Below are 247,899 nucleotides of genomic sequence, written 5' to 3' on the forward strand. Positions count from 1 at the left end.
TTTTGGATCAAGCGGAGGTGGCCAGTTTATTGGCACCGATCAATAACATGGCTAAGAGATTATCAAGCCTGATCCAGCTCTGAGGGTCTCAGTCAAATTAGGGAACTCAGCCCTGCTCTAGCCTAGGACACATGGAAAAATGCTGCAGTGCAGTATAGGGCTCCTGTCAGTTTATAGAAATTATTCACCTTGTGCAGTAACAATGGTTCTTCAAGATGTGTGTCCACTGTAGGTGTGTCTGCATCCCTACACTTCTGATCAGAGATCTTAGGTAGCAATGTCCATCGACTCGCACATGCTCTCTCCCCCCCTCGTGCTCTGCCTCGAGGCTAATTAGCGCTACATGGGCAAACCACGCTCAGATTCCTTCTTGATTGCACAGTCCCTATCAAGAACTCCATAGTAGAGAGGAGGAGGGAGGATCATGGAGCACCTATGGGGACATACGTTTTGAAGAACCATCATTACTGCAGAAATTGAGTAACTTCCTCTTTGAACAGTGTCCCTGTAGGTGCTCCTCTGTAGGTGAATCCCATGTAATATCCTGGATGGGAGGTTGGGGTTTTGGAGTCAAGTCTGTTATGGATGATAATACTGTGGAACCGAAGATAGCATTGGAAGCCGAGTCCTCAATAATCACATAGTGTTCTGCAAAGGTATGCATGGATGCACAGGTCACCGCGCTGCAGATTTCCGAGATAGGGAGGTACTACATTGCAAACCCAATAGCAGTGTTTGATATAGTTGGCGACCAGTTTGGAGAGCCTTTGAGTCGATATTGCCACACCTTTAGACCTATCTGCAGTGGAAAAGCCTTTGTCCTGTCCAGGTAGAAGGCCAGGGCTCTCCTAGCATCTAGTGCAGAGGTGGGCAAACTATGGCCCATGGGCCACATCCAGCCCGTGGGACCGTCATAGAATCATAGAATATCAGGGTTGGAAGGGACCTCAGGAGATCATCTAGTCCAACCCCCTGCTCAAAGCAGGACCAATCCCCAACTAAATCATCCCAGCCAGGGCTTTGTCAAGCCTAACCTTAAAAATATCTAAGGAAGGAGATTCTACCACCTCCCTAGGTGACACATTCCAGTGTTTCACCACCCTCCGAGTGAAAAAGATTTTCCTAATATCCAACCTAAACCTCCCCCACTGCAACTTGAGACCATTACTCCTTGTTCAGTCATCAGCTACCACTGAGAACAGTCTAGATCCATCCTCTTTGGAACCCCCTTTCAGGTAGTTGAAAGAAGCTATCAAATCCCCCCTCATTCTTCTCTTCTGCAGACTAAACAATCCCAGTTCCCTCAGCCTCTCCTCAGAAGTCATGTGTTCCAGTCCCCTAATCATTTGTGTTGTCCTCCGCTAGACACTTTCCAATTTTTCCTCATCCTTCTGGTAGTGTGGGGCCCAAAACTGGACACAGTACTCCAGATGAGACCTCACCAATGTCGAATAGAGGGGAACGATCACATCCCTCGATCTGCTGGCAATGCCCCTACAGATACATCCCAAAATGCCATTGGCCTTCTTGGCAACAAGGGCACACTGTTGACTCATATCCAGCTTCTCGTCCACTGTAACCCCTTTTCTGCAGAACTGCTGCCGAGCCATTCGGTCCCTAGTCTGTAGCGGTGCATGGGATTCTTCCATCCTAAGTGCAGGACTCTGCACTTGTCCTTGTTGAACCTCACCAGATTCCTTTTGGCCCAATCCTCTAATTTGTCTAGGGCCCTCTGTATCCTATCCCTGCCCTCAAGTGTATCTACCTCTCCTCCCAGTTTAGTGTCATCTGCAAAGTTGCTGAAGGTGCAATCCACACCATCCTCCAGATCATTTATGAAGATATTGAACAAAACCGGCCCCAGAACCGACCCTTGGGGCACTTCACTTGATACCAGCTGCCAACTGGACATGGAGCCTGTCATAAATATAAAGGGAAGGGTAAACCCCTTTAAACTCCCTCCTGGCCAGAGGAAAAATCCTCTCATCTGTAAAGTGTTAAGAAGCTAAAGGTAACCTCGCTGGCACCTGACCAAAATGACCAATGAGGAGACAAGATACTTTGCCGGGGACAGAACAGGAATGGAGTCTTAGAATTTAGTAAGTAATCTAGCTAGGTATGTGTTAGATTATGATTTCTTTAAATGGCTGAGAAAATAGCTGTGCTGAATAGAATGAATATTCCTGTCTGTGTGTCTTTTTTGTAACTTAAGGTTTTGCCTAGAGGGATTCTTTATGTTTTGAATCTAATTACCCTGTAAGGTATTTACCATCCTGATTTTATAGAGATTATTTTTTTTTACTTCTATTAAAAGTCTTCTTGTAAGGAAACTGAATGCTTTTTCATTGTTCTCAGATCCAAGGGTTTGGGTCTGTGGTCACCTATGCAAATTGGTGAGGATTTTTACCAAACCTTCCCCAAGAAGTGGGGTGCAAGGGTTGGAGGATTTTTTTGGGGAAAAATGACGTTTCCAAATGACGCTTTCCTAATAAAAATAAACCCAGATAAATGTTTGGTGGTGGCAGTGGAAGTCCAAGGGCAAAGGGTACAATAGTTTGTATCTTGGGGAAGTTTTAATCTAAGCTGGTAAAAGTAAGCTTAGGAGGTTTTCATGCAGGTCCCCATATCTGTACTCTAGAGTTCAGAGTGGGGGAGGAACCTTGACAGAGCCATTGATCACTACCCGTTGAGCCCGACAATCTAGCTGGCCCTTGAGCTCCTGGCTGAGGAGGATAGCCCCAGCCCCTCCCCCACTGTCCTCCCTCCCCCACAGCCTCAGCTCCCAGTGCTGCCAGTGCTCGGGGCAGTGTGGCTGGCTCCTGCTGGGCCATGTGGCTGCGAGCTCCTACCGCTCTGAGCAGCACAGTAAGGGGGCGGGAATGTGTGTGTGTGGGGGGGGTTGGATAAGGGGCAAAGGGTACCAGGAGGCAGTCAGGGGACAGGGAACAGGGGGTGGTTGGATGGGGCGGAGGTTCTGGGGGGGCGGTCAGGGGACGGGGAACAGGGGCGTTGGATAGGCGTGGGATCCCGGGAGGCATGTTAGAGGGCGGGGGTGTGGATAGGGGCCAGGGCAGTCAGGAGACATGGAGCAGGTGGGGTCCCGGGAGGGGAATGGTTAGGGGCGGCGGGTCCCAGCAGGGGGAAGTCAGGGGACAAGGATCGGGGGGGGTTGGATCGGTCAGCAGTTCTGAGGGAGGCAATCAGGGGGCGGGAAGTAGGAGGGGTCGAATATGGACAGGGGCCAGGCTGTTTGGGGAGGCACAGCCTTCCCTACCCAGCCCTCCATGCAGTTTTGCAACCCCAATGTGGCCCTCAGGCCAAAAAGTTTGCCCACCCCTGATCTATGTGAAGTATGGCATCTATGTGAAGTATGGCATCTCTATTATTGTGGTGAGGCTTAGGATAAAAGATGGGAGGTGACCTGAGGAGGTCACCTTGGGTGTGAACTTTGGGAGTAACCTGTGAGTAATCTTGTCATGAAAGAAGACTGTTAAAGGGGAGTGTGCCATATGTGCCGCCATCTCCCCTATTCTTCTTGCCTAGGTGAAGGTGACCAGAAATGCGTCTTCATTGATAGGCATATGAGTGAACAAGTGGCCTTAGGTTCAAAGGGCAGTCAACTCAGGCTCTTTAAAACTAAGTTCAGGTCCCATGTTGGGGTGGGATGTCTGGGTTGGGGAAAGAGGTTTGCTATGCCCTTGAACCTCTCTGTAGTTAGGTGTGAGAAAACTAAATTTCCCTCTATTTGATGATAGAAAATCACTTTGGCCACCAGGTATACTTTGAGCAAACTGAGAGATAGTCCTGACTTCTTGAGAGTCAGTATGTAGTCTAACACCATGGGGAGAGCATCAGATGCCGAGGTAATGTGCCTGAAATTGCACCAAATCTGAAATCTGGCCCACTTTTGTAGGTAAGTATCACAGGTAGCCTATTTCCTACTATGTAGTAATACCTCCTGCACCTCCTCAGAGCAGGGGCTCTTTATGTTCTGGAACCATGAAGAAGCAAGGTCTTGAGCCAGAGTATCCATAGGTTGGGATGGAGAGTGCACCCTTCGTTTTGTGAGAGGAAGTAAGGAGTGGGATGAAGAAGGATCGGTGGACACACTGCCAGCCATGACAGGTATGGGTACCACATCTGTCTCGGCCAGGTGAGAGCAATAAGTATGAAGTTTGCTTTTTCTCTTTTTAATTTTAACAGGAACTTCAGCAGCAGAGGGAATGGGGGAAAGGTGTATAGAAGGCCCTCGTCTCATGGAAGAAGGAGGGCCTCCCCTAGGGAGTGCTGTCTGAGGCCGGCCCTGGAGCAGTAGCATGGGCGTTTCTTGTTCGGATAAGTGGTGCATAAGTCTATCGTTGGTGTTCTCCATTGAGAGAATATGCTGTGGAGTACTACTGGGTTCATATCCCATTCATGGTTGTGGGAGAAATTGTGACTGAGATTGTCCACTGTTGTGTTATGCACTCGTGGTAGATAGGTCGCTGATATTAGAACTTTGTGGGAAATGCACCAATTCCAGAGCTTTATGCTTCTGTGCAGATGGAGGATGATCTGGCGCCTCCCTGATGATTTATATAGTACATATACATGATGGTGTCTGTTATGACTTTCGTGTGTGTACCTTTGATCAGTGGGGAAAGTGAGTGCAAGCATTCATGACCACTCTGAGTTCAAGGAGGTTGATGTGGTGAGTCGCCTCCGCAGGTGACCACTTGCCCTGAGTCGTGAGGTTGTTGAGATGTGCACTCCAACCTATGAGAGATGCATCAATAATGAGAAGTAATGTCAGGGGGAGGCTGTGTGAACGGGACCCCAATGCAAATATTTTGTGGGTCTTTCCACCAGTCCAGGGAGAGTTTGACCCTGGAAGGCATCAAGAGAGGTTTGTCTAATCTGTTTTTGTTCAACCAGTAAATTAAGCTGAACCAAGTCTGCAGGCACCTCATGTGAAGTCTGGAATGAGATATTACAAATGTGCCAGCTGCCATGTGCCCCACAAGCTGGATGCAATGTCTGGCCAACATTTGAGGGCTGGTTTGCACTGTCTCTATAAGTGCTGACAGGCTGTGAAAGCTGTACTGTGGAAGGAGCACTCTGACTTGCAGTGAGTCAAGATCAGCCCCTATAAACTCCAAGCATTGTACCAGAGTTAATGGGTTGATTTTTGGACGTTGATTTGCAGGCCCAGTTTTGTGAAAACATCCATAGTTCTGTGGGTGGCTCACAGAGCTTCTTTGAAGGAGCAGGCCCTGAGGAAACAGTCATCTAAGTATGGGTAGATCAAGATCCCCTGAGTCATAGGTGGGCCATTACCATGGATTGAACCTTGGAGAATTCTCTGGGGGCAGATGAGAGGCCAAAATGGAGTACTCTGTACTAGTAATGGTTCTGACCCAAAGGAACTCTGGAAGAATCATATGTGGAAATATGCATCCTGGAGGTTGAGGGGTGAGAACCAGTCTCCCTGTTCCAGAGATGAAATAATTGCTGCTATTGTGACCATCTTGAATTTCTTCAGTGCTCTAAGATCCAGTATGGTTCTCCAACCTCCCTTTGTCTCAGGGATCAGAAACTATTGACGGTAAAATGTTTTGCCTTGGAGATGCAGTGGTACAGGTTCTATGACTCCTAGGGGGAGAAGGTGATCTCCTGTCATAGCAGTCTCTTGTGAGAAGGGTCCCTGGGAGGGACAGGGAAGGCGGGGAGGCAGGTGAAGTGCTCATTAGTCTCAAGTCAGAACACAGGGGTTGGGGCAGAGCGCATGTGCGAGCCAAATGGACACTGCTACCAAAGATCTCTGATCAGAAGCACAGGGACACACATAAACCTACAGTGGCACACCCATAGGGACACTATTTGAAGAAGGTGTGATTATTATGGCTGTTCCAGGCTGTGGTACTCCAAGCTTCTTAGGTACTCAGTAGCATGCCAGGGCTCATAGGCAACTGCTGAGGGTGCTTCAGCTGGTAGGCCCTGAAGGTGCTTGCCCTGGTGAATCCCAATAATCATTCAGACAAAGTAAAAAGCTGTTTTATTAGGGTTGGCAGGAAACAGAAAGGTGGCAATTACCCCCAGTTACATTTCAAAGCAAAATAAAACATAGGGAAATTATCCAATATAGGGTTTAGGCTTCTCAGGCCTACTGTCTGGGGTGCCTTCTGCACTCCAGGCCTTTAGAATCATAGATTAGGGTTGGAAGAGCCCTCAGGAGGTCATCTAGTTCAAACCCCTGCTCAAAGCAGGAGCAACCCCAGCTAAAGCATCCCAGCCAGGGCTTTGTCAAGCTGGGCCTTAAAAACCTCTAAGGATGGAGATTCTACCACCTCCGTAGATAACCCATTCCAGTGCTTCACCACCCTCCTTGTGAAATAGTATTTCCTAAAATCCAACCTAGACTTCCCTTTATTAAAGGTAAATAGGTAATTCAAATTTGAACAGAGAACGGCTACTAGGATGATAAGAGGAATGGAGAACCTCCCTCACAAGACAAAACTTAAAGAGCTCGGCTTGTTTAGCATAACCAAACGAAGGCTGAGGGGAGATATGACTGCTCTCTATAAATAAATCAGAGGGATAAACACCAGGGAGTGAGTAGAGTTATTTAATTTAAAGGCCAATGTTAGCAAAAGAACAAATGGATATAAACTGGCCATCAACAAGTTTAGGCTTGAAATTTGATGAAGTCCACCAGAGGCGTGAAGTTCTGGAACAGCCTTCTGAGGGGAGCAGTGGGGGTAAGGGGAGAAAACCTAACTTGGTTCAAGACTTAGTTTGATAAATTTGTGGAGAGGATGGTAATGATGAAGTTACCTACAACGGGTATGAGCAAATATCTCCACTGATGGGTGATGGGACACTATATGAGGAGGGCTCTGAGTTACTACAGAGAATTCTTTCCTATGTGGTCTGGCTGGAGAGTTTCGCCCACATACTTGGGATCTAACTGATCGCTACATTTGGGGTTAGGAAGGAATTTCCCCCAGGTCAGATCGGCAGACACCCTGCATTTTGTGGCCATCCTCTGCAGTGTGGGGCATGGGTCACTTGCTAGTTTGAACTAGAATAAATGGTGTATTCTCTGAACCTTGAAGTCTTTAAATCTGGAAATGAGCCCTCCAGTAACTCAGCCAGCGGATTATGGGCCTAATGCAGGAGTGGTGGATGAGGTTCTGTGGCCTGTGATATACAGGCGGTCAGACTAGATGAGTATGATGGTCCCTTCTGGACTTGAAGTCTATGAATTATTGGAGGACCCTGAGCAGAGAATCCTGGATAGGACAGTGGTCACTGCTCTTCAGAGGAGTCGAAGGAGCCGTTGGAGTCTGCCCAGAACAACTCTGCCTGAAGATGTGAGGCAATGAGTGATAAGAAACAGGCCCACAATTGCAGAGCAACCCCATGTTGAGCATCCTCCTCCTTGTCTGGTGGATGGCCACCTCCTCCTGCTATTGGTCAGGGCAGGAGTGTGACTTGTAGCAGTGACCTACAGTGTCACAGGTCAGTGGGTTGATGGGAATGACAGTTTTCTGCTTAGCCAATTCACCACAAGTGCAAGTTATAGGTTGATTTTCATTTTGCCAGCTTGTATGTGTTAATGAGCAGCTGAAATGGCCCTGTGTAAAAAGTATCAGAGGGCTAGCCATGTTAATCTGTACACACAAAAACAACGAGGAGTCTGGTGGCACTGGGTGGCTTTGGACTAGGTGACCTCCTGAGGTCCCTTCCAATCCTAATATTCTATGATTCTAAAGATTCTATGATTCTAAGCTTTATTTGGGCATAAACTTTCATGGGTTAAAAGGTCTACTTCTTCAGATGCATGGAGTGAAAATTACAGATAAAGTGGATTTTTCCCACAAAAGCTTATGCCCAAATAAATCTCTTAGTCTTTAAGGTGCCAGCGGACTCCTCGTTGTTCCTAAGTACAAAGATAACAACATGTGTCAAAAGTTGAAAGCAAACTGTTGTGTGCCTGAAACGTTAGCAAACATATGCCAAAATAATTCACACATCCAAGTTAACCTCCTTATACTTAGTCACTGCTTTCTGGGCTGCAGTCTCAACATCTATAGTTTGGCAGGCAAAGGGAAGAACAGCAGTTTTAATCCTTGATAAAGTTTTTGTTACATACAGTGTTAACGTGTCTGTTGGACAAATGTACCTATGTCTGCAGATAAAATAAAAGGTGTACTTCCCATGGGAAGGAGCCCAGATAGTGAGAGCACAACCCAGAAACTAATCTTTAGTTGTGCCTTGAATTAGCTTTATGTGGAAAGATTTACTGAGGACTATTTCAATGAATAAACTTGATGACTTAGTCTGGGTTTTCAAGTCCAAAGTTTTTAGATATGTGCTAGATGCATATCTGAATAAAGCTAATTTGCTTACCTTTTTGTGTACAGGCTTTAATTTGGACCCAGGGGTCTTCATTTAGATTTAATAGCAAGCATTCCTTCACATAAACCTACATGTTTTATCTTGATTTAATAACCATAAGTTTAACTGGAATTCAGATGTAGTTTAATTGAGTAAAATACAGTATTTTGCTTATGTGTATTTTAATGAATATTGAAATTATGACTTCTGAACTATTGCTAGCATATGTTTCCTGAGGGAATGTGAATCTGTGTTTGACCTTTTGAAAGAAATTAGTGGCAGAATCTGAGTCTTGGTGGTTATAAGTAAAGGTTACCATGAATGTCATCTGTATATTACAACCAAATGGCTTAGATTAGGTCTCTTTGGTATTTGGTACACTCAGAGATCTACTCCATATTTTAGGAATACTCTCAGTGTTCCATAGAGTGTGTTCCATATTTTAGGTACTCTCAGAGATCTACTCCATATTTTAGGGAATGCTCTTATAAGTCTGCTCTTGAGTGTGTTCCATATCTTAGACTCTGACTTTAGAGAATCTGCTTTCCCAGGATTTAGCATGAGAACCACTTTCTAAAAGCTGAGAAGTCCTGAAAGAACTTTTTTGAAAGCCTTTCTTAGTTGAAAATATTAATAACTACTGGAAGTTCGGTGCCTAAATACCTTTGAGGAGCTGGGCCCAGGAGACTAATTTTGCCAAGCAGGTTCCATTAGGTTAGTGGATCAGGCACCTACCACGCAGGTAGAAGGAAAAAAATCATCCTTTCAAAAAGTTTAGTCCCTGGATATCCTCATCACCACCCCATGTTCATCCCCCTCACCCTTATCACTGCTCCTTGAATTTGGGTAAAATTGGTTGTGCTGTGGGAGGGCTTTAGACTTTTTAACTCCTGAAAAATCCAAAAACAACAGCAGACTAGATGACCTACGGCCTGATCTTGCCCCATTGAAGCCAATGACAAAACACCTATTGACCTCAGTGGGAGCAAAATCTAGACCATGTCAGAGCTTTCTCTATTTCTAATTTCTATGGTTCAGTTCAACAAAGCAAACTCTGTTCCTTCTCCTATGCACCGTGTCCTGGACTGCTTCTCAATATTGAAACACAATGTGAAGAGCAGTAATAAAGAACCAGTAAATACTCAAAGCCTGGATATCAACCAAAATTCTTTATTTGACATATTTTTCAGAGGAAAATGGGCACAGTTGCCATGGAAAACATGGCAGCTTAATTATACTTGTCACAACCGGCCATCCCAAATTCATAGTTTGTAGAAGGTATAGCCTACAAGGACTGGCTGCTTGATATTCTGAATTGCTAACATTTGTTCTGCAACTTCGCTATTAGCGGACATGCAGCTTTGTGAATATAGTGTTTCCAATTTTTTTTAAGGTGCTGACACGACTGAAGTGTGTTACATACCAGTGCTTCACCCTTGCAGGAAGAATATTGCACTGTTTCTTTGTACGGTACATGAGATAACTTTCATTTTGCCAAGATGGAGATAGACATCCCATGTCACCAAACCAATTATTTTTAAGTATTCAGTTCTTTGTATAATAATCTTGAAACCCAAATTCTTTCAACTGAACAGTAAAGCCTTCTTTGGCTTAGAACTTGGAATACCCAGTACAATAGGCTTGTGCTGTGTAATTAGTTCCATTATATCTGTACTGCAGTAACTTTATTTGAGCACTATGTCTATAAATAAGGTGTTTTCCGAAAACTCCATTTCCAACAGCATATCTGCCAGCTACAAGTGAATTTCAGAAAAACGCAGAATTTCTCTGGTTCCCAAAGTTAATTTGTCTTCAGAGTCTAAACATTCCTTTTCTACTATTGATGGCCACATATTAGCTGCTTTGGAATTTCCATTTGCCAGAGAAGTCTTTGCAAGAAAATGCAGGCTCTAATTTGCATTTTAAACACTTAAGGCAGATTTTGAAGGAATCTCAATAACCAGATAAATTATAAATGTTCTGTGTCCTAGCATATTTGAACAGGATTGTCAATAAACAAAGTTGTATTTCCTAGATTAAGAGATCACAATACTAATTTCTGCATATTCATTAACTGCTGCATTGAAGTCCCTAAGAGACTACTCACAAATTGGGCATCTGTTGAATTAGCATTGCAGCATTATAACTGAGGAAGTACACATTCCCTAAGAGAGCAAGAAAAATATTAAGGGCATTTGTATGATGCTATTGTATCACAGGATTTTGAATGTATATTAAGTCGACTGAAAGAATACTGCATGTTCTTTCTAAATGAAGCTAGATGCAGCATTTTTAAAAAATGGTTAGTTTTCCAAAAGGACATCAGTTACAAAATGAACATAGATACCGTACACTGTGTCAGCTGAATAGAAATATAACTGCTTGGCCTGGTGTAGAATATTTATAAAAGCATTGTTACATACATACGTACAAGGACAATCTGATAAAGTTAGAGAGTGTATCCATTATGTAACAATGTAAGGACAGAGTTACATGCCATCCTTGTACACTGGGCAGCTGTTGTTCAGTTTCAGACAAGCTGAGGGACACTATGCATTTGTGAAGGGCAAATATTTTCTCTAAGTCCAATTAACATTTGTGTCGAAGTGGGACTGTTCTTAATGTTTCCTCTGAATACTGTAGGGGTGCCTCAGTTTCCCCTAGGCATTTCTTAAGTCTCTAGGTGGTGGGATAAGGGGGTGTAATTGTGAAAACAAAGGGCCAGTGTACATAAATGGCTGACACTCTGTCTCCTGGCAACTGATGGCCTGGGCCCTTCCCCCCTGCAGGTGAGAGCTAAAGCGTTGGAGAACAAAGGAATCAGGTGACCTCCAGGCCCGGGAAAGGGACAAAGCCCAGAGGTGGAGGGGCTGAAATGAGTTTCAGTTTGAGGCTGGCTAGGGAGTGAAGTGCAGACATGGTTGTCTGGCTCACTGCCCCCCAAAATGGACCCAGCTGAGAGGTCCTGTTCTCTGTACCTACAAGCTCTGTTTTAGACCATGTTCCTGTCATCTAATAAACTCTGTTGTACTGGCTGGCTGAGATGTCACGTCTGACTGTGACGTTGGGGTGCAGGACCCTCTGGCTTCCCCAGGACCCCGCCTGGGTGGACTCGCTGTGGGAAGCGCAAGGAGGGGCAGAGGATGCTGAATGCTCTGAGGTCAGACCCAGGAAGGTGGAAGCCGTGTGAGCTTCTTGCCCTGAAGACAGTCTGCTCCAAGAGAGGAGACTTCACCAGAGTCCTGACTGGCTTTGTGTAGGGAGCAGTTCCAGAGCATTGCCTGCGGACTCCGTGACACCATTGCTTTAGTTCATTGTAGACCAGGAATAACCCCCCTTTTAGGAAATGGTTCTAGTTTTGGATGGTTGTGTTGAAAAAGAGGAAGCATGATTCCCTTCTTGAACGAGGATGCCTGAAAATAAGGGTTTAATTCTGCAACCCTTGCTCATGTGGGTAGTTCTGTCTCATGCACCTCGTTCCAGTGAAGTCAATGGAGATACTTAAGTGAATAAGGGCTACTTGTGTGAGCAAGGGCTGCTGGATTGGATTGTAGAATTGTAGGCCAGTATCTTTATTAGATAATGCTATAGTTACAAGCTGCAGAATTAATTTGGCAAAATCCTGGTGCCCTTAATCAGCGTTTGCCCTCAAACACTGGAGTTTGCCTGAGTAAGGGTTTAGTACAAACCAAATAAAGGTCTCAGTGCTACACCCACATCTACTAATATTGGGGGTTCATGTAGCAATTTTCAGTAACTGAACATTGTTAAATTGGTTGTTTGACATTGAACTATATGCAGAAGGACAGCTTATGTGCATTTGTGTCTAGTAGGGGTAGGGTTGCCAAGCGTCCGGTTTTTGATTGGAACACCCAGTTGAAAAGGGACCCTGGTGGCTCCAGTCAGCACTGTTGACTGGACCACTAAAAGCCCAGTTGGTAGTGCAGCAGGACTAAGGCAGGCTCCCTGCCTGCCCTGGCTCCGCGTGGCTCCTGGAAGTGGATGGCATCCGGCTCTTAGGTGCAGGGGTGGCCACAGGGGCTCCGCATGCTGCCCGCATCCTGAGCACCGGCTCTGCAGCTCCCATTGATTGGGAACCACGGCCAATGGGAACTGCAGGAGCAGCACCTCTGGACGCACCAGTGCGAAGAGCCTCGTGGTGCTCCGCCTAGGAGCCGGACATGATGGCTGCTTCCAAGAGCCACCTGAGGTAAGTGCCACCAGCAGCTCATACGCCGAATGCCCTCCTGCACCCCAGCCCCTGCCCCAGGTCAGAACCCCTCCTGCACCCAAACTCCCTCCCAGAGCCCACACCCCTCACCCCCTGCCACACCCCAACCCCCTGCCCTGGCCCTGAGCCCCCTCCCACACCCTAACTCCCTCACTGAGCCCATACCCTGCACTCCCTCCCGTACCCCAACCCCCTGGCCAAGCCCTGAGCCCCCTCCTGGACCCTGAACCCCCTCATTTCTGGCCGCACCCTGGAGCCTGCGCTACCAGCTGGAATCCTCACCTCCCACACCGAACCCTCTGCCTCAGGTCAGAACCCCCTTCCGCACCTTAACTCCCTCCCAGAACCCACAACCCACATTCCTGCCCACACCAACCTCCTGTCCCAGCCCTGAGCCCCCTCCCACACCCAAACTCCCTCCCAGAGTTCACACCCCAACCCCCTGCCTCAGCCTGGAGCCCCCTCCCACACCCAGAACTCCTCATTTCTGGTCCCCACCCTGGAGCCCACACCCCCAGCTAGAGCCCTCACCCCCTCCTGTACCCCAACCTGGTGAAAGTGAGTGAGGGTTTGGAAAACCTTATCCCACCACCTAGATGGAGGGAGGGGGGATGGGGGAGGGGTGTGGCCTCAGAGAAGTGGCGGTCAGTTTTGTGCAATTAGAAAGTTAGCAACTCTAAGTGAGGGACAGGGGTGCAAAGGTTTTAAGGAGCTTTCCCTCTTTACCTTCCTCAGGCACAAATTAGGCACAGCTATGGCCTCCAGCACATGCTCACTTCTAGGACCCCCGGGGGCTCAGGTCAACCCAAAGAAGGGCAGGGAACTATTGGGGAAGCAGTGGGTCCATGGCTCTGCTGGCCCGCTGCGGTGAGGACAACGTGCTGGATTATTCCAACAAAGCATGTCACACCTTCCCTCATGTCCCAAGGACTCCTGAAGCTCCTCATGGGAATCACTCCTGAAGGCACTAGCTGAGATCACTCCATCCTCTCTGGGTCAAACAGTCAAAAACATCTTGTGTTATTGACCTCAAGTTAATCTGTGCACCTTTTAATTATGCTCCCAAAAATCACTCCAAATTGCTTCTTTCAAAAGCAGTATTTATTTTTCATCAAGAAAAAAAAAGAAAAATATTATATATTGAATGCGGTAGAAAAGCCTTTCTATAAAAGCTGCATTTAACTGATAACAATATATATATAAATTGCACTTGAGAAAGTACGATCTATCCTAGAAGATTACACAAAATAAAAAGTAGTGAGTTGCTTGAAATTATGGCTCTATTTATGGTTCCTTTGAAAATTATATTTATATTTTGGGTTTCAAATTCCTTGGACCATTAAAAAAATCTAGCTGTTTTTTGTGTGTGTGAAGAAAGGTGATTTTTAAGTTAAAAATAATACATAATCAGTGTAGAAGCTATTACAAATGTAGAAGCTATTACAAAGTACAATGAAAGAAAAAATAAAGGAGAGAGAAACATGCCTCTTTGCATTTTCTGGCAATAAATAAAAAGCTAGGGTGTTTCTGCTGTTTGACTGTATCATGGGTTATTGCAGCTTGGATCATGGTTTATTAGAAGCTTTGTTTCGTTCAGTCACGCTACACATTATTCTCCTTACCACTTCAACACAAAGCACAAATTTGAATCCTATTTATTCTGCACTGGCCTGTGGCATGGAAACCATGATCTTCATAGCAAATGATGACAACTGGTAGCCATTTGCTCACTGGTTCTGAATCAGTGCGAAGTGTAACAGGAGGGCTTTTTTTTCCACTTAATCCCCAGTTCAGCAAAGTAGTTAAACGAATGCCTAACGTTAAACTAGTAAGTAGTCCCACTGACGTCTCACACTAGATTCCTTCTTACTCAAATGCAAAGCTTCTGTGCTGAGCCCTGGCGTACCATTATTGCCTGCACTTAATTGGCTTTTGCAGTCTTTGGTTGGCACAGCTGAGAACTTAGTCAGATAAACTGGCAGAGCTTCCCAAAGGGTTGGGAATCAATGAATAAGACAAAGCAAAAAGTAACATGAAACCACGTGCTCATAAAAAAAATCCACAAACTGAAGACCAGGCCTGTTCCTGCCACAGCTCAGTCAGGAATGCCCAGTAAGGAGAGTGGTTGTACTGATGTCAAATACAGATTTTTCCAAAATAAGTAAGATTGGCCACACTTCTTATTGAGCTAGAGACAGAAAAAGAATGAAGTTGCCTTTGAACAACCCTGACATAACTAATATATCTGGCAATCTTTGGTCTCAATGCTGTTCTTTAAAATGAATTGCTTTGAAAAATGATGAATCACCTCCCATTTCAGTCTTCAAGTGCCTTTTAAAATAGACTTTTGGGAGCCAGAGAGGAAAAATTAATATAAATATATTTTTAAAATATCAAAACAAAAACATCTCAAATGTTCAACTAGAGTAGAGAAAGTAATACTCACAATATTTATAGGGTACGTTTCTGGAAAGGGTTGATAAAGTTATAAAAACAAAGATCAGGTAACGGATTTTACTTGATGAAGCAACTAATTCAGAACTTTAGGGCATTTTTTTTTAACTATAGCTCTGATTTTATTACTAAAACCCAATAGTTTTAAAAGTTCTCAATATTATGTGATTGCATGTGCCAGTTTCAGCTAATGTATGAAATACTATTGTAAGACTACTTCTCTCTTTCTGACAGACAAGAACACAGAGGCAACACACATAAAACAGAACAAATGCAGCTTTAGTATACTATTAAATAGAGATCCATGGCCATTAAATGTTCCACTCCATTTTCTCTATTACATTCACAATCAAAAGTTCAGTTCTCTTCCAGATCCAGATTTATACCTAGCATACTTTTTACACTGGACAACTTTCAGAGCAGTATCTCAGAGTGTTTAAAGCTAGTTTGGACAGCATTTCCCCCCATCCCCCCCTTTTTTTTAGTCAGAGCCCGTTGATATTTTAATAGGCATAGGAAGCTATGCTGTAGCTTTTAAGGTGCTTATTTTATCAAGAGGTGAATAATTCTTTTTGCAAAAATTAATGAATGCTGACAAATTTTTCAAAAGACAGGTGTGGCGTAATGAATTAATATGCCTCAGCAAAATGCAGTCCAAGAGATATTCAGTGCCAAGAGTTTAATCATGGCAAGATATACTACTAAAGTCAAACAACTAAGATTACTGTATATACTGGCAAGGTTATAGTATTCCTTACTTTAAAAAATACAAACAAAACAACAGTGATATTTCATCTGTTCTCTAAAAGCTAGAACACTGAAGTTTTGTTTCCAACTTGAATATACATGCAAGAAGAGTGGGTATTTTCAGCAACCAAGATGTTCCGTTTTGACTGTCTACCTAGAAACACAGGGAGAAGAAAATGTCCAAGGGCCCGATCCTGAGAAATTATACACAACTCTTACTAGGTGGCAGGACTTCAATGGGAAATGGTGGCACTCAGGTTCATATCCTTGTGCAAAGCACCAGCTGATTTCAGTGTGTTGCTTGAATACAGACTGCACAATTTGACTTCACACTAGATTTATTTCATGTTGTTTTCTATTTGCCATGTGTGTGTTTCAAAGGAGCAAGGGGATGTTCCACCTAGGAGCTGGATTAAACTGGATAACCATTATGTATGAATATTGGATTGAATTCAGTCTTCATTTACATTCATGTAGCCCTACTGACTTCAGTGGAGTTGAGCAGGTATAAATGAGTGCAGAATTTGGATGTGGATGAGTTAGAGTGAGAGAGAGACAGGTATATAAGGTTAGCTCAAATATCTCAGTGGAACTTTCCACTGCCAGCAAGGGGATTTAGCTACACAGCTTTGATTACACTTCAGTGGGAACTGTGCGGTTAAGTCCCATAGTCAACTTTGAAAATCTCAACCGTCCCCATATATTGCTAAACTTAATTCTATATTCTTGGCTGCTAAAACACAAATCTATGATATACCTTTTTAGCTGCCATGGCACTAATCAATATAGCTATGCTGAAACACAGCATTCATTTTTGCTTATCGCAATGCAGGCTACTAGCAAAGTTTGCTTATCAGTGGAAGAATGTCCTCTGATGGCTCCTGCTTAAAATAAAAGGTCCTGTGAGCTGCAAATAGTGTGCTTTGTTCTGTTTTTATCGGGGTGGTCTTGAACTGCAAACACAATCACAGCGCTCATGATGCTCCAGTTGAATATCCACTAGGGCCATGTTGTTCTTGGTTCTGCCCTTCCTCCTGGGATGGCCTGACTCAGGGATGAATTTCAGCACCTGGAAACACAAAAGTTGTCAGAATGCTTCCAGTAACTTTAGAAAAAGTGTCTCTGTTCCTCTGGAGGCACAAACGTACAGAACCTCCCATAGTTAGGAGACGACAGCCCAATGTGTTTCACTAGATGGTACCGCCTCACGTAGCTCTGCCTCGCTCCCCACTTCTGTGGGGTCATGCAGTTAAAGCAGAAGCTTCCAGAGTGGATTAAGCATCCAAGAGCAGCAGGGACTGCAGGGAGCAGACGTAAGGCAGGGAAAAACGCTTCAGAACCCATGGACACTAATGATTCCAGAAGAAATCAATTCTAAAAGTTGAACTCAGGACGTTATTTTCTGTCTGACAGTTGGTTGCTAGCTCTGAACGTCTGCTTCCCAGTTTCCCATGCGGTCATACTGCCTCTCATGCTCCTCTCTATTCTCCCTCCTTCTTCTCAGGAATTCACACATTCCTCTGCCTGACTTTGCTTTTTCCATTTCCTTCTTCCCCCAGCCCCCTTCTATCTTCCTTCTAATCCCATATATATACATACATACAGAGAGAGTGAGAACGAGCGAGAGAGAAAACACAAAGTTTGCTGGGTTTGAACTGCTTTCAAATACCAACTGCCTCTCTGTAAACAATACATCATAAAAGAAGTTTTACTGGGCCATGTTGCCATTTGAAACATTCAAGAACAGACTCCAATAGGCGTGTGGAGATTATTTCAGGGCTGAAAATGGACTGGAGCTTCAAAGATATTTTGAAACACACTTTTAAAATCAAATACAGCTGCTGGTGCTGAACCCACGATAAAAATTCTCTATTTAAAGAAACCTTTAATCAAAACCCGACAATTTCAAGTGATTGACATTTGCAAGATCACAGCAAGGTAGATTTACTTTTTCATTTTAGAGCAAATGAAGTGTATGCAGTGGGATGAGACCAGAGATCTGGGCAGTATTTACACTAACAGACCTCCTGGCAGCTTGGGGATTTTCCCTCTGTTTTGTATTAAGAAACATGAGCACAGTATATGCGCTTTGCTGATAAGAGGAGAAAAATGAATTGGCAGACCCTTTCCCAGACAAGACAGGAAAGCAGTGTTTGAACAAAATGGAAATTGGGCTGCTTTACTAGCTGATCACAGAGCTGATGTTTCAAGCTTTCAGTCTAGCTTCCATCAAATAATCTAAGGTTCAGGTAAATACAGGAGAACTGAAAAGAATAAAATAGTAAGGCCAATTCTGGTGACCACAGTCGTTGAAAGAAAACCCTTTACTCTGGCAATAAAACAGATTTTTAGGGTTTAGCTGGTCACTTCTTTAAAGGTGAGGCGCTATTGAATTAATTAGAATAGTTCACGGAAGGTAACTCCATGATACCACCCTTCCCTGCTTCTTGTTTTCATGACATCAATAGTATTTTTCATGTCCTGAATTTAAGGGTACAAAAAGGAGTAGAAATGTTCCAAAAGTGTTTGGTTTTGGACAGGTGAAAAATGTAATAAACTCCTGGTTTTCATGTCAATCTCTACTAAGCAAAGCAAGGCAGCTCAGCGTTTCCGATTATTTTCTCACAAAGCATGTATAACTACAGCCATGCCCGCTTCATCACATAAAAACACTGAATTAATCATGGCCATTAAACCATTACCCTAATAAAACAGAATCAGATAGAAAACTTAACCACTGAGCTGGATTTTGTGTTTAGTGGCGATACAAAAAAGGTTATTATAGCCTTGTAACCTTTTCCATACAAGTGACTTTGTTGCAGCACAGTAACATGCTACACAATTTATTTATTTTTGCTTTGTAGATGTATTCAAATGGCTCAAAGATTTCAAGGTCAGGTGACTCTCTGGCACCTGCATAGTTTTTCTCGGGTGGGAGGGGAAGACTGCTTGCCTGGTCTACCCTGCCAAAGGATCTTGCTCACTGAGCTTGTGTGGAATTAGGATACATTGAAAATATTTGAAGAAAAACAGAACGTTAATGAGAAGCAGGAGAAAAAAGTCATTCAGAAGGGAAAAACAGACCACCTGTCTAAGCACTAGCTTCTGAGGCAATGACTTCTGATGTGGCCAAAAGATCAGCTGCTGGAAAAGGATTTAGGGGTCATAGTAGATAAGCAAGAGCTCCTGCAGTGCTGTGGCAAAACAGGCTAATGTGGTCCTTTGAAATATAAACAGGAAGTAATGAGTAGAAGTAGGGAGGTGATTATACCTCTGTATAGGGTATTGCTTTGACCAATATTGGAACACTGCATACAGTTCTGATGGCTGCATTTTTTAAAGACGTTGAAAAACTGGAAAGGATGCAGAAAAAAATGCTTCGAAGGTGGGAGAATATGTCTTGCAGTGACAGACTTAAAGAATTCAATCTGTTTAGTTTATGAAAAAGATTGAGAGGTTACATGCTTACAGTGTATAAATACCTTCATAAGGAGAAAATCCCGGGTACTAAAGCACTCTTTAATCTAGCAGAGAAATGCATAAACAAGAGCTAATGGCTGGAAGCTGAAGACAAATTTCCATTAAAAATTAGACACAATTTTTTAAAAGTGAGGATAAACATTGAAACAAATGACCAAGGGAAGGATCCACTATCAAGGGCAGATTTCCATCTCTTGATGGCTTCAAATCAAGACCTGATGCCTTTCTGGAAACTTTTTTAGCCAGACACGGGTTATTGGGCTAGGTATAGGGGAAAATGGGTGGAATTTAAAGGTCTCTGATATACAGAAGACCAGAGTAGACAATATAATGAGCCCTTCTGTATTTAAACTCTATGAATCTATGAAAGCAATTCATAGCAATCACTTGCCACCAATAATAAAAGCAGTGGAAGCTGTAGTCTAAACAGGACTCAGGCATCTACGCCAGTGTCTAATCTAGCACTGACGCCCTACTTGCACTACAGTTTCTACTGGTGAAACTATAGTGGGGGTGAGTTTTGATTATGGATTTCTTAGTGTAGACAAAGTAGCAGGGAAGAGCAATTCCTTCCACTGTGGGAATCGTTGGGTGAAATTCTACGGCCAGTGCTACTTAAGAGATCAGACTAGAGGACCACAGTGGTCTCTTCTGGTCTTAAATCTATGAATGTCCTCTGAGGATAAACATAAATGTAGCCATATTCAATATCCAGCTAATATCTCATAGTTAAGCATGCCCGGTGCATGAATCTCACATTTGGGGAGGCTGTTCCTGAACGCTGGAAGCTCCCTAGAAGTGGGGTGTGCCACCGGACCAAGGCCCTGCCCCCTGCTCTACGCCAAGGCCTGCCCCTGCATGCCCCCCCTGCTTGCCCCCCACCACTCACGTGTCTTCCCCTGCTGCCTGTGCCTCTCTTCGCCCCCATCCCCAGCAGGGCCCCCAGCCCATCACCTGCACCTCTCTGCCTTCTCAGAAGGCAAAGAGGGCACAAATGGCAAGTGTGAGGGGGAGGGGTGCGTGGGGGAAGCGGCAGAGCAGAGTGAGCGGTGGGCAGGAGGAGATGAGGGGGAAAGTGGTGGAGAGGCCTGAGAGGCGGGCGGGGAAACCGGCAGAGAAGCATGAGCGGCGGGCACGGGACGGGCCCCACAGGGGAAGCAGTGGAAAAGTGCGAGAACCAGGCTGGCGGGGCACATGTGAAAGGGGAAGAGAAGCACGAGTGGTGGGTGGGAAGACCTCGGGGGAAGAGGCAGACTGGGGGTGGGAAGAGGAGCAGTGTGGGTGGGGCCATGGGGGAAGAGTGGAATGCGGGAGCGAGGTGGACTGCAGGTGGGGCCATGGCCCGGGCCCCTTTTCAGCGGTGGCGATCCAAAGGTGACAGGCCGGCGGCATGCCTCCAGAGGGAGGTGCACCGCATCCTGTTTGGGGAGGCTTAGCCCCCCCCCCCCCCCGAAGGCCTTTTATACCCACCACCCATGGTTAAGGCTAAGATTATATCAGGGAGGTCACGGAATCCGTGGATTCCAGAGACCTCCATCACATTTTCCACTTCAGCCCTGGGGCGGTGGGGCTGGAGCTTTCAGCCAGCTGGGGCCCTGGAGCTCTCAGCTGCCACAAGCAGCAGCGCCCCCAGCAGCTCCTAGCTGCCAGCCCCAGAGCTCCAAGCCATGGTAGGGGGTCCCTGCAGCTTCCAGCTGCCGTGGGATGCTGGAGGAGGACCCTGGCACTCTCAGCCAATGTGGGTGGGCCTTGGATCTCCGAGCCACCATGAGCGCCTGGGGGACCCCAGAGCCGCAGTAGCGGTGAGTGCTGGCCTCCCCCTCCCACCCCATTTTGTCACAATTATTTTTAGTAAAAGTCAGGGACAGGTCACGGGCTTCCATTAATATTTTGTTTATTGCCCATGACCTGTCTCTGACTTTTTTTAAAATAAAACCATAACAAAATCTTAGCCTTACTCATAGTTCACAGATGTTCACTTTAGTTCTAAATGTGAAAGAGAACACAGTTAATAGCACTTGCAAGAAGAGTGGCCGTGTCTAGCTACTAACACCCATTTGTTTTGTAATTGTATTGATGCTAACACTCTTCTGTGTTTCCACCCTCTCTCTGGACTATCACATCCACTCCCATGGCTTCAGCTACCATCTCTATAATGATAAAGGAAGGTTATTTACCTTATAGTAACTGGAATTCTTCGAGATGTGTGGTCCTTATGGGTATACACTGTGGATATGCATGCGCTCCATGCATACAGGACCACAAATTCTTCAACAGCAGTGTCCCTGGGTCCACACCTGCACCCTGTGCATCTTTGTGCTCCTGACAAACAGCCTCACCATGAAGCCTCACCACAGCTCTACCAAAGCACCACAGCTCTACTATGAATCCAAAGAGACCCTGAGCAGAGGGGAATGAGGGTGGATCGTGAATACCCACAGGGATCACACATCTCAGTGAACTCCAGTGCTCCTCCCCAGGGGTATTCGCTGTGGATGAATCCCAAACAGCATCAGTTAGAAGGACGGTACAAGGAAACATCCTGCATCATGGACTGGAGGATCACTAAACCGAAGGGAGCAGCTCCAGCTGAAGCCTGAACTGGTGTGTAATGCCTAGTGAAGGTGTGAACGGAGGCCCAAGTTGCTGCTCTATATCACTCTGAGAGGCATCCCCTGCAGGGAAGCTACCGAGGCTGCTTCTGCTCTAATCAAGTGGGCCCCGACAGCCTGAGGAGGGCTTTCCATAAGATCATAACCAAAGAGGATACAGGTGGAAATCCATTGGGAAGAGACAGTCCTTGGGAAGAAACAGCTTCCCCTTTCATTCTTTCAGCAAGAGTGACAAGTAACCTTGGAGATTTCCAGAAAGGTTTTGTCTTGTGTAAGTAGAGGCCAGAGCCCTGTATATGTCAAGTGAGTGGAGCTTCCTGTCCTTCAAGCTATGGTGAGGCTTTGGGTAGAATATGGGAAGGTGAACCATTTGGTTTAGGTGAAATTCAGAAGGCACCTTGCGGATGAATTTGGGGTGTAACCTTAAAGATATTTTATCTCTGTGAAAGACTATGCATGGAGGCTCTGCCATAAGGGCCCCAAGCTCACTTACTCTCCTAGCAGATGGGATTGCTGTCAGGAAGGCAACCTTCATATACAGGTGTAGAAGGGAGCAGGAGGCTCAGGCTATGTCCTCACAGCCGGCAGTAGTGAGCCTCTCAGCCCTGAGTGACAGACTCCGGCTCGTGGGGCTTCGGGTACTACGCTAAAAATGGCTGTGTAGACAGCACTTGAAGTTGTGGCTAAGGCTGGAGCTCAGGCTCTGAAGCTCACCCTAGGTGACTGAGCGATAACACCTACACAGCTATTTTTAGCATGGTAGCGTGAGCCCCATAAGCCCAAATCTGTCAACCCTGGGAGGTTGGCTGCTGCAGGCTGTGTAGACATATCCTAAGCATTCAAGTGGTCAGCTCATAAGAATGGGGAATAAAACAATATTCAGGTCCCTAACAGGGACAGGTTTAGATACAGGAAGGAATGGCTTATGACACCTTTCAGGCACTTCATAGTAGTGGGATGGGTGAACACAGAGACGTCCTCCACTGGACGATGGAAGGCATCAATAGCTGCCAAATGTATACTTAGGGACCGGATAGACAGGCCCAATATCTTCAATGACAGAAGATATTCCAAATTTAGAGAGATTACTGATTCCTCAGGGCTGCTGACACCACAGGGAGAACCCATTTCACTTGGTGGCACAGCACTTCCTTGTAGAGGGTCTTTTGCTACTGTTAAGGATGCTCGTTGTCCATCCAAAAAACATGCCACCAGATGGAGGGAAGCTGCACTGAGATGGACGGCCCTGCGACAGCAGGTGTTCTATTCTGAGACAGTAGGTGCGGGAACGACTGAAGGTGAATGCATGGGCGAGAGGCCAACTGTAGGAAGGTGGTGAACCTGAATTCTCGCCGCCACTAGAGAGCTATCAGGATCAGTGCTGCCTCATCCAACTTGATCTTCCCGAGGATGGGAGGTAGCAAGGGTATGGCAGGGAAGGTGTACCTTAACAAGTCTGACCATTACATCAGGGAGGTGACCCTCTGATGCTGAAGCCTTGGGTGGCTTGGGAACAATATGCTTGGCACTTTTTGTTCTGCTGGTTTGCAAAGAGGTCTCAGGATGGGGTATCCCAGAGACAGAAAATGTACTGCATTACTGATGGGTGGATTGTGTACTGCCAAAAGGATAGTCTGATGCCAGATGCACCAGTTTCACAGCTGGACCACTTCTCTGCAGAGTGGGGCAGACCTCTGTGGTACACAGTGGTCATGTCTGATCTGACTTGGACGTGTGTAGACCGATTAATGAGGAGGAATGCCTCGCATGCCTCGTGAACTGCTTGAAGCTTGAAAAGGTTGATATACAACATGCATGCCTGCAGAAACCAGGAACACTGAGCTGTATGATTGTCTAGATGTGCTCTCTATCCCAGCATGGTAGGCAACCACGATGAGAGTCTTTCAGGGGATCCCCCCCGCCACTTTCTCCTTTCCACCAGGTAAGCGACAAAAGCTCATTCGGGGGAAGAGAGACCTTTTTGTTCAAGGAGTCTCTGCTTGGAGCATAGACCATCCTAAGCCAGTTCTGAAAGCACTGTAAATGTAGCCTTGTAAATAGGGAGGTGGATGCGGCCATATGGCCTAGCAGGGCCAGGCAGGACCAGGTTGTCGTCTGACGGCTGAGATGAAGCTGGATAATGAGATCCCTCATAGCAAGGATCTGGTCTTGAGGTAAGCAAGCTCTTGCCCTGGTTGAGTTGAGATTCACTCCAAAAAATTCTATAACTTGTGTAAGGGTTAATGTAGACTTTTCTGCACTTACTTGCAGCCCCAGAGCATGAAAAAGTTCAAGTGAGGAGGTGTTCGCTGCTTGATATGACTGACCCATGAGAAGCCAATCATCCAGGTAGGGAAATATTAGGTTGCCTTGCTTGCGAAGTCATGCAGCCATCACAGCGAGTATGTTAGTAAAAACCCTTAGGCCCATCGAGAGGCACTGTACCAGAAGTGCTCTACACCCAAAGTGAACCACAGGACCCTCCTGTGACCTATGTAAATATCTAATTGAGAAAATACATGTCCTTCAAATCCAGGGCCACAAACCAATTGCCTTCATTCAGGGAGGGGATTATTGAGGCTTAAGTGGTCATCCCGAGACATTCAGCTATCCAAGGTGCAGGGTGGGGGTAAGGAAATATCTGGTGTCAAAGCCCTTCCTTCCCGCTGTGACGAGGGGGGGTACAGGCTGTATTGACCTCAGCTGTTTGTTTGAGAATCCTCTCATGAGAGGGGTCTCTGAAAATAGATGGTGACTGGGGCTTTGGAGGGGGGTGGGAGACAGGGACTCTAGCGTGTAGCTGGTCAATATGATGTCCAAGACCCATGTGTCCAACTTGATAAGGTGCCACATCGAAAGAAAATGGGCTAGGCAGCCACCAAATGGGGAGAAGGTAACAGGTGTTACAGAGACTGATTGATAGCTCTTCGACCTCCCATCAAAATGCCTTCTTGGCTGGGGCTGAAGGGAGGAGGAGTGTGGTGCTGCATGTCTGCCATGCTGGACCCTCTGTCATTTTCTGGAGGGCTCAGAAGTCTTTGCCAGAAAAAATACTCAGGTGGTATCTAGCAGGAGGAAGCCTGAAATATTTTCTATGGGCTGCTGGGATATATATCCCCAGGGAGTGGGGGTAGCACGAGAGTCCTTGAGAGTATGCAAGGACACCTATTTTTTCACTAAAAATGTTGTCCTTGAAAGGGAGATCCTTTACCATCACCTGCACCTCCGTAAGGAACCCTGAGGCCTGCAACCATGAAGCTCATCTCACGTCTACTGAGGTAGCTCTAGAATGTGACACAGTGTTCACTGCATCAAGGGACTCTTGGATGGAAGATCTTGTGACCAGTTTTCGCTCGTCCACAATCATAGAATCATAGACTATCAGGGTTGGAAGGGACCTCAGGAGGTCATTTGTCCAACCCCCTGCTCAAAGCAGGGCCAATCCCCAACTAAATCATCCCAGCCAGGGCTTTGTCAAGCCTGACCTTAAAAACTTCTAAGGAAGGAGATTCCACCACCTCCCTAGGTAACGCATTCCAGTGTTTCACCACCCTCCGAGTGAAAAAGTTTTTCCTAATATCCAACCTAAACCTCCCCCACTGCAACTTGAGACCATTACTCCTTGTTCTGTCATCTGCTACCACTGAGAACAGTCTAGATCCATCCTCTTTGGGACCCCCCTTTCAGGTAGTTGAAAGAAGCTATCAAATCCCCCCTCATTCTTCTCTTCCGCAGACTAAACAATCCCAGTTCCCTCAGCCTCTCCTCAGAAGTCCTGTGTTCCAGTCCCCTAATCATTTTTGTTGCCCTCCGCTGGACTCTTTCCAATTTTTCCACATCCTTCTTGTAGTGTGGGGCCCAAAACTGGACACAGTACTCCAGATGAGGCCTCACCAATGTTGAATAGAGGGGAACGATCACATCCCTCGATCTGCTGGCAATGCCCCTATTTATACATCCCAAAATGCCATTGGCCTTCTTGGCAACCAGGGCACACTGTTGACTCATATCCAGCTTCTCGTCCACTGTAACCCATAGGTCCTTTTCTGCAGAACTGCTGCCGAGCCGTTCAGTCCTTAGTCTGTAGCAGTGCATGGGATGCTTCCATCCTAAGTGCACTCTGCACTTGTCCTTGTTGAACCTCATCAGATTTCTTTTGGACTGTATTCCTGTGGCAATTTATTAGGAAATTCCAACAGCTTGCTGTAGTTAATGAAGCTGTGCTTTGATATCAACACATGGTAATTTATTATGTGGAATAATAGGCTGGTCAAAGAGAAATTCTTTCTGCCAAAGAGATCCAATCTCTTGGTTTCCAGAGAGGTGGACCTGGGCTACTGCAGCCTGCTCTGTTCTGTAACTGCCTGGACTACGACTGAGTTAAGACTAGGGTAGGAAAGCAAATATCCTGCTTCCTTGAAGGGAACTACATACTTTGTCTTGACTCTATTAGGGGTCAGGGTACAGGTAGCAGGCCTGTGCCAAACTGACTTAATGGACTCCATAATGGTCTCATTGATACAAAGGGCCACCTTAGAGGGAGGTTTGCCTGGAGGATGTCCAGGAGTATGTGGTAGGATCCTGAACCTCCTCCAGTGGGATCTGAAGAGATTCAGTGATCCTCCTTGGGAGTTCATGGTACTGCTTGTAGTTGTGCAGAGGTGAGGGAGAGGCTGGTGTCATTACTTCATTCAGGGAGGACAAAGAACGAGCTCCTGGTGGATCCAGCGGTACCAGCTGTACGGTCTCCTCAATCAAAGGCTCCTGTGGGGACTCTGACTCCTCTCTGGAAAACCACTGCTAGGGATGATGTACAGGGACCTCATACTCTGATGCCCCAAAGTATGGATTCCAGAAGCCCTCATATGACCAGTGACTGAGGTCATAGGAATAGGGAAGTGGGACCCATTGGTTCCTTGGGCATTAGTGCAGCTTTGCGAGGTCACGACAACATCCAGGTAATTCTGGAAGCTCTGACTGGGCTAATGGTTCTTTACCAGATTGCTGGTGCCAGGTCATTTTTGTCTCACGAATAGGAGTTGGCAGGGTAAGTGGTATCACATGGCCTGACTCCGACTGATCAGAGACAGGAGTTGGTGAGTGGTGCGCTGATGATGCCGGGGCCTCCACCAGATGGCTGGATCTTGGGACCAGGAATACCTAGTTGACAGAGTTGGGACATCGCTCAGAAGAACTGGATTCAAGAGGATCAGAGATTCTGGATCCATATATATTGCGGACCCTCAAGAAGAGTGTATCAAATGCTCACCATAGGAGAACTGGCAGGTGTCTTGAGTTTGACCAGATTCGCTGGTGCCCACGGTAGAAGCAGTGGACTTTTGCTGGATTGGTATTGCCAGTGTAGAGGGAGAATGTTCTCTTCTGTCTCTGCACAGTGCCAGAATTGAACCTGACCTCTCAGAGTGTGATTTCTGGGCATTAATAGCTCCTTGTACCATTGGTACTGGCCTTTCTCTGTGAGCTCCAGATGCACCCTGATCTGAGATGTGAATTCTCAGGTGGTGCCAGAGGAATGGGAGAAGTAGACCTCTTATTGGAGGGCTTTTTTGGGTTGTTTTATCCCTCTTCTCATGAAGGTGTTTACCCTTTCCTGCATCGTGCCTTTGTTTCACAGAGTCCTTGGGACTGGAGGACTCTGAACCTGTGGATGCTGAAGCTAGAGGGGCGCCAGCCAGTGGCTTAGGTCAGCAAGAGGTGGAGTGGAAGGCCCAGAGTCAAAATGGGGCCTCAGGAATAGCTCCACAAGGTGTCTCCAGAGTCTGAATTCACAAGACTGCCTGGTGCATGGGGGAAAAGTATGATAAATATTGTACCTTGAGGGAATGTGTGTTCCCTGAGGCAGCATAGGCAACTCTCATGCAGGTCGTTCACCAGGAAGACCTGGAGGCAGGACAGGCAAGGTTTGAAGCCTGGAACTTTGGGCATAGTAGGCACCCCAACTGGTCAGGGATTTAGTGGAGGGAGACTCCCCAGTCCCTGAACTAACTAAATTATCCAAATATAAAAACTATTTATAATTATTTACAGGTTTGAAGATCAAGTGGGAATGCTGGAAAGAGTACAGAGAAAGGAGACTTCCATCCCAGACCTTAAGCAGTAGAAAGGATCTGGAGAGGTGATCAGGTGGTGCCGTCCTTTATGCCCTTAGTTGGGAGCATGAGGAGATGCAGGGTGCAGCCCAATGGACCCCGCTACTGAAGAATTTCTGGTCCCGAGCGCATAGAGTGCATGTGCACCCAACAAAGAATACCCATAGGGACTCAAAGAAGAACTTACAAATTTTCTTCACTCCAGAATTTTCTCACTCTACCTAAACCTGCATCACAGCCTGTCTCACTGACCTCACCACCATCAATCTAAACTTTAATAAGGCCAAAACTGAAGTCTTATTTCCTCTCCCCACCCATTCTCTATATCTGAGGAACACACCATTATCGTCCCTGTCACTCAGTCTTGTAACCTAGGAGTCATCCTTTATTCCTCCTGCTGCTTCCTTGCATTTCTATTCTGCCTGTATATAAATACTGTAAAGCTCTCATTCTCCCGTCTTGATCACTGTAACTTACCCCCTTAAGTCTCTCTCTCTCTCTCTCTCTCTCACACATACACACACACTGCCCAGTTCATACAACACCTCCCAAAAAAACCCTAAACAGATCCCATTCCTTGCCCATTGATCTGAGCTTATCAATTCCTTTCTGAATGAATCCTTTCTTAGGGATCCCTTCTTGTCTCTTACTTCATTGCCCCACCAACCTGTATATACCTTATTTGTCCAAGTCTCCCATGATTTCCCACACTCCATTCTACCGCCTATGCAAGGAAAGCTCTTCCTGAGCGGACACAGGAGACCACTACCCTTTATTCAGTCCATTGCCACCTTAAGGCTCACTTCTCCAAAAGCAGCGAGAATGCAGTCAACTAGGTGACATTTTACTGGTTATTAAAGAAAACCTAACATTTATTTATTGCATCATGCCATACATCAGTGACCACATTACTTTATTGCTTTATTGCTGTGACTTTCATCTGTTCTCCCTCATGCTTTTCCATATTGTCTTGTTACCTCGCCCCAACCCCCGCTAGATTGTGTCTGGTGAAATCCGTTTTTCTGAAGCTTGTGACAAGGTTCAGTCTTGGCAGATGTATTCTGAGCTGCCTAGCAGCTACTCCAGTGCAGCACAAAATAAAAAATACCAGTGCTAATAATACTCTGGACCTTGTGGCTTGGACCCTTCTCTGCTACCTCTCAGATCCTAAGCCATGTATTGTCCATCATGAAACTTGGGCACAGGGGCTCTAAAATTGTTAGAACAGGAGGAAAGAGAAAAGAATATCTGTTAACATTCTGATACACAGTGAAAAAGGCAACAGGCCTTTGCATGACAGACAGGTGAAAAGGTGCAAGAATGGGCCTCAATACTTTCCGTTTTCCTTAAATGTCTCTCAGCTGTCTTGCACAGAACAATGTTTGTGCAGAAGGTTTATATACTGTGACAAACTCTAGTTACTGCCTTAAGGGTGCTCATCTCTCATGGAAACTCATTTCACATCTCATCAGTTACAGCAATGAGATGGGGAAACTGATTTCTTGTTTCTCAGAGGTATGAACATGCTCGGTGGATGGCACAGGCTCAGTCCTAGCAGCATAAAGAATTGGACTGAGATCATCCACAGGATTTTTCTTCCCAACGGGCTGCGCCTATGCTCGCTTCAATTTTAGAATGTAAGATGTCTCTCTGGAACAATCATTCTATTTCCAGTCTATCTCAGCAAGTTAGATTAAAGCAGACACGGACATTTGATTAAAGTATGCTGTATTCATTTACATTAATGATTATTGATTTGCCTTTCATTTGTGAGGAGCCTGGTGGTGTGCCTGATGGAATCACTTACCGAAGAACGTGATTGAGAGAAGCTTTTAAACGGAATTAATGCGTACGATGTGAAGATTGGCCAATTTGGTTTGCAGGGGTTCATGCTAATCTGTTTTAAATTTTGATTCATGTGTGCTTGTCTGCCTTGAGTTCTGGGCTCCTACAAACCAGTTTTCTTTAATATCATGTTGGAACGATGCAAAAGCATCCTGCTTCACAAGGTTTCTGTTCAAAACCATAAAATGGGCAGTCTGCTCAAATCAAGGTCCTGTTTAATTCCAAAGGTTCTTGAGGTTTTTGGCAAACTTGCGCTAAATTTCAGATTTGTAAGAAAAATTTTATGTCTCACTATTAACATTTTGCAAAGGATTAGAGTAGAGGGGGTATCCACAATGGGGTATTTTCATATTTTCTGCTGCCTGGTAGCAAATACCTTGCAAATGGACATGAAAGGGCAGAATTTTATACTCTTGGTGGAGCTTCTGTGGAACTAAAGCAGTTGTCTGAGAAAATGAAAGACCACATGACAGCTGCTAGTCATGTTCCTTAGTGTACTAGTGGAGAGTGCTCAGATACCACAGTGAGGGGCATGGTCTAAGAATCTGAAGAGAATAGAAAAGGGATCTAAACAAAAATCAACAATATCAGGAAAAATAACTTTCTCAAACCTCTCTCTCAGCACAGTTAGTATTGGATGTACAAAACAACCCCTCGGCTGAGTGCAGGCAACTCGCTGGGTAACTGGGAGATACTGACTGCAGGGTAGGAAAGCAGAAGGTTGTAGCTGAAAAATGTGCCTTTCCTGGTTCACCCCGAAAGAGGAGGCTCACTGAGGGTGAAGGGAAGGCTTTCTCAAGCGCACAGAAAGAGAGACAGGCCTCAAACACGACACAATTTCCTGTGTGAGTGGCCAACTCATGGACACTGTTGTGTAGAAAAATATTCACATATGACAGTGACAGTGGATCCAACAGCAGTCCAATAGTTCAGGCTCCAAGAGACTGTTTAGGCAAAGTTAACAGCAGGAATAACAAAGGCCTTGAGCAGTTTCTCCTGTTACGAATGTCTTACGAACTACATCATCTCATGCCATCTTCTGTTCTATTTGGTGTGTAAAATATACTAGACTTAGACTCACCTCTGAATTTGGTCCTTAGCCTTTATTCACCTTAAACTGGAGGTGGAGATTTTAAAGGAAATGAACAGCTTTTGTGATGTAAAAATAGGTAAGAAGCCCTGCCCATTCATGATTTATCATCTTCTGATTAAACCTCAGTTGGTTTTAGATTAGGCCTCTAAAGTACAATGCAGCTACATGGCTTTAAAACAGATACACCTGAGTCCCTCTCACACTGCCTCCACTCCCAAGCTGTTTCTTAAGTAAAAAGACAGCGAAACACGGAAGAAGAATAAGAAAGCACACAGATGTCTGGCTAATGCTCGGACACAGAAGAACTAAAGCTATTTACAGATGAAAATATTTTGGACTAACATTAATGGACATATCTATAGTGTATGACAAGTGTATTTATTTGCATAACTTGTATTAATGTTAGTGGGAGGCATATGGCTAAATCACTGCTCTTTGTGCTGTTAATTCATCCCTAAGGGATACATTTAAATTTATATTTAGAAAAGCCAGGTCATTCAAAGCTGAAACACTGTCTTTAACCCATACTGGTCTGACAGACAAAAAGCACAGTGGAATAAATTAATGAAAAAGGGAAAATATGAACTCTGAATTTAGTGAGTAAAGTTTTTGGGGAACATAGGCATTGTCAAACTGATTATGACCAATGTTTAATTATCTGCAATATTTTGGTAGCTGTGTTGGTCCCAGGACCTGAAGAAGAGCTCTGTGTAGCTCGAAAGCTTGTCTCTTTCACCAACAGAAGTTGGTCTAATAAAAGACATTACCTCACCCACCTTGTCTCTCCATTATTTTATTAGGCTAATATTCCATCACAACAGTACCAGATGCATCAAAATGCCCAATGATGACCAATTATTCAATAGCATGCTTATGGGGGAAGTTTCTTCCTAACTGCTGTCCATAGTTGTCTTATGTCCTGACGTTGATTTGACTGAAGTTCATATCTGTGTGTCTAATCCTCACTGAATCCTTCTATGCCATCTGCTACAATAATATTTTGGGGTAGTTTTTATAGGTTTGTTGTGCAAAAAATCATTTTTGTCATTTATATTTTTAAATGTTTTGCCTTTCTCTTCACTGAGTCTCCCCCTTGTTTTTTTGTAAAGGAAAAAAGGTAAAATCGGAGGGCCTTATATCCCCTCTTTGTACCATTCATTAATTTTATATACGTCCACCATATCCTCTCTTGTCTCCTCTCTAAACAGTTCTAAGCCTTTCAATCTCTCCTCATACAGAAGTTTTCCATTTGTTGCCCTTCTCTGGATCTTTTCTATTTCTGCTATATTCTTCTCAGACTTAATGGTCAAAACTGAATGCAGTACTCCAGATGAGGATGAACCACACATTTATTTAATGGGATGATTAACATTTTCTGTGTTATTCTCTGACACTCTCTATTCACACAGTGTAAAGTATTCGCAAAAAGAAAAGGAGTACTTGTGGCACCTTAGAGACTAACACATTTATTTGAGCATAAGCTTTCGTGAGCTACAGCTAGCTTATGCTCAAATAAATTTGTTAGTCGCTAAGGTGCCACAAGTCCTCCTTTTCTTTTTGCGAATACAGACTAACACGGCTGCTACTCTGAAACCTGTCATAGTGTAAAGTATTGTTTGCTTTTTTTACCACCATGGTATTGAGAAAGTGTTTTCATTAAGCTGTCCACAATGATACCTGGGGCCAAATTCTCCTCTGACTTTCATTCCGTGCATGGAGTTGCATGTCAGGTCAGAATTTGGCCTTCAATCTTTTTTTTCTGGCATTGTGACACATTGTTCCTTCTAACATGCACTGCCTGGCATTTGTCTACACTACATTTCATCAGCCATTATGTTAAGTACCTCTGAAATTCCTCACAGTCTTCTCTAATCTTGACTCACTTAAATAATTTTGTATTATCTGCAAATTGTGCCACCTCATAGTTCGCCGACTTCCAGATCAATAATAAATACTGCACATTAAATAACACCCAGCCTGAAAGCTTGGGAAAACTTAAAGTTAGCCTCCTTCTATGTTGAAAATTGCCCATTTATTCCTACTCTTTGCTGTCTATCTCTTAACCAGTTTCTAATCCATGACAGATCGTGTCGTGTAGATTGTAAACTCTTAGAAGGAAGGAGCATATCTTTTAAATTTCTCTCTAAACTGTTATACAAAGTTCTGGTGTCATATAAATATTTTTATATAAGCCATACTGGCTTCTTTTTATCAGCTCATATTAATCTAGGGGTATTATAACGCTAGTAGACATTTTTTCAATTATTTTATCCAAATTATTTTTTCAATTAATTTACCCAGCCTTGAGATAAGGTTCTCTGATCTGTAATTATACCAGGGTCATCCCATGTATCTTTCTTAAAAACTGGTACAATTTTAACTAGGCTCCACTTCTTTATAGCAGCTGAATTGAAGCCAACTGTACTTTGCAATAAATTTGAGGAAAGACCTTGTGCCTAAGAAAGTGAGTAACGGTGCTGACTACGGCAAGATACAGCACCTGCTTTCCCACAAACTCTGCCTACGCACCTAGGTCTTGACCTCCAACAACCGCCTGGTATTCCAGCCCTCAGCCTCTACTGAGCTGGTTTTGTGATGTGAGCAAGCACCCTCTCCAGATTAAGAGTCCATCAAACTCCTTTTCATTTGTGCCCTAAACAAAGTAGGAAAACGAACTCTTACAGGTGAGTGTGGTGTCTGGCATGAACTCAACATGGCACATGGCCGCCTACTTAGGGTTGTTTCAATGGGCGATAACTTTCAATGATATTTTTCACTCTGTTGCTGTAAATACTCTCTTGGAAGCTTGAATATAAAGTGTTCTTTCCTTGTTGATTTTTAACCCCCCCCCCCCACTTGTGACTCAAATTAATTAAAAATGAATATGGTGAGTTTTGTTCTTATGGGACAAATGCTGCCGCACACAAAATGGCTGAGTGGGAAAAAGATAGGACAAAAAGAATCAAAAGCCTCTGATATGCAGGGGAATTGGAAGGGAAGAATCCTGCAGTCGAGTCAAAGGTGCTTAGTTTGTCCTATCCAGTTGTGGTCTTAAGCGAGGCAGGCACGGCAAGGTGAAAAGCAGTTAGAATTATGCTGTGAGAAAAGCAGCCCCCTCTCCCTATACTAGAAAGTCCCAATGAGCTTAGAAGGAGTTTGCACTGGTATAACATACACCTTCTTCTGGCCCTCTCAGTGGCTATGTCACACCAGTTTAGGCCCCGATCTTGCAATCTGATCCAGGAGAGTGGGCTTGTGCACCTGCATGGAGCCCGGAGAGATCCAATTGCAGGATCAGAGCCTCCTGGGACTTCTTCTAGATTTCCTGCGACTTATATAGAGTCCCACTCACTTTCCAACATGTAACTCACCTCCCCAACCCTGCTTAATCACCACTTCTAAATTCGGTTCACTGAGTCTAAATTGGTGTAATTCACAATTCACACAGCAAGGGGGCAGCACAGAGGAATGCGGCAAGAAAAGTAATTACCAGGAAGGTGTAAGAAAGAGCAGCTGCAACCCTACTGAAATTTGCATCTTCTTATGCTGTTTTTGAAACCCTTAGCATAAAATTTATACCAAATTAGGCTCCCTTGCAGATCAATAGAATTGGTGTGTGTGGGTCTCAGAAAGCCTAAGGCTTTATCTATGTTAAAAGTTATACTGGTTTAACTAAAATAGTTTTTAAAAGCAAAGGCCTTTATGGATGCTTAAAATCAATTTAAACTGAGCTTATATAATTTTAGATGAATTCTGTTTGGTGTGCTAACACAACTAGTGCACCTTTTAATATAGACACGGCCCAAGTGAATACAGGGGAGGCTGTTCTACACTATAGTACATTACCTCTCAGTGCGGGTGCTGTATATTGTATTAGACATATATACATGCTATAACCTTAGATTGTGTCTATATATGTTTGACATACATTTATAGCCTGATTTTCAGAGTTGCTGAACATTTCTAGCTGCAACTCATTTTACTGGGGACTGAGGGGGCTCAGCATCTTTGAATAAGAGGCTATTAATATGTGTTAAATATATAAATAATGCCTTGCCATTCCTTGCACTTATATTAGTACATCTCTGCTTGGGCTGTGTCACTGATCCTTGCTCTTTTCTATGGAATAAGGTATTTTTCTTAGCCATGCTCCCTAGTGACTTAGGTAGAACTTAGAAAGCTCCTATTTGTTTTTCTGCCCATCTAGGCATTAATACTGCACTCATTGCCATTGTGTGCAAGTATCAATTTCAGGGTACATTTCACCAAACATGTTGCCCCCAAACAGTGAGCCTTATTGTATCTCACATGCAGTTTTAAATTACTTCAGAGGAGTTTGCCGATCCTTAACGCTGTAGAAGAGGGGTGGGCAAACTTTTTGGCCTGAGGGCCACATCAGGGTTGCGAAACGGTATGGAGGGCTGGGTAGGGAAGGCTGTGACTTCCCCAAACCCTAACCCTATCTGCCCCCTCCCACTTCCCGCCCCCTGACTGTCCACCCTGAGAACCCCCAATGCATCCAACCCCACTATTCCTTGTCCCCTGACCATCCCCTCCTGGGACCTCCTGCCCCTAACCGCTCCCCCACAACCCCACCCAGTATCCAACCCCCCACCGCTCCCTGACTGCCCCAACCCCATCCACACCCCCGCCTCCTGACAGGCCCCCCGGGACCCCACCCCCTATCCAACCTCCACTCTAAAGCCCCTTTCAGAATGTGGCCCTGCGAACATGGGCAGAGGAGCCAGGAGGAGCAGGGGCAGCCGGAGAGAAGTGGTGGTTTTCCCTGCAAAGTGCGGCTTCTCTCCAGCCGGCTGCGTGGCTGCCTGGTGCTCCTCCTGAGTCCTCTGCCAGCGTTCACAGCGCTCCCGCCACCCGCACCACCCGCCTGCTCCCCTGAGGCTGTGGGTGAGCCTCCCTTCCTGCTCTCCCCGCCCCCGCAGTGCAGCCCCCTCCCGCGCTGAGGCTGCAGGGAAGGGGGGGCAGCGGGGGAGGGGCCGGGGCCGAGCTCAAGGGCCAGGCAGGCCGGTCCTGTAGGCCAGATGTGGTCCGCGGGCCATAGTGTGCCCACCTCTGCTGTAGAAAGCACCACCATAATCACCAATGGCAGCACACACAGCTCTGGGAATAGTATTTCCGAGTCTGCTTTAGCATGGAACCCACAGAGCAATCACAAAGACGACACATAAGAATGAAATACCTCATGATATTTCTTTACTGTTTTCCCTGCTGTGCAGGTGCAGGATCTCCAGTTCACTGTTCCACAGCCACAATTCCCCCCACAGCGCTGGACCAGGAAGCAGCGGGGAAAGAACACGACGTTTGTCAGCTTCAGTTCCTCCCGTAAATTGACAGAGTAGTTCCTTGGAGTGCAGCTGTAACGTTTCACGTCATCATTCAGTCTGTCCAGGTCAACTGCAAAGCAAAAGTGGACTCTGTAAGGTTGAGTAGGAAGTGTCTTAGAGTGAATTGCTCTCTTGCATGGGAAGTTATAACACAGGGCTGTGCACCTGCAGCATCATTCAGAAAATAAATGGTCAGTGTGATTTCTTTAAAGGTAAATATTAGGAACCCAGTTTTTATGTGATTGCACATGGTAATCTCAGCCCTGATTCTGTTGCACTGAAGCCCACGGCAAAACACCCATTGACTTTAATGATGCTGGATCAGAGTCCTAGTGGGTAAAAAGCACTGGGATGGAAGTCAGGAGACCGGGTTCTATTCCCTGCTCTGTCACTGACCTGCTGTGTGACTTGAGGAAAGTCTCTTCATTGCTCTGTGCCTCTGTTTCCTCTCCCACCATTTGTCTTGTCTTTTTAGATGTAAATGTTCTGAGACAGGGATTGTCTCTTATTATGTATTTATAGAGCACTTAGCACAATGCAGCCACAATTTGAGTTAGGACATATAGTTGCTACTGTAATACCACTAAATAATATAATATCAAAGTCTAAATATAATTTAAAATGTTTGTCAAATACTCTTATTTCACTGAAATTTCCATGCACAGGTTTTTCATTGTGGTGAGTCATCTGATGTAAAAACACAGTCAACAGTGGTTTGAAGAATAATTATAATTCATGGTTATAAAATCCATACAATATTATAAAAATTCCCTAAAGCCAATTTTATAATTAAAAAAGAGAGGACTAAAAATTACCTATTTTAGTTTTGGAAGTTCTTTTTTTAGTTTTTCATCTTTTCTGTTGGATTCTGCCCCTCAATTTGTTGATGAAAAGTTGAATAATATATTGATAGATGGAGGGAGCTGACTAATACAATTTTGCAGCTTCCCTGTGTCAAGCAAGAGTTTAATCTCTGAACTGAAAATTGTAGCTTGTAGGAAAAGACACATTAAAATGCATTGTAAATTAATTTCTAATTGATAAAATGTAAAATCTATACCTTGAGAATGAGTCACAATTTGCACTGGAGAAGCCACCAAGCCACTGCATTAGCACTGATTTACACAATCTGCGGGGGAAGCAGTGACTGGTAAATAGCATGCACCTTTAAATTGTGGCTTTGAAATATTTATTTATCCAAGATACATATGCACGGTGGCTATGTAAATGACATTAGCACCAGTGGACACAATCAAGTCTAGTTCATATTTCATGCAATGTGTTAACCCAGTTGGGGGAAAGTTAGCAGATAAGTCAGGATTTTGGACATGTTTTAACAGTTGTGATACCACGAAAATCATCTCACCATGAAAGCTCAGCTGTTCTCTCAAGAGAGTTAGTATCCCTACAAAGAAGGTGCATAGCTTCCTCTGGAGAGAAGCACGAAATCATTGGGAGTTACCAGTACACGCATGCATTGAGAGGAAAATACACTCCAAATGCACATAGCTAGTTCTCAGAAGAATAAAAAAACATTGCTTTCTTTGTTTCAACAGACAATATTTTGTTCTCTCTTGTCACTCTTCAAATCCACTCCCTCTCACTCTGGTTCCCAGAGGCTAATTTTTTTCATAGGGAAGAAGGTTCCCTCTGCCCCCAGCTCCCATAATTCCCATCAGCACTTTCCACACTCAGCTTTGTTTAAAGATCAAGCAAAGCTTAGTTTGTTCACCATTACTTTAACCAACTGGCAATCAGAAAAACTGACCAAATGGAGATGGTGCAGATTTTATAGTCATTATCAGTGGCATCTCTGGGGGGGCGTGGGGGAAGGTCTAGTGCATCAATATACTGTACTACATCAATCCAAGGTGGAGAATTCTGGAACAAGTAGTATAAGGTTGGAATGGGCTGGATAGATGTGAGCTGCAATGAAGGTGTGGAATGGGGAAGCTTGTATGGTGCCTACCCATGCTATCCAACACGTGTGTTAGAATATCTCTACAGTGCTGGAGTCTAAACTCTTAAAATATAAGGAGGGAAACAGTCTTGCATGGATTATTTAATGTTATCTTAAGACATTAGGGTGGCATTTGTGAATGGGATATCTGTAGATGAATTTAGAATAAAATACACAATGGTTGATTCAGCGCTGGGCTTCAGAGACATCTGCTGACATAATGCAGGTCACAGGGCTGCCAGCAACGGGTCATTCAGCTAGAGAGGGCTTGCTGCAGCGCAGTGCACCCATATCCCACTCTTTAACAGGGCACACCCAGCTGGCCATCACAGTTCTAACAGAGGATGAGCTGGCAGGGGAGGGGGCATCCAGAGAATGAGCTGACTCACTGCAACACCCATTTGGCCTCCACCCGTAGAGCATCTATCCTTTAAAGGCACCCACCTCTGCTGGCGCTCACAGGGAGTGTGGCAGTAGACGCACCAACTTTCCTCCACGTTGGTCAAATCTCTCCTGGGGCACAGCATTTGCCACTGCTGCGGGGCTACACTGAGCTAGTCTGGATTATTACTGTAATGAGTTCATCATGGGATTATGTCTTAACATTCAGACAGCAGCTGATGGAGAATGAGGCTGCCCACTTATTAAGGACGACAGCATATTACATGGGTCACATTGTGGCAGCCACAACTAGCCAAAGGTCTTAAGATCCCTGGTTTAAAGGCCAAGGCATTCTCCATAAGGGTCTTCAATTCTGGAGTGTACTTCGCCCACTGACCTGCCACAGCCTTGATTTGATTTCCTTTAAAACTTTAGAAGGCCTTTTCTCTCAGGCTTTTTCTGAGCTAGGGACCATGGAGAGAAAGGGGAGATAGTGCTGAGTTAATGGGAGGGTGTAGTGGAATAATTGCATTCTTGGGTATTTCCGGGGGGTTGTAGTTTAATGACAATGATGCAAAGTGATAGGACTGGTTATTTATAGCAAAGGCATCTGCCCACAGCTTTGGATGGGTAAATTTATAAAGAACTCTAAATTAATTGATGAAATAATAGATTTTAGTTAGCTATATTTTTTCTAGCATTAGCCACCGGGGAAAAATATGAGGAATATTCCAAGATGCATGCACAAAGATGCTTTGGATCCGCACCTAGATTTTTCCATAGTGCTAAGCACCTACTGATTTCATTTAGCATTGCAAATGCTCAGCACTTCTGAATCTCATACTTTTCTAATCACAGTCCAGATATAAGGGGATTAAGAAGCGTACAGTTCACCCACTACAAATGACACCTAGAAATAATACTGAAGTTCATTTTGGATTCTACCCTAGCAAGGTGGGACAAACTGAGCAGGCAACATACATGCTCTTAACAGAAATGCCACATTCTGATCCTATCACAGAGATACACAAGAACTGCTCCCACTGGATAAGTGACTGTAAAACACCATTTGTAAATCAGTAGCAAAAGAAAGAAAGTTCTCTAAAGAACTCCCTCTCCAGAAAGCCCAGATCTGAGCTTTTCTTTTGTCTCAGAATTGTTTTACTTTCTGGAGCCAATTCTTTTCCTCATTCATATAACAATGAGATCTTACAGTACAGACAGCTTCATGCATCATTTCATTGCTGTGACTAAAAGGTAACTGAGTCTTAGTGTGAAATCCTGGTGCTTTCCCTATCAAGGGATTGAAACCACTGGGGTCCTTAATTTAAAACTGGAACTAAAAGGTTCTTCAGATGGGCTGCAAATAGCTTCAAAACATTATTACAGAATTTTTGCACATGGCATTAATTTTATAAGGACAGGTTTCAGAGTAGCAGCCGTGTTAATCTGTATCCGTAAAAAGAAAAGGAGTACTTGCGGCACCTTAGAGACTCACAAATTTATTAGTTAGTCTCTAAGGTGCCACAAGTACTCCTTTTCATTTTATAAGCAAAGGGAGACATTGAAGACTACAACAGAGCGGCAAGCTTGGAAATAAAGCATTAGACCCCCCAATTTAAGCACCTACTTAAATCCATTCCTACTGAGGGCAGCTCTTAAATATGTGCTTAACTTGAAACATTGATTTCAGTCAGATTTAAGCACTGTTTAAAATTAAGCATGTGATTAAATGCCATCCTGAACAGGGATATTTTATTGAATCAGGGGTCATAGGCTATTATTGCTGCTAAGTTGAAAAGGGCCTTGTTCGTATGGGTCACAAGGACCTGGGAAGAGAGACCTCTGCTGCTAGCCACAGTCTGTTTTCAAATCCAAGGAGGATCTTGTTACGCATTTTTTTTATTATTATTATTTAAACATTCTGGTGTAGGTACTGATATGGCCCCATCACTGTAGCATGTTACCCTCACGACATCCCTGTGAGGTGGGAAAGTGCTAGTTTCCCCATTGTGTAGCTGGGGAACTGGGGTGCATGGAAATTGAGTGACTCACCCAAGTTCATAGTTCAATCAGTTAGAAAGACATTTCTTCTGGCCTCCTGTTGTGCAACTAACGTGCACTTGTTGGGCTAAAAATTCCAACACTCACACACCTAATTTTAGTGGCTGAACATATGTTTGTGTGCAAGCATACTTGCACACATGCGGGTAGTAGATTATTGAAAAGTGTTAGCAAGTATTTTGCAGGTGTCAGTACGTACACCAGTGTTTGCACCTGAACACTGCATTGCATTAATGGACCAACATTTCAATTCCTAAAATCCAGGTTCCCTTGACATACAGGGCTAGATTCACAAAGAGACATAGGTGTGGCGGTGAGCAGTGTCACCATGCCTAACTTTTAGGTGTCTAGAAAAATCACTGGGATTCACAAAGCCTGTGTTAGGCACTCAAGGTTTCTATACAATAAATGGAGGGTGATAAGTGCCTAAGAATGTGATTCACAAAAGCCAGAACACTAGGCCCCTCCCAACCGAAACTAGCCAATGGGAAATGCCAAAGAGAGGGGTGTGTCCTAAAGCTTGTCAGGGAATTCAGCTGTGAATCCTCTGGTGGAGTCTGGCACCTAGGGAATTTCTTGCCACTGCTGCCACCACCTCCTGAGAACTCTTAATCCAGTGGTTAGGGCACTCACTTAGGATGTGAGAGATCCCTGGCAGTTCAAGTAAACTCTCTCCACCTGACGGGAGATCTGCCACCTCTCAGGTGAGTGCCCTAACCTCTGGGCTATAGATATTCTGATGTGGGGCTACCTCAGTCTCTCCTGTTGAAGTTGTTCCCCTGTGGATAAATAATTAGTTACTAGTGCAGGAGGACTGGATCCTGCCTCTCCCACAGCCTGGGGATGCTCTAACCACCAACTATAAATAAAGTCATTCTCATACATATATGCTCACTCTTTCTGGCCCAAAACCCCTTTTCTTAATCCAAAGCAGAACAACTTTCCAGGTGAATACCTGAACTACTGGGCTAAAAGTTATGAGGAAGGTCCCCTTCCCCCGAGCATAGCTAATGGATCTGGCCCCACAAGTGAGTTAGGTAGAGGAATACCAGTCTTCCCCAGTTTGTGAATCACTCTATGGCTTAGGCATCCAGATGCCTACAGTGAGGCAGCATTGCGCATGCTCAGACGCAGACACGGAGGCAGACAGGGAATTTTCACTGAAAAAACTTGGGCACTGATTGAGTTTAGGCACACACAGGGTTCGGCGGCAGCCGAGTGCATGGTTTTGTGAAAACCACTGATGCCTGATTCTCGGATTTAGGAACCTAACTCCCTTTGTGAATGTAGCCCACAGGTGTGTATGTGAGGCACAATAAACCACCACAATTTTCAACAGCACAGAAGCTACTCTTAAGTTGCTGAGGATTCAGCTCTATATTTACTTAACAGAGCCAAATCATCCATTGGTGTAAACTAACATAATTCCATTGGTCTCAATGAAGTTATTCTGTTTTACCCCAACTAAGGAGCTGGCCCACAGTTGTAAATCCTCAATAAATGTCTAATAGTAACAGATATTGTCTTTTACATTTTTAATCCAGTGACACTAACTGCTTCGTTCAATGTAAATGAAGTATATTTGAGAACTTTAAGATTTATTAAATCTTTTAGTGGCAACTGGAAGAAAAGGATGCTGCATCTGGATTTCCACTTTACTCACAGTTTCCAGATAAAACTCTCCGATACAGAGAGTTTGAGAGAGCAGAAATTTCAGAGGGATTATAGCTGTCCACGGGAACAAAGGTTCACAATACATGTTCCTATTACAAGCTGGGACACCAATTACATCCAGAGAGTGGGTCAAGCAGTATGAACAGGCCCAACCCATCGCTGTTGAAAATGGATTCAGCGCCACGCCAGTGGTAAATATGACGTCACAGGCTTCACCAGCCTTTAAAAAAGGTTCACAAGAAAAGCTTTCTGTTGCCGTGCAGCTTGCTCTAAGTGTCCTCAGTAACTTCACACAGAGTAACAGGAAACATAGGCGCTGAGTTTTCTTTTTCCGTGGGGGTACTCCACCCCAAGGCCCTGCCCAAACTCCGCCCCCTCCCCCAAAGCCATGTCCTCGCTCCGCCTCTTCCTGCTCCCGCTCCACCCCTTCCCCTGAGTTTCCACCCTCACTTCACCTCTTCCTGCCCTCCCTCCGCCATCGCTCGCCTCTTCCTGCCCTGCTCTAGCCCCATCCCCGAGGCCCCACCCTACCGCGGCTCCCTGCTCTCCCCCAAACGCATCCCTCCCAGCCACCAAACAGCTGATTGGTGGCAGCTGCCTGAACAGCTGTGGCCGGTGAGTGCTGAGCACACTTTTTTTTTTCCTGTGGGTGCTCCAGCCCCACAGCACCCATGGAGTTGGCACCGATGACAGGAAATATCCCATTTGCCACAGTGGGGAAGAGTATGCATAATCACTGGGCCTCAGTTATATTATGAAATGATTAGGCACTTTGCAAAGTACAGATAAAGTAATTCCTTACTAAGGGTATGGCTACACTTGCAGATGTAGAGCGCTTTGAGTTAAACCCACCTTCGGAGAGCGTAGCAGGGAAAGCGCTGCAGTCTGTGCACACTGACAGCTACAAGTGCACTGGCGTGGCCACATTAGCAGCTCTTGCAACGCCACAGAGAGCAGTGCATTGTGGTAGCTATCCCAGCATGCAAGTGGTTGCAATGGGGTGGAGTGTGACAAGGAGTGTGTTGTGTGTATGTGGGGGGAGAGAGAGTGGGTTTTTGGGGGGCCTGAGAGCATTTCAGCATGCTGTCTTGTAAGTAAGTTCAGACAGAAACAGACCACCCTCTCCCCCCCACCTCTCTCTCTCTCCCACACAGCATTCCACACGAATGGTTGCTTTGTCTCAGGGCAGATAAGCAGCTGGCTCCCAGAAACTGAGCTTTCAAAGGGCATATCTGCATTCTGACAGTGAGTTCAAAACAATGAAATGAGTGGCCACTTGACTTAAGGGGATTATGGGATGTTTCCGAGGCTAATCAGAGCGCAGTAAAGCAACACCTCATCCACACTGGCACTGCGGAGCTCCAGCAGGAGCGCAGCAAACATTATTCCACTCGCCGAGGTGGAGTACCAGCAGTGCTGTGGCCGCGGCGTCAGAGCACTCTACGTGCCTTGCCAGTGTGGACGGGTAGTGAGCTAGTGCGCCCGGGGCTCCTTTTTTGCGCTGTAACTCGCAAGTGTAGCCAAGGCCAAGGGTAGAGGGGTATTCTGTTTGTTCAGGGCTTACCGTAGGATGCGTGCATTTAGATGATTAGCAGTTATTTGAGGTGATATGTCATGAACTCAGAGTATACACATTTGCCATTAAAGCAGAGGCATTTTGAATTTGTGCTGTTTGTATTTAATGTCTGATGCACTGTAACTTGCTGGCGACTATCCCAGAACCTTTCAAGGAAGAATACATGGATGTTTGCGGTAATTTATTGGCGACTGTTTGCAAACCCCTGAGAAATGAAATTCTTCACTTCACATTTTAATTTCTTGCTAAATAATTTTAATTAATGATAAATAGAAGCTGTGGTTATATGCACAGTGAACTGCCCAAATTTTGGGAATTGATATATTCATTTGGCCATTTCTTCATATACGTTGGGAAAATTCCATCCAGACTTGTGGTCCCTGTGCTTCTTTCTCTTTCTCCCCTTCAGAGCAGAGCCTGGTTTGTTAATTTATGTAACTTGTAAAGCTGTCAGTGTAGACAGATGTTATCTCAGGAATGTCCTACCTGATTAATTTCTTCTGATAGCCAAAGGCTTTTTGCATATGATTGTCCCAAAATCAAATAAGCAAAGAGAAAAAGTGTGGGGTCTCAGGCCTGTGCAGCCTCCTCCAATGCCAGAATGTATGTTCCTGTTCACTGAGATTATTTGTGAATTAGAATTTCTTTTTAAAGCTGAACCCTTTCTCTACACATCTTCCCTAGACTTTTGCATCTACTTCTGTTTTGAGAAATAGCTTAAGTCTACCTTCTTCCTAGATCTTTGTATCTAAGGCCAATTCAAAGTCAATACTTTTGCTGTAAAGAAAGGGTTTTTTTTTTTCACTTCTGAAGCAATTTTCATATATACATAATACTTAGTAAGGATTTTTTAAATATAAAGATATAGATAAGAGATTAAGTGACAAAAGTTCAGTGCTGTGTAATGATAGAGAACACATGCTTTGTCTAGAAGTACCCCCTCCTTTGCACAGGATGGCTCTTCTCTTTTTATATCCACTGCTACAGTACTAAAGTAATTATGAAATAATGGGCTAGTTGTGATAACCATTCTAGGAACCTGTCTATTAAACATGGCCCAATTATTATGACATTGAGGTCAACCATGAAATATTATTGCAAATATACAGAAAATTATTTTGCTACTGATCTACTCTATATTCTACAACCGTCTCTTCATAATAACTTAGGGTAACTTCAAGGCTGGATATTCATATGCTTCGAGTTTCCTGTTTTAAGATATAGCTCTGACTATCAAACCTTTCACATTTTTTTAAAAATCACAGCGAAGATTGTTTCTAGTATTTACTTGTTATATTTCTTTGCAGAGGAAGTGCCAGATATTTTTATAGAGTTTTTACCTGGGGCATGACTTATGGATTTTGAAAATGCAAATATTATACCCAAAAAACTTCCACTAGATTTGATTTCTTTGAGATTATGTAATGAGTAGTGAACTGTAAACAGTAGCACATAAACACAGCATCAAATTTCAAACAATGAATGCAATTTTTAGAGATATACACCTTATTCCGATATCTCACATAAATAGTATAAATAAATAAAGAGTGCTGTGAGATCAGATTTGGTGTATGGATTGCAGTTGTCAGATATACAAATTTAATTTAGGGTAGCCCAACCTTTAAAAGTTCATTGAAGGAATTGCTGTATTTGTATTACTTCTTCTCTGTATTGTACTTCTTTCAATCTGTATTGATTGCCAACTCTAAAAATATTATATTTAAAGTGTCATTTACCATGTGGGTCCTGTTATTAGGACTGAAAATCTAGCAACACTGCACTGAACTCAATTCCCTGGAACCATTTGGTATGCACAGGGGGTAGGATAACAGTGAAGTCATTAGCAATTTATTTACATATTTTACGTGACATGTTATGCAAATGCTATGAGAGATACACAGGGATTATATCAAATTGTGCTAATCTGCCTCAGGGCAGTTTTAAACAAGAACAAAGGATAAAACCCAACCTGGAAGCCGAGAAAGCATGTAAATGGTGATATAATCTATTCTTTCGGCTGCAAGGTTACTACAATGCCTATAAATATTCCTTAGTGTTCCACAGAGCCTTTGTTTGGAAGCCCTAATATATTCCTAATTTAAAGGATTTTATTTGAAGCCATTCTCTAATCAGATTTCAACATGTAACATGGCTGTATTCCTGTCACATTTCAAGTCTGAGAATTTCTTATTAGCCCTGGTGTGTCCCTAAGAACCCCCTCAATGCCAACTGGCAAAGAGTTCGCTGTTCCGTAACAGCAATGCCTATCATGCCTGACAAACTCACTACAGCCCAACATGCTGGTATTTGATAAAAAAAAATATGGCGTAAGGTATCTATTAAAAGCTTAGATCACATTGATCATCATAATCTTTGCGAGATGTATATATGGATGTATTTAGGAAGTTGTGTATAAGTATTAAATGTATTAAATCTGTATGTTAAAACTCAACCAGACAAACAGATTTCTCCCACACAGGAGATGACATGTATAACTCTCTGTAATATGTAAATTAAGCATTGTGGTAAGTCAACATAATGGAAGTCCGTTTGTATACGGAAACACAGAAGTAGGGGAACCAAAGAACCTTGGGGGTTATCCTTTGGGTGTCAAAACAATGAGTCTGGGAAAATATAAGGAGAAACAAAAAGACATTTGTCATCCATTTACTGAGGAAAACCCTTGTAAAGCATGGGGATATTCATGAAAACTTAGATACTGGTTTTCACTGAAAACCAGCAGCTCTGTCAAAGACTGAATCCTTGGGAGAAATCTACTTTATAAAATAGGAATATTAATAAATGCAGATCTAGGATTGCATTTTATGTTTTATTTTATATGTGTAACCAGTTCTGTTTCCACTTCTTATCCTTACTAACTCTCTTAAATCTCAACCTTTATTAATAACCTTATTTTTGTTTCAGAGGAACAGCCGTGTTAGTCTGTATTCGCAAAAAGAAAAGGAGTACTTGTGGCACCTTAGAGACTAACCAATTTATTTGAGCATGAGCTTTCGTGAGCTACAGCTCACTTCATCAGATGTATACCGTGGAAACTGCAGCAGACTTTATATACACACAGAGAATATGAAACAATACCTCCTCCCACCCCACTGTCCTGCTGGTAATAGCTTATCTAAAGTGATCAACAGGTGGGCCATTTCCAGCACAAATCCAGGTTTTCTCATTCTTTTACGTAAAAGAATAAATGGACACAAATCAGATGTCAAGAATTATAACATTCATAAACCAGTCGGAGAACACTTCTATCTCTCTGGTCACGCAATCACAGACATGAAGGTCGCTATCTTAAAACAAAAAAACTTCAAATCCAGACTCCAGCGAGAAACTGCTGAATTGGAATTCATTTGCAAATTGGATACTATTAATTTAGGCTTAAATAGAGACTGGGAGTGGCTAAGTCATTATGCAAGGTAGCCTGTTTCCTCTTGTTTTTTCCTACCCCCCCCCCCCAGATGTTCTGGTTTAACTTGGATTTAAACTTGGAGAGTGGTCAGTTTAGATGAGCTATTACCAGCAGGAGAGTGAGTTTGTGTGTGTATGGGGGTGGGGGGGATGTGAGAAAACCTGGATCTATGCAGGAAATAGCCCGACTTGATTATGTAAAGAGTTGTCACTTTGGATGGGCTATCACCAGCAGGAGAGTGAATTTGTGTGGGGGGGTGGAGGGTGAGAAAACCTGGATTTGTGCTGGAAATGGCCCACCTGTTGATCACTTTAGATAAGCTATTACCAGCAGGACAGTGGGGTGGGAGGAGGTATTGTTTCATATTCTCTGTGTGTATATAAAGTCTGCTGCAGTTTCCACGGTATACATCTGATGAAGTGAGCTGTAGCTCACGAAAGCTCATGCTCAAATAAATTGGTTAGTCTCTAAGGTGCCACAAGTACTCCTTTTCTTATTTTTGTTTTTGCTATAAGTAGATTACAGTGATGTGTTGTTATAAATAACCTGATTCTGAGTTGTACCAGTCAAGCTGCATATACTGGCTCTTTGGGGACAGCTTACCTGGCAATTTCTGCGAGTGTCTAGTGACAGGGGCTAGATACTATAGTGCAGGGGTGGTTAACCTATGGCTCCGGAGCCACATCTGGCTCTTCAGAGGTTAATATGCAGCTCATTGCATAGGTGCCGACTCCGAGGCTGGAGCTACAGATGCTAACTTTCCAATGTGCTGTGGGGGCTCACTGCTCAACCCCCTGCTCTGCCCCAGGTCCTGCCACCAGGCCACCCCTTTCCCCAAGACCCCTGCCCCTTTCCTTGAGCCTGCCATGCCCTCGCTCCTCCCCCATCCCCATCAGAGCCTCCTGCACACTGCAAAACAGCTGATTACAGCAGGTGGGAGGCGTGGGGAGGGAGGGGGAGGTGCTGATTGGCAGGGCTGCTGGTGGGCGGAAGGCGCTGGGGGCTGGAGGAGGGTAGCGGATGGGGGGTTGCTGACATATTACTGTGGCTCTTTGGCAATGTTCATTGGTAAATTCTGGTTCCTTCTCAGACTCAGGTTGGCCACCCCTGCTATAGGGGGTGACTACCCCACACTCACCCTGCAGGGTTTAATGCGGGCCACATGGGCCAATTAACTCATTAGGCAGCTGGTTAAGGAGGCCCAGTTGGGCAGGAATAGGCAGGGCCTATAAAGCCCTGCAGCTGAAAGGAAAATGGGCTGCAGGGAGACAGCAGACACTCCTAGGAGAAAGGGAGGAGTGAGTGGAGACTGAAGTAACTCCCTGGGAAGAGGCTTAGGAACTGGTAGGCCCAGGAAGAGAAGGGAACCAGTGGTAGGAAGAAGCCCAGGAATAGAACAGTGAGGCCAGAGAGAGAAGGCCCAGACAGCTGAGCTAAAGATGCCTGGGCTGGAACCCGGAGAAGAGGGCAGGCCTGGGTTCCCCTACCAGCCACTGGCCGAGTGGCACCAAGGCAGTGAGTGGGAAGACTGCCTAGGACTAGTGAGGAGCCCACCTCTCCTGGAAGGGGGGAACATGGATAGTGACATGGCCAGAGGGCCGTGCCATGCAGAGGACATTGCAGTTCCTGGAGCTGAGAGAGGGGCTGCGAGTGGACAGCAGAGACAAAGTGACAGTGTACAAACCGTAGACAGAGGGACATTGGCCGCAAGCTAATCCCAAGTGTATCAGGAGGAGGTGCCAGTCTAGCAGTGAGTGGTTCACTGCATGACATGGACACTTCTGGGAGTTCAGGGACTAGAGTAGATCAAGCAGGGGCTGGGAGAGCCTTGAGCAGAGTGCTGGAGTGGCTGAAGGGCAGGCAGTGTCAGGGAGCTGACATCTGGCTACTACAAGAAAGACTCCCTCTCATTGTGGGGCGGAGAGAGGAGGATAACATGGTGACCTAGTCTTGGGCACCCTGAGAAAGTGTCACACCAGGTTTATAACGAATATAATCATTTTGGACTGAAATGTATAGTGTTTGTAGCAGAGAACCATTCTTTTGTTGGAAGAAAGGAGGAGAAAAAATGAGAACACTTTTTTTTCTCATTGCGCTAACAAAAACATCCTGAATTAAGAAATACGTTGGCAAACGCTTTACTTTTTCATAGCAGTTTGCTAGGCCAAAGAGTTGAATTCCATTGTACTCAGTGGAGAAACCCTAATTAATCCAGATTTCCTGCAGACAACCAGAAAGGTCGGATCAGTATTGGGAGCCAATCTGATCAGAATGGATAAAACACAGCATACATTGCTTTAGATACAGTACATTTGCACTGGGATCAGATTTAATCTGAGACTCACGTGAAATCTGGATAGAAAACTCAGTAAGAGATCAGGGTCTCCTGTCAGCCTCTATTAAAATCAAATCAGCTCCTTTTTGTCTTTTGTGTACATTTCCGTCAGCGCTGACTCCAGTCTGGGAATAGGAGACACATAGCTGATTATGTTTCACTGGCCTCCAAATGTGATCAGTTTGGTCCCAGCATTTAATACAAACTAAACAAAAGAAATGTGGCCTACATTTCCAAAAAATGGTAGTGGTTTTGGCTGCTTACATTTTGGGGTGCCTTAAAGCAGCCTGGTTTTCAGAGGGTTGTTGCTAAGCACTTTCTAAAAGACAGGCTCCTTTAAAGTTGGGCAGGCAAAAATTGAGGTTACCATAATGGTCAGTCACTTTTGAAAATGAAGGCCTATATGTGTCCAGTTTCAAATCAAATTGTACTAAGGTCTCAGCTGCTGAAGTTTAATTGCAAATATTATTTTCAGTGCCGACCCTAAAAAAAAAAAAAAATCAGAAAAAACTCATGTCTCTCCTTGCACAAACTGCAATTAAATGGGAATTCCATAGGTTGAAGGGCTTGCAGAATCAGACCCATAATTTGCTAATTATTTAAGAAAAATATTCAGCAAAACACATAAGAATACATGTATACTGAATATGTAATGTAGGATAAGAGTACTAAGAGAATTCATAATCTGAGTTAAACGTTTCATTAGATTAGCTGTTAAAATCTACAGCGATGACCACTTAGAAGAACTGAGCTAGACACTCAAGATACCTCCTCCACCAAACAGTACTATTTCAGTGGGCAGCATTGTGCTTATTTCTTCAAGGTCGTGGCTGGACCTTCTGTTTAGTGCATCCTCATCATTATTAGTTTGTGTCATTAACTTAACACTCTTTTACTTTAGCATTTGATGGATGGATTGTACCAAAGGGGGCGGGGGAGGGGAGGGGAAGAGACACATAATCCAGAGATGCACACTTTGTTATACTACATTTAAAAATGCTAAACCACGATAATGTTCCCCATCTACATAATGGAAATCGGTCAGATGTTCACATCTAAAAAAACCCAAACAAACAAAAAACAGCTGCACATACAGGTGTTTGTGCCAGATGCTTCCCTAAGTACAATGTGATAGAAGTAATTATCCCCCACTCAACACAGAACAATCCTAAAACAGGACGTTTAAAGGCATGCGAGAATTTAGGAATCCTATGCCTTACATGCAAAATAATACTTTAGGGTGAAGTTGAAAACCATCTGTCCTTAACATACATAATTTCAGGTGCCTGTGTTTTCATTTGTGAATATTAACAGGCTGAAGCCAGCTTAATCAAACAGACTGAAAATGATTAAGGTTCCAAATTCTCCTATCCTTAGTTGTGCTGGGTAATTCCTTGCTCTGCAGTTAGTCCCATTGATTCCGGCATGGGTAATGGTATCTGAATCTGAACTTGATAAGCAATCAAAGGCATCTGTGAGAAGTGTACAGCAAACACCTGGAATTAAGAACATGTACAGTGTCTCTTCCTACCTTTGGACTTTCTGTCACGGTAGCTCCTGCCTCGATAATGATGTCCAGTGTCTGTGTACAGATTTTCGAGATCTTCCTGCCACGATTCAGGATTAAAGTATTTGAGCAGCTCCTCCACGGTGTCAAATCCAGCGATGGTCTGGTCTAGTGCTTCCGCAGTGAGGGTAGGGTCGGTCACTGATGGAGAGGGATAGGATACCCCCTAAGAGTGACATACAGCTCAGTGTACTTTGAAAAATTACAGCACCACTCAATACAACTGTCAATAGTTACAGAGAGATTTTTCTCATAGCTGACTCACACAGAATATCCAGGCAAGACCCCAAATTGGACTGAGATTCTGTCTTTTGACACAGTGACCTTACTCCTGGTATTGTTAATCACCCTCGACCATCTTTTGAGCTCCTTGCACTGAGCCAGATGGCTTCATGCCCCGGCATGTGCCAGGAGGCCAGGGAGAAAAGCACTGCCCACCTTTCCAAGCAAGGACAGGTGCTGCCAGGTGGATGGAGGAGTGAGCCGGTCTAATGCTGCTGGACAGTGCTAGCCATTCCAAAGGGGGCCAGGAAGGGTGGGAAGAAGGCAGAGCTACATCCTGCCCTTCACACCAGCCAGCATGTACGTTATGTTCCTATACAGGGTGTGGCACGAGCTGCTTTTCTCTTGCCTCCAAAGTAAGGCAGTACCTAAAAGGTGTAGTCCTTTCCTCAGTTTGCATGGAGACAAAAATCTCATTGAAGTATCTACAGATATATGGCACTCATTACCATAGCATCTGAGTGCTTCACAGGCTTTAAAGGTATTTATCCTCACAGCACCCCTGTGAGGTAGATCCCCACTGTACAATAAGGAATTAAGGCACAAAGAGACCAAGGCAACTCTCCCAAGGTCACACAGGAAGTCTGCAGCAAAGCAAGGAACCTATCCCAAGGCTCAAGCTAATACTCTAACCACGGACAATCTTTCCTCTTCTTGGAGCGTTAACATAAGCAAGGCCTAAACAAAGACTTCAAGGTTTGGCCCTTTGAAATGAAGAATTAACTCTGGTTTTCAAATGTTTATAAACGAGAATTTGGAAAAAAAATACTGAAGGAAATTAGAAAACTGTAATGTAAGGGTCTACACAATGTAAGTGGTGAAACACACACATCGAAGAGGGATTAATATTTCTAAGCATTTAGGAACATATACTACCCATAGACCATGTCTATGTGGGGGACTATCAGGAAAGCTAAGGCAAATCAACTGAGGGTGTGAAGTCAATGCACATAAATTAAATCCCATGTGGATGCTCTCACTCACCAGGAGTAAAGTGGCCTCAGTTCTCTCCTGAATGAGAGCATCCACATGGGGGTCACCATACCACTTCAATTAACGTGCACTGACTTTGCACCTTAAATTGATTTGCCTTAGGTTTCCTGAATGACACATGTAGATAAGGCCTTAGATCAGTGGTGGACAACCACAGCTCCCATTGGCCGGGAACGGCAAACCGTGACCACTGGGAGCTGCAGGGGGCTGTGCCTGCGGATGGTCAACGTCCGCAAAATATCTTGTGGCCCGCAATCAGCTTATCCTGACGGGCTGCATGTGGTCCATGGGCCACAGGTTGCACACCACAGCCTTAGATGCATACACATCTATTGAGTTCAGTTGGAGTTAAGTCACCTCTAAGGATAGAACTGACCTTTAATAACTAATGTGCATTTATAGAGAAGAGTTTTACTTTTACTGTAGCAAAATTTCTAAAGTCCTAATTTCAATTCCCAAATATTCAATATCCTAATATCATCTTCCCCCCAAACTACCCTCAAATTTCCTAATTTCTGTGTAAAATATACTCAAGAAAGAACTGATTGCAGATGTGTCATTCTCTAAAGACATATTAAATCACCTGCTGACAATGTATAACAGCATAGGATATAAATTCAGGAAAACTCAGACTTTTATTTTCTCAGTTAAAACACTGAAATTGACAGAAAAATGAAAGAAAAGAATCCCTCTGTCCTCTAAAGGGTATGTCTATACTGCAATCATGGGGCGTGACTGCAGCTTGAATAGACATACCTGATTAAAGCTAGTTCAGGTCCCAGAGCAGTGAATCCACAGTAGTGCGCATTTCAGTGCAGGCTAGCCACACGAGCAATTACCCATGGTTCCAGGTGGGCTTGTATGGCCCATGCTGAAGTGTGCATTGCCATGGCTTCACAGCTCAAGTACCCAAGCTAGCTCAGGTATGTCTACTCAAGCTACAATCACATCCCACGATTACAGCACAGACATACCCACAGAGACATACAGCACTTGAATTCCCCACCAGAAGGTCAATTTTAGCCTGATCCTGCAAATGCTTCCACGTGTAACTCTATAAATCTATGCAAGTTGCACTGCTCCGGTGAGTAGTCCCACTGGACTCAGTGGCCTATTAACCTGAGTAAAACTGTTTAGTTTTACTAAAAATCCAGTCTACTTAAATATAACTTTGTCTTCACCAGAAAATGTTGCCATAGTCTTTAGAGTCCTTGATATTTTACTGTATATAATTTGCTACAAATATGGACCTTCCAGATTATCTGACACGAGAAAGAAAAAATAAAAATATCATAATACAGTGCTGACATGAAAAGAAGACTGCAGTTTGCTAATTATCATAACTACATGGGGAGATGAGAATGGGGGTTGTGTTACTAACGTCTGTCTTTTCACATACATGTGAAATAAAGGATCTTTTTTAAACAGTATTGGCCTGGAAATTATTAAGCCTTTAACACAGAACCCATCACAAATAAGTTTCAGTGGGCCCACTTTCATAACCCTTCTACAATCCAGTGTTAAATGAGGCACAATGCAGACGGCTCTAAAAATTCATGACTCATTAAAAGGAAGACACGCAGCAAAGAACCTCTATTGACTTCTAAGTGCCTTGGAATAAAAACATTGCCAAAAAGATGGGAATCGGACCCCCATGAGAACAAAATATCTCACATCAGTAAGCTGAATAAAGTGCTGCTACATAAAACAATGCTATATGAAATTCGGTGTTCTAATCACAGTCGTCATGTACAGTGCTTACATAATCTTTTATGGTTAAAAAAGAAACACACTAAATTATCACTAGGAACCCACTATACAGAGAAATCAGTGAGGCTAGTTACTGGTTTGTAATTATAGCAAAAGAGAAAATCAGTTCCTAAATTCCCGTCAAAGAACAAAGGGAAGGGGGATAGGGAGAAAGACGTGAGGGTGCGGCATAAGTAGCAGAATTGCAAATCGACTGCCTTCTATTCCCATGCCTTCCACTGGAGGAACATCAAACCTACTCAAGTATATATGATCTTGTTGTCCTCTAGAGGCTGGTCCGCAAAGTGGATATAGACACTCTCATGGACTTAATGGACTGCTAATGGAATTAATAGACTATATCCCTTCGCTCAAGTAGGAGCAGCCAGTACTTTTTATGCCAAAAAGGTCAGGGGCTCTATTCAGAAAGGCACACGTACGAGATTTAGATGAGAATTGTGCTGTTTGTATGTGTTTAGCCATACATTTTCTTACATTTTGTGAGAGCCTTGCAGGTCAGATTGTGGATTTGCAGGATATGTCAAACCAATAAAAGCAGGGGGAATTCACACTTTCTTGGGTTTTAAAATCTCTACTCAGGACTTTATAAGGAGTTCAACTCAGTTCACACATACACAAAAAGCCCAACTTTCTCAGAACAATAGGCAACGCAGAGGAATTATTGTAGCTCAGATAACCTATTGGCAGCTATATCATGTGACAGACCAAAAGTAACTTTAAAGCTGCCTCTGTTTTGTCCTGCCAAGAGCTAATTATTAGATTTATGAAAAGCTTGTGCCATCTGGCTTCTGTGACTGAGAGAGGACATAGAAGAACATTACAATGTGAGGGGGGCTCAGAGTTACCCTTCTTGTTAGTTACTTAAACAGTCAACATATTGTGAAAAGAACAGGCGTACTTGTGGCACCTTAGAGACTAACAAATTTATTAGTGCATAAGCTTTTGTGGGCTACAGCCCACTTCATCAGATGCATAGAATGGAATATATATAGTAAGAAGATATATATATATACATACAGATAAGTTGGAAGTTTTTTTCTCCTGCTGATAATAGCTCATCTTAACTAATTAGTCTCTCACAGTTTGTATGGCAACTTCTACCTTCTCTGTATGTATATATATATCTTCTTACTATGTGTTCCATTCTATGCATCCGATGAAGTGGCCTGTGGCCCACAAAAGCTTATGCTCTAATAAATTTGTTAGTCTCTAAGGTGCCACAACTACTCCTGTTCTTTTTGCGGATACAGACTAACATGCTGCTACTCTGAAACATATTGTGAGTTTCATAAGACACACTAGCAGCTCTTTTCTAATCCGAACCAGACCATTAGTTCATTTGGTCTCCATTATGATTCACTGCTAGTCTATCAAATGCATCCGACGAAATGGGTATTCACCCATGAAAGCTTATGGTCCAATACGTCTATAAGGTGCCACAGGACTCTTTGCCGCTTTTACAGATCCAGACTAACATGGCTACTCCTCTGATACTTGCTATTTTATTAGTGATGATGAAGTCTTTCTGTATTTCATGTATTGTATCATGATATACTGAACCACAAGACATGGGGACTGGACATAATGGCTCTGCTGGGTGAAAGATCTCATTCTGGGGTTATTCATGGGCTCCAGCACTTTAGGCTAGAGGTAGATGGCGGATGTGCTGCTCTAAACCTCGTGAGGAAAAGCATGAAGTGTGGTTCAGTGATTTGAGCTCAAACCTGGGAACAGGAAAATGCATATGTGCTTGCCCAAATGTTTTTTTTCTTGCAAGATCTTACAGTGGGTCTTTAGGCTGGTAGGAGCAAAGTATAACTATGCCCATGATTGACAGGTTAAAGTTCTGCCCTACCATGCTGACTGAAGATGCACAGTAGAATTGTGAACCTCTTTATGCTGAAGAATTAGGCATCCCTGAGGTCTCGCCCTGACTCTGTGGTCATGGGCAAATTGCTCATCTTCTCCGCCTCCATTTCCCTAGCTATGAAATAAGGTTATTGATTCTTATTGCCTAACTGTGGTGTGCTCTGTGGGGAAGGAACGAGTGTCTAGTAGCTGTGGCACTGAACTGGACCAAGAGACCTGGGCTCAGCTTCTGGCTCAGCCACAGGCTTCCAGGCCTCAGGTCCCCATCTGTAAAATGGGGATAATGCTTCCCTACCCCATAGGAGTGCTGAGATGATAAACAATTATAATAATTCTGAAGTGCTCTGATACTATGGTGTTAAGGAGCAAATACAACAAATAGAAATAACAATCTGGTGAAGGGCTTTCCAGAGGAAAAGGGCTGTTGATTATTATTTTACATCTTTGGCACTTTACTATGGTGAGGGCAATCACTGTGACAATGTTTTCAGTGTAATTTGATCTCAGGATCACAGCTACCTGATGAGGGAGCTTTTCTCTTCCATTTTCAAAGACAATTTCCCATTTTTTCAAATGACATATTGTGTCAGATAAAAATGCACAAAGCTTTTTTTTAAAAAACAAAACTAAACATGTTAGGAGGAGGAAAAAGAGTGATCATAGAAGGAGAACATGATTTACCAAATACCAGCCTAATATCCTCTGCATGGTAACCTCTAATATGTTTACTAGAGCCAGACCCTCGATAATACTATTACTCAGAATTAGGACTCATACAGCAGATTTAATCCAAGGATCTCAAAGCATTTTACTGTGAAGGATAAGTATTGTAACAGTTTCATCATCATCCAGTGTGTTCCAAGCTTTGACCTAACAGGTCAGTTCCACTCCGATCACTATCTGTCTTGCTACTTGTTATATAAAAGGAGTTGTCAAGTGAATACACACAGAGAGTGTGGGACTGGACAACGCAACATATGGCAGAGGGACTGTACCATTACCAAGTTTGATGCCTGCATTACTCTCCCACATGGTGTGGTCCCAGAGTCTAAGAGTATGTTTACATGGCAATTAAACATAGAATCATAGAATCATAGAATCATAGAATCATAGAATATAAGGGTTGGAAGGGACCCCAGAAGGTCATCTAGTCCAACCCCCTGCTCAAAGCAGGACCAATTCCCAGTTAAATCATCCCAGCCAGGGCTTTGTCAAGCCTGACCTTAAAAACCTCTAAGGAAGGAGATTCTACCACCTCCCTAGGTAACGCATTCCAGTGTTTCACCACCCTCATAGTGAAAAAGTTTTTCCTAATATCCAATCTAAACCTCCCCCACTGCAGCTTGAGACCATTACTCCTCGTTCTGTCATCTGCTACCATTGAGAACAGTCTAGAGCCATCCTCTTTGGAACCCCCTTTCAGGTAGTTGAAAACAGCTATCAAATCCCCCCTCATTCTTCTCTTCTGCAGGCTAAACAATCCCAGCTCCCTCAGCCTCTCCTCATAACTCATGTGTTCCAGACCCCTAATCATTTTTGTTGCCAAAATCTGCGTTCGAGAGGGTTTCAGAGCTCGGGCTCCAGCCTGAGCCCGAATGTCTACATTGCAATTGAACAGCCCCCCAGCTGGAGCACTGCAAACCTCAGTCAGCTAACCTGGGCTATCCGTGGATGTTTAATTGCAGTGGTAGACGCACCCTAAGTTTTGCCTAAAAATGCTGCCAGGAGCTGATTTTTTGTCTGTGACATAAATCAAATAAAGTGAAGGAATGGGGAGATTTTTAATTGGGTTTTCTTTTTTAAAAAGTCATATTTAGTTACATGAAATGAAGTGTCGAATTAAGATTTAATTTAATTGCTGGTGATACAAAAAATCTTCAATAATGAACATTCAAAAAAGTTAATCCATTCTCCTACCGGCTTGCCTTTAATGCTAATTATTGCAAAATATGCTCATGTGTTTAGACCAAGACACTTTATAGCTCAAAATGTAAAGGAATTCTTTTGTTGGGAAGATTCAGTTTGAAAGTGCTAAGTATTTACCCACTGGCCATCCCATGTGGTTAAAATAGCTGCTGACATTTCTTGCCTTCCACCCTCCGCTCCCTAAAAATTATTGACAGTCTAGAATGAGTTTGAAGAACACGTCTCAGTTAATCTCCTGCTTACAGGTCAAGCAGTGATTCCCCTGTGCAGATGCATTTACATCGGACTGAAAGCCATTCTACCAATCCTTTCATGGGCAAAATAGTAACAAGCTACTTACTGAGACAGAGCTTGTGACTGACTCCCAGTTGGTTTCTGATGCTGCAGGCTGGAAATCATCCTAAAGGGGAAAAACCCATAGGAAAAATCATAGTCATGGCAATGTCCTAAAGTTAACTACCAGACCTTAAACACTGTCTCAGTGTTCTGTGTCCTTCATCCTTTTGAAACCTCTTCCATAGAAGAGATCTCTGCTTTTCTTCTCCATCCCTTATGAATTCGCTCTTTGGGGCAGGGATAGTTATGTATTCTATGTTTGTACAGCCCCTAGCAAAATGGGATTAAGGACTTTAGGTGCTATTGTAATATAAATATTAAATAATAGTAATAATGATAATAATACTTGTTTCAAACATTATGGGAACAAGCCATTTATATTAGAAATACCATTATCACCAAAAAAAAAAAAAAAAGGCACTTCCAGATGGAATATAGCCTGGACGTCTGCACAGTAATAGGAAACAATTATTTAATGGTGGACAGGCCAGTTTGAAACAAATCTAAAAACACTGAGGAATTATTTGGCTCCATGACAGTTCTGTCCATTTCCAGTTAAAAAATTATTTATTCCAACTAGAAGCATTAAAAGACCAAGAAATGAAGGTTGTATAATGTCAATATTCAATAAATCTTGGAGCACTGGAGAAGTTCCAGAAGACTGGAGGAAAGTTGTCTGAAGGACAGAAAATTGTGCCAATTTTTTAAAAGGGTAAACAGGGTGACCAAGGTAATTGTAGGCCAGTCAGCCTGACATTGGTCCCGAGCAAAATAATTGAAGAGGCCAGGTCTCTGATTCAGAGCAATCTGGATTGGTTGGTAAACTATGTGCAAGCAAGCAATATGCATTTTAATATGGCTAAATGTAAATGTATACCTCTTGGAACAAAGAATGTAGGCCATACTTGCATGATGAGGAACTATTTCCTGGGAAGCAGTGACTCTGAAAAAGGTTTGGGGGTTGTGGTAGATAATCAGCTGAACATGAGCTCCCAATGTGATGCTGTGGCCAAAAGAGTGAATGTGATCTTTCGATGCATTAGCCCTTGATAAATTGGAACCCTCTGGAGAGAGTTCAGAGAAGAGCCACGAGAATGATAAAGCATTAGAAAACCTGCCTTATAGTGATAAATTCCAGGAGCTCAATCTATTTTGCTTAACAAAGAAAAGGTTAAGGGGTGACTTGATTATAGTCTAAGTATTTAAATGGAGATCAAATATTTAAAAATGGGCTCTTTAGTCTAGCAGAGAAAGGTATAACACAATCCAATGGCAAAGCTGAAACTATTCAAATTGAGGCTGGTATACATTTTTAACAGTGAAAGTAATTAACTATTGCAACCATTTACTAAGGATCATGGTGGTTCTCCATCACTGACAATTTTAAAATCATAATTCGATGTTTTGCTAAAGATATGCTCTAGGAATTATTTGAGGGAAGCTCTGTGGTCTATAGTGCTGTACAGAGGTCAAACAAGATGATCACAGTGGTCCCTTCTGGCATTAGAATCTATGGATCTCTAGAATCTATGAATCTATATAAAGATTTTGAAACACAAACACAGCCTGATATTCAGCTTGTGCAAAGTATATAAATCAGTCCTAATAACAGAACTTCATGATAAATGCACTTAAACTGCAGGCCAGATCCTCAGCGATACCAATTTACACCAACTGAAAATATGCCCTACAACAGGGGTCCCCAATGTGGTGCCCACGGGTGCAATGGCGCCCGCCGGGACAGTTGTGTGCGCCCACAGGACGCCGCGCCGCCGAAATGCCACCGCTGAGCATGGCCATCAGAGAACCACCCGCTGAAATGCTTCCGAGAAGCATTGCCGTTTCTCGGCGGCATTTAGGCGGCGGGGTGTCTGGAGCCCACCACAGTCTTTTCGGAATAGGAATGTGCTATTCCCACAGAAAGGTTGGGGACCTCTGCCCTACAATTTTTTTTAATTTGGTAGTCAATACAGGGTGATACTGGAGGACCAGATTCTTCGCTGGTTTAAATCAGCGTTGCTATATTGACTTCAATTGCAAGTAGGCTCACACAGGCGCACACACACACACACAATAACGTGGCATGAATGTGACAGGAGACAATTGAACGTAAAGCCTGCTAGACCATTAATAAATCTGTCATAGCTTTCTCTCTTCCACAGTCAGGAAGGAACCTAGCTATTTTCAAATCTGGAGTCCACATGCATAGCTAAATATAATACTCTACATTTTGCTAAAGAGCACAGTAAAAATATTAAATGTCCAAAAATTCACAAGCTTGCTTATTCAAAGCTTTCACTCTCTCTTCCTCTCTTCCTGAAGTGCTTCTTTCCCTCAGTTCACCCTCTACCTGAGATCATCAAAACCACAATGATTTCTTTAGGTACCTTCTGGGTTATAAATTTTAGGTTATCCAATCAGAGAACACAAACTATACAATGTCATTTAGGTGGCAAATGAAATTGTAGATATCCAACTGTGAATATTTAAAGTGGACAATTTGCAAACAATCCACAGACAATTTATTTGCACAAATTATGTATCTATTGTTGTAAACAGCAAATGCTATAATCAGTTCACAAATAACACAGGAAAAAGGACGACATTTGCCAAATTACTTTGAAATTGTTCATCCAGCTCGAGTTAATAATCTTACTTTGATGTTACCTAGGAACTAATTCAACAGGCCCACAGATCCCCTGATAACATTTGTCAGTTTCAGAACTTTGCAACCAACTTCCGCCTCTGTCATTAATTACCCTTCTGTACTCCCAAGAGAAGTGGCATTGAGTTCTGAAGCATTAAATTAACACAGGGACAATTTGTATTCTCAACTGTTCAGAAGAGACTACAGACATGATACCTTCTTATGCTTGAAATGACTCTACTCTCTTATGTTACCTAATATTAGAGATAAGGAAACGGTGATTTTTTTGAGATAGCTGTTGCCAAGCTATTGAGATGATTAGGTGCACCACCTGCTTCTTGGATCTCACTGACTGCACATTTTGTTTTGGTGATTATACTTCATCTACTAAAACACAGTATAAACCATTCATTGCTAGATGGCTTTGTTCCACCACTCCTTAAAGCACCTGCAGCCATTCCTGGCTTCTAAAGAGCTTTCAACCCAAACACAGGTTTGAGTTAATTATAATCTATTGGCTCCAGCTCCCCATTATTTAAAGGAATGACATCAAAGTAGTTTCTTTTCTCCTTTGCCTTCTGTATTCATAACAGTCCCATGGACATCTGAGAGATATGTTTAGGTATCACATTTAGGTACCACATACTATCCGATGAGCTCATGCTGGTTTGCTTTTGTAGGGTTTGCACATGAGTACTAGGCTTCTGGCTATTTTGCAGACATTATTTTCAAGCAACAATAAACAAACATTTGTTTAAAAAAACCCAAAACTATATTTGTACTTAATATTGGAAAAATAGGGAGGTAAAAATTTGGACCTTTCTGATTGAATTAAAGCTCCTACTCCCAATCTTCAGGGCCCCGAATGGACTTGACCAGCCTCAGTCAAAAGTTGCCTATCCTTCCACAAACCACCAAGACGATCACATTCCACAGATATGATACAGCCAGTAAAACCCAGGGTGATACTCTCAGGATCAAGGTACAGGGAAAATATCCCAGGGGTGGAAGGACCAGAAGATCTTGGAGAGCCTGAGCCTGACATAGCTAAACATAAGACCCACCTCTCTAATAATCCCCTCTCCCAGAAGAGTCATCGCCTCCCATGGTCATTCTAAGTGAGAGGGCAGAGGAAGAGAGAAAAGAAAAGGAAAAAAAAAGAGGAAAAAACGAAGTCAGGTATATGGAGAAGCAGAAAAAGTTGAGCCCTATTTGTGCTCAGGTGCCAGAGTGATAAATGTCTTAGACACATCATAAAATGGACTGCGTAGAATTATCCTGATGTCAGAGATGATTTTGCTGACTCATCAGAGATTAGAAAAGGAATGTCCAATCAGTTCTAGTCTAGGAGCATAAAAGTAGTTGGAACATCTTACTATGACATACAGAAGTAGGGATTGGGACAGAGGAGGCCCTACATGGAAAACCCTTGAAACAGCAAACCATAAGGAAAAATATTTTAAGTTCTGTTAATATTTAAGTGAATAAAGGCAAGGAAGTAAATGTAAGGTGGGAATATTACCTGTTTACAGACAGATTGGATCAGATTATGGAAGAATTTCCTGCAGCCAGATTCTCACAATAGAAGTTACCCTACTAAACATTAATATTCCAGGCACAAATTGTGGCGAGACTAGGTTTTATTTCCCCCTTCTCTCCCCTCCCCCGTGATTGGCATCAGTGCTGATATGCTTACAGAAAAGTGAACCCAGGAATCATCATATAATAAAGTGACAGGTATTTTAGTAAAATAATACAAAAATGGAAAGAACAGTGTTATATCAAGCAAGAAGCATCAGAAAAGCTACAACTCCATTAAAGAAATACTGTGATAAATACTCACACTTGTGCACTTGGGCTGTTTCATGATAATTTTTCAGGAAGTATTGTAGCATACAGCAACTTTGGTTTTGAAGATGAATAGAAATGACACAGGCATAAATTAGAAGCTGCCTGTAAATTTGAGCACTTACCATAATTTCAATTCATCACATAGTGTGTTTTCACTTTCTAATCCCTGCTGTATTTATTAATAGCTCTTCTAGGGGTGTCTAAGGATGTTGACTTCCATAAAATAAGATATTGAGTAGGAACAGAGAAGCTGTATTACCTCTGTATACAGTAGGGAAGAGACTACTACTCTGTCCTGTTCTGGTAGCCACACGATAAACAAGATGCTGAAAAATCAGGGAAGGTTCAGAGAAGAGCTACAAGAATAGTTTGTCATCTGGAAATCATGCCTTGCAATGTAAAACTAAAGGAGGTCACTGTTGGGCATTGGTAAACCTCGGTCCCTCCTATTCTCTGCCTGTGGCACATAATAGATCAGTATTCTGTGGGCTGTAATACCTAGTATTCTGTGGGCTGTAATTTCAATTGTTGGGATCAGTGTGTGGGGGATGCGTGGTGTTGGTGGCCTGAGACGTATAGGAGGTCAGATTAGATGATCTGGTGGTCCCTTCTGGCCTGAAATACTATGACTCTGTGACTCTTAGGGGAAGGTTAAGCGGTGACTTGATCATGAGCCATAATTGTCTACACAAGGGGACATCTGATACTAGAAGGCTCTTTAGCTTACAAATGCATAGAAAGTGGCTGTAAACTGAAGTCAGCAAAGTTCAAATGGGAAATAAAGTACATATTTTAACAGTGAGGATAATTAACCACTGAAACAGATTACAGATTACCAAGGAATATGGTAAATTCTTCATTGCTTGCAATCTTCAAATCATAGTTTGGATACCTTTCTTCAATTATATGCTCTAGTTAAACCACAAGTTATAGACTTGATGCAGGAATCCCTGGGCGAAATTCCATAACTTGTGTTTTTCAGAAGGACAGAATAAATTATCACAAGTCTCTCTGGCCTCAAACTCCATGAATTTATGATTGAGTTTGCTGCTTGCCCACATTTTCAAACAAGCCTCAACTTGGATGATAAAACCGGACCTGCCATTCTGCAGCTGCAAACCATCTCCATGAGTAAGTAACAGAATGGATGTACCTACTACCTGATTTCCAGAAGGTTTCCCAGAATTTGGGAATTAAATTACAGATTTAGGGCCTAATACAAAGCCCACTGCTATCATTGCATTTTGGATCAGGCCATTAAAGTTAGCGGTACATTTAAAAAAAAACCCTTTTTATCACCCCCTTAAAAGTATAATGGTATCTTCCACTGGATGCTCCCTTCCATTAGATAATGTATCTGTCGAAAGAAAATATCATAATGCATGGCTAATCAATCAATCTGATTGAATGAGCACTCTTGAGTGTCTTATAAATGTAGAAAGAAGGTTATTGATAAGGAGGGTTGATAGGTTCATTTCCAGATATTCCTGCACTCATTAGAACAGCAGCAATAAAAATAAGCAGTAAACATTTGAAAGGCAGGAAGGGGATCTGAGGACTTCCTTTCATTGATTGCCCTCATGGATAGAGAAAAACAGTGGGTTAGCATTACGGAGTTGGTACCTCAAGATTGGCAGTGTTAGGAGAGACCCTGTGGAAAAGTCCTATAGAATTTAACAAGGATGAACCCAATACAATTCTACAGAAAATACTCTAAAACCCTACAGAATTTACCAAGAAGTACCTGACCCCAAATCTGATATTATTAATCTTGCCCTTTAAGACCGACATACATTGAGTTCCTGAAGCCCAGCTGCCACTAGATATCAGTAGCTATAATCCTATAATCAATTCTGGCTATGTTAATACATGTGTGAACTGACCTACAGAATCACTTCTGGTCAGTGCTGACATACTCACTTTTTATAATAGAATAGTAAGTCTGAGATTCCAAACTCTATAGAAGACTAAAGTTTTCAACTATAATTATGATTTAAGTCAATCTCAGCTTGATGTGTCTATTTGATGTGTCTCAATGGCTATTAGCTAGGATGGGCAGGAATGGTGTCCCTAGCTTCTGTTTGCCAGAAGCTGGGAATGGGTGACAGGGGATGGATCACTTGATGATTACCTGTTCTGTTCATTCCCTCTGGGGCTCCTGGGCATTGGCCACTGTCAGAAAACAGGATATTGGGCTAGACTAGTCAATACTCCTCTTATTCATTCCCCTGTTATTGGAATAATGGCGATGGGGTGAAGGGTATAGGTATGTTATAAGAAAGCCCAAGACACATAACACTTGACATTTAAATGAACCATCTTAAAAGCAGGATAACATTTTATCCCATATAAGGCAACAGCTCTGCCTTTGAAAAACAAGATGCCAGCTAACATTAAGCTGCTGTTGAGCTTCCCCATCTGATGCATGTAGCGATGTGAGAGGCACAAGAATCTTTAGTGGTATGATGTACAAACTGTTGCATTAGGTTTAATTATATTCAATTTATAAAATATGTCCATCCTCAGCCCTGGGTCTATAAGGGTCAGTTTGCTAATATCAAGCACTCGGGTGCATGCCACCAAGTTAAATGACTGTGAAAAAAATGTAAATCAACAGCATTAAATGTAAATATTCAGCTGTCACTCTGAGGTCATTTTTAACTGAGACGCAGATTTCAGCACTATACTGGGCTCTGTGATGAATGGATGCTTACGGGCAGGAGTTCTGCTGCAGGAGTTCAAAGCTGTGTACTAACGGTGGTGGAGAAGGTGGCTTTGTAACACCAATTCTCCCTGCTTGAACACACTGACCCCAGGAGTCGGAATCTCATTCTTAATGCAGAATCCAATGCCATTGAGAGGTCTCTGGTGAACTTCTGTTATGCTGACTGACAGTGTTTGGAGGCAGCTTCCTCGGTAATAGGAGAAGCTGCCCTGAGCAAAATTGGAGTCCCCTCCCCAACCCGCCCACAACAAACCGTTGACAATTTACTAGCCCAACAGTGCCCAGGTGGGCAAAGTCGTCCTTCAAATTAACAGAAAGCAATGACAGCGTGTGTAGTTAAGCTAGTATTACCCTTGGTGTGACTCATTCCAAAGTGTGCCCGTACTGAGTGGTCCTGTAATTAGGGTTACGCAGGGGAAAAAATTAAAGGAAACAAGATTATTATTCCTGCACCCTTGTTTCTAGGAAATTTAAGCACATTCCACATACTGTGGAAAATAAAACATAAAAATCACTTACAAATATAAAATATGTATATTTAATATTCCAAATTCTCTGTTTTCTCATTAGGATGATTTATTAAGTGCTCTGATGTACTCAGTAAATGCTGAGCTGAGATTTGGATGAAACACAAGGTGGGGAAAATGCTTTAATTGAATCTAAGCAGATTTAGCTCTAATGCTGGGATACAATGTAAAAATATACTGGTGAGGGACATTAGCTGCTCCAACAGCAACCCCAGCTATTGATTTCTTTTGAAGGTTCCATTTGTTTTGAGTCCCAAGAGATTCCATTTAATTTTGCAGTAAACATGCCTCAGAAGCATGTGTCATGTTCAGAGGGATAATGCAAAGCAAAACACTTTGTTCACCCTACCGCTTTGACTGGGAGATGTGGCCCTTTTAAGGATGACTAAAAATGCTATATAAACTTTCTATGATAATAACAACAATAGTAAAAACAACAACCACCAAAACCCCCAAGAATCACAATTTTGCAGAATACAAGCATCATCTTCTGCCAGCTTTTTAGTTTACTAATGGGATCAAAAGCTGCTGATTTAGTGCAAACAGTGAAGAATATTGCTTATTTGGATTATTTTAACCTGACATCAGCCTAATAATTAGAGAAGAGAAAAAAGCAACTTAGTTTTCAGCACCAGTTCTATGTGTTTCCACAAATTATTACTCATGTTAAAACTTTTCAAACTTCTGGTTTTTACCTACTATTGTTACAAGTAACACTTAAGATTCCTATAACTGAAACAGATGACATAGAAACAACATTTGTCTCTATCCTTTTCAAATTTGTTTACAAGGTTCCATTTAAAAAAATGTAAATGGAGAAAAAAGAATCAGAACCAGAAACTGTACTCAATGGTAGGGGGAAATTCAAAGAACTAATGCCAAACAAAGGCTGGGGGTAATAACAAAGGAAAAACTTGATGCTAGTTTGCAGTGTGATACAGTGGCACAAAAAGCCACTGCATACACACAGATACCACATCATAGACCAGGGAGGTGATAGCTCTGCTCTCTGCAGCACTAGGGATACCATATTGTCTAATGAGGAGCTCTAAGAAGCATTATGGCTCTTAGGTACTGTATCTCACAGAGCAACCAGGCACACTGCGGGAGCACAGCTGTTATTCCACACCCCTTAAGGGGCGGTAGCATGCCCTCCCCTTTGTGGTGCAGGGGTGGGTGGGGTCACATCTCTGTCTCCATCCATCTCCCATGGCTGTGCTGGAGAGAAGCAGTCACTGTGCTCAGGTGAGTGCAAGGTCTGCCATTGTGGCTGTCCCTGCATGGAGACTAAAGGAAGGGAACATGGGGAGGAGGCGGCTCTCTGCATCTTCAGGCAGCAACCTTTCACTACCTGGCCCTAAGTTTTGAGTTTTTACTGAGCACCTGTGTTTTTTTAACTACATTCAGGCTGTAGCTGGTGTCATAAATATAAAGGGAAGGGTAAACCCCTTTGAAATCCTTCCTGGCCAGGGGAAAGCTCCTCTCACCTGTAAAGGGTTAAGAAGCTAAAGGTAACCTCGCTGGCACCTGACCAAAATGACCAATGAGGAGACAAGATACTTTCAAAAGCTGGGAGGAGGGAGAGAAACAAAGGGTCTCTGTCTATATGCTGTCTTTGCTGGGGATAGACCAGGAATGGAGTCTTAGAACTTTTAGTAAGTAATCTAGCTAGGTATGTGTTAGATTATGATTTCTTTAAATGGCTGAGAAAAGAATTGTGCTGAATAGAATAACTATTTCTGTCTGTGTATCTTTTTTGTAACTTAAGGTTTTGCCTAGAGGGGTTCTCTATGTTTTTGAATCTAATTACCCTGTAAGATATCTACCATCCTGATTTTACAGGGGGGATTTCTTTATTTCTATTTACTTCTATTTTTATTAAAAGTCTTCTTGTAAGAAACTGAATGCTTTTTCATTGTTCTCAGGTCCAAGGGTTTGGGTCTGTGGTCACCTATGCAAATTGGTGAGGCTTTTTATCCAACATTTCCCAGGAAAGGGGGGGTGCAAGGTTTTGGGAAGTATTTTGGGGGGAAGGACGCGTCCAAACAGCTCTTCCCCAGTAACCAGTATTAGTTTGGTGGTGGTAGCGGCCAGTCCAAGGACAACGGGTGGAATATTTTGTACCTTGGGGAAGTTTTGACCTAAGCTGGTAAAGATAAGCTTAGGAGGTTTTTCATGCAGGTCCCCACATCTGTACCCTAGAGTTCAGAGTGGGGGAGGAACCTTGACAGCTGGTCATTTTTGTTTTTAACTTTGATTTGTTTTAATGTAACTTACCTTCCCCACGCCCTTCTTTGTTCAGGTTGAGAACCTCTAGTAAATAGGCACTGCTGAAGCAGAAAGCCCACATTTGTGCTAGCCCCTGGATATCGCGGAGTTAGCAATATAAGAAATTTCCATGTTTTTAATCTATTTCTTAATGCACCTGGAAAATGTACTTGAACCAGCACTGAGCCAGCAGTGCAAGCACTAAAAGCTACTGCTAAGGTGAGAAGGCAGACAGTTTACTTTCACACATTTGTGATGGAGATAAATTACATGTACGGGGAGTGGAGTGTCCTATTTTTTGCTGCCTTGCATTACCTGACCTGAGTGCCTTTTCTTCTCAGAGGTTTAGTAATGCTGATTTTTCCTTATGAATTCACATGTTTATAGAAAAGGGAATGGATGTCATAAGCTAAAACATGATGGATAGGCGCTGCCTGTCTGACTGTTATTCACATATGTAAAATGATTATGTTGGGCCTTGTTTACATTATGCACCCTTATAGGACAGGAAGCACTCAGCCGTAAATGCATATAACACTACCCATTCTGATAGCACCTAAAGCATTCACAAAATAACCAGGATCAGGTGGGGAGCAGATTTTCGTTGTGGACAGCCTTGGCCCTTGTCTTCTCAGCAACAGAATATTGCAGGCTCTTATGGGCAGGTAGCATAGATTGGAAACTTATCAACATGCAATTGAACACTGCTCTGAGAATTGTCACAGGAGTGCTGCAGTCAACACCAACAGTCTGGCTCCCCATCTTTGTGCGTATCATACCACCATCCCTCCAAAGACAAGCAGACACAATACAAGAATATGACCATATAACAAACCCAGACTTGCTCATCTACAAAGATCTCCAACTCCTGCCAAAATGTTGCCTTAAATTCAGGAACCCCTTCTGGTTAGCTGTCAAAATTTCAGGACTTTCACCAAAAGACAAGTGACAGACACTGTGGGAAAACAGTGGGGCCAAGAACCAAGACCTGATTATGGATCCTAAAGAACAACCACTTGGCTTCACGATGACACGTAAGATATGGATCACAGCAAACCACATCTGAACCTCACATAGGCATTGCAATTCCTACACAAATGGGAAATGAAAGACAGCCCATTATATGAATGTGGAGAAGACATCCAAACATGCAACATCTAGTGAACCTCTGCTCTCTAAGACCCTTCTCTGGAGGGACAGCCTTTATTCATTTCATGTCACTGGAAGCAACTGAGCAGCTGGTAAGCTCAGATGTTGACCTTTAATGTTACTTTTCAAGTTGCCATACAAAAGACAAACACACAAGACAGTTGGTGTAAATTACCATGGCTCCAGCAAAGACAGCAGAGCTATTCTGATTTATACCAGCAGAAGATCTGGCCCTACATTTCAAGACTATTTTCACAAGGAAAAGGGCTAGAGACTGTTAGTTTTATTTTAACTTAAAAAAGAAAACAGAGATTCTCCTTTAAAAGGACAAGATGTTAAATGGGTCCACTCAGCTCATCAGTGGTATTAACTCTGTCATTCAGGATGATGGCAGAGAGTGGAAAGAGAATAACTAAGGCCCAGATCCACAAAGGTATTTAGGATCTTCACTTCCTTTGAAATCAATGGATCCTTTGTGGATCTGGGTCTAAGTGAGTAACATCCACATAAGAGCTTTTGTAGAATTTACTGACACCAAGACGCAACATGAACCCACATGCAGTCAATCCAACAATCAGGACCCATGCACTTCTCCACTAGGGCCCCGCTCCTGCAAACATGAGACTATTCACAGGAGTAAAGTGAAGTGTGTGTTTGTTTGCAAGGGTGGGGCCTCGTTGGGGAAAGCGATGTGCAATTTGCCTGGAGTCAAGGGTGTGAGAAGAGAGAAATGCTGTACTGAGTTTTTCAGTCATATGGAAACTCTTATTGCAAGAAATGCTTCTCATCATGTATACACTGAAATACATTGGGAAACAAGCACTGATTAAAAATGAGCATTTCTACAGCTGGGAACAACAGCCATAGTCTATTGCACCGGCAGCACAGAATAACGTGACCTTGAAAACCAGTTTCTCTCTTCCCATATAGCACTGTTTTATATATTCAAAATAGTTCACCAAGCAAAAGCCATTAAGATGAATTAATCTTGTTTGCAAGGACATCCCTAGGTCAGAGAAGAGAGAGACATCCACATCCACATTGGATACCGCTGAATAACAACATGTACATGGACTCCTCAGCTCTAAACAACAACAACATTTTTAGGCCCTGATCCTGCAGGCGACTTTTGTATGGGCCTACTCCTGTGCCTATGCAGAGTGACTTACCAGATCAAGGCTTTAATTATTAATCAATCCAAGTTCTTCTCACAGACAATGAGAATATAGCCCAGACAAACTGGATTGTGTTTTTGTTGGAATTATAAAATTAGTGGATCTGAAGGGAGAGCAGGAAATGTGATATATCTCTGTTCTAACAGAGCATTTGTAACAGCATCTCATAAAAACTTATTTAAAAAATAATTCAGTTCAGCCTGGTTACAAACACTGTCATGTGGATTCAAAAGCAGAGGAGGGAAGGCTCACAAAGGGTTATGGCAAAGAGCGAAGCATTCAGCCGCGAGGCAGTGTTTAGTGGAGTAGCACAAGCGTCAGTGCTAGGGTACGATAGGGTATGATTTCATTTAGCCGTAAATTTTATGACCAGCCTTATTTATTTCCAGAAAATGGAGTAAGAAGTACAAGAACAACATTTTCAGATTATATTACATTCGGAGGAGCTGTGAACACCACTGAGGACACAGAGAGATTAAAAAGATGGTCAGAAATACCACAGTAAGATTCATCCTGAAAAGGTGAAAGCTAATACATTCCAGGCGCAGGTATTCCAAGGGAAAGAAAAACCTGGAAGCTTTAAGGCTGAGGGCATGTCTACACTGCCCTGCAGTTTAGAGTAAGGGGGTGTTAATAGCAGTGCATACCGAAGTGCTGTACTGTAACTCCCCCATGTGGACATTGCAGGCACAAGCTTAAAGGTCCAGAGTTCATACTAATGTAGTCCTCTTCAAAGAGGACCATTAAGTTCATGCCTCTAGTGCAATACACCCCTCTAGTCCTAATAGTGGGGCAGTGTAGACATGCTCTTACAGCCTGTGCTGTTGAGTCTTTGTTGCTATTTTTTGTCACTCGAGCTAGATTAAAGATAACATAGGTATGTTAACCCAAGCTGCAAACACACCTCCACATGCAGTGTAAACTTTCCCTAAGATGACAGTGGAAAGCAAATTAGATACGTTTCTAGTGTTTTCTGGCAGTCGAAGGGGTCAGTGTAATTTTGAGTTTAATATGCAGAAGCAGAGGCAATACTGTCTCCCTATACGGAATTGGTGCGATCTCACTTGAATCTTTGGATTCAGCTCACCTCACTTCTAGAAAGACAATGGAATCGTGTGGGGAGGGTAATTTGGGAGTTCAGAGAAGAGCAACAAAAATGGTGAGGCGGTTGTAGGGACTGATCTATGTGCAAAGTTAAAAAGCTAAATATGGACATTATTACCTGAATAAGAGATAGCTAAGGGGTTGGGGACCCAAAGATACTCTACAATATCTGAAGGATTTAAACACCAATGAGAAAAAGAGAATTCTTTATTATAATGGAAGGAGGTATAATAGCAAGGAATGGGATGACATTAAAACAGGGAAAATTAAGGCTATCAAGGCAAAAATTCTTTCTGACAGTGTGATTTATTAGTCTGTGTCTTCATCTCTACTTGGCATATTTAAAGCTTTACTGGACAAAACACTAATAAATGTACAATAAATAAAGGCCATTCCTGCACTTGGAGAAAGATGGACTAGATGACCTGAAAGCTTTTAAAAATTGTTAGATTTTATGATTGTCTGCAGCTGTGCTATAACAGAACAACAAAACACAAAAAACTAAGCTAAAACGACTCTCAAAACATGGACTATTATTTAATCAAAGGCTATACGTATTTTTGAGTTATATCTGTTACAAGAAATAAGGTGATAATTTATTCTCTAAACAATGTATTCTGGAAACCATCATACCCACATTTTACCTCATGCAGAGATGTTTTTCTAGATTCCAAAGAATGACAACACGCCACTTTGTAGCAATTCTGAGTATGAAATGGATACTGAAGTACAAGCCTGAGATAAACACTCTAGAAGTCTGTGTCAGCCTTTATAAGGTAACATTGACATGTAGTGGAATAAATAATGTTGGTGTAATTCAAAACTGGAAGTCGAGCCTCAGAGGCCCACCTCTCTGCAAGACTGGAAAGACATACAGGTCTTGTTTTCATTTAAAAGACATCAATAACCTAGCCTGCTGTGAAGGCTTTTCACAAGTTTTTCAATATGGTTTTAAAGGGAGGTTGGGGGTCCAACATATGTCTACATTCACCAGTCATCTCCTGCAGAAATCTGTCAAGCAGAAGTAACCTTAAGGAGGCAGATGGAGTTCCTTCTCTTCTCTGTACAGAATTTACATAGGGCTAGATTAATAAAAGGATTTAGGCACCTAGCTGCCACTTTAGGCATCTAAATCCCAAATTTACACATAGATTTGAACAGGGATCTGCCACTTCTAACCACTGGGTTATGGGGTATTTTGATGTAGGGCTCCCTCAGTCTCTGTGGCAGCTGTTTGACTGTGGCCAAGTAATTAGAGTCAAGTCATTGGGCCAAAGAGAGAGTGCACATAGGCATGAGGCTGCTATACATCTTGGTGATTAGAGCACCCCACCCCACAGATCCAATCCCCCTGCTCCAATGGCTATTTATTTATCCAGATTTATGCATCTTTGGTATGCACAAATGCCCTTGTCTCCCCATGCTTGTGTTCTATACCCTTTGTTGTGTCTCATTACTAACATGACTATAAAAAAGAGCCCTGCATGGATACAAAAATGTGTATCTGCATCTGATCCGTGATCTGCAAAAACTGTCTGCAGATATCTGTGGATTTGCAGGGCTCTACTTACCGTGTCCGGGCTGAGACTCCGAGGCACCACCCCCCTTCTCCCCCCCCCCCCCCGCCAGAGCAGGGTCGGGGAGAGTCACGCGGGCAGCTGTGGGAAGCCAGTGTGGAGTCGTGGACCTGGGGGGAAGGGACACAGCTGGGAGCTGTACTCAGCCTCCTCCCCCCCCCCCCCCGCATTGTGGGCAGGTGGAGGGTCTGCCACAGCTTCCCCACAGCTCCCCGGCTGGGATCCATGCTGGCCTGGCCGGTGGGAAAGGGGGTGGGGCCTCGGGTAGGAAGAAGAGGGGAAGGGAGAGGGGTTCACCCCTGTGAAAAGTGGACAGGCGAGGCCTCCTGTTCTGGCGCCACCGGTCACTGCTGCATGGTAACCTGTGGAGCTGCCTGGGGGCTGCTCGGGCCCCAACCCAGGGCAGGTGGAGGGCCTGCCACGGCTCCCCGCAGCTGCCCGCCAGGCTCTTATCATGGCCAGGCTAACCGCAGATGTAAAGTGGATACAGGTGGATTTGCAGGGCTCTATCTGTAAATTCTTTGAGGCAGAGAAGGACTTTTTCTTTGTACAGCACCCAGAAAAAAGTGGACTTCAACCCTGAATAAGGCCTCGGGGAACTTCTGCAAAAAATAATAAATACACGTTTCTTGGATGCCAATGTATATCATATACACTGCTGGTAGTGCGTTAGCCCTTCTTCTATTTTCCTGCTTGTGGCTATAAGTTACCTCAATCTTTTAGAAAAGCAAGCATTCCCTCTTTTACCTTTAAATCACATACACAATAAACTTCTTAGTTAACTATCACAACCAGTAGGTGCTACCAGCAGAGAACTCTGGTTCTTTAAAATCTAAAGCTGTTAATGCATCTTATTGACCCATTCCTTTAAAGAGTTGCTACGTTCTATTATTTATTATTGTAGTGTACTTGAGCTCATAATTAATGTCTGTCTAATCTTTGGATGATGCAAAGTGCTGTATATAGTAAGGGCTAAACAGTACCATCATGCATGAGAATTCTTGCCATTCCTTTACCCAGAGTCCCAGAGTCTTATAGTGGTGTGAATCCATTAGGCACCATACATGATGCCTTCCCTACCTTTAACTCAATAAAGAAGACTTTCAACAGGAATCTGACACTATTAGGATTGTTGTTGTGGGAAAACAGGTAGACAATACTGTATGGTAAGTGAGTCAAATGTGAACTAAGCAGTCAAAGCACCAGGGAATGATGACGGAAAAGGGCCCACTCTTCACCACTCTGTTCAGTCAACAACAGAGTCACCATGTACACACTTTCTGCAGCTGGGAAAACTCAAATTTATTTTTAGGTGAAAACTATGACGTTGCCAGTGGAAGTCTGACAGATGTCTACAATTGTTGTCTATTTGTCCTCTCCTTCAGCTCTTCCACCCACCTTGCCAAAAGTTTTATATTTCCCTCCTCCCCCGCTCCGTGACTGACTGCCACACCTACAACCCCCACCCCCCTGCCTCTTCACCACCTTTGATACTCTCCAAAAACCCAGCCCTCCTAATTCCCATGCTTCCCATCAGGTAGAGATCTTGCCAGGAAAACACCTACACTGAACTGGTCACCTGCTTCTTGTCCCCACTGCCTTCAAGCATGTCACTAACTTTCCTAAACCTGCACCCTTTATTCTTCCCGCCCGCTGCCTTGGCACATCTCTCCATCCCTTTATTACCATGCTCCTTAACAACGGTGACTACTCCAAAACTTACTGTTATTCTGTCCTCTGCAACTTGGATGCTGCCCACTCAGCTTCACTGAGATACAAAGGTGACAGATGATCTTTTTCTTGGCCAAGCCCCACAGGCCTTTTCTCCATCCTCATCTTTCTCAGTCTTGTGTTGAGTTTGACACGGTCAATCAAATCCTCCTCCTCAACTTTATCTCCTCTGAGTTTTTGTGTCTCTTTGCTTGTACGGTTTTTCTCCTGCCTCTGACCACTCCATTAGCATCTCCATAGGTGGTTCCATTTCCTCCTCTTTCACACTGTGTTGCTCTCACCAGCCTCCATTGTTGGCTCCCTCTTCTTCCTATTTTGCCCCTTTCTTACCCTGGGGTGCCTTAATCTTCTTGCTTTAAAAATAATTTCTAGGCCAGTGACTCTCATGTTAATCTGTCCTCCCCTGATCTGTCTCTTTGTGGTCACATCTGTGACTGTATCACTACAACCCTTCTGTTTCCAGCAGCAAAATCAGACCTGTTCATGTCTTTCCCCTCAACTCCTCTCAGCACCCTCGCTTTCCACCACAGTACATAATTCCTCCATCCTCCCCCAACCTCAGTGTCATCTTTGACTTGTAACCAGGTTTAAAATCATCATAGGGAGAATTCTAGTGGCACTAAAAGACTTTTGTGACTGGAGAGAGACCACACCTCAGTGATAACAAGACTATATTGCTATAATTCACTGTATCTGGGACTGCAGGAATAAGCAGAGAAGGGGATCCAGCTTCTTCAGAATGGGGCTGGCTGCTTCTCCATGACCCATGCCACCCCAAGCACACCATCCCTGTACTCTACTGACTCCCAGTCTACTTCTGCTGTCTGTGGGAGGCCTTAATCCTGACCTTCAAGGTCATCATCAAATCAGAGTCCAGCTATATCTATGGTCCCCATATCCAACTATGGGCCACCAAGACACCTGCATGTCCCTGGAACGATGTGGCACAAGAGGCTGGAAACAAATCATCCTGAGATGAGCTGAAGAGGATTTAGTTGTGGAATGAGCGTCCCAAGTAGGTCACACTAATTCAGAGCATGACCACTTCTGGCCTTGCTGCAGAACCCTTCACTCAGAGGACCTTTCCCAACAGAATCAAAACAATGCAGGGAAGGAAGAAGAAAACAGAAGACTCCATATATACATCCCAAGCTGTACCTCCTATACTGATGAAAGAAGGATAGCTGAAGACTCATGTAGTCCACTTGTGAATCTGTCAAGCAGACCTAGTTTACATGGGAAGCACTTAGATACTATGGAGACAGAGCTACAGACAGATCATAGAATCATAGAATATCAGGATTGGAAGGGACCTCAGGAGGTCATCTAGTCCAACCCCCTGCTCAGAGCAGGACCAATCCCCAACTAAGAGATTCTCCTCTCTTCTTTAGCCCAAGGGTTGGTGCTACACCTAGGCTATCCCCCTAGCAAAACTTTCTAGGGGCAGAGGGAGCACCAACTCAGTGACAGTGACTGGCAGTTCTGTTGAGGTGGGGGGGCCATTAATGGGGCAGATTCTTGAAACAGGACAAGGGACAGCTTGACAAGAGCTGTTACAGGGATGACCAGGCTGTAAGTGCTCAGCAGCCTGGGTAGGCCTAGACCTATAGCTGGCTCTGTTCACCTTCACTGCCAAGCTGTTTCCATCCATAAATTGGGTGAAATTTTGTGGCCTGCGATGTACAGGAGGTCAGACTAAGTGATGTAATGGTCCTTTCTGGCCTTAAACTTTATCAATCTATGAATTTGTCTCTAGCCCTACTGCCATAACTCTAGTCCAGACCTTGGACACTGTTCACCCATATGACTCCAGCCAACTTATCCTGGTTACACAACTCTCACTTTTGCTTCCTTTGCCCAATTCTTTTGTGCTTTCTCCTGTGCTGCTTTGTACATCTGAAAGGTTCTCTTTGTGCCTATATGCCATAAAACCTCACTCTCTTCATAACACTCTTATGAAGAAGATAAACTGAGGAATGGAATTTAGAACTGCAGAGTCTCAGCCTCTGCACTAATGAAGAGAAAACCCACTTCCTGTACAAGAGCGGTAGAGGTTAGCCGAAGTCAGTGCAACATTAACTGAGTGAGCAGTCTGTTTCTTTTAACATGCAGAGATTTGAAAACCTTTTCCTTGTGTGAGATTTATTCTTTGCTTTTCACGAAGAGTATACACCACTTAGTACTTTTTTAAATGCTTCTTTTTAATGTTACAAATGCTCCTAAACAAAATGACCACATATAATCTCCCAAATCCTTTGTTTACATATAAATGGGGAAGGAATTTTAAAGCCTTTGGGTTGGTCTTATGTAATTAGAAAGAACTTAATTTCTCCCCTCTTTGTCCCCTAGAAAGCTGATCCCCTTGTTGACAATTTTATACAAGGGCGATGCACTCTAGACAAGAACACAGATGTTGGTTATCTGCCAGCATCTCAAGGAAACAGGAGTTTCATCACATGAAGTATTTGTTTTTTTGTTGTACAGTGTTTATGAAAATATCCATCCTGGCTAGCATACATGGGAAATCAAAACTTAATCAGTGAAAAATGATCAGGAGTGTGAGTGATAAGCGTGTGTGTAATATATATAATATCTCACATCCCTGTAATGTGATTTATCTCATTTCTGATCATTTCATTAACAAAACCAAAATCACTCACCCTCTCACCTTCCCAAAAAAATCTACTGAGATTCCTTCTTTGGATTTTAAAAGCATTGAAAATAACTTCACACTATTATCATATATATTTTCACATGCAACATATTATGTAGGTTTCCAGACAACCTATTTTGTCTTGAAGACATCAATGAAGTGTCTGTCCTGAAAAAAAAAGTAACAACTTAAACCAAAGCAGAGAGGACAAATATTCACACAGCCCTACACAGAAATTGGTTCAATTTGCATTTGATCTAATGAAATTCTATTACCTGTGAAATATAGGAGGACAAGCTAATGAGGTCTCTTCTGGGCTCAAAATCTTTGAATCTGTATTTGCACTGCTAGCCAACTAAGAAAAGCAAATTGTTTTGCTTTCATATTAAACATTTTAAGGAAATTGTTATTGATGGCAGTTATTACTACTTTAATTAAACACCTTGCAGCCCGATCCTGCAATCATCATTTGCATGATTAGATCCACAGAAGATAGATAATGTGACTAATCATTTGACAGAGAGACATTTGTTTGAGTAGGAGTGGCAGCATCAGGACCTTGTTTTGTTTTCTGAGGCCTTGTCTACACTACCGGGGTGAGTCGACCTAAGTTACCCTACTCCAGCTGGAGTTAAAGTAACTTAGGTCGACTTAATGCAATGCCTACAACACTCTGCGTCGACAGGAGACGCTCTCCTGTTGACTTACCTCACTCCTCTCATTCCGGTGGAGTACCGGAGTTGACCAGAGAGCACTCTGTGGTTGATTTAGCAGGTCTTCACTAGAGCCACTAAATCGACCCCCGCTGCATCGATCACAACAGCGTGGTTCCCCAGTAAGCATAGACATGACCTAAATATGCTTAGTTTGTTGGTGTTTCTTTGAAAGTCTTAATGGGACAGAGCCGAACTGTTTAAATCCAGCATTTGGGCTCCATTTGTCTTCTAATCAGAATTGATCAAAAATCTGACAAAAACCAGCAATTAATTTTCATGAACAAGTCTGTGATTTTTCTTTCTGTTTTTTGACTAGTGTTATTACTAGATAATCAGACAGGGAGTGTGTATCTTGTATTACTAGGAAGAATATAATTCTCTATCAAATTCCCTAGGATGGGTCAAAATTTCTCATTTCTGTGAAATTCTATTGGACTCTTCCTTGAAAGAAGTTTCATTTAAAACAAACAAAAACCACTTTGGATATGTGTAGCGACACCCTATTCAGTTTTATATTGGTATAATTCCATAGACTTCAGTGGAGTTACTCCTCATTAACAATGGGGTACATCAGATTTAGTTTGCAATGTCAGCCACAAAAAATGAAAATTGTATAAAACCCCTGTATTTTCACATTTCTTGAATGGTGTTATAGAGAAGAGCAGAACAAAAATTAAAATAAAAATAGAATTTGTTTTGATGCCTTACTCTGTTGACTTTCCTTTTTCAATACATTTTCTAGCTTTGTTGGAACATTTGTCGCCAGTAATACTTAAAATCAAAGTTCCCAAATATGCATTGAATTTAGAGGCCAGTTAGGGTATACAGTAACAATGTATTAATGTCAATATATAACGGATATACGCCTCTTGTAAAACAGACAAGCCAAAAATAATGACTTCAATTATCAGCTGGAATTTAACATTTTCTAATTATCCCATTTAATCAAAATTAGATACAAGATTGAGAATTTTAATTTAAAGCATCCACTTTTAATTTTGTTGGCATTTGTTCATGGACTACTTCCTGATTATTACTTTATACATTCATGATAGTATGTTTTTAAAATTCAGGGCCCGATTCTGCTCATTTCCACAAGCAGTCCTACTGGCATGTATGAAACTACTTATGTGAGTGGGGATTTCTTGCATGTGTAGCAATGTGATTTTTCATTTTAACTCCCTACATCACATTGTGCCTGATTGTGTGTACCTAATGCTCAATATAACTATGAGTCAGATCCTTCACTGGAAGTAGTTCTATTGAAGTTAAGACAGGTATAATGGCTGAAGGTTTAGTGCTTCATTTTCAATGCAAATACTATACACTTGCAGTAATTTAATTATACAAAATATGGGAGTCAGATGAGCCTAAGGATTCCCCAGAGGTATGCATGCGCTTAGGCATGGACCAGGGCATTTATATTTTTAAGGGAAATAAGTGAAGCAACATCCCCTCCCCACCACCACCTAAAAATCCTTTCAAAAACCAACCACACAGTGGAAAAGAAGATCAAGAAAGGAGGCTTTTCAAACAATTTTGCAGGCTAAATCCAGCTCATGGATAACAGCTGGCACGGGTGATATCTAGACTGGTTTGATGCTTGTGCTCTAGGCCTGTGAAGCTTGAAGAAAAAGGAGGTTTTATAAGAAAATATAGGGAGAAAGAGGTGCCTGTGTTGAGCTGGCAATTGCACTGCAATAATAGTTTTGCAGTGTGACCATGCAACATCTGTGCACAAACTGGGTCTTTACATGCCTAAGTACCTGTTTATGTATAATGACTCATTTTACGTGAGCATGTCCATATGCATAGGTGCAACTTTAGTAGTTGCATTTCAAAACCCTGTTTGTAAACATGACCCCTTCCTGTTTATGGCTATTTTTTTGTTTCTTCAAATGGGAAGAATGGAAGGAGAGCACAGTTGGAATGTACTAGAAGAGGTGATAACAAACATAGCTCTTTGTTCTTGTTGAACAATATATGCATTGCAGTGCCTCAATATGTGCCACATGCAGAGTGGTGAACTGACAAACAAGCTTATATGCACCAGTTGAAATTAATTTAACTAGTGTCCATGGGTTGTTTTTTTTAAATAAAGTTGTGCGCATTTGTTACCAGAAAGGTTTCCCAAGGAAGTTCCAAAAATAGCCTAATGATGGAAATGGCCGTGGAGCAAAGAAAAAAGCAATTTAAATATTTTTTATTTCATCTGATGCATCATATGTTTATGCATGGTCCAATAATATTTTCTAACTTGCTGCCTGCAAATGCATGCTGAGTTCAACCTTCAGGGGTCAGCAGCGTGCAGTATATCCATTGTACATACTCAGTCCTGAGAGACTGTGAAGACTACCAACTAAGGGCTGAGTCTGCTGACTATTAATCCTATGGATCTTCAAATGGACAATTTAAACTTTGAGCAGCAGCTAAAGTCATTTCATACTCATGACTACCACCTGTCCCCTACAGATTTCTCTCTTCTGAGAAAAAGAACATTTCATTTTAAGAGTGTGTTAGGAGAATATTCTCTCACATACACTAGCTAAACGGCACAACATTCTGTTTGCTCACTCTAAGCATTAGGTATAGCAACTACACTTCGAGCTTTCTAGTGCGGAATATCCTCTGCTTGAATGATAATGTTCATTTTCTCAAAACCCAGGTGTCCTATATGAACTATACATGGTCGCTATGTAAAGCTAGCTAATTGTAACAGAGGTTTTCCGGAAATATTAAATACACATGATGTAAAAGGGGCTGCTTCACTGCTTAAATGTTTATGCATTGTGGTACTCCATGGACTGCAACAACATAAATGTTAGCCTTGCTAGATTACCTTCAAATCAAGCTCCAGATTCTTGTCATCCTTACTCACATGGAGTAGTGTTTTACTCCATGAGTAGGCCCAGTGTTTAAATACACGGAAGCAGCATCTGGCTCTGAATTTGCAATATATCTCCCATATTTAGGCATGGAATGGGCTCAGTGTACAATAGTATACGCTCACACAAAAGCCATTAGCTGAAGTGAAATGGTGTAAATAGTGGATTTTTCCTAGGACAAGTTTAACCTTATTGCTAACAGGAATAAGAAAGCCTGAATACATAACACTGGATTGAATAAAAGAAATCTGGATTGTGAAGGATATGAAAACATAATGACGTCAGGATAGTAAGTTACCACCTGATTGCAAAACTCACCTCTGTTCAGCTATATTGCACCCAAAGGATTATAATATTATTGAGGGCAATACATTGAAAACACATTTGTTTCAAAATCTACTTAGACTAATTAATATTCCTGCTTCTTTAAAAACAGAGGGCTTTCATCTCATCAAGTCGGTGTGTTCTGCAATGACAATACCACTACATAATACAAAGAATGATAGAGCTTATAACAACAGTTTGAACCTTAACACACAAGAGAACTCTCCCCGGGGCTCCCGCCAGCTTCTCTGGGATTGGTTGTGTTACCGGACTGGATGCCTCGCGGCGCCCATCTCCACCACTCCGGATTTGGGGATCTGAACCCGACTCCCTTTCGATCGGCTGAGGGCAACGGAGGCCATCGCCTGTCCCTTCGGAACGGCGCTCGCCTATCTCTTAGGACCGACTGACCCATGTGTGTTAAAGTCCTGACTTCTTGCTTAGAATCAGTCAAAACCTCCTGACAGTACTTTTCTTTGATGTCAAATGAGAATCAAAATGGAGTTTAAACAGCAACTATTTCAACTGTCATTGCTGTGGTGTTTGTCAGTAGATTGGAATTGCAGCCTCAGTGCAGAAAGTGTTAGTGTTTCTGAAACATATTATTAGTGTAAGTCTTGTGATGGACTTGTCTTTAGTTTATATTTAATAACAGGATGTCAAAACTGCTTTTATCTATGCCTTATGTAGTTTGCTGGAAGGAAAGTATTTACAGTTAATTAATGTTGTGATTAGCTGTAGTTAGCTATGTCATCCAGTCTCCAAGTATTGCTGTTCTTTCACACTCTGGAATGTTTTGTATCCACTAAATAGTTAAGTTACTTACCACAAGGGAATAATAAATCTTGAATCCAGGTTTAGCCACAAAATAGTCATCGGATTTGAAGGTTATCTTTATTTGGTTTGTTTTGGATGTTATTCTTGGAGGAATTTCCTTGTGACCACACCACCGTCCTCGGATAACTGTGCTAGTTTCAGATAGATCTTCCACCTCCACGAAGTCATACCTGCAGATCAGTTTGATAATTTAATAAATTCTCATTACATAAAGCTGCTGCTGCTGCTACACAGGAACACTGCTCAAAAAATTGGTCAAATGTACATTGGTTTCCACTATGAAACACTTGATTAAAAATTACAGATGGTGAAAATACTAGCATAGTGCATGATATGTTGAGCTCAAAGTTACTTTCTAAGAATATTAAATACATAGGGTGGTGGTATGTGTTGTTGTTTGTTGGGTTTTTTAGCTGTTGGGAGTGAAAGCGTACAACATTCCCTACCATGCTGCAATGAGGATGCCTTTACAGACATTTTTCCTTGCTATAAAATAACCATACCACATTTGTTTTATATAGCTAGTAAACAGCCTGTAAATTTAACACAATATTATTTAAGGAACAGAACAATTTTGATTTTGGGCAGACATAAACTAGATCAAGATAGTAGTTACAGCAATGAGGCATTTTGGGATGATTACCTTAATTGACACAGGGAATTTAGGGTGTATATGTAATGACGCCCCCTAGTTAGGTCATCTGCAGGGACTGAACCCATGACCTCCATTGCTTGAGCTAACTAAGTCCATTGACTCATAAACCTCTATACATAGTCTAGCCACTAGAGGGGAACAAAGAGCCACACTGTGTTAGCATAGGTCAGAGGTTCTCAAACTGTGAGACGGGACCCCAAAGTGAGTTGTGACCCCATTTTAATGGGGTTTCCGGGGCCAGCATTAGACTCACTGGAGTCTGGGCTGAAGACAAAGCCTGAGCCCAGCCACCCAGGGCTGAAGTCAAAGCCCAAGGGCTTCAGCCCAGGGCGATGGGGCTCGGGCTCCAGCCCACCCCGCCTAGGGTCATGTAGTATTTTTTGTTGGCAGCAGGGGGTCGCGGTGCAATGAAGTTTGAGATTCACTGACATAGGTTACATATAGCTATAGTAGGATCAGATTGTTTATATATTTTTGTCAGTAGCTTGTACAGTTTATTGAGTTTTCCATAGTCTTCCTGTGGATGACAAAAGGGCAGCAATCAAAGTCCTGATCCAAAGCTTACTGACAACAATGATATTTCAACAATTGATTTCAATGCAGCTGGGTCACGCCCCAAGTGTTCCATTCAGCCTGTGGCAGAAAGCCGGAGACAAGGAAGACAGTGAGGTCTAGTGAAGAGAGCGAAGAGGATGTTTATGAGCGATAGCAGTCTTCAGATACTTGAAAGGCTGCCATAGAAAGATGGAGAAAAGTTGTCCTCTCTTGCCACAGAGGGTAGGACAAGAGGCAATGGGTTCAAACTACAGCAGAGCAGATTAAGATTAAATCAAACAGTTAAGTAAAAAGAGAAAAGGAGTACTCACGAAAGCTTATGCTCTAATAAATTTGTTAGTCTCTAAGGTGCCACAAGTACTCCTTTTCTTTTTGCGAATACAGACTAACACGGCTGCTACTCTGAAACCTTAAGTAAAAAAGTTCACCTTTTCAGCTCCCAGCCCCAAATGAGTTTCAAGCCCATTTAAATTTCATAGTAAGTAACTTAAAATTAGTAACATAAATGAAAAATGTGAAAGTAAACAACCAGGAGATTTCTGGGGAAAGGATTCAGAGTAGCAGCCGTGTTAGTTTGTATTTGCAAAAAGAAAAGGAGTACTTTTGGCACCTTAGAGACTAACCAATTTATTTGAGCATAAGCTTTCGTGAGCTACAGCTCACTTCATCGGATGCATTCAGTGGAAAATACAGTGGGGAGATTTATATACATAGAGAACATGAAACAATGGGTGTTACCATACACACTGTAAGGAGAGTGATCACTTAAGGTGAGCTATTACCAGCAGGAGAGCGGGGTGGGCGGGAACCTTTTGTAGTGATAATCAAGGAGGGCCATTTCCAGCAGTTGACAAGAATGTCTGAGGAACAGTGGGAGGTGGGTGGGGGGAACAAAAAAAGGGGAAATAGTTTTACTTTGTGTAATGACCCATCCACTCCCAGTCTCTATTCAAGCCTAAGTTAATTGTATCCAGTTTGCAAATTAATTCCAATTCAGCAGTCTCTCGTTGGAGTCTGTTTTTGAAGTTTTTTTGTTGAAGAATTGCCGCTTTTAGGTCTGTAATCGAGCGACCAAAGAGACTGAAGTGTTGTCCGACTGGTTTTTGAATGTTCTAATTCTTGACATCTGATTTTTGTCCATTTATTCTTTTACGTAGAGACTGTCCAGTTTGACCAATGTACATGGCAGAGGGGCATTGCTGGCACATGATGGCATATATCACATTGGTAGATATGCAGGTGAACGAGCCTCTGATAGTGTGGCTGATGTTATTAGGCCCTGTGATGGTGTCCCCGAATAGATATGTGGGCACAGTTGGCAACAGGCTTTGTTGCAAGGATAGGTAACTGGGTTAGTGGTTCTGTTGTGTGGTGTGTGGTTGCTGGCGAGTATTTGCTTCAGGTTGGGGGGCTGTCGGTAGGCAAGGACTGGCCTGTCTCCCAAGATCTGTGAGAGTGATGGGTCGTCCTTCAGGATAAGTTGTAGATCCTTGATGATGCGCTGGAGAGGTTTTAGTTGGGGGCTGAAGGTGATGGCTAGTGGCGTTCTGTTATTTTCTTTGTTGGGCCTGTCCTGTAGTAGGTGACTTCTGGGTATTCTTCTGGCTCTGTCAATCTGTTTCCTCACTTCAGCAGGTGGGTATTGCATTTGTAAGAATGCTTGATAGAGATCTTGTAGGTGTTTGTCTCTGTCTGAGGGGTTGGAGCAAATCCAGTTGGATCGTAGAGCTTGGCTGTAGACAATGGATCGTGTGGTGTGGTCTGGGTGAAAGCTGGAGGCATGTAGGTAGGAATAGTGGTCAGTAGGTTTCCGGTATAGGGTGGTGTTTATATCACCATCGCTTATTAGCACCACAGTGTCCAGGAAGTGGATCTCTTGTGTGGACTGGACAAGGCTGAGGTTGATGGTGGGATGGAAATTGTTGAAATCATGGTGGAATTCCTCAAGGGCTTCTTTTCCATGGGTCCAGATGATGAAGATGTCATCAGTGTAGTGCAAGTAGAGTAGGGGCATTAGGGGACGAGAACTGAGGAAGTGTTGTTCTAAGTCAGCCATAAAAATGTTGACATACTGTGGGGCTATGCGGGTACTCGTAGCAGTGCTGCTGATTTAAAGGTATACATTGTCCCCAAATGTGAAATAGTTATGGGTGAGGACAAAGTCACAAAGGTCAGCCACCAGGTTTGCCATGACATTATCGGGGATACTGTTCCTGACGGCTTGCAGTCCATCTTTGTGTGGAATGTTGGTGTAGAGGGCTTCTACATCCATAGTGGCCAGGATGATGTTTTCAGGAAGATCATCAATGGACTGTAGTTTCCTCAGGAAGTCAGTGGTGTCTCGAAGATAGCTGGGAGTGCTGGTAGTGTAGGGCCTGAGGAGGGAGTCTACATAGCCAGACAATCCTGCTGTCAAGGTGGCAATGCCTGAGATGATGGGGCGCCCAGGATTTCCAGGTTTATGGATCTTGGGTAGCAGATAGAATACCCCAGACCAGGGTTCCAGGGGTGTGTCTATGCGGATTTGTTCTTGTGCTTTTTCAGGGAGTTTCTTGAGAAAATGGTATAGTTTCTTTTGGTAACCCTCAGTGGGATCAGAGGGTAATCACTTGTAGAAAGTGGTGTTAGAGAGCTGCCTAGCAGCCTCTTGTTCATATTCCGACCTATTCATGATGACAACAGCACCTCCTTTGTCAGCCTTTTTGATTATGGACACAGTTGGCAATGGGCTTTGTTACACACCACACAACAGAACCAACTAACCCAGGAACCTATCCTTGCAACAAAGCACATTGCTAACATATCTATTCAGGGGACACCATCATAGGGCCTAGTCACATCAGCCACACTATCAGAGGCTCGTTCACCTGCACATCTACCAATGTGATATATGCCATCATGTGCCAGCAATGCCCTTCTGCCATGTACATTGGTCAAACTGGACAGTCTCTACATAAAAGAATGAATGGACACAAATCAGACGTCAAGAATTATAACATTCAAAAACCAGTTGGAGAACACTTCAATCTCTTTGGTCACTCGATTACAGACCTAAAAGCGGCAATTCTTCAACAAAAAAACTTCAAAAACAGACTCCAACGAGAGACTGCTGAATTGGAATTAATTTGCAAACTGGATACAATTAACTTAGGCTTGAATAGAGACTGGGAGTGGATGGGTCATTACACAAAGTAAAACTATTTCCCCTTGTTTATTCCCTCCTCCAACTCCCCATTGTTCCTCAGATGTTCTTGTCAACTGCTGGAAATGGCCCACCTTAATTATCATTACAAAAGGTCCCCCCCCCCGCTCTCCTGCTGGTAATAGCTCACCTTAAGTGATCACTCTCTTTACAATGTGTATGTAATACCCATTGTTTCATGTTCTCTATGTATATAAATCTCCCCACTGTATTTTCCACTGAATGCATCCAATGAAGTGAGCTGTAGCTTATGAAAGCTTATGCTCAAATAAATTGGTTAGTCTCTAAGGTGCCACAAGTACTCCTTTTCTTTTTGGGGAAAAGAGTAAGGGCCAAAGCAGGAGAAAGGAGGCTAAGGAGCAGAGGCCCCGATTCAGCTGTCCATTCAGCAAAGCACATAAGTATGTGTTTAACTTTAGGCACATGCTTTAATGTAAGAATGTGCTTGGATGTTTTGGTGAAGTAGGGCCAGAGAGAGCATCTGAAAGTAAAACTGAGGACAAAATCAGATAACCCCCCCCCCTCCAAAAAAAAAAATTCTCCAGAGTAGTAAAGTAATATTGTATGTTACTTACCAAAGGGTCTTTAACAAGCTTGGAAGTCATTCCAAGTAATACCCTGGGAGCTTCCTCATTCTAGTAGTAATATCATGTAAATAAAAGCCTTACAGGGCAAGGTTGTATTTCTATAAAGAATGGGGTATTTTCTCAGCTTTTATAGGCACTACAGATTCTGGAAGGTTTTTGCTTCTCTGCTTCATAAATTTGTAGCTTTTGAAAGCAGACAGATTCTCCGCAGCCATGGTCAAAATCCAGTATGTCGATAATGACTTGACTTCCCCTCACCATGTCATCACCTTTAATAGCCCTTTACAAGAGAACATTTCATCCTTTTCCACAGTAAATTAGATCCACGTTTCAAGGTTAAAATGATTTAAGGTCAGCCATAGTTTATACTCTATGTAAAATGTTAACAGGCCGGTTCCATGGGCATTAGTCTCTGCATTCCGGCATAGCCTCTGAGGTCCTAGAAGGTAACTATTATTACACTGTAATTGCTCTCACACCAACAATGACAGAGCAGAGTAAAAGCTGCCAAGATAATAAACATGCAGAGAAGGATGGCCAGGTTGAGTCTGCATTCTTTTGTCATTAACTGAAAAACAAACTGACTGGAATGGTTCTCTCAGTTCATTGGTAATGCAGAAAATTACCAATTGAAAAATAATAATAAAACCACACAGACTCACCAAAGCCTCTAAATGCAAATTAACTGAATAAGATGCTGGGAGAAGACATGAAAGCGGGTGGGAGTAGAAAGAAAACAACACAGGTTTTCTGGTTAGGTGTAGCGATAAGTAATAACAGTCAGACAGAGTGCCAATACTGCTGCACAGCAATCTGGCTTCTGAAGATGTGCCCTGGAAAGTGTCTGGGAAGGCTTGAGGCCTTCCCTCCCACACTAAATACACCCTGAACAACAAAAACATGAACATCAGAAACATTTGTATTAGTTTATTTTATTAATTATCGGCCAAATTCAACTGTATGTTCTGGTGATGAAAAGCTATAAACCTGGTCTAACCAGCCCCGTCAACTGAGCTTATAGCTGCTTTGCATCACCAGAGTGGTACAAAGCAGACAGAGTATACCGCTGACTCTGGAGCTATATTTCAACCACCTAGAACAAATTATACGGAGATGCAAATAATAATTAAAGAGAGCTAACAGCCAGTCAATCATTCTGGCCATATAATTCCCAGAGCACAGCACACTGTTCCCCTACCCCTGCTCTTCCCTGTCTGCCTCTTCCCTCGCAGCAAATACCCAGCTGTCTAAACTGACATACTGAAGAAAAATGTGTTTCGCATAACTGAAAAAAGAAACATCCATTGTCCTTAGTTACAGTGGGCAAAAACCCATTCTTTTAGCATTTGTGCAGGGAGCCAGCAGTGCCTAAGACTCGAGTGTGCTGCATTTAAAATACCAGGCGAGGACTTCAATTCACAGGAAACAGTTCAAGCCTGATGCAGGTAAGTTTATTCAGAGAGTTTGGTTTGTAGTGTTGGTAGCCAGATATCTCGTTAATCTGAAACGGAATCCCTAATGGACCCCTCCAAAGCACCATGCAAGACATTTGGTCAGCTGATTTTTAAAATGACATGATTAGCTCTCTGGATAGCTTTTCTCTCACCTGCAGATATCATTTTCTGGCTCCTCCAATCCAAACTGATTATCAAAGGCCAGCTGTATCCTTGTATTCCCTGTCGAGAGCAGCCGCCATGTCAGTAACAGGTTCCTTGGGTAGCTACTTGGGAAGCGAGGACTGTGGATGCAGCCATTTCCTCCGACACTGATGATCTCTTCTTTTCGGTACAAGTCTGTGAGGTGATTGCTCTCTGTTAGTAGTCACAACTTGTAGAAATTAGTATGATGCTCCAGATACAGGAAGGCAAAAAAACAACAGTTTAACAACACAACAAGCATTATTTACATAGGAGGTGTCTAAGGAGCAGGGTTTAATGGCAGCTGTTGTTTAAATAGGGAAGCACAATCATGTTTCCCATTAATGTAAAGAACAGTCCCTTGCCTGACTCAGAACAGAAATAGTAACATCCATCTACATATAATCTCTGTGTTATGATTATATCTAATCTATCTATATGTTTTATTTACATTCTCTATCTCCCACCATTTTGCTCTTAAGGCAGAATTTACATCTCACAACTAGGGGAGAAAGACAGAGGCAAAGATGGAAACAAAACCTGATTCCCAAATTTTGTAAGCAGAATTTGAAAGAATCAGGGGGTAGATCCCCTCTGAAAGACAGAAACAATAATAAGGCTGTGAACATGCATGTGTGTGTCCCATTTCAAACAGTGTTACATCAATGCACTAATGAAACTTTTAGTGTGCACCAGTAGGGTCCACACGGACAGTTAGTGCATGACACAGTGGTGCGCAGCAGAATTTATGCCCCAGTTGGTGCACACTAACGTACCATGTAGACAAGCTCCAAGTACAAAAAACAGGAAATCCATGGTATGAAAACAATTCTCTAAAAGAGTTATGAATAGCAAATCCTTCCCCACCCCACAAATGTTGGTGTGCTGCAGGGCAATGTGGGGGTCTATGGCACAAAGAGATGATCTGCAGTATAAAGTGACAAGAAAAAAATGTAAGAACCACCAGACATTGTCCATATATCAGCAACCAAAGTTATTTTTCCCCCTTCTTTTACAGAACAACTTCATGTTTGACTGAATACTTCTGAGCTCTTGGGGAAAAGGGGAATTTTGTAGGATACCCAAGAAAAACAGGAACTAAAAGAAATGGTGCAAACTCCATGGTAAGAAAATCTTTTTTTGTTTTTCCTTAGGTTGCTTTTCATTGGCTCATGACTGTAAATACCAAGCTGCATACAGTAAACGGAAACATTTTAATAGTTCATCACCTACTCTTCTGAGAAGTGAATAACTCTAGGTGCAAAACAATCTGAAACTTATAAAAGCCTGGGTTGCTGGTATAACTATTATAAAAATGCTTTACTCAAACAATCTTCAAGATGAACTGTTCTCCCCGCATCTCCCCCAACTCACACTTTTCAAGTAAATAAGGGCTTGAATCAGCAATGCACGGAGCACTCTGAAATGTTGAGCATTGTCAACTCCCATTGGAGTAAATAGAATTTGGATTGTTCAGTACTGCCAAACAGTGCTTAGCACGTTGCAGGACTGAGTCCTAATCAGCCAGTAAAAAGGATAACACTAAATGGTTAGTGGAAAGTTTTCATCTTAAAAAAATAGGGCCCAAATTCTGCAATTCTGAGTTCAGCAAAACTTCCATTAAAATCAACAAGAGTTTTACTAGATTAAGGATGGCAGAATTCAACCTACATTTGGGTGTGTTTGTACTTTTTCTAGCACAGCAAAGCACTGGCTATAATGAAGAAGTGTAATTCCCTTGTTAACAGATCACATTTAATTGCTGACCCAGCACTGTCCATGCTCCTAGTTGAAATGTTCCCTTCTCTAGCCAATCTTTACATAGGTTTACACCGCAGTTCTCACTTGCTGTGATTAGAATGTCAGAGGCAATATATTTTAATCGGGCTTCACAGTAAGTTGGAAACAACTGTCCTTTGCTTTAACTAGTCTGCCTTTTCCCCCAGCTGAGAGAGATATGTTGCTAACATTCATCCACTCCACAGAAGATAGGCTTGCTTGCATTCTTTTTATTTAACCTGAAGCCTGGGATGTTCTGCCAGAAAATCAACCACACTTGAGTAAGTCAGCACTGAAACACAAATGTCTGATGGAACTCTGCAATATGCAGGTCAAACTTCTGAATCACATGTGCATGTACAAAGCAGGAAACTCCAGTTGGTTATAAACACCGGGTCTGCTACTCTTCACTAGGGACCCACTCAAAACCATCACCTGAAGTTTGAACTGAACACTTTTTGAGCTTTGAAATAGTTGGACTAACTCTTCTGACTCCCTCTCCCATACACTATGTTACAACCCCATGTGCTACCTTGCTTAATGGCTGGAGCAAAGACTGAATGTTGCTGATCTCTCATGGTACTTTCAACATCCTTTTGCAGAATTAAGTGGTTTAGAGCAGTGCTACTCAAAGTGGTGGTCCACGAACCGGTGCCGGTCCGTGAGCCATCGGCTGCCGGTCTGCGCACACACTGGAAAAACAAATTGCCGGTCCCCCACGTCAGATAGCTTGAGAATCACTGGTTTAGAGAGGCTCTGAAACCTGGAGGTGCTTATCCAATCCAATCCAAACTGAGCCTTTGGAGGTTTGCCACTTACGACTCATCAGGCTGATGGGCACTAAGGAAACTGCTGGGGCGATGTGTGCAAACTAGTCACATTGTCTTACAACTTGTGCACCGATACACAAAGCTTAAGTGATGAAGCCTTTAGAAGAAGGTAAACATAGGACTACCCAGAAACAGCAGGGGCACCCGTAGCAATCAAGTACCATTCACGTGGGAGAGAATGGCAGAAAGAAATATTAGTCCAGGACAAAGGGATGCATGATGCATACAAATCCATTATTTAAACAATAAAATAAAAAGTGGATTTTTTATTTAAATTGGAGTGTTTATTTTGTTATTAAATTATAATAAGTTTTTTCTTTTTTAAAAAAGAAACCTAAAATGAAATCTGAATTTAATACAACATATGTTAAGGCCTAAACTTATTATAATCTCTTAAAACTTTTAAATAAAAAATGAATATGCTGAATACATGACTGATCCTGTATCTAAAACTTTGGTTAAAGGCTGCTTTTCTATATAAAAAAGAATTTGGGGGGGGGAAACACCTAACTTTTGAGGTCAAGCTTTATAAATATGGCACAATAAGCCCTGTATTAAGGGCTTGATCCTGTGGGGAACCCAGGAGACTGTGCTACTGGGTGTAAGATACCGGCAAAGTCATCACAGGTTTTGGGGCCTGGCCTCTGACTCCAGGAGACACCATCATGTATCTCAACAGAATCATTCACTGAGCCCACCTGGGTGATCTCATATTCCTATTTTACAGCTTCTCCCTACTTGAGCGCTGATTGGCTCAGTTCTCAAATTATGAATATTTAGGACTCCACCCACGATGGAAACTTTACTCTCCAGCTCAGGGAAAAACACTGATCTGCTTAGTAACTACCAGCCCTTGCTTCTGGATGGTTTTGGACACTTCGAGTAAATGGCCTTGTTCTGTCTCCTTTCATGTGTAACAGAGATACAAACAGAAATCCCTTAATTTCTCAACTGCCTCCTTCTGCCTCTAACTAAATAAAATAGTGCAGTGCAAAAGCCACGTTGGTTACATGAGCACAAGTCTGGGATTGTTGTTAGTTCTTTAATTTTTCTGGAGGAGGTGAGGTTGGGAGAGTTGAAAAACAAGGAAGAAGGAGAAGAGTGTGCAACCAGAAAGGAGCAACACTGGTGTCAAAGCAGGACACTGTGGGAAGAATGGATAACATACTTCAGAGAGCAGCCTCTAGTGTTGACTGCAACACCTGGGAACTGGAGGAAGAAAAATGCCATGGCTGCAGGTTGTAAAAAAGACCCTACTTGGGAATATTTTCAAGAAAACCCTGTCCTCTGGATAAAAAAGGAACATGGGCCAAATGTAAACAATGCAACAAAGAAATGCAAGGATTCATTGTCAGAATGAAACAACATTATGAAAAATAATCCTCAGAAGTCAAAGACTCTGAAGATGATTCGGACATGTCTGAAAAATCTGGATCAACCTGGTCGGTAAACTTATTTTTGCACCATTCTTATGGTTTTCCCACCATATCTTACTCAGCTAGTTAACAATCATTTAGATTATTGTCATAAATTTATGTTTTGGGTGGATTACTTATGAATTTCAAAATATTTGTGTTCAAAATGTAATTGACATGTTAGTTTGTTGTGGGAGTACTTATCAATTATGTTTTTACTGATGGCCTTCTAAAATTTATTATTCTCCGTGTAATCAAACATCCTTGGTGAAGATTTCCTGTTCGAAGGTAAAGTATTATTAGGTATTTATGAATTTTAACATTTTAAAATGTTTTTTCAATATATTTGGCATGTTCCTAGAGATAAAGATTTAGATAATCTTTATGATTTATTAATTATTTTCCCTATAAAACAGAGTTTAGAATAAAATATATCATTTAAACAGTTACAGTAAGAGAAATCTTTCATTAAAGACAGCCTAAGTAACTTAGGAGACTGTTGTCTCATTTACAAGAGACCTAGGAGAGCAGGAATTGAAGTGCCAGTCACTTTCGCTTAGGTATATGTGAAAATCCTCCCAGATCGACCTGAAATAATTAGTTTCACTGGACTCCAGCGAGAAACTGTTGAATTGGAATTCATTTGCAAATTGGATACAGATTAACTTAGGCTTGAATAGAGACTGGGAGTGGCTAAGTCATTATGCAAGGTAACCTATTTCCCCTTGTTTTTTCCTCCCCCCCTCCCCCCCCCCGACGTTCTTGTTAAACCCTGGATTGGTGCTGGAAATGGCCCATCTTGATTATCATACACATTGTAAGGAGAGTGGTCACTTTAGATAAGCTATTACCAGCAGGAGAGTGGGTTTGTGTGTGTGTGTGGGGGGGGGTGAGAAAACCTGGATTTGTGCTGGAAATGGCCCAACTTGATTATCATACACATTGTAAGGAGAGTGATCACTTTAGATAAGCTATTACCAGCAGGAGAGTGGGGTGGGGGAGGTATTTTTTCATGCTTTGTGTGTATAAAAAGATCTTCTACACTTTCCACAGTATGCATCCGATGAAGTGAGCTGTAGCTCACAAAAGCTTATGCTCAAATAAATTGGTTAGTCTCTAAGGTGCCACAAGTACTCCTTTTCTTTTTGCGAAAAACAAGGGGGACAGACTGGGAAATGAATGGGAAGCAGCTTATTCTGTGTTTGATTTAGCTGAGAAGTTCAATAAGTTTTTTTTCTCTCCCAGTTCTCTTCCAACAATCATCTTTAAAAGTATTAATGTACATGCTGAGTCAAAAGTTCAAGAGAGTTCTGCTCCTGTTTCGGTATCTAAACAAAATGGCTCGATTTTCAAAAGTGCTCAGCATTAGAGCGGGACAACATTTTTTGGACAAAACCTTTTCATTGAAAAATGTAGTCAGGTCTACTGAAATGTTACGTAAATTTGTGCTGAACTGTTACAGTAAGAAAAAAAACACAAAATATTTCAATGTAAAACAAATTTTAGTTTCAAAATTTACTTTGATTTTATTGAAGAAAGGTTAAAAAACTCAAAACCAAATGAAACATTTTGTTTTGGCTCAAATAAAACATGTATTCTGCCCGAAACAATTCCCACGCCCCTGCCATTTTTTGGTTCAGCCAGTGAATGGAAAAATCAGTTATTCACACAGCACTATTCAGCACCCATTGTTCTCTATGGGAGATGACAGATGCTAAACACTTCTGTAAGTCTGGCTGAGTTTTTATGATAATCTAGTCTTTTTTGTGGGTGATGAGTACTTCTGACAATCTTGCCCTTCTTCACTATTTTTCCTACCCAGCTTTCACATGCTCTTCCACCCCATGCTGTACAAGCAGTGAGATATGGAAACACAAAGATTTTCATTTCTTTGTATTTAAAGACTTATTTGCATTTTAGTTTGAGGAGCCTTGCTAAAGCAGCTTCAAATCACATGGAGCAATGTTCCCACCACAAAAGTGTTTTTACCCTTAGGACTATCACGCAAAAGTGAATTCCTTCAAGAAAAATAAAATAAAATAATAATAAGAAGAAGACAAAGACAAAGAAGATAATTACAGCTAACTCTGACATCAACTTTTGGGCATCTTCAGAACAAAGAACATCAAGTATTTCATTAAGATGAAGAACTCAGCAGAAGATTTTGTATAAGAACATAGCCAGTAGCAAAGAACATACTTCATGTCTCTAATGTTTCTTAGATTGTTTTATTTTAGAAAAATAGTTTGGTGTTCTCATGTGGTGGTTTTCCAGATAGAGTAGAACCTCAGAGTTACAAACACCAGAGTTACGAACTGACCTGTCAACCATACACCTCATCTGGAACTGGAAGTACACAATCAAGCAGAGGAAACCAAAAAATAAAAATAAATATTTTTTTTTAAAAAGCAGTACTCTGTTAAATGTAAACTACTAAAAAACTAAAGGGAAATTTAAAACAATTGACAAGATAAGGAAACTGTTTCTGTGCTTGTTTCATTTAAATTAAGATAAGATTAAAGATTAAGATTAAAATCAGCTTTTTTCTTCTGCATAGTAAAGTTTCAAAGCTGTATTAAGTCAATGTTCAGTTGTAAACTTTTGAAAGAACAACCATAATATTTTGTTCAGAGCTATGAACAACCTCCATTCCCAGTGTGTTCGTAACTCTGAGGGTCTACTGAATTTATCTTCCTTGCCCCACCACTGTTCCATCTGGCAAAACACAGTATTTTGTTACCAGTTTTTAAACACATGAAAGATAACATTTTTGGAGAATAATGACTCTTCAGTTCCCTGGGCTGAAAATTAGCCTGATTTAAATAGTTGAAACCACAAAGTAGTAAGTAAAGAACAGAAAAGTGGTTTTGAATCCAGGCCATGAATCAGTTCACCTGGGTCACAGACATGCCAAACACACTGTAATTATGGCAGCTCTTTCTGTTGTCCATTTATTTTTCCTAGATTCCCCCTTGTAAAAAGCAGGAATTTTATTTATTATCCGTAAGGCTATATGAAAATCAGAGGGAAAGATGACAGATTTCATGGTCAAAATTGCATATTTCATACTTGGTCACAGCTTTCTGGGAAGAGGTGCAATACTGCAGAATCATTTGCCTTGTTTAAAATACATGGTTACTTTTTCGTTACTATAAACACTAAAAAGAATCATAGCCAATAAACACATTACATTTCTGTGCTCTAATGAGGAGAAGGATATCATATGGTGCTGCTGCTCCTAATAATCTTTTTGTCATTTAAAGGCAAAAGGCACATACAAAGGAGTACAACACTGCTCCCACTGAAGTCAATGGCAAAGTATTTCATTGAAAGCAGAATTGGGCTCTGTAGCCATATGAGATCTTGGTACTGAAAGAACCTGGATCCTCTTAAGTGGATCAAAAAGAACAAGCCATTTACCAGGCTAGAAGTAGTACAGTCATATCTGTGACAGCGGCAGACCAGGTGTCAGTTCATGCCAAGCCCCTGGGCCTCACTGACCACTGACAAATGCATAGCTGGAAACCAGTCTAGGTCACCTGTGTGTTAGTGTTGTTGAAATAGGTATTGGAGTTATAAGAATCTGTTTAGGCTTTAGACTTTATGGAATTCTTGTAGGATGCTGCATGTGTCAATCCTACTTAGAATCATAGAATCATAGAATATCAGGGTTGGAAGGGACCCCAGAAGGTCATCTAGTCCAACCCCCTGCTCAAAGCAGGACCAATTCCCAGTTAAATCATCCCAGCCAGGGCTTTGTCAAGCCTGACCTTAAAAACCTCTAAGGAAGGAGATTCTACCACCTCCCTAGGTAACGCATTCCAGTGTTTCACCACCCTTCTAGTGAAAAAGTTTTTCCTAATATCCAATCTAAACCTCCCCCACTGCAACTTGAGACCATTGCTCCTCGTTCTGTCATCTGCTACAATTGAGAACAGTCTAGAGCCATCCTCTTTGGAACCCCCTTTCAGGTAGTTGAAAGCAGCTATCAAATCCCCCCTCATTCTTCTCTTCTGCAGACTAAACAATCCCAGCTCCCTCAGCCTCTCCTCATAACTCATGTGTTCCAGACCCCTAATCATTTTTGTTGCCCTTCGCTGGACTCTTTCCAATTTATCCACATCCTTCTTGAAGTGTGGGGCCCAAAACTGGACACAGTACTCCAGATGAGGCCTCACCAATGTCGAATAGAGGGGAACGATCACGTCCCTCGATCTGCTCGCTATGCCCCTACTTATACATCCCAAAATGCCATTGGCCTTCTTGGCAACAAGGGCACACTGCTGACTCATATCCAGCTTCTCGTCCACTGTCACCCCTAGGTCCTTTTCTGCAGAACTGCTGCCTAGCCATTCGGTCCCTAGTCTGTAGCTGTGCATTGGGTTCTTCCGTCCTAAGTGCAGGACCCTGCACTTATCCTTATTGAACCTCATCAGATTTCTTTTGGCCCAATCCTCCAATTTGTCTAGGTCTTTCTGTATCCTATCCCTCCCCTCCAGCGTATCTACCACTCCTCCCAGTTTAGTATCATCCGCAAATTTGCTGAGAGTGCAATCCACACCATCCTCCAGATCATTTATGAAGATATTGAACAAAACTGGCCCCAGGACCGACCCCTGGGGTACTCCACTTGATACCGGCTGCCAACTAGATATGGAGCCATTGATCACTACCCGTTGAGCCCGACAATCTAGCCAGCTTTCTACCCACCTTGTAGTGCATTCATCCAGCCCATACTTCCTTAACTTGCTGACAAGAATACTGTGGGAGACCGTGTCAAAAGCTTTGCTAAAGTCAAGAAACAATACATCCACTGCTTTCCCTTCATCCACAGAACCAGTAATCTCATCATAAAAGGCGATTAGATTAGTCAGGCATGACCTTCCCTTGGTGAATCCATGCTGGCTGTTCCTGATCACTTTCCTCTCATGCAAGTGCTTCAGGATTGATTCTTTGAGGACCTGCTCCATGATTTTTCCAGGGACTGAAGTGAGGCTGACTGGCCTGTAGTTCCCAGGATCCTCCTTCTTCCCTTTTTTAAAGATTGGCACTACATTAGCCTTTTTCCAGTCACCCGGTTCGCCACGAGTTTTCAAAGATAATGGCCAATGGCTCTGCAATCTTTGTATCACGTTATAAGAGTAATGTTTAAATGTTTGCTTTGTAATTATCAAAATGTTTGCTAAGATTGTAAACCCCTCACAGTCAGGGGACAAGCACTACCAAGTGTGCTACTTTATCACAAGAGGTGTTACCTCCTCCACAACAAAAAAAGGTCCACAGACATCAGACAAACCATTGTGGACAAAAGACTTTGCTAATTGCTTCCCCTGCACCCCTGAAGAGGATATGTGCACAAGCCCTCATCCCATCACAGCTTGAATGCTGGCGAAGGGAAGAAAAATGCCTGTTAAGGAGAAACTATTATCCCAATGCTGCTTGAAATCTGAGGGGCAAAGATTTCTAAGCATAAGGGGCTCCCCTGATGTTTAGCTTGGGTAAGCCCTACAGGACATATAAAGCTTGCATTTAAAGCAGCTACTATCATTTTTTAGAACCCAAGACTATATCTCATTTGTGAGTGTATGTTTACCTGCTTTAATCTTGTAAATGACTCTCATTTCTTTTCTTCGTTAATAAACCTTTAGTTAATTTATTATAGGATTGGCTACAAGTGTTGCGTTTGCTGAGAGATCTGGGGTGCACTGGGGATAGCTCAGTGGTTTGAGCATTGGCCTGCTAAACCCACGGTTGTGAGTTCAATCCTTGAGGGGGCCATTTAGGGATCTGGGGCAAAAAAAAAAAAAATTGGGGATTGTGCCTGCTTTGAGCAGGGGGTTGGACTAGATGATCTCCTGAGGTCCCTTCCAACTCTGATATTCTATGAAACCCACTTGACCTGGCTTAAGTGACTGGGACTGGAAATTACCTGAATATTGTTGTGATTTTTTGGGTGTAAGGGATAATCTATCACAGAGGCAGGCTTGCCTGCGTGGCAAGACAGAATTCCGAGTATGTGAGGGGACTGTCTGTGGCTCCCCATTAAGGCTGTTCTAGTGTCTGAGGAGTTCACACTTGTTACACTTGTTACTTGGTTGGTGAAATCTAAGTATAGAACACACAACCAGTTTGGGATTCATGTGCTGTTTCTTGACAGTCTGCCCTGAGGTTGGCACCCATGTACAGCATACTTCATCATTAAGCTAAGGAAACAGCCACTCTGCAGTCAGAACGTATGGCTCAGATCAATGAGTAAACTGAGTGAAAGTACTGCTTAACTTTAAACACTTGCGTAGTCCCATTCATTTCACTGGAATTACTCACCTCTGTACAGTCAAACATGTACTTAAGCGGTTTACTGGATTAAGTCCTAAATGACAGAGTGACATTTTAAAAGCACCGTATATGCCACTTATCAGGTAAGTTCATCCATACAGACACTAAGGGTTGGATCCAAAGCCCATTGGAGTAAATGGAAAAAGATTCCCAATGACTTTGGCTTAGGTCCCAAATAGGCATCTCAATTTGTCTGTTACCCAGCTGGTCGGCTAGGACTGGCCGTTTTTTTCATGAGGGTGAAGGAGGGTGTATACATTCTGTGATGGGTTCCCCGGGGTTCAGCCTGCGACTGTGGGACCACTGTGCCCCCTGAACTCTCTCCAGCCTGGGCTGTCTCTCACAATGCCTTGTTAGTGACAAGCAGCAAGCCTCTCCAGGCGCAGTGATCACTCAGCACAACAGCATGTGGAGCCCCACACACCCAGTTAGATTGCATAAATGCTTCCTAAACCACTCATGAATCACACAGAGAAAGGCACCAGAGCCGAATCCCACCCAGCTCCCAGCACTGTACCTCAGGAATATACTATCTTGCTCAGCTCAAGATAGGCAGTGAAAATTTATTAATTGGTTCACCACTTCAACAATGGAAAGTGGATATACACCAGCCTTTGCAAAACCTGAGCAGATTAACAAATTTATTGACTATAAAAGATAGATTTTAAGTGATGTTAATTGATAGTCAAAAAGTCAGAGTTATTTACCAAAAGAAATAAAATATAAGCATGCAGTCTAAACTCTCAACCCTCTGAGACTGGGTAACATCTAGATTAAGCAATTTTTCTTACCCCACTGGATATTGCAGTCCTTAATATACAGGTTTGTTCCTTAAACCTGGGCCAATCTTCTCTGTTGGAGTCTTGTCTTCTTCTCAGTGTCTTAGTTGCTTGCAGCATAGGTGGGGGCAGGAGAAGGGTCCAGCATATGGCCTCTGTGTCTGTTTTATAACCTCAGTCCATGTGCTTGGAAAACACAAGACTAGGCATGTCTGGGTACATTGCTGAGTCTCCAGGCAAGGTTGAGCAATTCCTGTAGTGTGGCCTCATGTGGGTGAGTCATTGCATTGTAGCTCCCTTGCTGGACAATGGTCGTGGATGGATTGATTGATGCCCCACCCAGGTGTTGGTTACTTTCCTTGCTGTTACCTCTGGGGAGCTAATATCTGGCTGATTCCCCAACTTACAGTATGTTTTAGTGACCACCAGACAACACAATTCTCATAACTTTATATGCATTAATGATACACATATATGGATAGAGTATAAAAATATTACTCGGGCATGTAGGAATGAAATTAGGAGGGCCAAATCGCATCTGGAGCTGCAGCTAGCGAGAGATGTCAAGAGTAACAAGAAGGGTTTCTTCAGGTATGTTGGCAACAAGAAGAAAGCCAAGGAAAGTGTGGGCCCCTTAATGAATGAGGGAGGCAACCTAGTGACAGAGGATGTGGAAAAAGCTAATGTACTCAATGCTTTTTTTGCTTCTGTCTTCACGAACAAGGTCAGCTCCCAGACTGCTGCGCTGGGCATCACAACATGGGGAATAGATGGCCAGCCCTCTGTGGAGAAAGAGGTGGTTAGGGACTATTTAGAAAAGCTGGACGTGCACAAGTCCATGGGGCCAGACGAGTTGCATCCGAGAGTGCTAAAGGAACTGGCAGCTGTGATTGCAGAGCCATTGGCCATTACCTTTGAAAACTCATGGCGAACGGGGGAAGTCCCGGATGACTGGAAAAAGGCTAATGTAGTGCCCATCTTTAAAAAAGGGAAGAAGGAGGATCCTGGGAACTACAGGCCAGTCAGCCTCACTTCAGTCCCCGGAAAAATCATGGAGCAGGTCCTCAAAGAATCAATCCTGAAGCACTTGCATGAGAGGAAAGTGATCAGGAACAGCCAGCATGGATTCACCAAGGGAAGGTCATGCCTGACTAATCTAATTGCCTTTTATGATGAGATTACTGGTTCTGTGGATGAAGGGAAAGCAGTGGATGTATTGTTTCTTGACTTTAGCAAAGCTTTTGATACGGTCTCCCACAGTATTCTTGTCAGCAAGTTAAGGAAGTATGGGCTGGATGAATGCACTATAAGGTGGGTAGAAAGCTGGCTAGATTGTCGGGCTCAACGGGTAGTGATCAATGGCTCCATGTCTAGTTGGCAGCCGGTATCAAGTGGAGTGCCCCAAGGGTCGGTCCTGGGGCCGGTTTTGTTCAATATCTTCATAAATGATCTGGAGGATGGTGTGGATTGCACTCTCAGCAAATGTGCGGATGATACTAAACTGGGAGGAGTGGTAGATACGCTGGAGGGCAGGGATAGGATACAGAGGGACCTATACAAATTGGAGGATTGGGCCAAAAGAAATCTGATGAGGTTCAATAAGGATAAGTGCAGGGTCCTGCACTTAGGATGGAAGAACCCAATGCACAGCTACAGACTAGGGACCGAATGGCTAGGCAGCAGTTCTGCGGAAAAGGACCTAGGGGTGACAGTGGACAAGAAGCTGGATATGAGTCAGCAGTGTGCCCTTGTTGCCAAGAAGGCCAATGGCATTTTGGGATGTATAAGTAGGGGCATAGCGAGCAGATCGAGGGACATGATCGTCCCCCTCTATTCGACATTGGTGAGGCCTCATCTGGAGTACTGTGTCCAGTTTTGGGCCCCACACTACAAGAAGGATGTGGATAAATTGGAAAGAGTCCAGCGAAGGGCAACAAAAATGATTAGAGGTCTGGAACACATGACTTATGAGGAGAGGCTGAGGGAACTGGGATTGTTTAGTCTGCGGAAGAGAAGAATGAGGGGGGATTTGATAGCTGCTTTCAACTACCTGAGAGGTGGTTCCAGAGAGGATGGTTCTAGACTATTCTCAGTGATGGAAGAGGACAGGACAAGGAGTAATGGTCTCAAGTTGCAGTGGGGGAGGTTTAGGTTAGATATTAGGAAAAACTTTTTCACTAGAAGGGTGGTGAAACACTGGAATGCGTTGCCTAGGGAGGTGGTGGAATCTCCTTCCTTAGAAGTTTTTAAGGTCAGGCTTGACAAAGCCCTGGCTGGGATGATTTAATTGGGGATGGGTCCTGCTTTTGAGCAGGGGGTTGGACTAGATGACCTCCTGAGGTCCCTTCCAACCCTGATATTCTATGATTCTATGATTCTAAATGACTTTCAGCAGATCATAACCTTTCCCGATACATATAGAGCATGCCCTGTAAGGTAAGATCACGATTATATTAAAATGAGGAATATGGGGGTTCCAGGACGCTCCCCCAAGGTATAGAATGTCACACATTCCAAAGTATTATTTATGCTATAACTAAGGTATTATCGAAAGCCAGTGCTTTGTGCACACTAGGCCATATTCAATACTTAGATACACAGACACACACCACCTTCTGAATTCCATGGGATTTATACGCATGTCTCTGAGGGAAGAAGTTGGTTCATGTTGTACATTTGATATACCAGAGAAACAAAAAATTAAACTGCTGTTAAAAGAAATAAATTCCTGAACCACAGGTGCTGGTGAACAGCGGAGAGAAAAAGTGATCTAAAATTCAATTCCAAAGCCACCATGCATATTAGTAATCTGTATGTGCTTTTGTGCAGTGATGCTCCACGAGTCTTGGAATTACTAATTCCAATCTACAATTTAAGAGGATCTCAGCAGCTACCATTTATGAGACTATTAAGTGGGTAATTGATAAGGAAGTCTGAGCATATGAGTCACAGCGACAACTTGTTACAGTGCTCCTTGGTATAAGAAGCACCATTTTATTCTAATTTAATACTATCTGCACACTGGAATAGCCACCCTCTTCTTATCTGCATTTTGAAAACCCTGCCCTAATACAGTAGTAAGAGACGCATTCTCAGAATAAAGTGCAGCCTGGTACAGAATTCAGGAAGGTAAAGCTTTAGACTCTTGCTTATTTCTTCTATGTGATGTGGCGGTCAGGGGACATTCATGTGTAACCTGCTCAAACAAGTGAGTAAAAAACAGCTTTTACTTATTTTTACACAGGTTTTGAACTCTCTAGCATGTTTGCTTTTCACAATGAATTTCATTCCATGCCTTTGTTTGGTTTCTACTCTACACGAAGAAACAGGCTGAGTACCTGTTCACTTCTAAACCAGAAAGCACCCATAAAAAAAGAAAATACATGAATATACAGATTAGGCCAATATATAAAAAGCCTTCTGGTATTTTAATTTGGTGAAAGTCGCCTTTCCTCCTCAGTACTTTAACAAGTGATAATGTTGTAATACATCTCTTTATTGGATTCTCACACCAATGGTGAATGCAGCACACACTGCACTTGGGATTTCAGAAGGAGTTATGAAAAAGAAATCAGACTGTGTAACCCTTACGACGTTGAGAAGCACTTACTCATTGGTACCGGAGGGATGAAGCAAAGTAGTCCTAGGGTTATATAATCTTGAGAAGTTATGCAGGGAAAAATAAAGAAGGAAATGGTTATCTTGATATGGAGAGGATATAAATGAAACTGATGAAGAACTGCGTACTGGAGGTAATAGCCTACAAGGGAAAAATCAGAGGGCTGAAGGCTGCATTTCATTTTGTCATTGTGGATGGAGTGGCACAGGTTCTACAACCATTTCCCCAGCAGTTACTCACATGTACGGTTCCACTGATGTTGTGATGCCACTTATTCAAGTATTACTCACAGCATGGGTATGGGTATTAGATCTTGGCCCATACTGCTTTGTAGCAGAAAAAAAGTACAGTATGCAGTCCGAAGGTCTCTAATTTTTCCTTGGCACGCAGTTGCTTCAGATAAGCAGGCAATTGCAGGGGTCTCCTTTATAGCTCTTGATTCAAAGATAACATTTTCTTCTTTGTTTTTCTTCATCATTTCACAAGATTCTATTACCCTAGGACTATTTTGCCTCTGAAGTCTGTTGTGGCCAAATGATCTTAAAATTAACATTTGTTTTTAGATGTTGTATTAAAAACTGATTCATACTCAAGCACTCCTAGGAATAAACAAAATCTGAATTTTTTTAAAGGAAGAATATCAGTCCAAGGAAAAAGAATATTATTAAAGAGGGGAAATGGCTTCTCATGTTAAATATATTGTAGCAGTCAGACATAAAGATTACAACATGTAAGGTTATAGGTTAGATCAGGAGTTGGTGAAAACAGGGGCTATTTCACAAGAGGAATCAAGGTAATTTTCTCATTCAGTGCTTTTTCAATGGTTTTAAGTGTCCAGTTTCTTTTCCCTATCATCAATATTTAAGGACTTGATCCAAAGCCTATAGAAGTAAATTGAGATGGCTCTCAACAATGGAAAGACTACAAACAAGGATGTCCCAGTCTGGGAGTCAACAGAATTGGTTTTCTCTTCCCAAATCTGTCACTGACTTGCTTTAGGACTATGAGATAGTCACTTGGGGCCAAATTTTCAAAGGTATTTAGGTGTCCACAGACGCTTAGGCACTTTTGAAAATCCCACTAGGTGCCCATTTGTATCTTTAAGTGCCTAAAGACCTTTAAAAATCTGGCCTTTATTCTTTCTGCACCACAACTTACCCAATTTGTGTTAAGCATCTTAAGAGGTGAATATTAAAAGTGCTAAATACTGTAAATGCAGAGTATGATTCCTATAAGTACACAAACTTTCTCTAGAGGTTTGGAATCAAAATGCCCCGGAGCTGCCATGTGGGCGGATACTGCAATCTGACGACGGTTCCAGGTACATTCATAAAATGCTTAGTGGCAGCTGACTTTTCTTATTGTGTTTCTTGCACCAAAGGCTCTTCCGCAGCTTTCCTTAGCCCTGTACCTCAGAACTAAGCTATACTTGGTATGAGTAAAACAGGGAAGGGTCTTGTTCACATCACTGATGATATACATGAAGCAGCAGCCAGGAAGTAAACTTTGGCGCGGATCAGCACAGCACACAAGGTAGTGTTTTAGTCTGCAATCTCACTACTTGGCACAGCTATTTCTGTGAAAACATCTGCTCGAATCTTTTCCAAGAGGACACTGATCCAAATATTCTTTTAGACTATGTGGGGGCTATTTAAACAAAAATAAGAAAAGTCTGGGGAACTAATTATGATGGTGTCTCCTGTGCGAAGCCTCAGTCTTAACCCCCTCAGCAAACAAAGGCGGAAATGAACTCTAATCCTGCCCAAAGATTCAACTACCACAAGTATAGCACAATATAACTGTAGAAACATAATCGACACAGGACTTTATAAATATGAAATGGTTACTGCTGTGAAGTGTCTGTAACAAAGGAGTTGAGGATCAGCACAGGGAAATATGTTTTTCATCTGATTTAGTTTCAGACAGTGGAATTTGTTATATGTGATGTCGTGCTGTATTTTGCATGAATTATTGGTTTTTAATTTCAAAGGAGGCTTTGCTCTAAGGCATTTTTACGGAGCTATACACAATTCTTGAGAGGTGACCAAAGCAATGAAGAGACATATATATGTGCGTGTAAATGTGGGATCAAAAAGACAAATGTATTATTGTCTTCAACTGCCCTACCCCACAACTGATGCCTTATTACCCACATTCTCTGCCTGCTTGAGCCAATCAGTTCCACCCAGGAAGGCATAATTATTAATTGTACTACAGTAGTACTTAGGGACTACGACACACAGGCACCCGGCCTCATACTGGATTTCACAACCCTGAGTCAGGCACCCAGGCTCCCTGTACAATGCATGGGAAGAGTTATGTGCCTAGGAACAGGATTCACAAAAAGTCAGCAGCTGAGCCTGCCTAAATCAGCAACTCGGAAATGCCAATGAGAGGGGTAGGGCCCAAGCCCTTACCCAGGATGAGGAAGACCTGGATTCACACCCCCATTCCACCTGAGGTGGAGAAGAGATTGAACTTGGGTCTCCAACCTCCCAGGTGAATACTAGCCAACCGATGGGCTATGGGGTAGTCTAAGTCTCTCTGGTTGAAGCTGTGTATAAATAATTAAATATTAATTGAAGCAGGGGACCTGGAACCTGGGTCTTCCATCTCCTAGACGAGAGCCCCAAACCACCAGACTACAGAGTCATTCTGACTCTTACTCTTTGACACAATGAATATTTATTTATCAAAATGGGAACAGCTTCAATAGGGGAGATATGTAGCTGAGCATACCCCATAGCTCAGTAGTTAGGGTAGTCTATTAGAAGTGGAAGACCCCAGCAAACCCCTTCTCCATATCAGGCAGAGGGAGAATTGAACACAGGTTGAACACCTATATCTAAGGTGAATGCGCTAAGCACTGAGTTAAAGGAGGTTCACGATTGCTGCCTCCTTCCATTACAGGCATGCTCAGGGTCAGACTGGGGCCAAAGGAAAAACAGACAGGGGAACACCTAGTTTATGAATCCTGCTAGGGCTTAGGAGTGAGTTAGGTGCTGCTGCTGAGCAGTTTGGTAGTGTCAGGATTTAGGCAGCTGTGCACGTGCCCAGGTGTTGAAAATTAGGTGCCTTGGGGACTATAAAAGTAGAAACTTAAGTGTTGTGACAAAGCTCTGTCCTTCCCTCTGTGGGTCCTGTGTTTCCTGGCGGACTTTGCTAGCCTCAGAGGCTCACTGTGACCCTCCACGTAACCCTTCTCTCTCTAGAGACCAGGGTCACAGTCTACTGAGCCATTTTCATCATAAGCCAGCGAGGGAGGTGAGGAGAACTTATTCTTCCTTGCACAGTCTCTGTTGTCTCCCAGTCTCAGTGATTAATCAGAGAGCAAAGATTAGGGGGGAGCCCAGGCCCACCCCTCTACTCCGGGCTCCAGCCCAGGGACCCTAATAGTATCAGCTATGGTAGCTGACCTTTCAGAAACATGACATGTACAATTCCCTGGGCCACTTCCCCCACAGCAGCCCTCACTTCCTCAAGCTCCACTTCACCCTTACCTCAGGGCCTCCTTCCTTGTGCCTGATATGGTGTGTACTACTCAGTCTCTCCAACAGCACAACTTCCTCCCACAGCTCTTGACATGCACACCCACCTGACTAACTGGGAGGCTTTTAACTAGTTTCAGCCAGCCCCTGATTGGCTTCAGGTGTCCCAATCAACCTAGCGTTCTCCCTGCCTTCTGGAAAGTTCTTAATTGGTCCCAGGTGTCTTAATTGACCTGGAGCAGCTGCCATTTCACTTATCCTGGTTCCAGGGATTTGTTTAGCCTGGAGCTAATATATCTATCTCCCACTCCTTTTCTATGGCCTTGCCCCGTCACAGTGTGTAGGGATTTTAGGTACCTAGAGAATTAGGTGGCAGCTCTGCAGTGGTTTCGTGAATGCCAGTGTCACCTATATGTGGACTTGGGTGCTGAGTTCCCTTTACAAGCTCCAATCAAAATTGAGGCCTTATTATGCTTATGTATGAACACCTTAAGAGATATTGCATGGAAAGATGAAAGCCCATTGACAACCTGTGTGAGGGAAACTGTATTGAGGACTCAAGTCTGCTAAGGGTCCTTGGGGAATGGACAATAATCTACCTTTATGTTCTTCACAGAACTGAGCACACTGTTGGCAGTCAACAAGTAATTAAGTAATTCTTCACTGTCATGCACTCTCGTTTTTAAAAGTAAAACTGGTGCAATCACACTGGAAAATAGAACCAAGCTTTAGAGTTGTCCTTTGACTGCAAATTCAGCAAGGTTTGACAAGGAAGACATTGCACAATTACAATGATTAATTTTTGTCAAGAGCAGGCAAAGATTCTCTCTGGATCCTGTGAGTAGGATCATGAAATAGCATATTTGTTTTCTGAAGATTTCAGAACACACAAAAGACTACAGAAATATTAAACATCAACAGCAGACGCTGTTAGTATGTTCCTGTGTTACGATTTCCAATGGAGCACGGCTATCTAACCAAACAAACTGACTGTAGTGGGTGGGTGAGGTTCTGCGGCCTAGATCAATGGTTCTCAATCAGGGGTCTGGGGCTCCCTGGGGGGCCACGAGCAGGTTTCAAGGAGTCCTCCAAGCAGGGCCAGCATTAGACTCACATGGGCTGAAACTTGGGGCCCTGAGTCATGCCACCCTGGGGCTGAAGCCAAAGACTGAGCAACTTAGATTGAAGGGGCCCCTGTGGCATGGGGCCTCAGGCAATTGCCCTGCTTGCTACCCCCTAATGCCGGCCCTGGCTTTTATATCCAGAAACCAGTTGTTGTGGCACAGATGGGCAGTAGAGTTTTTATATCATGTTGGGAGCCTCAGAAAGAAAAAGGTTGAGAAACTCCTGGCCTAGATGATCACAATAGTCTCTTCCAGAGTTAAGTTCTGTGAACCTCTATTGATGGAAGCCTAATTTTTTATAATGAAATGTCTACAGATGGGAGAGAAGAGTCTACAGAATTAAGACATTAATCTCAAAATGTATCTGACTTAAATTATATAGGTAAGGACTGGCTGAGGGAGAAATAAATATATTCACAGTAAGTGGAATTCTCTCTCCCCCAGACTAGAGTGGTGATGAATACAGCTGAGATAAATGGGCCTTTTCCACTACTGCCTTATTCCAGTTTCACAGCAGTGTGTAAAATTAGAATAGAGTGGTAATGAATCAGGCCCCTTGCGTTCTAGATAGGCAGAACAGCATGTTTAACATTTCAGTACCACACCATACATCAGTTATTTGAAATAGGGGGCTGAGAAGTGGATTAAGTGGAGAGAGATTAAGAGAGTGAAAGAGTCCAATGAACAGTTAAGAAGCAGTACTCTCTCTCATCTCATTCTGTCTCCTTGCAACAGCAGTGAAGCTGAAGCCAAACAGGGATATACTTCTCCATTTCACGTGAAGATATTTTTTCAGGCAATTACTTTCAATACATAACACTAGCTTCACACGCTTTGGATTACCCAGTGGATCGATTTATTTCATTACTTGTGCATGTTTTAATGGCATCTAAGGTTATACTTCACTAAGTTAAATATTTAGTGTTGGCCCATCGCTTCTTATAATGAAGCCTTAATGTACTAAAATGCAGAGGTTTTAATTAGCCTCAGTAACCTTGGGCCAGATGTTACCAGATATTGTGCTGAGAAAAAAATACACTTACCTCCATACTACCTACAACTATATTTTGGTCAAAAAAAATTTCCAGCAAAAAATATGAGGAATAATAAAAAAGGTTCTTTATTGCATTTAAAGTTAGGAAAATAACAGCTACAAGACAGTTTATTCTTGCCAGATTGAACCCTTGCCCACAGAGCAAAGAAAAGTTCACGTGTTTGACACAAGAAAGAAAAGCAACTGATGCAGCTTGGCAGCCCACATATGAAAAAAGGATTTACAACAGATCTGGTGTCATAGAATCATAGAATCATAGAATATAAGGGTTGGAAGGGACCCCAGAAGGTCATCTAGTCCAACCCCCTGCTCAAAGCAGGACCAATTCCCAGTTAAATCATCCCAGCCAGGGCTTTGTCAAGCCTGACCTTAAAAACCTCTAAGGAAGGAGATTCTACCACCTCCCTAGGTAACGCATTCCAGTGTTTCACCACCCTCATAGTGAAAAAGTTTTTCCTAATATCCAATCTAAACCTCCCCCACTGTAACTTGAGACCATTACTCCTCGTTCTGTCATCTGATACCATTGAGAACAGTCTAGAGCCATCCTCTTTGGAACCCCCTTTCAGGTAGTTGAAAGCAGCTATCAAATCCCCCCTCATTCTTCTCTTCTGCAGGCTAAACAATCCCAGCTCCCTCAGCCTCTCCTCATAACTCATATGTTCCAGACCCCTAATCATTTTTGTTGCCCTTCGCTGGACTCTCTCCAATTTATCCACATCCTTCTTGAAGTGTGGGGCCCAAAACTGGACACAGTACTCCAGATGAGGCCTCACCAATGTCGAATAGAGGGGAACGATCACGTCCCTCGATCTGCTCGCTATGCCCCTACTTATACATCCCAAAATGCCATTGGCCTTCTTGGCAACAAGGGCACACTGCTGACTCATATTCAGCTTCTCGTCCACTGTCACCCCTAGGTCCTTTTCCGCAGAACTGCTGCCTAGCCATTCGGTCCCTAGTCTGTAGCTGTGCATTGGGTTCTTCCGTCCTAAGTGCAGGACCCTGCACTTATCCTTATTGAACCTCATCAGATTTCTTTTGGCCCAATCCTCCAATTTGTCTAGGTCCTTCTGTATCCTATCCCTCCCCTCCAGCGTATCTACCACTCCTCCCAGTTTAGTATCATCCGCAAATTTGCTGAGAGTGCAATCCACACCATCCTCCAGATCATTTATGAAGATATTGAACAAAACCGGCCCCAGGACCGACCCTTGGGGCACACCACTTGATACCGGCTGCCAACTAGACATGGAGCCATTGATCACTACCCGTTGAGCCCGACAATCTAGCCAGCTTTCTACCCACCTTGTAGTGCATTCATCCAGCCCATACTTCCTTAACTTGCTGACAAGAATACTGTGGGAGACCGTGTCAAAAGCTTTGCTAAAGTCAAGAAACAATACATCCACTGCTTTCCCTTCATCCACAGAACCAGTAATCTCATCATAGAAGGCGATTAGATTAGTCAGGCATGACCTTCCCTTGGTGAATCCATGCTGGCTGTTCCTGATCACTTTCCTCTCATGCAAGTGCTTCAGGATTGATTCTTTGAGGACCTGCTCCATGATTTTTCCAGGGACTGAAGTGAGGCTGACTGGCCTGTAGTTCCCAGGATCCTCCTTCTTCCCTTTTTTAAAGATTGGCACTACATTAGCCTTTTTCCAGTCATCCGGGACTTCCCCGGTTCGCCACGAGTTTTCAAAGATAATGGCCAATGGCTCTGCAATCACAGCCGCCAGTTCCTTCAGCACTCTCGGATGCAACTCGTCCGGCCCCATGGACTTGTGCACGTCCAGCTTTTCTAAAAAGTCCCTAACCACCTCTATCTCCACAGAGGGTTGGCCATCTCTTCCCCATTTTGTGATGCCCAGCGTAGCAGTCTGGGAGCTGACCTTGTTAGTGAAAACAGAGGCAAAAAAAGCATTGAGTACATTAGCTTTTTCCACATCCTCTGTCACTAGTTTGCCTCCCTCATTCAGTAAGGGGCCCACACATTCCTTGGCTTTCTTCTTGTTGCCAACATACCTGAAGAAACCCTTCTTGTTACTCTTGACATCTCTGGCTAGCTGCAGCTCCAGGTGCGATTTGGCCCTCCTGATAACATTCCTACATGCCCTAGCAATATTTTTATACTCTTCCCTGGTCATATGTCCAACCTTCCACTTCTTGTAAGCTTCTTTTTTATGTTTAAGATCCGCTAAGATTTCACCATTAAGCCAAGCTGGTCGCCTGCCATATTTACTATTCTTTCGACTCATCGGGATGGTTTGTCCCTGTAACCTCAACAGGGATTCCTTGAAATACAGCCAGCTCTCCTGGACTCCTTTCCCCTTCAAGTTAGTCCCCCAGGGGATCCTGGCCATCCGTTCCCTGAGGGAGTCGAAGTCTGCTTTCGTGAAGTCCAGGGTCCGTATCGTGCTGCTTACCTTTCTTCCCTGTGTCAGGATCCTGAACTCAACCAACTCATGGTCACTGCCTCCCAGATTCCCATCCACTTTTGCTTCCCCCACTAATTCTACCCGGTTTGTGAGCAGCAGGTCAAGAAAAGCGCCCCCCCTAGTTGGCTCCTCGAGCACTTGCGCCAGGAAATTGTCCCCTACGCTTTCCAAAAACTTCCTGGATTGTCTATGCACCGCTGTATTGCTCTCCCAGCAGATATCAGGAAAATTAAAGTCACCCATGAGAATCAGGGCATGCGATCCAGTAGCTTCCGTGAGCTGCCGGAAGAAAGCCTCATCTACCTCATCCCCCTGGTCCGGTGGTCTATAGCAGACTCCCACCACTACATCACTCTTGTTGCACACACTTCTAAACTTAATCCAGAGACACTCAGGTTTTTCTGCAGTTTCGTACCGGAGCTCTGAGCAGTCATACTGCTCCCTTACATACAGTGCTACTCCCCCACCTTTTCTGCCCTGCCTGTCCTTCCTGAACAGTTTATAACCATCCATGACAGTACTCCAGTCATGTGAGTTATCCCACCAAGTCTCTGTTATTCCGATCACGTCATAGTTCCTTGACATCACCAGGACCTCCAGTTCTCCCTGCTTGTTTCCAAGGCTTTGTGCATTTGTATATAAGCACTTGAGATAACCTGTTGATCGCCCCTCATTCACAGTATGAGGCAGGAGCCCTCCCCTCACAGACATTCCTGCCTGTGCTTCCTCCCGGTATCCCACTTTCCCACTTACCTCAGGGCTTTGGTCTCCTTCCCCCGGTGAACCTAGTTTAAAGCTCTCCTCACTAGGTTAGCCAGCCTGCTCGCAAAGATGCTCTTCCCTCTCTTCGTTAAGTGGAGCCCGTCTCTGCCTAGCACTCCTTCTTGGAACACCATCCCATGGTCGAAGAATCCAAAGCCTTCTCTCCGACACCACCTGCGTAGCCATTCGTTGACTTCCACGATTCGACGCTTCCTACCTAGGCCTTGTGTGTGTCAAATCATATTTTTCTGGTTTGCTTATTTATTGGGCAACATTTGGAAGAACTTTTTACTTGCACTTCTAACCAGCTTTTGTCCTTCCTGCAAAGCTGATTCTGTGCCCCCTGTTAGTCAACAATGCAAACTATGGAACAGCAATTGTCAGGAGGAGAAAAGCTTGAACCTTCCTTGATTGAGAGACTGACACCCATCTCTGCAGCAGATAGCCTAGAGTGCTCACTTAATTAAAGGTTTCAGAGTAGCAGCCGTGTTAGTCTGTATTCGCAAAAAGAAAAGGAGTACTTGTGGCACCTTAGAGACTAACAAATTTATTTGAGCATTAATTAATTAATGAAAGTGGCAACAGCCATTTTTGGGAGAGGGGGATGGTTCCCTAGGGTGAAATGTCCTGTTTTTTTAAAGCTTAGACTGTAATTAAGAAAGTACCACAACTATGACCTTGAATATCTTCTAGTATAAACTATAATTAAATAACTGACATCTTCAGTAAATAACAGCTACACTGTGTGCTACTAAAGTCAGTTATAAGTAGTGTTTTATTTACTCAGCTCTGCACTACAGCCATAGCAGTTTGCTGCCTTATCTAATGATTTATTTAAGTGGCCCATCTGCAGCAGACCCCACAATTACCCCTCAGTTCCAACCATGGAAGTTTCTACATGGTTATTTTGCTTAAAGAGAAACTTGAAAATTATTACAAGATTTTTTTAGTAGATATAGAGAATTCCCTTAAAAAAAAAAAAGAAAAAAAAAGCTTCAGTAAACCCATAGCAATGGGCGATTTGTTTTTCCAAAACAGCATTAAAGTAGTGAAGAAGCAATAACCATCAAACCCTCCTAAGAAATAAAATTGAAATGCCCCTGAATCAATTGTCTAAGATATCTAAAGATGATAATAAACTCAAATAAGACAAGTAAAGTGAAACCTCTCTCACACATACGGAAGGAAAACAATCTGGGATCAGATCCTCTGCTTGTGTAAATCAGCGTACCCTCATGGATTTAAATGGAGCTACTTCAAGAAGATAAAAAGGGAGAAGTGGGAAAAACCATAGGAGCAGAAGAAATATGGGAGAGAAAAGGAAGAGTAAATGCCCCATGAGACATAAATGAGATATGCTAATATGCAAACTCATTGGATTAAGACAGGTTTCAGAGTGGAAGCTGTGTTAGCCTGTATCCGCAAAAACAACTAGGAGTCCTTGTGGCACCTTAGAGACTAACAAATTTATTTGGGCATAAGTTTCCATGGGCTAAAACCCACTTCATCAGATGCATGGAGTGGAAAATACAGTAGAGAGGTATAAACACACAGCATATGAAAAGATGAGCGCCACCCCACCAAGCGGGGGACCAGTGCCAAAGAGCCAACTCAACCAAGGTGGAAGTGGGCCACCCTCAACAGCCAACAAGAAGGGAGGAAAAATCACCTCTGCAGTGCCAATGAGTTCAATGTAGTCAGGGTGGCCCATCCCAAATAGCTGACAAGAAGGTGCAAACACCAGCAGGGGGAAAAATCAATTCCTGCAATGACTCATCCAGTCTCCATTCAGGCCCAATTTGATGGTGTCCAGCCTGCAAACCAACTCCAGTTCTGCAGTTTCCCACTGGAGCCCGCCCCCAAAGTTTCCCTGTTGAAGAATTGCCACTTCTAAGTCTGGCACTGAGTCTCCAGGGAGACCAAAGTGCTCTCCCACTGGTCTCTGAATGCCATAATTCTCGATCAGACCTGCGTCCACCTATTCTTCTGTGCAGAGACTGTCTGGCCCGGCCAATGCACATGGTAGAGGGGCACCACTGGCACATAACTGAAGAGGAGTCTAAGTCCCATTTTCAAAAGTGACTTAGGAGCTTGTCTCATTGAAATAAAAATCAACCCAGGGACATAAACTCCTGAGTGCCTAAGTCACTTTTGAAAGACAGAATGAGGCCTTTTGAAAATTTTGCCCATCACACCTTGGAGAAGTTCCCATTATTCAAACACAATGCCAGATCACTAACAGGTGTAAATTGGTATAACTCAACTGACTTCACTGGAGCTATAGGGTGGGGTTGAGGCAGGGAGATGAGCAGACTGCTGAGCCAGCCAGCGCTCAGTGGACTAGTAACTAAGGTTTTGTGTTTCCCACTACTCATGTACACAGAAGGAAACATTTGATCTTTTACCAGTATATACTCAAACAAGGGCATTACAATGCCTGTTATTCTTTTTTTCTGTTCACAGCTTTCTTTTGAACAAAGCTCCCCATGGCATTAGGCAGAACCCGAATGTCAATGCTGAAATCACCATTTCATATTTACACGTAAAGTGAATCATTTCCCAGATTAGAGAATTACTTTAGGATTCTTTTCATACCACTTATGCTCCCCCTCCCCACTCTTTTTTTAAAGCAATGTTATTTCTTGAATGCTATTGCCATGATGAAGTGCTGTGTTTGAGGAGTAGTTTAAGATACAAATAGGTTTAAGTCCAAAATTCATCTTTGGGTTTGGTAACTGGAGATTCTTGGGTGAGTTGCTGCTTTTTTCTCTGGAGTGATCTACAAAACATTTCCATATGCCCTCAAAGAACAATACCCACAACAGCAGTCGTTAAAGGAATGCTAACTAGTCATTAGGGGGTCTATGGATTAATTAGAAATGTGTGGAGCTCTCCACATTCCCTACATACAGATTGTTGCTTACCGCTAGATGCAGAATTATCCGTCTACATGTAACAAAACAATTTATCAAGAAATTCCAGGGCAACTCAAGAAGAATGACTTCAGAAGAGTTATTTCCCAAATTGCACATTGTTAACAGGAATAATGAAAAGGGGATGCTAAAAAGTTAGGCCAACTGCAGACTTTAAATTAAATAAACAAAATAAAAATAAAATAAAATTCTTGGCATTTCCAAAGCCTTAGTAAGGAAACAGACGAGAAGACATGGAGACAGGCTAGTCAATGGGAAAGAGAGATTTTATATTGCTGTTTAAACAGCATTTGAAGAATGTGCAAGGCGTATGTAAGAATTCACCATTTCTGCTCAAGGTAAGGACTAAATAGCTGGGCATACTGGTTATTGGGGCGGAGGGTGTTGATAAAGAATGGTTTTCTACCACAATATAATGCCACTCTTGATTTGCAGATTGTGTTTTCTGTAAGAAACAAAGGGAGTGACTGGCAAAGACTATCAAGACATTTTGAAGTTACCATAAATTAGTGGAAGGCAAGAGGTATGGTATTATTACTCTCCAAATTCAAACAGCAGCAGAAAAGACAGACAATTGCCTTGCTCTCTCTAAAAAAATGTGAACTTCTACAGTCATAGAAGTGTTTTGAGCTGGAAGTTATTATTATTATTAGTAGTAGTAGCATTATAGCCCCTAGTATTCCCTACTAAGTTCAGGGCCCTATTGTGCAAGGTGCTGAACAAAGGTACTGTAGTAAGTGACAGCTCTTGCCCGTAGAGGTTACAATCTGAAGAGAAGAAATTTTCGAGAATGAAAATTCAAATGAGAGTTAAGACACACCCTTAACAGCTGGAGAAATTAATCATTGGAACAGCTTATCAGGGGAAGTCATGAATTTATCGTTACTGTCCCCATCTCTACCATCACCAGCTTGAATAAAAACAAAACAGATGTGGGCTTACAGTTAAAAGACAGAAACTGACAGCACAGGGGAATTCCCCAATCAGGAGGCTAGTGAAGGAAGAAAAAAGAGTGAAAAAAAAAAATAAAGAGAGGTGTTAACTATCAGGAGAGGCTCCCCTGCTCTGACACCCTTTGTACCAGATCTCTCCACTGTTAATAAGAAAACTGATCATTACAAAAGGTCTCCTATGATTCATGCACTTTCAGAAGGAAGGCTTTGATGATGATAAAACAACACCAGCCAAATACAAGTGAGTCTGAGAGCAGAAGATGTCAATGCAACCTCTCTCTTATGACATGATCTTAGTTCCACTGAAGTCCCAGTAATTTAAATAGGAGCAGGATTGGGCCTCCATTTTGTATTTGTTATGGATTTTGTTTTCTCCCTCTACCCCAACTTTTGTGGTTGGGGAAGATTTAATCTGTAATTATGGGGTTTTACAACACTAATTAACATACCCAGTCTGCTATACAACTTTCCCCCTCCCCCGAACTTTTCTGTGGCTGTACTGACAGGTATCACAGTTCTCAATATTACTCTGCTTGGAACAATTAAAAGAGATATGGACAAGATTTTAGCACCCAGCTTGAATCACCATAAAGGGACACTGTCAGGTTGTTTTAGGACTCAAATTTAATTTTTAAAGTAAGGTATTTTCTGCTTCTAATCTCACGCACTGCTCTAAATCAGAAGTAACTCCATTGACATGAATGAAGTCATCATGCCTATGTAAAGCTAGGCTAAGAGGAGAACTAAAAGCTTTCTTGAATAAAGAAAAGGAGGACTTGTGGCACCTTAGAGACTAACAAATTTATTTGAGCATAAGCTTTCGTGAGCTACAGCTCACTTCATCAGATGCATTCTAAGGTGCCACAAGTCCTCCTTTTCTTTTTGCGAATACAGACTAACATGGCTGCTACTCTGAAACCTTTCTTGAATAGTGGCTCTTTAAATGTTTCAGGTACTTATTTAGCATTTAAACATTTTCTGCTGGTGGCTGTCACTCCTGCATCACTGGCAATGGAACCTGGATGGTTATAGCCACAGGATCCCTGGTAGCAATCACCATAAGCATGCTCCTACTTTGAGTGCCACCAGTGTATGGTGTGACAGCTGCTGATGCAGCCTGCTAGATTTCCCTCAGAGGAGCGGAAGAGTAACTTGTGTTGGTGTCTCCTGTGCAGTGTAAGGAGATCCATGGCTGCTACTGGGGGATCCACAGGGTTGTAAATGAAGCAGTCCCCTATGGCTTGGAGGCAGCCTTCAAGGGGAATGATGATAGCTGCCTGCCACTGCAGCCCCCCCTTATCCCTGAGATGATCTTAAAATATTTGTGTTGCAGTAGTGTCTAGAGGCCGCAGTGAGGATCCAAGGCCCACATTGTGCAAGGTGCTGCACACACATAAGTCCCTGCCACAAAGAGCTTAAATCTTGGCATCCAACAAGAGATAACAGATGAAGAAAGCAAATGGAAGGGAAGGAGAGTGGACAAGGTAACAGTGAAACAACTAGGTTGATCAGATAGCAAATGTAAAAAATCAGGACGGGGTGGGGAATAACAGGCACCTACATAAGATAAAGCCCCAAATATCAGTACTGTCCCTAAAAAATAGAGGCATCTGGTCACCCTAGAAACAACCATGTTTAATATTATAAACAGCAGTCACAGAACCCCCCTACCCTCCCACCGCTGAGGAACTAGTCAGCATCTTGTAGATATCATGACACCTGTGAGTTTTAAGAAGGGCTTTGTAGTGGTTTTGCTGGTTTTTTGGGGGCTCCTTCCATGCATAAAGGTCAGCATGGGAAAAAAGCACAAATGTGTTGGAACAAAAACTGAACCAATGGGCAATGAAAACTGGCATCATTCGCAGAGTGGAAGTGCGGATTGAAATTCTAGTTAAATGAGACTTAAATGGTAGATTTCTCTCCTGAGCATGGACTGAGAAAGAATTTGAGGTCCGGACCCTATTTTTCAAGGAAACAGAAACTGAATTGTTATTTTTTTTTTTGGTTGCTCCTCAGCAACCATGAACAAATATAATTTGCAAAGCTATCCTGGCAGCTGTGATGCTGTTGCACAGAGATGCTCTAGAACCGTGACATTCAGACGGAGGATTGCAAGCTGCAAGTGGCTCTTTAATGTGTCTGCTGTGGCTCTCTGAGGCTCATGATATTAAAACAGTGTAATTTAATTATTAACCAATCAGGATGCTTTTACTATGTTATTAACCAATATTAGTTGATTAAATAATAATACTTGGTCAGTCACTTCCCCCGTCATACAATTTAAATATGAACGTATAATACTATAGTAAATGAAACAATGAATTCACACTACTGTGGCTCTTTTGGGTAATGTTGATCACTAATTTGGCTCCTGAATCACTGAGGTGTGAGTATCACTGCTCTAGAATAACTCCCTGAACCCTGTGTTGAAGCTCTCCTTGAACAAAAGCAGTCATGTTAATCCAAGCTCCTTTCAGCACAGAAGAGGAAATGAGAAAATCAATATTTGCCCAAATGGAAAAGGAAAACAATTGGTTGGGAAAGTCATTGTGTTTTCAACGTTCTACGCATCTAATCCAAAATCCATTGAAGTCAATGGACAGACTACCATGAATTTTGGAAAAGGCCCCAAGAAGCTATTTCACACAAGGAGAAGTATTAAATACAAAATCAAAAACGTGACAGTGAATCATGCACAGGCTTCCTGAGATCTAGAAGGTAGGGAACCTCCTTCTACAGGAGTATTGGAGTGGCAGTGATGGGCAGGGGTACCAGAAAGTGCATTTTTACCAACAGCCAAGATTTGAACTAAGCTATCGTTTCTGTTTAATGTTATTTGAAACAGCTATAAAAGCCATTATTTCAACATCAAAGGAGTTGAACATATCCCACTAACACTATTCCATTTTAAAGCCACAAGAACTCTAATATTTTTAATATCCTGAGAGATTTAAATTCTCATATTATCTTGCTATTGTTCAGTAATCTGTGTCCATTCAGCAGCAGCAGCAGCAAATGCTTAAAAAGTTGAAGAAATAAATACATTCTAGCAGTGGCATTAGTACTGATGCTATTGACTGTTCGGTGGTTTCAATTCCTTTGAAGGAGGTTGAAAAATGACTCCCTATTTCTGAGAAAACTAGTGGGGAGGGGGGATGTAAAGGGGAAAGAGAGAGAGACTAACAAGTCTTTTGTAAAGGTGTATTTTAACTCAAATATACTGACTCAATCGCTTACATCAATCATTATTTATAGTCTTACATGGTTTTTAATAGCTAATTTTGGAAAACCCATAAAGGAAGAAAAATAATGGCATTAAACTTGGATTTTTAAAATTTAAATTATTTTGGTATTTTTCACATCAGAAAGTAGCTTTCAGAAATAATGTTCACTTTTGCAACTGCTTTTTTTCTTCTTTGGACTTCCAAATTTCCTTTAAAAATATGCAAGAAAAGAAAGAAAGAAGAGAAGCACTTGCCTGAATGTATATGTTGAGAAATGGCTTATTACATGCCAGCATTAAATGAAATGATAGGACTATGCCCTCAGCCCCTCTTCTGGTTGCTTTGTGGAGCTCAGGCACATTCCTGGTGAAAAGGGATCCCTGGTGGTGCAAAATTGTCACAGTCAGCTCCATAATCCCAACTCCCAGCCTTTCCCCTCTCTTCTGTCAGAAAGGATGTTTTGGTGGCAGGTTGAGGAGAAGAGGGCGAGTAGCCAGAGCACACACCAAAAAGCAGGGTTGGCAGAATGGCCCCAAGGTCTTATTCTGACTTGCACTGAAGATACTCTAGATACTACTATAGGCCACAGAAAGTTACCTCTGTCCCCCTCCCTAATACAGCACTTTTCAGCAGTAGATCTCAAAGCACTTTACACAGGAAGTCACTACCATTATCCCCATTTTACAGAGGGGAAACTAAGGTATAAGGAGGGAAGTGACTTGCCCAAGTTCACCTACAAGGCCAATGGCAGAGCCAGGAATGGAAGACATGTCTCCTGAGTCCCAGTCCAGTGCTCTATCCATGAGGCCTCACTGTCTCCATGTAGGCATCTTGAGGCACTCAGGTTTGAAAATGTTACATCAATGTATAAAATCATGTAATATACACGTATACGGAGCTATTGGCTTCAAATCTGTACATCTATCTATTGGAATTTAGTTACTGGTGCGCTATGCCAGCACTCCTTCCCCCACAACCTACTCCACCATCCCAGATGCGTTTCCTAGGGAGGTGGTGGAATCTCCTTCCTTAAAAGTTTTTAAGGTCAGGCTTGACAAAGCCCTGGCTGGAATAATTTAGTTGGGAATTGGTCCTGCTCTGAGCAGGGGGTTGGACTAGATGACCTCCTGAGGTCCCTTCCAACCCTGATATTCTATGATTCAGCCCTGACCTACACTACAAACTTATGTTGGTAGAATTGTCAGAGCAATGGAAGCTCCCTAAAAGCGGGGGTCGGAGGCCCACTGGTGCCCGTATTTTGGCCTCACCCCCATGCCGCCTCTTCCCCTCAAGCCCACGCCCTCACATCACCTTTTCTCCCTGAGTCCCTGCCCTCGCACCACCCTTTCTCCCCAAGGCTCCACCCTCGTCCCACCCCTTCTCTCTAATCTAAGGCCCTGCCCCCACTCGCTCCCAATTGTGCGCTGCCTCTCCACCCCCAAGACCCTCCTCTCCGCCTCCTCCCCTCCCGCCCCCGGTAAAAGTGATGTGGCCATGGCCCACCCCATTCACTGTTGCTCAGCGTTGTGGAAAATCCATGCCCCTGAGCAATGTAGTTATACTGACCTAAGCCCTAAGGCAGTGCTACGTCGATGGTTGGGAGGGCTTCTCGAGGAGTACCTACACCGATAGGAGAAGCTCTCCTACAACACAGTCGCAGTGCCATACTCTGGTCGAAAGCCTAACTGAAATGGATGAGGAAAATCTGAAGAGTCTAGATTACACTAAAGTTGCTTGGCTAAAACCTTTCTGTTTCTTTTCCCCAAAGTGTTAAGGTCAGAAATAGGGTGATAACTACTTAGAGTTTCTCGTGCTAATCAAAACCCAGTTGAGGGGAAGGTGGCAAGGTACCTTGCCTTTGTGTAGGGAAGTCTTCATAGGTCAAACAGCAATGGACATAACACCTCCATGCTTGATTTAACTTAACTAGCAATTAGGAGTATGGGCTGTGCTCATGGGTTAGAATTCCTAGAGACACTCCATAATATAGTGAGGAAAACTGACAGAAATTCCACAACAAAGTTACTACTGCATTTTTCATCTTCAAAGTTATATGTATGAATTTTTCATTCCCTAATTTTCTTGGTGAGCATGTGGAGATTGGAAGTAGGGAAAGTGGGACTTTGCACAGCTACAGGAATCCACTCTGAGATGGAGAGGAGGCAGGATGGCCAAAGGCTCACAGTGGAGTTTGCATAGGGTGTACAAGGCAGGGGTTTTAACATAGCTTTTAATTCAGACAGTCTGTTTTGCAAATCAGCCAAATACTGGATGGGGAGGAGAGGTGAGGTGGGGAAAATTCGTGACTGAGTTTATTTCCAGTGACTATCTACCCAGAAGTTAACATACGGCTAAGCAATCAGCTTCTACCCTTTGATTTAATCCAAGGTCAGTGTTTCCTGCAAAGCATTTATTTGTGTGTGACTGACACACTACAAGTTGATTATCTGTCACCATTCATTATGGCACCAGTCATGACTCCTGCAATATGCTTTTACAGATATAAAATAAACTGATGGGCAATTATAACAATTTATTCTGCTTGTTGGATATTGTGCATTAGAAACAGCTCATGCTTGTAAATGATGAAGAACGTCCATTTGTACAGGCCTAAACATTGAGAATAACAAAATGTAATCACATGTTTTCCATCACAGGGCATGATAAAGCACCCATGTCCATGGAGCCCAGTCTCAGAAAACTCAGAAAAGTGGGATGCAACTTAAGGAAGCAGTATAGGAACTGCAATATGAAATAAGATAGGATAAGATTTGGTGCTGACCAATACCCTAATGTTGCCAATTTGGTAGCAGCAGTGTAGGGGTTTGCATTATCTGGAATGTGTCTTAAAGCAGCAGCACTCGCAGCAATCATGCAGCAACATATAAATAAGAAAAGCTGCAGGTTCACTTTCTGCCATTCAATGAACGTTCATTTTAAAATGGTGTTTAATTGAAAATGAAATTCATACCTCAGATTTAGAAACTCGATATAAGTTCTATTGCAGGGCAGATGGCCTCCTCTCTCCCTCCCACAAAAGGAATATGCCAAGACTTTCCAGGATTTCCGACAGCCATCAGCACTCTAGCCTTTCCTTACAGTTTGCAAAGGATAATCAAGTTCCCATAATAAATGCTTTGGGATCTGGGTTGTTGCCCCTTTAATATTCTGAAGAAATCTAAATCAAAAGATATGAGATCAGGAACAGAATGTGGAATAGAGTTTTTTTGTTTGTTTTTTTAAAAGAGTGGTTCTCTTCTTCAGTTCTTTTTCAATACTTCATATTTTTGACAATGCATGACGAAGGTTAACATTTTCAAAAGTGCCTAACTGCCATTTTCAGAAGTGACTTAAGGTTTTTTGAAAACCTTCAAGGCAACTACTAACATGCTGAATTGGGGCCTAAACGCCTTGTCCATAAATGATTTCTGAAACTCATACACTACTTGCACCAATCACCTTCTAACATGGATGTATTTATTTGAAAGCATTTTATTGTGTCAAAAGATATGAAAGAGGGCTAAATGGCAATGTTACAAAGTGCCCTGCATAAGGGGCTGTATGTGGCTGTCCTGCCCCAGGAGCAGATTAGGATTCATTCCCTGGTTCCTTCTTGTTCCAGGGATGAGGGTCCATGTCAAGATTTTAATAAGACAAAGTTGTTTTGATGGAACACAAAAAAAGAACATGACTTAAGGATTGTACTGGAGAAAACTGGATAACATTTCAGCCTCCAATCCCATGTCTTAACATTCTAATTATGCTGAAGAAAGGGCTGTTCAATGAAATTCACCTCTCAGGGAAAAGGAGAGAGGTGGAGTTTTAAGATTCCACGAGTGTGTACAGCAATTTTGACTGTCCTGCTTTACTGTAAAGGAAGAATTCAATACTGCAAGCTTTATCCTTCACATAGCCATTTTAGAGACGCCTTAAAAGCAAACATGTTCCAGTTTTTTTTTTATTTTGTGACCACCGTTATGGTTGTCAGGGATGTGGAAATTCCCCATTGCTAATGGTACCTTATTCAGGGCTAGATTGTGAAGTCACTATGACCTGTAAGGAGTAGTGTACAGTTGTGTCATCCCAGGAGCAGATCATGGACAGTCATAATTTGGTCCTTGCTGCCTCTTCGCTCTGTGGTTGTGGAAATAAGCTGTGCCAGCCTTATATCTGGCTAGGACTGCTTCCTCCTCGAAAGCTGTGTTGGCTGCCACGCTGGGGATGACCCTGGAGCCCATTCCCCACCCATTCCCCAGCCTTCTGCACAGCAATAGACGTAATAGCCCCATGAGTGCAGCTCTCCTCCACCCACCTACAGCTGAACACATAAAACAGCAATGCTGGGAACCTGTGCAGGGAGTTAGGAGGCACCTTATGCCCCCTTCCAGCCATGGGAGCAGGGAAGGCAGTCGTGATTGTGTGCGATACTATTCATACACGTATGCATACAGAAGAAGGAACATTAACTTTAGCCTTTCATCTTAGGCACTTAGGCAAATCAAGCATATTAACATCCACACATACCACAAAACGTTAATCTATTATGAGAGCAGTCTGGGTCACCCATCCATGTTAAACACCCTTGTAAAACTACAAAGACAAGACTCGCTGCACTGTAAGTCTTTGGATTTGTTTAAAAAAACCAAGACATTACCTTATTTGTGGTGATCAAAGCTTCATTTTAATTGGCAGCCAGTTAGCTATGTGGATGAGCAATCTAATAGCTCTGAATACCTCGTGCTGGTCATAAATATTTGATTAGGTATAAACAAAGCGGCACAGGTTACCTGCTTTAAGTGGCTGTCAAGTCAGATCCGTTTCATAGCCTAACTGAAGAAACATGGCTGTCGACAGTATGCTGAACTGCTTACCTATGTGACAACTCCAAAACAATACTGCACAAAGCACCTGCTTACCTGACATACACCTTGTAAAGGAGAGATTACAATCAGTGACTTCACAAAGAAGTGTAGGATATTTGGAGTCAGAGAAAAATGAATGTTTTAACATGTAAAACATGGGGAAATCATCAAATCTCACTCTGTTTGCAATGGTGATTCAGTTTAATCTACACACTGTCTCCCTCAGCCTAATACAATGGTAGCCATTAGTAAATCAGCATTTGCCACTATTACAGAGTGGTATGGGAGACATCACAGCTTTCCTGAATAATTCAAAGAGGAGTTAACTAGAAATGATTGGCAGCTGTTGACTTTTTTCATGCATTCTACTGTTTCTAAATGTGCACTGTCAAACACACATATCCATGACACAAGGTACAGAAAGGGTAGGGGCATAAACTGTAAAGAGAGTAGCTGATTGAAGGGCTGGATTTTGGTGTATGGGAAATGTTGGGATGTGAAGCATGAGTGTCTCTTTTGGGCAATAAAACTGTGCAAATAACTTGTTGTGGGCTGTAGGGTTGGGTTGGAAATGTGCGCTTGTCATTGTTTCAGCTACTGAGTTGTCCTGTTTTAAATGCTTTGCACAGCACCCAGAGGACTGGATTGGTACTTATTAAATACAAATGAAAGAGCTAGCTAGAATATATGTCAGAGTGAAGAAAAGGATCCAAATTCAGACTATAAACTTAATGAAGCGAAAGGGCCAATTGGTATTTGATAGCCATATTTTGTCACTCAGTAGCACAAAATATACTGATCTGGAGAATATATATATATTTAGATAGCCCCTCCCACCCTTTCTCAGTCACTGTCCTCGACCACCATCCTCCCACTCGCTTATCTTTGACTCAGCCCTCTCTCTAGACCCTCATATCCAGGTGTGTCTAACTCTTGCCAATTCTTTCTGCATAACATCTGTAAGATTTAGCCCTTTCTCGCCATCCACAACACTAAGCCTCTTGCTGTGACCCAAGGATTTCCTGATACCCACTGGCAGAGGGCACACAGGTATATAGGATTACAGGGATCCCCTGGGTTCACCAAAAGGGGTTATGTAAAGTCTTTAATGAAATCACATGTCATGACAATCATTGTGAAACGTATGCGCAGATGTGGAGTTCTGTATGTATACTAGAAAACGATGTTTTTAAAGTATGTAAGTTTAGACAGGTCACCAGAAGGTGATAAACAGATTCTAGGCAGGAAGGGGATAATCAACACTTATCTCTCTGCACACCATTGTGTATTGTCAAAAGAAAAGGAGTACTTGTGGCACCTTAGGGACTAACCAATTTATTTGAGCATAAGCTTTCGTGATCTACATAAGCTCACGAAAGCTTATGCACAAATAAATTGGTTAGTCCCTAAGGTGCCACAAGTACTCCTTTTCTTTTTGCGAATACAGACTAACACAGCTGTTACTCTGAAACCTGTCATTGTGTATTGTGTGTCTCTGGGCCAACTCAATCAGCATAAAAACAATGGGCATACTTGGGCACAGGCTGCATTTGCTATCTGGGCCAGGTGTAGGTCCAAGGATTTACAAAGACAAAGGAACCCCAAGAAAAATCTCTGAAGAAAGGACTTGGGGTAAGCTATAACATAGGAGGCACAATAATGTCCTGTGTGTTAAGTTTAGGCCTCAGAATGTGTGTTATGGTTGTATTTTACATGTAATCATTTGTGTCCAATATTCTTTCTTACTATCATTTGAATCTCTCTTCTTTGATAATAAACTTATCATTTTGATTATAAACCTATCTAAGTGCTGTGTGTTAAGCAGAGCAGTGATCCTGAGGTAAATCTGTAAGCTGGTGTGTGCTACTCCTTTGGAAGTAGAGAATCTGTGTGTTCAGAGGATCAGGGGTTGAGCACTCCAAGGGGATGCTCAGGGGGCTCAGGGGATGGTGTGTGCCTATCACTCGCCTGCAGAGGGAGGGAGAGCAGAGCCCACGAAGGCTGAGAAGGCAGTACTTGTCCCACCTGCAGCCAGGAAGCTGATCCGTGGCAGATACAGATGAGGCTTCCTCACGCTAAGGACAGATGGTAGCGAAAAGCCTCAGAACTCTGGGCACCCCGGGAAGCATCACACTCATCCAGGCTCTCATTATCTCTGTCCATGAAAAATACAATCTTTCCCTGCTCATATCCATTCAGAATGCTGTTGCAAAGATCATTTTCCTACAGCCAATTGCATTGACCATGCCCCCCCCCTCTTTGCATCACTTCACTGGCTCCCTTTTCTTCATTGCTTCAAACATAAGCTACTTGTCTTCGCTATCAAGACCCTTTACAGCCTATGCACACCCTACCTATCATCCTCTATATGCCATCAAGATGTTGACCCTACCTCCAGTTGGTCAATGATGACAGCCTCCGTACTGTCCCTCACACCTGAGAGGTACTCCCTGTGAACATCTGCAAAGCTACCTCATTGTCCTCTTTAAGATCTCTCCTTAACTCTCCTCTGTTGTGATGCCAACAAAACACTTGCCAATGGTTAGGCAGCCTGTGCCTATCATTCTTCTGAAATTGTCCCACTGAATTGTCCCCGTCAATCAGTCTGTACCTATCTGTTGTCTCTTGTCTTACCCATAGATTGTAAGCTCTTTGGGGCATTGCCTTTTTGTTCTGTTTCAGAGTAACAGCCGTGTTAGTCTGTATTTGCACAAGAAAAGGAATACTTGTGGCACCTTAGAGACTAACCAATTTATTTGAGCATGAGCTTTCGTGAGCTCACGAAAGCTCATGCTCAAATAAATTGGTTAGTCTCTAAGGTGCCACAAGTACTCCTTTTCTTTTTGTTCTGTGTTTTTCCAGTGCATCGCACAATGAGGTCCTGGTCTGTGACTTCACTGAAGACTTAGGGCAAGACTTTTTTTTAGGTAAGTGACCCAAACTAATTCAGCACTAGGACAGACACTATGATCCTAGGCAGCTTGGTGGAAGAACACCTAACGATACTTATCTCTAGGGATCATTCCCTCAATGACCAGCCCTCATGAGAGCAGGGGTCAAAAGGCTTTCACTGACCTCTTAATTCTAGTATATTTTGCTTCTTCCATGAATTTATGCTGCCAATGCATGGCAGAACCTGACCTCAAAGCTAACAGGGCAGACAAGTGCCATGACTTAATGCAACTCTTAGCAAGCTTTTCCTAGTAGCAGGCCAAGAACATCACCTCTCTAACAAGCACAGCCCTTGCCTGCTTTATGTGAGAAAAGGGGCTTAGCTTCTTATCTGGTTTCCCCACACAGGAGCTGATACTCTATCGCTCAGGCATCAGGATAGCCCCTCATCTGCATTTTAAAGAGAAAGGCTTGCATTAAAAGTTTCAGCCAAAGGCACCAAGTCAGATGAAACTAACTCAAGAATGTTTTTCCCTTTCTAGCTGGGGGGGGGGAGGGGAATCAGACTCTATTTATTCTTCCCTTCCAGGACAGTATTTTGTGCGTGCTTATTATACTAACTCAAAATCAAAGGCACAAAACTCCTTCCTCCTCCCACAGATTTAACACCCTCTACTATTGTGCTCTGTGGTTCAACACCACAGAGAATTTTATGGGATTGGTCGAAGGAGGTTGTTTCTGCCTCCGTTTTCAAAGAATACAGGCTGCTTGAGGTTTGATTGCTTGTCTTAGCTCAAAAGCACATATTTAGATTTTGCAAGCTTACCCTTGTCCTTGCCTTGTCCAGGCTGGGATGATTTAGTTGGGGTTGGTCCTGCTTTGAGCAGGGGGTTGGACTAGATGACCTCATGAGGTCTCTTCCAACCCTAATCTTCTATGATTACAAGGAAACAAAACCCAAACAGTTTATAGAGAAATAAATAAAGAGGTTGAAGAGAATAAAATTCTGTTAGCAAATTAGCGAATTCTGTGCCACCATTTGGTGCTGCTGTGGGACTGCAACAAAAGTTGACTTCTTTTCCCTTATTTAACAAAGACAAATGTGAATGCCATGTGTCCAGTCTTTGTGTACACTCACACAAGTTTAAATGTGCAGTTCAGTCAGGCCCCAGGTTGCATCTGTGTAGAGAGATGCATCTGTGTCTGAAGATTGTGTGATGTAGGATATGTTGAGATACGTCTGAGGTAGATGACTGTGTGTGTGTATGTATTTGTGTGTTTACACATATATATCTATTTGCTTTGTAAGATTCATGCATACCTACAAATGAATATATTGAGGCCTCAAAGTCAAGCTAGGAAATGCCAGAATTAAGGTTGTCTTTGCAGTCCTCGTCTTACCCCAGTCTCAATCCCAATCTCTCCCCACACTTCTGGTTCCTTGTCCCCAGTCACCTTGCCCAGCCAGTCCTGATCTCCAGGCTCTTCATCCTGTCTCTCTTTCCACCATCCTCCCTCAGCATCTAGTTGCCTCCCCCACCCCTAAACCATATTCCCCATCTCCACTGGCTCCCTGTCCCAGTCTCCATCCCTGTGCCCCTTATCCAGTCCCCCATTCTTTGTCCCAGTTTCTTTACCCAGCCAGTCCCAGTTCTCCCCCGTCACCCTGACTCCTCATTAAATCTGTCTCCCTTCCCCTACACCCATTAGTTCTCAGTCCTAGTGTCCTTGTCCACCAAGTCCTAGTCTTCTCTGCTGAGTCCTCATCCAATCTCTGTCTCCCCCCACTCACTGGGAGGTTCCCAGTTCTCTCCTACCTCCCATTTCCATTCCCATCCCCCAGTCTCCTTGCCCAGACAGTCCAAGTCTCCTCTAAAATCTGACTAGATTATTAAATGGTCCCTTTGGGCCTTTCAAAAAAATCTATGAATCGTCCTCTCTCCTGGCTCCCACTATTAGTCTTCCTTTTTTCTCCCCAGCAGGCTCCAGTCCCAGTCATGTGTCTCCCCTGCTCTTAGGCTCCTTGTCCCAATCTACTCCCCCCACCTTCCTCCCACCCCCATTAAGTCCATCTCTTAGCCCTTTGCATTTAATCAGGCCATTTCCTCCTCCATGCTGTGTGTGTGTGTGTGTCACTGAGTGAGTGAGTGAGGGAGAGAGAGAGAGAGAGAGAGAGAGCGCATACAAGAGACAAATCTCCTTCTTTTCAGTGTCTGGCCCTGCACAGCCCACAGTAGCTCTATGCTGCAATTGCAAGGAAAAGCCTGCTCAGCCTCATTTAAAGTTTGGCAAAGTTATAAGCAACTGAAAGCAGGGTCTTGTAATGGGAAATATTGGGCAACATTAACAGGCAGTACTATCCGCCCTGCCTACAATATGCACAAACATCCATCACATATGTCCACAGGTATAGTGGCGGTCTGTGTATAACAAATTGCAGAAATCTTAATTCCAAAATCATGTCCAAACTGCATCTGTCATGTACCTTCAAAGAACTGGGCTAACAAGGACTCCCCGTGGCTGCAGTTGTACCCAAGACTCCCGGGTTGTGCACGCAGGTTAATGATCTTTTCTGGGAATGCTCTATGGTGTTGGAATGGACCTCATGTGGCAGCTGAGTGGCAGCTGACTCCTCCTTTTATGCAGGAGTGGGGAGGTCAGTGTATAGACTGTCCCTTCCATGCATGGATCTAAGAGGATGAATCCAGCCTAAGGTAATAAATGGAGCCTACCTTTACAGACAAAGGGATATAATAAACAATCCAATACCATTTTTAAAGCTCTATAAATGTCTCTGTAATAGCCTTCCTGTGCCATCTGTCATATAGAGAATACCTGATGGTGTGAGGTGTTTCACTGATTTTATCCATACTCCTTTGGGATGACTGCATAATTTAGTCATGGCTCAACACTGGTGAATAATCCAGCTGTTTCATACTTGAGCAAATATAACCCTTTTACCAGACCATGCATGTGCACTGACATACACAAACACACTTTTATGTGTAGGCTTGGAAGGATTTAATTTTTATTGGTAAATGTCAGTAAACCTCAGTTTCACTAAAACAACGAGGAGTCTGGTGGCACCTTAAAGACTAACAGATTTATTTGGGCATAAGCTTTCATGGGTAAAGAACCCACTTCTTCAGATGCATGGACTGAAAATTACAGATACAGACATAAATATATATGGGCACATGAAGAGAAAGGAGTAACTTTCCAAGTGGAGAACCAATGTAGAAGGCCAATTCAGTCAGGGTGAATGTGGTCCACTCCCAATAACTGATGAGGAGGTGTCAATGCCAAGAGAGGGAAAATTGCTTTTGTAATGTGCCAGTCATTCCCTGTCCCTATTCCAGTCCAAATTGATGGTGTTAAGTTTGCAAATGAATTGTAGCTCTGCAGTTTCTCTTTGAAGTCTGTTTTTGAAGTTTTGTTGTTGAAGGCAGGCTACTTTTAAATCTGTTGTTGAATGTCCAGCAAGATTGAAGTGTTCTCCTACTGGCTTTTGTATGTTACCATTCCTGATGTCTGATTTGTGTCCATTTATCCTTTTACATAGAGACTGTCTGGTTTGGCAAAGGTACATAGCAGAGGTGCATTGCTGGCACATGACAGCATATATCACATTAGTAGATGTGCAGGTGAATGAGCCCCTGACGGTGTGGCTGGGTCCTATGATGGTGCTAAAACAAAATATCCCCATGATCTCAGAAATAAATGCTCTGGCCAGCGTTGCTTTTTAAAGACTAACAACCCACATTAAAGGCATACCAAAAACTGTAAGATTCTGTCTTCCCAGTGAATTGATTGAAGTACACACACAAATAAAAAAGGATTATTTTATCTAATCTCAAGTAAGTTAGATCTAACTGACACAATACTATATCAAATATTTTGCTTCTTGCAACATCATTAAAATCTACATTCTGAAAAACTTGACTAGAACATGCCTCAACCTACTCTGTGGATTTCAAACTCCTCAGTTACTGACACTTTTGCCCTAGAAGGTCAATCATTTAAAAAGAAGACATTTTGCCTTTTTAGAGCCTTATATATCAATAGATTACTGAAGGAAGAATCTCACTGAAGGCCATTAAAGAAACGTTCAATTAGCCCCCCAAATCAATAAACCCTTTGAAGTGGTATTCTCAAGTACAACTTGCCTCATTTTCTGAACTGCTAGCATCAAATAGATTTCTAAGCAACTTTTCATAAAAGGAAATAGGTAGAAATTGCCATATTAGACATGGAGACCATGAGTCAATCAATATGAACGTTTATGCCTTCTTAAGTCTGAATCTGTAGATGAATGCTTTGGCATTGCAGCCTTAAAAAACAAAAACAACCATAATTCAGTGGCAGACATTTGGGGCCCAGAGGTCCATGTTAGATGATCCTGACACAGGATGAGGGAGTTAACTCTTGATTGAGTGTGCAAAGGCAGATTTTAAATACTTAACTTGTTCCTGAAACTATCAGGAATTGACCCCAGATTTCCCCAACTGTACAGAAACTCATACAAGATGAGGTGGCTGAGGGGATAGACTATTCCATGACAACCACTCTGCAGATTTTTCATGGAATGATCCCTTTTAGGGTGTGAATGTGTGTGTGTGTGTGTGTGTGTGTGTGTGGTTGGGGCCTCTGTCTTCACTAACAAGGTCAGCTCCCAGACTGCTGCGCTGGGCATCACAAAATGGGGAAGAGATGGCCAGCCCTCTGTGGAGATAGAGGTGGTTAGGGACTATTTAGAAAAGCTGGACGTGCACAAGTCCATGGGGCCGGACGAGTTGCATCCGAGAGTGCTGAAGGAATTGGCGGCTGTGATTGCAGAGCCATTGGCCATTATCTTTGAAAACTCGTGGCGAACGGGGGAAGTCCCGGATGACTGGAAAAAGGCTAATGTAGTGCCCATCTTTAAAAAACGGAAGAAGGAGGATCCTGGGAACTACAGGCCAGTCAGCCTCACCTCAGTCCCTGGAAAAATCATGGAGCAGGTCCTCAAAGAATCAATCCTGAAGCACTTGCATGAGAGGAAAGTGATCAGGAACAGCCAGCATGGATTCACCAAGGGAAGGTCATGCCTGACTAATCTAATCGCCTTTTCTGATGAGATTACTGGTTCTGTGGATGAAGGGAAAGCAGAGGATGTATTGTTTCTTGACTTTAGCAAAGCTTTTGACACAGTCTCCCACAGTATTCTTGTCAGCAAGTTAAGGAAGTATGGGCTGGATGAATGCACTATAAGGTGGGTAGAAAGCTGGCTAGATTGTCGGGCTCAACGGGTAGTGATCAATGGCTCCATGTCTAGTTGGCAGCCGGTGTCAAGTGGAGTGCCCCAGGGGTCGGTCCTGGGGCCGGTTTTGTTCAATATCTTCATAAATGATCTGGAGGATGGTGTAGATTGGACTCTCAGCAAATTTGCGGATGATACTAAACTGGGAGGAGTGGTAGATACGCTGGAGGGGAGGGATAGGATACAGAAGGACCTAGACAAATTGGAGGATTGGGCCAAAAGAAATCTGATGAGGTTCAATAAGGATAAGTGCAGGGTCCTGCACTTAGGATGGAAGAATCCAATGCACCGCTACAGACTAGGGGCCGAATGGCTAGGCAGCAGTTCTGCGGAAAAGGACCTAGGGGTGACAGTGGACGAGAAGCTGGATATGAGTCAGCAGTGTGCCCTTGTTGCCAAGAAGGCCAATGGCATTTTGGGATGTATAAGTAGGGGCATAGCGAGCAGATCGAGGGACATGATCGTCCCCCTCTATTCGACATTGGTGAGGCCTCATCTGGAGTACTGTGTCCAGTTTTGGGCCCCACACTACCAGAAGGATGTAGATAAATTGGAGAGAGTCCAGCGAAGGGCAACAAAAATGATTAGGGGTCTAGAACACATGACTTATGAGGAGAGGCTGAGGGAGCTGGGATTGTTTAGTCTGCAGAAGAGAAGAATGAGGGGGGATTTGATAGCTGCTTTCAACTACCTGATAGGGGGTTCCAAAGAGGATGGCTCTAGACTGTTCTCAATGGTAGCAGATGACAGAACGAGGAGTAATGGTCTCAAGTTGCAGTGGGGGAGGTTTAGATTGGATATTAGGAAAAACTTTTTCACTATGAGGGTGGTGAAACACTGGAATGCGTTACCTAGGGAGGTGGTAGAATCTCCTTCCTTAGAGGTTTTTAAAGTCAGGCTTGACAAAGCCCTGGCTGGGATGATTTAACTGGGAATTGGTCCTGCTTCGAGCAGGGGGTTGGACTAGATGACCTTCTGGGGTCCCTTCCAACCCTGATATTCTATGATTCTATGATTCTAGAGCGTATGTGGAATTCAGAGACGGGACTGGCTTCAGGGTCCCCCTAATTCTGCTGATTCTCTGAGCAGGGAAGTCAGAGAAATGGAGGGGCAAAGACTCTTCCAGAGTCCCATAGAATCCAACGTGACTTAGCCAGGGCTCAGAGATCCACAGCAATGGTCTCAATGCAGAACAGAGACCTGTCTAAAACAGCAGGGTGCCAACTGGAAAGGACTGAAAAATATCTGTCAATTTGTTATATTTAGATTTTTACCACTGTGTTTCATTGACCTTTAAAATATTAAATCACTCAGGGTCCAGGCATGAATGGTGCTGATCTCTTCATGGGAGGTGCTAAGTGCCTGCAACCCCCATAACAGTCAATAGGCATTTTACAGGAACTACACACCACTTTTCCATACCGGCCCCTCTATGTATGTACTTGACCTCTGTAGCCTCATACCTGAACTGCCAGGGTATTTATCAGATATTTAAAAATAATTCACCAATGGTTAACAACCATGAAGCTTATCCAGAGCTCTAAGCAATTCTAATCAGCTTCAAGGACAATGACATAATAATGAAGGTTCAATAAGGGTTTATGCTGCCCCCTCTCAAGATCTTAAGATGTTGAGTATGATGTAAGTTGTGCAGTTTGCAACTTTTCCTGAGGTTGCAGGGATTTTTTCAATTAATCAGGGCTAAAATAGTACTTATGGGATACTCATTGGTAACAATGTAACCTTTTGTACCCATGAAACATCGCCACATTGTGGTGTGGGATCGATATGGAGGTTCCTGACTCAAAATGATGACATTTTTATGCAACATCACCAAATTCTGCCTTCATGTTTTCATACAAAAACCTCAATGTTATGAGCTTATGATGCACAAGTAGGTTCCATGAGAGGGATGGATGCAAGGGTGGGGAATAGGACTAGAAGAATAAAGCAAAGGAGATAACAGTGTCATTCTTCTTCCATAACATACATCAAGAGAAGTGTAAAAGAAATACTGAGAAGAGAGATGCAACACCTTTCCTGCTTTTCAGCTCAGAATCCTGAAGCTGCTTTCTTAAAGTTATTCTCCCCCGTGTCCAGCTCCACATCTTATTTTGAAACATAATTCAGTGTCACTCCCACAATGTGTTAAAAGCATTAATATGCAGGTGCCAAATACAGAATTCACTCAACAAGCTTTCCAAACTCGTAATAGCTTTGTGACCTCCAAATCAATTATATATTGTTGGAAACAATTAAATTAATGGAGTTATTACCTATTGCATATTTTTCATGTAAATGTCCTCATTTGTAATTCTGCCTGGTGTTGCTTTATGCTAAGGATTGTATGCTTTCTAATAATGGTCTGGAACCTTTGATTGACATTGAAGAACATTATTAGAAAAAGAGAAAGTTAAATTTTGTGTGTTTAGTTTTGGGCAGGAATAGTTGCATGCAGTTAAGATTAAACAGATGGCCAGACACAGTAAAAGAGAAGCAAAAAGATATTCTGTATTTAAACTTATTGCCAACTGATCTCACTTGGTCTGAAAATTATTAATTGACAAAAAAAACCCATAGTGGCATTCCATGAGCAACAGGACTTTATGTCATGATATTAGTTAATCTAATATTGACATGCAGTGCTTCTATGGTTTAGGGTTTGTCAGTGTTTCATTAGCACTCATATATTATGGTCCAAATTTTCAAAGGTGCCTAAAAATGCAGATAGACACCTAACTCCTACTGAAATAAATGACAGTTAAGTGCTTTTGAAAATCCTTCTAGGTGCCAATGTGCATCTTTAGGTGCCTCAATATTTTGAAATATCTGGCCCGACAGCACTACATTTGTGCTGTATTGAAATAATGTGAAAAAAACATTGAAACAATCTAAAAGACTGCCACGTGGAGGGGTGGGGGTGCCTTCTGAAAACTCTCTACAGGTAAAGGGAAAGAAAACAAAGGATGCTGTTAAAATGAATGCCCTACTTACTACTTTACATTTCAAATGCTTGAATTGTTTTTCCTTCTTTTTCTGTATACCTTCTACGAAAGATTAAAAGAATATTTAATGGTGTGTTTGCCCTTGTACTAAGCAGGCTGAGGTCTCTCTATACCAAACCCCAAACTTTTTTTACATTGTTTAAGGTTGGACAGTGACAGGGTCATGCTAATGCCTTTGACTCTTTGGGCCCATTTATTTAATCTAAATTAACACTACAACCTCCTGTAGGATTGGAAGGCACAGAGAGGCTCCCAGCCCCAGCAGCTGCAGCATGAGACCCAGACCCAGAGGAGGTGATTTTTAAGCCTAACTTAACAGTCTCTTTATTAGAAAAAAACAGAAAGGGGCATACTGATTTATTTTTTTTCTTCAAACATTCATGGCTCTTTGGGGGAGCCACGGCTCACAGTTTAAGGAAAATGTGATTCTAATCTTTTAAAACATATGGAGAGAGCCTGGCAAGTACCATTAAAGATAAACAGCAATGTATAGACTCTTTCAAGAGTGATGAGGGAAAAGTATATCACCTGGAACAATCCTGCAATGGTATGGCAAAGGACTAGATAACCATTCTTTCCCATCTCTAACAGTGACGTTGGAACAATTTTTTAGTGGGGGTGCTGAAAGCCAATGAGAAAAACTGTAAACCCTGTATATGATGGAAACCACTTCAAGCTGGGGCTTGCTGCGCACCCCTAGTTCCATCACCTGGATCTCTAATATTCCTGATTCTGTCAATGCAGGAAATGTCCCACTACAGTTTCTCATTACCTCATGTCTATGATTTGACGGAGATTCTAAACATGACTAGGATGTTCTGCATTGTTTATGCTTCATTATACAAGCACAAATGGGCAGAGTGAGAGCATTAAGGTGCCCTTAACTTTCAGTGTCTTTCCTTTCTACAGTTTAAGTAATACATGTATGATTACCTGAATAATCACGTAGTTTTATTATGCAAACATTTCCTTGTTTGGAATAAAAAAGAATGATCAGTTCTCTGTGGGATACTGATCTACCTCAGTTTCATTATGATACAAGCAGTGTGGGAACTTTTTATACTACAAGAGCTTTCAGAAAGAGTATTAAAGAAGCTAAAAGACCATTGTAACATACAGAGCCACCACAGAGGGGACGTTATTCTCTCCTTCAGCAAACAGCTACATCATATAAAATACTTGCATTTTTTAAGTTTAACCCCTTACCCAGAACAATCTCTTCCGAATATATATAACCATAATTTTACCCTGTTTGTCCCATGTAATGCTGCAAATCTATCATTCTGAACCATGTTGGATATAAAAGGCAATTCCTCTACTTATAAATCTGTTTTTGTCTTTTATGTGCATTTACCTAAGTCTTGGTTGTCATGTGAGTAATTTTTTGCAAGCAGTTTTATGGCTTGCAAGTCAGTTCACTACTGAATGGTCTGAAGTAATCCATAGAAAACAGGGGCCAGAATGCATGGAAAGAGATATAGCTATGGAAACCCATTCCTCACTGCCCAAAGGCTGTTCTGCATTGTCTCTCGCTGAAGGCTGTATCCACAGAGACAGACGAATCTACAGATTTACAAAATGTTTCTCAACAAAAAATGGTAAAATGTGATAAAAATAGTGAAATGTGTTTCTCCTTTGTTTTCTGTACAGGGGGCGGGGGGGGGGGGAGGGGAAGGGTTTCAGAATCACCCAAAGATTGTGTTTACCACTACATTCATGGCTCATAAAGTAATGTTTTGCTTTCCAAAATGATGAGTGTACTTGGTGAAACTGAAGGTCACAACTGAGCTTGTGGCATTACTTGGTCACAACGTGAGCATAATCCTTAGAGTTCATGTTCACAACAGGAAAGACCTTAGCATAAGAAAGACACATGGGGCTTGGAAGAAAAACTAAAAGAGAAAACAAAATAATTTCTAAAAATGTCTAAGTGCTGTTGTGCATGCATCTACAGCAATTCCTGAGCTAGAAACATGACAGCAGCAGAGAAGATGGATTTCACACCCAGTCACAGGAAGGCTAGAATAAGAAGAAGAATAAACTATATTCCTATGTTGCATGTGAACACCCAGTGTATTTCAGGGAATATATATTCCCAAATATCGCATGCCAGTTGACACCTAGAGAGATGTATTTCTGATCTTTAAAGGCAGTTTTTTCTATCATTGCTGCTGAGATGGCAGTTTTATTCCCGGCCAGCTACAGATTATTTTGAAAGAGAAAAGCTCTATTTTTTTATTATGATGATCCTAAACTATTTATGACTGTCTAACAAACAAATATGGGACTGCAGATGTAGAGGAAAGTGCATTGGATCAGTCCAGAGAAGAGCAACAAAAATTATGAAAAGTTTAGAAAACGTGACCTCTGAGGATAGATTAAAACAACTGGGTATGTTTAGTCTTGAGAAAAGAAGAAAAAGGAGGGGACTTGACAGTAGTCTAATATGTTAATGCCAATAAAGAGGATGATGATCAATTGTTCTCCATGTCGACTGGAGGTAGGACAAAAAGTAATTGGCTTAATCTGCCGCCACGGAGATTTAGGTTAGACATTAGGAAAAACTTTCCAACTATCAGCTCTGAAATAGGCTCCCAAGGGAAACTGTGGAATCCCCATCACTGGAGGTTTTTAAAAACAGGTTGGACAAACACCTGTCAGGGATGGTCTAGGTCAGGGATCGGCAACCTTTGGCATGCGGCCTGTCAGGGAAATCCACTCGTGGGCTGGGGCAGTTTGTTTATCTGCAGCGTCTGCAGGTTCGGAAGATCACAGCTCCCACTAGCCGTAGTTCGCTGTTCCAGGCCAATGAGGGCTGCGGGAGGCAGTGGCCAGCACATCTCTCAGCCCACCATGTTTCTCGCAGCCCCCATTGGCCTGGAAAGGGTGAACCGCGGCCAGTGGAAGCTGCAATCAGCCGAACCTGCGGATGTTGCAGGTAAACAAAGCGTCCCAGCCCGCCAGCGTATTTCCCTGACGGGCTGCATGTCAAAGGTTGCCGATCCCTGGTCTAGGTTTACTTGGTCCTGCCTCAGCAAAGGGGACTGGAAGATCGAGATACAAAAGGAGCACTTAAAGACAATAAAGTCATCGCAGAGAAACTAAATGAATTCTTTGCTTCAGTCTTCACAGCTGAGGATGTTAGGGAGATTCCCAAACCTGAGCCGTCTTTTGTAGGTGACAAATCTGAGGAATTGTCACAGATTGAAGTGTCACTAGAGGAGGTTTTGGAATTAATTGAGCAACTTAACAGTAACAAGCCACCTGGACCAGATGGCATTCACCCAAGAGTTCTGAAAGAACTAAAATATGAAATTGCGGAACTATTAACTTTGGTTTGTAACCTGTCCTTTAAATCAGCTACTGTACCCAATGACTGGAAGATAGCTAATGTAACGCCAATATTTAAGAAGGGCTCTAGAGGTGATCCCGGCAATTACAGACCGGTAAGTCTAATGTCAGTACCGCGAAAATTAGTTGAAACAATAGTAAAGAATAAAATTGTTAGACACATAGAAGAACATAAATTGTTGCACAAAAGTCAACATGGTTTCTGTAAAGGGAAATCATGTCTTACTAATCTATTACAGTTCTTTGAGGGGGTCAACAAACGTGGACAAGGGGGATCCAGTGGACATAGTGTACTTAGACTTCCAGAAAGCTTTTGACAAGGTCCCTCACCAAAGGCTCTTACATAAATTAAGTTGTCATGGATAAGAGGGAAGATCCTTTCATGGATTGAGAACCGGTTAAAAGACAGGGAACAAAGGGTAGGAATAAATGGTAAATTTTCAGAATGGAGAGGGGTAACTAGTGGCGTTCCCCAAGGGTCAGTCCTAGGACCAATCCTATTCAACTTATTCATAAATTATCTGGAGAAAGGGGTAAACAGTGAGGTGGCAAAGTTTGCAAATGATATTAACCTGCTCAAGATAGTTAAGACCAAAGCAGACTGTGAAGAACTTCAAAAGATCTCACAAAACTAAGTGATTGGGCAACAAAATGACAAATGAAATTTAATGTGGATAAATGTAAAGTAATAAATAACCCCAACTATAAATACCTCAAGTAAAGCATTCCTAGCAAGCACTCACCAAAGGGAGTGACACAGATGCAGAAAGCAATATAGAAGATGAAGGCAGGAGCTTAATTTTCTACTCTCTGTAGCCCCTGGAGACAGAAAAAATAACCCCAACTATACATACAATATGATGGGGGCTAATTTAGCTACAACTAATCAAGAGAAAGATCTTGGAGTCATTGTGGATAGTTCTCTGAAGATGTCCACACAGTGTGCAGCGGCAGTCAAAAAAGCAAACGGGATGTTAGGAATCATTAAAAAAGGGATAGAGAATAAAACAGAGAATATCTTATTGCCCTTATATAAATCCATGCCGAGAAAGGAAACAACTCTACTATGTCAGACATTACTGTGTGGTAACTATTGGTAAATGTTGAATTTTTAATCTCAACCCTGTGACTAAAGGTTAGGACTCCTAAAGTAGCTAAGATAATTGCTGCCCTGTGGACTCTCACCTGATACCTACTGAAGGTTTCTCATGTGGAGGGAGACATTTCTTTGAATCAAGAGGGGACTGTTCATAGCCAGCATGATGGATGACCACAGCATGGCTCTCTGGGTACCACTGTACACCTGTGCCCTAAATCTGGCTTTCTTCCTTTTTCTTTAGCATCAGAACATGTTTGAGCTGCCAGTGATGGGGAGTTGCTTGCACTTGAACAACTTATTTCTGCGGTACTGTGCAAAATGGAAAAAGAAAAAGAAGCCCCCACCAAAACAAAATGTGCTCTCCTAGCGTCAGCCAATGCAGACTGAAATCATCAGCTGGACAACCTACTAATCTGCAGCACATCTGCAGAAAGTGATCACTCTCCTTACAGTGTGTATGATAATCAAGGTGGGCCATTTCCAGCACAAATTCAGGGTTTAACAAGAACGTCGGGGGGGGGGGCGGGGGGGTAGGAAAAAACAAGGGGAAATAGGTTACCTTGCATAAGGAACCTATCCTTGCAACAAAGCCCATTGCCAACTGTGCCCACATATCTATTCAGGGGACACCATCACAGGGCCTAATAACATCAGCCACACTATCAGAGGCTCGTTCACCTGCACATCTACCAATGTGATATATGCCATCATGTGCCAGCAATGCCCCTGTGCCATGTACATTGGTCAAACTGGACAGTCTCTACGTAAAAGAATAAATGGACACAAATCAGATGTCAAGAATTATAACATTCATAAACCAGCCGGCGAACACTTCAATCTCTCTCGTCACGTGATTACAAATATGAAAGTTGCGATATTACAACAGAAAAACTTCAAAACCAGACTGCAGCGAGAGACTGTTGAATTGGAATTAATTTGCAAATTGGATACAATTAACTTAGGCTTGAATAGAGACTGTCATTATGCAAGGTAACCTATTTCCCCTTGTTTTTTCCTCCCCCCCCCTTCCTCTGACGTTCTTGTTAAACCCTGGATTTGTGCTGGAAATGGCCCACCTTGATTATCATACACATTGTAAGGAGAGTGATCACTTTAGATAAGCTACTACCAGCAGGAGAGTGGGGTAGGGGGAGAGAAAACCTTTTGTAGTGGTAAACACCCATTTTTTCATGATTTGTATGTATATAAACATCTTCTGTATTTTCCACAGTATGCATCCGATGAAGTGAGCTGTAGCTCACGAAAGCTTATGCTCAAATAAATTGGTTAGTCTCTAAGGTGCCACAAGTACTCCTTTTCTTTTACTCCTTTTCTTTTTGAGACTACAGACTAACACGGCTGTTACTCTGAAACCTAAAAAACTTGAATACATCTGCAATAAATTAAACCCTTTTGCAAGTCTGCTTTCATTACAGTAGATTATTGCCATGTCAAATGTCTCATACCTGACAGGTACAGATGGATCATAAAAGTGAGATAAAAAGGAGAGCTTTACCACAAAAGGTTTAGTCTTCAAAAATAATACATCTTTAAATGCTTTATGTGACAGGCAAATACTTTTATTGTGTGGGTTTCTATAACATACAGGTTCAGCGCCATACTGTGGGCTGATCTCTGTATGTGTAAGAAAACAAAAGTTCAACGTTCCATGGAACAAACGCTGTCCTCAGTTACTTCCATGCTGTCCCACTGAAGTCCATAGGATTGGATGGGTATGAACAAAAGCAGGATTATGACCAGTGTTATTTAGTGCATACCATGACTTATGTACAGTGCTGGCCAAAAGTTAACTCCCTCTTTTCCTCAGAGAAATATCTAACTGGACAATTACTGGTTAACATTTTATATATAATTATCTTTCTCTTTTGGAGAAATTAAGTCTTTTTCAATCTAATACAACATATTAATGGGAGACTATTCGTGTCCTTGGAGAAAAGTAACGTTAGCAATAATTATGACCGATCTTAATTAATTAAACCCGTTTTTCCACCCACTTAAGTTTTTAATCTATTGCTGCACTAGCCAACTGAGAATTGACATACTGACAGCAAGGAACTGCTTATATCACCACTGGCATTTTCCAAAGAGCTAAGAGGCCAAACACTGATTTGTCTTTGGAAAAGAGTGCATAGTCTAAAAAGGAGGTGAAAATAAAAGTGGCAAAGGCATCATCAAACTCAAACTCAGCAATCTGCATTATCGATGTCTGTCTGCGCATATGTAGTGGACTGTGGCTTTTCAAAGGCAAGCATCAGTCAAATAACAGCCTATATTGAACACAGCGAGTAGGAGATGGACAGAAAAGGCAAGTCACAAGCATAAACAATGCCAAAGAGGTGATCTAAACTCATAATACTAGAACGGAACAAAAGTCTGAGCGTTTTCAACAATGGGTAACAATCCAGTATGTAGGAAAAAAGAAAAGATACATGACCCACTGAATAGTACCATACACACACATACTCACATACACACACTCTCTCTCTTAGTCATGGATACCAGGTACCCAGTAAGCACACAAGTACTATCACCTATAATAGGAGAGAATGTCATGGTATAAAAACCGTTGTGCAAGATTTTCAAGAGAGACTAGTGATTTTCAGTGTCCAACCTGAAATACTTTAATGGGGCCTGATATTTAGAGTATGCATGTAACTGGCAAGTGCATATCATGAATTCTTCCTAAATGACACCAGTGCGCTAAAGGCCTTGTTGCTAGCACAACTGTGATACAGTGCTTAATTTCCCACCAGCACCTTGTATTTGGCATGCAGCTCATCTATCCAGGTGTGACGAAAATATAACATGAGTGCACATATGGATCCATGGGTTTGGCCAGCCAAGTTTATGCATGCACCATCTCCAAACCTACATGTTCCTTCCTATGCACCTACACTCACAAGCTGAAATGATTCAATGCCATTTTGGGTGTAGTAAAATACGGGGATACTACTTCCTTGGTGCACTCTTAAAGTGTGCTTACTCTGTAATGTGAATGTATTTGAACATCCTAGACTTTAATTTAGTTCTACAAATAGGAAAGAAGAGGGAACTAACTTGTGCAGGGACTTTTAGTAACACATTTACAGTCAATCTCCCCTCCTCTTAGGTTAATTTTTGAATGCTTGGTCACATTGACTGTGCTCACACATGCAAAGTATGTACCATGCACACTACATAAAACAGGTCCAATTTCATATTAAAATATGGAAAGAAATTGTATTGATTCAATAGTGAGTATCTTGAGAATACATTATGAACCCAGCTATTACATTTATTTGTTGTAGATATATTTATGGATATGCTGTACCGTATTTGGAAGCATATACAGAAACTACTAATCAATCTATACTGTTTCCATATGGGGTGATATTCAGGCTGAAATTTGCAGCACTGTCTCAAAGATAGGGGCAAATTGAAAATCTTAAATCCAGCTTTGCTAAAAGGACTGATCCACAAATCTAACTTCCCTACTGGATCTGAAGTGAGCTGACCACCTGCTCTTCTCAACTTGACTTATGTTTCCATGATCACAAACAGTTTCTTGGAAAGGGCTGAGTGACTGGCTATGAAAGAAAGCCGACTAAAAATGTGTGTATCTGATAGCAGCGCAAGGTCTGATTGAGAAGTAAATATCTTCTGCAATTGTTGCCCCATATAAGCACTGCTAGTCTCCTAGGATCCACAGTTGCAGAGAATATTTTCTCCCCCACAGGGGAAGTATTACATCCCTAGCAGTCGTGGAATGCCAGTCAGCTAGGGAATAACTGGTAGGAGCCACAGAACAAGGATACTGAGTTCTGCTTGGCTATCAGTTCCGTAACAGAAGGCAGCAATTGAGATGAAGAGAAAAGCAATGTGTCTTGATAACTATACCTACTCACTATAAAAATAACCCAGCAATCAGGAAGGGAAGGAAAGCTCTCAACAGGTATCCAAAATCAGCCAGAAGAACCCATCTTTTCCTCCTGTAGTAAGCCTGCCAGTGATAAATATATGTAGTACTTAAAGCCTACATAACATTTTTCTTCCATGGATCCCCCAGCACTTCACAACGTGTGTAGATATCATTACCCCAATTTACAGATGCGGAAAGTGAGACAAAGAGGTGAAGTGACTTGCCCAAGGTCACACAGCAAGTCAATGGCAATGATGGAATTAAAACCCAGGAGTGAAATCCTGGCTCCACTGAAGTCTTTTCAAAATCTGTCCCAAAGGTGTTTGCATTTCCAAAGTGCAAGTTTGTAGGTGCATAATTTTGTATGCATAGAAGCAGAGACAAAATCCTGAACTCCAACCAACAGGAAACAATTTAATATGTACTTAAGTGATTTAGGAGCCCAAGTCCCATTTTCAAAAATGGCTTAGGCACATAGGAGCCTCAGCCACTTCTGAAAATGAGATTTAAGCTCCTAGTTCATGTAAGCACCAGGCTGCACATATTTTATCCAGTTTCAGCAGCCTGAAATTTTAAAGATAAAGGTTTCTGCTTTGGTGCAGGGTCAAAAGCTGAAGCTTTCAAGTTGAAGCATCATCAAACTGAAGCAATATAAAAAAACAAAAACCAAAACCCACTTGCTGCTTATGGCTACAGACTAGAGGACAAAAACTGCCTTACATAATCAGGAACAACCCTGGCTACGTAACTGCTATGATAAACCATTCTATTTCACTTTTTAAAAAGTTAATTCCCTTCTCTTCCCCCAGGTCCGCTCAGATCTGGGTTTCTGCTCCCCACACACATGCATGCACTAATGCACTGCATAGTCAGTAATTGTAAGCTCCTTGGGGCACGGTCTGTTTTGTATTTTTGCACCGCCTATCACAATGGTGTCCTGGTCCATGACTGGGGCTTCCAGGAGTTACTGCAATACAAATAATTAAAAACTGCCTATGGCATTACTGTAAGTTGGTTTTTCTCTGCTAAAAGATTTATTAAATGTAAATTTCAGCACTCTATGTAGAATTCTGAAATTAGGGAGTTTGTATCTGACAATCTCAATCACCATATTAGTGTGAAATCTCCTGACAAGTAAATCTGCTTTATCTACTTGTTTCCTACGCAAGTGCTTTTCCTTAGTTTAACTCTAACGTAGAACAAAACACATGCTTCTTTCCCCTTTCTAACCTGTATGCTATTTTCAGTTAAATGCCAACTGTGTGCTCAATACCGTATCAGACACAAAAATAAAGACAGCCTCTGTGCCTAAGAATTTACAGACGATAGGCAAAGCCAGAGAAGACTGGATACAATGACAAACTGAGAAGAGGCATAATCTGGAATTTAAAGAAATAAATGATAAAAATTGAAGAACTGTTTTTTCCTTTAAAAAGCGTAAAAAAAGTGGATCTAGTCCTTGTAGACGGTGAAAGATTAAAACATGGACAATGAGATAATCTGTTTATTCGCAGTATAGTCCACAGACAAGGGCCAGCAGTGCAAACATCGTCCATGTTATTCTGTTAACACAGAGGCTCATGGATCTGTTGAGATCACTTCTGCAGTGGAGAAGTAATTCATTATTTATGCCATTCAGTCCTTGGCCTCTCAGCTGAGGCTGTCAACAACGGTGACAATGCTAATCTATGGCACAGACATGGAATAGTCTTCATAAAGGTTGCTAATAAGGCATCAGGTAATAGTAACTTCAATCATTATTAATTTGGGGCTAGGGTGACCAGATGGTAGTGAAAAATGACCAGATGATGTGAAAAAATGGGACAGGGGGTGGGGGTAATAGGTGCCTATATAAGAAAAATGGGACTGTCCCTTTAAAAAGGGGACATCTGGTCACCCTATTTGGGGCAGATTCAAAGACGCCTCTCTTCCATTATCAACCCCTGAGTACAATGAAGTATTTATTACCCTCCCTCACACAAAGTGGCCTCTTCATTTCTTTTTCTCTCATCAATGCTAAATCCTGCTATTTTTGTCTAGTTCCTCAAAATTCAGATCCCTTGGTCATGACCTGATCTTATTACACCTGCTTTGAAATTTCCTTCTCTAAGCTCTGCACCATTCGTCTTAGCCCCCTCAGTCCATTCATCTCTCTGGCCTGATGCTCTGAACCTGTCCAGACCCCTTGTCAAATCCACTCACAGCCTTCCCTTAACCTGATGTATTTCAGAGGGTCATAATATCCTCCCCTCATCCTCACAATCATATTCAGAATTTCACAAACACACTTGATTTCACTGTCAGTCCAAAATCAACAGTTTTCCAAAGACATGCGATGTACCACCAGAACATCTCCAAGAGAACAGCGGGGAACACAACCATGGTACCATCCTGTGACAAAGAGCACTGTGTGCCACACTCCTGCATCTGAACAATGACCCTGTAGCAGGGTAGACACCCACTCCTGCCCAGAGGAGCTTAGAACAGCCCCAGAGAGGGCTGTGGCTGGGGATAAGAAGCCTGGGCTGATTGGGGAAGGCAGCAACAGCTGGGGCTATGCCCCAATCTGGCCCAGCTGGCCCTATAGGAGGCTGCGAGCCAGGAGTCCAAACAGACTCTCTCTGCCTGTAGAGAGAGAAGGGCCTGGCTGCTGGGGAGCCTAACCATGTGCCTAGGGTGGAGCAGGGCTGGGGGAAGGCCAAGGGAGCTGGGGAGCTCCAGCTTGGAAACCCCCCAGGCTGTGGCATAGATGAAGGCCAGTTAGGTACTGGGGTTGCAGGGGGCAGCCCACGGGTAGGCAAAGGCAGCAGGTCCAAACCCCCCTTCCTTGCCTGTGATGAGTGGCTTATATACTGCAGTCAGCCCCAGTGAACGGTGGCTAGATAGTGACTGGGCAGTAGCCAAAGATGGAGGTATGGTAGAGATAGGGGAGGGGTTCCCCTGGGTGGGGAGACCCTGCAAGTGAGGGGTTACTGCCAGGGGGCAGCACCCCAGCGTACAAGGGGCAACAGGTCTGAGAGGGACATGGGGGCCCGGCGTAAGCAGGACACCGGCCTGCAGAGCATGTTCCAAGGCTGGAAGTAGAGCTAATTCCCAGGACACCAGCAGGAGGAGCCGCAGGGATGAATCCCACATGCCTACAGACCCAAACATCTCTGGGTAAGTCAGCACTACTGGGACCACTAACCTTGAACGGTCTGTACCCCTCTGGGGGCACAAAGACTGCAGTTGTACCTGGTTGCTGCATGGCTCCACATCTCCACACACTACAAGGGCATAATCTGTCCAGACAGCACTGAACATTATATGGCATCAAATACAGCATGAGCTCTACTAGCTATTTAAAGACCTAAACAAATAGACAACATGCACTTCAGTGATGGACTGCTGCTAAACAAGCACATGCATAAAATTAGAACTAATCTGTAATGCTGCAATTTCCACTCTCGCATAATACAGGAGAGTATGATTATTACAGAGGCAATCACTAATGCTGCTGTATTCAAAGGTCAACTAGCAATTTCATTAACTCCACCCCCTGACACATACACACATGAGCAAACACAAACACACACATTTCAGTGGCTTATAATTCAAACCTGCAGTGTTGTATACAAAATCTTAGCCCTAAGGCACTTTTGATATTTACCAACAAAAATAGAGGTTGTTTGTGAGTGTATTCAGGGTTTAGGAGGTCTGATAACAATCCAGGTGTGTTTTTGTGACAGTTTATTTATTTATTATGCTCCTACTTTAGGCTCCAAGTACAAAATAGCTTTTACTTTTTCCTATAGTGAAATTCTGCACCTTATTAACCTTTCCTTTCATGTGTCAGAAACACAAGCATAATAACGCTATTCAGTGCCCAAGAACCAGAAATTGGACTGATGACTAGACTGATCTGTTTCACTTATTCTTTCTAGTCAGTTCAATCTGACAGAAATGCAAAATGCAATGAAATGAAATAACATATGCAGCAAATATATGTTTTAAAGATTATTTTAGGCTTAAAAATCTAAAAAGAAAAGGAGTACTTGTGGCACCTTAGAGACTAACCAATTTATTTGAGCATGAGCTTTCGTGAGCTACAGGTCACTTCATGAGCTGTAGCTCACGAAAGCTCATGCTCAAATAAATTGGTTAGTCTCTACGGTGCCACAAGTACTCCTTTTCTTTTTGCGAATACAGACTAACACGGCTGTTACTCTGAAACCTTAAAAATCTAAGAGGTTGTCAGTAATGAAAGTTAGGTCATTTTATCAAAATAAATATTTTAAGCTGATAGTATTCCTTTAACATTGTAATAATTGCTTGTTATGGACTGATGTAATTAATTATATGACTTTTTTAAAATAGCTGAGGATTTGTGTGTTGGAATTCAGAGAAAACGATGAATTATCTTCTCCCATAAACCGTATTCAGCTTTTGTTTTTCTTTTTTTCTTTAAAGCATCAATGAGGAAATGATATACTGGTTCAATATAAAGTTCTCAACTGCTGTGCCCCAAAAGAGTAAGAGTGAAATTTTGGGTGATAAATACTGTAATATTGAGGATAACGTGAGATTGAAGAACAAAAGTAGGAAATATTCAGTGCATTAAAGCCAATTACCAGCTAAACTAAGATCAACGACACGACCAAGTACAAACTGCAGAATGTTTTTGCTTCTTTGTGCTGTTTCATCTGTTCCGAAGATTCAAATAGAAGAATGAAACTTAACTTGGAGCACTGGAATTTCATGACCTTATCCTATAATGTGCTAAGTTCATACCAAAATCCCAAAAATAATAAAGATATGAGTCATTTTACTTTTCAAGTGGTTCAAAACTGGTCTGGACTTGCAGCAGTGCCTGTTATTAAACAACAATACCATGGCATGTGTCATGTACAGTGGAACCTCAGAGTTATGAGCACCTTGGGAATGGAGGTTGTTCGTAACTCTGAAATATTTGTAACTCTGAACAAAACATTATGGTTGTTCTTTCAAAAGTTTACAACTGAACATTTACTTAATACAGCTTTGAAACTTTACTATGCAAAGAAAAATGCTGCTCTCCCTTTATTTTTTAGTAGTTTACATTTAACACAGTACTGTACTGTATTTGCTTTTTTTCCCTTTGTCTCAGCTGCTGCCTGATTGCGTACTTGCAGCTCCAAATGAGGTGAGTGGTTGACTGGTCAGTTCGTGACTCTGAGGTTCTACTGTATTCAGATGTCATTGATCTAAAATAAGCACTGTAACACCAAAGACTTGTAACACCAAAAATACTGTAAACATTATCTATTGCAAATTTTTAATAATTGGAGGTGTGTTGTATTTATATATGAATAAAAATTGCAAGAAAACAAATATCAACTTCCTTTTGGGGGCTCTGGTGTGAAACAGAGTCCAGGGACCTGATCCAGCCAGACTCTGGCTGGCATTAGCAGCTACGGGTACACCAGAAAAGTTGAGGGAGGGAAAAATTGGCACAGGACAGAAGTGTTTTTGGCTTAATTCAGGCTCCCTACAAGCCCATAGAGATGACACTTGCCAAGAACTCCATAAATAGATCTACGGTGAGGATCTGTAAACTGGGGGTAAAGGTTTGAGGTGCATTCTGAGAATTTTAGCTCTACATGCACTTGGCCAGCCCTGGCTCCATTTTCCCATCCCTGAACCCACAGTATATAATGCAGCACCGGAAAAGAATTATTGCATTGTTTGGTATTGTGGCCATAAAAACATTCCTGCTTTCTGGGAAAAGTTTGCCCATCGTTTTTCAATAAACGAAAAAAGAAAGAGAGGAAACCCTTATACGAAAAATAGTTTCTATTCAAGTTTACTATTGGTTCCAAGTAACCTGTCACCCACTCCAGTTTTCAGGAAAAAAAGTATTTCATCCTGGGGCATAATTCTCTACAGCCCATAGCACAGTATACACTTATTCCACACACCAAATTTTTTATTGCTGTCAGTGGGAGTATGTGGAATCAGTGCAGAATACTGGATATGAGAGCACGGACTGAATAGGAGAATTTTGCCCTTAGACCAGAGGATAAAAATCCAGTCTGAACTTAACTATTTATCTACGGTATTTATATGAACACCATTACAGTAATACCTTAGCACCTCACAATCTTTAATAGCTTCACAAAACCCCAAGAGGTAGGGAAGTACAGTATTGTCATCTCCATTTTACAGATGGAGACACACAGAGACCAAAGTCAAAGTTCAAACAAAATTTGTGAGAGCTGGGACCTGAATCCTGTATATTTTAGACTTCATGTTTAGCTGAAAGCCAGTTATAAATAGAATAGCAGTTTTTGCCTCTGGTCAGTGCAGGTCTTTGGAACAGTGGGCTTTGAAGACCCTAACTTCCTCCCTTACCAAACAAAAGACAAACCTGTAAAATGAATTGAATCAGAACCTCTTCTGGGTCCTACTTACCATCCTGACACGATCTGTAGATAGCAGAGAATTAGTGTGGAGCTAAATCCACCAGGGTGGATTTGATTTAAATCACTAGTCAGGAAGACTCAATTTAATCATGGTTTTCTACATAAAAGTGCATTCTTGTTGGGTCTTATAACCTTAATACATATTCTTCACAACTCAGAGATAGATGTAGGTTTCATTTTTAGAGGGTACACACTATACATTTTAAACAGTGATTTATTCTGAAAATTTTTCAGATTAGTTTTACAGCTATATCAGAAAATGAAGGATTGGTTGGTTATGTCATTTACCAAAGGTAATTGAAGCAGATAGTTCACCTCCCAATGACTTCATAAATATCTCCAATTCAACAGGTTAATCATTAATATTTGGAGGATTTTCTTGTCATGCTGTAGGAGGACAACATTACCGGACAGACATTTAAATTGTTTTATTTACCTAAACCAACAACATTACATATTCTGGATTTTTTTTCAACAGCAAACATATAATATTTTAACAAAACAAGCATATGTCCCTTGCTTTGTTGGATCATATTAAAGAAGTTCTGTATTAAAATCACAAATGAGTTTGATTCCCCATAGTTTAAATTCCAGGGTATTACTAATTAAGAGGGAGGTCTCTTGGTTTTTGGCTGCTAATTGTGTTAGTACATCCTAAGACAGAGTCTGTTCTCAAAGCAATACTTTGTAACAACAAACTACTCACACAGAAAGAAAAGGAGTACTTGTGGCATGTTATGGACTAACAAATTTATTTGAGCATAAGCTTTTGTGAGCTACAGCTCACTTCATCAGATGCATACCTAATATAATACATGCATGCCATGAAGTGAGCTGTAGCTCACGAAAGCTTATGCTCAAATAAATTTGTTAGTCTCTAAGGTGCCACAAGTACTCCTTTTCTTTTTGTGGATACAGACTAACACGGCTGCTACTCTGAAACCTGTCATTACTCAGAGAGAGAGAGAGAGAGAGAGAGAGACTCAAAGCGATACTTTGTAACAACAGAAACAGCACACAGAAACTCCCCGCCCTTTTGTTGTATTTATCTTGCTTTGTTAACAATTGTGATTAAAATAGAGATAGAGGATGGATGTGGATGGATGCTTGGTGTGGATAATAAATGAATGATCAGGGAGGTGCTCACTTCATTGGCTGTAGCTCACGAAAGCTTATGCTCAAATAAATTTGATAGTCTCTAAGGTGCCACAAGTACTCCTTTTCTAACTACTTACTATGATTCTTTCTGTATTCACAATAAATGTGGCAGTTTGCTTTTCTCCCTTTGATAAGATCCTGCTCGTTTTTATTTTATTGGTATAATATTTTGGTGGAGAATTGCAAAAGGGGGAATATTGGTAAAAAACCTCAGTTATTGTAAATATTGGTGTGCACACCGCCAGCTCTATTGAGTTCAGCATTTCTATTTGGTTAACCAGCCTTCTGGCCTCCAGGAGGCAGAGGTAAAATATACAGAGCTCATATTACTAAGATATGATTACAGAATCCAAGTCCTATTGTTCACTGAAGCACCAGGGACAACAAGAAGGCTTAAGGGCCGGCAGTGCTGCTTGCTGGAACAAGGAGTAGCAGGATCAGAGAATCTAGGCTGTGTCACTCGCTGACCTGTGCCAGGTGTGACGAGGAAATTTGATAAGCTACAATTTCAGAATCTAGGCTGTCACTCGCTGAGTAATACCAGGAGTGACAAAGAGATTGAAATACTCGTGTTAAGATGTTTAAAAGAAAACAGAGTAAGCCAGTACCAGAGGAAGGAATGGAGTCAGAAGGAACTCCAACCTCTCCTTTTGTTAAAGAAATTACACCTTTTAAACAAATCCTTCTAAAATCTGGGCACAGTCCTTGGACTAAACAAGCCCTAGCTGATGTCTGCACTATTTCAGACCTAGAGGATAGATCGGCTCAGCATATCCTCATATACAAACCTTCTAGTGCTACCAAAAGAGCTGCAGCAGCAATTTGATTGTTATGGGAGGCATGTAATGATTCCTACCTCCACTTGTCTTCATGTAAAGGGGAAAAAGCATCTTTACAGGAAAAGCTAAACCAAACGGAAAAGGGAGCAGACAATTGGAAGGTGCTGGTTACAAATACCCAGAATCAGCTGGAAATAGTGAAAGAGGCACTGCAGGAATGCAGAGAGAGAGAAAGATTCCTGGCAGACCAAGCTAAAGCCTCTGAAAAAATGGTAAAGAAATTAACCTTGAAGCAGGGCAGAGCACCTGCAAATCATAGTCATTGTGAGTCACTAATTAAGAGTCTGAGGGTATGTCTACACTACGGAATAAGGTCGAATTTATAGAAGTCGATTTTTTAGAAATCGGTTTTATATATTCGAGTGTGTGTGTCCCCACAGAAAATGCTCTAAGTGCATTAAGTGCATTAACTCGGCGGAGTGCTTCCACAGTACCGAGGCTAGAGTCGACTTCCGGAGCATTGCACTGTGGGGAGCTATCCACTCATTCCTCTAGGTCACACTGCAGTCACTCACAGAGAAGGTGCAGCGAGGTAAATCTAGCCATGTATCAATCAGAGGCCAGGCTAACCTCCTTGTTCCAATAAGAACAATAACTTAGGTGCACCATTTCTTATTGGAACCCCCCGTGAAGTCCTGCCTGAAATACTCCTTGATGTAAAGACACCCCCTTTGTTGATTTTAGCTCCCTGAAGCCAACCCTGTAAGCTGTGTCCTCAGTCGCCCCTCCCTCCGTCAGACCAACGGCAGACAATCATTCCGTGCCTTTTTTCTGTGTGGACGCCATACCAAGGCAAGCATGGAGGCCGCTCAGCTCACTTTGGCAATTAGGAGCACATTAAACACCACACGCATTATCCAGCAGTATATGCAGCACCAGAACCTGGCAAAGCGATACCGGGCAAGGAGGCGACATCAGCGCGGTCACATGAGTGATCAGGACATGGACACAGATTTCTCTGAAAGCATGGGCCCTGCCAATGAAAGCATCATGGTGCTAATGGGGCAGGTTCATGCTGTGGAACACCGATTCTGGGCTCGGGAAACAAGCACAGATTGGTGGGACCGCATAGTGTTGCAGGTCTGGGACGATTCCCAGTGGCTGCGAAACTTTCGCATGCGTAAGGGCACTTTCATGGAACTTTGTGACTTGCTTTCCCCTGCCCTGAGGCGCATGAATACCAAGATGAGAGCAGCCCTCACAGTTGAGAAGCGAGTGGCGATAGCCCTGTGGAAGCTTGCAACGCCAGACAGCTACCGGTCAGTTGGGAATCAATTCTGCTGTGGGGGCTGCTGTGATGCAAGTAGCCCACGCCATCAAAGATCTGCTGATATCAAGGGTAGTGACTCTGGGAAATGTGCAGGTCATAGTGGATGGCTTTGCTGCAATGGGATTCCCTAACTGTGGTGGGCCATAGACGGAACCCATATCCCTATCTTGGCACCGGAGCACCAAGCCGCCGAGTACATAAACCGCAAGGGGTACTTTTCGATAGTGCTGCAAGCTCTGGTGGATCACAATGGACGTTTCACCAACATCAACGTGGGATGGCCGGGAAAGGTACATGACGCTTGCATCTTCAGGAACTCTGGACTGTTTCAAAAGCTGCAGGAAGGGACTTTATTCCCAGACCAGAAAATAACTGTTGGGGATGTTGAAATGCCTATATGTATCCTTGGGGACCCAGCCTACCCCTTAATGCCATGGCTCATGAAGCCGTACACAGGCAGCCTGGACAGTAGTCAGGAGCTGTTCAACTACAGGCTGAGCAAGTGCAGAATGGTGGTAGAATGTGCATTTGGACGTTTAAAGGCGCGCTGGCGTAGTTTACTGACTCGCTTAGACCTCAGCAAAACCAATATTCCCACTGTTATTACTGCTTGCTGTGTGCTCCACAATATCTGTGAGAGTAAGGGGGAGACGTTTATGGCGGGGTGGGAGGTTGAGGCAAATCGCCTGGCTGCTGGTTACGCGCAGCCAGACACCAGGGCGGTTAGAAGAGCACAGGAGGGCGCGGTACGCATCAGAGAAGCTTTGAAAACCAGTTTCATGACTGGCCAGGCTACGGTGTGAAAGTTCTGTTTGTTTCTCCTTGATGAAACCCCCCGCCCCTTGGTTCACTCTACTTCCCTGTAAGCTAACCACCCTCCCCTCCTCCCTTCAATCACCGCTTGCAGAGGCAATAAAGTCATTGTTGCTTCACATTCATGCATTCTTTATTCATTCATCACACAAAGAGGGGGATGACTACCAAGGTAGCCCAGGAGGGGTGGTGGAGGAGGGAAGGAAAATGCCACACAGCACTTTAAGCACAGCACTTTAAAAGTTTACAACTTTAAAATTTATTGAATGACAGCCTTCTTTTTTTTGGGCAATCCTCTGTGGTGGAGTGGCTGTAGGTCCCCCCACTGCGTTCTTGGGTGTCTGGGTGTGGAGGCTATGGAACTTGGGGAGGAGGGCGGTTGGTTACACAGGGGCCGTAGTGGCAGTCTGTGCTCCAGCTGCCTTTGCTGCAGCTCAACCATACACTGGAGCATACTGGTTTGGTCCTCCAGCAGCCTCAGCGTTGAATCCTGCCTCCTCTCATCTCGCTGCCGCCACATTTGAGCTTCAGCCCTGTCTTCAGCCCGCCACCTCTCCTCCCCGTCATTTTGTGCTTTCCTGCACTCTGACATTATTTGCCTCCATGCATTCGTCTGTGCTCTGTCAGTGTGGGAGGACAGCATGAGCTCGGAGAACATTTCATCGCGAGTGCGTTTTTTTTTTTCTTTCTAAGCTTCACTAGCCTCTGGGAAGGAGAAGATCCTGTGATCACTGACACACATGCAGCTGGTGGAGAAAAAAAAAGGGACAGCGGTATTTAAAAAGACACATTTTATAAAACAGTGGCTACACTCTTTCAGGGTAAACCCTGCTGTTAACATTACATACATAGCACATGTGCTTTCATTACAAGGTCGCATTTTGCCTCCCCCCCACCGCGTGGCTACCCCCTCAACCTTCCCCACTCCCTGTGGCTAACAACGGGGAACATTTCTGTTTAGCCACAGGCAAACAGCCCAGCAGGAATGGGCTCCTCTGAGTGTCCCCTGAAGAAAAGCACTCTATTTCAACCAGGTGACCATGAATTATATCTCACTCTCCTGAGGATAACACAGAGAGATAAAGAACGGATGTTGTTTGAATGCCAGCAAACATACACTGCAATGCTTTGTTCTACAATGATTCCCGAGTACGTGTTACTGGCTTGGAGTGGTAAAGTGTCCTACCATGAAGGACGCAATAAGGCTGCCCTCCCCAGAAACCTTTTGCAAAGGCTTTGGGAGTACATCTAGGAGAACCGCAAATGCCAGGGCAAAGTAATCCTTTCACATGCTTGCTTTTAAACCATGTATAGTATTTTAAAAGGTACACTCACCAGAGGTCCCTTCTCCGCCTGCTGGGTCCAGGAGGCAGCCTTGGGTGGGTTCGGGGGGTACTGGCTCCAGGTCCAGGGTGAGAAACAGTTCCTGGCTGTCAGGAAAACCGGTTTCTCCGCTTGCTTGCTGTGAGCTATCTACAACCTCATCATCATCATCATCTTCTTCGTCCCCAAAACCTGCTTCCGTATTGCCTCCGTATTGGCTGAACCCCCTAAAATGGCATGCAGCTCATCATAGAAGCGGCATGTTTGGGGCTCTGACCCGGAGCGGCCGTTCGCCTCTCTGGTTTTCTGGTAGGCTTGCCTCAGCTCCTTCATTTTCACGCGGCACTGCTTCGGGTCCCTGTTATGGCCTCTGTCCTTCATGCCTTGGGAGATTTTGACAATTTTGACAAACAAAGGTTTTGGCATTTCGAAAACTGGAACGGAGTTCTGATAGCACGGATTCCTCTCCCCAAACAGCGAGCAGATCCCGTACCTCCCGTTCGGTCCATGCTGGAGCTCTTTTGCGATTCTGGGACTCCATCATGGTCACCTCTGCTGATGAGCTCTGCATGGTCACCTGCAGCTTGCCACGGTGGCCAAACAGGAAATGAGATTCAAAAGTTCGCGGTTCTTTTCCTGTCTACCTGGCCAGTCATCTGAGTTGAGAGTGCTTTAGAGAGCGGTCACAGTGGAGCACTCTGGGATAGCTCCCGGAGGCCAATACCGTCGAATTGTGTCCACAGCACCCCAAATTTGAGCCGGCAAGGCCGATTTAAGCGCTAATCCACTTGTCAGGGGTGGAGTAAAGAAATCGATTTTAAGAGCCCTTTAAGTCGAAATAAAGGGCTTCATCGTGTGGACGGGTGCAGGTTTACATCAATTTAATGCTGCTAAATTCGACCTAAAGTCCTAGTGTAGACCAGGGCTGAGACAAAAATTGGGCTTTGCCACTGAACAAGTAGCAGCCATTAGAGCGGATGAAGGGGGAGAAGGTCCTATGTATGGCACTCCCAGGCATAATTCTGAAGAGAAAAGTGTGAAAAGTTAACTCTGCAGAGGCTGGAGGGAATTAAGCAGTTAAACTTTGTGAAAATGTTGAAAAGGAAACGTGTTAGAGAAAGAGAATTCTTGGTTTCTTTACAGCCATTCTGAAGAAAAAATAGGCCCTTTTCCAAAGGAGTGTGTGTAAATAAGCCAGGCAAAAATAAACTATCTGAAATCATTTGACTATGGACAATTTAGTCAAATCTGCTAAAAGAACATAAGGGGGTTCTATTGGAACTTAACTGCCTAAAATGTATAAAGGGAATGTAAGATATAAAAAACAGAGCAGTGTTGAAGGGATGTTAGGGAAAAGAAAATGTGTATGTATCTATCTGTGTGTGTGTGAATATGTAAAGTTCTAAGGACCAATTGGTTTTGTTTTTGTTTTAAATAATGCCACTAAAAATCCATTTGACTGTTTAATTCAAAGTTCCAAAACTGACAGACCTTTTTGCTCGACACAGGTGATTTGGCTTTGGGATTTGGCATTTAACCATTAAAAGGTAACTCAATGCTTTACAAAATTTAAAATGTTTTTAAATTGTGGCTGCAGCAGGGCAGTCAAAATCAGAAGAATAGGAAAAAATTCTGGATTATTTTTGTTTGGTTGGTTGGTTTTTATTTTATTGGTATAAAAGCTTCTCACATTTATCTCCAGACTTCTTCTCCTTGTCAGACCTATTCTACCCCCAACAATCTTCTATTCTTTGAACTTTTTGAAACTTTGCACTTTTAGAGGGGGTAAGGGATTGACTCTGTGTACACAAATTTGCAGAGGGACAATAAAGTTGAGGTCTGTTGTTTCTCACCTCTATTATTTATGTATTGAAAAACATTTTTGTTGTTAACAAGCATGTTACCTCTGGAGACACAAATTCACAGTTTGAGAACTGCAAAACTAAGTATCTCTGATGGTATCTTCTAGACTGAGCATTGAGTCCCACTGGGTAGATAGAAAGATTAACCTAAATAATTTATACAGAAGCCTGTGGAACCCCATAAGATTGGGTCCCTAATCCATGAACTGTTGGAACTCATTTACAAAACTTTTCTTAAACATTACATGAATATATTGCCTCATACTATAGAATTAGAATTTATAACCCCTATTCCATGATGAGATATCTTTGAGCTATAATGTATCTTTAGATAGGTTTTTTCCCTCAAAAAACTTTTTATAAAAAAAAAATCCAATTTTTTTCATTTAAAAAAAAATCACTGATTTTTATCCACGCTGAAATCTACCACGGATTTTAATTTGGGACAGTTGGAGAAAGAGGATCACTCCTCTGGTGACATAAAGCTCCATCTAAAGCTCAAACCTCCTTTAGGCTTTTGGCCAGGAAAGAAGAGGAAGCTCACAGGCAATTGATATTGAAGCAGACTTTGTTTTTTTGATGCACATGCTTGGCACCCATTGACTTATTATTGTTCATTGGATTCCAGTAGCACCCAAGGCATCAATCAGCGTGAAGGTCCACTGTCCTAGCTGCTACACAGCCATCACTGGGAATTATCTGGGTGTATTCTATGGCAGAAGATGGCTCATTTTTAAATGTAATTTAACTATTTAAATAGCAGGATTCTAGATTAAGAAAATATATATATATGCTTAAATCATGCAAAGATATACAAGAGCCTTTAAACCAGAGCACCCCTTTTACAAATGTAGGAAACACAGTCAGATTCTCAATTGTAACAGTGCAAGTTAGTGCCACATAATACAACACACACATTTCAGACATTTGACCTTCCTTCATGATCACTGTAATGTATATCTCTGTATTTTTAAATACAGATTGATATTGATTTTATTAGTTTAGTGTCCCAGTTTCACCACTCACATTTGCCTCCGGCTATAACACCCCAGATCCACCAGGGCATAATGGGTTAATACCTTAGGTCTACTAAAGTTTTGCTAAGTGGGACCAACAGACATTGGTACAATCTACAACTCCTCTTCACCATGTACTAAAATGACTTACAGAGTGTGTGTTCTATTAAGAGGGGAAATATTGTTCTCTTTTATAAATGACAGCCTCGTGATACATTTAGAGGCCATTTTCTAAAATGGTGGATTCCGAAGTTTAGGTATGAATTAAATTAAGATTTTCCTTCTGTGATTCAGAAGATGGATTTTGCATAAACATCCACATTAGGCCTAATTTCCTCTTGTGTGCAATTACTCATTAATGCAATATTAACTTTTGCTAGGGAAAAAGACAAGACACCTATGAATTCATCTTGTGTGCAAACCAGAACAAAACATCTTGAAAAAGAGAATAAAACAAACCTTCAGGCATGTTGTAAAGATCTCTTTTTATCCCACTGTCAACAAAAAATATTATAAACAAACAAACATATTTAAATTATTTACTCCTTAAACTATAACACACATTAATTGAAAAATAAACATTTCTGCAACAGATTCAGATAGGAGATCCTTCCATTTATTAAACAAAACAAGAAATTTGGTTATCCATCTTAGGAACTAATAAGGCCATCAGTATATAGTATCTCTCAATCTTTTAAAGCATTTCCTCACAACATCCCTGTGAGGTAGAGAATTGTATTTTACACAGAGAAACTAAGTGACTTGGGCAAGGTCACACAGGAAATCCATAGCAGAGCAAGGAATTGAACCCAGGTCTCCCAAGCCCCACACTAGCCCTAACCACTGGCCTTCCTCTCTACAAGGGGATAGCCAAGCTTTGACTATAGCATCATGCAGAGTCCATACTGCTAACAAACAAGGAGTTAACACAAATGTTCGAAGGCAGAGCAACAACAACGTATTGGTGAAGACCCATTGAGAGTGCCAAGGGGTGACAGCCACTTGATAGAAGAGGAGAAGCCCTTTGTGAAAGCTGTATCTTACACCCTGTAGTTACAGAACTGAGGACTATCCCAGATGGCTAGGTTTGTTTCTAGGTATGCAAAAAAACTTGTTTTCTTTTGTTTTCTCATTGTGAAGCACTCTTCAAGGGCTGTTCTTTCATTGCTGAACAGCTGATCCACTCCACCACCTGCACTGATATTTTTGTACTGCAGGACCTGATCCTTGTAAAACACACACTCTTGATGGTAAATGGGAAATAATATAATCCTGAGGCCACTTGTTTCTATGAGCCCTTATTCGTGTGAGAAATCCTACTGATTGTAATGGGAATGCATTTCATGTGAGAAATCCCAGTGACTGCATGGAATGAAGGCTACTAGTCACCTGATTAAAGTGTGGCAGGACTGGGCCCCAAATGTCAGTACAGTAGAAAAATAAATATCCCAGGGTAATTATTCTCATCTTTTCAGGCTATGAGCTCTTTCGACAGAGGTGGTTGGAAAGTGCCTATCAGATTGTGGGCTGCAATGTAAATACATTTAAAAAAAATCTATGTAAACAAAAATTCAAAACACGCTATTTGCTACAACCACTAAGTTAGGCTTGAAGCAGCTCTTGCTTCAGGGAAGTTATGAAAAACTTACATTTACTTGTAAAATATATTCTTTTGGGAACAACAAATGGTTATACATGAAGGGTTGGGCTAGGCACCCTAAGCCGACAGTCCTCTCTGTTTGTGGATCTTATTCAAATTGCTACCTTTCAGCTGGAGTGACCCTCCAGCCTGGTGACTGATCTTGTGATCACCCTTACTTTCACCTTTCTTGTGTGCTTAACAGACAAGAGGCCTTTATAAAAATCGACACCTAACACATTTTGGCAGAGGCAGTACAACAGGAAAAATGATATTGTTTTGCTATTGGCACATGCCCACCATTCTGCCTGCCTACTTCTATAACTTGACTCACTGCAACTATCTGGTGTCATCCTGAGATCAGAAAGTGCAAATGGTATGTTATTTTTAAAAACTCCAAAAACTCGTCAGCCCAAAGGAAATCCACCATCCACACCAGTACTGTTCCCTTTATGCTCAATCTCACTGAGCTCCAGCATGTAGACAGGCAGAGATTGTAGATCCAGCCACCAGAAGAAAGCTTGCCAGCCCCCAGCAAGGTTTGGGTCTGGCGCATACTCTCCTGCAATGCTGAGCAGCAAGCACAAGAGCTTTGAGATGGGACAAAGGTGGAGAGATCTGAACTTTCAGAGGCATCAGGAATGTACAGTTAGTGTTCTTGTGGCTAAGCAAACTTGACATGAGAGTTTTGGCAACTGCTCATTTTAACACTGGACAAAGAAAGATCATCAAGAATATTTCTCAACAGTCAGAGGGAAGATGCAAAGAAACATCTTAACAATACAATACTGAAAAAAGCAGAGCTAAACACAATTACTGTAAAAACAACAACTCTAGAACAAAGAGGTGAACTCAATACTCATTAGTTCAATGAGCCTTATTGATCAGAAAGATTCATTTCTGTAACCTGTGTCACACAACTAGCCCTGCTTTAGCAATTCTTCCTAAGCAGGATAGAAGACACAACGGGTCTGTGGCCTAGGCCCATTGTCCTGTCCTCCTTTTCCTTCCTCAAAACAAACATCCATTTAAGACCACAAAAGGAATTTGGTTTTTAGAATAAATAGAAAATAAAGACCTGTTGGGCCAGCCAGCAGGGCTCTGCCAATGAAGGATTGTTTCCTACACAAACTTAGGGCTGCTACAGGGACTAAAACAGCCCCCGTGGTAAGCAAGAAAAGTCCCCATGCTCTGCTCTAATTTAGGGCATCTTTCCTATGGCTGTATATGGGCTGTGCTATGGCCAAGACTCCTGGCCAGGGTGCAGCCCACAGGCAGGAATGCCCCCATTCCATCCTCTCTGGCCCCTATCAAGCTCAGGCCTGTGAAGGGATAAGGTGAGGCCACTTATATTCACTTTATGGTGCGCCTGTGTGAGGGAAATTATCACCAGGCCCACTGCACCTCTTTTATGGTACCTATGGGCTGCCGGAGCAGCGTACAGAGTGTGGGTCGGGGTTAGGTACATTTTGCACCTAGGAGGATGGAAGGCTGGTTGCAGCTATCTGGTAGGGTTGCCAACTTTCTAATTGCACCCAAAACCGACCACCCCTGTCCCTGCCCCGAGGGCCTCCCCCACCAACCCACCCCTCCTCCAAGTCCCTGCCCCCACTCGCTCCCTCCCCGCACTCACTCCCTCTCCCCTCCATCCATCACTCACTCTCCCCGACCCTCACTCACTTTCACCAGGCTGGAGCAGGGGGTTGGGGTGCAGGAGGAGGCTCAGGGTTGGGGCAGGGTGTTGGGGTGTTCAGAGGGGTGCGGGGTCCCGGCGGCGCTTACAGTGGCTCCATGCGCTGCCCTTGTGCCCGCAGGTGCTGCCCCTGTGCCCGCAGGGTGCCGCCCCCGCACCTTCCACTGGTCAAGGTTCCCGGCCAATGGGACCTGTGGAGCCGGCACTCGGGGCAGGGGACGCGCATAGAGCCTCCCTGGCCGCCCATGCGCCTAGGGGCTGCAAGTACCGGGCGGCTGCTTCCAGGAGCCATGCAAAGCTAGGGCAGGCAGGGAGCCTGCCTTAGCCCCAGCCCCCTGCTGCGCTGCAGACTGGACTTTTAAGGGCTCACTTGGCGGTGCCGACTGGAGCCACCAGTGTCCCTTTTTGACTGGGTGTTCCAGTCGAAAACCAAACGCCTGGCAACCCTACTGTCTGGTAAAAGACAAAATGGTGGAGATGGGAAGCAGAAAGGAAATTCACTATTTCAACCCTTCTCCCTCTGCCCTTGATCCAGGTTATAGTCTTGTTCAATCCACGGAACTCATTCAACAATTGTTTTCCCAGCACAGCTTTTTCAGACAGGTTTAGGCCGCCTGGTTGTTTCTGATGACCAATGCCCACGATCGTCAGCTGATCATGAGATACAGTGTACTGCAAGATAGTGAAAGCCACAAGTATGAAAGAATGCCGGATAAAAGTGGGGAGAGAGTAATACTGCAAACACCAAGTGACAAACATAAGAAGTAGCAGCAATGTATCAGCCTGTGGTACACATGTCCCCCCCGACCCCTCCCCCCACCAGGAATGAAGGAGACCCAGTGGCTGAAAAAACTCCCTATATTATGGCACACTCTTCCTATAATGTATTGAATTATTCACAGATCCGTTCTTGCTCTGCAGGATGTGCTGACACAGTAGCAGCTTCCGTGAATTAGCGTATACCACCAGGAAAACTGCGCTGTCCATTTTCTTCGGCTCCATCCAAGACTGGACACTTTAAAGCCAGGAAATATTCAATGTACATCACAGAGGTAAGCTGAAGTTATTTATAAATATTGCAGACGATGCAGAAAATACAGCAGTGACTTGCAGCTATGGTGGGTTGTGCATGGGTCCGAAAGCCAGGAACTTCTGGGTTCTAACTATTGGCCCAAATCATCCATGCCTGTGGAAAAGTCCATGGAAAATCCATCCCATTGGGGCAGTGGAGCTTGACCCTGGGGTCACTGACAAACAAGACAGGTCTGCAAGGATCAGCAGGGATCTCAGGAGATCCCTTAAGACCACGACTTTTGCTTCTGCACTGGCCCTAACCATCATCATTCTGCCAGCCAGCCTCCAGTGGAGTTGCCCTACCAGGGATGCCCCTTGGCCACAGCTACCCCTGGACCTAAAGGTAGAGGGGCAAGGACTACCTAGACAACATAACAGTCCCAGACTATATTATGCTTTTCTGAATAGTCCCCGTGAAGCCTGGGGATAATGTACAGCCTCTTGTCCTCCTCCTACCCACTCCTTTCCTCTGGCCTCCACCCTCAAATTCAACAAAACCCTGACCACACGGAGAGGCCGCCACAGGGTCTGGCGTGTGCGTGCGCACACACATGCGTGGGGGAGGAGGGAATACAGCGCTGTAGAAGTGGCTGTGTGGTTTTTTGTGCAAAAGAACGAGAGTCACACAAGGCAGGACTAGCACTCCAGAGCTAGGTGCTCAGAGACACGTAGTAAGAGACAGCCCCATTTCCCACAAGTTCAGATACTAAAACTGACAAAATACAACTAGTAAATGAAACAATTAAATTGGGGTGGGAAACAGGAACCCAAGTTTTCACAAAGACTAGCAATAGGATCAGTAATACCGTTATTTGTTTAGCATGCTGAGGTACTCAGCGCTGCACAAGACCACAAAAAAAAAGTCTATTCTAAAGAGCTTGCAAATGAAGCCCCTGTTCCTGCAAAGAACTGGGCACTTGTTCAATTATATGCATTCTGAGTAGTCCTGCTGAAGACAATGGAGCTACTCACAGAACATAATGTTCAACATGTTCACAAGTCTTTGTAGCATCTGGCCTAACAGACAAATACAGAGAAGAAAGGATGCACTGGAAAACCACGATGGAAGCAAGAACTCCCAAGAATATCAAGATATTATTGACAACGCATTTCTCACGGGCATCATAATTTTGTCTGTCACTGATTTGAACTGTGGCTATTGGCGATGGGCCTCTTTACCTTTATTCCCCTGTCTATAGCATGGGAACAGTACTGCTTACTTGCCTACCTCACAGGAGTGTTGGGAAGTGCTTAGGTTAAGTTGGTACAGCACTTTGAAAATGGAAAGTGCCTTGTAATTGTTAAGAATTGTGGGTTGACATATTACAGCTAAAAACAGAAAACAATAGGCAGGAATAATTCAACATTCTGTTGAACTGCTCTCTGCAGAAGCAGGGTTTGATTCTGTAAATGGTAGTTATAACAAAAATGCCTATACACATAAAAAATCATGTGTATGTAAGTAAAAAGTAAATCAGTTTAAAACAGTCTTCTTTTAAAGATCAGGATGGCGTTATATTTATTTTGTCTTAGCACACTTAAACCAGTAAATTTAAAATACCACAAGTTCTTTATTATCCCCGGTAGACAATCTGGAGGAAAAAAAAGATTCACCCCTACAATCGGTTATATAGTCATTTTTTAGCTCTGCCGTGTTACTGCACAAGAGAGATAAAGTATCATCACTGGGGAAGCCTGACATGTATATCCTCAAACTGATTCACATTTCATTCACTACTCCAACATTTCTCAGAGACATTGTACTGTATGCTGAAAAGACAGGGCTGACAGACCGATTCTAATGCATGCCTGATAGTTGTGTTGGTTCATTGGCTATGGCCCTCAAATTACTTGACAGACAGCTCTTCAAATTGAGCTACTTTATGTAACTAGGACCAGTTGCTAATATTAGGAATTATTCATTCCACTCATAATGAGAGAATAATTATTTCTATTACTGACAGAAGATTAATAATTTTTCCAATTTGTGTGGCTCTGCTGGTTAAAAATTCCAGTCATTGTAAGTACTACAATGACAAATCTCTAGAAGAGTTAACAGGGGAACATTCACACTTGGGTAATGGTCTCAGGGTTTTTATTCTCTGATATAATCAGGGCATTCTTCAGGGCAGGGACTATCTTACCTAATGGCTTTGTAAATGCCGGTGTGGATGTACCGTGGTCCACAAAAATAATTTAAAACAACAGGCTTCTGTCACTAGATGGCAACATGAACATGTGCACATTGAAGCTCCGCCTATGCCAAACCGATGGTGGGACTGAGACCAGTCACTAGTTCTCACTCCCACTGAAACACGTCGCCTCCCTCATGTGAACTAGGAGTTAGCTGCTCTGTTAATGCAGTTTTCTTCTTCAAGGGTGGGCCTGTGTATATCTTAAACACAAATTATATTAGAAACACACCCAACATTCCAGTGCTTTAACTGCCTTTTTGGAGGGTATAGAGCCATCCCTTTGGAACATTCAGAGTGTCTTTTCAGCAGGACAGTTTATCACAGCAATCTCTCTCGAGTCCAAATCCTACCCTGGGATAAGATCATCAATCTCTTATTAGCTTCAAAAAAAGAAAAGGAGTACTTGTGGCATCTTACAACTACAATACCCACCTGCTGAAGTGAAGAAACAGATTGACAGAGCCGGAAGAGTACCCAGAAGTTACCTACTACAGGACAGGGCCAACAAAAAAAATAACAGAACACCACTAGCCATCACCTTCAGCCCCCCAACTAAAACCTCTCCAACGCATCATCAAGGATCTACAACCTATCCTGAAGGACGACCCATCACTCTCACAGATCTTGGGAGACAGGCCAGTCCTTGCTTACCGACAGCCCCCCAACCTGAAGCAAATACTCACCAGCAACCACACACCACACAACAGAACCACTAACCCAGGAACCTATCCTTGCAACAAAGCCCGTTGCCAACGGTGTCCACATATCTATTCATAGATTCATAGATTCATAGATATTTAGGCCAGAAGGGACCATTATGATCATCTAGTCTGACCTCCTGCACAATGCAGGCCACAGAATTTCACCCACCACTCCTAAAAAAGACCTCACATCTATATCTGTGCTATTGAAGTCCCCAAATTGTAGTTTGAAGACCTCAAGGAGCAGAGAATCCTCCAGCAAGTGACCCGTGCCCCATGCTACAGAGGAAGGCGAAAAACCTCCAGGGCCTTCCAATCTGCCCTGGAGGAAAATTCCTTCCCGACCCCAAATATGGCGATCAGCTAAACCCTGAGCATATGGGCAAGATTCATCAGCCAGATACTACAGAAAATTCCTTCCCGGGTAACTTGGATCTTACCCCATCTAAAAACCCATCACAGGCCATTGGGCCTATTTACCATGAATATTTAATTACCAAAACCATGTTATCCCATCATACCATCTCCTCCATAAACTTATCGAGTTTAATCTTAAAGCAAGATAGATCTTTTGTCCCCACTACTTCCCTCGGAAGGCTATTCCAAAACTTCACTCCTCTGATGGTTAGAAACCTTCGTCTAATTTCTAATCTAAATTTCCTAGTGGCCAGTTTATATCCATTTGTTCTTGTGTCCACATTGGTACTGAGTTTAAATAATTCCTCTCCCTCTCTGGTATTTATCCCTCTGATATATTTATAGAGAGCAATCATATCTCCCCTCAACCTTCTTTTAGTTAGGCTAAACAAGCCAAGCTCCCTGAGTCTCCTTTCATAAGACAAGTTTTCCATTCCTCGGATCATCCTAGTAGCCCTTCTCTGTACCTGTTCCAGTTTGAATTCATCCTTCTTAAACATGGGAGACCAGAACTGCACACAGTATTCCAGGTGAGGTCTCACCAGTGCCTTATATAATGGTACTAAAACCTCCTTATCCCTACTGGAAATACCTCTCCTGATGCATCCCAAGATGACATTAGCTTTTTTCACAGCCATATCACATTGGCAGCTCATAGTCATCCTATGATCAACCAATACTCCAAGGTCCTTTTCCTCCTCCGTTACTTCTAGTTGATGCGTCCCTAGCTTATAACTAAAATTCTTGTTATTAATCCCTAAATGCATGACCTTACACTTCTCACTATTAAATTTCATCCTATTCCTATTACTCCAGTTTACAAGGTCATCCAGATCCTCCTGTAGGGTATCCCTGTCCTTCTCTAAATTAGCAATACCTCCCAGCTTTGTATCATCTGCAAACTTTATTAGCACATTCCCACTTTTTGTGCCCAGGTCAGTAATAAAAAGATTAAATAAGATTGGTCCCAAAACCGATCCTTGAGGAACTCCACTGGTAACCTCCCTCCAACTTGACAGTTCACCTTTCAGTAGGACCCGTTGTAGTCTCCCCTTTAACCAATTCCCTATCCACCTTTCAATTTTCCTATTGATGCCCATCTTATCCAATTTAACTAATAATTCCCCATGTGGCACAGTATCAAACGCCTTACTAAAATCTAAGTAAATTAGATCCACTGCGTTTCCTTTATCTAAAAAATCTGTTACTCTCTCAAAGAAGGAGATCAGGTTGGTTTGGCACGATCTACCTTTTGTAAAACCATGTTGTAATTTGTCCCATTTACCATTGACTTCAATGTCCTTAACTACCTTCTCCTTCAAAATTTTTTCCAAGACCTTGCATACTACAGATGTCAAACTAACAGGCCTATAATTACTTGGATCACTTTTTTTCCCTTTCTTAAAAATAGGAACTATGTTAGCAATTCTCCAATCATACGGTACAACCCCTGAGTTTACAGATTCATTAAAAATTCTTGCTAATGGGCTTGCAATTTCTTGTGCCAATTCTTTTAATATTCTTGGATGAAGATTATCTGGGCCCCCCGATTTAGTCCCATTAAGCTGTTTGAGTTTCGCTTCTACCTCAGATATGGTGATGTCTACCTCCATATCCTCATTCCCATTTATCATGCTACCATTATCCCTAAGATCCTCTTTAGTCTTATTAAAGACTGAGGCAAAGTATTTGTTTAGATATTGGGCCATGCCTAGATTATCCTTGACCTCCACTCCATCCTCAGTTTTTAGCGGTCCCACTTCTTCTTTCTTTGTTTTCTTCCTATTTATATGACTATAGAACCTTTTACTATTGGTTTTAATTCCCTTTGCAAGGTCCAACTCTACTTGACTTTTAGCCTGTCTCACTTTATCCCTACATATTCTGACCTCAATAAGGTAGCTTTCCTTACTGATCCCTCCCTTCTTCCACTCCCTATATGCTTTCTGCTTTTTCTTAATTACCTCTCTAAGATGCTTGCTCATCCAGCTTGGTCTACAACTCCTGCCTATGAATTTTTTCCCCTTTCTTGGGATGCAGGCTTCCGATAGCTTCTGCAGCTTTAATTTAAAATAATCCCAGGCCTCCTCTACCTTTAAACCCATAAATTCTTCAGTCCAATCCACTTCCCTAACTAATTTCCTTAATTTTTGAAAGTCAGCCCTTTTGAAATCAAAAACCCTAGTTGCAGATTTATTTTTGTTAATCCTTCCATTCAGTTTGAACTGAATTAGCTCATGATCACTTGAGCCAAGATTATCCCCTACAACCATTTCCTCTATGAGGTCCTCATTACTCACCAAGACCAAATCTAAAATGGCATCCCCTCTAGTCGGTTCAGCAACTACTTGCTGAAGGAATCCATCAGCTATCGCATCTAGGAAAATCTGAGCCCTATTATTATTACTAGCACTCGTCCTCCAGTCTATATCTGGGAAGTTAAAGTCTCCCATGATCACACAGTTTCCATTAGTATTTACTTTATTAAAAACATTAAAAAGGGCTCTATCCATATCCAAATTAGATCCCGGCGGTCTATAGCACACCCCAAGCACTATCCCAGGGGAGGCTCTAATAGTTTTCTTCCCCAATTTAATTGTTGCCCAGACAGACTCGGTCATATCCATTTCATCGCTTCTTATTTCTTTACATTCTATCTCATCATTGATATACAGTGCTACTCCACCACCTTTACCTTTATTTCGGTCTTTCCTAAACAGCACATACCCTTCAATACCTGTAGCCCAGTCATGACTACTATTCCACCAGGTCTCTGTTATACCTATAATATCTGGTTTCACTTCCTGCACCAGTAACTCTAGTTCCTCCATTTTATTACCTAGGCTCCTTGCATTGGTGTACAAACATCTTAATTTTTGCTGTTTGGCCTCACTCACATTCTGTACCCTATTAGGCACGGTTATTTTACTACCAGTATAACCTATTAGACTTGTATCTACACTGCCCTTCCTCCTACCTACAGCTGTATCCACTCTTACTTCATTTTCTTTCCACTCTATGCTAAATTCTGGCGTGGAGATTACCTGGACATCTCCCAACCATCTCCCCCAAATTCCTAGTTTAAAGCTCTCTTAATCAGTTGTGCCAACCTCCATCCTAGAAGTCTATTTCCTTCCCTACTCAGATGAAGTCCATCCCGAGAGAACTGTCCTCTATCCATGAATGCCTCCCAATGACCATACATCCCAAAGCCCTCCTTATAGCACCACTGCCTAAGCCATCTATTGATAGTCATAATCTTGTCACACCTTTGTTGCCCTTCTCTAGGAACAGGCAGAATCCCACTAAAGATCACCTGAGCCTCAATTTCCTTAAGCGTCCTCCCCAACCTAGCATAGTCTCCCTTAATACTTTCCAGCGAGAATCTAGCCGTATCATTTGTTCCCACATGAAGGATAATTAGGGGATTCTTTCCCGCTCCCTTTAGAATCCTTTTCAACCTCAGGTCTACATCCCGTATCTTAGCACCTGGAAGACAGCACACCCTCCTATTTTCTGGATCAGCTCTGGTTACAGGCCTATCTATTCTTCTCAGTAAAGAGTCCCCAATCACATAGACCTGCCTTTTCCTAGTGACGGTGCTATTCTCCAGTCTATCCCCTGTTCCCTCTGGCTGCAAGTTCTTTCCATTCCCATTCTCCCTTGTAATCCTTTTTAACCCATCCTGTATCCTCCTAGGGCTCATATTTGGTGTAATCTCCATTAACTCTTCCCCTTTTCCTATTCAGGGGACACCATCATAGCGCCTAATCACATCAGCCACACTATCAGAGGCTCATTCACCTGCACATCTACCAATGTGATATATGCCATCATGTGCCAGCAATTCCCCTCTGCCATGTACGTTGGTCAAACTGGACAGTCTCTACGTAAAAGAATAAATGGACACAAATCAGACGTCAAGAATTAGAACATTCAAAAACCAGTCGGAGAACACTTCAATCTCTCTGGTCACTCGATTACAGACCTAAAAGTGGCAATTCTTCAACAAAAAAACTTCAAAATCAGACTCCACGGAGAGACTGCTGAATTGGAATTAATTTGCAAATTGGATACAATTAATTTAGGCTTGGATAAAGACTGGGAGTGGATGGGTCATTACACAAAGTAAAACTATATGCCCTTGTTTATTTCTCCTCCTACTGTTCTTGTAAAGTGCTGGAAAAAGCCCACCTTGATTATCACTACAAAAGGCTCCTCCCCCTGTGCTCTCCTGCTGGTAATAGCTCATCTTTCCTGATCACTCTTGTTACAGTGTGTATGGTAACACCCATTGTTTCATGTTCTCTGTGTATATAAAATCTCCCCACTATATTTTCCACTATATGCATCCGATGAAGTGAGCTGTAGCTCATGAAAGCTTATGCTCTAATAAATGTGTAGTCTCTAAGGTGCCACAAGTATTCCTTTTCCCTTTACGGATACAGACTAACACGGCTCCTACTCTGAAATCTGTTATTGGCTTCAGTTACAGTCATTGTCCTAAGGCAGAATTTAGTCCTTGGAGGAGGAGGGAGGGGAGTCATTGGGGGTGGTGTGATAGGATATGTCTAGCACTATGGAAACCAGTGTCCCATAGAAACAGTATAGATTAGATTGATAATCCTATAGAATAAGTATTTTACCTTCAAGATATATAGAAATTTAAGATTTCAATAGGAATTACTCTAAAAATCTATAGAATTTAATAGAAATGCCACCTTTCTATTGTTGTTTGACCCATCCATCTAATTTTCTATTAAAAGTTGAATGAGTATTCCATAGAGGGTTCAAATTAGATGGATTATATTTGAGGTTCTCATACTGTTGCCTACTGGGGTTCATGAAGAGCTGGATGGTCTGTTGATGCTGCTTTTCCTCCACTGCTATAGCCTTTCAATGGGTTCAGCAGGTTTCCCTATGAAACCGTGTGGAGTTGGGACAGGTCCAAGGCCTGCCTCCATCATGTCCCTTTTGGGTTGTCTTGCACCCTCAGAAGTACTAGCAGAGAAGCAGACACTGCTGTTATGCATGGCTGCTATGCAGGGCTGTAAGTAGAGGCCCCATAGGGTTGCCAGGTGTCTAGTTTTTGACCTCTGATTTTTGACCACTGACCGGGCTGCTGACTGGGCTGTTAAAAGTCCAGTTGGCGGCACAGCCAGGCTCCCTACCCAGCTCCGTGTGGCTCCCAGAAGTAGTGACATGTCCCTCCAGCTCTTAGGTGTAGGGGCAGCCACAGGGCTCCGTGTGGTGCCCCTGCCCTGAGCGCCAGTTCCGCAGCTCCCATTGGCTGGGAACCGCGGCCAATGGGAGCTGCAGGGGTGATGCCTGCAGGTGGGGGCAGCGCATAGAGCTGGAGGGACATGCTGGCCTTCCTAGGAGCCACCTGAGGTAAGCTGCCCGGAGCCCACACCCTTCCTCCCCTCCCACACTCCAACCCCCTACCCCAGCCCTGAGGTCCCTCCTGCACCTAAACTCCCTCCCAGAGCCTGCACCTGCCTGCACCACAGCTCCCTGCCCTGAGCTCCCTCCCGCAACCAAACTCTCTCCCGGAGCCCGCACCCCCTGCCCCAGCCCCAGCCCCCTCAGACACTCCAAACCTCCTATCCCCAGCCCGCACCTCCAGATGGAGCCCTCACCTCCTGCACACTCCGAACCACTCGGCCCCAGCCCGGTGAAAATGAGTGAGCGAGCGTGGGAGAGAGTGAGCGACGGAGGGAGGGGGGATGGAATGAGTGGGGATGGGGCCTTGGAGAAGGGGTGGGGCAAGGGTGTTCAGTTTTCTGCAGTTCGAAAGTTGGCAACCCTACCCACCCAAACTTGTGTACCTGCAGAGCAGGCAGGCACATTCTTGCCCTCAGGAAAACTCTCGCTAGCTTAAAGGACTGAATACTAAAAACTAAGGCAGGACCTTGGGAATATGTCCTTAGTGCTCCCAAGTAACTCAAGTCAATCCTCCCAGGAATTTTAAGTATGAGGAAGAGACTATCCCACAGCCAACACACTGCTGCACTTGCAAAAGTGAATGGCATCTTCCATTTCCTGCCAGAGGGATTCATTACAGGAGAGTCCATTACAGTGCTAATCTGTCAAAGTGACTACACAGTGCACCCTAGGAAGCTGTCTTCTTCTGTGTGTATATGTAACTCCTATTAAAGTTAGTGGGAATTAACCATGTGTATCTAGGGGAGACAAGGCTGTGAAAGTGTGTAACAAAATATGGTATTAAAAATAACTGACAGAGACCATCCAAGTGTCAAACAGACTTAATTCTCCCTCCTCCCCCCATACTGGGTACTAGATTTTCTTTGTGTGTCAAACATAAAATAGCTTTGCTATCCATCTTCTTCATGTAATTTCTTTCTACCAACATTTTTAATTCAACTAATTAAAGTAATAATGTATAAGAGGCTTTAACATATCTGCCAGACAAATTAAGAGACAAAAGTCTTGGTAGTTTATCACAGAGTTTATTGCTGAGAAAAACAATGTGCCCAAGCTAGTAGCACTATTGTGCTACAAGCAGCAACAGGAAATCAAAAAGAATTAAACAGATAAGCTCACATTTATCCCAGAGGTATTAAAATTCTGTCCAAGATCCATAGATTCTAAGGCCAGAAGGGACCACTGTGATCATCTAGTCTGCCCTTCTGGATAACACAGACCACAGAACTTCCAAAAAATAATTCTTGGAGCATATCTTTTAGAAACATATCTAATTCTGAATTAAAAAATTGTCAGTGATGGAGAATCCTTCGAAGTGAGCTGTAGCTCACGAAAGCTCATGCTCAAATAAATTGGTTAGTCTCTAAGGTGCCACAAGTACTCCTTTTCTTTTTGGAGAATCCTTCATGACCCTTAATAAGTTCTAATGGTTAATTGCTCTCACTGTTAAAACTTTTACACTTCATTCCCAGTCTGAATTTGTCTAGCTTCAACTTCCCAGCCCTGGACTGTGTTATACCTTTCTCTGCTAGATTAAAGAGCCTGTTATTAAATAGTTGTTTCCCATGTAGATACTTCAGACTGTAATCAAGTCACCCCCTTAGCCTTCTCTTTGTTAAAACCAACATACTGAGCTCCTTGAGTCTATCACTATAAGACATGTTTTCTAATCCTTTCACCATTCTCATGGCTCTTCTCTGAACCCGCTCCAATTTATCAACATCCCTCTTGAATTGTGGGCACCAGAACTGAACACATCAGTGCCAAATACAGAGATAAAATAACCTCTCTACCCCTACTCAATATTCCCTTGTTTATGCATCCAAGGATCACATTAGCCCTTTTGGCCACAGCATTGCCCGGAGAACTCATGTTCAGCTGATTATCCAAAAAGATCCCCAAATCTTTTTCAAAGACACTGCTTCCCATGACAGAGTCCCCAGCCTGTAAGTATGGCCTACAGTTTTTGTTCCTTGATGTTTACAGTTAGCTGTATGAAAACACACATTTTTTGCTTCCACTGAGTTTACCAAGGGATCCAGATTGCCGATCCAGTGACCTGTCCTCTTCATTATTTACCACTCCCCCTATTTTTGTGTCATCCGCAAACTTTATTAGTGATGCTTTTATGTTTTCTTCTGGGTCATTAGTAAAAATGTCAAATAGCACAAGGCCAAGAACTGATTGCCACAGGACCCCATGAGAAACACACCTGTTTAATGATGATTCCCTGTTTACAATTACAACTCCTCCTTTGTGCAAAAGAAAAGGAGTGGTCAGATGGCCAAAATGTCATTGAGGAAATGGAGCTGCATAACCATTATCTGACGCTGCATAACTCGGCGCTACCTCAGATGAGCACCCCTAGATATGGGGTAAGTTCTTCCTGCACCCGAGGACCCAGAGTCCCCATTTAGAGCTGCTTCCAGTCAGCTCTAAGCTACACCACTGGCATAAAGTCTTTAATGGAGCTCCACTATCCCCTCTTCCTGCTCCCAACACCTCCCTACCAAAGAAGGAGAGCCAAACAGAAGCACAGAGTGTTCCTCCTACACCAGGGCATGCTCTGCTGGCAGTTTATGATGAAATTACAGTCCCTATACACCACCACAGTGCCACTCGATTTCAGAATCTTGCCCATGGCTTTTTAATGAATGTTGCCACTAGTGGAAATTACTAGCACAAATTTTTACCTAGCAATAAATACGTTCATGTACAGTAGAATGCAGGGGCGGCATTTAGGTAGGGCATGGAGGGGGCATGGGGAGGTTGCTTCATAGCATGTGTTAATTTTAGGTACAGTACATATGTCTAAAATGCAGACTCCACAATGGGGCTCCAGGAAACAGGCAAGCCATGGAGCACAGGGCCCATCAACAAGATCTCTGTGGCAGGGCTACCTCCCAGCATAGCCCAAGTAGGAGAAGGAGCGCCTCAGCACTCCCCATCCCCTTGGAGTAATTAATTATTGGAGCAAGTTACCAAGAGTTGTGGTGGATTCTCCATCCCTGGCAATTTTTAACTCCAAGACTGGATGATTTTCCTAAAAGACATGCTCTAGGAATTATTCTGAGGAAGTGTTATATAGCAGGTCTTACTAGATGATCATCACAACAGTCTTCTGCCCTGGGAATGTATGCATATACCTAGCTCTTATATAGCACTTTTCATCTGCAGAGCTCAAAGCACTTTACAAAGTGATATTACCTCCATTTTACAGCTGGAAAAACTGAGGCAGAAGGCAGTGAAGTGACTTGCCCAAGGCCACCCTGAGAACCAGTAGCTGAGCTAGAAATTGAACCAAAGTCTCCCGAGGCCCAGTCTAGTGCTCTATCCACTAAGCTACACCCAGACTTTAAGGTCAGCAGGGACCATTGTGATCAACTAATGACTAGTATGACCTCCTGTACGTTGCTTCTCAATCTACACTCACTAACTCAGTTCACCTTCTCAGCCTCAGAGACCTCCTTTCCACCACTTACTGCCCATGTCTTCACCCTGATCTTGACAATGTTACATTATAACTGCGTGAATTAAAAGAGCACACCAGACTTACATTCTGTTACTGGGTTATATTTTACCATCTGCATTCTGCAAGATGTCTGACACAGGAGTCCACTCTGGTCTTCAAATCTGCTAATTTATAGGGGAAAGACTTGGGCGGGAGGACACAACACCACAGGTATTTTTTATCTTGGCTGGGCAACTTAGTCCTTTGCAAGGAGCTGGATAAAATTCCAAATTCTGTTCCACTCTAACACATCCTCAGTGCCCTAATGTGGACTTTACTATTATAGATCAAATATATGAACTTAGAAGAATTTTAAAACTACTCTTTAATAACAAGATACAATAAAATGAATTATCATCTCATCATAACTTTCATCCTTTCCAGATCACCCTTCAACTCTTGTGATTTTTTTTCCCTGTGGGTGATGTCCAGCTTGGGCTGTAAATTCCTCAGAGCAGGATCAAATCTAGCACACTAATCTCCCAGAAGAGAAAGTCAACAGAAAAAGGAATACAGGCTAAAATCTCTTCTCCAGACCCCAGTCCAAATAACTCAAGTAGGAGACAAGCTGGAAGGAATAATCTCCTCCAGACTACAGGGCCTTAAATCTTCCCTGTGTGTCGTGCTGTGACAGGACATATCTCTTGGGATGGGCTCCATCATGTAGAGGGGCTCTCCACCTAAACCTGCTGCCCTCCCTTTTGTGCTGCAGCTCAGCACCAGTTCCGCCATCAGAGGGCTCTGTGTACCTATGCAAGCACGGATAGCGTTCCCTCAGAGTGAATGAAACCAGCAGGAAGGCATGATAACTGGCCATTCTTCTTTACTTCCAATTGTATGGTCAGATCATTTTCTTTTGTTAAAGTACTAATTCTGTTAGATCAAGAAAGAGTCCATTATCAAGACAAAAATACAGAAGTTGTTTATTTAAATGAACATCTAGAAAGATTTAAACATTATGGGGTGCTATATGATACAGTGAATAAACAAACAAAATCCAGTCCTATGGAGTAATAATGGTCACAGGGCACTTAATACATAGCTGTGAAGATCTGGATCAGAGGCATGGTATTACTAATTTTGCACCCTTTCATTGGGACATATAATTTTCATAATGGGTGACTGAACAGCTGGAAGACAGCTCCTTCAGCCATCTGATCCTGTGCCTCAGTAATCTCTGCAAATGTCTGAATTTCATTATATCTCCCTGTAAACAAGAATATATCATTTTCTATTTTTCATTCTTTTTTGGCATGCTTTAAAAGCAGCATTTCTCCTGTAACCACTAATTGACAACACATGCTAACATTTTCCAGAACTGCAGAACACACACTTATCATAAATACACACAGAGACCTCTGCCAAAGTTTTATCATGTCACCTGCATGATAGCAATGTCAGAAATGTTCTCCGGGGACAAAAATTGCCACCCCTGCAAGCTATACCAGAGGAATTCATTTTAAAAAATGGCACAGTTTTAAACACAGCATTGTAGAATTCTTCCGGAGCCATTAGCTATTTCTGGATCTATAGCTTGTTCTTTAAATGTCTCATTAAAAACAACTATTTCCAATTGACTCCCCCCCCCCCCCCCAAAAAAAATTATTTCCTTTGACCCCACTTCACACTCCCTATAAAGCAGGAGTCAGGGACTCTTAAGGTCCTTATAAACCATTATAAAGTGGTTCCACTCCAGATCCTCAGGATGGCCAGCTTGGGTAAGGAAGAGGAGGGAAGGAGGGACTGTGCAGCCACTCCACAATCAGAACCTGTAGAGCAGAGCTTGAAGTAAGAGGAAGAAACAGGGACCTAAATACAAATGATCTGCTCACCCATATCTTGGTCCCACTTTCTCCTAATGCTTGGGGTGCAATAGATATTGTAGATCTGTGGCTGCTCTATAATAGATATGTGATGTTGGGGAGTGGAAAGTTGTAAATTGCAAGAGATCACTACCCTTGAGTTTTGTTTGAAAATCTTTTCAGCTATAAGAAAGGGGGGAGGCGAAATCAGGGGAACAGCTGATAACAGCTACTTATCAGGTGGGGAAGAGAGAGGCTTTGCCAATTGCAAAATAACCACCTCTGCATCACAGCTGCTTGGCCCAGCCAAATTTAAAAGTCCAGCCCCAGGAAGGCATGCTGGGAGAAAATTTCTATATAAGGGAAACGTTGCTGGGGTAACGTTGCAGGGAGCAAGAAATCAAATCCTACACTACTACATCATACTTTGCTTTGAGTTTGGATATGGCCCCAATATGCTATATTATGTCTTAATTAAATGCAAGATTGTCTTTAAAATTCTGAATTATGCTTAGTCACATAACTGAGAAAATCTACTTAGGTTGGCCTACATTTAAAAGTTCAACTGCACCTAATTACACTTAAAGGAAGGTTGAGAGAGTCTTTCACAATAGTGCAAACATTAAAAGAAATGTTCTTAGCCAGTACTCTTCATCTGTTTCCTCTGCTATTATTGCAAATATAAATATCTGAGCATCACAAGCTCCCAAGGCTCAAAGATGAAGCTATGCAAATTCAGACTGGAAATAAGATGTAAATATTTAACAAGGAGGGTAATTAACCACTGGAACAACTTACCACCAGATGTGGCAGATTCTCCTTCACTTGACGTCTTTACATCAAAATTGGATTAAAAAAATACTCTAGCTCAAGCAGAAATTATGGGCTTGATGAAGCAATCACTTGGTTAAATTTGATGGTTTGTGCAATACAACAGGTCAGACTAGCTGACCATAACAGGTCCTCCTGGCCTTAAAATCTGAGTAAGGACAAGTTTACACTACAAAATCAAGTTGAATTAAGTTATGTCAATGTACAATACCACAGTTATTGAATTGTCTTTGCATGTGCACACTGTGCTTCGTGTGTCAGCAGTATGCTTCCTCACCAGGAGCGCTTGCACTGATTTAACCGTCTGTGTGGGGCACTGTGGCACATTTTCAGAAAGGCAGCAACAAACCATGTAAGCAGTGCAGAGTCTACACTGACACTGTGTCATGCTAACTACATCGACCTAAGCACTACACCTCTCGCGGCGGTGGAGTTATTAAGTTAGCAAAGTGGGCGAGTTACACTGGTGGGAGCAACATTTTAGTGTAAACACTTACAGGGTTAGGCCACTGTAAACTGCAGTACATCGACCTATTTCTATAATGTAGACCAGCCCTAAGACCTTATCTCTCACAAAACGACTTCCCTAGGGTGAGCAATCCTGTGCTTATGACAACATCGTAATTCTGTTCCCATGAAATTGCTTGGAATGTCAAAGTTAGCATTATGGGCCTGATTCACCACTACGTGATTTCAGTTTTATACCAGCATAACTGCAATGATTTCAATGGAATTACACTGGCATAAAACTGGAGTAATGCTTTGGTGAATGGGGCACTGGGACTTCACTGAAAGCAATCTGGACATATGAAGGGGAAACAGGTTTAAATTTAAGATGAAGAAGTTTGGAAGACTCTTCCAATATACAAGATTATTCATGTTTTATTTATTACACAGCCTATGAATGTTATTAGCCTGTATGCATTCTTGCCTTACAAGACATTTCTCAATAAAAAAACCAAACATTTAAATACCAAATATATTAGGTTATACTGAACAAATGTAAATGTGGGTCACATTTCAATCCTGCATGAACATGTAGCTCTCACCTGTAGAGTCTCTAGTTCTCCTCTCTATCTCTAGGCAGTGACAAGTAGCTGCATATACTGTGATCTGCTGAGCATGACTACTTGACAATACATCTTGGGAGCTGTAATTCACTGAACAGAGTTTCGCCTACAGGCAATTGATTCAGACAAACATATGAGGTCAAATTCTAGCTCACAGTGTGCACATATGTACACAGGAAAAAAAATCAGGAAAAATCCATAGTGTGTTGAAATGATTGTGGCTTAATCCTGCTTTCACAGGGAAAAACATAGCAAAATTGATCAAGAGGATTATGTAACATTGCTGTTATAATTATTAAAATCATGCCAGTGCTTATATAACCCGTCTGCTTGGTGTGGCGCTCTGTCCCCCTCTAGCAGCACCAAGCCCAGCCAGAGATTGAGGAGTCTGCTACAGCGTGAGCTAAAAGCCACCTGGCTTTTAGCTCATGTAGTAGAGACTCAAGCACTAAGCTTCAGAAGTCCCAGATTCAACCCTGACAACCAGGGTTTGCCGATGTTAACTTACAAAGTGCCACATTTAGGACAGTATCACTATTGAGGGTAATACATAAAAATGAGTCTAACATTCAATGAAGTCAATTGGGCTTATGCACATGCATAGGACTTTCTGATGAAACACTTTTTTTTAAAATCAGGGAAGGCTGATTAGTCAAAACAAAATCTGTTTGTAAGAAGGGGTCAATTTCAACAAAATCATGATTTGAAATTTTTTTGAAAAAAAGTTTTGAAATGGTCAAAAAGTTCTTTTTCAACATTTTCTAAACAAAAATGTTTGGGGTTTTTTGGTTTTTATTTTTTTTATTTGAAATGACTTTGTTTCAGACTTTTAGCTCTAAATCAAAACAAAATGTTCTGACTGACCTGCTCCAAAATTGTTTAGGATTATTGGTTTGTGAAAATTTTCAAGATTGACGTTTCAGGACTGGAAAGAATTTCAAAAATCTCTAAAACCCTCATGGTCTCAGGCAACTAACTAGCCTGGTGGGATACACAGGATTAGGACCACAGGGATTTTAATATTACTTCCACTTTCTACAAAGTATTACGTGGAAAGGGCAGATGTGGTTCTGTATGTAGCGATAAGACCAACTTTCAAGCCACTTGCTCACCTAGCCTTACACACACGAACAGACGTCTGTTGTTATATGCCAACACTGGGTGAGCTTTAATTTGGTTCTTTAGTGCCTTGTCTATAATATGCTTGAAACACGCTATTGTAATATTATTCAAAGAAGGTTGTAGGAAGAGAGGAGAGAAGATGCACGCTGGTGTGGTAAAGTGCAAAGCCTTGAAAAGAAGGCATGAGAGCTTGAAGTACGTGGGAAGAGAGAATAGGGACAGAATGGGTCTGCAGGACGAACCAGGAAGATCATTTTGGCTGTTGTGTACGAAATGGACTGGAGCAGGAAGAGATCAATCAAGAGGCAATCAAGCTCTTAAAGAGAAGGTTATAGTAGTTTAGGTAACAGACAAAGGGCCACAGAACCTAGAGAGAAAAGGCTTGATCCTGCCAGATGCTGAGCTGACTCACACATGGGCTCACTCACATGATTAAAAGTCATGCTTACATGCCTTGCTGAACCTGGGCCAGAATGTTCAGCACCTTGAAGGATCAAGCCCACAAGAAGAAATAGAAAGTGATCCAAAAGTTGTGAGCCTGATGAAGTTGTCAAGGGAACTTACAGAGAGAGTTGAGAGTAGAGATGAGAAGCTTGGCTTTATTAGCTTATTAAGTAGCTAATGTTCGCAGCGGGCTTTGAAGATGCAGAGTAATATTAATGTGAAAATGGTTATTATTTTAACTTCCCTTTTCTAAATCAGCTCTACCATACACTGCAGTGCTATTCACACAGAAGAGTACGAATGTCAGTATCTTTCAGTTAAGATTGATCAAACAAAGGTTTATTCAATGAAAGAATGAATACTATTCAAAGGCGAGGACAAATAACCACTGCATTTACTGATGTACAGCCCATTATCTTCAATACACTGTATCCAGCTGCATTTGTTTTTCTGATTAATTCAAGTCCAACAATCAAAGCCTCAAAGGGATTTTTATTATTGTTGGTTTATATTTTTACTAGGAACTGCTGGAACAGACCAATCCATCATTTAGTTTGGTATCCTGTCTCTTCACAGTGCCTGCATCAGGATCTTCAGAGGAGGGCTCAGAACTCCCAAAATGCATATGAGTGATTGCACAATATTATATATCAAAGGGGGAAATTCTTGCTGACCCAGCTGGTGATTAATTTATATTTCTGAAGCACCAGGATTCACAGCCCTGGAAACAGTAACTGCAGTTTCCATTGTTCATATGGAGATCAATTCTGCAATACTGAAGTCAATAGGAGTATTGACCTGGTCTTTAATGGGCCCAGGAACAAACCCAGTAGGGACTAATGATTTATAAAATTGTACTGAATTATTTGCCTCACTTATGGCCTGATTGAATTGGAAAGACTTGCTTGGACTTTAGCGGGTTATGAATCAGGCCCTAAAATCCTGAAACTTAAAGTTTTGTAAGCTAATGCATTGTGTAAAGAAATATTTACTGTTATCTCTATAAGGATGTTGCTTTTTAGTTAAATCAGGTTCTATCTTGTATTCCGGATAGGGTGACCAGATAGCAAGCGTGAAAAATCGGGACTGGGGTGGGGGCACCTATATAAGAAAAAGGCCCAAATATTGGGACTGTCCCTATAAAATCGAGACATCTGGTCACCCTAATTCCGGAAGGGGGTAAAAAGAACAATTCAGTTTAGCTTTTTATATCATGCAACATTTTGCATATCCCTCTTATTCTTTATATTCCCATTTGTTAGGCTTTTTCTATCTCTTCTTATATGGAAGTTCCTCTCTTCATCTTAGTTATTTATCTTGCTCTTTTTCCTGGCTTTTTCTATAGCTTTATGTTCACAGATATTTATTTCATATTTCTAAAGTACAGTTTGTTTACCAAAACAGAGTTAAGGTTCCTGTCTTATAAGTTCCCATACTTCCCTATGCTTCTTTTTTAAGTGTAACCTTGACTTTGAATTTGCTGGATTTGGGATATTTTTATTTTTTAAACCACAACTTTCAGATGAGAACTGCTTTTTAATCAAACTATTTACAATACTGTTTGTTTGGAATGTTTGGGGGAAAGGCTTTGTTCATTCCTATTTAATTCAAATAGTTCTGAGGAAAGGGGTAAAGAGGTAAAGAACAGTAGTGAGTTACTCTTCTCGGAATAAGATGTCTCTTTGTGACTGTGCTTAGGAGAGCTATGCTAGTTTTTCTTGCCCTCGAGCACATCAACCAGAAGCAACACATCTAGATGTCCAAAAACAACAACAGCTTTCCAGATGTAGCTTTTTATATCCAACAGAGTTATTGAGCAATGCAAAATAGACCTCATAGACTCCTGTTTTTCATACCAAAACACATATTTCTGCCTGGCATCCATAATTTGATTTATTCCTCAACTCCTCCCATATGTTTACTGTTATCTATGATATATGTAATGTGGGCTTGTTTATGTATGTGTTCTACTTTCAAATGGGACTTGTATGCTTACTGCTATTATTCGCAAAGCTTCGATATTCGTCTTTGATCTCCAGTTGTGCCAACAGATCATTACGACACAGATCATTAGAGCACTCTCTAGCCCTTTGCTTTCTTTAATGTCTTTTTTTAATAGTTATTATTATTATTCATTCTTCTTTTCATGATGGGCTTACCTTTTTGCCTATCACTCTTTCTCTCTTCTTGTTTTGTGGTTCCAAGTTCCACTGCTCTAAAGTGCTTGTAATTCCTTAGAAAATGAAAAAAAAACAGGGTGGGATTTCCAAAAACCTTCAGCTCCTGTTTAGATCAATGGGTGTTTTACCACCCACTTCAATGGGAACAGAGTTAAGCCAATGCTGAGAGCTTTGGAAAATGCCATCCATAATGTTGTAATACAACCTACCCCCTTTGTAAAGTTCAGAATATAGTGACCACTTGGATTATTACAATGATTTATTATATGATTATGGGAGTGTCCAAAGGCCCCACTGAGGAGCAGTGTCGGTAGGTGCTAGATCAGGGATAGGCAACCTATGGCACGCGTGCCAAAGGTGGCACATGAGCTGATTTTCAGTGGCACTCACACTGCCTGGGTCCTGGCCACCAGTCCGGAGGGCTCTGCATTTTAATTTAATTTTAAATGAAGCTTCTTAAACACTTTAAAACCTTATTTACTTTACATACAACAATAGTTTACTTATATATTATAGACTTATAGAAAGAGACCTTCTAAAAACGTTAAAATGTATTACTGGCACACAAAACCTTAAATTAGAATGAATAAATGAAGACTTGGCACACCACTTCTGAAAGGTTGCCGACCCCTGTGCTAGATGCTTTACAAACACACAGGCAAGCATGGCAGACCCATTTTTAGTGCCTTTGCTGAATTCATTTCTGCAAGTATCAGAGGGGTAGCCGTGTTAGTCTGTATCCACGAAAACAACGAAGAGTCCGGTGACACCTTAAAGACTAACAGATTTATTTGGACGTAAGCTTTCGTAGTAAGAAGTGTTTTTTTTACCCACGAAAGCTTATGCCCAAATAAATCTGTTAGTCTTTAAGGTGTCACCGGACTCCTCGTCATTTCTGCAAAGTTACCCAATAATACTGTGTGTGGCAACAACCACAAAATGCACCTTTTTACAGTAATCATGTAATGTTTGGCATAAAGGTTATTAGTGATTATTCAAAAAAATCCAGGAGGAAGTTGTGGATTCCGCTCTTACGATGTTCATCTCTGAATTAGATTCTGAGCGTTACTGCTTGGCCTGTAGAAAACAGTCCTCAATAAAGTCTGGATTTGGTAAGGAAGGAGCTTTGCATAGATGCTCCCTGCACTCTCACAGAGCCCCACTGAAGTCTATGGGGCTCTGGGAAAATGCAGAGGCCCACCTGCCTACGCAAAAGTTTCTTGCAGGTTTCAGGCCTAAGTAATGTTTTTATCGAGAGTTCCTCCCAAAGGATAGTGATGTCCTGCAAGAGTAGGATGGAAAGGTGACCTGCCAAGGTAAACAATCTTATTGCTCTAGGCCCGTGGTTTTCAAACTTTTTTTTCGTGGACCACTTGAAAATTGCTGAGGGTCTCGGAGGACCACTTAATGATCTTTCCAAATGTTGTTTGTACCATTCGCTAACTATTGTAAAGCACTTTGGATAAAAGTGCTATATAAAGAAGAACTTAATAATAATTAACTTTTTTTATTCTACAAATAAAAGCACACAACTCATTTTAATATCAAAAAGAAAAAGGAGTACTTTTGGCACCTTAGAGACTAATAACAAATTTATGCTCAAATAATTTTGTTGTGGCACCTTAGAGACTAACATATTAATTTGAGCATAAATTTGTTAGTCTCTAAGGTGCCAAAAGTACTCCTTTGCTTTTTGCGAATACAGACTAACACGGCTGCTACTCTGAAACCTGACATTTTAATATCAGTAGTCTTACCTTTCTAATGCGATGGAGGTGCCCTCTCTCCCCCACCGTGGCAGCCCCTGAGCTGGGGCTGGGAAGGAAGGGGGTTTCTCTTGTGTGTGGCCGCCCAGGCGTGCACCTTAGAGGGAACTATCCGCAGACCACCTGAATGGAGTTTGAGAACCTCTGCTCTAGGCACCGAAATATGTGTTGAAAGGCCCCGACAGTCACAGGCAGAAGGGTACCTGGTGCTGTATTTCCTTTTTTTAAACCTTATGATATCCATGTCTGCCATGGGGGGTCTTGCTCTATCCAGCATATTGTCTGCAAAGCTACCATAGAGTTTCACTTGCTTTCCACACACTCACTACTGAAGGGTGATGCCACCATATATTATTTTTCAGTATCTTTTCCATCCTGTGGCCTGAGAGCAATTGCAGCCCCTGGGTGATATTTTCAAAGGCCATAGGCATCTGAAAAGCAAGGAACTAGGGTCTGATTCTGCCCATTGACTTCATCTCTGCAGCTGATGCAGAACTTACAATGATCTCTGTGCAGGAGCAGTGGTCTACCTGTGTGTAGCTCCTGGCAGGCTTGGACACTGGTGATGGTATTAGGGTTCAATGGGACTAATCAGAGGGTGGGGGAGAGGAATTGCAAAAGGATTAAGCTGAGAACTACAGGCCAGTCAGTCTCACCTCAGTCCCTGGAAAAATCATAGAATCATAGAATATAAGGGTTGGAAGGGACCCCAGAAGGTCATCTAGTCCAACCCCCTGCTCGAAGCAGGACCAATTCCCAGTTAAATCATCCCAGCCAGGGCTTTGTCAAGCCTGACCTTAAAAACCTCTAAGGAAGGAGATTCTACCACCTCCCTAGGTAACGCATTCCAGTGTTTCACCACCCTCTTAGTGAAAAAGTTTTTCCTAATATCCAATCTAAACCTCCCTCACTGCAGCTTGAGACCATTACTCCTCGTTCTGTCATCTGATACCATTGAGAACAGTCTAGAGCCATCCTCTTTGGAACCCCCTTTCAGGTAGTTGAAAGCAGCTATCAAATCCCCCCTCATTCTTCTCTTCTGCAGGCTAAACAATCCCAGCTCCCTCAGCCTCTCCTCATAACTCATGTGTTCCAGACCCCTAATCATTTTTGTTGCCCTTCGCTGGACTCTCTCCAATTTATCCACATCCTTCTTGAAGTGTGGGGCCCAAAACTGGACACAGTACTCCAGATGAGGCCTCACTAATGTCGAATAGAGGGGAACGATCACGTCCCTCGATCTGCTCGCTATGCCCCTCATAGAGCAGGTCCTCAAGGAATCCATTCTGAAGCACTTAGAGGAGAGGAAAGTGATCAGGAACAGTCAGCATGGATTCACCAAGGGCAAGTCATGCCTGACTAATCTAATCGCCTTCTATGACGAGATAACTGGCTCTGTGGATGAGGGGAAAGCAGTGGATGTGTTGTTCCTTGACTTTAGCAAAGCTTTTGACACGGTCTCCCATAGTATTCTTGTCAGCAAGTTAAAGAAGTATGGGCCGGATTAATGGACTATAAGGTGGACAGAAAGCTGGCTAGATTGTCGGACTCAACGGGTAATGATCAATGGCTCCATGTCTAGTTGGCAGCTGGTATCAAGTGGAGTGCCCCAAGGGTCGGTCCTGGGGCCGGTTTTGTTCAATGTCTTCATAAATGATCTGGAGGATGGTGTGGATTGCACCCTCAGCAAGTTTGCAGATGACACTAAACTGGGAGGAGAGGTAGATACGATGGAGGGTAGGGATAGGATACAGAGGGCCCTAGACAAATTAGAGGACTGGGCCAAAAGAAATCTGATGAGGTTCAACAAGGACAAGTGCAGAGTCCAGCACTTAGGACGGAAGAATCCCATGCACCGCTACAGACTAGGGACCAAATGGCTAGTCAGCAGTTCTGCAGAAAAGGACCTCGGGGTTACAGTGGACAAGAAGCTGGATATGAGTAAACAGTGTGCCCTTGTTGCCAAGAAGGCCAATGGCATTTTGGGATGTATATGTAGGGGCATTGCCAGCAGATCGAGGGACGTGATTGTTCCCCTCTATTCAACATTGGTGAGGCCTCATGTGGAGTACTGTGTCCAGTTTTGGGCCCCACACTACAAGAAGGATTGTAGAAAAATTGTGAAAAAATTGGAAAGAGTCCAGCGGAGGGAAACAAAAATGATTAGGGGACTGGAACACAGGACTTATGAGGAGAGGCTGAGGGAACTGGGATTGTTTAGTCTGCAGAAGAGAAGAAGGGGGGGGGGGATTTGATAGCTGCTTCCCACTACGTGAAAGGGGATTCCAAAGAGGATGGATCTAGACTGTTCTCAGTGGTAGCAGATGATAGAACAAGGAGTAATGGTCTCAAGTTGCAGTGGGGGAGGTTTAGGTTGGATATTAGGAAAAACTTTTTCACTAGAAGGGTGGTGAAACACTGGAATACATTACCTAGGGAGGTGGTGGAATCTCCTTCCTTAGAAGTTTTTAAGGTCAGGCTTGACAAAGCCCTGGTTGGGATGATTTAGTTGGGGATTGGTCCTGCTTTGAGCAGGGGGTTGGACTAGATGACCTCCTAAGGTCCCTTCCAACCCTGATATTCTATGATTCTATGTACAAGACAAAGACACATAAAGAATCAGAAGTTAAAATGACTGCAAAGGGTTTAAAAGTGGAGTAACCACATGATTTACACTAATATCCCGATAAAGCATTTAATTGTTTTGATGTTGAGGAACAATTCTCAAAAATCAGCCAAACATGTTTTCCCATTTTGGGGTCAAGATTCATTCTCTACTGTAGAGCAACCTCCACGGCGACTTCTGGCTCAGCTTTCATTATTACATACCTTCTATCTACCATCAAGTGCTATCTCCCTGCAAGCAATTCATACAAGGACTATAGTTCTTGCCAAAATCTTCTTGCACAGAATCAGAGGCTAATGCCTCTGCAAGGTCTGCAGCAGCTGCCAGTGGTGATACATCTAAATGTCAGATTCATACGGTACACATATAAAATTGCCTAGAGTACAGTATATTGCACTACATATGATATTCTAACTACTGTGTGTGTGTGTCTGTATGTGTATCGACAAAAATATGGACCTAATCCTGCTCCCATTAATGGTGTTGCAAACTCTCCCCAATTTTAATTGTGAATTAAATATTAGATATTCTTCTTGAAGTCCCAGCTCCTGGAGGCATATGATTCTATGGGAATCTCAACATTCATTTTAAAAAAAGTTTTAGCCCTGTTGTGGAGAAGAGCTTCAAAATGTGAACCCTAAAGGCTTAAAAGCCAGACAGGAATTCAACAAAACAAAAACAATCAATTTATTATTGTAATAATATGGGGGTTCCTGATTTTTTAACCCTTGGGGTTGACAATGCTGAATAATGCCAATAGCAAACTCCCATTGATATCAATGCAAGCAAGACTGAGCCCTCAGTGTGCAAAAAGCTTTATGGATTTTTTTTTTTATTTTAAAAAAAACCCAAGGCCTACAGAAAACTTCAAAAGATTAAGTAAATAAAATCCGTGGAGCCCTGCAAATTTGCGGATATCCACGGACCATGTTTGCAGATCCCGGATTGGATGCGCATATAAATTTTGCATCCGCTCAGGGCTCCAAAATTCCATCTGGGCCAGATCTTCAGCTGACACAAATTGAGGTCATTCCATTGACTTCAGTGGAGCTACTGCAATTTACACCAACTGAAGGTCTGGTCTCTAGAATAAAAATACAGGGATTTTATAAAGGTCTGGGCACAGATTGTTCTGTAATATACAAACCCCCGACACCATGCATTAGACCTCAGCTCTCAAAATGGTGCTTTTCTCTGGATACAAGTGTAAATGAATGGTCCCAACACTATCTATTAATTTTACCAAGAACATGATAGCAATTCTTCAAAATAGCAAAGGACTGAAGAGAAAACACTCCCATGCACTAATACTGTTTGACAATGGTACTGAGAATAACCTTATTTATAGTCATAAAAAGGTACATGCCCAGACAGAGCCAGAATTGCAGTGAAAAATTCATAACCCACTTTAAAGTTACCTCTAATAGAATAATCTGATGTTTTGAACAAAATTTATATACTGGGTTATAGGACCACAATGCAAAACTGTGTGGTTCTGATGGCAGAATTTTAAATGAGGCCCCATTTACTTAAATAGAGTTGAATGTCAGTTTGGGTTATCAATTTATTAGGAAGGAATACTGGCGATACAATGAATAAATAATAATACTGTGTCCTTATTTAGAGTAAAAAACTTAGTAACATTAAAGTAAATAGCGAAATTCCCACTGACTTCAGTGGGAACAGGATTTTGCCCATAGTACCTTATAAATAAGGATTTTAATAACTTTCAAAACAGAAAAAGAGGCAAAAATATGATTAGTTGCACTTTTTTCTCTCAGAGATAGCCAAAACAACAAAACGCAAACATTGTTGGTGGGTGGGTTACAAATTGGAAAGTGTGTGCAAAAGCATATAAAACCAAAACCAAACAACATCCTATTGTATTTTATTGCCAGTCAATTGGCATACTGTCCTCTGCACAAGACAAAACATCACATGGGCCAGGAATCTCCGCAAGTCCTCTCTCCTGGACTTACTTCTTCAAAGAACTGTTGGGATGGCAGAATTTACCCTCTGTAATGGGAAGTGTGGGAGGTCTTTGCTCTGAGACCTCTGTACAGGGCCCAAGAGAGTCCTGGAGGCCCGGGAATGTTTCCAGAGTGGCCCTGTGCCCCCACAATGGATCCCAACCTCCTCCCCTACCCCACCCCACCCCTCTTCTGACCACCGTATGAATGGCAGCATGACTGCTAATGCTGACCACCCACATCTGACCTAAACAACCTCATGGGGTATTTCTGTAATGGGAGGGGCAACCTAAGTAAGGCAGCACTGGCTGGATGAGCTCAATAGATTTATGGGCAACACTGTCACACAGCTGCTCTCTCTCATCGCTTCAGGAATCACACATACCTCACCATATTTTTTTTTCATGGAGGGCTATCCCATCATGGAGATTAGGAAGGAGCACACCACGAAAGCACTGTTCCCACATGTCTGGGTGCTTTTCTGTTTTGTTCCCCTCCACTCTACACCATGGAGGGGATCAGGTAACCGTATACATTTAAGCAGGTTAACCAGTTACATGCCAAACCATTTGATCTCTCATCTCTACAGATCAGTCAAATGTGATTCACAAACCCCGGGGCACAAACTCTCTGAAAACACAGGTTAATATTGAAAACATGGACACCACTTTAACTACAGGGACACTAGCAGCTTCATTTTAATTAGCTGGCTCCCAGTAAAGATGTCTAAAAGTTGTCAGACTAGAGCAGTTATTCAGTCTAGTGTGCAAACTAGGTGCTAATTAAAGTATTTGAATAGCTGAGCTTTTGCAGAACAAAGCTGCAAAGTAAATTAGCATTTCATTTACTAGTCATTAGCACAAGGTGAACAGCAGTTGCACTCTCCTTAAATAGGTCACAAATACAGTAAATCCTTTTACAAAGATTATAAACAAACACGCTAAGTTATACACTGCAAAATTCCAAGTCTTGCTAAGAACATATAGAAATATTGAGTGTGTATTCAGAGGGTCTGTCTTTGTGCACTGTAAAAATGAAAACTGATGTACAGGATGACTAACTGCTTATCCTCCATCGCTGCAGTATGAGAGCCAGCATTATCTCAGGGCGGCTGCCCCTCCCACTGTTTTTAGTAAGAAATAAGACAGATCAATTAATCATGGTATTTTATAAACATGCAAAAGGTCCAGTCCTCAATGAATGGGAAGGCCAGGGGAATCAAATACGATGTTAATCAGAAAATGTTTACTAACGTTAAGTTGTGGCCCCAGTTCTTAAGGGCTGATCCAGAGTCCACAAAAGTCAATTGGAGTCTTGCTATTTTCTTCAGTGGGCCATGGATCACCACTTAGCAGTGGCAGTGAGAAGCCATCCAGAGCTCTCCTGCATCTACACCAACTATGCAATCTGCTATGCCTTCTGCCTTAGACTGTAATTTTTTTGCAGCCAGAATATTACAGCAAAATCCCTGTGAAAGATCAGGATTTAGTATTTAGGGGGATTTAGTATTATTTGTTAAACCCAATGAAAAAGCACAAAATGCAGAAATCATGGGAAGGACCTTTTGAGTTTGTGGAAAGGATTAATGAAGTTACCCGTAATGTGCAGGAGCTCCGCAGTGAGGTTGTCCACAAATGGTACACATGAATAGATGTGGTGTTTAGAAGTTGCTTGTAATTATTAGAATTGGGAACATTGGCTGTTGGGAGTCTGAAAGGACAGGAAACAGGAAGTAGGGGGAGGAGTTGAAAGGCTGGGAAAAAGCTACAGAGGGTGCAGCAGCAGCTTGGTAAAGAGGTTTCCACTTTGAAAATAAAGTCCTGTTGAAGCTTGTTAGTACCTTGCCTGGTTGATACAACATTTTGGCAACGAGGATGGATCTTCTGCCTCTGAACCCACCTGCACGCTTTCTGCAAAGCCCAGGTGAGCCTCCAATTGCTTTTACTGGCTGGATCCATATGTTTGAGACTTATCTGCTTGCAAACAGTGCTACAAAGATTTCTGAAGTAAGAAAGCGTGCTCTGCTAATCCACTGCCTTGGAGCAGAAGGGCAGTGTATATTTTACACTTTTCCCCTTGCAGATGATAAATATGAGACTGCACTCACTGCATTAAAGAATATTTTTGTACCAAAAGTTAACGTAGTAGCTAATCGCTACAGATTTCACCAGCATGAGCAGAAACCAGGGGAAACTATAATGCAGTATATTGCTTCCCTGAGGAGTCTGATTGTAATTTGTGACTTTGGGAATATGGGAGATGAGATGATTAGAGACCAGCTCATTGAGAAAACAACCATGCTTCATGTAAGAGAACGTTTACTTCTAGAACCACAACTTACACTAGAAAAAGCAATCACCATTGCTACTCAGATTGAGCCAGCTACAGCTGAAGCTAAAATAATGAGCATGGATAAAGGAGGCACAGTCCAGGCTGTGACTCCTTTGCAAAAAAGTTCACTACCACTGCAGACACACAATTGCAAAAAGAAAACTAATGAAAAACCACCAAATCAGCAAATTCAAAATACAGTAAAAGGAGGTTTTCGCTGTGGATCCCCACAACACCTTGCAAGCTACACAGGATGTTTGGCAAAAGTAGCTCGGTGCAATCATTGCGAAAAGATTGGGCATTTTGCTAAAGTATGTCGCAGTACCCAGTTCAATCAACAGGTGCATGCAGTTACAATACCAGATGTTACTGTCCTGAGTGTGGACAAAATCACTACTGCACATACTGCAGAACGAATAAAGTGCACTGTAAACATTTCCGCCATACCCTCGGGCAAACCACACTCTATTCAGCTAATGTTGGACACTGGCTCAGCAGTATCTATACTACCTGATTCCATCTATTTGCATTACTTTAAAGATGTGCCTCTTACTGAACCCAAACTTCATTTGGTGTGCTATTTGAAAAACCATATTCCAGTACGTGGTTGCCTGCCAGTAACAGTTACTTTTGGTGATTGCTGTGTAATTGTAGAGTTCTACATTGTCCACAAAAGCACTCCTATCCTTGGCAGAGATTTATTGGCTGCTTTAAATCTCAGGGTAGTTAATGGACAAATTGATCTTCTTCAGCAAAGCACGCTTGTGGTACATACACCAGTTTTAGCTGGGACCCAACACCAAGTTGAGAAGAAACTTGGCTGTGCTTATGGATTTCTGCATAAAGTTAAAATGCGGAATAATGTGATGCCTGTACGACAGAAGTTAAGGCGCGTACCATTTTCAGCCAGGGAAGCTGTTTCAGAGGAACTTAGAAAACTTGTTCAAGAGGACATTATTGAAGAGATTAACTCCTCAGAATGGGTTTCACCTATAGTAGTGACACAGAAGAAGGGTGGAGGCATTCGCCTTTGTGTGGACTTAAGGGAGCCAAATAAAGCTGTTGTGATTGACAGCCATCCTCTTCCTCACACAGAAGAAGTATTTGCAGAACTCTGTGGAGCACAAATGTTTTCTATTCTTGACTTGCAGAGCGCATACCACCCGGTTATGTTGCATGAAGATTGCAGAGACCTCACAGCATTTATTACACACGAGGGACTATTCTGTTTTAAACATGCTCCATACGGTCTCACATCTGCCCCAAGTGCCTTTCAAAAAATTATGTCATTGATTCTGAAGAATCAACATAGAGTTCAGTGCTATCTGGATGATATTATCGTGTTTGCACCATGAGGTGGTGCATCATGGTGGAGTAGGTTCTTTATCAGGAGTAAGAAAGGTTGAACAGGCCCTTAATAATCCTCATGGTGCAAATCCTCATGAGCAAAGACTGGAAAAACCTTCAACAGGGGTTGTCATAGCAGACAGGTGAACAATGACTGAGAACTCTGAGCTGAGAAACAATCTTGTGGATTTTAAATTCAGTAGATAATTGAGAATATAAGATGGGAAAGACTTGAGTGGAGGTACTGTATCAAACTTGAAAACCTTTCCACTTCTGTAACTAGGTTTTCCTAGTTAGGCAGTACTGTGTGTACCTCTGGAGAGCAGTCCTGTTTGATGCCAGAAAGCCACCTATTAGCCAAACCCTGAGGTGATGTGCTGAGAGGCTGGAGTGGAAATCTGGAGGGGTATGTCTTACTTTAGCATCTGGAGTCATCTGGAGCTAGCATCTGGAGTCATCTGGAGCTAGATCTCTTTGTGACACCATCCAGCATGTACTGCTGAAGATTCTGGATGGTGTCACAAAGAGATCTAGCTCCAAGTAAGACATACCCCTTCAGAATATCTCCTCATTCAGCTCTCACTTGTGGCTGAGGTAGAAATGCGGACTGAGGGAGTCCACTACTGTGCTCTCCAGTCCTGGTAGATAAACAGCTGAGATCAGTATGCAGTGAGATATGCATCCGTTCCAAAGTCTTATGGATTCTTCACATACGGATTAGGATCTTACTCTGCCTTGTCAACTGAGATAATATATTGCTGTTCTGATGTCCAGCATTATTCTGATTGGGTGGCCCCTGCTATGGAGTAGAAAGCGATGGAAAGTGTGATGGAAAGCTCTGAGCTCTAATATGTTGATTTTAAAGGTTCCCTCCTGCAGGATCCATTTGCCCCAATCTATGAGGTCCTAAAGTGTGCACCCCAAGCTAGCTGGGAGGCATCTGTGGTGAAGATCCCTGTGGAGGGAGGCTCTGAGAATGGAACTCCCACACACATCTTTTCAGGATCTTTCCACCAATTGAGGGAGCTAAAGACCCTCTGAAGTGTGGACACCCACTTGGATAGACTGTGTTTATTGTGGTGGGAGGGGGAATGTGTAAACAGTTCTCAGCCAGGCTTGAAGACACCAGGAGTGTAGTCTTGGTAAGGGTGTGTTACAAATGTATAGGCTGTCATATGACTCAGAAGTGGCAGGCAAGCCTTCCATGTGGTTTGAGGGTTCATTTTTACTGTAGAAATGAAGCTAGACATCATGGCAAATTTGTCTATGGGAAAGTATACTTGGGTGGTAATGGACTCCAGAGTAGCCCCGATGAAGTCTATTTGTTGTGTGGATATGAATGTAGACTTTTCCACATTAAGGCAGAGGCCCAAGAAGTGGAGCAGCCATAGGGCCTTGCTGCACCTTGAGAAATGAGCATCACTTCAAGGAGCCAATTGTCCAGTTAGTGAAAATTCTGGTGACCAAAATTCAAGAAGGAAGTTGATAAACTAGAGAGGGTTCAGAGAAGAATCACAAGAATGATTAAAGGATTAGAAAACATGTCTTACAGTGATAGACTCAAAGAGCTCAGTCTATTTAGCTTAACAAACAGAAGCTTAATGGGTGGCTTGATTACAGTCTGTAAGTATTTCCATGGGGAACAAATATTTAATAATGTGTTCCTCCATCTAACAGAGAAAGGTCTAACAGGATCCAACAGCTGGAAGTTGAAGCGAAACAAATTCAGATTGGAAATAAGGCATAAAGTTTTCAGAGTGAGGATAATTAACCATTGGAACAATTTACCAAGGGTTGTGGTAGATTCTTGATTGCTGATAATTTTTAAATCAGCACTGGATGTTTTTCTAATAGATATAGGAATTATTCTGGGGAAGTTTTATGGTGTGTGTTATACAGAAGGTCTGACTAGATCAGTAGTTCCCAAACTTGTTCCACCACTTGTGCAGGGAAACCCCTGGCGGGTTGGGCTGGTTTGTTTACCTGCCATGTCCGCAGGTTCGGCCAATCGCGGCTCCGAGTGGCCACGGTTCGCTGCTCCAGGCCAATGGGAGCTGCTGGAAGAGGCGGCCAGTATGTCCCTCAGCCTGCGCCGCTTCCAGCAGCTCCCATTGGCCTGGAGCAGCGAACCGTGCCCACTGGGAGCCACGATCGGCCGAACCTGCAGACATGGCAGGTAAACAACCTGGCCCGGCCTGCCAGGGGCTTTCCCTGCACAAGCGGCGGAATAAGTTTGGGAACCACTGGACTAGATGATCACAGTGGTCCCTTCTGGCCTTAGAATCTATGAATTTATGAATTTCTCTTTTTAACAAATGATCACAATTTTTGTTCATGATATGCTTTATAAAACTAATTTATAAATCAAAACCTACATTCTAGGACTAAACAATCAGACAGTTACCCTGTAAAGAACCACTAACAAATTAAAATTATTAGTTATCTCTGAATTGTTACAAGAAACAACTAAAATGACCATAACTGAAACAAATTAAATATAAATTTATCTAATTATGTCAGTTTGTTTACTTCATTCATCTAACAGCATTTTGTGTATAGTCTGTTTCATTGGTTACTGAAAGTATTTTTAACTTAGTTTATGAAACGAACTAGATTTCATTCTGATACCGTCCCTTTGGCAATATCTAATAATCTTTACAGACATTTTAATTAAAATGCTTCTGTGGCTAAAATTTCTTCCAGATTTTTGTGGTTACAATCAGAATTTTGCCTGTAAGAAAAATAATTGGCTGCAAGTTATCAGAAGAAATCCCTTTGTCTTCAATAAAGTGAATACAGAGATTGGAAAGGTACTAGACTGAGAATGCTGGAAATAGAAGACTTCGATCCTCAACGTATTTACTTCTTTAGGGTTAGAGTGGTCTTCATAAGTCAATAATTACTGGCTGTTACAAAAAACAGTGCCTAAATATAAGAAAGAAAAACTTTGGTATCCCCTACACCATTATATAGTTAACTGTTGCTGAATGTTAACTCTAACAGTACCCGCTATGGATATGGATGGAGTCACGGGTGTGCATATCAGAAACAACAAGGGTAGTGGAAGCTCCCTTATAAAAACCCAGCTAATGCCTCTATATAGATTTGAATGGATCACTTCCTAGCAGTTCTTTCATCATCCCCAGTCAATCCTTGTCCAAACCTGATGAGATTATTCACTTCATATGGGCTAATGAACACCGGATGTTAACACTCTTCAGCCACAATCAACTATAGAGTTGCCTAGATTCTGATATTCAGAGTCAGGCACCTGACTTTCCATTTTAATTGGGACCAACAGGATTTTTTAAGTGACATAAAAACCACCAAAGTAATAAAGGGGATAATAGTGCAGCGTTCATGATAGTTTGTCCCTGAAAATAGCAATCCTGAGCCCAGACTTTGTTTTAGGTCATAAACATATGCAGCCCAGTTAAAAAATTATATTCATCAGGAACAAATGAAGGAAATGGGTTAACTTCCACCCCAGGGGAAGGTAAGAAAAATAGAAGCAGTTGCTGTTGGGCTGTGGTAGCACAGTCACTGCCATAAGAGGGAAACTGGATAGTTAGTTGCTTGGTACTATTGTTCGGGTCTGGCCAGCCTGCCAGTGGCACCTTTTTGAAAATAAAACGCTAGAAAGTTACATTTTTCCAAACAATAATTTATACTTGAATTTTAAACTACTCCACTGCAAAAGCACAGTAAATATGTACGATTCATTTCTCTCTCTCTCAGTTCATGAGAAATAAGGCAACACTTTTTACACAGCCAATATTCTGATCATCAGCTTTTTAAGTAACCTGAAAGGTAATTTACCTGACAAGACCTGCATTCAGAGTTCTATATTTCTCCGGTGAGAGTTGTTGACATTTCAAAAATGAAATGTCGGGAGCTGCGTTTGTTTCACTAAGGCTTGTGGGGAAAATATTGACCTGAGATCCTAGTAGGTAGGTGAAAGGAGACACAATTCAAGTTCTTACAAAATCTCTAAGTATTTATTTAAAAGCCTATAAATCTAATCCAGTCTATATAAGGCAATGTGATGTGTTCCTTGCTGCATTCTTGAATTTCTTTATGCTACAGGATACAACCGGACTCCAGACACATGCAAAGGAACAGGCACCAGGATGGAAGCTTTTGCTGGTTTCTTCGGCCATTTTAATTCCACCCACCAACCAAAAAGAAATCAACTTTCAGACAGGCATCTAGAAACCAAGGGATTCATTTACTGTGCAAAACTGTGTCAGGATATATGCTGACATATGGCTCTTTTTCATACTTTACCCCTTGCAATACAGCTCCCCCACCACCAGCAACCCTTGTGCTCCTCTGAGTTGAGACCAGAGGGGTTACTGTAACTTTGGAGGAGAGTGGACTGCCACTCTACACATCACTTATTCCTATTAGGGAGGGTGACTTGATGGACATGGGGAGGGGAAGGATACTCTCTGTCATCTTCATCCTCCAGAGTGCCTTTGGAACAGTTATTTGCCCTAATGGCCTTGGTTTTTCTCCTGTCTTATAGCTACAGTTATCAGCTGGGAATGCAGCTGAAGTACTGAATCCTTATTGAGGTTACAGGGACAAACCATCCCGATGTGTAGAAAGAATAGTAAACATGGCAGGCGACCAGCTTGGCTTAACAGTGAAATCCTTGCTGATCTTAAACACAAAAAAGAAGCTTACAAGAAGTGGAAGATTGGACAAATGACCAGGGAAGAGTATAAAAATATTGTTCGGGCATGCAGGAGTGAAATCAGGAAGGCCAAATCACACCTGGAGTTGCAGCTAGCAAGGGATGTTAAGAGTAACAAGAAGGGTTTCTTCAGGTATGTTAGCAACAAGAAGAAAGTCAAGGAATGTGTGGGCCCCTCACTGAATGAGGGAGGCAACCTAGTGACAGAGGATGTGGAAAAAGCTAATGTACTCAATGCTTTTTTTGCCTCTGTCTTCACGAACAAGGTCAGCTCCCAGACTGCTGCTCTGAGCAGCACAGCATGGGGAGGAGATGACCAGCCCTCTGTGGAGAAAGAAGTGGTTTAGAACTAATTAGAAAAGCTGGACGAGCACAAGTCCATGGGGCCAGATGCAGTGTATCTGAGAGTGCTAAAGGAGTTGGCGGATGTGATTGCAGAGCCACTGGCCATTATCTTTGAAAACTCATGGCGATCGGGGGAAGTCCCGGACGACTGGAAAAAGGCTAATGTAGTGCCCATCTTTAAAAAAGGGAAGGAGGATGATCCTGGGAACTACAGGCCAGTCAGCCTCACCTCAGTCCCTGGAAAAATCATAGAGCAGGTCCTCAAGGAATCCATTCTGAAGCACTTAGAGGAGAGGAAAGTGATCAAGAACAGTCAGCATGGATTCACCAAAGGCAAGTCATGCCTGACTAATCAAATTGCCTTCTTTGACGAGATAACTGGCTCTGTGGATGAGGGGAAAGCAGTGGACGTGTTGTTCCTTGACTTTTGCAAAGCTTTTGACACAATCTCCCATAGTATTCTTGCCAGCAAGTTAAAGAAGTATGGGCTGGATGAATGGACTATAAGGTGGATAGAAAGCTGGCTAGATTGTCGGGCTCAATGGATAGTGATCAATGGCTCCATGTCTAGTTGGCAGCTGGTATCAAGTGGAGTGCCCCAAGGGTCGGTCCTGGGGCCGGTTTTGTTCAATATCTTCATAAATGATCTGGAGGATGGTGTGGATTGCACCCTCAGCAAGTTTGCAGATGACACTAAACTGGGAAGAGAGGTAGATTCGCTGGAGGGTAGGGATAGGATACAGAGGGACCTAGACAAATTAGAGGATTGGGCCAAAAGAAATCTGATGAGGTTCAACAAGGACACATGCAGAGTAAAAAAAAAAAGTGATTTTATTAAATACAGAAAGTAGGATTTAAGTGGTTCCAAATAGTAACAGACAGAACAAAGTGAATTACCAAGCAAAATAAAATAAAACATGCAAGTCTATATCTAGTACGGTAATAAAACTGAATACAGATAAAAACCTCACCAGTTCCAGTAAGCTTTCTTTTACAGACTAACCTCCTTCTAGTCTGGGTCCAGCAATCACTCACACCCCTTGCAGTTACTGTCCTTTGTTCCAGTTTCTTTCAGGTATCTTTGGGGGTGGAGAGGTTCTCTCTTTAGCCAGCTGAAGACAAAACGGAGGGGTCTCCCATGTTCTTAAATAGACTCTCTCTTGTGGGTAGAGACCTCCTCCTCTCTCCTATGCAAAGTCCAGCTACAAAATGGAGTTTTGGAGTCACCGGGGCAAGTCACATGTCCATGCATGACTAAGTTCCTTACCAACCAAGCCACTTTCCTGGGAAAGCCCAGATGTGGATTGGCATCTCCAAGTTCATTGTTGGCTTAAGGGCTTCTTGATTGGGCACTTACTGAGAACAGTCTTTTCTCAGGAAGCTGACCAACTGCTTCACTAAAATCTACTCAGAATCGAACAAGTATGCAGCCAATATTCATAATTTCGAATACAAAAATGATAGGTGCATACAAATAGGATTAATAGACTCAGTAGATCATAACCTTTACAGAGATATGTTACATGGCATATGTAGCATAAAATACATCCTAGTTATGTCATAGATACTTTCATAAGTATATTTCCATAAAACCTTATGGGGGGCACCGTCACAGTCCCTTCCTCGGAAAATTCTGTCACAACGTGGGGGAATAAAGCTCTTATTTACACTCTGATGGCTAGATTTTAAGTAGGGGGATCTTTGTGTGATGCAGTTTAACCAATCTACTTTAACTTGTTTCTATGCTAAAATGTTAGGTTTTGTTGGGTTTTTTTTAAACACATAAGGTGTGAGATTCCTGGCTTTGCAGAGGGCCAGCACAGAGCCAGTGCACCTCTTAAGTCCCACTTAAGATTTAAATGGTGTATAGGCCTCATGTGGGACCTTTGCTGAGGGTCTCACCTACAGCACAATGTACTCTACAGAAAAGTATGGAGATACGGTGCATCCACGGAAGAATTTAAAATCTAAGTATTAGGAATTTCATTTGTTATGAATGGGAATTTTCTTGTACTCTGGTTTGCTGCAGTTATGTATAATGCATTTTTGTATAGCTAATTCCACCATAAATATGAAAATTCAACAGCATGATAAATACTCTACTGCACCTTTTGTACATATATTATTAGTGAGATGAAAATCCAATCCCTGAAGAGACTTTTTACTGTATAAGTAATATGTATTTTTGCAGTTTTGTTCCTTTTAGGTAAGGTTTATGTTTGGCCTGGTAAAAATGAGCCAGCAGTGCAATGTCCTGAATGTGTGTATTATTTCACTGCAAGATTACTTGTCTTGGACTCCCTCTTTTACTGTAAATTCCTTCTTGTTTTAAACAAATATCAGTTTTTTCACCAAATAATGTTTTAAACATCAAAGTGCAGTCTCCATTTTTGCCACTTGCAACCTGGAAAGTTGTCAAGCAACTTCTTTAAAAATAAATTTTACTTTCAACTCAAATACCTTAAGTTCCAGTGCCAATAAGAGCATATAACCATGCAAACAGGATGACAACTGCTTTGAATAGTTCAAAACAAATATTTATCATACGATTCAGTTTTCCACTGGAGCTTTCAAAAATGTTATTCCTAAGTTTTTGCTGCTCTCTGAAAGAACAGAACTGCAGTTTTGTTCTAACTTCAATACTATTTTTTTGTAAACCACCATAACACTTATTCTTACCCTTCCCGCTTCCCTCCCGCCTCATTTACATGCTATAGAATATAAAAATGCAGGTACTGATCCTGCAAACATTCATACACAGGCTTAACTTCAAGAATGCAATTAGTTTCAGTGGACCAGATCCTCTGCTGGTGTATTTTTCATAGATTCATTGTCACAGATCCATAGTATATCTGGCTCACTGGGTTCTAATATGATGAAAGATAAGTACATGAATGCCTTTCCAAGATCAGGGTCTTAATAATTCCCTGTGATTTTCCCATTTATGTCTCTTCACAGGTCACTTACAGAACATTCTCGAAGGGCAGGATTTGGGCCAAAAAAGCCATCATTTTAGAATTTAAAAACAATGAAGTTCAATTTCTATTAACTAAAAAAAAAAACAATGAGCAGGTTTTCAAAGTCAGTTTTTAAGGTTATTACCAATAATATCATTCAATATGTTTCAACAGTTAGAAGTACTGTAATTCAGACACCATTTGGAAAGTCTCCAGTGGAAATATCTTCCCACTATGTGCTATAAATCTATTTGAGAAAACACATTTGCAGGCTCTTTGAAGAACTCCATCATACTGACTGCTGCTGAGTCAGAGTTATGATTTCCCTGTAATTTCCCTTTTTCTTTAGCCCAAACAGTTAATTATGTAGGTAGAGACACCAGCAACTGACAAACAAATTATACCTGAGTTTAATGTTTTATTATTATTACAGGTAATGGCTAAGATTCTTAAAATTGATAAAAAGAGTGCTTGTGACACCTTAGAGACTAACAAATTTATTTGAGCATATTCTTTTGTGAGCTACAGCTCACTACATCCGATGAAGTGAGCTGTAGCTCACGAAAGCTTATGCTCAAATAAATTTGTTAGTCTCTAAGGTGCCACAAGTACTTCTTTTCTTTTTCCGGATACAGACTAACACGGCTGCTACTCTGAAACCTTAAAATTGATATTTAGACAAATATTTTTTCTAAAAGCCACAAGATTGCTCAGTGGATCTCAGGGATAAGTGAAGAAAGTACTTGAAACTACTTTTAGCTCTTTTTTCCCTTTTTCTTTTTTTTAACAACTTAGATTTCATATTACCAGGGTCCTTTAAAAAGTAGTCATGACATGATGCATACAGTGTACATTACACCTAAACTTTCATTACATAAATACTCAATGAAATGTACTAGATTGAGTCTTCTCTCAACTACACTAAACATTCCAGTTTACGCCAGCATATATGACAGCAGAATCTGATGCCATGCCCCAAGCCTATTATCTTATTGAAACGGTTGAACAATAGGTTGCTCTGTTCCATTCTGGTTTGTCTGTATCTTCTTTAAACTTTGGTATTTAATATCTGATACACATATTGACATTGAAAGCACCTTTAAAAATGTTTTCTCATAACAGATAATTAGATACACTTAAATTTCTGTTACATGCTGTGATGGGGTGTTCACCCCATACAATGCAGAGGAGGTTAAATTAGGTCAATTAACTTGAAACGCCACACCTGGAGGAGAGCCAGGGCTCAATAAAGCCTAATGGAAGAGAGAGCTCAGCTAGGAAGGAGCAGGTGGGATGTCTATAAAGGTATGAAGCTGAGACAATATGGGTACAGCAGGGAAGCAATCTCTCCCTGGAAGAAAAGAGGTGTGTTTGAGGCTACGGTGTCTGGTAAGAAGCCCAGGAAAGGGAGCAGTCAGACTTACTCCCTAGGAGGAGGGACTTTGGGCTGGTAAACAAAGAGGAGGGGGCCAGAAGATAGAGAAGGGAAGTAGGAAAGAGTTCAGGGAGGGTGACCACCTTTTGAAAAGGCAAAAGTGGGACATATGCAGGAGCCCCACCTCCCTCTGTGGCCCTGTCCCTGCCCCTCCTCTTCCCTGAGTCCCCACTGTGATGTTCTGTACCTCAAGGGTACACCCTGCACCCCCATGTTCATCCTTATAATATGATTGTGTGGTATCCAGTGCAAAGTTAGTCATGTCCGGTGTCTTCAAAAGGCTCATGATGCACTGAGCATTGTTGTTATAGGTTGCAATCTCATGTATATAGTTATGATGCTGAAAATGTGTCCTCATGGCTTAAAACAAGCCCAGGCAAAAACTTTCCAAGAGCAGAGGGGCAGTTCACACCTCACTGGGGCATGTATGGGACAAACCCAGCCCAGTCTCACAGGAATAAAGGACTCTGGCATAGGCAGCAACAAAGGCTCTGTTGGACTCGAGTGAATCACGCACTTTCCTTTGGTCAGTTTGGGATTACGATGAGGTAATGCTCACCTGATCCTGAAAGGGGTGAGGAGCAAAGCCAAGAGAGAAGAAATAACATGGTAAAAGGGAGAGAGGTTTGCCATGCTCTTCCTCTCTCTCCCACCTCCATGTACACAGACAATACCTCCAAGTGACTGAAGCGCTGATCAAAGGGGAGAGCCTGGCTGAAGGGCAACTAGCCAGCCTGTGGTGAGAAGCATCTAAGTTTGTAAGGGAACTGAGCAGCTTAGAATGCATTTGCTTTTATTTCATTTGACCAAATCTGACTTATTGTACTTTGACTTAGATTTTAAGTGACTATATCTTTTATAGGTTTCAGAGTAACAGCTGTGCTAGTCTGTATTCGCAAAAAGAAAAGGAGTACTTGTGGCACCTTAGAGACTAACCAATTTATTTGAGCATGAGCTGTAGCTCACGAAAGCTAACCAATTTATTTGAGCATGAGCTTTCGTGAGCTACAGCTCATGCTCAAATAAATTGGTTAGTCTCTAAGGTGCCACAAGTACTCCTTTTCTTATATCTTTTATAGTTAATTTTTTGTTTATTCTATCTGAAACAGTGCATTTGGTTTGAAGCATGTCAGAGATTTCCCTTGGGATAACAAGCCTGGTGCATATCAAATTCTTTGTTAAATTGACAAACTCTGGACACTGCAAGCTTATATGTTATGCCCGCTGGATGCTTCAAGACTGAGGTTGTTAAGGTTGTGCCACTGTTCCCTAAGCTATGCATGTGTAAGCGAGCACACAGATCCTAAACCCCTTGTACATGGCAAAACACTGCACGCACAAAAATTTGCACAGAAGCATAACAATTTGCACAGAAGAAATTTTTTGTGCACTTGGCCTGTCAAAAATTAGAGGGAACATTGGTTGTGTCTGGAACCGGAGATATTGGCTAGTGTCAGTTGATTGCACAATTCTAGCAGCTTACATGCCAGAGGCTCTGCTTGAACAGCCCAGGAGTGGGGGCTCTCACAGCAGAGCAGGGTAAGGCTGGCTCCAAGAGTCGAGGATTGGAGTGACCGAACAGATCACCAGTCCAGATAACACCAGGGGAATGTCACACACACACCCCTTGAGCCTTTTCTTCTCCCTGAGGCCCTGCCCCCTAGCCAGACCAGTTGCTGGATCTGGGCCATGGTAAGAGAAACCAAGGGAGCCCTCAGGCTGCTATGGGGAGCCCCGGACCCTCCACCTGCTCTGGGTGGGGTGCTGGGTGCCCAAGAGCAGCCCCCAGCCAATGTCTATCCCCTTGCTCCCCCCAGGACAGGTGGAGGGTTTGGGGCTCCCCACAGTGGCCTGGGCTCCCTGGGCCGCTCTTACCTTGGCCTGACTCAGGCTTCTGGCCTGGCTAGGGACTGGGACCTCAGGGGAAGACGAGGAAGGGCAGGACCTCATAGTGAGGGGGAGCTAAGGCCCAACTCAGCCCGTTCCACCCAGAAGAGGCTGGCGCCACCCCTGAACCTTGGACAGGCATGGAGCAGTGCTGCAAGGAAGCCAGGACAAATGTTGTCCTAGAGTCATTCAACTCGGCGCCAGGACTTGAACTCTGCATTTTTGAGACCATCTTTCCCCCCACACACACATATATTCAGGATGGTTGGTCTCCCTAAGTTAGGCTGACCAGATGTCCCGATTTTATAGGTACAGTCCTGATATTTGGGGCTTTGTCTTATATAGGCACCTATTACTCCCCCCACCCCCTGTCCTGATTTTTCATAGTTGCTGTCTGGTCACCCTACGCTAAGTCCAGAGAAATAGCAACAATTTGGGAGTAAGCAACCTGTAGTTGTGAGACATATATATTACAAAGTAATAAATAGGTACTAAGTATTATTATTTAGCACATTTAATCTTTAAATCCCTTTACAAAAAGCACACTATAGCTGTGCTAGGTGGGTGATAATATCTGTACACTACAGATGGGGAAACTGAAGAAGAGAAGATAAAGGTCCAGTCCTGAAAGCCCACCATGTGTCAATTTCTATCTTCAATGGATTGTCTATGAAGAGTCTAGCAACATGTTAAATAAATATCACCAGGTGCACAATAACTAGTGTAGGCAACCCCAAACTACTGTAATTTAAAAATAAATAAATAAAAATGATTTTTGCTAAACTGGGCCGCTGAGTCATCAACACCTGTCCTTTCAGGAGGACAAAGGAGTCACAAGGATGTGGCCTTTAAATAGGTCTTTTATATTCTTAACATCCTTAGCAGGAAGCACTGTCTGGTTTGGATTGATAGTTATTCAATTTCCAAAAATGTTAAGTGCTGCCCTTCATCTATTTGTTTTTGTCGAAATCCACCTCAGACTTAGCTAAGAGCAATTTACACATAAGATCACTTCTTTCAGACTAAAAGAAGACACTCTGGAATCTTGCACTGGACCAAAGCAAACCTCTTTGGTAAAAAGATACATTGAGTCTCCATATTATAACTAGGCACATTCAATATTGCTAGTCCATTCTGCTTGAGGTCACTGACAACTGTAATCCAAAGGATGTAGGGGGTTTTTGTTTAAACAAACAAATAAAAGCACAGGTTGTCAGTGGTCTAGCAACCTCCAATCTGGATTTTTTTCAAACATCAAAAGACCTAGATTCCTGTCTAGATATCTCTAATTCTACAACATCAAAATGGTCTACCCTGGGCATTATATTGCCTTAGGTTTTGTCTCTGTGGTGTACTTTGAAAAGCAGCATTGCAACATTTTTAACACCAATGTAACCATGTGCTTCATAGTTATCACTCATGAAATTATTTGCAGAGAAAAATAAATACTGCCCACCTTCAGTTCAGCTGTGCAAACCACAGATCTATAATGCTATTGCATAGCACTACTTCAGACCAAACCAAGTTAAAAAAATAAAACAGCACACAAAAATATTTGTAGCGACTTACAGACAGCCACCATGCTTGTCAGCTAATTGCATCCATTTGGAATGTAACTCATGTCCTTTGGCTTCATAAGCAGGAGCTTAGTTAACAAGCTCAAGCAATAATTCTGTTGATAAACATTTGAGTACAATCTGGCCTATTAGTCACTGGCCTGCTTGTTGGGGTGTGGGGGGAGGAAGGGGCGCACACAGCTGCTCTACCCCAGCAGCAGCACCAGGATGCATTGTGCCTTGTGGAAGAACAGCACGTCCTGGAGCTTTTCAGACTATAGGGGCACATAGTTGCAGTCACACCCTGTAAAAGACACAGTGTGAACTCCCCCTCTATGGACATCTCTACTGGCCATTCCCTTCTTACCACTACTCATGTAGGTAACCCCTGCAGGAATACCAAGGAGGAGCAGTCTACAATTGTGTCTGGCTTTTGTGTGGGTGCACAAGGGAGAGAGAGATTCCTTGTGCTCTCCCACCCCTCCGCACCTGTGCAGGGCTGGCCAGTAGGCTACAATCATAAACATGCAACTTTATATACACTTAGTGCTTTCAAAAAAGAGCCCACTCACATTGAAGTCAATTAACAGACTCATTGACTTCAATGGGAGCCAGCCTTACAGGTACCAAGATTAATCTTCAAGTCAAGTCATCCAAGTTGACCGGAAAGCAATTTCCTAATCTTTTCACACACACTATTTCTTCCCTTGGAAATTCCCAAGATGAGAAACAGTGGCCGTGCCAACCTATACAGGGTTTTTTCACTTGGGGAAAAATGATCTATTCTCAAGCTGATCATAAGCTTGGGAGAAAACGAGCTGCATACCATCAGTCACTAAACTCCACCTATTGTCCATGTGAAAAGAGGATTATTTTAAGAGGTTTTAGGTAAATTATCTCAGGGAGTTCCCCTGAAGATGCTGTTTGGGGTGTGAGTTGAATAAGTAAGCTGCCTTGTTAGCACAGTTCAGCGATAGTTGGCCATTCTATACTTTTTAAGATGAGAAATGAGCAGACAAAAAGAATATGAAGCTTAATAAAAAGATCAACAGTTTCAGTGAAATCATTGGGTGTGTGTCTTTATTATAAACACACTATTTTTAATAAAAGGACACATGAATGAGTGCATTAGATTTCAGGGATAGAAATAGTTTCAGTTATATGCTTTTTTCCTCCTCTGGGACCCATTTTCCTAGCTCTACAGAAGAGGCCTAAACTTTTCTCCAGGGCTTCTTATGGTGACCATCTGATGGATACAAAAGATTACCAGGTTTATGGCCCCAAGTCAAAACTGAATATTTCCCCAAATTGAGTAAAACTTGACTTCACTTCAAGACACAACGAAAAATAAAAACTAACACATAAAAAAGCATGATCTTGGACATATTAGAAAATGAATATTAAAGATCAGCCTATAAAGAATTCAGCCAACTGAAAGAGGTTGTCATCTTAACTTCTGTTCATTTTTTTTTTTTTTTTTTTAGAAAGAACTGTCTGCCTGCATTCTTGGATTTCTATCAGCAAGAAGCTAGAATGGAATGTTTAAAAGCAGGACTTCATACTCAAAACTACACGAGAGGCAACAGTCCAAAAGATTGTGGCATCCCAGTCAGGAAACTAACTACCTTTCCCAAACCAGGAGATTTTGCCATTATTATCTTTTTATTACGAACCAGCAGGGTTCACTAAATTCCCTTCAGTGGCACACTCCTAGGAACATTCATCACTTGATGACTCTAGAGTCACATGAGCACCTTCAGAAGGAGCAGCTGCTTTTCTTGATAGATGCACATTATTACCACCTTCAACCAGATCACTGGAAGAAGGGGCAGCTAGTTGGGGATCAAGTGTCTCACTATGATACTGTGGACACATAGGGCGGGGCACATCTTCCAAGGGTTGTAACTACAGACTTCTGGAAAAAGCTGCTGCCACCATTCTCCGGTTGCACAAGTGGCCTCTAGAAAAAGAATGGGTAACGAGTGCTTGGGGCTGGAGGCACTTTAAAAAAGCAGCTAATTTGAAGGAATCCATTACGGGGGGCAGAGGGGGGACTGCATAAGAAAAGTCCCACAATGGGACACTTGATACAGCCCTGCCTTTTCCCAAAACCTTTGAGAGATGCTACTGCCTTAAGGGCTTCCAGCAGCAAATAGCAGCTGTGGAGAGGTGTGCCACAGCTGTCTGCAGCTGGAAACCCCTGAAGCAGCAATAATGCACTAGTTGTATTCACATTTGGGGTTTGGGTTTCATTTGCTGCTTGTTGCATTCTCCCTCCCTTATCTTCCTTGTCCCCCTCTCAAAGGAAAAAGCCACAGACATACACAACTTGGGTGTGGGAATCTTACAGGAGAGTCTATTAAACAGGAGCCACTCGTTCAGCTGCATGGTTCAAAAATAAACAAAACCATCCAACAAGAAAATCTTAAAATCAAACTATTCAAGTCTTCTCATCTAAGTGTTTATAAAAATCAGACCACCCCAAGGCAGGGGTTTTGAAGAAGAGCCAGTCAGCTTTAGGTAGCTTACGGTCATTGAATCAGCTAATGCCATTGACACAGAAAGAAGCAAAAACTCAGACTAGAATTATTGTTTGTCTTCAGCAGCACCCAATATAGGCTGGGTGTTCTACACAGCAAAGAATGCAAGGTTTCTACTCCGGAGAGTTTACAATCTAGAGACAAGTCAGAGGGTGGAACATACAAAACTAACAGTGCAGGTCCCCTGAGCCAGTGAGCCCTTGGAAAGCCCCCTGAAGTTACACTGAGAAGTTTGCAGCGGTTCTTTTCTTTCCCTTCCCTCAGTTGTTCCTGGGCGTCCCGGGACATGAGGAATTACAGGTAGTTACAAAATGCTGCAGTGGGAGCGCCACACTCAAACAGCATGGGGAGAGGAGGGGGAAGAGCGGATAGGACAACTCTCATCTCTTAGTCCAACACCTCCGCCTGGAGAGATGTTCGTTCTCTCTACCAAGCCAAGCTATGCATAGGGTTAGGCTCAGTAATGTACATTAAACCCTAGTAAGCTATCCACGCAATGCACTAGGTACAGCGTACAGAGACAGGGCTCCCAGTAGGTGTACGTCTGAAAGCGAACGGGGCAGGTGATGGAGGGGAGCGGGGGTGCGGGGGGGGGGGGATCGCCGCTGGGTTTGCCTGAGTCCTGTAAATGCTAGTGATAAGAAACAAGAGAGCCACTTACCATCTCGCTTGAGATTAGAGGATCGCAAGGCTTTTATAGATCCGCTCTGGGCAGAGGTGCCCTGACGGCTGCAAAAGTTTGCACAGACTACAACGTAGAGAAGGAGGCGGACGGACAGTTGCATTGGGATCCGCTGTGAGGGGGACCGTATCTGCCCAAAGAAACCCGGCTCCCTCCTCCAAGGAAGCCCCCCCCCTCACCTCTTTCCCCCTATGGGGTGGGGTTTTGTTTTGTTTTTGGATGCTGAGTCAAAAGCCCCTGAGCTACTCTCCGAGCTGCCCCCACACTTCCTGCATTGCTGAACTTTCTGCTGGGGATCGCTGCCTTCCGAGCGCGGCAGGTGATAGGGAAAGGGGAAGGACAGGCCGAGCCCACACCCCAGCAGCAGCAGAGGCTGGCGAGGTGCCCCTAACTCGGCAGGCGATCACAAGGTGCCGCTGCTGCAGCGGGGCTCCAAGCAGGCGGGCTGAGCCGAGCCGAGCCGAGCCCGGAGATACGGACTGTCCCCGGCCTTGGGGCTGCCTGTTCCTGCTGAAGGGGCGGCTCAGCGGCGGCGGCAGCTGGTGCCTGCAGGCTCGGCAGCCCCCCGTGCAGCGCTGCAGGCGCGGGCAGCGCACAGCATGTCTGGAGGGCGCGGGCTCCTGCCGTCTCATTCGGGAGGAAGAACACGGCGGCGGCTCCTCGGGGGGGGGGAGGAGGCGGCGGCTCTGGCCTTGGGGGGCAGGGCAGGGGCGGGAGTGGCACTGACCAGGGAAAGGCAGCGTGGCGGGCCAGGCGGCGTGGAGAGGTGGGGCCAGCTGCGGCCGGGGGGCGCCTGAGGGGATCGGGGTGGCGGCTCCAGCCAGCTCGTGCCTGCGGCTCACGGGCCCGTCTGGCGGCCGAGCTGCTCCCGCCTGTCCTCATGGGCACGGGGCAGGATTCGAAGTGTCCCCCGCCCGCTGCCCCGCAGCGTCCCCTGGTGGGCACAGAGCACCCTCCCGCTGTGCCAGGGGTGAGGGGTCAGCGCCAGGCGCCCACCCTCTGAGTGCCCATGGCTGCCTGCGGCGGAGCCGGGCTGGGAAGGTGGATGGCAACCCTTCTGCCGGTGCACCTGCAGTAACAAGGGTAGGGTCCTTAGTTTAGGGGAGTCTCCTCGCCTTTTTTTTTTTTTAATCAAGCCCCCCTACCCAGTAATCTGGCACCCTGGGATTACTTGGCCTAGCAAATCTGTACCCACTTGCAAGCACAGAGGTTTAAAACAAATGAACTTTGGGGGAAGGGAGTGGAGAAAAGGGGAAGACCAGTTTGAACTGGGACAAATATTTACGGTTTAACACCTTCCACCACCGTATACCTCAGGGTGCATAAGTCACAGTCCCAAACATTTGGACCCTGAATGGCTGATGCAATTTGTTCAGTCTCCCATCCTCCCACTCTCAGTTTGTGGGTCCCCAACTTCCTCACTCACAGCTTGTGGTTCCAGGAGTCCAGGAAAATCAGGGAAGTGAGCTGTAGCTCACGAAAGCTCATGCTCAAATAAATCAGTTAGTCTCTAAGGTGCCACAAGTACTCCTTTTCTTTTTGCGAATACAGACTAACACGGCTGTTACTCTGAAACCTGTTTCCTAGAATGGAAGTTCTGGGGCTCTACCACCTGTCCTGCTAGCTTGTCGGCATTTCAACAGCTGGGACAGCGAGGCCTCACCAGAGTTGCTAGGCTGACATAGGCCATTGCTGTGAATTCCTCTGCTATCATTTTGCTGCTCACCTGCTGGAAGCTATGTTCTGGGGGTGAATCCACCTTCCACTTTGCTTTGCCTGCTATGGCTGGACCAACTGCTGTAATGCTCTGCCTGCTGCTCAGATGATTGGAACTGCTCCTGGTCTCTGACCTTTGTTTGCCACGGGCTAGACAACTGCAATCTCTGGCGAGGTCTGGCCACATAAAGCATTTACAGCTTTTTACTCTGTTCTCTCTGATACAAGACAATCAGTAGTCTTAGAAACCCCTCAGAGTCTCTTCTACCCAAAGCACTTTTACCAGCACCAAGCCAGGAAAATGCAGCTTCTTTCCTTTTGCCCCTTAGCTCTGTCCAGGACCTTTTACCCAACCTCAGCAAACATCAGTTCTCATCAGGTGATCTCATACCAGTCATTGTCCAGGCTTTGCCCACGTGGGTTCCCAACAGGGTATGCTAAAAAATAAGTGTCCCAAATACAAAACTTAATCCAATTATCCCCCAATGTCCACAAACTACCTGCAGTTGATATTTAAAGGAGGTACTGCCTCACTCAGTCAACTCCCCTTGCTCTCCAGCAGATACCATCAGAGAGAATTACCTCCGTTCTCTTGTAGGCTTCAGGCCACAGGGCTTACAAGATGTTAAGTCAAGCACTCAAGCAATAAAAATAGAGATAAAGCTGAAAACTTATCTTAAACTCCACCCCCAGGTGCTTATGCCTTGAAATAGCTCTCTGTTTACATCATCCTCACCATCAACAATTTGTCAATTTAACACATATAAAACAAACAAGATTATCTTATGCAGTCAGTTACGGTACAATACCTACAACAGAATGTTCAGAATTGACTGGCTTTTTAAGTCATGCATAAACCAAGGCAAGGGTGTAGCAAGTCAATTATTTTCAAGTTATAAATACTTAAAATCAGCCAAGTATGGGGTTTTTTTAAGATCAGCTTTAAAATAGGAGTATTTGAGAATGTTGTCTAGGATTTTAGCTTTAAAATTATCTCATTTGTAGCTTTCAGATGCCTCAGAGTTGAAGACTCTACTTTGTGTACTGCAATTATTACTTGTATTACTGTAGTGCCTAAAGGCTGCCTTGTACAAACACACCGTAAGATATAGCCACCACCGAAAGTGCTTACAAATAGATAAGACAGACAGAGGATGTGAAGGGAAACAGAAGGCAAACAGAGACACAGAGAGATGAAGTGACGTGCCCAAGGTCACACATCAGGTCAGTAGCATATTTGGGAATAGAGCCAGGTCTCCTATCTCCCACTTCAGTTTCCTATCCACTAGACCATACCGCAGAGTGGAGTTCACAATTCCACACACAACATAACACATTGTTATACATCAGTTAACAAACTGGCACTAGTTAAATACTTACCTTTTAAGCAGAATTTATGCTAATACTGTGCTAATAACCTTGCACTATCTAGCTAACTCAGTTCTGCGGGGGACAACCCAACAAGACAGCCATATTAATTATGTTCCCATTAAGTAGAGTGTACAGTAAAAATACTTTTCATTTATTTAGCTCCTTCATACTGAAGCATTTTCTTAATTAAATACTGAACAGCAGTGGCCTGAAGGGTAAGAGCCAAACAGCATATTGAGCAAGAGCGAGAAAGAGTAATTTTACCCAAATCAAGCCCTGTGTTTGCTTATACAAATCACTACAGACATTTTAATGACCACAAAGAGAAGCTCACAAGGTTCTTTATTTGGAATTTAATGTACCTACCTTGATGATGAAGGACTGAGCCAACCCTTTCTGGATTTGAGCCTATGGCTCCATGAAGAAATTAAACATTTCAAACCTGGTACGCCTCAAAATCATCCCCTCCAGCAGAATTGTAAAGCTCCATTCTCTATCCTTTTTTAAAAATCATCGTATCTGCTGCAAATGCTTCTGACAAAAAATTCTCTTGACTCTTCTTCTCATCTTATCTTTTACTAAACACACACACACACACACACAAAAACTATGTTAAAAACACATTAAGGTTGCAAAGTACAGCATTCAAAAGTTAGGAGATGTTAGCATTAAGGTTACTGGAACAACTTTAGTTCAGCCCGTTGTGTATATGTATTTTGATACAGTTTTTAGTTACATGATCACATACTATATTTTCATAGGACCCCTGCCTCATTCAGTGCAGAGGATAGATAATTCTCACTTAATGAGCAGTTATTGCATATTTTGTTTTATCCTCATTTTTCAATATGTGGTGCCTGGCCTTATTTACTGTACACTATTCAAACCCTGCTCTCAAGACAGAGTTATTCATTTCCTCATGGGCTTTTGTATAGCACTCATCACTATAGTACCCAACCACTTCATAAACATTAAATGTATCTTCACAACACCTGGTAGGTGAGGGGTATTATTATGTCTATTTTGTAGATGGGGAACTGAGGCAGAAAGCGATTAAGGTCAACAATTTCCATTAATTTTGGTTGCCCCATCTGAGACATCTAGGATCTGATTTCTCAAAGTACTTAGCATTATCTAAAAAAGAAAAGGAGTACTTGTGGCACCTTAGAGACTAACCAATTTATTTGAGCATGAGCTTTCGTGAGTTACAGCTCACTTCATCAGATGAGGTGAGCTGTAGCTCACGAAAGCTCATGCTCAAATAAATTGGTTAGTCTCTAAGGTGCCACAAGTACTCCTTTTCTTTTTGCGAATACAGACTAACACGGCTGTTACTCTGAAACTTAGCATTATCTAGTATGTTATATGTCTTGTAAAGGGACCACTCAGTACAACAAAAATAACACTTTACTGACAGGACTGAAGGCTTGGGAATTTGCTGCTTTACCCACCTGCATCACATCAAAGTGTGGGAGTTCCTTCCACTGACAAACAGGTAGTGGGAAGGGATGGAGTATGGCCCCATCCCCTATACACTGGGTAACCCAGTTAGCCCCATTAGGACCCTACTACAATATGTTTAAAGCATAGCTCCCATTTACTTCAATTGCAGCTGTGAGTGCTCAGCACTTCTGCAAATCAGAAGCCAGTGTTTCTCAAGACAGGTACCCAGAAAGTGAGGGGGGCACAATTACTGATCACCTGTGAAAAGTTTGGTTTAAGTGACCTGCCCAACATCACATAGGAACTTTGTGGCACATAGGCTTGAGTTTTCCAGGGCAGCACTGGATTGTTTTAACCATGAGACTGCCCTTTCTCCTCCTGCAAGTACCTGTCTCATTCCCTGTACATGTTCCAACTCCTGCAACCAATGAAGCAGGGTCCTATGAACAACAACTTCCTTCACTACCCTACCCTGCTCCATCCCCAGAGCAGGTCCATCCTGTGCATTAAGTGAAGGGGTCTCCCGTGAGATCTCTATGAGCTGAGAGTCTCCCATCAGGACTTCCTCAGGACCTGGAAGCTTGTCTTGGCAAATAGGCCGGTTGCAGCTGCTGAGAGGGGAAATTGCCTCGCTGAACCCCTGCTACATAATTCATGCCTGGTTGTGTAGATGGTGGAGGCCACCTCAGAGCCCCAAAGATTGGTCCTGGCCAACATCACCAGAGTTGGAGACCTCCTGGACTATGGTCGGAGGGTGTGGGTGGACCCCATGGCACGTGCTCAGTGCATGGGGTTGCCACACCATGCATTCACCATTGTGTGCTCCAGCAGGTAAGGGCAGCCTTATCCCTGCTTCTCTTTCTTCTCTCAAGTGGGTCCCGGCCATCAGGTCCCTGTACCGTGAGCCCCTAACTACCTCCAATGCATCACCTAAGTCAACTTCACTGCAATGCACAACCTAAGTCCAGCCAGTCCATCTCTGAACCACACCTCATCACATTTGTGCTCCATACCATCCACTTCCTCTCCCTCAGGTCCTGCCCCCATACTAAGTGGTGGGATCTCTTGCCACCTCTTGAGGGTGGCGAACCCAAGGTCCCACAGCCTGCCAAGGATATCAGTTGGTGGCTACTCCACGGAGCCTTGAGCATGGATGTGTTCACAGAGTTTCCTGACACTTGCCCATTCTGCATTAAAAGGGGAATTCTGATGCACACTTACCTATAGTGCACCAGGCTGCACCTCTTCTTGAGGTTCTGGAGGCACTTTTCTCCTCAGTTGTTCATTTTTGCACACCCCATTGGTGGGTCCACAAAGTATGGAGACCGCCTCATCAACCACCTCTTGGTGCTGGCCAAGATGGGGAGATACTCTGTGACTGTGGGGCCTATTTCCTGTCCCTTGTTGTCTCACATCTCCAAGCAGAGTTCCTCTGGGCAGCATTCATAGGTGCCTTGGACTCCTTCACAGAGGTCTGATGTTCTCTGCTTGTGTTCCCATCTGGTACCAATTCTGACCTTTGGCCTTCATTTACACCCATTTTCACATTTGTTGTCCCAAGTACTCAGTTGGTTTCTGGGCCTTGTGGTCCCTCCCTTTGACTGAGGTGGCAGGCCTTTACTCTAGGGTGTCCCTAAGCCCACCCCTTACCACAACTAATATAGGCCTTGCACTGAATGAGGTAAGGGTCATGTGGAAAAAATAGCATGTAATCATGTAATTAAAGATGGTCTTATAATGCACAAAGGCAAGGGGACCGAATTAAGGTTGCATAGGAAACTTTAATTATGGCACTTCCAAAATTCTAAGTGCTTGAGTTTGCGACCTTAATAATGTTCTTTTAACACAGTTGCTCTGTTGGAATGGCACATGCATAGTCTGGTCTATTCTAGGAGCTGTGGGAGCCTCATGAATGCTCAGAGGGGATGGACACTTTGGAGATATAATATTTAAAGTCAAAGACGTTTCTACTGAGCAGGTGCTAACTGTAATTTTTCAAAGGCTCATAACTTGGCCAGATTTGGGGAGATTTTCAAAGGGATGGCAAAGGACACATCCCTAACACAAAGGTTACTCTCCTGCCAAATTTCAAGTCCCTGTTCCAAAGAATAAGAGTGCTAGAGCTGTACAAAGAAAAGGTCTCAAGAATTTTTGAATATGAGTGAAACAATATTGTCAAGGTTCCTCCCCCACTCTGAACTCTAGGGTACAGATGTGGGGACCTGCATGAAAAACCTCCTAAGCTTCTCTTTACCAGCTTAGGTCAAAACTTCCCCAAGGTACAAAATATTCCACCCTTTGTCCTTGGACTGGCCGCTACCACCACCAAACTAATACTGGTTACTGGGGAAGAGCTGTTTGGACGCGTCCTTCCCCCCAAAATACTTCCCAAAACCTTGCACCCCACTTCCTGGACAAGGTTTGGTAAAAAGCCTCACCAATTTGCCTAGGTGACTACAGACCCAGACCCTTGGATCTTAAGAACAATGAACAATCCTCCCAACACTTGCACCCCCCCTTTCCTGGGGAATGTTGGATAAAAAGCCTCACCAATTTGCATAGGTGACCACAGACCCAAACCCTTGGATCTGAGAACGATGAAAAAGCATTCAGTTTCTTACAAGACGACTTTTAATAAAAATAGAAGTAAATAGAAATGAAGAAATCCCCCCTGTAAAATCAGGATGGTAGATATCTTACAGGGTAATTAGATTCAAAAACATAGAGAACCCCTCTAGGCAAAACCTTAAGTTACAAAAAAGATACACAGACAGAAATAGTTATTCTATTCAGCACAATTCTTTTCTCAGCCATTTAAAGAAATCATAATCTAACACATACCTAGCTAGATTACTTACTAAAAGTTCTAAGACTCCATTCCTGGTCTATCCCCGACAAAGACCAGCATATAGACAGACTATAGACAGACACAAAGACCCTTTGTTTCTCTCCCTCCTCCCAGCTTTTGAAAGTATCTTGTCTCCTCATTGGTCATTTTGGTCAGGTGCCAGCGAGGTTACCTTTAGCTTCTTAACCCTTTACAGGTGAGAGGAGCTTTCCCCTGGCCAGGAGGGATTTCAAAGGGGTTTACCCTTCCCTTTATATTTATGACAAATATATTTTCCCCTAGCCTCATTCTTGCAGATGTTTTGGCTGAAATTATAAATAAAGAAAAAACAACCTGAGCCAGATACCCAGCATAGAAAATTCCAGCCCAAATGGTTTGGCAAAGTTATAAACAACTAAAAACAGGGTAGTATAACAGGAAGTGTCAAACAGGCTTAACCACAGGTGATTCTACCAGCCAGGCCTATAACAACTTAAGAAACTCTCAACCAGTCCAGGTTCTATGGTCCTGTATACTTCTCTCCCAAGCCTTAGTTCTCTTCTCCTTTAGCGCATAATATGTACATTACATTTTCAAAGCATTTTACAAAAATGGACTAATCCTCACAGCCTCATGCCTATATGCTAGGTAAGTGTTTGTTAATGTCCCATTTTACAGATAGGGGAATGCAGGATAAAGGCCCAAGGTCACAAAGCACATCAGTATCAGTAACTGAACTAAAACCCAATCCAAATTCTAATCCATTAGACCATAGGTCCTGTCAAAGTTGCTTAATTTCTCTGTGTCTTAGATTTCCCTGGGCAATTCCATATCACACATACCACATTAACCGCTGACGGGAGAGGAACTGGACTTCTACACACCTAGCGCTTCGTACTACTTGTGCAATAGATTACCTGCAGCATGTAATTTTTTTAAACAAATTGTATATGCAAAGTGTGGCATCTTGCTTGATGTTGCTGCAATATTGACCCCCTTTCTTCCCCAGTCAAAATCCCTCCCTCCTAGCTGGCCTAGTGAGCATGCTCATTTATAGCTCTGCAGGTCTGGCAATTAGCCTAAATGTATGTTGTGATGTGTTTCCCATAATCTTTTCCAAGTTGACAAATGAGAAGGTCAGGAAATTGCAGTTGCAAGCTTCATACTAATCAGAGGGCCATGGGCTGGGTATTCCTGTAAGAAGATAAACAAAACAGTATTATTATCCCCATTTTACAGATGAAAAAATTGAGAAACAAAGATTAAGGACTCAATTCTCAGAGCCTGGGCACAGCAGAGACAGGGAGGGACTGAAAGGGAGTGATCATGGCTTACTGAGTCTCAGTATGCATTAGAGCTGCATCCTTAAATTTACCATGCTGGCCAAGATCCCTCATAGATATTATGCCAGCAGGGAATCAACCACAGCAGGTTACTGAGGAAGGTTTGTGTCACTGGAGGTTTCTAAGAACAGGTTGGACAAACACTTATCAAGGATGATCTAGGTGTATTTAATCTGCCTCAGTACAGGGGGATGGATCAGATCACCACTTAAGGTCCCTTCCAGACCCTACAATTCTGTGATTCTATAGCAGAGCCTTGCTCAGCCACCCTACACGTCTCTCCCATTCCCCCCGACACACCGAGACTTGCCCCTTCCCCACTCCTTACATTGGGCAAAGCAGCTTCAGTGGAGGAGGCTGCAGAGTCAGGCACCAAAGCTGGTGGAGGATGCAGGAGAGCCATCTCCTCTTGCTTTATACCAGTGGCAATTCCCTTTACACAGGAGGAATTTAGCAGAGGCAAGCTGTGGCCATTTTAAACTCCCTTTGCACTGTGCAAGTAGCACAAGTAGGTTTGGTGACTTGTCTAGGTAGGGCACTAGTGTCTAGTGTAATTAGGAATGATCAGTCATGGGATAAGAAGGAAGTTCCTCTCATGGATCAGTAATGGGTTAAAAGATAGGAAAGGGAAGAAATAAACTGGGATGAGATTGAATCTATATTTTCAGTGGAAGAAGTTATGGCTTAAAGGATTGAATCCCAAACATTTAAATGAATTATTCACTATCAGATAAACTGTAGGCTATTTTAACAGGAATCCCTTTGCTCTACTGCCCTTGTGATGACCTGGATTCTCACCCCTAGTCCCAGCATGACCACTGGCCACTCATTATAGCCCATATATGTAGAATTCATTATTAATGTATGTTGGACTATCAAGTACTGCATTTATAGGCTACTTTAGCCTTAGTTTTAAGATACCCTATGTGATCATTTTCCCCTCCAAGCATGTGAAGTAGTGACTTGCTGATTTTACTCCAAAACACTTTTATTTATTGAAATAGTGACGGAAGTGTCATTGAGATTAGTAAGGAGCAGAATGGATTCATGGACACACAGGTTTTTCTGCGGTTTTTGGTTAGTCTCCAGTATGCACTAGTCATTAAAAAAATGCATATCCAGATGTTAGACATGCATGGTTTGGTAAGAATATTTCACAGCTCCAGTAGGTTATTCTCTTGGGGAATTACACCATTATGTAGGTTTTCATGAATACTGTAATCCTCAGTCTATTTGAGTTGCAGATCCAGATGTTTTCAATATGTACCACACCCTCTGAGTTACTTTCTTAGACACAAAATCTATAAATGGCAATTTGAGAACCTGTATATTTCACATAACAGTGTCAAACACAATGTATCAGGCTGCATTGCACTTGCCTTTTTGATCAACTCCATCCATGATTTTACAATTCAAATGTCCTTATTTTTTTCCATTTCCTAAATTTCCCTTCATTTCCATTTAGCTGCTCTTAAGCTGTGTTATCTACATTTTAGGTTTCAGAAGATAAGTATATTGCCCATGCTGCAGTAATCTCCTTTCATTGATTTGGGATGTTCGCCAGTCTCTTCTAGTATTCTGTGCTGATATCTTTATATGACTGGCTTGCATCCAACTACTGTCATCCTTTGACTTCTCCTTATTCCTTTGCTCTTTTAGTGCTGAGAGATGGCATTCTTAGCCTTTGAATGTTGCCCCTTCATCCCTCAAGTTTGTGCTGTAAACTGCTAGGACAAGCCTTTCAAATATTCAGATATTAACATTCAGCCTTTCTAATGTTTTCACTCACTCTTCACTTGAGATAGCTGTCCCATTGCATTCATCTACTTAATCAGCTGAAATTTAAATGTTTCATATATTTTACTCCCAGTTAGTACTTCAGTGATCTTTCTGCCATCTAAGACTTTCTTCTAGTGTCTTCAATGCTCTTTGCATTTTACTTTATATATTTTCCTCCATTTGATTCATAAAAGAAAAGAATGTGATTTGCAATTGAAACATTGCACCCTCATTATGTTTCCATCCAAGAAAGAGAAGCTTTCTGATTGCTGTAAAATGGGCTGTAACAAAGATGATTTATAATGGGGATTTAATGTACTTGCATTGTAGCTGGCTTTATATTAGACAGAATTACATTTTTATCTTCATTATAAGGCTCTTAATGTATCTCACTCCTTTTTAGTTTACAGGACAAAAGCTGTCCCTAGGCAACAGAAAATCCCTGAGTTGCAGCTTTACTTGTTTGTATGTACAAGGTACAACTTTCTCTTCATCTGTCACCTCTTGCAAGATGACTACTTCTCTAAAGAATCCATGTGAATTGGAAAAATAATTGTTCTTTGCTACCCTGGTCTACAAAATCAACAATGTTCTACTGAAAAAGAAGTATAGAATTCTATTACAATCACTTACCAAGACAAAGTCAGATATATTTAATTTCCTGTGTTTTTCCTGTCAATGCTTCCATTGATTTCAGTAAGCTTTATCAGGCCATTAGGCCGATTCAGACATCTATCCCTATGCAGCACAGCACTTAGCCATTGATTAAAGTCGGGCAAATACTTAACTTGAAGTCAGTGAGACTTAACCACATGCTTAGAGTTAGGCACGTGTTTAAATGCAATGCTGAATCAGTGCAGACTTTAGCTAGCAAACAGGGGACTGCAAACAGGGGAGTTTGAGAGGGGGAGGAATACTAATCTTGAACAAACAAGGTGCGAGTACTAATCTTGGGGTGAGTGAATTTGTTTGGCTCTTTGGTTTTTGGCTTTTTGTGTTTTTCTTTCTCTTTCAGGTTATTTAAAGTGTCAGGGTCAATTGGGATTGAGTATTTGGGGACTGTTTGAGCCTTTGTTCCCTGGATCATCTTTGATCAACCTCAATCAGCCTTGTAATCACCCTCCCACTGTGTGGTTAATTTCAGGTTTCAGAGTAGCAGCAGTGTTAGTCTGTATTCGCAAAAAGAAAAGGAGTACTTGTGGCACCTTAGCGACTAACCAATTTATTTGAGCATCAGCTTTCGTGAGCTACAGCTCACTTCATCGGATGCATACTGTGGAAACTGCAGAAGACATTATATACACAGAGACCATGAAACAATACCTCCTCCCACCCCACTCTCCTGCTGGTAATAGCTTATCTAAAGTGATCATCAAGTTGGGCCATTTCCAGCACAAATCCAGGTTTTCTCACCCTCCGCCCCTGTCATAAATATAAAGGGAAGGGTAAACCCCCTTGAAATTCCTCCTGGCCAGGGGAAAGCTCCTCTCACCTGTAAAGGGTTAAGAAGCTAAAGGTAACCTTGCTGGCACCTGACCAAAATGACCAATGAGGAGACAAGATACTTTCAAAAGCTGGGAGGAGGGAGAGAAACAAAGGGTCTGTGTCTGTCTATATGCTGGTCTTTGTTGGGGATAGACCAGGAATGGAGTCTTAGAACTTTTAGTAAGTAATCTAGCTAGGTATGCGTTAGATTATGATTTCTTTAAATGGCTGAGAAAAGAATTGTGCTGAATAGAATAACTATTTCTGTCTGTGTATCTTTTTGTAACTTAAGGTTTTGCCTAGAGGGGTTCTCTATGTTTTTGAATCTAATTACCCTGTAAGATATCTACCATCCTGATTTTACAGGGGGGATTTCTTTATTTCTATTTACTTCTATTTTTATTAAAAGTCTTCTTGTAAGAAAACTGAATGCTTTTTCATTGTTCTCAGATCCAAGGGTTTGGGTCTGTGGTCACCTATGCAAATTGGTGAGGCTTTTTATCCAACATTTCCCAGGAAAGGGGGGGTGCAAGTGTTGGGAGGATTGTTCATTGTTCTTAAGATCCAAGGGTCTGGGTCTGTAGTCACCTAGGCAAATTGGTGAGGCTTTTTACCAAACCTTGTCCAGGAAGTGGGGTGCAAGGTTTTGGGAAGTATTTTGGGGGGAAGGACGCGTCCAAACAGCTCTTCCCCAGTAACCAGTATTAGTTTGGTGGTGGTAGCGGCCAGTCCAAGGACAACGGGTGGAATATTTTGTACCTTGGGGAAGTTTTGACCTAAGCTGGTAAAGATAAGCTTAGGAGGTTTTTCACGCAGATCCCCACATCTGTACCCTAGAGTTCAGAGTGGGGGAGGAACCTTGACAGCCCCCCCACACACAAACTCACTCTCCTGCTGGTAATAGCCCATCCAAAGTGACTACTCTTTTTAAAATGTATATGATAATCAAGGTGGGCCATTTCCAGCACAAATCCAGGTTCTCACCCCCCCACCCCCTTTTTTCAAAAAAACACACACACAAAAACTCACTCTCCTGCTGGTAATAGCTTATCCAAAGCGACCACTCTCCCTACAATGTGCATGATAATCAAGGTGGGCCATTTCCAGCACAAATCCAAGTTTAACCAGAACGTTGGGGGGGGGGGGAGAAAAAAACAATGGGAAACAGGCTACCCCCCCCCCCGACATTCTGGTTAAACTTGGATTTATGCTGGAAATGGCCCTCCTTGATTATCATGCACACTGTAAGGAGAGTGGTCAGTTTAGATAAGCTATTACCAGCAGGAGAGAGTTTTTGTGTGTGTGTTTTTTTGAAAAAAGGGGGTGGGGGGGTGAGAACCTGGATTTGTGCTGGAAATGGCCCACCTTGATTATCATGCACATTGTAAGGAGAGTGGTCACTTTGGATGGGCTATTACCAGCAGGAGAGTGAGTTTGTGTGGGGGGGGGCAGAGGGTGAGAAAACCTGGATTTGTGCTGGAAATGGCCCAACTTGATGATCACTTTAGATAAGCTATTACCAGCAGGAGAGTGGGGTGGGAGGAGGTATTGTTTCATGGTCTCTGTGTATATAATGTCTTCTGCAGTTTCCCCGGTCTGCACCCGATGAAGTGAGCTGTAGCTCACGAAAGCTCATGCTCAAATAAATTGGTTAGTCTCTAAGGTGCCACAAGTCCTCCTTTTCTTTGTGTGATTGAGGGCTGACTATAGGAGAGAAGGCCTTAAAAGCCAGAGGCTAAGTGACCAGGAAGGGGACTGTAAACAGGGAAGTTTGAGAGGGCGTTTGTGAGAGGGAGTCATAATATAACTGCTATCATTAGTAAAGCCAAATCGCCAGTACCAACACTGCTCCCGCCTCCTCCACTGGCACCCAGATCCAGACAGAGACCATGACCCTGGATGCCTCTACCCAGATTCTGGCGTGGATTTGCAGACTGCATTTCCCACTCTTAGCAAGCTGGGCTGGGGGGACTGTCCAGTGTGAAAGGAGTCCACTGGCGGTATATCTCAGAAAGCATGTGGGAGAGCCACAGGAAGAAGTGGCTAGGCCGCGGAGCACCTGTGTCCACAACGAATTCATTGAGAGTATTCATATGGAGATGTCCAAGGCTGAGGTAGCTATCGAGGTAGAAAGGACTGCTGTCATACCGCAGGGGAGGAGGACATGGCACAGGGAGGACACTGGATGCTGGTTACTTTGGGCAGCAGGCAGTGCTCCACCCCTACTCCCAACCCACCCATCACAGTGATGAAGAACCATTATGCTGCCCTGGTAATGAGCAATGAGGAGGAGGAGGAGAAGCCACGTACCCCCAAGACTGGGAGGATCGCAGCCACCACTCCCAGGAGGAAACGTAGGGTAGTGGTGGTTAGTGACTCTCTTCTGAAGGGGGTGGAGTCACCCATCTGTCAGCCTGACATGGCATCCCAGGAGGTATGCTGTCTGCCAGGGGCCCATATCCGAGACTTACAGAGGGATTGTCAAGGATCATCCAGCCCCTGACTGCTACCCTGTGCTACTCATCCATGTGGCACTAATGATGCTGCGAGGTGTGACCTTGAGCAGAGCAGAAGTGACTACAGGGCTCTGGGAGTATGGGTGAAGGAGTTTGGAGCGCAGGTGGTATTCTATTTGATCCTTCCAGTCAAGGGTAGGGGCCCAGGCAGAGACAGATGCATCCTGTGAATGCCTGGCTGCAAGGATGGTGTTTCCAGGAGGGCTTCTACTTCCTTGACCACGGGATGCTGTTCCAGGAAGAAGAACTGCTAAACAGAGATGGGGTCCACCTATTGTGGAAAGGGAAGAGCATATTTGGATACAGACTGACCAACATAGTGAGGAGCAGACATGCCAAACCTGTGAAATGCAGAAATTGGGCTTGTTTTTGGCTTAATCGGCTTGTGAGTCGCTTGTTGGCTAGTTTTTGGCTTGTAGCTTGTTGATTGTTGTTTTTTTTTTTTTTTTTTGATCGGCTCCCGGAAAGCAGGGACAAGGGGGAGCAAGCAGGGGCAAGGGGTGGGAGAGAGTCAAGGGTGCACAGCGGACCCACCACAGCCCCAGACTGCATGCCAGGGGAATCTAGTCACAGAGTGTTGGGGTTCTTAGGGACTGGCTTGTTTTGGCCTTGAAATGGGATTAGCTTGATTTTTGGCTTATTGTGAAAGTCAGGGTGCTTATTGACTGCGTGAAAGTTGGAAACTGTGGTGGTGAGGAGGGCTTTAAACTAGGTTTGACGGGGCAGGGGAAAAACGCCCACAGGTAAGTCAAAAACATGGATAACTGGGAGAAGGGTCAGAATCGGGGGCGGGGGGGGGAGCATGGGCCATTGTAGCAGGGATAAGAGAGAGACAAGAGAGAACATAGGTGGGAAATCAAATCAGAATCTTAAATATCTGTATACTAATGCAAGAAGCATGGGGAATAAGCAGGAAGAACTTGAAATGCTAGTTAATAAAACACAACTATGAAGTTGGCATGACAGACAGTGGGATAATACACGTGACTGGAATATTAGTATAGGATACAACTTGCTCAGGAAAGACAGGCAGGGGGAAAGGAGGAGGTGTTGCCTTTTATATAGTAAAAATGTATACACTTGGACTGAGGTTGAGATGGAAATAGGAGTCAGACTTGTTGAAAATTTCTGGGTAAGGATAAGAGACGTTAAAAACATGGACGATGTCATGGTAGGGGGTCTACTACACCTAACTAGGAAGAAGAGGTGGATGAGGCTCTTTTTTGAACAACTAACAAAAGCATCCAAAGCAAAGGACTTGGTAGTGATGGGGGACTTCAACTACCCAGACATCCGTTGGGAAAACAACATAGCAGGGCCCAGATTATCCAACACATTCTTGGAATGTATTGGAGAATTTTTTTTATTTCAGAAAGTGGAGAAAGCTACTGGGGAGAGGCTGTTCTAGATTTGATTTTGACACATAGGGAGCAACTGGTTGAGAATTTGAAAGTGGAAGGCAGCTTAGGTGAAAGTGATCATGAAATGGTAAAGTTCATGATTCTAAGGAATGGTAGGAGGGAAAACAGTACAATAAAGATAATGGATTTCAAGAAGGCAGACTTTAGCAAACTCAGGAAGTTGATAGGTAAAGATCCCATGGGAAGCAAGTTTAAGGGGAAAAACAACTGAAGACAGTTGGCAGTTTCAAAGAGACATTATTATGGGCACAAGAGCAGACTATCCCACTGCATAGGAAAGATAGGAAGTATGGCAAGAGAGCATCCTGACTTAACCAGGAGATCTTCAATGATCTGAAATTCAAAAAAGAGTCCTACAAAAAGTGGAAACTAGGTCAAATTACAAAGGATGAATATAAACAAATAAAGATCTAGAAATCATGACCTATGAGGGAAGAATGAAAAAAATTAGGTTTGTTTAGTCTTGAGAAGAGAAGACCAAGAGGGGACACGATAACAGTTCTCAAGTACGTAAAACGTTGTTACAAGGAGAAGGGAGAAAAATTCTTTTCCTCAACCTCTGAGGATAGGACAGGAAGCAGTGGGCTTAAATTGCAGAAGGGAGTTTAGGATGGACATTAGGAAAAACTTCCTAACTGTCAGGGTAGTTAAGCTCTGGAACAAATTGCCTAGCGAGGTTGTGGAATCTTCATCATTGGGGATTTTTAAGAGCCGGTTGGACAAACTTCTGTTCGGGATGGTCTAGGTAATACTCAGTCCTGCCATGAGTGCAGGAGACTGAACTAGATGACCTCTAAAGCTCCCTTTCAGTCCTTCGATTCTCTGATGCTATGATTTGCTTAAGTGCACGACCTTAATGCTTTATTCTTTGAACTTTCATGATGTTCACAATAATTATTTTGATAATAGTATTATTTTGATGTATGGGTCCAGAAGTGTTTTTAGGATTTTAAGTACTGAAGAATTTACATATAGAGGCTGGCGTAGTAATTCCATCCACTAAAAGGATTATTAACTGAATGTACTACAGCCAACACCATTTGCCTGTATTTGAAGACTACCATTATATTGTTTTTTAATCATTATGCAAAGATCACTGGGTTCTATATATGGGTAAGTGCATTGCAAACACGAGCCGTGCTTTCTCCCTGTTATCAATATTGAAGAAAATAATCACAAACCAAATATTAGTAATAATATAATATGCATCTCACTAAGGTACTAATACATTACCATAGTACCTGAGCACCTCACAATATTTTTAATGTGTATATCTCCGCAATGTCTCTGCGATAGGAAAGTGCAAGCGTCTCCATTCTACAGATGGGGGACCTGAGGCACAGGGAGACTAAACACCTTGCCCAAGATCACACAGGAAAGTGGTGGCAAAGCAGGTCTCCCGCATCCCAGGCGACTACCCTAACCACTGAACCATCCTTTCTGTAGTATCAGAATATTTAGCACCTAAATAGCACTGTACAACATTATCTTACTCTACAAGCTTAGGAGGCAGGTTGGTATTATTTATTCACCTTAATAGATATATATTAGCCCTAAAGCCAAATGTTCCAGTGTGGATTTTAATCTTCTGCTTGAGTCATGGAGGTCCAAACCTTTGAAGTCCATCTGAATTAACCATCCGAATGCACCATTTGGCCACTCTGTCCTACAACCACTCACAACAAGTATGAATTAAACCAGGTTTATAAATCCTCGATTTAGCATTTTAAAAACTAAGTGCAAGGGAAAAGATGACCTGTTCACTACTAAGTGTGACTCAAACCCTGTACAATCTCTAGTATTTGAAAGTCACCTAGAAACCTGATATCTAAGCACTGCTAGGTAGATTGAGTTCCAAAGGACAAGGGATAAATAGAAAGGCAGTACAGTTGAAGGGGAAAAGAGAAAGGGCAGATCAGCAGCATTAGAGCAAAGCAAATAAGTCAGCAGCTGAAGAAAGAGAATATAGCAAAACTCTGCTACAGGCTGAAATTCTATTCCAGCCTTCAGGTGACATTACAAATTACTTGACTTTCACTCTCATGGTAACAGCATTATTATGCACAACAGGTGAACATAATGCTGCTATGCATGATCTATTCTGTCCCCAGGGTATAGCTACCTAGTCTCATACTTTCAGAACAACAACACACAAGAACCCCAAAACAGAGAGAGACAAAGCAGGTACTAATACTAAGTACTAAACACAGAGAGGCACAACTCACCCCAACTTACTCTAGGCTGTCTGTCTACAAACTGACTCTGCCAGGCCCTGATTGCATGCTTCCCTACAGAGCCCCTGGCCTGCAAGCAGGATCAGGAAAACCCCAGAGAACGTAAAGTGATAGATAAGAACATAAGAATGTCCATACTGGGTCAGACCAAAGGTCCATCTAGCCCAGCATCCTGACTCCCAACAGTGGCCAATGCTGGGTGCCCCAGAGGGAATGAACAGAATAGGTAACCATCAAGTGATCCATCCCCGGTCGCCCATTCCCAGCTTCTGCCAAAAAGAAGTTAGGGACACCATCCCTGCCCATCCTGGCTAATAGCCATTGATAGACCTATCCTCCATTAACGTATCTAGTTCTAGATCACAATTTCAATACAGTCTTCAATACATCACAAACGGGAGTGGGAAGGGTAGTGGAGTCTGTCTCAGGCCATTGAAAGCTTTATACCAATGTTCTTACAAATTACAAAAATAATTATAACAACCTCTTGGTATCAAATACATATTAATGCTCATGGCACTATGAATTATATGCAATGCATGATAATTATTAATTTTATAAGAAACAAATTTTTAAAATCTCCTGGATAGGTGAGGAGTTGTCAGGTACAGACCACAGCAATGGAGAATTGGGACAAACTAGTGCTCTGATCCTTTGTACCAGTGGACTGGTTGCACCACGTCTAATCACATCAAGGACGTTAAAGTTGCTCCTGGAGATAGTCTCTTCTACCTCTATGCTACATGCACAGCAGCCACCAAAAGATGGCAGGAAGTCTGTAGTGCCACCAAAGACGTGCGGATCTTACAGCTGTTCTGTGGCACTCAGATATAGCATGCCTAAATCACGGTGAAGCAACTCATTTATGCTGTGATTCAGCAAGGTAGTTAAGCCTGCACCTAACTTTAAGCATGGGAGTAGTCCTACTGAAATCAGTGAGCCGACTCTCATGCTTAAAGTTAGGCAGGTACTTACGTGCCTTGCTGAATGAGGACCTTAAGGAGCTGGAGAGGTACACAAGGGATAAATGTGACTGAAGGCTTGTCTGCACTTACCAGGGGAATCCACCCTGTGGCGATCAATGCACCAGGGGTCGATTTAGTGGGTCTAGTGAAGACCCACTAAATTGACCGCAGATTGCTCTCTTGTCGACTCTGGTACTCCACCGGAGTGAGAAGAGTAAGGGGAGTCGACAGCAGAGTGTCTCCCTTCGACATAACGTAGTGTGGACCCCGCAGTAAGTAGATCTAAGCTATGTTAACCTGAGTTATGCTACTAACATAACTCAAATTGCATAGCTTAGATTGACGAGCAGCAGTAGTGTATACCTGCCCTTATAAGTTTTAACTTCTTCAGGGAAGATAATGAGGGTAGACGTAATCCCCTCCTCTCTCTGAGGGATATAGCGCTATTTATTATGGGAGGAAGCTATGTACGCTAATGTTTGTCAAAATCTGTAGTCATGACATGATTTAAATTTATGTTTGCTGGATTCTTAATTACTTTTGTTGCATACTATGATAATTAGGCAGAGCCATAAATGAAATGCTCCAAAGCAGTCATATTTCACTTGGGCTTCACAGTGTTTTGCTGTCACTGTTTGTTTCTAGAGATTGCACAAGACAATTTGTGTGTCATTATTATTTATTTTGGACATTCCATTGTTCACTAGATTTAATATGCTTATGAAGAAACCTGGATCAACAGACTCCGTGAATCTGAGCTGATGATGAAACTAGTGGGGCCAGAACGTCCTGTCGGAGTCAGGAAATAGCTCTAATGCAGCTGATAACCACAGTGATCAATAACCCAAACCTAACTCACAAAGGAGTGGTTTCTCTACAAGACTCATTGTCTGATTGGGGAGAGAAAAAAGTACATTGAATAAACTTCAGGAGGTTGAACTATACTGATTGCAAGAATACAGAAATTTAGACAGTATAGTTAAGGTACCAAGTTATTAACCTTAATAGAAGTTTTAATGAGTAAAAGAGAATACTTTTCAGAAGATTGAATTCAGTGACAAAACCCTATGAAAAACTACTAGATTTTCCAGATCTTCATGTCTCAAATGCATTTCTTTTCCTCTTTTTAATTTTTTCTTTAACAGTTCTCACAAAATATCACAGGAGCACATACAGAGTTTACTTCAGTTTTTATAGAGAGTTACTGTAAAGTCACAACCTCACGGCCCTGCTGCCATCATGAGTGCAGTCTTGTTATCAGTACTGGGTATACAATGGCGCAGTGGTGCCAGGCCCACACTCAAAAGGGGGTTCACCATCTGGAGTGCAGACCTGCTCCCCCATGCTCCATTCCGAGGCCCAGTCCCTGATCAGCCTCTTTCCCCTGAGGCCTTGCCCACTGCTCACTCCTCTCCACCCTCTTGCCCCCTGCTTGTTCTTCTCTGTCCCCTCCCCCGTGCAAGCCTAGGGGGGAAGAGGCTTAGTGGGGGTGGAGCTTCAGGGAGGAGCACAGGTCATCTCTTGGGGGTGAAAAGGCCAAGCAGGGGCGGGGCCCTGAGGCAGAGCTCAGGCGGGGCCTCGGGGGGGGGGGGAAGAGGCCAAGCGAGGGTGGAGCTTCAGGGGGGATTGTGGACGACCAGGAGGCAGAGCCATGGTCTGGGCACCGGGGCCCACAAAAAATTTATCCAGCTCTGCCTGTTATTCATTGTTATACATATATATACACACAAAGGAGTAGTCCTTCTTTCCCCAAAGAGATTACAATACAAATAGCTAAGATAACAAAGAGAAGTGTGATCTCCATTTTACAGATTGGGAAGCAAGGAGATTAAGTGACTAGGCTAAGGCAATCTGGGACAGAGCCAGGAATTGAACCCAGATCGCCTGAGTTTTAGACACAAAACCATCCTTCTCCTCATTGTTAGCATATGGCACTGACAGAGCAAATTTCAGCCCAGTGGTTTCTATTAACAAATAATGTACACCTGCCTTACAAACACTGGCAAATTTAACCATGTGGCCTGCACAGCATGTTGCTTCCTTCTAAACAGTCAATTTCAAGCAGTCTCATGCCTAACAATAGAGTCCCATGCTGTCATAAATATAAAGGGAAGAGTAAACACCTTTGTCTCCAGGCAAATAGACAGAAAACTCCTCTACTTGCTCTTAGGTTAAAAAAAAACAAAACTTCTTCAGGTCTGTGAAGACTTGTGAATTTCCCTACAGGAGGTTAATTACCCTGCCTTTAGGTAGAGAAAACTCCAGCTCACAAAAGACAATTCCCTTTTGTCTCTGCTCTGGCCCTCAGGCAGAGACCAAAAAAAAAAAAAAAACCTCTAACTGCTTTCAGCTGAAAACCTGCTTTCCAGCAGCCCAAAGGGAAAAAAAAATTCCTTTTTAAAATCTGTGCTTCTTGTTCAAAAAAATCTCAAATTGATCTCAAAATGATTTCAAGTTAATCCCACAAGCTCTTCCACCATGTCAAGGTTCCTTCCCCACTCTGAACTCTAGGATACAGATGTGGGGACCTGCACGAAAACCCCCGTAAGCTTATTTTTACCAGCTTAGGTTAAAACTTCCCCAAGGTACAAACTATTTTACCTTTTGCCTTGGATTTTATTGCTGCCACCACCAAGCATCTAACAGATATATAACAGGGAAAGAGCCCACTTGGAAATGTCTTTCCCCCTAAAATCCTCCCAAACCCTACACCCCCTTTCCTGGGGAAGGCTTGATAAAAATCCTCACCAATTTGCATAGGTGAACACAGACCCAAACCCTTGGATCTTAAGAATAATGAAAAAGCAATCAGGTTCTTAAAAGAAGAATTTTAATTGAAGTAAAAGAATCACCTCTGTAAAATCAGGATGGTAAATACCTTACGATTCAAAACGTAGAGAATCCCTCTAGGCAAAACCTTAAGTTACAACAAGACACAAAAACAGGAATATACATTCCATTCAGCACATCTTATTTTATCAGCCATTTAAACAAACAGAATCTAACACATATCTAGCTAGATAACTTACTAAGTTCTAAGACTCCATTCCTTTTCTGTTCCTGGCAAAAAAACAACACAGACAGAGAGAACCTTTGTTTCTCCCCCCCTCCAGCTTTGAAAGTATATTGTTTCCTTCTTGGTCATTTTGGTCAGGTGCCAGCGAGGTGATGCTAGCTTCTTAACCCTTTACAGGTGAAAGGGTTTTTCCTCTGGCCAGGAGGGATTTTAAAGGTGTTTACCCTTCCCTTTATATTTATGACACATGCCCAGCTAATATAGAAGGTGCACTTCTTTTACATAGTAAAATATACACAAAACAAATGGCAGAACACAGCAACTGTGAGAGGAGAAATGGAGAAAGAGAAATGAGGAGGTATAGGGTATAGGCAAGGGTATAAAGACAGAGAGCTAGATTCTCTGCAGCATCTCCTGAAAGGCCTGTGTTAAAGGAATTGTACAGGGGCCTCACCATAGTAAGCCACTTATGCAGCCTAAAGGGCTTGGATCTGGAATATAACCCAGAGAGCCTTCATCTCCTCTCATTTACACCAGTTAATTCTATTAATTCCAGATTTACATTGGTTTAAATTAGAGCAGAATCAGTCTTGGAAAGTCAGTCAGTGAGGATAAGTCATGGAGATCCAGATTTTTAAAGGTATTTATGTGCCTAAAGATGCCAATAGGCTCCTAGGTGCTTTTGAAAATTTCACCAGGTGCCTTTCTGCATCTTTAGATACATAAATACCTTTAAAAATCTGGCCCTTAGCCTCTCGGTGCCCCAGAGAGGTCTCTTACTCAAACTACAGATTGTTTGTGAGTACAGAAGAGGATGAGCAAGGTCCATGAGGTAGGCTGGAGAACATCCATGGGTGGCTTTAGAAATAAGAAAGGTAGAATAAAACTGTATTTTGAAACACATGATGAGCTGATGTAGTTCTGTAGCTGTGATGTTCTGTACCTCAGGGGAACACCCAGCACCCCCATGTTCATCCTTATAATATGATTGTGTGGTATCTAATGCAAAGTTTGTCACGCCGGGTGTCTTCGGAAGGCTCATGATGTACTGAGCATTGTTATGGTAATGTTATAGTAATGTTATCGGTTGTAATTTCATGTATATAGTTATGAGGCTGAAAATGTGTCCTCATGACTTAAAGCAAGTCCAGGAAAAAACTCTCCAGAAGCAGAGGGGAAGTTCACACTTCATCAGGGCATGTATGGGACAAACCCAGCCCAGCCTCACAGGAATAAAGGACACTGGCCTAAGCAACAACAAAGGATCTGTTGGACTCTCGAGTGACTCACCCCCTTTCCTTTGGTCAGTTTGGGACTGTGATGAGGTAATGCTCACCTGACTCTGAAGGCAGGGAGGTGGGGGGGGGGGTGGCAAAGCCAAGAGAGAATAAAGGACATGATAAAAGGGAGAGATGTTTGCCATGCTCTTCCTCTCTCTTCCACCTACATCTACAGACACCACCACCACCAAGTAACTGAAGTGCTGATCAAAGGGGAGAGCCTGGCTGAAGGGCAACCAGCTAGTCTGTGGTGAGAAGCATCTAAGTTTGTAAGGGCATCGAAAGTGTTAAGATCAGCTTAGAATGGCTGTTTTTTGCTTTTATTTTTTTTTATTTTTTTTTAAAAAGTGTTTTGCTTTTATTTCATTTGACTAAATCTGACTTGTTCTGCTTTGATTTATAAACACTTAAAATCTATCTTTGTAGTTAATAAATTTGTTTGTTTATTCTACCTGAAGCAGTGTATTTGGTTTGAAGCATGTCAGAGACTCCCCTTGGGATAACAAGCCTGGTACATATCAATTTCTTTGTTAAATTGACCAACTCGTATAAGCTTGCAGTGTCCAGTAGGCATAACTGGGCACTGCAAGACGGAGGTTCCTAGGGCTGTGTCTGGGACCAGAGATATTGGCTAGTGTCATTCGGTTGCACTATCCAAGGAACAGCTTACATGCCAGAGGCTGTGTGTGAACAGCCCAGGAGTGGGGGTTCTCACAGCAGAGCAGGGTAAGGCTGGCTCCCCGAGTCAAGGATTGGAGTGACCTATCAGATGACCGGTTTGGATAACACCAGAGGGGAATGTCACAATAGTATCTTCAGAAAGCTCAGTGAGTCATTTTATTATGTACTGATGGATGTTCTGAAAAGTTTAATTAAAAGTGGTGCTCATGAAAAGTGTCAGCTTATTTGCATTCTGAGAAGGTGAGTCTAAGCTCACCTAGGACAAAAAGCCAGCCTCCTCAGTTGAGGGAGGGGCCGCAGAGCTCAGAAACAACAGGTTCCATGGGATGACAAATAATAAAAACAAGAAAGGGGTTGGGGTCAAAAGTTCAATGTGAGGGTACTACCCTGGGACACTGAGTGAAGAACACCAGACACACCCACTTCTCCAAAAAGGAGCCCAACGAGTTAGTGGATAGCACTCAGAGGAACTCTGCCCAGAGATCTGAGGCAAGGAGAGACCAAAAGTAAGGCTCCACAATCACAGATAACCTCCCTGTCAAGCTTTCTCCTTCTGGACTGATGTATAACTATCTTGGCCAGTGCCAGGAGTCAGACAAGGAGCTAACACAACTTTGTGAGGCCACAAACAGGGAATGTATAAAAGAAACGTCATGTGTCAGAGTCCGAGTCCCAGAGACTCGGTTAATCTACAGGACAGATACATCACGGGCAGCAGCAGAGTACAGTTTCCCACATTGATATCTTAATAAACCCCAGTCCTTACTTGCAATGTACCTCAACCAACCCTATCATGACTTCTAGCAATGTATTCCCTATGCTCTCTGCTCAGATCACCAATAAAGATGCCAAATAATGCCAACTCTGGTGACTGTTTTTATTTTATGAACACCTATAACAAACAGGGCTCAAAACATGAACACATTTCATATAGGCCAGTGAATAGACATCAGATGGCCTATATGAAATGGTGTAGTGAAGACATAGTCACCCGATGGGAGAGTACTCTATCGTGAATGGTCCCTTAGAATTTGTGCTAATCATTTTTGCTGAACAATCTATTCCACTTTGTATTTAGTTTTGATGCTTAGAGTACCTTTCCCAGATCCGAAGAAGAGCTCTGTGTAGCTTGAAAGCTTGGCTCTCTCACCATGAGAAGTTGGTCCAATAAAAGATATTACCACACCTACCGTGTCTCTCCACTATCCTGGGACAAACACAGCTATAACTACACTGCATACATCAGATGGTAATGACTTTTATCCTCTGACTTGGCCATATTTGAACCAAAGACTTGGAGCCTTTTACTCTATATTCCAACAGAACTAATCTAAGGGTTGGTCTTCACTATGGAGCTAAATCGGCACAGCTGCAATCGATGCACAGCCATCGATTTTGTGGGTCTAGTGAAGACACGCTCACTCAATGGGAGAGTGCTCTCCTATCGATTTCTGAACTCCACCTCGATGAGAGATGGAAGCAATGTCGGCGGGAGAGCGTCTCCCATCTCCATAGCATATAATGTGGATCCCGCTGTAATTAGATGTAAGCTATATGGACTTGAATTACACTACTAATGTAACTCAAATTGCGTAGCTTAAATCAACAAGCCGCTGTAGTATAGACAAGCCCTAAGTTGCCAATTCCGCCTATACTGTACATTTATTAAAGGATCCAGACAATGTAATAGATGCAATTTTTGGTAATTACTTTTAACATTCGTATGCATGCAAATGAGAATTCATTAGGAAGGGATAGTTATCAAGTAAAGTGCGAAAGAGTAAAAAAAAAGTTTAAAAAATGTGAAGACTGTTTTATAACACATTTTCTGAGCTTTCACTGCTGCTGTGTGAAGTTAACAATGAAGGAGAAAAAAGGAAGAGTGAACAGAATTTTAAGCACCATCACTCTAAGTCACAGGGGCTTTCCAACGATAGTAACCCTGGAAAAAACTCTTCATTCGAAGCCCATGATCAGATAGTAGGACAGTGCTAGTGCATAATAGTTTGTATCTATGTGATTTCTATACTCAGCTGGAATCCATTATGTCAGAAAGAGAGTTACTTACCAAGAGTGAACATACATATATATACAAATAAAATTAAAGTTCAGACATGTATTCTATGGTATTTTTGTTTTGAACAGTGTTATTGTGGCATGTTACTTTCCATTTAACGGTTCCCATTTTACCAATTTTGCCCCTTTTATTGATTGAGATCACATGTATTTGCTAAGCACTGTCTTAGTCTGAGCTTTAATAAAGCATTCTCCCCTACTGTCTAAATCTATTTGTAAAATTATTATGTATTGTTAGGCTTTAATAATCAATTTTATGATATGCATCCTCTACAGATTTAAATACAGAGGGTTAGCGCCTCACGGGGGGAGGAGGTTGAAGCGGTAACGATTACCTTTGCACTCCCCTGATCGTGGGCTGCTGTACCCCAGCAGCAATGACTGAACTGGCACACAAGCCCCTTTGCTGTGTCTAAGCCACTGGAGTGATCCCCCTATGGCTAATTATGCCAGCGTTGGTTTTCTTTTGAGAAGGCAGCACAGCACTAGGACACCTCACTGGAGCACAGATTTTGGACCAGCAAGCTATTCATTCTGTAAGCAGCGTAACACAGGGCAGCTACTTCCTTAAAATAACAATCTTAAAAAAAAAAAAAAATGTTCCACCGTTAAATCAATGACATAACTGGTTAGGAAAAACACTTGGGTTTTTCTTTCTTTTCTTTTTTCCCCCTAATGCACATTGGGCCTGATTCCCTCTCTTTTATTTATGTATTTATTTTTAGAACACCAACTGATTTCCATAGAATTACACTTGTGGAAAACTGGTGTCAGAGTGGAAAGAGTCACTGGTGACTGATGGAGGAAAGCTTGATACTTTAAAGGATATTTTTCCAACAATTCATGCACATTGTCTTGCAAAAAACCAAACAAACAACAATAAAAAAAACCAAACCAAAACAGAAAACAAACACAACCTTTACATTCAGATGTTATTTCTGCATGAACAATTATCAGTTGACATATTTTACATAAAATCCTGCCTATACTTCTCTCTAAATCAATGGCAAAGCTTACATTGACTTGCAGGAGAGCAAGACTGAGTTCTGATCGCTTGCATATTGAAATACCTTTGGTTAATTGGAATTAATTACAAAACTGAGTTAAAATAAAGCTAAGGGTGTAGCACACAAAAAAAAAAAAAGAAAAAGAAAAAAAAGAACCACCACCACATGACAGCAGGAAGAAAATGCAGACGTCCTCTAAATGTATCACCACCCTTTACTGAATCATGTCCTGGCTAGACTGAGTTGCATATAGCAGATGGATAAAACAAATATTTGAGAGGTGGAACATGCAGGGTGGAACAAAAGGTGTAAGATGCAAACTAAAAATATGAAATTAGAAAACAGAAAAAGTCAAATCAGGCATTAGCAAAATATTCCTAACTCTGAGATCAATCCGGCAATTGAATAATGTACCCAGGGAAGTAATCAAAGCACCAACATCTCTAGACATGTTGGAGAGAAAATGTAACAAGTGGAATATTGTAGAGAGAAGTTTGTGTTGTACTTTAATATTATTACTTTGTTAGAAGAGCTTATCAATTACTCATTTAATTTTTGCATACCCTTTTAAATATTTTCAACCTAGGAGTGGTGCAAAACTGAATAGGAAGAGCTGGTATTTACTGTTATTTTAAAAAGACTTTGTTTAACTGTGATAAAAACCCAATGAGTGGATTCTTATGTAAACTTAAAAATACCTGAATGACATCCTGCTGCAGAGCTCCTGACATCTAGGGCCTTGGGCATGGCTGACCCCTGCCCTCCAGCCTGCCCATGAAAACCGTCGTGCTCTTCATGCCCCAGCAGGAGGCCTACGTGGTGGAGCAAGTGGGCAGATTTCACCGCATCTTGGAGCCTCGTTTGAATTTCTTCATCCCACTGCTGGATCAGATTCAATACGTGCAGGGCCTCAAGTACGGGATATCATCAATGTTCCGGAACAGTTAGCCATCATGCTGGATAAGTCACCTTGCAGATAGATGGTGTCCTGTTCCTCTGGATCATGGACCCCTATAAGGCCAGTTATGGGGTGGAGGATGCTTAGTATGTAGGGTTACCATCTTTGAAAAGCAAAAAAATAGCACCCATCACCCCACAAAGCAAGCCCGGCACAACCTCAACCCCCAACTACAAGGCAACTCCGCAACCCTCCCTCCCTCCCTTCAGCTGCCACTTATACTATCTAGAGAGAGACCACATATAGATAAAATGGATAACATCATTTTCTTACTTAAACTGTGGAAAGTGGGAACACTGCAGCACCTTTAGATGGACACAGAAACTTTTAACATTAGATATCCCAGTGTATTGCGATAATAATGCAAATCTTTAGACCCATGTAAAAAAAATTCCAGCAGATTAAATTAGTTTTCTGGCAACTGGCAAATCCATAAAAAACCAGCCAGGCTGGTTAAATACAAGCCAGTTGATGATCCTATGAGTATGCAGTGACCCAGGTGGCTCAGACCACCCTGAGGTCTGAGCTGGGGAAAATCTCCCTGGACAAACTCTTCTAGGAGCAGCATAGGAGTCCCTCAACACCAGCATTGTGGGTGCCATAAAAACGTAAGAATGTCCATACTGGGTCAGACCAAAGGTCCATCCAGCCCAGTATCCTGTCTGCCAACAGTGGCCAATGCCAGGTGCCCCAGAGGGAGTGAACTGAACAGGTAACGATCAAGTGATCTCTCTCCTGCCATCCATCTCCACCCTCTGACAAATAGAGGCTAGGGACACCATTCCTTACACATCCTGGTTAATAGCCATTAATGGACTCAACCTCCATGAATTTATCTAGTTCTCGTTTAAACCCTGTTATAGTCCTAGCCTTCACAACCTCCTCAGGAAAGGAGTTCCACAGGTTAACTGTGCGCTCTGTGAAGAAGAACTTCCTTTTATTTGTTTTAAATGTGCTGCCCATTAATTTCATTTGGTGGCCCCTAGTTCTTATATTATGGGAACAAGTAAATAACTTTTCCTTATTCACTTTCTCCACACCACTCATGATTTTATATGCCTCTATCATATCCCCTCTTAGTCTCCTTTTTTCCAAGCTGAAAAGTCCTAGCCTCTTTAATCTCTCCTCATATGTGACCCGTTCCAAATCCCTAATCATTTTAGTAGCCCTTCTCTGAACCTTTTCTAATGCCAGTATATCTTTTTTGAGATGAGGAGACCACATCTGTACGCAGTATTCAAGATGTGGGCGTACCATGAATTTATATAAGGGGAATAAGATATTCTCCCTCTTATTCTCTATCCCTTTTTTAATGATTCCTAACATCCTGTTCTCTTTTTTTACTGCCGCTGCGCACTGCGCGGACGTCTTCAGAGAACTATCCACGATGACTCTAAGATCTCTTTCCTGATTAGTTGTAGCTAAATTAGCCCCCATCATATTGTATGTATAGCTGGGGTTATTTTTTCCAATGTGCATTACTTTACATTTATCCACATTAAATTTCATTTGCCATTTTGTTTCCCAATCACTTAGTTTTGTGAGATTTTTGAAGTTCTTCACAGTCTGCTTTGATCTTAACTATCTTGAGCAGTTTAGTATCGTCTGAAACTTTGCCACCTCACTATTTACCCCTTTCTCCAGATCATTTATGAATAAGTTGAATAGGATTGGTCCTATGACTGACCCTTGGGAAACACCACTAGTTACCCCTCTCCATTCTGAAAATTTACCATTTATTCCTACCCTTTGTTCCCTGTCTTGTAACCAGTTCTCAATCCATGAAAGGATCTTCCCTCTTATCCCATGACAACTTAATTTATGTAAGAGCCCTTGGTGAGGGACCTTGTCAAAGGCTTTCTGGAAATCTAAATACACTATGTCCACTGGATCCCCCTTGTCCACATGTTTGTTGACTCCTTCAAAAACTGTAATAGATTAGTAAGACATGATTTCCCTTTACAGAAACCATGTTGACTTTTCCCTAACAATTTATGTTCTTCTATGTGTCCGATAATTTTTTATTCTTTACTATTGTTTCAACTAATTTGCCCGGTACTGATGTTAGACTTACCGGTCTGTAATTGCCAGGATCACCTCTAGAACCTTTTTTAAATATTGGCGTTACATTAGCTATCTTCCAGTCACTGGGTACAGAAGACGATTTAAAGGACAGGTTACAAACCATAGTTAATAGTTCTGCAATTTCACATTTTAGTTCTTTCAGAACTCTTGGGTGAATGCCATCTAGTCCCAGGGACTTGTTAGTGTTAAATCTCTGAATTAATTCCAAAACCTCCTCTAGTGACACTTCAATCTGTGACAATTCCTCAGATTTGTCACCTACAAAAAGAATGGCCCAGGTTTGGGAATCTCCCCAACATCCTCAGCTGTGAAGACTGAAGCAAAGAATTCATTTAGTTTCTCAGCAATGACTTTATTGTCTTTAAGTGCTCCTTTTGTATCTCGATCGTCCAAGGGCCCCACTGGTTGTTAAGCAGGTTTCCTGCTTCTGATGTACTTAGCCAAAAACTCAAAAGGTAATAACAAAATGTTTTTTTTTTATCTGTTCTTCAAACTCCTTTTTGGCTTTTATTACATTTTTACACCTAATTTGGCAGCGTTTATGCTCCTTTCTATTTACCTCACTAGGATTGGACTTCCACTTTTTAAAAGATGCCTTTTTATCTCTCACTGCTTCTTTTACATGGTTGTTAAGCCACGGTGGCTCTTTTTTAGTTCTTTTACTGTGTTTTTTTTTAATTTGGGATATACATTTAAGTTGGGCCTTTGTTATGGCATCTTTGAAAAGTGTCCACGCAGCTTGCAGGGATTTCACTCTCGTCCCCGTACCTTTTAATTTCTGTTTAACTAACCTCCTCATTTTAGCAGAGTTCCCCTTTCTGAAATTAAATGCCACAGTGCTGGGCTGTTGAGGTGCTCTTCCCACCATAGGAATGTTAAATGTTATTATATTATAGTCACTATTTCCTGTTCTAGTTACCTCTTGGACCAGATCCTGTGCTCCATTCAGGACTAAATCAAGAATTGCCTCTCCCCTTGTGTGTTCCTGTACCAGATGCTCCAAGAAGCAGTCATTTAAAGTATCAAGAAATTTTGTCTCTGCATTTTGTCCTGAGGTGACATGTACCCCGTCAATATGGGAATAATTGAAATCTCCCACTATTATTGAGTTCTATATTTTGGTAGCCTCTCTAATCCTCCTTAGCATTTCATAGTCACTATAATTTCATAGTCACCAGGCCCCAGGACTGTTTGGTTATCTGGTGCCTGTGCTATGAGATATAGGACATCCATCTGCCTCCCCAGGGGAAGGAGTCAATGCAGAAGCAGGTGGAGGCAAAGAGATGGAAACAGGCGACAGCGTGGAATCAGAGGGGACCAGGGAATCTGACGTCAACGTGGCAGAGGGGCGGAAGCAGGTCCAGAGCCTGGCTGCCGAGAAGGCTGAACAGATCAAGAAGCTGCTGGGGAGGCCAATGCCATGCTGGTCAAGGCCAAGGCCAAAGCAGAAGCTATTTGGCTCCCGGCTGATGCTTTGACACAACAGAATAGCAATGCAGCCACCTCCCTGGCTGTGGCTGAGCAGTATGCGAGTGCCTTCTCCAAGCTGGCCAAGCACTCCAACACCAGGGACATCACCAGCACGGGCACGCAGACCATTGGCATTTACAGTGCCCTGACCAAACCACAAGCTGTGAAGAGCCAGAAGTGACCCCACTTGCCCCCACCCACACAGAGCTGTCTAATGCAGACCAGGTGAATTCCAGCTAGCAGAGGAGTCCAGAAGGCATGGATCACTGTGAACAAACTGCTGTGGCATGACTTGTCATGGAGTGGGCACCCCTGATTCTGCCATGGGGTGAGCCCTGCAGGGCACTGCCATGTGGGTTATGACCTGCTGCCCTCCCCAATCAGAGTCTCTCCTCCCTCTTTTGGGTCTCTTATTTTTATTTGGATTTAATCATATAATAAAGGAGATGGCACCAGAAAAAAAAGTGAAATCAGTATTCCTATTGCAGTCAAACAACAACAATGAAAATATGCCATCAGCTTTGTTTCCATGCTAAACTAATTTCCTCTTGTGTCCTAATTATTTTTAAGTGCCATATTACTCATTAATAATGATCTGTATAAAATATTCAAGTGGCAATATAATTGTTTGTGTTAGAAACATATCTAATATCCCTGTCTCATGATTAAAAACTAGTCAGTTCATTCCCAAATGGGACTTTTCCAGTAAAATTTAAAAGATCAAAGTAGTAGTTATGCACAATCCATCACATGTATTAACATGAATGTCAAAATCCCCCAGGATGAAAGTTTTATCAGGAGAAACGTACTATGGGAGATAAGAGTTTATGGACTAATTAACAGACAGAATGAAATTCTACTACTATATTTAAAGCTACAATTTTAGATGACATAGATCTAATGTGACTTTAGATCAGTGGAGCTGGGAAATGTTTGACAAAGTTTGCTCTGTGACGGATAGTTTGAAATTCAGCTGGTAAGAGTTCAACAAGATTTTTCATGTGATGTATTAAAAAAAGTTAAAGGAAAGTATGTTTATGGGTGGAGTTTATGGATGTCCTATATGTATTGCAGCAGAATGTCTCTCTTTTCAGTCATGGTTTAAGTTAATATTTATGTTGTGACTGATTACAATCCTTAACACTTCATTTTTCAAATCCCATCATCCAATCTTACACACACACACACACACAGTCATTGGTGCTAGTCTTGGCAGGAGAGGTGAGCAAACTCAACTAATTAGAGTCTTTAGTATAATTAGTCTAAGTGTTGCACAAGATATTTCTGACACTTGTTTTTTTTCCTGGGTGTACACAGAAGAAAAAAATTCTGCAGTAAGATGTTCTGAGATATTTCTGTTTTAGTATTAAGACCTGCACTCTTGGGGTAACTTGTGAGCCCTTTACTCGCATTGATGTACGGGTAGTCCCACTGATATTAATGGGTGACTAACTCCTCACCAAACTGGGTAAAGGGTCCACAGTTTGGCCCATAGTGATGGGCAAAGGGCGGACTCTGTATTGGATGCTACACTATAGTTAGTGGTGAATGACCTCTTGGATTGTTTATCGTGAATCTGTAAATCAGGTAGGTGCCTTTTTGTGTGCAAGTTTATTTTAAATAATTGATATTCTAACCCATCGGCTTGCTTCTATTAAGCTCTAGCACAGATATAGCTATATGGGCCTGATTCTCCGCTAAGTTACACTAGCTAAAGGCTGGTGTCACCCCACTGCCTTCAGTGAAATTCACAGATTCATACGTTTTAAGGCCACTAGGGACTATTATGAACACCTAGTCTGTCCTCCTGTATAATACAGACCATAGAAAGTCACCTCGTAATTCCTTCTGTTTGGTCTATAGCATATTTTTTTAGAACGATATCCAGTCCTGATGTAAAGACTTGAAGTGATAGAGACACCACCACATGCCTCAGTAAGTTGTTCCAATGGCTAATTACTTCACCATTAAAAGTGTGCGCCTTATTTCCAGTCTGCATTTGTGCTTTAGATTCCAACCACTGAATTTTGTTAGCCTTTTTTCTGTTAAAGACCTGCCCATCTGCTATCAGAGATCTCTTCCCCATGCAGGTACTTGTAGACCATCATCAAATCACCTCTTAACCTTTTCTTGGATAAATTACATAGATTGAGCTTCTTAAGTTTCTCACTATAACATGTTTTCCAGACCGCCAATCATTCTTGTAGCTCTATTCTGAAACCCTTCCAATTTCTCAGCATCCTTTTTGAAATGTAGACACCAAAACTGGACACACTATTTCAGTAATGGTCTCAACAATGCCATATGCAGAGGTAACACTACCTTCCAACCAATGTTCCCTCTAATTTTTGACAGGCCCTGTGTGCAAAAAATTTCTTCTGTGCAAATTTTTGTGCGTGCAGCATTTTGCCACATGCGCGGGGTTTAGGATTTGTGTGTGCGCGCACACACGCACAGCTTAGAGGGAACAGTGCTCCCAACTCCTACTTGATACTCCCCTGCTTATACATCAAAGGATTGTGTTCTTCCCCTTTGCTGCAGCACAACACTGGGAGCTCATGTTCAGAGTGTTATCTACCATTACCCCCACTGAAGTCCTGGAAACAGGCCCCCCATCTTGTAAATTTGACTTATATTCCTTCTTCCAAGATGTTTGTTATTTGAGTGTCATTAGTGTGATGCAGTGGGGCTCCAGGCTCACCTTCTCTTGAGACAGACTGGCAATAAAAAGCCATACTAACTGGACTCTGTGTGGGAGAAGTATGCATGGGCTGTAGAGGGGAAATCCACCATCAGCGCTAAAGTCACGGAGTAAATCTGCAGTATCTCTGACCATGAACTCTGGAGCGGTAGCCAGAGCCCCTCCATACCACTAATATGTGGCATTTAGGCCACTTCAGTGTAAACGCTGATTCCAAGGCCCATTCCATAGCCCATCCCTGGTCTGAAGCACTGAACCCGCCATACCTGCTTCAATGGGGTGAGCACAGAGACTCCTTCTGCAGCATGCAAGGCCTGCAAAGGCACCAGTAGGTGGATAGAATCATAGAATATCAGGGTTGGAAAGGACCTCAGGAAGTCATCTAGTCCAACCCCCTGCTCAAAGCAGGACCAATCCCCAACTAAATCATCCCAGCCAGGCCTTTGTCAAGCCTGACCTTAAAAACTTCTAAGGAAGGAGACTCCACCACCTCCCTAGGTAACCCATTCCAGTGTTTTACCACCCTCCTAGTGAAAAAGTTTTTCCTAATATCCAACCTAAACCTCCCCCACTGCAACTTGAGACCATTACTCCTCGTTCTGTCATCTGCTACCACTGAGAACAATCTAGATCCATCCTCTTTTAACCCCTCTTTCAGGTAGTGGAAAGCAGCTATCAAATCATAGAATCATAGAATATCAGGGTTGGAAGGGACCCCAGAAGGTCATCTAGTCCACCCCCCTGCTTGAAGCAGGACCAATTCCCAGTTAAATCATCCCAGCCAGGGCTTTGTCAAGCCTGACCTTAAAAACCTCTAAGGAAGGAGATTCTACCACCTCCCTAGGTAACGCATTCCAGTGTTTCACCACCCTCTTAGTGAAAAAGTTTTTCCTAATATCCCATCTAAACCTCCCCCACTGCAACTTGAGACCATTACTCCTCGTTCTGTCATCTGCTACCATTGAGAACAGTCTAGAGCCATCCTCTTTGGAACCCCCTTTCAGGTAGTTGAAAGCAGCTATCAAATCCCCCCTCATTCTTCTCTTCTGCAGGCTAAACAATCCCAGCTCCCTCAGCCTCTCCTCATAAGTCATGTGTTCTAGACCCCTAATCATTTTTGTTGCCCTTCGCTGGACTCTCTCCAATTTATCCACATCCTTCTTGTAGTGTGGGGCCCAAAACTGGACACAGTACTCCAGATGAGGCCTCACCAATGTCGAATAGAGGGGAACGATCACGTCCCTCGATCTGCTCGCTATGCCCCTACTTATACATCCCAAAATGCCATTGGCCTTCTTGGCAACAAGGGCACACTGCTGACTCATATCCAGCTTCTCGTCCACTGTCACCCTAGGTCCTTTTCCGCAGAACTGCTTAGGATTCTTCCATCCTAAGTGCAGGACCCTGCACTTATCCTTATTGAACCTCATCAGATTTCTTTTGGCCCAATCCTCCAATTTGTCTAGGTCCTTCTGTATCCTATCCCTCCCCTCCAGCGTATCTACCACTCCTCCCAGTTTAGTATCATCCGCAAATTTGCTGAGAGTGCAATCCACACCATCCTCCAGATCATTTATGAAGATATTGAACAAAACCGGCCCCAGGACCGACCCTTGGGGCACTCCACTTGATACCGGCTGCCAACTAGACATGGAGCCATTGATCACTACCCGTTGAGCCCGACAATCTAGCCAGCTTTCTACCCATCCCCCCTCATTCTTCCCTTCCACAGACTAAACAATCCCAGTTTCCTCAGCCTCTCCTCATAAGTCCTGTGTTCCAGTCCCCTAATCATTTTTGTTGCCCTTCACTGGACGCTTTCCAGTTTTTCCACATCCTTCTTGTAGTGTGGGGCCCAAAACTGGACACAGTACTCCACATGAGGCCTCACCAATATTGAATAGAGGGGAACAATCCCGTCCCTCGATCTGCTGGCAATGCCCCATCTTATACATCCCAAAATGCCATTGGCCTTCTTGGCAACAAGGGCACACTGTTGACTCATATCCAGCTTCTCATCCACTGTAACCCCTAAGTCCTTTTCTGCAGAAATGCTGACTAGCCATTCGGTCCCTAGTCTGCAGCGGTTCATGGGATTCTTCCGTCCTAAGTGCAGGACTCTGCACTTGTTCTTGGTGAACCTCATCAGATTTCTTTTGGCCCAATCCTCCAATTTGTCTAGGTCCCTCTGTATCCTATCCCTACCCTCCAGCGCATCTACCTCTCCTCCCCGTTCAGTGTCACCTGCGAACTTGCTGAGGGTGCAATCCACACCATCCTCCAGATCATTAATGAAGATATTGAACAAAAAGAGCCCAAGGTCCGACCCTTGGGGCACTCCACTTGATACTGGCCGCCAACTAGACATGGAGTCATTGATCACTACCCGTTGAGCCCGACAATCTAGCCAGCTTTCTATCCACCTTATCGTCCATTCATCTATCCTATACTTCTTTAACTTACTGGCAAGAATACTGTGGGAGACGGTGTCAAAAGCTTTGCAAAAGTCAAGGAACAACACGTCCACTGCTTTCCCCTCATTCTCAGAGCCAGTTATCTCATCACAGAAGGCACTTAGATTAGTCAGGCATGACTTGCCCTTGATGAATCCATGCTGACTGTTCCTGATCACTTTCCTCTCCTCTAAGTGCTTCAGAATGGATTCCTTGAGGACCTGCTCCATGATTTTTCCAGGGACTGAGGTGAGGCTGATTGGCCTGTAGTTCCCAGGATCCTCCTTCTTCCCTTTTTTAAAGATGGGTACTACATTAGCCTTTTTCCAGTTGTCTGGGACCTCCCCCGATCGGCATGAGTTTTCAAAGATAATGGCCAATGGCTCTGCAATCACATCCGCCAACTCCTTTAGTACTCTCGGATGCACCGCATCCGGCCCCATGGACTTGTGCTTGTCCAGCTTTTCTAAATAGTCCTAAACCACTTCTTTCTTCACAGAGGGCTGGTCACCTCCTCCCCCTGCTGTGCTGCCCAGTGCAGTAGTCTGGGAGCTGACCTTGTTCATGAAGACAGAGGCAAAAAAAGCATTCAGTACATTAGCTTTTTCCACATCCTCTGTCACTAGGTTGCCTCCCTCATTCAGTGAAGGGCCCACACTTTCCTTGGCTTTCTTCTTGTTGCTAACATACCTGAAGAAACCCTTTTTGTTACTCTTAACATCTATTGCTAGCTGCAACTCCAGGTGTGATTTGGCCTTCCTGATATTGCTCAGGCATGCCTGAGCAATATTTTTATACTCTTCCCTGCTCATTTGTCCAATCTTCCACTTCTTGTAAGCTTCTTTTTTGTGTTTAAGATTAGCAAGGATTTCACTGTTAAGCCAAGCTGGTCGCCTGCCATATTTACTATTCTTTCTACACATCGGGATGGTTTGTCCCTGTAACCTCAATAAGGATTCTTTTAAATACAGCCAGCTCTCCTGAACTCCCTTCCCCCTCATGTTATTCTCCGAGGGGATCCTGCCCATCAGATCCCTGAGGGAATCAAAATCTGCTTTTCTGAAGTCCAGGGTCTGTATTCTGCTGCTCTCCTTTCTTCCCTGTGTCAGGATCCTGAACTCGACCATCTCATGGTCACTGCCTCCCAGTTTCCCATCCACTTTTGCTTCCCCTTCTAATTCTTCCCGGTTTGTGAGTAGCAGGTCAAGAAGAGCTCTGCCCCTAGTTGGTTCCTCCAGCACTTGCACCAGGAAATTGTCCCCTACATTTTCCAAAAACTTCCTGGATTGTGTGTGCACTGCTGTATTGCTCTCCCAGCAGATATCAGGGTGATTGAAGTCTCCCATGAGAACCAAGTCCTGTGATCTAGTAACTTCCATTAGTTGACAAAAGAAAGCCTCGTCCATCTCATCCCCCTGATCCGGTGGTCTATAGCAGACTCCCACCACGACATCATCCTTGTTGCTAATGCTTCTAAACTTAATCCAGAGACACTCAGGTTTTTCTGCAGTTTCATACCAGAGCTCTGAGCAGTCATATTGCTCTCTTACATACAATGCAACTCCCCCACCTTTTCTGCCCTGTCTATCCTTCCTGAACAGTTTATATCCATCCATGACAGTACTCCAGTCACGTGAGTTACCCCACCAAGTCTCTGTTAT

At 42.8% G+C, this 247,899-nt stretch overlaps 1 protein-coding gene and 1 pseudogene across 3 annotated transcripts; one reads left to right on the top strand and one right to left on the bottom strand.

Moving 5' to 3' along the window:
* Positions 1-13,693: 13,693 nt before the first annotated feature.
* On the bottom strand, positions 13,694-210,088 carry PDGFD (platelet derived growth factor D). 3 transcript variants are annotated; one of them, XM_048844112.2, is made up of 7 exons: positions 209,391-210,088; positions 89,231-89,417; positions 82,615-82,795; positions 58,461-58,520; positions 51,245-51,446; positions 36,152-36,366; positions 13,694-16,880 (listed from the first exon to the last, which is right to left on the bottom strand). In XM_048844112.2, the coding sequence occupies exons 1-7, from the start codon at positions 209,512-209,514 to the stop codon at positions 16,746-16,748; spliced, it is 1,104 nt and encodes a 367-aa protein (XP_048700069.1). In that variant the 5' UTR covers positions 209,515-210,088; the 3' UTR covers positions 13,694-16,745. The 3 variants fall into 3 exon arrangements, with proteins under 3 accessions (XP_048700069.1, XP_048700059.1, XP_048700078.1); XM_048844102.2 differs by having other exon boundaries at positions 89,231-89,435; positions 209,391-210,083; XM_048844121.2 differs by lacking the exon at positions 58,461-58,520 and having other exon boundaries at positions 89,231-89,435; positions 209,391-210,079.
* Positions 210,089-214,611: 4,523 nt separating this feature from the next.
* LOC125627323 (stomatin-like protein 2, mitochondrial) lies at positions 214,612-241,324 on the top strand (annotated as a pseudogene).
* Positions 241,325-247,899: the final 6,575 nt, after the last annotated feature.

Source organism: Caretta caretta, chromosome 1, assembly GCF_965140235.1.
Source record: "Caretta caretta isolate rCarCar2 chromosome 1, rCarCar1.hap1, whole genome shotgun sequence".
In the NCBI taxonomy this organism is placed as follows: Eukaryota; Metazoa; Chordata; order Testudines; family Cheloniidae; genus Caretta; species Caretta caretta.

Bases quoted from the DNA above. Each gene is read 5' to 3' on its own strand.
- PDGFD (XM_048844102.2), bottom strand. From the start codon at position 209,514: ATGCAACTGTCCGTCCGCCTCCTTCTCTACGTTGTAGTCTGTGCAAAC. The intron at 89,436-209,390 runs GTAAGTGGCTCT...GACTACTAACAG, and splicing joins CTCTAATCTCAAGCGAGATG to AGAGCAATCACCTCACAGAC. The intron at 51,447-58,460 runs GTAAGTAGCTTG...TGTCACTCTTAG, and splicing joins CAGTCACAAGCTCTGTCTCA to GGGGTATCCTATCCCTCTCC.